Here is a 255,413-nt window from a genome sequence, read left to right as displayed (position 1 = left end):
CACCGAACGCAAGCCGTGGTTTGTCCTTGCTCCCAATGGCCTCTATGGAAATAGAATTTGCCCTTCAAGGAAAAAAAAAAAAACCCTACCTCTTTGTAGCCATATTCTTTCAATTTTCTCTTGTTTTCTATACCCAGCTTTGGAATACATAAAGTCAACCAAAAATCTATGCAGGTAGGCACTCAACTAAGTCTTTGCATATAAATGTTTAGGAATATGGCCTTAGTCTTATGGCACGAGAAGGCCTCAGTTATGCGAGAAACCCAGTGAAAATGAATTGGGAATGTTCAGGTCAAACTTTGTTAGTGAGAACTTCAAGATTTGGACTGAGATTTATAGAGGAAGCTACTCTCCGAGTTCAATGGGTTTATCACATCCTGGTATGCTTTGCAGCAGATGATGAAATGTGCCTTATGAACTGGCTCCCAGGAATCCTAGTCCACACCAGGAGCAATTTCCAGTTCACATCTCTGTGTTGAGTGGCCAGCAGAGGGGCAGGGAGGGAGGGTTTGGACAGGCAGAGGTACAATCATTAGTCATGTTTAGAGAGGGAGGTAAGAGCAGAAATGCAAAGTGCTGCAGTATGCCCAGGGCTTGGGGTACAGCGCAAGGTAGGATGGCTCACCGAGCGTTGCACCCCTGCTGGGACCCTCACTAAAGCACTGCTGACAAGACCAGGCTTGTGACTCCTTCGACATGCGAGTAATGCTAAATCTAACCTAAGCTTTGCAGCAGTTTTCATTTGGGTAAAATTGGGTAATTTTCATGTCTATATAAAAATAAGGAATTTCAGATGAATGTTTTGTAGTTGCAAGAGTAATTGCATGCATTTGTCAAGTTGTGAAACAGCAGCTGTATTGAAATGTTCTTAATGGAAAATATCAAAAGTTATTCAAACCTAAATTATCTTAGAGATGTGAACCAAACAGTGAAAATAAGAGCATTTTCCTTATGTGATCAGGTGAAATGTGCAGTTGAGTTGAATACAAAGCACTGTAACAATGTGTTCCTTAAATTCAACATGATTATCCTTTTATGTATTTGAAAATTAGTTAAATTTAATAGCAAGAGCATTAGATATTTAAGAAAAAAACAGGAAGAATTATTGAATGCAAACTGTCTTTGGAATTTGAAAATAATTTTATTTGGCTTATGCTCTAAGGTATGTAAATTCAGAGGATTATCCAAGATACCGAACAGATGCACTAAATTTTTGGCAATACTAGTAAAATGAAAACAAAATAGATGGATTCCAGTTTCTATTTCTTTTTTAAAAAGCTTCATGACACTTCTAAGTAAATGGTTAAAGTGCTGTCAAATGTTTTGATAGAGCAGTGCGCACATACACAGACATAAAAAACCTGTAAAAAGCTTATTTAAAAAGCTACTATAATATTGCTCAAATTTAGTTATTGAGTCTCAAAAAAGTTTCTTCTGAAGCCTGAAAACAAATGTAATTCATAAACTTATCTGAAAATACTTACTTTTCACTCCTGATGTATACTGATGATGTTGCCCTGTTAAATGCTCAGTTAATTGGTGGATTCTATGAAATATCTGATTTGGTCATCTGTTTTTCCAGCATGTGCACTTGATGCTCCCAACATAGAGCCGGGCACTTCTGTGGCACTGGCTGAAGTTGTGGCATTGCTGGATTCAGTGGGAGTTTTGCCCCTGACTTACAGCTTGAATACACCCACTGGGTGTTAGCTGCTTCCCAGTCCGTTTCCTTTAAAAACAATGAAGCTGGTAGGAGGCAAAAGTCAGGAAAAGGAGTTGGGCAAAATAAAGTGCATATGATAAACAGCCTTTTAAAGTTCTGGCACGACTCTAAAACCTGAAGTTTAGAAATAATGCATTCTTAATGTTATTGAAGAGTAGAGACTAGCCTTGCATGCAACGGTATTTAAGAATAACACCGTTTTTCTCTGTGCTGAATCGTATGGGGGAAATCTACTGGCGTTCAGAATGGGAGCTAGACTTTTGTTACTCGTGTACTTCATAGGTAATGTTTTTGATTAATCAGCCCACTTATTAATTATAATTCTTTTCCAGATAACCATTACTGTGTGCAGTCAATTGGGGAGTCTTGGTATTAGCATTGCTGGTGGAAAGGGCTCATCTCCATATAAAGACAATGATGAGGTGCATTTCATTACTCAAAATTTATCTAGTAATCATTAGAAAGAGATTGATGAGCAGTTCTTTGAAGCTATTATGTTCTGTTGTTTTCTTTTTGAGGTCATCCTCAATGTAACGTCACTGTATTACTAACGCAGTTGGCAAGGGGGGAAAACGGGTAACTTATTTCCCCAAATAGATATTGGCAGTAGATTCTGATGGAGAAGCTCCTGGAGGAATGATTTTGAAAAGAAAACTTCGTATAAACAGATGATTTCCCAAAGACATCACTGACTAGTTCTCATTTTCCACCTGCACTCCGTTTGCAATCCACATACCTCTTCTGTCCCATTCCCAGTACTAACTTGACTTGAGAGAAGTATTTCTTGCATCTTTTCCCTTAGTTACCCTGTAAATAAAACCTTATTTCCCAGTCTGTTCCCCATGACCCAGTGTAAACAATTAATGGCTTATATTCGTTGTTGTAAGTGTCACTCAGCCATGTAACCTTTTTTCCTTCTCCTGTGCTAAGACATTTCATTTTTATTTTAATAGCGGAAGCAGAACAACAAGTTTTGAAACTTAATTACTTCCCATTTGCTTTTTATGTCTGAGGACAATAGAGGAAACAGCAACTTGTGTTCTGCAACTTGTGTTTTGTGTTACCAGGGAATCTTGATTGCACGGCTGCCGAAAGATGGCCCAGCAGACTTGGCTGGGATACAAGCAGGAGACAGAGTTGTGGAGGTAGGTGGTTTGTTTCTTAATGTAAAGTCTGTTTCCTTGTTAAAATCTTTGATCTAAATTTGAGATTTGGGGAATCTAGATTTGGTAATCTAGAATCTAGATTGGGAGATCTAGATTTAGGTTTAGCTATTTAGATGCTTCCCAAACCACATCATAATAAAACCTACAATGACATTAAATCTTTGTATTCCTTTTTATTATATTCTGATTTTCAGATCTTTGTTTAAAGTGCTTTACAAGATAGTCTTCACTTTAATGGCTGGTTTATATATGAAAATAATGGTCTTAGTAAGGACTTCTGCAACCAGCAACTCAGTTGTTTTTGCTCCAGGAAGCCTGCTTATGACATTGCATTAGATTTACTAGACAAATTTATTGCAGCAGTAAATCCACTTGGATTGAGGCTTACAGTGCCAAGTGCCGAGGAGTAAATTTGTCTGTGTGCTATTCCACTTCAAGCCTAATGTTTTCTAGTACGATCCTTTCTGGTGAGTCTGATTCCCGAGAGGTTCTCTGCAGTTGTGAAGATCACATACATTTTGTGCCACTATGGCCTACTCTTTGACTGATTTTTCACCTACTGGGTAATGTAAAATGGGAGGAGAATCTCTACGTTTATTTTGGTATGAAACAATGATTTTGTTTTCCAGCTTTTGTTCTCTTAAACTTTCATTATGCTAGAATTAATAGCATTTACTATAGCATACCTTTATTTAAATAAGGTAATATAGAACAAGAATTCTTGTGTATCTATTAAATTGCCCATGATAAAGTTACAGTGTATATAGTACAAAGCCAAATTCTCTCTTATTTTTTATAATTGTCATACAGACTTATTAAGAGAGGATTATGTTCCTATATCCACATATGCAAGTTAGTTTAAAATTTTTGAAATTTTTGAAAGTCCTACATTAAATTATGTAGGACTTTACTTTTTTCTTTTAATAAAGGACTATCCTTACCTTTTCTTATTTTAATAAATTTAAGAGAGATATTAAATATTTCATATCACTAGATTATCAGAAAAAAAAAAAAAACAGGATTTCTGATTGTTGCACCCTTAACTTCTGAGCAGAGTTTCTGGTTAAGTCAGTATCTTAGAAATCTTACAATTTACTCCTGTGCCTTCATGAAACTATAATTCATTCCTATTTTTGAAGTTATTTGAAACAAGCTAGTTGCTAAATTTAACAAATATGTGAGACAAGCAAAAAGAAGAAATCTCATTACTGTTCAGTCAGGCTGCTGTTACCAACAAATAGTTACATTTTCCCTTTCTCCCACAAGGTGGCAGAATCATTCATCTATTTAAAGAATGTAGAAAAACCATCTGCTTTGTGTATGTCTGGGAGATGAGAAGGAATTAGTGCACTCAGATGGGCTGTAGGAGTTTTGATGTTTTAGCCATAGGACTGATCTGTGTGCAAATAGCCAGTATTTTCTCTTGATATTATGTATTACAAGTTCTTATTCCAGAACTGGCCATTTCAACCGTTCAAATGTACAATGTTTTCAGCAAAAATGGGGAACAGCAAGAAGAAGTGCTGGTTTATTTGGTGTGATCCTCATGCAACCTTATACAGCAAGGGGGCTAGACATTCATTAAACTCACCAGGGAGGGAGGGAATTGCTCTTGTTTTAAACAGCGTTTGAAATAAAGGGGAAAACAAGCAAATCTACTCCTTTGTTTTTAAAGGGGTCCCTCATTTCAGAACCAAAAGTCCTTGATGCTGGTCGTGCTGAAGCTTCACCTAAGAGCAGCCCCTTCCAGGCAGCGAATCATGCCATAACAGTAAGTAAGGGGTTGTGCTTAGCTAAATACTTCGTGCTGTCTGTCATTAATGCTAGTACAATAAGTAACAATTGGCACAAAACCTGTGTGTGACTGAGTAAAAAGGAGAACCGTACCAAAGAGCAATGACCCCACTGCACCTTTCCTGGTGGTTGTCGCTGCAGTCAGGACTCAGCGCCCAGAGGAGCCCAGCTGCTGGTGAAGCACCTGTCTAAGATATCAGATCTTTTGAAGCACTCTGAGGAAGGTGTTCATCTCCTCCAACTTCAGTGTGTGTTCTGTTGTCTGGAGTTGGATGGATAACCACCTCCAAGGTGCCTCTCTTAGGATGGAGGAGTTGAATTGCTCTCTGGGAATGATCGTTTTCATCTTTTGACTTGGGAGGGAACTTGCATGACAGGCTAAAAAAGCACATCTATGTAATGGGTGACTGATGTCAGACCAGATGAAGCCTGTCATAAATGCCATAAAAGGCAAAGGCTGAGCTTGCAGGGATTTTTTTTTAATTATTATTATTATTTTAGCATTCTGATCCAGCTGCATGTATCCTTCTGTAAAAATAAACTTTCTGAAAATTTACCCCAGTCGTAGGTGTCTGCCTGCACACCTGCAAGTCTGGCTCTACTAGGAAGTTACAATAGGACAAGGTGTCTGAAGATCACACTGATGTATAGTGTCAAAAAGTATCCTGCTTGTACTAAACCTGAGGTACCAGGCAGCAATAACAGTTTCACTTACAGCAAATGCCAGAGGAATGCTTTGTTTGATTCCTCTTCTTCCAGCTTCACCCCCCCCACACACACCTCCACCCTCGGGAATAGCCAATTACAACCCCACTAATGGCAAAAAATGAAGATTCAGTACATTAGTTCATATGTTGTATAACAGATTTTTAATCATAAAACCACATTCAGTTTCTGTTAACCATCTGAAACTTAAAAAATAAGATGATTTGTTAGTTAACTGAAAATAAGTAAATAGACCATGTGAATCTAGTTTCCTGTGAAGTTGTACCATGTTGATTGCTGTTTAAGAAGGGTTGAATTAAGCTGCAACTTTTTTCCAAGTGGTGGACTAATAATGTTTTTCTCTTCCCAGTTGCTTATTTGCATGAAACTTAAACTTATTTTCGAGACCTCTGGTCCCCAACACCATGTTGTGAACCATTTTGATAAGCTTTATTTTCCTGCTGAAAATGCCTCCGATTTTTTTTTTTTTTTTTTTTTAACCTAGTTCTACTTTGTTTTCTTTATGATCTTAACCCATATTGCAGGAAGCATGAGGCTTCCCATTAGGTGGACTACTGATGGAAAAGTTGATCAGTATAGTGCTAGCAGTCTGCCTCCTTTGCAAACGTATATCACACTTCTGGTGTATTCTGCCAAAAAGAGGAAATGACCATTTTCTATGTTGTGTACTTCTTGGAGAATAGAATAATGCAGCTGGTTTCCTTGCCTCCCTCCAAAGCTCTGCAGCTGTAAGTAGACAGGGAGGCAGATGAGACCAAGCTAGTTACACAAGCAAGACCCACAGAGGGCATCAACTGGCTGAAGGTATTTCAAGCCTGGACAGGAGCCAATGCAGAAATTCAGTTGTAGAGAAACTTTTGTTTTTCTGTTTTTTATAAGAATGTCCTTTATGAATAAACTTGGTGCTGAAGCAAATTGTGCATGTCGTTGCTGTTAGCCTAGGGCAGCGTTCATCAATCTTCAGGATCACGGTCTTTTCAGGAGTAATAGTCTTCTGTTGACCCAGGAACTGGTCAGTCCTGCATCTGTTCTTGCTCTGGCTTTACCCTGATGGAGTACCTTTTACTCCTCATCAACAGTCTTAGTAGTCTGGAAGACTATCATAGTGCCGGGCTCTCACATAATGCTTTGAGTGTTCAAATTAGTGGATGGCCAGTAGGCCCTTGTTGCAGGACAGAATCTTCTCCTTTACAAAAAAGCTAGGCAAAATAGTTTCCTTTGTATTTCTGACTAAGCTTCAACAGGAGGTGGGTGCATCTGCCCGAAGGGAGGGTTGGGAAGGGCAGGAGGAAAGCATGGTGGCAAAGGAGCTTTCAGGCTGTTCTTCCTGCTGCACAAGCTGAACTATGTGCTGAATGTGCCCATCTTCCTTCTCCCTCTCTTCCATATCATGACTCCTTTCAGGGAATCTGTCTTCATCCATTTATTTTATTGAATTTTAATAAACATCCTCTTTGCGCATGCAGTTGTGATAATTTCTGTCCCTTACTTGCCAGTCATAGCTCTCTAGGCACCCATCGCCATGGTCCATACTGTTTCCGAGAGTGGTGTTAGAGGATGATGCCGCTGCCTTATTCAGTTTTCCTCTTTGTTCTTTGCAGGCCTGATTGCTCTAAATTCCTTTCAAAGGCTCATTTGAGTTGCTAATTGGTCCAGCTAAATCAAAATCCTAATCCTTTGTGCTAGCCTTAAGATTTCAGGAAGATTTCTTGACAGTTTGAATGATCAGTAATTAGATGGACAAACAAGGAAAAGTTCTTTCACTCTGAGTCATTGTTTTACAAGGGAAAAATTAGAAGTACCCTTGGTTTTAATTAGGGCTGGGCATTTTATTGAAATGTAAAAGACTCAAAACTTTAATTACAATTGTATAGTATTTTAATTACCTTGTTTTGTAGACTTGTGTCAGTTACATTAGTCACACTAAAAAAAATTGGAATCTATTTATTTTGCCTACTATTTATTATTTCAGTCTATATAGTCTGAAAATTCTTATTTCAAAATAAAATCATTTAAATTTAAACTTAGTCCTTAGATTTTAAAATGATAATCTTAAAAATTAGTATTTACATAAACATATACATCAAAATATAGAGGATTAAAATGAAAACAGATGTGGCTATTTACACGCAGCTTTGTGTGTAGACTCACTTATGTCTAACTGAAGAAAAAGGAAGACAAATTCAGTGATACAGACAACTGAATGTTGTTCATCGTGCATTGTGTTGGCTGTAGCAGAAGGAATGTTATTCTACATTAATTTGGAATTTGGAGTCTATTTGTAGTTCTTGATTTTTCTATTATTCTGCCCTCTCCTCCTTATTTCGTGATCTTCTTTTCAAACGTAGAACCAACAGTGTATTTTTTCATACATATATTCTCCATTTTTTTTTGTCAAGCTCTAACTGTTCCACCAGTATCTGCTGATCAATATCTCCAGCTTTGAGTTTGGATTTCCCATGAACTTTGTCCAATATTGAATGGAGAATGTCAACATATTTCTGCATCTCCTATCACTTCATGAAGTATATCATCACATCTTCTCTGATCCATTTTTGGACATATAGATATCATAAGGAAATTAGACTTCTGTTAATACTTTATAGTTCACCTTCACTCTTACTATCATACTATTTGCTTTAATTTAATTTTATGTCTTTGTCCCATGAATTTCTTCAAGCAGATTTTTTCATATCGTTTACCAGATATACAGATATCAACTATATCCAGGATTTTCGAGGAAGCTTAAACTAAGAGTGATCAATGAAAACTGATTGTATAACAGAGATGCACTGTAATGAAAAATCTGAAGAATTTCTTCAAGCTAGAAAGCAAATTGTTTGATTGCCATGTTAAAAATACAGACTTATCAAATTTTCTGGAATATGATGAAAAAAATCAGAAGAAATTCTTAAGCGTAATAGAACCTATAATATATCAAAGTTTATGCAGTGAAATGTTCTAGTGTCTGCAGTAGACTAATAAGCATATAGTGTGCTACCAGAATAAATAGGCAGTTGCCTTTCTGCCTACATGGTTTAGATACAAGTCATGAGAAGCCTTACATGGGTGAGAATCAGACGATCTACTATCGTCTTCGTTTACAATTGATACAGGCTTTTCAGGAAAAAGTCTTAATGTTCTACCAGTTAAGAATCTTCTATAGTGTAAGTATCAAAATCTTTCTCTATTAATCTGAGTAGTTTTGTTCTAACCCTACCAGAAAATTTTAATCATACAATTTAAATGTGATAAATCTTCTTTCCTTCTTTCTTTAGTGATTGTCTTATCCCTTTTGATTAGAAAAGCAAGAATATTGAAACACTCAGCTCAGAGAAACATCATAAGAGAAGACAATTGGAGTGGGATACAGAAGGTCAATGTCATCTTCAAAGGCAGATTTCTTCTAAACTTGTTTCAAACGATAAAAAACTTGCTCACAGGCAATACTCTTATTGACCTGTTCTGCTAATATTATATGATGTAGTGTTTTCACAGTCTTCAAGTTTTCTATGGAAAATTGCATTTTCCACAGAAGAAGCTCCTCTTCAAAATATTTTCATAACTCTTAATTTTGTCAGATAAGAGTTTTTTTTTCCATCTTGTTTTAGTAAGGTGATTCTAGAAGTTAGGGTCTGATGCCCCACTGCCTTGCATCTTGTGCAAGCTTTTACGTCCTTGCAGAGTAGCCTATGCGGAGCCTTTTTGGCTTAGCTAAATCTGTAGAGACAGTGTAAGCTTTGGGAGATCTCAAAGATAATGCTGAAATAACCCTGAGATATTTAAAACTCTAATTATCTGCTGTCTAATCTAATAAGTTTTTGGTAGGAAGAATGAGCAATGCCACCTCAGTTCTTACTCCACCCCTCTACTTGCCATGTGATCTCCTCCTTAATTTCTTTTTCTGTTGAAATTATGCTTTTATATAAGTAATTGAATATGCTAAATAGCATAAATATCAAAATTTTTAGTCATTAACTGATCTTTTCAAGATGCTATATTTAAGTATCTCAATATTACAGAAAAAAATCTATAAAGTAAAACTGTCATATAGCGGGCAGCAGAAGCAAAAATACAGATAAGAGATGAGTAGACTCAAGCAGGGCACCAAGAGTCATGTGGTAGGACTTAACATATGCTTTGAGAATAAAATAGGCTAGGTATAGCTATTTGACCTACCACAGTAACACGAGCGATCAGTAATATCTCACTTTTCGAAAAGTGAAGGATTTTGTACTAGACATCTTCATGGATTTTGTGGAAATTCAGCAGGAAAAGAGAATATTGCCGAGTTCCTGCAGGTGTTCAGGTGTGACCATTTCGTTCCACAGTGGTGATAGGCTTATCTTCAAAAACTGAAGAATTAGTAACTGGAGATGTGGGCACAAACGTAACGTTGGTCACGTAGGCAGTATCTTTTCAGTCATTTGGTCTCCTAATGTGATTCAAGCTATGAATTTTCTTAAATTTTTTTAGCATTGGGCCATAAATGTTTATACAGGAAGCAAGTAAATATAACAAATAAGAAAAAAAGCAGGTTCCAAAGCGTCAGAGAAGTCAGCATCCAGTGGTACATTAGAAGATGAAAGAAATGGACAGAGGACAATTTACATAAGCGGTTTGAGTAAAACAGAAGCCTTTTGTGTCCAAGGGAATTGCAGATATAACATGATGCGTTGATCCTTCATTTTTTGTCTTATAAAATGTGATGGTAAATTTGACTTCACCTTCTTTGCCTTTTGCATTTCCCCTGGGAGGCACTAGACTACCTTATAAAAAGAAGAGAGAGGAGCTTAGCTTTAAATGTGGCATACCCAAATAACGAGACACACACACTGGGAGATAGGTAAAACATTCAAAGTGTTCTCTTACTACCCCAATAGCAAGTGAAGAAAATGCTTGGGTTTTAAACCTGGTCCCTAAGAGATACCGATCTCTAGAAAATTCCCACAGAGTAAATTTTAGGGGAAGGCGAACTGGAGTGAGCACTTGTCTGGTGCATCGAACCTAGAGGAAACCACGCTGAGCTAAATTAGATTTTAGAGCAAACCACCAAGCATGGAGCGGGGAGAGGGACGGGCTCGTGGGAGAGGGACGGGCTTGAACTGCAGCCTCTGCGTGGGGCCCTCGCCAGCCTGCTGCAAGCAAAAGCAATACAGCAAGTTCCAAAACATAGTGCCAGAGCAGTGCTTGAGCGTGGTGTTGCTGCTCCAAGTGTAAGGATAAACTGAATTTTGTGCTCCCCTCTCGGGGCCCCCGAGCAGGAGTAGCTGCTGCCCCAGCACCCTGCTCCTGTCGCGGCGCTGGCGAGCCCGGGGCACTTGGCTGCTTGAAGCAACCGCTTGCTCTGTCTGTGCTTGGAGTAGCTCCGTATTCCCCAGGTCATAGGAAAAGTGCATGCCTCCATCTCTCCGTCTGACTTCACAGGGTTTGCAGGTTGGCTGAAAGCCTAGAAAACAGTGAAATAACACTATAAACATGCGGGGAGCAGTGAAGGAGCTAGGGATTTCCAAGAGTACCAGAATTAAGGGAGCATCTTAAAATATATGTAAGTCAACACGCTCTTGATAACATGCTATAAAAGGGAAGCGATGCTGAATGCTTAGACTACATTTGCAAATTTGTGTGGTTGTGCAAGCACAGTTGCACTTCAGATGGTTTTCATTACCTGGAAGACACTGTACGTCTAGTCGGTCTGCTGTAGCCACCTTTTTCCTGCTGCACCCGTTGTCTTACCTTCTTCAATCGGAAAGCTGAAATTACTTGTGAATATTGAGTTCAAAATGCATTAATTAGATCTTTTTCTCATCCTCAACTTGTATTTCTTGTATGCTTTCTTTTGGAGAGATGGTTACTTTTATCCATTGTCTCTGTCTTCGTTAACAAAGCGTTGTATTTCTTTAATTAAGAAACCAGCAGATGCCGATTTTGTCTAAACAGAGCAGAAGTATAGTGGTTAATCGCTTTTCTGATGTTCTTATACATTTTGGCACCTTCTAAAACTGTTATTTTAAAAAATCCAGCTACGTGTAATATTTCTTAGGAGTTAATAAATGACCTCCTTCACTCAGGCCAAGGAAGGAAATTTGATTTAGACAGTGACTAAATATAGTCATTGCCAAGTGCAACCTTTTGCATCCAGCAAAGCCATGTTTTTATTGTTTAGTGAGAAATCCAAATTTACTTCTCTTAAAGTCTAAAAGACTGTTAGCATCACCAGTGGTGGTGAGGAAGAAGAAAAAAGAAAAAATAGTAATAATAATAATAATTCAGGTGTGAAAAAGTGAAGTATTTCATGAGGTTCAGGTAAACCCCTACAAATGCTCTCAACTAAAAATTTTTTTTCCTGTTTTCACTAGCTGAAGTATACAAATAACAGCCCGATTGCGCATTGGTGTCAGTGAAGATCTGTTGTTAATCTAAAGCTTTAAAAATATATACTGTTTAGATACCTGCAGTCAAACTAGGTAAATGTCCTTCCTCGAGCTGTTTCCTGGCTGGGGGATATTTTTGTTAAAAAATGATCTCTTTGAACTGGTGTTAAAAGTGTGTCTGTTTTTCTTCCAAAAGGCTAATCCCAATCCCTTTCCCTGCCTCTGTTCTTTCAAACTTTAGCCCTTCGTGTGACCTAGCTCTTTGCAGTTTGTAGCCCATCTCCCCAAAGGGTGGCCCGGCTCTCTGCTTCCCTTTGACCTATCACTTCTGATTAAGTCTTTTATGTGAAGCTTGTGTTTTGGCCCCAACCTTGTCTTTATAGCTCTCTCGTCCTGTGAAGACTGGAGTAAGAAATCTGGAGGAGGAGGTTGGAGGAAAACGGGTTTATATAAGAGAATAAAGATGAGGGGCTTTGTTCTCTTCTGCTTTTTAAAGATCATAAAAATACAGTGAGCTGTGATTTACGGACTGTTCTGTAACCTTTTGGATGAACATTTAATTAGAAATGGAAAAGGAAAATGTACGTGTACAGTTGGAAGGTAAAAATTAAGCAGAGGCTAACATATTTGCAGGCCATTTCAATTACCATGTTTTAACAAGATGTTACCTCTCAGTTGAAGCATCATATCTGCTTGTGTATTTGTTCCCATCCCGTTTCAACCCATGCCTCCAATTATTTGGTCTGTTTTGCTTTCAGCTGCGGTGGGCTAGGAGCGCGTACAGAGCCCATGACTGTGTTTTGATTGAAGGACTTCAACTTTCAGCAGAGCGTGATAATTCCATAAAATAAGATGGTCTGAAATAATCTGATTTATAGCTATAGACAGAAATGAAATTACCTTTTTACTGTTTGAAGTCTTAGTGTTTATGTTGACAAAATGTAAGGAATAAGCAAACAGCAAAATAAAAAAAATTCTAATACTAAATACATTGGGTTTTGGTGCAGGACATGTCCTTTGTAAATGCCTTTTAGGCACTGAAAATATATTTTCAGGGAAAAATTAAAATAATAACCTTTCATATTATAAATCATACAGTTTTCTTTTACATATTTTGATGGCTTTGTATTGACAGATGCTCTGAGTGTTATTTTAATAATGAGTTCATGATGATGGAAAGTGAGTAGGAGGACTTTGGAATTTCAATAGAATATTTTAAACAAGTTTAGATACTATTCATTAAAACTAGTGGAATAAAGCAATGGCATGAACTGACAGAGAGTCCAAAATAAAATGTCCTCCTACACTAAAATCAATTTTTTAAAAAGTTACTAGTAGAAGAAGGAATTCTCACACATTCCCTAGGAATGCTATTCTAGAGCTCAACTGTCTGAGTGGGAAAGACTTTCCTTATTTCCATCCTAAGTGTCTCTTTCTTGCCCTGCCTGTAATGAGCAGTGAAAATAGCTTCTTTTTCTGTGACCTTTTGTATGTGAGCTATGTGTATTCAGATATGCATACTGAAAAAAGCTCCCAAAGCAATACTTACCTATTAAAAAGTTGTGGTCAATAGAGATGAGCATAAAAATCAGAAAACACCAATAAGAGAGTACCCACTGGGATTCTGGGAAGAGAAGCGGTGGGTATGAGAAAAGGATTGAACAACAGGCAATATATTGGAAATTCAGAGGTGTTGAGGTTTCTTGTTTAGGAAAAAAAAGAAAAAAAGGAACATGAAAGACAGGAAAACCTAAATGCTGATTTTCTTGCAACCAAGGTCAATTTGAGGGCAGTGAAGGAGAGCACTGGGTTGCTAAGGATAGTCTGAATAAGGAAAGGCTGCTATGGTTGAACTATGATGTGTATTTTCCTATGTCCCTTTCTTTTCTTTCTTTCTTTCTTTTTTTTTTTTTTTTTTTTTTTTTTGAGATAATCGATAACTTTCATCACTGTGGAGTCTCCTTTCCCTGTAGTAGATCTTGGAAAAAACAAACCCTATTTCCTAACTGCGCTTATTCTCAACTTGCAATTGCATGAATGGCCCAGCCACAAGATCCCAAGAGTTACCAAGTCGATGACACCTCTGACGCAGCCGCCAGGGAACCGGGGAGCCCAGCGCATGGAAGAGCAGCAAAGGGTTTGGGACAGTGGTGGGGTGGGTTAGCCTGGGGCTTTGGGCAGGGAGAGGTCGGGGAGACGTGCAGAAAGCAGAGGGGTGGGAGGAGAGGGCTGCGCTTGGGCTAGAAAATTTGGCTTGTTACAGAAACTCAGCAGTGGGCCTCCAAAAAGGTGCGAGTGGGTGCGCGGGAGAGCTCCGTCTGTCCGGGGGGAGTTCGGAGGGAGTACAGTAGGTTAGAGCTGAGCGTTGTCTTCTCTCGCGAGTGCAGATGTTCAGTTTTTGGAGCGCTTCTGGGCTAAGAAGCTGTTCAGTCTGTGTCGTAGAAAGCAAATTGGTTGGGTGGAGCTGGTTCCTCTTCGTTTGCAGCAGTGTGAAAGATCCCACGACGTGAAGCAAAGGCTTCCCCGGCGCCACTTATTTCAGGAAAGCAGTTGACACGGTTCCGTAGAGATGTTGTGCGAGCGCTGGGCTCCCAGCGCTGGAGGTGTTGGCGGGCCGGCACTCCCGCCGAGGAACCGCTCCTTCCCATGCTGTGGTGGCGGGGAGGATGTCTCAGATTTGTGTTTCTTTCAGATGTAGATAATTATATATATAAAAAAAAAAAAAAGGAAGAAGAACAAAAAGAAAAAAGGACGACTAAGTTTGTGCGATACCTAAAATTTCAGGTGATTCCTGAAATGAGGAATATTTCAGAGTACCTAAACAGACAAAAGTCTCCAAAGGACCTTTGTGCATCAGCACACTGTGTGTACATGCATCTGCGTGGAGTAACCCACAAGAACTTTATATTGTTAATTTAAATTTTTAAGATTATTCTTTACTGACAGCCAGTCAGGTTTTTTTTTTTTGTTTTTTTTTTTTTTTTTTTTTTTTTTTTTAGTATAGTTTTCTTCATTAAATTAAGTAGGCTAAATTCACTTTGTAAGATCTTGTCCCATCATAATATCGGGAAGACAGTATGCAAAAGCAGGTTTCAGAAGTAGTGAAATGTTTAAATAAAAGCTTTATTAGAAAATTCGATTTGATTCCTTGCAAGTGGGATCACCAGGGAGCAGAAAGAGAGAGTATTTCAAAAACTGGCAATGGAAATGGCCAAGGGCCACTGTTCAAAGGGAAGAAGCAGCGCCAGCGTGCCTTCCTGCAGAATGCCGAATGAAATGCGCTTCTGGTCTCGGGGAAGAGCGGGCATGTCTGATCTCAAGTGTAACAGCACACAAAGAAAGATCTTCCTTGAGCTTTGAAGAGAGCTCAATGAAATACGAAACTTGTTGGGCTGGTTGTTTTTGCAAGTAGCTTCAGGTAGGGCAGAGACCTCAGCACTAGCTTTTCAGGTGGGATTTCAAAATATGACCTGTTACAACTACCTGTACACCCAGGATGTGCATTTGCTGCAGCACAAAGCATCTCTCTGCCGGCTGTGGTTAAGAAAAAGGCATCTTTTAGGAATGAATGGAGCTAAGATAAAGATCTGGTGTGTGGAAAGCTTATAAATGTTGTCAGACACACATGGCAGAAACGTGTCTTCCCAGGAGTTGTTAGCTTGGCCAGTACTTGCAAACAATATGAGTTACTTAAAGCTTCCAGTAATGTGTATTTGTTAGTGTAAGCAAAAGAAAAAAAAAAGAGAGAGGAAAAAAAAAAAAAAAGGAGATATAATTAGGAGGTTGTACATTTGTGAACTTAACTTAAAAAACATTCCTGGTTTTAAAAACAATTTACAGTTATTGTGGGTGAGATTCAGCTCCAGGCTGACACCTGTACATCAGTATCCGCATGGAGCGTGCCCAGCTGCGAGCCAGGGTTTAGGCTCCCGTTCCGGTCGATGGAGTTCTAGCTGGTTTTGTCCAGGGAGCCTGGAGGATGCTTCGGTGTAGAAACCTAGTGCCTGGCTAGCTGAACAGCTGTGAAACGTCCCCCTGCACTTGAGTCACTTCCAAAAATCAAATAACTTGCAGTAACGAAATAATAATATAAATGACTGAATTCTATAGTGTCAACATTAAACATTCTTATAAAGTTGAGAAATACAAAAAAAAAAAAAAAAAAACTTTAACTCTGCTACATAACTGATACTTTTCCTTAAAATTTTCAGACTGCTGGGAAAATAGATTTTGTTTCATAGTATTACATGCTTGTTAGATATAACAATAACAGATAAAAGAGTATGTTGATATGTCCTAAACTTTGAAGATATTGGGAAAAAGTAGGACTTAGGCATCAGAGTCAAATTTGCAATAATCCATTGATTAATGCAAACCATTACTGATGCATTGTTTTTACTATACATCAAGAATCTGACATTCTGTTCTTTTATCAGTTGCTACTTGCTATTAATTTAAAAACACTACAACATAATTCTCAAAGAGCACAATGTTCTTGGCAAAGAAATTGACAGTATTAATCAGAATAGTTATTAAACTAATGAATTGACACATTGCTCTTTTTTTTTTCTTATTGTTTCTTGTAAAAATATTTGGTTGATAACAAGGCTAAAATATATCATTTTCAAAGCCAAATAATCAATATGTTACCCTGAATGTGGACTGTATTTTCTTATTTGCTGAGGTTTTATGGTCCTTAATTAATTTTTGTTGATTTAAAGCGCATGGGTTTTGTAAACAGTGAAGTTGTTTTTTTTAAAAAAGTATTTGTATAATTTTATTATTTACCTGTCTTTTTTTTCTCAATATCTTTATATTTTTTCCTAACTAAGTTTTTAAAAAATTAGTTAATGAGAGGAAATGCGAATTGTCTAAATTTTGCTTTCATTAGCAATACAATTTTTTGGTGTAGAACACTTCATCTGTCAGTAAGCTCGTCTGCGTTACATTCGTTGCATGTTTTTGCTCATAACCTGCTTTCTCCATGCCTTTAAATATTTCTTTCTTTACACTTCCCTGTTCTTGACCTCACTCTCCTCTCTGCACTCTTCCACATCTTCCTGAAGATACCTCGAATAATCCTTACGCGTCCATCAACTTCCGATGAAGATACCGACCAGTTGCCACCGGATCCAGAGGACTTTGAGCCTGAGGAAGCCGACAGCACAGAAAGCCCTGCCTATTCGGACTGTCTGAACAACGCTTTTTACCCTCCCAAGTAAAGCACATTTCTGGAAATATATTTTTTTCATTTTTTTTCTTTCTTCTGTTGTTTGATTAAATGTAATGTAGTACTTGAACCACTATGCCTTATTTGTAGGTAAAAACCATTACAAAGAGGATGCAATTTGAACAGGGGGTGGGGATGGGGAACAAAACCCGTGATCATATTTATTTGCCTTGAACTTCCCTTCAGCTGGAGCTTGTGCACTCGAAACAGCATGTTCTGAGCGAGGTTATGTGAATGCCGCCAAGTGGTTCGATATCCACGCTTAAGTGCATTTACAGCAGCTAAACACAATGATGAAGAGGACGGACAGGTTTTTCGGAGGGTACTCTACCCATTTGGAAACATAGTGAAAGCAGCTGTATAAGATTTTTTTAAATCTTGTGTCCATGTTTTGTTGATATAGCTTACCCTGTGTTCTACCTGCAGGTTCCTCTGAATTGTTCCTTTTAATGTTGTTTTCTACCAGAATAAAAATTCCCTTTCTGTCTTACAAATTGTGCTGGTATTTTTTTCATGGAGAAATGGACATAGGAATTTACATAGGAATTGTGTATCTCGTGCTAATGTAATGAAGGACAGGTTTTGCAAGCATAGATCAAATTTGAATAGAACTTGTAAGTCACATTTTATTAGATCCAAATGCAAGAAGACATCTTACATAACTGTGCCCCTGAGAGTGAACTGAGAAGCAACCTCTCAGGCTTCAGTTACTGTCTGATTTTAAGCACAGAAGTTCTTCCTTGTCCATTAAAGCCATTAATTCTTTTCAATACTACTCTGATTTCTAACACATTTTAACATACTTAAGAATAACCTTCTGTAACTTATTTTTATTTGGGGTTCTACACTGCTGCCTTAATTCAGAATCAAAGTCGTCTTCTGCTAGACTTGGAGATAAGGACTTTTTTTTTTTTCTGTGTGTTTTAAGTGTTTTGATTTCTTTTTTCAGGTGTGTCTTTCCCTTCAAATATAATATAACTTAATGATCTGGTAGAGCCTCATCTTTTATTCAGATTCTGAGTGATTTCTCAGATGATCATTCATGTATGACTTGAATGAATGATGGTAGCTGGCTTGTCAGGAATTAGGAAGTTCCTGGGACAATATAGCTATCACGTAGCTGGAATCATATCTCTTACAGATAAAAGGGAGATTTTGTTTTGGAGGGGGAAGAAGGAGAAGGTATGCAATAACACTGTATGATATCAAGATATATCAAGATTTTTCTTGACTCCCCAACTGTGTCCACTGCAGCTTTTTTATTTGCTTAATTGAAGATAATTTATCAGCAATAGGAATATTAAACTTATTTTCATTCATTTTGTAAAATTAACGTTATTTTAGAATCTTCTCTTGCTGTAAGAATAAAGACTCTTGTGTGTGTAAACATTCCGGTTTGAATTATCTTAAATGACGTCAATAAAAGAACTTATGTTAAAAAATATATGGTTCCTATCCCTTCTCCTCCTCCAAAACAAACAATGTTTCTCCATCATGACATAATGTTTGCTCAACACATATTGCAAGAATATTATCAAGATCAACCCGTAAATGCTTTTGCAATCCAGCTAGTATTATATGTAGTTTATTAATACTGAATTATGTCTTATTAGATGTCGGAAAAGTGATATACTCATTATACTGTTATAAGCCAGTCATTGGTTGCAGAGTAAGTTGCAGTTGGGACTTAAAGTGAAATAAAATAAGAATACTATTGAGAACTCCAGATTGTATTTTTTTTTTTTTTCATTCTGTGTATATTTAGTGAGTTTAGGTTCTTCATTAGGTAATATATTGCTTTCCAAAATGCTTGAGAGAGACACAGGGGCTGTGTTAGTGTACCCTGGATGTGTCAGGTCATGCTTTAATAAGGCTTTTGAGTTTAATTGTTGTGATTTTAGAGATTGTTTGGCAGTATGACAAGCCTACATCCATTGATTTTGGGCCTTAGTAGTGGGTATTGGAATTAGAACTTTGCTGTCAAAACTGTGTGCTCCTAACTAAATGTTGTCAGTATTCAGAGAACTTTTTAATGTTTAGCTGTCTGTCTGTTGACAGCTGAATTTGTTTTAAAAACAAATTTCATACTGCAAAGTAGAAACCTACAGTGCAAAAGACCTGAACACAAGTTGGCAAATGAACCCTGGACAGTGAAAGAAGCACCCACAGAAACGAACCGGTGCTTTATTTTTATTGAATAGGGCATAAACGGGCACGCCGTTCTACTAAATGTCAGCTGAATCCTGAAGCCTCCGCAAAACATATGTTCTGGGCTCATATAAGCAACCAGTTCTGCCTGTTTCCCCGCGAGTTCGGTGACGTTTCACCTTTGTTCGTTGCAAGAGCGGCCCAGGTGGAGGTCAGGTTCTGATGCCCTTATCTGCACTGCGTAATGGCTCTTTTTTTTTTTATTATTATTTTTTTTTTATTAGATAAGAACGGGCAGAGACAGACTGGGCAAAAGGTGCTAGGGGAGTTGGTCTGTTAATGCTAGCTCGTATCCTGTTCTCTTATTTCCCGGGTGACTGATATAGTGGTGGCCAGGAGGGGAAGATTGTTTTGTGATACATCTATTGAAATACACATTACAGCATGGAATAATCTGGATTGCAGTATTATTTTAGGGACATAATGTATGCACATAGGTGAAGGAATAGATATCCAGTAACAACAAAAAGCCCCCCTCAGTTGTACTGGAGCCATCTTTGCTGATGTAGAGTAGCAGATCTGCCACCTTGCAGCTGAGCAACGCTGTCATGGCTAGTCTGCTTTAAAGCAGTTGACTGAAAAGATCCTTGCACAGAAGAAAGTGCTTACCTTCCATGAAATTCGTTGTCAGAGAGGGTTCGAGATGTCTCCATATCATAACATAATGTTAAAATTAACTTTTTTTTTGTTTTTTGTTCTGAATTTAATGTATTCTAACTTGTCCCTCTGGAAAAAGTTTGTGAAGGAAACGCAGGTGCCCTATACATGATGTGTATAGGCTGTGGTTATTGCTACACCTTATACGGAGCAGTGACTTGCCCTGCATGTAATGTTTCCCTCTTTTTCCACGCCTGTTATCTCCTGCTCCTCGAGTATTTACTGAGTAAGCTGGGTGGACGGAGAAGTGACAGCAGCAGCTGCCGGGCGCAGCAGCAGGAATGTGGACTGACCTCCCGAAGGGATCAGCTTCCTACTCCCAGATCTGTGTTGCTTGAAAGGTAAGTGATCTTAGGACATAACAGCAGAGATTCCGGCATGCTTTTCATTTCTGCTCTGAGCATACTGCGAAATATCAGCTAGAAAAGCTTCTGAAGTCCTGACGTTTCAGGACATGTGCACGTGACCTTGGAGAGATGTGCTGGAGTAACGTTTGGACCCTGGGTAGTTTGTCATCCTGGGGTTGAGATAAGGGTGGGCATCAGAGAGAAGCTGGAAAGCTTAATTTGTAATTTCTTCATGACTGGCAGTTACAAAGTCATGAGAGACCTTGCATCTTCTGGGCTTATTTATTTATTAACTTTTTTGATTTTATTGTTTCAAATGTATGACAGACACTCTCTGTAGATCAGACCTCTAAAAATCACTGCAGATGTGATTTGTGTAGTTGTTGTAGTCCTTTTAATTAACACCCGGGATATAAGTAGGTGGATTTCAACTGAGTAAAATAAGACTGAAGACCTCTGGTTTAGAATTAGTATATCCAGTTATTTAATACTAATGCAGTGTTTGATACTGAGCAAATGAAAGATACTGATTTAAGAGAGAAGCATTAGAGAGCTATCACATGTGATATATCAGCTGGCAGTCTAGGGTTACAGGGTTGTCATTTTGAGAATGAAAATGTGTGAAGTGAAAGAATTACAGTAGCTATGTGAGAGAAAACATAGTTTAGAGTGACCCACAAACTTCATGAAATTGCTTGTTTCTTTTTTCAAGAATGGAAATTAAATGAGCATAGAAAATATATCTGCCTGTATTGTTTATTTACACAGTGCTACTGTTTTGGATTTTCAACACTTTCTACTTACAGAAAAAAATTGCAAAGCAAGCCCCCTATCAACTTCATCTCTTGGCCTCTTGTTAGGTCCTGCTCTGAAAAGAAAAACAGATGTGAAGAGACCAATGTCTGTAATACAACGAAATCACTGAAAATAGCACAGTAATTTAGGCAATGAACTGTTTATAGCATGTATTTTACTTAGCACCCATTTACTGTTTTTACCTTGCAAAGTAAAATAGGAAATATAAAGTTTCTAACAGGATATTAGAAGGTCCTTAGAATAAAATTACCTTCATTATTTTTATGTAGGAATTAGAACTATACTCCCATAATGATTTAAACACATATTCTCATACGGTTAGTACTATGGTCTTCCTTCAGGTTTCACATGCAAATATGCTATGTGAGGTGTGGTGAGTAGCAGAAGGGTGTCAGCCTTTCTGTCTCTACCATCTCATGTTATCTTCAGGGTCTTTATTTAGGGGCATTCTGGATATGAGAGAGCTCTGCTTCCAACATTTCTTGTGCTCCCCACTTTCAATGGGATGGTATGGCTTCATAGTCTGTTGCATTCAGAGTTTTTTGCCTCCATTTCCATCACAAGTATGATCTGCTCCAAATACCTAGTACATGGACAGTCAGCAGCATGTTGTATACAGAATATGAATTTTCAGTCACAAGAAATGGAGCAATTAAGTCTTTCCCTGTTTTTGTGTTTTAATTTTAACTTTTTTTTTTTTTTTTTTTTTTTTTTTTTTAATCTTGATCTTTATCCTCTCTTGTTTACATCCTTTTCAGGCTGTAGTAGACACACAGTGAAAGAAGAAGGCTTTTTTTTTTTTCTTATAAGCACTATTAGACGCCATTAAAAGAATGGTGATGAAAAACCATCTTGTAAAAGCGAATCTCCTAAGGATCCTATGTTGGTATTATTAAGAGTAAGGCTGCTTTGTAGGAACATCCTTGAGTCATTCTACATGGGTCTCTGACATCCACATGGGTGACTTGATACCTGAAAACAAAGTAAGGCACTGAAAGCAGAGAGTAGGAAAGTGATACAAGTTTCAGCGTAGTTAGTGTGACTACTAAATAGCATAAACTCTAGATAAAACCCACCAATGCTAATCTAAGTCTTTATGGATTTATACACGTTTTTAATCCTAAATTGTTAACTAATTTGTTAACTAAATTGTTAACTGTGCCACTGACAGCTTACTCTTTCACCAGCTGAAGTATTTATTCCCCAGCACAAATAAAGAATGACTCCCCCCAAAACCACTGCTTTAAAGCTTACTGGAAGTCAAAGGATATTCAAGCCACCTATATTATAAGGCCAGAGAATGTACTCTGAAGAGCTAATCCCAAGGTGGATCCAGCTGGAGGCAACTTCTATCCACACTGTGCTCTGCTGGATGCTCCTTGTTGGTGCTCACCATAACCGTGACCCACCGTGACTGCTCCTTCTCCTCGAGCAGTGTGGTAGCTTCTCCATGTGCAAGTGGACTTAGTTTTGAACAATTAACTGGCTTCTACCGTGATATCGAGAATTCTGCAATATTACAAATTGGAGTTTATATTAAATTGCTACATGTCTATTTTCTGTGCAACACATAGCTGAATGCTTCTGTCTGTCTGAGATATGTTGGTCCTCTCCAATGATTTAAAACCACTGCAAAGTGCCAGTTTTCAGTAGTTGAGGTGCTTCAGCTTTTCATCTGTGCTATGTGAATTCTCAATAACCAGGTGGTACAATTTTCTAATCCTCTTGGTTTGTTACTGCTTAGGTTGGGGAAAGGCCTGGAGGAGAACAGGGAACACCTTTGTTCTCGCGCTTGCTTGTGGAAGCTTGCTTCAAGGCAAGATTAATGCCTCGGGGTGAAATTCCCCCCTCTGCAGCAGTGTAATGTAAGCTGCTGTTTAAATCACACTTAAGACCTATTTTGATGGCATAAGTGGTACAAAGGCATTATGCAAGCTCTCCCCCTCACCCCAGGGATATATTTCAGCCTCTCAGAAAAGATCTTGGAGATATGAACTTCTTACTACTGTTTGTGTTTCTGCTGAAGAGCAGAGAAGTACCACAACTCTCCTCTGGGTATTATATCACTTATTTTTGTTCTTTTTTCCCAGCATTTTCAGGAGACTTAGTGGAGTGCATTTTTTAATCTTGTGACATCAAGCACATTTTTGTTCTTTCTGCTATTGCAACCCATGTAGATTTGATGGATTCTTTATATTTGCCTTTCCTCACTCTTCTGCTAGCTGATTTACACTTCTGCAAACAAAAGTAGAAGAGAGGCTAATGAAAAAAAATGTCACTTCTTTGTCACTTCTTTGTTCTGAACAAAGTCTCAGAGCAGGAGCAATGCAAGTTGGTTTTTTGTCAACTTTTCATATGTAAATTATATTTGCTGTTATGTGATGACTTCTTCAGTTGCCATTTCTTCCTCTTTGAGGCTCTAAAGATCAAGTGAATGGAATATCAACCAAAAAACAAGCAGAGCAGAATGGAGTGTGCCTAGTTTTGACTGTCATTTCCCTATGCAGTTGAAAAATTATAAATGATTTTTTTTTTATATTAGAAGAAACTTCTTTTAACCAGTGTGCTGGGAGGAAGAGAGGGAAAGGAAGTTTGTTTAGTAGCAGGGAAAATTTTCTGGGATTTAACAAGATGCTTAAACTGCCAGCTTTATAAAGGGATACACATTTCTTAATAAACTGTAGATGAGAAGAGAGCAATTCTCATTTAACAGTAGCAAATATCTTCTGCGTAACTCTTTAGTGAGCTTTTTCCTATCCCTTGCTGGTATATGCTGAATAAGCCATGCATGTGAATCACTCCTAGGACAACATTTGCCCAGCTGAGGTGGCAACCAGCGGGTGTGCCGCGGACCCTGGAATTTGCAGCCGAGCCGACGAGCAAATCCCCTCCCACTACAGTTTCTAATATTGGATGCCTGACTTTATCGTTATGAACCAGAGCCAGGTTATTCTCCCGCGGTTAACGAACAGTCAGATGCCAGAGCCATCGTCTTTATGGCTAATGGCTGTATTTTAGATGCCCAGTGGTCACTTCTTGTATTATGGGTGCTCAGAGTGCTGACGGAAAGCTTTGCAATTCTTTCAATGCTTCTAAAAAGCAAAACATACTGAAATGTCATGTCTTGTATTAGGAAAGGAGAATATACTCTACATGGAAATAAATTGGGATAGCTCAATTCCAAACACTCAACAGGGAAAGATCAATAGCCAGACTGAAGTATCTATTTTAAAATGTTTTTCTGTATATTTTCGATCTGTGTAATGTCGAGTGGTACCAACCAAGCATAATTGTCACTTTGCTCACTTAATAACCTCTGTGAGCATGAGTTAGTGCTACAGGTGCTTGTTGCTATTACTTTTCATGAAGGTTTTAAATTTAAATTTTTGGAGGCAGAAGGAACAGGAGAGGGAAGAGTGAATGGGGCCGGTAACCAAAATCTCTGTTAAACGATTTGCTTTGATGCCAAAACGATGTTTATTGTTATCTGAGGCCAGCTGCCCGCCTTCCTTCCAGGGTTCTATTTGTGAATTTTCAGTGTCTATAAATGGAAACGTGAGCTAACCCGAAATTATCACCAGCGCTGCCTGATAGTCGTGTCTCACAACTTGAAAAGTACAGTGATATCTAACATGTAGTCAGATTAAATCACTTCTGCGCAGGACTTGAGGGATTTTTTTCTTTCCCCTGGGAGATGGAGTTAGGAAAACATGAAAGAAAAGTCTCAGGAAAAGAAGGCTTGAAAGAAAAGCAAACGGTAAGATGTGATGAGAAATGTTGGACTTCTTGTCTTAATTTTATGTATTCCTATGCACCTCATAGGAATATTTCCATGCTTCCTTTAACCAGTGACCTTGAATATTAACATTTCATTCGTGTATGTTAAATTAATTATAATGATATCTTTCAGTGGAAATTATGCAATTTTGTTGATGAATTTTGTGCACATATGAAATGCAAAAACTAAGATCCAGTTCAACTGCAATTTTTCTTTTGATCACAACCCCGATCTATAGCTAGTCTGTATTCTTCTTGTATTATTTGGAGGGAGTGTTTTGTGTCCTTGTGCTTTATTTTCCGTAACGTTAAATCAGTAAATGGCAGCTTACTTTTGAAAATTAGTTGCGCAGTGTCTGGGACTCACTGAAAATAGATAAAACTAAAACAAATTGTTAACAGAAAATGAAAGCAGTCAAAACACAGCTTATTAGCAATTAATGCAGGCTTGAAACAGAATTTCTAATGTACCTTGCATTAACAAGGTTATTTTACTGGTATTGTGTGAAGGGCAATTTATTCTTGACTTTTCACAGCTGTGAGGAAAGGTGACCATCATTTTTGTTAAGAAACAAATCAGCACTGAAGTATTTAGCATTTATCTTAAGTAATGGTGGAGCTGCATTGTTTCAGTTTCATGGCAGGCCAGCATTTGCTCTTGTAGAGTTGCGGCATATTCCTCTAGTATTCCTCTAGTCTCATTTAAGTGAGACTTTTTTGGAAGCTTGGGTGTAAGTTAATAGTTTTAAATACAACCTCACTAAGGCAACATGCATTGGGAAGGAACTCCAGGAAGTTCTGGATCAAAATAGTGTCTTGGCCTTAAAATGCTTTTTCTTTCTTAAGAAAGGATGTATTTATTTAAACAGTAATCTGAATGAGTGCTGCTTGAGATTCAGCATGAAGTCATAATATGAATGTTATCTAACATTTTATGTATTCATATTCTCATTAATAAATTAATACTTTAGACAATAAAAAAAATCTCATTCTGAATTCATTTGTGGCTAATATGTAAAATATAAGGAAAGCTCATCAAAAGTAAAAGCATTTATTCACTAAGGCTTCAGGAAAAGTGCCAAAGAAAACCTTTGAAATTTTATTCTAGCTCCTGCATGGGGAAAACGTATAACAATGTCATTAAATAGTATGATTATGTAATTGGAGACCACAGAAAGAGTTGAGCAGGCAATGTTAATTGAGGTTTTAACTAAATGCTGAGCGCTTCATTTGGGACTATAGTAATCTTCTACTGAGATTTCTCTGTGCGCATAATTTTCAAATTTAAGAGTAGCAAACTGGAGAAAACAGGAAGTCCACCTTGTTAATATCTGTGCCAGGTCCTGCGTGGACTGGTTGATTGCTTCAAAACTGAATCCCTGTAACCTGTTGAGCTGAGAGACCACCGATAGTGGTAGTAGGCTACGTCCATGTGTGGACTAGGCGTGGAGGAGGCATGCTCAGTCCTTGGCGGGTTTCACAGTGACAGCAGAAGAATGCTGCGGCTCTGGCATCTTCGCCTCACGCTGGTCTTGGTGGCTACGCTTGTGCTATCGCATGCCTTTCTCTCTGTCCCTTTTCAGCCTAATTCTGTCCTGGTCTCCATTCCCTCTCCATTTGACACTATTTTGCCTCTCTAAGTGCTTTTCTTTCAGATTGTTAGATGAATTACAAATTCTCCCCACCTTTTTCCCAGCTCTACCCCTCCAGGGCTCTTATTGGTCATGGCCTTTTCTTTTCGCTACATGCAGGTCCGTTCAATATTTAAATATTGTTGATGTTTGTCCACATAGTTAATGTCAGTATAGCAAATGTCTATCTATATATTGCATCAAATTGTTGGATAACTCAGGTGTAAGAGGATAGTCCAACCTCTTGCTCAAAACAGCATCAGCTATGGGATCAGACCAGATTGCTCAGGGTTTTATCCAGTTTGGCTTTGAAAACCTTTGAGAACGGAGACTGCTCAGCCTCTGGGCAGCCTGCTCTACTGCTTGGCTGTCCTCATGGCAAAAAAGTTTTTCCACATATTAAGTCAAAATCTTCTTGTTTCTATTTGTGTTGACTGTCTCTTTCCTCCCATCATACATTACTGCAAAGAACGCAGGTTCTATCTCCTTGATAATCTTCCTGTAGGTGCGGGGGGGCTGCTGTTAAATCTCCTTCAAAGCTGTCCCTTCTCCATGCAGCAGGAGCTGAGCTCCCTCAGCCTCTCCTCACGGGGCAAGTACTCCAGCCCCCAACGGTTTTGGTGGTCTCCACTGAACTCACTTCAGTTTGTCAAAATCTTTCTTCAGCTGGGGCCCCCAAAACTGTATGTCATACTCTAGATGCAGTGTAGTGAGCACTGAGTAAAGAGGGATAATTCCTTCCCTCGATCTACTCACCATGCTGCTGTTAATAAAATCACGGTGCTGTTGGCCGTCTGTGTTGCCAGGGCACACTGGTGGCTCATACTCATCTTGCTGTCTACCATGACCCCCTGGTCCTTTTCTGCAGAGCTTCTTCCCAGACAATCGGTCCCCAGCCTGTATCGCTCCAAGGGGCTTTTCCTTCCAACATGCAGGACTTTGCATTTTTCCTTGTTCTTCCTGTAGGCCCATTCCTCCAACCTTCCCAGGTCCCCCTGAATGGCAGCCCTGCCCTCGAGCATATCAGTTGGTCCTCCTAGTTTGATGTCATCTGAAAACCTATGCAGAGGGCCCTGCCTCACTTTCTCCAGGTTGTTGATGAAGATGTTAAACAGAGCTGGTCCCAGGACAGACCTCTGCAGTACTCCACTTGCTACAGTTCTCCAAGTAGAGTGCAATCCCTTAACCACGACCCTCTGAGTCTAAGCAGCTTTTTAACAATCTACTTGTCCACTCACTCAGGCTGTAAAGTCTTATGCTGGATGCAAGAATATTATGGAAGACAGTGTCAAAGGTAAATCAAGGTAAATGACATTCCATACTCTCCCCTCCTTCACAAATCCAGTCATTTTATCACAGGAGGCAATCAGACTGTCAGGCATGACTTGCCCTTTTCTTTAATGCACCAAAAATGTGTTTTGTCATGTGGGCATGAGCCAACTCTCTCAGCACCCACAGGTGCAGTTCATCTAGTCCCATGGATGTATTTGGGTCATGCTCTCTCAACTCATTCCTTGCCTTGACCCTCACCCACCACTGGTCATTCTCCTGCTTGATGTCTACAACTAAGCATAGACATGGAAGACCTTGTTGGTGAAGACTGAAACAAAGATGACCATCTCAGCCTTATCTATACCTACTGTCACTAAATCATTGCCATTTGACAAAGGGCTCAATTTTTTATTTTTCACTCTTCTACTATTAAAGTTGCAGAAAAATCTCTTGCTGCCCTTGACATCCCTTAAACACAGCAATTCTAGATGAGCTTTGGCTTTCAAAATGCCATCCTTGTATGCCAGAAGTACGCATCTAAATTCCTCCTTCCTTTGCCTGTCCCTGATTTTACCTCCTGTACTGCCTTTTCATGCTGGAGCTCACTCATGAACACCCTATTTATTCAAGATGATCTCCTTATAAGTCTGCTTATCTTCCTGAATATCAGTTTGGATCTCCTTGTGCTTGGAGGAGGTTATACCTACAGATATGCCAGCTTTCCTGAACTCTTTTGTTATTCAGAGCTGCCTCCCATGGGATCTCACCTACTAGTTCCTGGATAAGCCAAATTCTGTGGATTTTTACTCTGGTACCTGCCTTCCTTATGCTTCACAGTATTTTTAATTCCACTATTTCATGGTCAAGACTGCCACAGAGTATCACATCCACAACTACTTCTTCCTTTTTTTTGTGAATAATGGATCACCTGTATCAAAAAGCTATCCCTGAAACCCTTTGGAAATCTGTATTGCTTGCTTCCTGCTGTGTTGCCTTTCCAGGAGATGTCGGAGAGGTTAAAATCCCTTGGTTGTGAGAACCAAGTCTGTGATCCAGAAATTCCGAGCTGTTTAAAGATTTCATTCGCTTCCTTACCCCAGTGGTTTGTAACAGACTTCTGCCATGATGCCACTGTCACTAGCCTGCTCTCTGATCCTGACCTATGAGCTCATGAGTCAACTTTCCTGCAGAGCCTATACCCATATCCATTGGAGCACTCAGCCGTGCAAGCTATCTCACCACTTCTCACTCATTTCTATAATATAGTTCTGTGACTTCTCTCCGTGTGTGTATGTATATGAGATAAGTCTTGGTTTTGTATACTTTTATTGTTACAGATATTTCTACCCATTTTCAGAAGAACAAAAGCCTAATTTAGTTTGTGTAATTCTGAAAATATTCTGCAGATTACTCAAGTTATATCCTCACTGCCAATTTATTGACGGAAGGTACTGTATGTACCTCTACTGCTTAATATTAGATGAGATAAATACAAAATTCTCTAGTACATCAGGCTATTTCACTTAATAGTTGTTAAATTTACTATTAAAAAAAATTCTTGTCTTTGTTTATTGGATGAAGACTTTTTAGTGTTAAAGATCCTAAAAAAGTTCTTTCTGTTGAGCTGGTTGTAGACATGGAAGATAATGGAGGTCTTATTTTGTGGTGGGAAAATAAATTGACTCTTAATATAAAATGGATTGAACTAAGCAGATAAACAGAATTTTCTTTTTGTAATTTTGATTTTAGAAGAGCTCAGAAGGAGACTGTATTTTCAGGGTTTCCCTACTGAAATGACGACTGAGCTGAAAATAGACTGTGTTCTGAAGTCTTCATCCATTGATGCATATTGCCGCTGTTATTTGAAAAATCTTTTATTACATTTCACACTCGTCTTTTTCCTATTTGACCTATGCTCTCCCTTATTTTGTAGCAAAATACAGTACATGAAGCACTGGGTTTAAAGTAATTTTACATTAGTATCTTTAGCAGGAATGTTCAATCTGTGTGCTTTGATTAGTATTATAAGATTTTGTTTTTACTTTCTTGTTATATTGAGTAATGGTAAAGGAAAGAACGGTCATCAAGAGAAAATAAATTAAACCAAAGGAACATATGGATCAGAAAGAATGACATGTATTGACTGAAATTACATTAATTTTCAAATGACAAGATGTACTCTGTATGAAAAGGCTACAAAATTTAATTCAGAGAATTATTGTTTGCTTTTCACAAATAATACATGGAGTCAGCTCATACAAATTGAGACAGCTTGAATGAAACCCACTGTAGAAAAAAAATGATTCGTCTTTGTACAATGGTAGCAGCAGAAAGACTCCTGTCAAGGTGAGGCACCGTGTTAAGTGCTATGGTAAACACTTCTCTGAAAAGCCAATCCATTTTCTAAACTTTGTCACCTAAGGAAGCCCAAACTGGGTGAAGAATGGTAAGGAAGGGGTGGAATATGTGATGATGGTTGATCCTACTTTTTCAGGCTTATTTTTTAAATTCAGCTAGGTGTAAACTAGGCCAGAGGATATGGAGAATATAGAGTAGGAAGAGTTGGCTGAAGAGAAGAAGACAAGAGGAGGGAGAACTGGATGGAGACTGGAGGCAGCACCGGGGACAAGCACCCATTTGTGGTCACTGGGAGATGCAGTAACTTCTGCCAAGTCGCTCTTGCTTTTGTACTGGTCAGAGCCTGTGTCCAGGCAGCGGTGGAGGTGTGGAGGCATATCCTCCTAGTTCAGGCTGTCCCCTCTGTGCTCGAAGTGGGATCACAGTCTGCTTTTGTCATGTTATTTCAAGGTATACCTGAGACATATAGTAGGCACTACCAGCTGTCTGATATCAACTGCTAGGCTCAAAACAGGCAGCTTAGTGAGCAGCAGTGGCAACAGCACAGCTTGAAGAAGCGCAGTAAAAGCTCTTAGTTCGAAGTACCAGGGAAAGGAGTGTATCTGGAGGGAAAGGAAGGTGTTTCTTTGGGCTCTTGCCCACAGCTAGTGCTCTGTCCTCAGCAGTCCCAATACAGTTACTTTTCTGATAGTTGTTCAATGTTTAGAGAAAGCATTTGTTCTCTGTACTGATCCACCAGATGCAGGGAGTCAAATACCTGGGCAGCAGGATCATCTTAGACAACAGCGCAAGTGTCTTCCACAGAGCAAAGAAGAACGATAGTAACTCCAGCCCACAGCACTGGAGAGGAATCATGCCTTTACTGTGTAATACCAGCTAAGAGACTCTCTTGCCAGGAATTTGCAAGTAAATGCCTTTTCAGATCCACCGTGACAGCTGGGGACGGTTAGCCTGGAAAGGTCAGGACAGGAGGCAGGCACTTGCTGCTCAAGGAAAGTAGCTTGCTTTGTAGTGGGCAACAGGGACAGGTCCACACCTCTCTCGTGTATTAGATATCTCATGGCTGTTCAGGGTCTATGTGCTTGTACGTGTCTAGTCAGGATGACTATGTAAGATCACAGAGTAGGAGCGCTGAAGTCAGCCAAGCCTAGTCTTTCTCCTTCGACAGAGAAAGTGGTGATCTCAGTAAATTGAAGAGATTCAAAGGTAATAAAATATAGACGTGTTGTCTGTGGTGTAGAACATGTAGGTACTTCAGCAGATCACTATGAGTATGTTGGTGACACATATGCAAAGGGTTATCACATACAAATCCCTTGTTCCCTTCATCTGCTCTCTACCCCAGCAGGGGACAGGCTGGCTGCTGCTGAAATTAAGGTAAGGGGTAAAGATGAGACATAAGGTGAGAAAAATTATTGAAATCCTCTTTCTCAGCTGGTTGATTTTACTCTCTGGCTTTTCTATCCTTGTGTCCTTCAAGAACACATTTATTCAGAAAAGAAGTTCCTGGCCTGCCTGAATCATTCCTCAGTTTGATAGCTTAATAGGGAAGTATGAGCATCGTGGTCACCTTCAGCATAGTACATGAAACTAAATAAGCACACATACTGTGTGTACTATATAGTCAGAGAAGGTATGGTTTGCATGTATGTTTAAATTTTTCCTGCTTATGTAAGAGGGGTGCTTTATTTCTTCTTCTAAAGGTGGTCTGTGACTTCACCTGGGAACTGTTTTTACACAGCTGAGATCGTTTCTTATCCCGAAGGCTTTTTGAACTGCCTTGTCCCAAATTACTGTAAGAGTTACTTTCAAATATCCCTGGGCTTTGAAGATCAGGACTGAAGCTTTATAGCGGCTACAGGAGGGGACTGATAAGATCACCAAAGAGGAAGGAATAAACTTGGAAGCTGCAAGTAGCAGACTATTTATATCACTATTGATGTAACATTAAACAGGATCAATGCAAGTCTGAAGCATAATATCCTTGTTTAACCTCCTTTTTAATGCTCATCACTTATTCTTGCCTCACTTGAGTTTATACTAACTCTTCTTTAACCTATCATGCATTGCCATTGCTGAAATGTTTGAGGTAGTTTTTGGCTGCGCCAGTCAGAAAGTATTTCAGAGAGATGTCATCAGTACATTTTTGGCAGGCGGTTATTTGAAATGTTACCACATAGTCTTATGCAAGGATTCAAAACCAGAGAGCAGCAGACTCTTACAGGGACTTGTATGTGATAGTAAAAGAATGCTTTTTAGGAACAAGTAATATTTTTTAACTCTTTGAGGTGAGGAAGGATCAGAGTCACCATAAAAGCTGTGTTGTCATCTGCTGCAAAGCCATGATTGCACTCTGGGGGAGGCAGTAAAGAGATAAATGTCGGTCTTTGCTGCGCTGATGAATTAAAACAGTTCTGGGAAATGTTTCCAGGCACTGTAACTCTCTTCAGCTAAATTGTAAGAATGGTCCACCATGGTATTGATCTGGTGCTTGTCTGAATTTTACTCAGATGTGACTTGAGAGTTAAAATGGGCCAGAGACAGTTCCTAGGAATCAGTCTGGATACAGAGACTCTTATAGAAAAAAATAATATGTTTTCAAAACATATTCCTCAGGTATGTGAGAGTGAGATATAAGTGATGCTTGATATTTACTGCTGATACTAACACTGAAGTTCAAGAGGGACTCTAGGAAAAGCTTCTTTATGAGGAGGGTAACAGAGTACTGGAACAACCAGAGAATTTGTGGAATCTCCTTTCTTGGAGGTTTTCAGGACTCAGCTAGAGAAAGCCACAGCTGAAACCACCTTATAGTGGCAGGAGTCCTGCTTTGAGTAGGATATTAGACCTCTGGATGTTCCTTCCGATCAACATTTGTGCTATTATTTGACTTTGAAGCTGCACTACTGCAGTTGTTAAGAAAGATGGTAAGCCCCTTTTTCCATCTGATAGATACTTTCAACATACTAACATTGATACACAGTAAGACTTTGTTCATCATTGCTCTTTCTTGCATTAAAATCTGCTGTCTTCAGTTTGCAGTCCTTTGAATTCTAAAAGCACTGAACAGTACAGAAGTGGCATTAAACCTGTCACTTTTATATTAATTTTTGGAAATAGAGCTACTTGACAATGAACAAAAGAAAAGGAAAGAAGTGATTAATGAGAAAGGGAGAAAGAAGGTGGCCTTAAATGAACTAGACTTTTAGAGCAACAAGCAGATGAGCAATAAAAATATTTCCATATTTACTTTGCATCAACTGTGAAATGCATAATACTTCAGTCTGTTTTGCCCATATTGTCTTCTTTGGATAGACAGTACAGCATTAGATTATCTTTAAAGAACAAGAGTTAATGACTGCTTCTCAAAATGAGTTTTCTAAATGAATTTTAGACAGTGAATCTAAACTTATCCATAAAAAGCAGTCTTTTCCAGAGAAAAATGATTGAAATATCAACACAATTTTTGTGTTTTTTTCTGAAGTACATACTGGTATTGTGACAGTGGTGATGCAGTAACTTGATTAATATTTCTCCAAAAAGTGAATGAATTAACTTTATCAAGAATGTCTATCAAAAACCTCCGAAGAAAAGCAGTGAGTACTTTTTTTTGCTTTTGTTTTTTTTCCTCACATTGTGCTTTTAACTATTAAAGGAACTCTGAATACTGCATCAAACCTCCGCCAGATGATGTTTGGTTTTTTTTCATCTCTTCATGAGGAGACAATTCCATCAGATGAGGAGAAAGCGAGTAGACTGATTTGTTTGTCTAACAGTTGTGCTGTGCTCTTATGTATTTATATTAGAGAAAGCAGGTTGGAGAAACACAGCCTTTCTGTGGAATATGTGGACCTGGCTGGGCTGCAGGCAAATAATGAGGCCACTAAAGACGTCCCATAGCAAGAACCCACCTCTTGAATCCCAACAGGATTGCAAGTGGAGCAACCTCTTGTAGTCCTCCATTTCTAGGACCATCCAAAACTTTTGACCACTATTGTTTCTCCTGTAGAGATGAGCATTACCCTCATTGCATAAGTTCTGTTGTATCAAGGGAGAAGAATTGTAGCTCTACTTTCCTAAGTGGTCTTTTAGACCTCTGCTGTCAGAGCCATCATGTTCATTGGAGATGAGGTTAAGACCTTTTGTTGGATAAATATTTGAAGAAAGCCAGGGCAATGTTGTTATGCTTTTGTGGTTGTCCTTGCAGCTGAATTGGAGTCCATTATAAGATGACATTTTCTTCATTATATGTGGCATTATTAATTTATTTTCAGGGGATCTAAGCATAAAAGCTGAGCAAAGAGAAGTGGAACAAGTGCCATTATTCTCTTTTTACACTATTATTAACCTGTAGCACTGTTAGGATGGTCTTCCATAGACCACCGACAGTGGGGACTGCTATTAGAGCTGTGTTCCTTTAACAGAGGGATCTGTTATAGTATTATAAGTCCTAGAATCACTTAATAGCACAAGAATCTCAGCATGCATTTTAAAAATAACAATATTCTTGCCTCTGTAGTTGCAAAGAGATGGTTCAGACTGAGATCTGAGTGTGAGTACTGTGATGAAAGCCACCTGAAGCTACAGAGTGCCTGGCATAGTGACTCTGAAAGGTGTGAGCTGTCAGGGCTGTCTCCATGTACGGATGAGTCAGGCTGTGGATAAGATGACAGTTCCTTTCTGCAACAGTTTTCAAGATTTCAAAACATTTTATTTTTCTTGAAAGTGGAATTATGTCTGCAAATCTCTCTCTTCCTTGAAATCTGAAGAGTACCAGAACGAGGTGGGGGATACAGACTGTTTCTAATATTTACAGGCAGGATGGCCAAGAACTTGGTTTTGGAAGTAAGGCTAATGAAGAGTGGAGCTCATCGCTTAGATCATTGTGAAACTGAGCAGAGCAGAGAACTGGACCTGTAAAATTTCTTTGTCTCACAGCTTTCTGCAAAAGGCAAAACAGAGTAAAGCTTTCTCTTTACTTCTCATTAAGAAAATCATAGAAATCTCCATTAGTTCATGCAACATGGTGACTTCACTGACACAGCAGGTTCAGATGAAAGTTAATTTTTTCAAAAATATTTCAAAGAGACTTATTTTTCAGGTTGACTGACGTTGGCACAAGGGCCTTTAACCATTAAAGCTGACCAGAAGGCTGTTTACTGCAAAGGAAAAGAAAAATGTGCAAGCTTATCAACCCACTGCAATACAGCTGGTCATCTCACTGCATTACATGGGAAGTGCTGTAGTAAGCACTTTGCAGACTTGCAAATATCCTAAGAGCATATTGCATAGCCAAATCTGCAGGCCAAGGTCTATTCAGGAGAAGCAAGCTTTCCAAGATAGTCCTAAATTTTGACCAGATATTTTTTTGTTCACCTCTATTTTTTAATGTTTATTTTATCATGAGATAGCTGACCAAACTATCAGATGTCCTATTTGGTAGCAAAAACTGCACCTTATAGCAGTGTCATCAGATGTCTGACTATGTTGTTTTAAGACAAGGTTGACCTTGTTTGAATGTATTGGTTCTCCTGAAAACCTTTCTGCATTAAATACTTCATTGTTGAGCACTAACTGGTAGCATTTCCAAAGAGCTGATGGTAACAGGCAATACATACTGCAAAATACTTTCTGATGGGGCTTTTTTTACTGCGTCTTTCCCTATCCTTCCTTCCTGATAGGTTTAAAAGGATTAATTGAATATAAGTTGAACTAATGAAGATCCATTCTTGATGAAAGGGGGCAAAAGCAGATTTGCTGAATTTAGATGAAAAATTAAATCTGCTTGATGACTTTTAGGCTGTTCGGAGTTCTGAAAGGTTAAAGTAACAGGTTGAAGCTTTTCCTGTCTTGACTTGTACACAAATGAATGTATTCATACTCCAGAAGTGACATTTATAGAAATTGGAAAAAATGATTTCACATTTGCTTCTAAAGAGCAGAAATTGAGCCACTAGCATTATGTCTTTGCTGTTTTCTGTTTTCTGTCTTGATCATGAAGCAACATTTGGAAATCAAACATGGGGAAAATGACAGGGGTTTTGAAATGCTGTGTTTTTAAATGATGTGAAATAAATCAGTTGGATTCACTTGAACTGCTTGCAATTAGAGATTGTGGAAAGAGCCATCACAACTTGTTTCCCTGTAGAATAGGTTGAATTTATTTTTCACGGAGCTTCGATACATCTCACAAAAAATTACTGACAGTACATTTATCACCATTTTACTGCTACATACAAATGTAGCTGTTGGTGGTGATTCTACATAATTAACGTGCTACAGACATTCATTAGATTTTCAGCCAAAAGCAGTAGCTGAATCATGTAATATCTTTCTTTGGAAAAGACACCTTGAAATACATCCAAATCAAAATCTAGACATCAACAGACCTTGGTGATAATTAAATAAAGAGGTTATTCCTGGCAAAATTCCTGAGCCAAAACTATCTTCTCTCTTTCAGTCTAAGAAAATAGTAGAAAAATGCAAAGATAAGTATTTGTGTTTGAAATATCAACAAAGAAAAAAGGGCATGATTCTGTATAACAGTTAATCCTTTCACTAATGTTAGTGAAACCAATCTCAGTTGAAAATGCAGAAAATTCAGTCTAGTTATTTGTCATTTACACCCTAGGAGGTGAACTGACACTGGTATTTGCAGATTAAAAAAAAAAAAAAGAAAGAAAGAAAAAAAAAAAGGTGCCAAGGAACTGTCAGTGGTTTATTTGTTGGGAGAGGAGCAGTTAAGAAAGATTTTGTGCATGTTTGCTACACAACACCTGGGATTTGTTGCAAGCTATCCTCATCTATAGCATCCTTTCCTGGACAGAAAGTCTGTCTGCCAAAGAATTACAAGGATAAATTACACCTGTAACCACATCATTAACCAGCAGTTCTTCCCCGGTTTCTAAGGAGCAGAAGTCTGAGCTGTGGGTCTAAGGTTCCCAGCCTTGCCAACGAGTTGTGGCGACTCAGGGCTGTGCCATGTGGTGGGCTCTCTAGGGTTTTCAGGAGCTCAAGCATTTGTACCTTCCAAGAATCTACATCTGAAGAATTGTACTGTAATGTTTGGTAATTAGGATTATGTGGACTGATTTAATTTCCCTTTCATTTAATTCTTAAGTGTTATGACACAAGTATTAATAACAAGAATTGTGATATTTCTTTAAATCACCGTTGTGGGCATGCTTAGGAATCATCACCACCAGCTACATCAGGATAGGATCTGATCAGAGCAAAATAGCTGTTACCCTCAATGATTTTATAAATAAAATATAGTCAAATAAAATGTAATATTTTATCATTCTGTTCCCAATTATATACTTTTGCATTTTCAGGACTTTTGTTTCCTGTCAAAGGCAGAAAACATAAGTCAAAGGGTTGAGATGTCCAAAGAAAAGGAAATGTGGCATTTCCACTCTCCCACAGAGCTACATTCAAAGTGATGAGTTCAGAAAATGGTTCTGTACACTGCAAAGTGCTCTAACAAATTAGCCACTGGCAGGAAGGGGCATGGATGGCACTCTCATAATTACTAAATTAGGGACATGGTTAAGCTGGTTCAAAATTTGTGGATATTACTCATTTTTTTACCTTAGTTCTTTGTCTGAAAAACAGAAACAATCAGACCACTTGACTTCATAGGAGCACCATAAAACCGTCTTTGCAAAGCACATGAATAATGCAGATGTAAGCATCACGAAAACTCTGGAAATAAATTCCATGGTCCTCCATGTTGGATGGTGTGTGAAATCAGGCATTGAAATATTGGGATGTGCTTTCACGGCTAATGTTGAATTATCAGAATATACTGTGAGGTAACAACTAATATTACATGCTTCTTAAAAATCAGAACTTAATTGTATTTTAAATTTTGATCTTACTGTTCTGAAAGCATTGCTTTCCTATATGTATATGCATAACTTTCTTGCTAAATGCTAAGAACAGAATTACTTATATAGCCTTATTCTTGGTACATATCGTAAATATTTTGTAAAAAACTTGTTGTAAAAAACTTGTCTGTGAAATTGTATATTGCAATTTTACAACTGACTTTCCTGAGTTCTGATTTTATTACTATTTTCCATACAAAATCCTAGAGATATAAATGTTATCTCCCTAATGAGGCAGAACAAGATTTAAATATTTCATTTGTCTTACAGGATTAGGCATAATGAAAGAATTTGTCTCAATGGAAGAATTCAAAATAATGATATTTGCATAAAATAGCTGCTTTACTGAGATATCCAAGGCTAACTCTAACTCTTTTCATAACTGTAAGTCTTTCCTTCTAAGTACAGAGATATATTATGGTCTAAAGTATCAGTGGATTGTAGCTATCTTATTTTTAATGCCTGTAAGGGGGGTACAATTTCTAAGCAGATTTCGAAAAGCAAACATGCATTCCAACAACTTATCAAATAGTCATTGAATGTAAATGCTTTGGATGTTTAGTTAACAACCCCTTTCAAAAACAGATAACACATTTCAACCAATGTCTGAGTGAGTGGATGCTAATTTTTCAGTAAATCTGATATTTCCTCTATACACATGTCCTTTTGCATATGGACTGCGTTGGGTAAATTGATGATATGGCATAAGTCTGAAATACTGCCTTGCACTAGAACACAGATGCAAACTCCTAAAAAACAGTTTTGTTGCATTTGCTTGTGCAGGCATAGAGCAATATTTGTGGAAGAAGGTGTGAATGGAGCTTATAAGCTGTCTTCTGAACCAGCTTTTACTTTATAAGCAATTCTGAAAAGTATTTTGCAATATTGTTAGAAATTTCTGAGTTCAGTGCCGCAGGTTTTGCTCTCAGAAGAAGAGACCATGTCACTTCAGAGTGTGGTAGTGTGATCTTCTAAAAGAATCTCATGATGCTGGGGCACGTTCTATTCACATTGTCCTTTTTATCTAGAAGTGGTAGCAGAGTGTAGATTGCATTAAAGATGCTTTCTGTCTACTTTCATGCTCAAAAGAACTGAATGTATCCGACTTAGAGAAAAAGGATTGCAAATGTTAATATTCTTAACATCATTGTTATCATTACTATATAATGCATGTTGCAGTTTCACCCATGAATCATCTACATTAGGGCCTGTTTGCTCAAGAGTATGAACAAACATGTAACCAATGACTAATCTTGTCTCAAAAACACACTGTAGCTCACTTAGTTCTTTACACACATTTGTTGTGGCTGTCTTTCTAGTCAAGTTCATAGAATCATAGAATCAGTAAGGTTGGAAGGGACCTCTGGAGATCATCTAGTCTAACCTCTCTGCTCAGCAGGGTCACCTACAGCATGAAAGACAGGGTGGCATCCAGGCAGGCCTTTGAAGATCTCCACAGAAGGAGACTCCACAACCTCTCTGGGCAACCTGGGCCAGTGCTCCGTCACTCTCACAGGGAAGAAATTCCCCCTCACGGTCAGGAGGAACTTCCTGTGCTTCAATTTCTGCCCATTGCCTCTTGTCCTGTCACATGGGACAACTGAAAAGAGTTTGTCCTCATCCCCTTGACACCCTCCCTTCAGGTACTTGTACACATTGATAAGATCCCCCCTCAGTCTTCTCTTCCCCAGGCTGAAGAGGCCCAGCTCTCGCAGCCGTTCCTCACAGGGCAGGTGCTCCAGCCCTCTGATCATCTTCGTAGCCCTACACTGGACTCTTTCCAGTAGTTCCATGTCTCTTTTGGACTGGGGAGCCCAGAACTGGACACAGGACTCGAGATGAGGCCTCCCCAGGGCTGAGGAGAGGGGCAGGATCACCTCCCTCGACCTGCTGGCAATACTCTTCCTAATGCACCCCAGGAGACCATTGGCTTTCCTGGCCACAAGGACACATTGCTGGCTCATGGTCAACTTGTCATCCGCCAGCACTCCCAGGTCCTTCTCTGCAGAGCTGCTCTCCAGAAGATCAGCCTCCAGCTTGTTGTGGTGCCTAGGGTTATTTCTCCCTAGGTGCAGGACTCTGCACTTGCCCTTGTTGAACGTCACGAGGTTCCTCTCTGCCCAGCTCTCCAGCCTGTCCAGGTCTCTCTGAATGGCAGCACAGCCCTCAGGTGTATCAGCCACTTCTCCCAGCTTGGGATCATCAGCAAACTTGCTGAGGAGGCACTCTGTCCCCTCATCCAGGTCATTGGTGAATAAGCTGAATAAGACTGGACCCAGTAATGAGCCCTGGGGGATGCCACTAACCACAGGCCTCCAGCTAGACTCCACACCGCTGACAACGACCCTCTGAGCTCTGCCTTTCAGCCACTTCTCAATCCACCTCACTGTCCACTCATCTAGCCCACAGTTCCTGAGCTTCTGTAGGAGGATGTTATGGGAGACAGTGTCAAAAGCCTTGCTGAAGACAAGGTAGACAACGTGCATTGCTCTCCCCTCATCTACCCAGCCAGTCATTCCCTCATAGAAGGCTATCAGATTGGTTAAGCAGGATTTCCCCTTGGTGAATCCATGCTGGCTGCTCCTGATCACCTTCTTCTCCTCCATATGTCTGGAGATGACATCCAGAATGAGCTGTTCCATCACTTTTCCAGGGCTGGAGGTGAGGCTGACCAGCCTATATTTTCAGCTGTGTATTTAAAGCTCTATAGAATATATAGAAAAAAGATTACTTCATGTGATCTTCAAACAATCTTTAGAAGACCGTAAACAACTTTTTTCTAATTCGTTTCTAAACATCTCAACATTTGTTATATTTTTATGCTCAGGAAATAATTATCTGATTTATTTTTACGTAAGTGTGTGTTTTAAATGCATGTATGCATGTTTTCAAAATTTTTAAAAAATTAGAATTTTAGAAACTAGGTATTGTCATAAATTGCAATTTGTTTATGTTTTTATGCTGGAAAATGAGGAATTATGTTTTAATGCAGTTTTAATGAAGAGTTTTAAGGTAAATTATATCATAAGATAAAGATGCTTTCTGCCTACTTTCATGATCAAAAGGACTAAACATATCTTACTTAGAGAAAAAGGATTGCAAAGTGCATTTATGTCTGTTAATTCTGTACTGAAGTCAGTGATTTATAAAATGGCTGAAAAGACCAGCTAGGCATTGCTAGTCCCTGCTAGGACTTTGGAACTATTAATTCACAAAAAAATTGAAAACTACTTTTTATCATTGAAAAATAGAGACAGCACAACCATTTATTTCTCAAGGGAGGCTATTTGCAACACTGTCTGTTATTTTTCAGATTCACTTCATTATGTTCTCATCTCTTGAGTTTAGGTTTTTGGTCCATTACTGTAGTGTTGTATCAAGCTCTGACCTCCTTCAGCTGAATGACAATGACAATATTTTAGAAAATACCTCAGGCTTCTGGGTGTTTCCCCCAACACCTGGTTTCATAGCATGATACATACTCTTTTGCATCTGTGAGAGAACCGAATATTGTTTATTTTGAGACATGGTTTAGTGACACCTGATCAATAAATCACAGCCCGGCTTTGGGCAGGAGTTAATCACCTTAGTGTGAAGCTGAGCCAACACAGGAGCACTTTCAGACAAGCAACAGTGGTAGCGCAGGTGCCTAGTAAAGTTTTGGCCTCCAAGTTTAGACTGTTGTGGGGTCTCCATGGCTGAAAAGTGCTATGCAATGAAGGCAGGAGGAGGGTTTGGAAAGCCGAACCTAGGAGCACTTCTGATGTGTAAATGCCTTCTTAGAATTGGTAAATTCTTTTTGATGGGAGTTTCAATGCTTGGTTGCTTCCTGAAGCAACAGTAGTTGGCCAAATTGTTTTATTGTTTCCCTATATGGGCCACTGGGATCTGTTCTGTAGGGAGAAATGTTGGTGACATAAAAATGGGCTGAGTCTAGGAGGTGTTGGTATGTAGCAGTGATGTGGCAACACATGAAAATTACAGTGCTAATGGATGAATTAATCTGGTTAAAGTCCTGCACTGTATGCTATCTACGACATTTTTTAGCACTGCACTGCACATTACTGACATATTTGTACTGCACATATGAGACAAGGCTTGGGAAGAAAATTGATGTTAACAAAGGAGCCCTACAAATCCTTGTGGAGAGCTGGAGGAAAAGAAGTGATAGAAGTCAGAAAGGGAGAAATCAAGGAAAAGTAATGTTAAATAATAAAGTAAAAGCACTAAAAGAGGAAAAAAGTGGTGGGAGGGACTTAAATAGCTAACCATGAAGAAAAAAGTCAAGAAATATGGGAAAAGAGAACAAAAGTAGGGGGTTTGATAGGCTGAATATTCCACAGCCTTATTCTTTGTAATAATTGACATGCATGAAGTGAATGGATGGACTTTATCGATTGATCTACTACCTCACCTTTTGTACTTAGTGTTAAAGTTTTTCTCACATTTTGTAAGTAATTTTGTAGAATCCCCAGATTAATTGCCAGAAAGATTAGGTTAAGCGTGGCTTAACATCACATAGAAACTCATTCCACTAGCATGTTTATAACAACCTATCACATCAGTAAACTGATTCTTACAACATCTGTTAAAGCCCCACTAAACACTTACAACCCACTTACAAATAAAAGTTTAATTGTGTGAAGTGTAGCTAGCTGCACTTTCATGTCTTGCAAGATGAGGGGTTTCAAAAAAGGGACTGAAGTCTTCATGCTGTTGAATCTGTGGGGATTTATCTGCTGGCTTTGTTAGCAGAGCTTTCTGCGTGGGTTGATACTGATACTAGAGACAGCTTTTTTCCTTATGAACAAACAAGTTTTGCCATTGACGCTTGTACCTCAGCCTGGCTGAATTGTAAACAAGATTTCCCTCCTTTCCCTCTGGCACTTGTTATATAAAGCGCTTGACTGCACTTGTTATTCAGTCTCCAGAATCTTTTTAGACATAAATGATTTTATATTGATACATATATAAAGTATCTATATATATAGATGTAGGTGGATGTAAAGAAGACTGATATATCCTAGGATGGCTATGTAACTAGAAGACATATCTCTACTGAGGAAGTCAGCAGTGAAGCTTTCCATCATATCTTCAAGTGAGAATGCTTCAGCTCTTTGCTTGATTTATTCTGCTTTTGCTATTTCCATGGATAATCTCTCTTTGGCATCAGGAGACAGTCCACCTTTGCTGCTCTTCTTGCAGTGCTGAACCTGCCTTCTCACTCATCAGCACATCAGCACTAGGCAATATATCACATTTTCGGTTAGCCTCTTGTTCTCCTGTGTCTTCTGAAGTGTTTACAGAATTTGGTGGCACTCGGGCTCGCTGCACAGCAGCCGGCATCGCCCAGCCTGCCTGCGGCTTTGTGCATAACAATAAGAATTGTCCTCTTACAGCTCTCTTCAGCCCAGCCTCGGCTCTCTATTTGAGTTTAGAGATAACCTTGCTTTTTCAGCATAGCAAGCCTGGAGTAATATCAGACAACATAAATTTAATTGTGCAGCTGCCCTGTTTGTTTGTGGGATCTCACAAGGTTACATTTTTGGTCTCTTTCATCTTGCTTTCAGGTTTCTGCTGTCATTTGCAATACCGACAAACTGACTAGTTTGAAATAGTCTTTAATTTCTGACATTTTATGTGCTTTTTTGCTGTCTTGTTACTAGCATGATTGCTGCCTGATAAATAGTCAGGGCAAAGACTTTGCACGGATCTGTGCACAGACTTAATTTGAAGCGCTCCGCTGATATAGTTTGGATTGCTTCTGTGATTTAATCTCTGTAGGGATCAGAGTTTGTGGCTGAAAAATTTGATAACTCCATGGTAATGATCGTTGTAACCACTGTGTGATGGGATGCTAATAGAGAGATGAATGAATGCTCTGACTGCATTTGTCATCAGAAAAGGTGCTCTCACTGTTAGTTACTAGTGCTCAGTTTTTTGCTTCCCTTTCTACAAATGCAACCAAGGCAACTGAGACACTAGTGTTCTATTTTGATAAAAACAGCCAAAGCTTCCAATATTTTTCCAAGGCGTACCACTGCTGAACACAGGTTTGCCCAAGTTAGCCAGCTTGCATATCCAAATTTTACCGCCCTCTGTGCTGTCTATTCTAATAGGCTCGCCACAGGTTTGGCTGCAGTAAACACAGTTAAAATAGCTTCATTTCTTTTCACTTTTTTTTTTTTTTTAATCTATCTTTGGTTTTGTTTTGAAGGGTTTTCTTGTAACCTGCTATAACTAGTTCCTCTTCTGGGCAGCATTGGAACATTTTCCTATCTTATCTTTTTGAGGAGGGAGGCAGGGAGAGAATTAGTCACTTCTGGTCACTTCTACCCAGTTTTGAAATAATTATTTTACACTGATTATATTGGAAGACAGTAGTAATTCATCACTTTCTGGATTAATATGGAATGATAGTTGCTTAGTGCAAAATATTGTTAGACTCTTAAGCTTGTTTGAATTTTTATTTCTTTTTTTTTGTCTTCTGTGGAGCTGATATAAGAGGACTCAGAGAAGACTGTCTTAGCTTAATGTCACAAATTTTCTTCCTTAGCTTACTTCTCTCTGTTATCTAGAAGAAGTATTTAGACTTGGTTATGCATGGCAACGATCAACGCTCTAACAGAACAGTAAATCTGATGGCTATTTTTTTTTAAGAGAGGAAAGGAGGGGAAAAAAGAATACACAAAACATAAAAACCTGAACTATTCTTTGTCCCGAACAGCTTAGAGAATTTCACCAGAGCTTATGTGCTCTTCTGTTCTGTGATGTTAGCTCACCACTGAGCTCCACAATTTTATTGGAACCCTCCCATGTGTCTGATTCTTCAGAAATATCGCTGCAGGGGTTTTAGGAGGGAGGGAATTTTGTGTAATGCTTGCACGGCCTTGAAAGAGAGGGATGAGGACAACACTGTAGAAAGAGAAGCACTGTAAGAAGCAGCCCCTATCTCTTGCTGTTTGTATCCTTCTCTAACAAGATGGAGGCAAAAATTTAATTAGCAGCATTAATCACACTCTGAGTTGAGTTCCCCAGAAAAGCACTCTGCAGTCAAGCTCTGCTGCTATTCTTAGCAGTTTTGCAGCCTTGCCCAAGCAGATAGAAGATGAGACTGCTGCTGATGAGTCACACTGATGACAAACAGAGCAGATAATGTCAAGTAGGTGTTTGGCTCCTACATGGTCCTCCCAAGTAAATATCTGTACCAAAATAACGTACTGGGAGTAGAGTATTAGACCCCAAAAAGGGTTTTGAAACAGGACTGTAAAAGTAGGAGGGGTGATGGCTTGCATTTCATGTTTGGGATTTTCATGTCTGTCTTGGTATAAAACTGAGGCATAACCCACATTCGGTAATCCTAAGAAAAATGACACACGTGAGGCAGGGGTGCGGTATTCCTCGGTGAGCTCTCTGCCGTAAGGAACGTGTCAACAATATTAGGTCAGAAAATACAAGCGGACTTATTGGCTTAATTGGTGTCTCCCTAGCCAGGTGTCCTGTCCCTGACAGCACCTGCAGTTCATAGTTGAGGAAAAAAGGCACAGGAAACAGGGTAGATACTCCTATGCCTTCCTCCTGCACCCTCAGGCCTTACGTGGGTGGATAAGGAATCTCCAAGCTGCCAGTTGGATCTGGACCACTGTTTTATCTTGATGAGTCTATTCTCTATGTACGTGTTTTCTTGCTTTTTGAATTCAGCTATTTTTCTGTCATCTGAAACTTCCTGAAGCAACGAGTTTCATAAGGTAATTATGCGTTATATGAAAGCCCAGAAGTTCTTTGGCTGATGAATTTGTGCGGTGCCTTATGGAAATTTTGGTTTTATACCAAGAATCTACTGTAGCAAAGTGAAAACTGTGCTTTATACATACCTATGTTTTTCTACAAAATGTTGCAATAGGCATAGCCTTGCCCTAGGTATCATAAGCTCACGTTTATAGGGGATCTTATGCCTGAATGGTCCAATTAATGATGCTTAGATTGGAATTAATTTCCCCTCCTTTAGAAGTCTGATCAAGCTACCTTAGTTTTATTTTGCAGACAGTTTAGAAAAAAACCCCCACAAATTTTAGAGCATGACTAATCTGATCTGCTTTAGATCTGTACCTTGCATAGGATAAACTGTGTCTTAAAAGTGCATGTGTCTGTGCTGTCTGTAAAGAGAACACAGCTTAGATGCAGATTTCTGCTGTGGAGACCCTTTCCTTTGGTTAGGTAAGAATATCAGTCTTACTGAGATCAGTCACTAGGGAAGAAGAAAGAATACATAATCCCATGAAATGTTTGGGCTGTAGGAAAACACTCACCAGAGAATAAACAACAATGTATTTTTCTTACTGTCCTTACTCTGAGACCCTTTATGCAAATGAGTGGGTAAGATGTTACTGCAGTAGAGAGAGCAATGGCAAGGAAAGTTCATCCAATTTAAAGCACTCTTAAAACCAGATTTTTTCTTAATGCCTGACATCATCTGTGTCCATGATTTTTGTCTCTAAACTCAAGAGATGCGGTTTCTAGGATGATGCAAGTGTTTCATCTGGACTATAAAGAAGGTTCCTAGCACAGTGTCTCTTAAAAGGTCACTCATAACTTTTTGATTAATGCTATCTTGTTTGTGTTTGGCAGACAACAAAGGGAAGAAAAGAGAGAGACAAAAACCAAGGCAAGATAAAAAAAAAAAAAAAAAAAAAAAAGCTTTTTGCTTCTTTAACTAAAGCGGGATGGAAGGTAAATGTTATCCTCACAAGCACCTGCAGTGCAAAGGATTGGTGAACAAGAGATGATCCTGGGAAGGGGGGAGCTGGTCTCTGTAGCCATGCGATAGTGAGCACCAGCTTGTAAAAGCCCTGGCGGCATTCTTTCAGCTTAGAGCTTGCCATCCCACGTCCATTCCAGAAATTTGATCTCCTTGGCAGCAGAGGAATCTGTCACTGCTATACCACATGTTGGCACAAACACACTGTCTTGCAATTGATTTTGCGCTTTTGATGTCAATTCTTTACTGATCCTGATGTCAAACCCTTAGTATATGACTTTGCCAGGTAATTGGAAATGATATTTTGATTTTAGTTATTTTCCAGTGAAAAGACAGTAGAGGAAAATTGATCCAAGGACATAAATCATCTCAGCTGAGCCAATGGATAAGCATTCAAGAACTTCTAACATTTGAGTTATCCTTGTTTTGCATTTTCAGTAACTACAGTAACTAACAGCAAATGCCATTTTATTTCTAGTAGGGCCTTCTAGTATTCTTGTGCTACACTTTCTTCAAAACAAAAAACAGAACTTCATGCCCATTTCTTGGTCATTCTATTTTTTTTTTTTTTTTTTTTAGCATTCCTTCCTTCAGAAATTTCAGGTGCCAGCATGAGATTTCAGATGTAGAAATTATATGTATTAATAAGAAAGAAATACTAGAGTACCATTTTAAGTCTAAGGAAATAGACCTATGCTATGAACTTCAGATGTGGATGTCAAGTGGCATCCAGACCTACAACAGTTTTCAATTTTTATTCTACTTACTGTATTAAGAAAGTAAGGTCTTCAGGAATAATCAAGGAGGGAGTTGGTAGGCCCAGAGTTGCAATCCTTTCTCTTATATTACTTTAGAGTTTGACCTTGCTCTAATTACCTAATACTCATTTTCTTAAGACTGGAATATAAAAATTCTATTTTTTTGTAACACAGCTGGGTCAGTGTCAACATTTACAGTTGATGAGGTTCTCCAGACTCCTACTATAATCAGTGGATGGAAATGGGTACTTCTAAAGCACAGTCCCTGATGTAGTTTAGATGCTGATTTTATGGTGAAATTAATTCTTTCCTTCTCTCTTCCTAACTATAGAGGGAGTCTCAAACATGCTTAAATATAGATGTAGTAAGTACTTATATTTCTTTAACTACTCACAGTGTGTGTTGAACAGGGAAAGCCTGCATCAATTTAAGTCTGCAGAAACTTTGCCTCTTCAGACTATTGTGATGCTGTTTATTGCCTTTCAAATGACTTAATTCGTCTCTCAGAGTTATCTTTTGTTTGAAACAGAAGTATCAGCTGACATAGCAAAGTTCTTTAGCTGGAAAGTTCAAGATATCATGCCTAAGTGAAAATATAGGGAAAAAGTAGACCGAAATCTGGGCAGAGTCCCAAGAAAAAGCCAGTGATATTCCCACTCCTAAGGAAAGTGTTAAAATATTTTAACAGTCACACTATTTAATGGATAGCACAGATGTTTTAAATCTGAAGGAGGACTTTCAGCATATTAAGCATATCAGCGGAATTTATTATCTTACACGCATTTGTCTTTCTTTTATGTCTTCTGAAGTCATTCTTTCACACAAGCTGGATATATTTTTTATCACATTCTGAAAATACTTTCCAATATATTTGGCAAACTAGTAAGGTTCTTTTTGTGTTTCTCCCTTGTACAATAAAGGATAATATGATTAGGAAAGCATTCAATTTATATTGGTAATAATGCAGATTTTAATACTACATGTATTTCCATGTTGTAATAACCATGGCCGTTCCTAGCAGGGAATGTTGCTATTTAGGCACCACTGCTACAGCAGGATCCATCTGTGCAATTCATATATTCTTTTATCTTATCAAAGTGAATACCCCTGGAAGGTTACTCTCTTTGCTGTGCTTGTGAGTGCAAGATGTTGTCCATGATTTAATCGTCACTATTCCAGGAAGACAAAAATCTGAAGGCACATGATATGCCCTGAGAGAGACAGTTCAGACAAAGTTTGTCTAGTGATAAAGGGAACTAGCTATTTTCTCCTTGAACCTGTATTCTATTTTTAGAATACAGAGTTAAGAAATACGAGGAAAAGGTCTTAATGTTAATGGGATGCATTTCATATACTTAATAAATGCTTTTTTCCTGGTAGCAATTTGTCAGAAGAAGCAATTTGTTAACAAAAGCATACTCACAGATCAGATTAGTCATTCCATCTTCCTTCAAAGAATGAGTGAAAGCTGAGATGCAGTGAAAGTTTCTGTTCATTTTTCATGAAAATGAGGAACAGAAATATGTGGAAAAATTCCACTCTCATTGCTTAAATTTTAACTCCATAGCTGGCTTCATGGATTTTGTGAAAAATTGAGGTACTAAAATTATATGTGAACTCTACATGATTTCTGTATAATTTCTTGCATGAATTTACTGTAATTGCAGCACCAGAGGAACTGGCTGACTGTTCTTGATTAAGGTTTCATTTTTGTTAGAAAAGCACCATGCAGAACAGTCTAATTACTCTAGCAAAAAGCATCCTGCAACATAAAATCAGAACAGAAAGAGTAGGGTTTTTTAAATAAAAACAAAAACAGAAAACAAAAAACCCCAAACCCTTCACAAAGGACATTGTTTACAAATAATCAAGTAAGGAAATTCCTTCATGAGAAGCTGGGAAGGGAGAGGGACTGGGTTGCATCTCTTAATTAGGTCTTGTTAATGCAGGCAGCCAGGCCATGCGGCATCAGTAAGATCTCAGAGCACTCTGCAAACCTCAAACCTCCCCAACAAGCAAAATGAGATGTGTTTTATGCAAGAGTAAACTGGACTGTGACCTGCCCAAGGTTGCACCGTAGCAGAGAGGAGTGTGAACCTGGGAGATCTGACTCCCAAGCAAAGAGCTGGACCACCACATCCAGAGCAGGTGAACCCATTTAGTCATCATACTAGGATTTATCTGATTTCCTTTGTAGTTTATTCTTTTATAGGGAAATTAGGACTCTCTGGTAGTACTCTATAGACAGACTGCTTTGTACAGAGGGAATGCAATTCTTTGGAGTGAAAATCTGCATTACTTAAGGAATAATTTAATTCTGTGAAGGCAGAGCATTGGACAGGCGCACAAAGAGAACAAAGCACATCGTTTGCTGACACACAGGGGAGTCAAACAGGAGGGAACTGCGTATGAAGGCTCAACTTGCTTTTCGGAGAGAAAGTTTATTCTCTTCTCTCAACCAGGAGCTCGCTCCCATGTTGCTCACTGGATTGCCAGTGCCTGCAAATCAAGCTCACTCAGCTGGGCAATTGCCTGAGGATAAGTAGGATGAAGTGAAAAAATGAAAAAAAAAAAAACAAAAAAATGGATGCACATGCATGCAAATACACACACACACACACACACACACACACACACACACACACACCCCCCCTCTTTGTAAGAAGAGATCAACATTTTCTGAATTCACAGACCCAAAGGGAAATCTTCAAGGACATCTTCATTTTCCTCTGCCTTTCCAATCTGAATCTTACTAACACAGAGGCTCAGCTTGTGCCACGCTGCTGAGAAGCATGTCCCAAGCCCGTGCTAATGTCAGCGCAAAGGCACCGTGCTCCTGCCACGGGCTTACGAATACCATCGCCTGGGTGAGCGACGTCCAGGGCGCCGAAGGGGTTTCCAGGACAGTCCTTCCCAAGCAGGGTTTGTGTGTTCAAATCCTTGCCTTTGGTAATGAAATTCAACTCAACTCCACAGCAGTGGAAACAACAGACATGTCGAGAGAAAGAACCATCTGAGAGAGGAGAGGGCACGCACCGCAGCAGCAGATCCACAGCCACACCAGCTCTGGCAGCTCAAGCCAAGCTCCGAGCGCGTGAGCACTCGCCTGGCAGCTGCAGACACGGCCCTCGGGGGCTGCGCTCGAGAATCACGGCTTTAGACGTACACGCAGAATGAGGGTCTCTGCCATCTTTTTGAGGGGAGATTCACAGGCACGTAAAATCTCCTGGCGCACTTTCACAGATAAGTAGGATGAAAAGGACATTAAGTGCTATTTAGTAACCTAGGTTGGCTGAACAACTTTTCTGCTGCTCAGTACCACAGACCTTCCTGCGCACAAGGCACTGAGAATAACTTTCCTAGGGTAGAGACCTGCAAGCATTTATCTCAATGTATACACTGGTTTTCCAACGGGCACTAGGTGCTGGGGGTCTCCACGACCCTCTTGGACTGCAGCAGTCAGAAGTGCTCCGTGCTTCTCATATCAGACCATGTGTTCACAGACTGAATGGCTGTGGAGGCCAAGTTGCCTTTTTTTTTTTTTTTTTTTTTTTTTTTTTTTCTGTTCTGAAGATTATAAACCTTAGGATAATATATCATCAGTTTAGCAAAAAAGCCTACACAATGTTGTGGCATGCAGATTATTTTTAGTCTGCTTATTCTAAAACAAAGGTAGTGTCTTCCTGCTTATTTTCAGTTCTTTAATTAACAATGGCAAAAGATAAAAATGTAAACATTTCTTACTGACACATAGTTGTGAACTAGCTTACCGCAGAGCAAGGTAAGAAATGTTTTCTTACTCGGGCACCCAAGCCAAAAAGCCTTTCATATGTAAAGTAAGTTTTACACAGAATTTAAATGCCTCAATTCAAATTCTGGAAAAGTTCATTTTTAGTTCCCCTCCAGTCCTGGAGCACTTTCAATATAGGGACATTCAGGGCTTTTTCATATTAAAATTTTCCAATCACATCAAGTTTTTGCTTCAATGATTCAGTTGTATAGTCCTGTATGTTTTGGTATTGATATGAAACCACAGCCCCATCACAACTGCAGAAAGTATGACTTATTTTGATGTGTTTGATCTGATCTTGTGGGTTTGATCTAAGCCTGCCTTATAGAAAGAGAATGCACCAGTTGGTCATTGGCCATTTCTGTCCAATACAAAGGGGAACAAGAAGTTATTGGCCCCTTTCAGAAGATCAGAGAGGGGCTCCTCCAGACTCTGGAGACCCAGTCACTGAGTAAATTGTGTAAACAATCCTTGAGATGCATCCTGAAACCCAGATCTCACCCCTTACTGAGAATGTGTCCTAACTATCAGGGGATGGTGAAATGCTGAATATTTCATAAATGCTGAATTATTTTCTGCACTATCAAGTGGCTCCTCTACAAGCAGGAACAAGTTCTACCTCTCCCCAGAACAGCCTTTTGCATGGTCATTGGGAAGTTTAAGTTTCTTGGGAAGAAACAGCTCAGAAAGCCTGTTTTAAAAGAAAATCAACTACCTTTGTCACAACATCTGTCTTAATGTTTAGCACTACAACCTTCTTTACATCACCAGCCTTGTCCCTGGTGTAATAGAAAGAATACTTGACCATTACAAATACTTGTGGAATCAAATGAGTTATAGGTAGTTTACAAGGAATGTTCCTGGTATGTTAAATAAGATTTAGGAAGGTACTTAGAAAGCGGATATAAGCTAAAGGAAAACATTTTAAGAAATAAATGATAGCCTTCATGAAGATTCATGAAGATCTGACCTAAAAAATACCAATTTGATTCTTACCTACTTTCCTATGTTACTGAGAACCTGCACTCTACTGTCTGGGACTAAATTACTTTAGCACAGCACTTGTGCTACTCTCCTGAGAAATTATTTCAAATAGTGATAGATGTCGTCGGTGGGAAATGTTCCCTGATACCCAGCTGACATATTTTTCTGCTCAGTTGTGCTTTGTTGCTTCTGTGGCGTGGACCAGTGAAACCACATCGAGGCAAACAGACTGGTGCTGGTTCATGTCAGCCAGAGAAGCAGCCACAGTTTCTCTATCCTGCCTTGGATGAGTTTTCCCTGTTTTGTGAATCTCTCCTCAAATACTTTAGATGTTTATGCCTCCCTGCAGCCTTAGCAATCATTCAGTCCGACTGCATGCTTTCAGTTCTCATAAGCTTTGTCCCATCAACATTTTAATGCTTTCTTCTAATAAAAGTATTGTCAGATTTATTTTTTTTTTGCTTACTACTGATAATATATCAGGAGAGCTTCAAGGAAGGAATAAGAGGCTAGCAGTATTTTACAGGATCCTGAATTTCTGTGTGGATGTTGTAGTATTGTACAGGAGTGATGCGCTATGGTATCTGATGATTCATATGGGACTATAAACCATCACATAGCATAGAAAGATAAAAAAAACTAACGCTGGCCAGGTGATCACTAGTTTAACATTGATCTGCATCAGATATTCTCAGTGATTTGTGCCAATGACCAGTGTTTTTCTCTTGGGGACTTACATATCCCAAAAGGGTTAATACTGTGGTGATTTTTTTGGTTAGAAAGTTTTTTGCTATTTTCTTTCTGCATCATATATTTGATATATAGTTTAGGAATTGCCTATAAATTATCATGCCTGAATCAATGAATACAATATCATTAGCATTTCCCTTTCTCAGTATCAAGTGTCATTTATCAGTTTTGCTTTAAATTAAAGTCTTGTGTTGTTCTGGTACTTATTTCATGGACCAAGTATATTTTCTGGAAATGCTTTTACAGAATTAGGGTTCAACAAAGTGTGGTAAATACGAACATACATATATATTCGTATATTTATAAACATTAAATTCATTCTGTTTGGAGATAATGGATAGATAGATCCCTGGGACTATTGCCTTTATAGCACTGGCATCTTACATTATGGGAATGAGCTTGTCTGGCTGTCATCACAAAAACATCTCTTCCATAATAGGCAGGGAAATGTAATTGGTTTTGTAGTATTGCAAACATTAAGCTCAAGGCCTTTCAGTGTATTTTATTACAATTGCAGCTGACCGACACAGATTAACCTTATGCTAATCACTGTAAATGTAAAACCCAGTCTTAGATGGAACTTAGTATAAAGATTAGTGATGTAATTAATTCATACAAGCTTAATAAGTGATTTTTGTAGAGGTTGATTGAGCAGCTATATTAGAGTCTGACAAATTAATACATTAATTCTGACCATCTGTGATACCTATAGTGCACTTTCAGCTGCCACAAGGCATGGTGCTCCTGATTTTGGACAGCCTGGAGGAAATACCTTGCAAACTGACTACATTTAAACTCTTTAAAGCATCAACCTCTTGAGGTAACAATATTGTTAACATCTTTATCAATGATACATCAAATCCTTTAGCAGTTGTCTGTAAGCTTTGCTTATGCAACTTATACAAGGAAAAGAATATTCATGCAAAAAAAAAAATGTTGGCCAGCAATCTCTTGCAAAGTATAGGCTGTAATGTATTTCTGTATATAGCACAATCAGTGCCAAATATTGCATAATTATAATGGCTAGGTTTCTTTACAATGTAGTCTTCTATTTCATGATTTGGGAGGATCTTACTCCTGATTTGACTAGCTTTCTATTAGAAGATCCCACTGTAATAATTTCATAGTTAAAGAAAGCTTAAAATGTAAGTATGGAGAAATCATGCCAGTGAACACAGCCCAAGTCCACCCTATTTTTTTTCCGTCATTAGAGAAAGCAAGAACAACAGATCTCTATGAGACTTTGCATAAGCATTTCATTAAAGTACTTTGGACAAAATTTGAGGCCACGTGCTTTCTTCACTGAAATCGTTAGGAAAAATCTCAGAGGCACCACTGGTCCTTGCCTGCCTTTCCATCCCACCTCTCTACCACCTCAGAACTCATTCATTGATGTTAGTACATCCATACCCTTCACTCTGAGACAAGAACATGGTGTTCAGTGACCACGAAGCAGGTGTCTTTCGCCACCACTGTAGTCAATGGTCTCTGGAGCTACTTTAAGTAGATGCAAAGTAGCCAGAGTACTTCCAAGTTGTTAGGCAGGGATTTTGAATTAAAATAATTCAGGGACCTTTCTTTCCTGAAGGTGAATCTTGGGTTTAGAAAAGCTATATTGGTTCTTTAAATGATACTTCTATTTTTATAAAGAAATGTTATAAGGAAATTATTATAGATGTCACAGCTGGAAACCAGAGTTAAGCTAGAATGATGGCATGAAAGGCAATGTCTCCTTTATTCATAAAAAATGAAACGTGTCTCCTGCATGCTTCTGCTGGGATTCTTTAACTTTTACAGAAACTTTGTAGGAAACAAATCTGTAAAATGATTTCAAGGTTCTTGTGTACGTAATCAAATATTGCTATTACACTGTCATTTTGAATGTTATCACAGTTATAGGTACTATATGTGTCACCATGAAGGTGAAGCCTTTTCCTAATATAAAAATGGTTTGAATGTCTAACTAGAGTCATTGCTAGTCTTTTATAAAATCTAAATTTGGCCAAATTTTAGTTTGTTTGTAGTCCTTGAAGGTTTTTTTTTTCTTTTAATTTATTCATCACCTTCTTAAGTTAGATAATCTTGGTATCCTATTTTTCTGAAGAAAAGCATATTGATAAGTGTTTTCTAGAAAGACTTGACATGAGTTAGGTTGATGTTGGCAGAGAAAGGTGGATGGCATATGTACTATATTATCACTATACATTTTAGTTGTTGATAGTGACAGAAGCAAACTGACATTAATGCATCCTGATAAATGATACTGCTATTACTACTGTCACTTTTATCACCAACTACTCAAAACATTGACCCAGAACTCTTGATTTGATGTTGCAATAAATTTTGTATATATTAACGTACATACCACATTGATTTCTTCTTGACATATTCCTTGACAGTAATACAATTATTGTATATTGCTACAGTTCACTTATTGGCATTGCCCTCAACATCTTCTTCAGAAAGCAAGAATCTGTTATATATGTATATATGTATTCATTTATTTTTAAATGATAAATGTGGCATTTATTCATTTTGGTATGAAATTGCTCATGGTTAGCATTTTCTTATGAGACTATGATATAGCTAATTGCCAAAAATTCAAGGTGTTACAAACAAATCCAACAGTCAAGGCTTCCTATTCCTCAAAAGAACTGAAAAACAATTTCAGATGTTTCCATCCAAATTAGGTTTAAATATCTGGAAAATTATAAACTTTCTAATTACAACGGGACTGTGGTATTATTTATAAAATATAATGACTAATGTGTCTTTAAAATGTGTTAGTCCTTCAATAGCTGCTTAAAATTAATTAGGAGATGCTAACTTGTAAAGTTGAATATTCCATATCAAAACAGCAGCTGATTTAACAGGAACATTCTGGAAAAAACACACTGCAAACTGCAGGACCCTAAGGGCACCAAAATACAGGAATTTTAGGAGACTGTAACTGACATGGACTCTGAATGGATAATGAGAATCTGTGCTGTAATGGTATAATTACACAAGTCCATGATTACTTGCTATTCCAGGTCTCACAGGAATTCATTTGGCCATACATTTTAAACTTATTTCCACCATGAGGCTATTATGGAAGAATAAAATAAGTGTGGGATTTTCTCAAGAGCAAATAAGATCTAGAAACACAAGCAATTTGAGCAGAAAAGAACTATGAACACTGGAAGGTGTCCATGGGCACATGTACTCCCAAGTCATTCAAGGTAGAACCACCAAGGGCCTTAGTTCGGTGCTGCATTGCCTTTGCAGCGTGATCTTTTGGGAGCTTTGAGGTCTGTTGCAATCCCCAGGCAACGCTGTGTGTATTCTCCCTTTATAGCACATGGGGCCACGGGGGCAGTGCCTCTTTAAAAGGATGGGTGCAAGCACCTCTGTCCACGCTCCACAGCCTCTGGATGTGAGCCACTTCGATCTGGAAGGTGAACAGCTTTGTTTGCACAGTGCTCTGCTGTATTTATTAAATTAAGTGATTAAGAGAGCATTATGTGATTAGCTTGAGTTTCACCTGGCTACTGACCCCAAGCTACCTCATGTCTCCTGAGCTCGGCCTAGATAGGACTCACTCGCATCTTTCTGCAGGAGTCACTGAGGAAGGTTACCCTGACGGAGCAGTAACAGGGAGCTGCCTCAAGGAACCCTCAGGAGATGCCAGCTATGGAAAAGAGCCTAAATCCTGGCCCTTAAATCTGCTAAGAGTCTCCTTCTGGAGGGCCATAGGGAAGCAGTTTGTCCTCTTCAGTGTTCTCAGCTATGATTCCTTCCAAATGTAGGCCTCTAAAATAGATATCAGTTTCCTAAGAGAAGAGAAACTGCCATATGGGATCAACCAGAGTGCCATTTTGTCCAGTGTTCTCTCTTAGACTGTGACCAATAGCTCATGCCTGGAGAAAAGTATACAAACAGGACATATGGGGACTTGAAGTCCAATCTCTCAATTTTCAGAATTACGATACCTTATTATTAGACACAGAGCCTGAGAGTGAGTTTTTCCTAATGGAAGTCTTTCATGTTTCTAAATAATAGCTTATCCACTGGGCCAGAGAGGAGTGTTAGAGGCAAAGCTTGCTATCTGTTGTCTAGGACACAAACTCAGGATTTGAGATACTCAGTTTCTAATTCCTGCTCCAGTCATTAACTAACCAGTAAAAATCTACTTTTAGAATCAATTTGACAGAATTACCTGCAATGTTCCCTTTGAGGTACCACATAAACTGATACTTAGGGAGTTCACCAGGCAAGCACAAAAGCCCATGATCTAAACCAGAAGAATGATGGGGTTGGATGCAACTGTGACAGAGGTTGCTCAAAGGCCCATCGTGTTCCCCGGGACAGGGCAAAGAGCCTGGGATGCGCGAGGCTGAGTACACAACTGCCCCAGGCTCCACCTCCCACCTCTTCGTAAGGATCTCTCAGTGCAGTTTTGAAAACAAGATTTTAATCTCCCGGGTCCCACTCATCACTGTGTGGACCATTTTGCTTAAAGATGGAGAGATCGCCTTTGGTCACTTCTTGTCTAATACAAGAATTATTACTCTAGATTATCTAGAGGGGCAATTTAGTGACAGTTTCCTGTCTTCCATGTGAGGACCTAACCTTTAGCTGATGGATATAAAAACATGTGCATGCACCACTCCCAACAGTTTGCCCTCCGTTGAGTGTTTTGAATTTTTTTTACATTTGATAGCAGGAACTAACAGCGAACTAATATTTGGTGACTTTTTTGTACATCCTCTTTTGCTGCTCTGTAAGCAAATTGTATTATTTGCTTTTACCTAAAATGCTTGGCCTATCTTTGGACATTCCTCGTAAATGTTTTTGTGTCTTTACTGTCTTTCAGACTTAATTTTTCTATAATCATATCTTGCTATTTTCTAGGGAAAAATTTAGTATCTGTGCCCTGAAATAGCACTGTTTAGTCTCTCACAAAGACTCTGTGTGAAGAGTAGGTTTGTAGACATTGCACTGATGCTGCAGAGAGATGAATTTAATCTGAACAGAAAAAAAAAATAAAGTTTTATCAGAGGGGTTGCTTATCTGGATAAGAAGTGACTATGAAGAATGCAGTATACAGATATTCTTTTACAGAGAATATATTTTGCAATTTACACTCCATGTATCTGAAAGTGGTGAGAAACAGCAAGAAACCTGAATATATTAAAATTAATACAGGGGTGGTGTTGCTGACTAAGAAATCTTGCAAGAAAGTCCTTCATGATATTTCAGACTCATTTTGACAGTTATAAGAGGTCACAAGATTGAAGGTGCTCGACAAGCATATTTTAACGAGCTTCTGTTGTTAGTGCAGATGAACTTTCAGCCTACCTAGGGCAGAGTAAAGGCAGGCTATTTAAACGCACCCATTTCCTTCCTAGGCACTTTTTTTTGGTTTTTATTTTTATTTTGCAGTTGCTGATGTCCAACATTGCACAGATGGTGGATTCAGTATCTGTACCTCAGTCGACAGATAATAATGTTTTAAAATAGACTCATTCACTCACAGTCATGTGAACATACTTCAAGATAGCTAAGCTGAATTTGGGTGAGAAAAGTGACTTCTGATGTGTGCCACTTATGTGATTATATGAGTTCAAACATGCCAGTCACTTAGAACTGGGTCTTTTGACATAAATTGGTATATTTATTGTAGGACTACATCCTTTACTAGTCTTCATGGAATGAAGGGTGTATTTCAAGTAGGCAGGTGTAAACATTTTTGCCTTCACAAAACTTTTATGTTTTTACATGAACTCAAAAATTCATGAAAATTGGCTCAAAATCTAAATTTTTCCTTACTAACTAACTAAAAAAAAAAAAAAAAGAACCCTCTAGCGTTTCATGTGAGCAAAGCCTATTTTATTTTAATAGGACTTCCTACAAGTGCATAGCCTGCTGACATGGCTATTTGCAAGAGCAGATCTCAAATTCTTGGCACTACCCTTCCACCCATTTAGCATTCTCTTGCCTTTCATTTTAGGTACATGCAGACACAATCACACACACACACTTTCTACAGAAAGGATGCTAAAATCTTCTTAATCCTGAATGCTCTGATGAATGCTTGAGGTTCTAGTAATCCACTGGGAAAATGTAATAAATAAGAAATAGTTTGTGTCCTGTGTAGTTGACAAGGAGCTCTGAAGCAGACATGAATTTCTTTTCATTGCAGAAAACCCTGTACAACCTTTTTTTTTATGCTGAATTCTGCCAGAACAGCTAAGGGCATGTATGGCCTTAACTTTCGTGTTTATTTATCACTAGTAAGAAGCAAAACAAAAGTCCCCTGATAATTACTTGAAGTCTGTCTCTGACAATGCATGCTTCTCAAATGTATTGTTTTGCAGGGAGAACAAAATCATAGCAGGCTGATGACAGCTTCTCAGTTCAAACACTTCACCTGCAGCCATCTCATTCGTGAACTTTAGATGCTCCGGTGGGTCTCAGCTGTTCTGTGGCAGAAGGTGAAGGCCAGCTAGTGCTGCAGAATGAAACGTGTCCTTTCAGGAGAGGTCTAAAGCTCCCTGATGGCTCACCAAACGTACATCTTCCACCCAAGGTCTCAACCTAAGGATTTTTGCACTGATTGCTTCCCCAGCCTCAGAGGTCGTATCACTGTTATAATGTTCAGTGGCTGGGTTTGCTATTTCTGGCTAGGATAAGAATTTTGTCTCAAGAAAATTTTAAACCTTTGGAAATCTGTTTTCTAACATTAATTGAGGATGAAATATTTTTAAACTTACACTGAAAAGCTCATCTGAGAAAGAAACATGTGCAAACAGCTAATTACCAAGTAGTTGAGGCATTCATCAGCACTGTAGGGAACTTGGAGCATGTCTCCACCTTGTCTTTCAAATAAAGGCACATTCAGGAGTAATTATTTCTGTCCGTCTCTCCTCCTACCCGGTCCCCACTAGTCAGTCCGTCCAACATTTAGGGATCCTTCCACATAAAAAGTGAGTACAAAAAAAGTCTGTTCTGTTAAGAGATTGGTGTTCAAGCAAACTGACTTTTTATGTGGAAGAAAATACTTAAATGAAATATTATTGGTCCCATTCGGTACTGCAAGGCAGATGAGATTTTCAAAGTATAATGGGAATATAGAGTCAGCTGAGGCAATACTACCTATAGTGAATACAACATTTGACTTCTACTGAAATTAAAGGCAATCTTTGAAATGTTTGAAATGTTACAAGCTACTAGTGTATTCAGTAATTTCATACAAAGATCTTTTCTGGGAAGCAGAGAAAAAATAAGTGCTTGGTACAAGAGGGCTTTTGAGTTACTTCCAAAAATAACTTGTTTAATTTCCTTATTTTTCAAACTTTTTTTCTCAGTGCCAATTTCTTGCTGATTAACAAACAAGACCTGGCAAGCAGGGCACATGCAAAATCAGACACTAAAGTTGTAAAGACTTACCGATATGAGATAACTGCTTTTTGATAACATACATTGCCCATTTACTACATTTCCCTTAAAATTTAAAGAAAGCACATTTCAGAGAAAAAGACTGATCCTGCAGGCACATGTGCCTTGCATTTGCCCGAGTGACTGAGCTCTCTCATTGCTTCTGCTGTAAATGATACCTCAGCTGGATAATGTTTGCAGATTGAGCTCCTAATCACTTTTTTGAGCTCCTAATCACTTTTTTTCCCAGAGAAACAGCTGTAATCAGAAGGAATGTAATATCTACCACCATGAAAAAGACAGAATTTTTCAGAAATACTATACCAAAGCCCTATTCTTAAAAGCTGAGTTAATACAATTTTAAAGTAACCTGAAGCCTTATGACAAATCATATATAAATAAAATTAAATTGAATTGCCAGTACTGTACTGTTAGGATGTTCTTAATGCATGACTTACAGTTTTAGGGGTCTTTTTATTACTTACACTTTGAGCTTAGATATTGTAAACCTTTGGAAACTATTTTTCAAGGCATTGATTTTGGAGCTTTTAGATTGCATGATGCTTTTTGCATACAGATGTGAAAACTTTATTACAAGAACTCGTGATTTTTTGATATTGTTCATAGGACATATAATATCTGAGATAAAGAATTCTAGCAAGAGTTCTTGGATGGAACATAGGAAAGAGAGTTTCACTAAATCCAAATATGTTTACCACCTGTAAATCTTCTGAGTTGTCAAAACATTGGGCGAGAAAGTAATATATGAGTTATAGCGGCTTTCCTCTTGAATTTAAATGAAAGATTTATTTTTTGGTGTCTAGTTTAATGATCCATGCTAGTGGAAATTAAAACTTTTGAATAACAAATGGATAACTTAAACATTTTAAGTTTTTTAACATTTTTAACATTAGAATTAGAATTTCTACTATCTGAATTACAATTTTCATTTCCACCTAAAACACAGTTTTCAGGAGACGATTAAAAAATAGCAAGCTGTCTCTGCTGGCAACAAACAACACAAATATAATATCATTTTTTCAGAGCTTTTGAAGCCGACTCTTCCTTAAATTGAGGCTGTTACTTGTTATTCAATCAAATCAAACTCTTATGGTAATAAAGTGAGCAAGCTGATAGATGTTGCTTCTCTGTTTCTAGTATGACAGAAATAATGTTTAGTCGGCATCCAAGATGTATTTCTTTTCTAAAGCCCAGGCTAAGCTCAAAAATCGTATCCATTGTTACTCAGTCCTGTGGCAAAATTTGCCTTGCTGCAAGTAACTCTCAGTGAAGAACTCCCCAAATGGTAACTATTTGGCACTTCTTCTAATGCCTGGCTGGACCTTGTTTTTTGGCAGAAGGAGGCAGAAGGTCTCCTCAATCTTCACATTTCAGAATGTTGCAACAAGCAAGCAATGTTCTCGCTAGCTCTGGCAGCCCTGCTCTTAGGAAACCGCAAGGTCGTCTGCTACCGAGGCGAAAGGAATAAACGTCTGTTTGAGAGGCTGCAGAATTTTAGAATATAAAGATTATAATATGAATCACAGGACATGTGTCTTTGGCTTTAGCTAATACAAGTGCATAGCACAAGATAATATAACTTAAAAAACAAGCCTGAAAGAATCAAAATGCTGAGCTGCTCAACAAGATGAGAGAAAGGCTACATCCCGCGCGACATAATGTTAGCTGTATGACTCAATGCACAATGTGAAGGTAACTAGTTCTCGCTGGTGATGAAGGTAGATTAAGGACCTGTATGGAATAGACTGGAACTGCTTTCAGAATTGGCTTCAATAGCACTGGCTTTACTTTTATTATGTATTATGTGATCAGATGAAAATGATTATAAAATCTCTCAAATAGTAGTGCTGGCAATAAATGAACTAAATTGCTTCTTTAATCTAAAACTATAATTATTCTATCCATGATTTCTTCAATTGCTTAGAGTGAAGATGCTACATGAAAGTTTAAATACATAAGAATCAAGCGCTGAATCCTTCTTTGTTACTACACGAAAACAACATTGTTACTACATGGAAAATGTTTTCTTGTCCCCTGTGCGCTTATGCCAAAAAGTTAAGAAGAAAATCTGGTAGGAGGTGAATACCAACGGGTAGTTTTTGTTCATTAAAAATAAGTCATCTGCTCTTTTTATAATTCTGTGATCCTTTTCATTAGTTTGTAGTATCTATAGAAACAATGTTATTTACACATTTTCAGCTGAAAGTCTTTCAGCTGAAAGAATACCTTGAAAGATAACTTAGATTTAATTTTTTCCTCAAATTTGGAAGACTTTTCTTTAGGTGCCCGGCATTAGGCTGATAATGATATGAATGAATATCATTCAAAGTGAGCCTGAATACACTGTATCCTCTCATTTTTGGAGGCCTGCTTCAGATGCTATAAACTTTAGATGCTGTAATTTAAATGTTTGCAAACTGGAAATGGAGAGAAAAGTGACCAAGAGAAACCTGGGCAATGAGAGATTAGCAGGAATGACATAGCAGGAGAAAGGAAGGAATTACTGGTCAGTGGACATGTTAACTGACACTGAAATATGAGACCAAGAGTGTAAGGCTAGGCAGAAGAAACCCTGACTATGAAAATAAACAGCATCGTTTACATTTCTCTTTCTGCAAGACTATGACTTGGAGGGTCAAACCAGAACTTGACAAAGCTAAAGATGGCAATCATGATGGAACTGTCCTACTTCCAAAGAGCTTTTTGGGTGATGGGGTTTGGGGATGCCGTATGTCATTCTTAGATAAGAAAACAGGAGAGTGAAAGTTATTCTAAGCTATAAGGCTAGCACTTGCTAACTGTGTATGATATATTCAGCTAAAGTAGTCAAAAAATGTTGTATGAGCATAGCGTATTCAGGAATATATGGTGAAAACTGAAGTTGCAGTTAGCTGTAGATTACCGGAATATTTTAATACAGCCAAGGCTATAGGCACTTGCTGAAGACTGCGCAGGAAGCCTGAGGCAGAGCTGAGTACACAATTCAGTTTGCAGGCTGCCCAGATTTATTGAATAAAGAAATTATGCTTGTTCCTGGTACAAAATGTACAGTCTCCCATGGAAAAGCTGCTTCTATTCTTTCTCCTACACTGTAAAATATCTGAGGAATGGTGCATGAATATATTTAGCTGGCTGATTATTCCAGTGCTCAAAACTGAAAATATTTTTTTTTTTGATGAGATAAAGTCAAGTTTGCAAAATGACAATTCTTGCACAAATGCTTTTGTCCAAAAATAAAAGAAAGAAAAAGAAAAAAGGTTTAATTAGAACAAGTGTAGCTATTCTTCCAAGTAGATGTGAATTCCTGTGAAAATGACCCTTGTACTGTTAAACTTGCAGTATATTTGGCATCTGGGATAACTAAAGCTAAGGTTAAATGTTTAGAGACAGTTGCTTTTTGATGATTAGCAAAACAAAATCCTAAGTTTATCACCTTGTCCCCCTGGGAACATATGGAAGAAGCAAACAGCTACTTATATTTACAGTTTTGTGTGATTGTAGCTGAGTGTTTGAATAATTGCTCTTTGTAGCCAGCATTCTTCTGGGCCCACACAGACCTACTCAGGAAATAGCTTCATAAAAGGACTTCTGAAAAATCATTGCTGAGGAGGGAAAAACAGGGCCTCTTCTTCAGTTTTATTACACACATTTCTTTACTGCTGAAAAAGTTCATTTCTCGTTTTCCTCCAAGCTGTGCTCTACACATTGCAGACAGCAGACGGGGCCAGGTGACATCCGTATTATCAGCCCGGTGAGTTTTCCTGGCAGAGAGCAGGTAAGGACCCTTGTGGAGAGGTGCCTGCTGATCCCTTGTGAAATCCTCGGACAGCTAACCGAAAGGGTGGTGCGGGTTCTCCCAGCCTATTGCTGGTTATGCAGGGGGAGATAACCCATTCCTTAACAGAACAAAATACCAACTGCCTCCACCTACAGTCAGTTAAAGAACTGAAAATTTATCCTCTGATATTTTTCCAAAATACTCTATGTATCTCCAATACCTTGTTGAAGATAGCACCTCTGGATTCAGTACTCCACTCCATGAAATGGAGTCCTGGGGCTGGGCTACCTGGTGTAAGACCTCCAGTGCTACCTGGTGGAATGGCAGAAGATAAACTGAACTCCTCAGTCTGCTCCTGTGAGAGTGGATCAAGATTAAGGTTTTAATTTGCATTTTATGAAATCTCTTAAAGCATCAGATTTCTTTTTAATACCATTTTCTGGGTGATGAAAAAGCTGAAAAATCCAGATGCTGGATAGCTTTTTTGAAAATCATATCTGAGAATTTGTTACGATCAATTAGAGAGAGAACTTCTAAGAGCGAAAGCCGTACTATTATCCAGTGTAGATATGTGAGTGTTAGATGCGTCACCTTTGAAAATCTAAGCTGTACCGCTGTACCTTTTTCTTTATATCCCTTGGATCCCTACTCCAAAATGCAGCTCCTTAGCAAGAAAAATGCCCAGACACAAGATGTCACAGTTTGGGAAAGGAAGTACCTATTGAAAATGTCATGCTTCAATTTTAAAAGAAATGAAAAGGAAAGTTTTTTCGTAGCGGAAGAATCTGAACACAGGAGACAACGATAGAATCCGTGCTGCCAAGAACAAATCACATCAACTTTTTATTTTCCCCGGTCAGATCAATTATTTTTAAATGAAAAGTTTATTTCTAATTAAGCCAAACTTGGCCAAAATGTTTTAACCCTCAAAAAAACTTTTTCTTTTATGTTTTCAAAAATGAAAAGTTTTTTTTTAAGATGGACCTGAAAGTTATCCAAAAATTAAAAATAATTTATCAGTGTATAGCTGAGAATAAACTGAGGCAATAAAAGAGGGATATGAGAGTGAAGGGAAAATTTAAGGGAACAAGTGACAGTCAGAACAGAGGAGGAGAGTGCTGTAAGTGGAAAGCATATGTATAAGCGTCTACAGCATGTACAGGAGTAACAGCATCTCTCTGCTTTTTAATGCTTAAGTGAGCACAAGTGGAGCAGTGTTTTGTATTTGGGGGTGACAGGTAATGACAGGAACTATGAATCTGATCCAGATTCATAGATCAGGCATATTCAAGTCATCCAAAGGTAGGTGGAGTCTTGGCATACGGAGAATGTTTCCCTGTTTTCTAACCTCTGTCTTGCATCCCCTCCTGGAGGGAGACAGTCTGCTTTGTTGAAAGCTCTATAAGTGACAATGAATTTGAGTACAAACCTGTGGTCCTTCAGGTCTGAGAAGCATTTTTTTTTTTAGGATAAGAGCTACCATGCCAGGTGACAGTGACATGAGGGACCATGGCTGGTCGTTTCTTGTTGCAGAAAGCCCAGATTTGGATCACAGGGGCATTTAAAATCTGTGCTGAGGTATTGTGGATAGAATTAGACCTGGGGAAACTTACAGAGACTGTTTGCATGGCAGCATCTGTCTAAAACTGCCAAAGAGTTTGTGCCAACAAGTTCTCTGTAAGCCACAGCTTATGGAGAGTCCCCTGTAGCCCATCACACCATCACCAAAGTCCATGAGGGATTTCACACACCACTGCCAGCCTGGAGCCCTCAAAAACTTATCCGCTGAAGTGGAGACGTACCAGTACTTTTTTTTTTTTTTTTTTTTTTTTTTTTTTTTGTGTGTGTGTGTGTGTGTGTTACATGCAGATAAAGCAGAAAGGTAGTTCCTCAAAAATAATCAGACAAATTGTGTGAATGGGAAACCATCCCCCATCTGCTGTATCCAAACTAGTACTGAGCCTCAAGGGTGGGGTACAAGATCAGACAGCTTGTGCGATTTAGAGAAGCTGTGTGTCAGGGCAGGATCGCCTCACGCTGGTGGGAGCAAACTCCGAGTTCTGCTCCAAGGCAGGGAGCCGGTCGCGCTGAAATCCCACGGGTGTTTAACTCCTCAGACCTCTTTAGAAGCCAAAGTGCATGTGGCTGATGCCATAAAATTAAAGTTCCTTGTTAACATCATCCCCCAAGACTGATCTCTCAACTCTGACAGCTACATGCACAGTTTATTTCTATTCCCAGTGCTTGATTTGATAATTATATCTGCTTGCTGATAGAGGCAGCTTTGGGGCAAAGAAAATAAAGGAAATTATGTCATACACATCGATGAGACCATGTACAGAGTGCTGCGAGTAGGACAGCAGCAGTCTGAGACTGTTGTGGGGCTGAAATCACAAGCAACTTTTACAGCAAAACAATCATTTCAGGTTAATGTTAGATTTCTCACTGGACAATTGAGGTAGCTACCTACAAAAGGACGGGAATGCTGGGATCACTTGTATCTCGCTGCTGTTTTGCTAAGGCTGTTAGGCAGGCTGCAGCCTTTTTGATGGTCAGAAGAATTATCACAATGTTGTATAAGTATATACTGTGTATATCAATGTGTCTGTGTGTACACTACTATATATACTGTACATGTAAACTCCTAAGTCTGGTACGCAAGCGTAGGTGTAGCTGTTTCTACATATCTAGAGGCACTGAAATTAGCAGTCAGAACAGGCACTGAGAAGTGGGACACTTGAGACTAAGTTATCCGATAAGCAATAGGCATGCTAGACAGCACCAAATTTTTGTAATTTTTGTTTGCAATCAGCTTCCAAACTTTTCCAGTCTCCTTCCAACCTCCTTTTTTTCAATCCTTCATTGCCTGCTACACAAGACCAGAGTGGCAAGCCTGGCCACGCTGTGGAAAAACCGGGCAAAATCACGGAAGCAGCCTCTCTGGGTCGTTTCCGATTGATGGGCACTGCAACCCGAATGCTGGATGGTGCGAAGGGGACAGTGACCCGGGCGGGTGGGTGGCTGGGGACCGGCTCTGCATGGGAGTGCCCACCTGGAGACTGTCCCAGCATCTGCCTAAGGGTGAGGGCCCAGAGCAGCTGGGGGGGGGGAGTGTTTGCACTACAGAGCTGTTTTTAGCTTGGAAGATGTTGCTTTCTGGGAGTTTTAGGAGACTAGAGTGACTAAGGGCTTTAAGGAATTTACTGGTACCTAAAACATACATCCAGGTCCTCTCAGGGCCTACTGTTGTAAAAGCATTTAGTCAAGCTGCACTTACTTACTTAAGCTAATCAAATGTGACAGACAGGATATTTTACTCCCCCATTGCAAAGAAAGAAATTAAAGGTTATATTTGCTTACTTTACGCCATACTTACTTGCATCTGTGCAGACCAGTGTGAAAGAGCAATTATGGTTGTATAAAGTCTGCTGCGCTGAAGGGCTAATCAAAACAATTCTTGAAAGAAACATTTCAGCTGCGTGAATTCTTGCATTTCAAATGATAGGTTACAATTTTATACTGTGTTTGATTGTCTCTTTCTAGAACTTTATACACCTTAATTTTCAAAAAAATATTTTTCTATGTGTGAGTTTTAGTGTGTTCTGCTATACAGAAAGAGGCCAATTTATTCGAGATGTTACAGTACGTACGTAACAGGGCTAGGCACACGGCTTTGGGAAACGTCCTGGTCTACAGCTGTCAGTGGGAATTTTGGCACAAACTGCAGCAGCGCTGTAATTTCATCCTGGACTTTTGGAACGGATTTAACTTTTCCACTGAAGTTTCAGAGCTATAATGCTAAAATGTTCAGATGCTCATCCACGGCTGTTTGCAAAAAGGTTTGGAAAAGCCAGAGCTCATAGTAACAAATTAATCAATTAATCCATATTATGTTACTATGATAGCTATGGTGAGTCAAGAAATGAAAATACACTGAAGATTCTTGCACTTCTTCAACTGCCAATTTCATTTGTAACACACCAGCCTCGCTCTCCGCCTGCAGGAGAAGACAATATCTACTCTGTGCTTTGAGTTTACCTTGAACGCAGGGACGGAGCCCGGGAGGAGGCTGCGCAGAGCGGGGCGTGTGTCGGGGTGGCTCCTCTGGCCGCCTGTGCGTGAGGATCTGGCTGTGCTCTGCGTGCCGGAGCTATGTTTAGCACGCAGGAATTGCGGGCATGTGAACTTGAGCTCTGACCAAAACTGCACGTCAGTCGGCATGTTTCCACGTTGTGATACGCACATTTGTTATTTTGCTGTTATTTATGCATATATTCCCCTTTCCACTGTTTAGGCAAGTAAATAAATAGCCTCAAAAGGAAGCACTTCATACCTCCGTAGTGAGATTTCCTTGGGGTGTTAATTTATTAGAGAGATTATTTGCGTTAGAAAATCAGTGCAAGAAGTGGTAATGCAAACCAGCAGATTCAATTTCATGTTAACAATCCGTATTCCAGAAGGAAATCCACGATAGGACCTCAGTTTACATCGCAAGACAGGCAGTATGCTGAATGCACAAAGACTGAGCGAATTAGATAAAAGTGTTCATTTGTCTTCACAAAGTACCCAAGACAATAAACGTGTTCTGCAAGTAAGAAGTGTAGGTGCTGTGGCAATAAAAGTAATACTTAATATAATTTAGTTTGCTACTCTTAGACCAGTTGTAAATTGAAGGTGTGAATTATGCAACAAATCTGTTTGTAAATTGATGATATAGAAAGTCATGGAAGTCATCTAGAACAAGTTTCCCATCTTGAAACTATGAAGCAGCATATCATACAGAAGCTTATATTCCCCTAATGGATATTCAAATATTTACATTAATTCCTATAACTAATATTCTTCAAAGAAATAAATAAGATGAAAAGATAAAATTAAAGTCAAACATTTCATTGTGCATAAAGTTGATCATATAATATAAAATAGGATTCATTAATACTAACTTGAATAGATGTTGCAAATTATATTTTCCAGCCACAGTAACTCCATTGATTCAAGTGAGTTATAACAGCAAGGAATCTCTGGCATTGAATCCTTCTGCTGCTATTTCTCGGTCTAGAGGAATGACAATTTGCAAAAAGGTCTCACAAAACCCAGCCACATGCAGTGTTTGTATAATAAATATTATAAATATAATAGAGCATTGTTAATATTTTTTTCCTGAAACTAGTAAAATGGAAAAAACACTTAAAAGAGATTTTTAAACGTCAATTTTTCTTTTTTTTTTGGTGTTTTCTTTCGCTAGTGGAAATATTTAGGTTTTCTGACCAGTTTTGTGATACTTACTCATGGTCTAGGTTTCTGTGCTACAACCTAGACTGCATGACCAATTTCACTTGCTAGAAGTCCCTATTTCCTATAAGTATGAATGAATCTAAGAGCAGTGTATTCCTATATACTACTTCACACACTATTTGGCTACTTAAGACTTTCTATAATGCAGTAATTCCGTTTGTTAGTTTACATATTTTAAACTTTAGTGAAAATAAAATATGCTAGGGGATATAACTAATGCCATGTTTTAATGACATCTTCCAGTTGAAAAAATATTCTAGCTTGCACATCTTTAGATATGTTTTTCAAGATTAATTTTAGCTTGGAATCAATTCTGATGACTGTTACTATGATGTGTTTAGGACAAATGCAGTAAGTTCTTCATTGTGCTCTTTCATTTTTCCACCACAGTGCAGAATTAGGCTTTAGTAATTCTGGAGGGGTGTTGGCAAGATTTCCCCCTCTCAATAACCTGGATCCTCCTAACTTGACTTTCTAGTTTGCATATATACAAATATATATACAAATATATAGCTAAAATACTGGGAGTTTAGATATACTAATACATTTGATTAGAATTTCCTATAATTCTGCTTGTGGGGAGCTTGCTACTGGCACATTTTTTTCTTCTTTTTTCCCCTTTTTCTGTTGTAAGGAATATTTTGTGCTGAGAGATATTACTTTCTGACACCAGAATACTCACTGGTGCAAAACAGCTGATGTCAAGTATCAAACAAGTTTGTGACAAGAAGGTGAAGTAGGAAGGGAAAATGCTGGTGAAGGTGACTGAGGTAGCCAGAGTCACTAGCTGCATTTCTGGACTGTAGATGGGAGACGAAAGCCCAGCCGCAGAGCTGCAGGAAAGCAAAGGCCATCTCCAGCTGATGTCAGTGGAGATGCAAGTGCGATGTAAGACCAAGATGGATGGTGTGAGCTGTACATAAATCATGCTAATATGAGAGATACTGCCGCCTGAGAGCAGGTAATCCTACTTCTTCAGTAGTACCTTCAGGGACAGCGGGTGCTGAGGTGGCATCTGTGACCTGGGGTCCATGCCAAGGACCTGCTCTTGCTAGGTAATAAGTGCATGCTTGAGCACTTAGGATACTCTGTGAACTTGCAGCATGAGCAAGGACAATATATTTACTGTGCCAGCTTTGTGTTTGAAAATTGTATCATTGCCTTATGAAAAATATGGGTCAGACTGGGTACCTTGGCTGCTGAGAGGACAGAGCTGTGTTGTTCCTCCCTCGAGTAAAATGTCATCCAGTGTACAACACCATTCAAGGAAAATGTCATTCCAGTGTAATATGGAGCAGACAACCGTCTGCCCCTGGTTCAGGCTGAGCATCATGGGCTCCTACGCTTGGCCACCTGCATGTAGTAGGGGGAGAGTCAGGGGACTGTTTTCTCTCTATTGCTGTCACTCACATGGTGAGCGGTGTAAAAAGTAACTTACTCATGTGAGCTGGTGAATATGGGGCCCAGTTTCAGAACTGATATAGTTCCATTTATTCAGATGTTTATTTCACTTTCAAAATCATAACACGTTATTCTTTCAGATTTAGAGATGGACACCTGGAAATTTGTTCTGTGTGTGGCTCAGAGAACAAGATTTTCTTCTGAACTGTAGAGAAAACAGCCATGTGCAGTGTTTGTATAAATAATCTGCCTCTGTTTCATGCAGCCCTCTTGGAGACAGCTTTCATATAGTGGAATTAACATTCATTTAGTTTTTTTAAATCTGAAAATCTGTGCCTGTCATTTTTGATATTCCTGTCACCACAAGGCTGAGTCATGTGAATGTATTTCACTGTGGTCCATAATTGCTATTTGCTCATAGATGCAAATTACTAAGAAGCATAATGAGAGCCAGAGTTTTCAAATTTGTGTTTGATTTTAAACAAACAAGCAAATAAAATAGTCAAAGCAGTAGAATCTCGTTGTTTTGTAACAGTACAATTCAACCCAATTCAAGGCTCTACATGTTAGAGTTTCTTGAAAAAGACAGCTACAGACTCTGGATCAGCTAATAAAACAAGGGAAAATGGTAAAAACTTCGTAGTTTTGACTCAGAAAGAGGGATTCTATACCCCAACAAGTTGCAGGAAAATCAGTGGGTCATGTTCTGTAGTTTGGGATGGGCTGTGGTTCACCATACCTACCACTGTGTCAAACCCTTCACGGTTCCTCTCCCTCATAACTGGCAAAGCACCTAAGAGGTTTTCCATTAACTTATTTTTCCAGTCTGATATCTTCTAAGAAAGGGGTAGAAGTGATTGCAGAGTGCTGTGAATGTTGATCTAAATGTTTAGGTGAAGGCACCTACTCTTGATCTCTCTTTCCTCTGTGTATTCAGTATCCTAAGGGGAATGTAGAGTGAAGAAGGAGAAACGAGAAGACAAAACACACATAGCTGGTGTATGCATCTGAATGGTTTAAAGAAAATGGAGGGAAATGTTTTCCTTGAAGCATAGTTCATCCCAGATATTGCTCAGAATTAGTGGCATTTGCATTACGAAGTATAAACTAATTTTCCTTTCTTTTTGCCAATGAAATATTTTTCCAATTTGTTACAAGGTGATAAGCAAAATACTTAGTATTAGTACATAGATTTTTTGTCTATGTAAAAAAGATCTTAGGTTTTATATGTAATATACATTGACCTGATACAAAACCTGTTGACCAGTACAGTTAACAATAGACTTATAAGTTTTGTAGATGAACTAATTCTCACAAATGTTGTATGTTATTTCAAATTTCAAAATAGTCTTTATCCAGGTGAAAAAGCTGGATTACTTATACATTTTGTAGGTCTTTTCCCATGAATCTGGAACAAAGCCATTGACCTTCACATTTGTTCCATCCATTGGACGACTTCCAACTCATTTTGAGGTTGTAGATGTCTCTAAGTTCCTTGTGAGAATCCCAGAGGAGCCGAAGGACCTGAGCAGTCAAGAAATTACAAATAAGGTAGAATTTTACTTACGTTTATTTTGTTTAATTATGTTTATTTTGTAATTTTCTGAAAAGATACAGAAAATTCTTTCCTCAGCATTGCTGAACTAATGCTCTTTGCCTTGAGATAATTCTTGGCTTGTGCTTGATTTTAAATTCCATGTCTACCAGAGATGCAGAAACATTACCTGAGAGAAAGCTGATGTCTGATCAACACTCTGCTTTGCCTTCAGAGGAGCTTGTATTGGGGGTGAAGCAAATCCTTTCTCCTTTCAATAATGTCCTGTCAGTCCCGCAAAGCTGTATTCTTGGCAGAGAAGGAGATGCCTTCCTGATCTCCATAGATGCAAAAGAGATGTGAGGGGAGCACTATCACATGGGAATCCACCTCAACTTGGTCACTGGATCCTGCTTTCAGTAAATGCCAGGGCTGTGGCTGCCAGCTAAGGTGCCAATCCCTTTCACAATTGTGTAGTAACACATCAGTCAAAGAGAAAGCTTGTTTTTTGTTTCTGAAAGCTTGTCCCCATGACTTCCTGTAACAGTGAAACCCAAGACCAGCAGTACCACATTAGTGGTTTTCTTGCGTTTAGCCAGCCCACAGTGTTTGTTACTCCTTCATTCTTTCCTGCCTCACACCATGTGTTGCCTCTTATTTTGTTCCATGCTATTTAAAAGGAAACCAGAACCCTCAAGTTAATTTTAACGCATATGGTTCTCCTTTGCTCTTGTGTTACAGCTCCTTCCCTGGGGCGTAGCTGGGGCTGCAGCTCTTGTTGAACTCCCGCATAAATAGAGCTTCACAAGAGCGTATAGTCCTCTGACCTGAATGTGCTTCAGCATTTCCAGAGGCCTATCTTGCTAAAAAGGGATTAAGTCTGAGCAGAGAGTGAATAAGTTTGAAGAGACATGCACTGAAATATTATCCTCAGGATGAAAACATTCATTAGTTACATTTCAGCTATTTAATATTGGTTTTGCTATAAGGAGTGTCCCAGGTAAGGTAAAATCAGGTATTGCTGATATTTATCTTATTCTTTTTGTTTTAACATGTGGCTAGACAGAGAAAACTTTCCTAACAAGAAATGCAGTACTGAGCCCTTCACAGCCCCCTTTACTCTCTTTTCTAAACTGTCTAAAACCTGGCCAATATATCAAAAAAGTACCCAAAATGAAAAACAAACCAGCAACAACAGATAATGCAAATAATACCCCAAAACCCAAGCTTGTGGTATCTACCTTTATGTTCCGAGGGTTTTGTTTGTTTTTCATAGAACTCAGTTTCAGGAATACAGTTGGGGCTGTCAGTGGAAATTTGTCCTTATGATATGTTCTTCAAGCAGAATTCAAATTTGAGCCCCATCTACAGAATTTCTTTTGTGGTACACATTATTTCTATTCCTTTGCCTGATTCTTCCTTCAAGAGAAATATTATTTGCCCTGGCAGGTTCAATATCAAGTGACTTGATGATGTGTACATCATATGCCCAGCTTGCACTATCCCTGCTCTTATTCAAAGTATACTTGAGAAGTTTCATACTAGTAATGGAAAGCACAAAAATATGTAGAACAACTGTAGTCTGAACTCTAGTGCTTAGTCTTAAACATACAGTAAAGCTCTCTGACCTCAGATTCTTTGTTTGCCCTTTTCAGAGAATGCCCTGGCTTCAAGGCCTTTGTTTCTTCATTAATATGTATAGGTTTTGTCCCAGATTTTTCTGTCAGGCTCCTCTGAGAAGTATTGTCTGCCTCCGTGGATCCCACAGCCAAGATTCCTTCCCATGGTGTCTGGTGTAGTTGGGTCTGACAGCTCATTCGGCTTCATTGCACCCCTCTTTTCAGGTCCAGCGTGATTCCCAACACTAGACTTGGGCTATCGTTTTGCTTGCGGCCTCCTGCTGCTGTGTTATGTCGCTAGAAAGGTAGCCAGAAGATCACTCAGAAACAGACCTACAGCATCAGCTGGCTGGGCAGTGGGAGGGACGGAGGGCCTGGAAGAGGAGGCATGCTGATGTGCAGCAGGGTCGCCAGTGTCTGCTCGTGGCTGAAGCCCAAATGCTTCATTCGTCTTCTGCATTGTTGGTAGCATGGTGTCAGCCACCACAGCAAGCCAAAATTACTTCTCAATTCGAATGAGAAATGCTGCTAAATTAGATTTCTTTCTTTATGTCTTTTGCAGTCAAACACAGTCTCTGATGAGCTGGCCTTGAAGAGTGGAGTCAGGCAAGACAGTGTGTCCTCTGTTCACACAGACAGCGCCCAAAAGATCTTCCAGTCCCCAAGCTGTAACTCAAACAGAGGAGAAATGCAGGAGAATGACCTCTTTAAGGCTGAGTTTATCCTGATTACAGACTCTGGTGAAGAAGATGAAGTAGCCACAGCCTCGAGCAGTGCTCAGCAGGCTCCCAACGGCTACGGGCCCATCAGTGCCCGGCTGCTGGCTGCATCCCATGTGTCCACTGGCGACGAGGCAAGAAAACCTCCTGGTGATCTGCATGGTTCAAGTGCTACGCCTTCCCACAGCGCTACTGATCAGCAAAAACAGCAGGTAACCTATTCTTTAAACTCTACAACAAACCCTTCCTTGCCAAAGTTTTCAGGATATGGACACTGAGTCATGTTTTAAAGCAACTTGGACTTTTTTTTTTTTTTTTTTAACTAGGATTTTTATTACTCAGTTTTTTAATAAGGAATAATCCCTGCTGTTATGACTTACTACTACCTCTGTATAGCTCTGATGTATAAATGGAACAGGTAATACAGATCTATTATTCTTTCCTTTTTTTCTTTTTTGGGGCAGCTCATCACGACAGACAGTTAATCAGATGGTGTTAGAGTCCGAGCTAGACTAAATTGGCCCGAGTCGTTGAAATCAAACATTTTTCTCAGCAGCGGGTGCAGCCCTTTACACTAGAGAAAGAGCCTGCAAAATCCTATTATTCTGTTAGTTAGCACAGATTTTGCACAAGTGTAAAGGACTAATGAAGATTAAAGGTCTATTTTATGTTGACTATATAGGACTCATGACTTTGGATTTATTGAAATTTCAAATGACCAAAGGAAGAATTCAAAAAAACAATCTCAAAAATGTTCCATTTGGAAGACTCATTAATCTGATTAACTGTATAAAAAGTTAATTGTCTCACATTTAGAGTGGGCATTGATACCCTTTTCTCGGGATGTACATGCAGTGGAAAAACTCTCTTCAGCAAAACAGTAACATCTTTCTCACATGGAGAAGATTCAGGCATTTCCTTTGACTTCAGTGGAGTTTCCCTGAAGTTCAAAATGCAATTCTTCATTGATATTTTAAAGAAAAACAAAAAGCATTTACTTTGTCTCTGAAAATGAATAGGACTTCCTGTCTTGTGGTCAAATGCTTGTGTTACTCAGTGTTTTTATTAAATTCATGGTGTCAATTTTGATTGAGGAAATCCTGAATGAGAAAGACGTTCTGTTCTGGGCTTCATAGCGTTAGGAAATATTCATATCTTCTTGCAGACTCCCAGTGAAATCAGTGAGAATTTTACCTGAATAAGGAGTAAAGAGATAGATACATCTTTTTGAGGGGAAGGAGCCTGTAAAAGGGTAATTGTCCCAGGGAAATACAGATTTACTTCTGCAGCTTTCAGGGTGTAGATTCTGCTAGGTTTAGTTGGGTGATTTCTTTAAAAGCTACTATAAAAAATATTGGATTTCTTTTTAAGACCATACAGAAAAAAATCATATGATGTATCTTTCTTAACAAGTTTTTGATGGTATGACAAGTAAACAAGGATTTACTTGGTTAAGTAACAGAAAATACAGATGTACTTGCACTGAACAAGGAATTAAAATCTAAATTTAGTAACCATTCAGCTGCATGTGAAGTGAGATAGTATACAGTATGGCTGATGTATCTCTCACCTTTATTCCTAAGGTGACTCTACTTCCTCGGTCTTTATTTTCTAAATATCTCTAGCTGTATACATAAAGCAAGGACATTTTTACTAAGCTGCTTGTCATTGATGTTCTGGTTCTTATTCAGTATTTCCTTAGTCATCACTCTTTCTGGCTCTATTTATTGAAATATCAGTACATTTCTTTGTCCAGTGCTTGTCATCTGGTTTGGTTTTTCCAGACAAATTAGTCAATAGCCCCTACAAACTACTGCTGACCTCTGGAAGAATGCATCTTTTTTTTTTTTCTTTTTTCTGTTGGTAGAAACCAGGCAATTACAGATGGCATCTCTATTAACTGGGTCTGCATTCAGTCTGATTTACAATTCTGTGCCCAGATATTTTGTCATCAAGTTTCCCAATCTCCAGCACTTCTTTATCTCTCTGACTCTCAGTTTACAGGCTGGGATAGGGAAAAGACTATTTTTTCTTTTCTATAATCAAATTCTACTGAGACCAAAGCATGGTTAACTGACACCAGGATAGACTTCATCAAGTTACATCCTTTCCTACACATATTTTTTTTACCTTCTGAGCATCCAATTTTGCCATTTAACATCCTTTTCCTATTTCACTAGACCATCCCAGGAGCATTGCTGGTATAAATAGCCCGTTCCTCTGTGCCCTTCCATAGCATTACTGGAAGCGTGATTTCACCAGAAAGACCAATTATCTTTTGTCCAGCTCAGTCCTGCCATTTCAAATGCATGGAGGGGCAAGACTAGATAGTAAGATTAAGCCCTGATTAATGTTTCTGAGGCATCAGGACCCTTTTAAGTTCCTTTTTTCTTTTGTGTTAAGATTGCCACACCTATTTTGACTTTCTTTATAAATATTTGAGAAATATGTCTGAGATGGTCCTGAGTAGAGAAGAAGGCTGTAATTGAATTATAGACTACATGAACACAAATATACTTCTGTCACTCACTACCTTGGCACTAATCCAGTAAAACTTTAAAAAAAAAGTTTTAAAACAGTAGAGAAACTAAACAGAATAAAAAGGCAAAATAAATTTCTCATTAGTAAACCAGAAATCCTTTTCGATCAAATGGTAATCTTTTTTATGTCTTTAGGAAATGTCTTACACATTTTGTGATGCAAGATAAATTGATCTCTGAAACTCCTTTCTAATTGTAATTATGCAAAAAAGGATAGCTGATACAATGGCAATTTTCATGGATTTTTTCAGTTGCATTATAGAGTATCTTCTTTACTGTAAGGACTGTGAGTAATAAAAATATTTTGAAAGATGTAACTACTACTATTATTCTACTCATCCGGATAAAGTTAAGACATAATTCATGCACCTGTGGTGTTTTGGACTGCAACAATGAAGTTAATTACCTCAAAGGAAGATTATATTTAGGTTACCTAGTTTACAGTCTAGTAAGAAATGTCAAGTGCAAAGAGAGTATGAAAGAGCACTTGCCTGCAGAGCTGAGGTCGAAAGACTTCATGCAAGATAAACCTCCTCTGACCAAATGTAGGCTCTTTCCTACTGCCTTCTTTATAACCAACATTTACAGAACGGATCATCCTAAAGTTGTTGTATGCTTGGCCACACAAACATTAGGTCAGTTACTGTAAAGTTGGTGACATGATACAAATTCATGCCCTAGCTTACCACTGTAATTTATTTGCCTGCTCATGTACACATACAGATACAGTAAATGTGAAATTTATTGAAATGTGATGGGAAGAGATCGCTCTCTTTTTATTTTTGCACTTACACCATAATTGGCAATCTCTGAAGAAGATGGTAAAACAGAGATTATCCCTTGGTGAGGTGAACAGGCGTAGCCATGGACAATGCTTCTTTGGGCTTACAGGTAGTCATTTAACTGCTTTAAGTAAAATACATTTTTTCTGTCCCCTCTCCTATGCATAGTTCTGCAGAACAATCTCTACAAATACTGCCTTCCTGATTCTGTCACCCTGAGGACAGGCACAGTTTGTCTGTGAGATGGCTCTTTAAACCTGTAGCTGGGAAATGGGTGTACAAAGAAGAAAGCAGGAATTAGAGAAACAAGAGTCTTTAAAAAATCCTAGGTTTCTGTGTAAGTGAAAAGGATGTAATTAAAAATACATGGAATAGCATGTATGTACTGCATGACAGGTAGAGGGTGTTGAGAAGGATGAGCAGGGATGAAGAGGAGGTGGAGTCACACTTTGTGTTAAAGAGCTCCATGACAGTGCAGAGTTCCAGCTGGAAATAGGAGATGTTCCTGCTGAGAGTCTCTGGGTCAATATCAGAGGTGTCACTGGGACTTGCAGACTGCCTGGCTGAGAGGAAGAAAAAGAGACAAAAGAGGAAGTTCAGGGAAAATATGACTCTGTTTTAGGATGGGGAAAGAAACCTAGTGACAGATAATACTGAAAGGGCCGAAGTACTCGCTGCTTTTTTTTTGTTCCAGTTTTCACTGCTGAAGCTGGTTTCTAGCCCATCTCATGTATCAGCTGGGGACAGAGAGAGGTAACCAGAAACAAGAGAGCAACAGATTAGAGGACACTTAGAGATTCATGGGGCTGGATGGGATTCAACCAAGGATGCTGAGACAGTCAGCCAATGTGATTGAGAGGCCCTGTGCATGAGAAGAGAGGGATCCTGATAACGAGTGAGCAAAACTCACGAAGTTCAGCAAGGAGAAGTGCAAAGCTCTGCACCTGGGCAGAAAAACCCGGTGCATCTGTACAGACTCGGAAGTCATTGACTGTGCAACAGGCCTGCTGAGTAGGACTTGGAGGTTATGGTGGGTGCCAAACTGGAGATGAACCAACAGTGAGCTGTCACTACAAAGTAAACTGCCTACTGGGCACCTGAGGAGATCTGTGGCTAGCAGATCAAGGGAAGATGTTATATCCCATCTAATCAACATGGGAGAGATCCCACTTGCAATATCATGCTCAGTCTTCCCTCCCTCGCGGTTCGAAGAGCTATAGTGGATCCAGCACAAGGCTACCAAGATGGCCAGGGGCACCTGTGAGCTTAGGGAGCTGGACTGGTTTATTCTGGCACAGGGGTAGTTAGGGAAGCATGTAAGAGCAGCCTGCAACATCTTGAAGGAAAGAGACAAAGATGACAAAGCTAAACTCTTTTCCACAGTAGCAGATAAGACAGCACTGGCAATGAATTGAGGCCCAGGAAGTCCCAACAGGACAATAGCAAAAGCTTCCTCAGTAGGCATCAGAGCATCATGGATTTGTTTGCAGTAGGTAACCTCCCAGGCTGCCCCAAGGGTGGTGGAACTGCTGTCCTTAGGCGCTTTTGAGGCTTTGCTAGACATGGCCACAGCTGACCTGACCTGTTGGTGTCTGATAGCCCTGCTCTGAGCAGGAGGCTGGGCTAGATGACCTAGCTAGAAGTCGCTTCAAACCAGCATTGCTATGATTCTGCAAATAAGAGGATGATCATCCACAGATGTGGTTAACATTGCAAAAACAGTAGCAAAATCTTTTTAGAAGACTTGAATAACAGTTCAATTAGTTCACCACCCAGATGTTCAATGGTATTCAAATTAGAAGACTACAGCAAAATGTTTCTCATGCTTCCAGGAGCATGGTTATCATCTGCTACCATGAAACTTTTCCTAGCTGCTATCAAATCTTTCTTATTAAGTTTTATCTAATTATAAGTCCATTCCCCTTCTGTCCTTTCATTCTGGAATTTGATATTTATTCTAATTTTCTTTTAATCTATTGACTTTGTAAGGGAAATTTATCTATTCCATTTTCATATACAGGGATTTCCTCATCCAATTTTGTTTCGGTAGCTGATGAGATTCCAGAACTGATTATTAAATTCAGTAGGCTGCTCCAAATTGTCAGAAATATTACCTTCCTCCATTTTAGCTTGTTCAATAATTCTGTGCTGCATGACATACTTAATAATGCTTTTATGTAGTGGTTAAATATTGGTCAATTATTCTCAGATAGTTTCCAGTATTTCTTCTTATTTATTATGAGCAATTTTTTCAACACAGTCATAATTCCTTAATCCAGGAGAATATATATTATTATGGTACCATGTATATTCATTTTATAAAGTATTAATAGATGCAGTGTATACATTCATTGCCTTAACACTTCAGATTTAAGATTCCTTATTGCAGATATAGATTGTGGAAGTTAGTGTGACTGTAAAGGCTGGCTTTTATTGCAATAAGTGAAGACATTCCCTTGGGCAGTGTCTTATACGAAAAGTCTCCTCGGCTTACAGGTCCTGCAATTACTATGGTATCATTTAGCAGGAAGAGCTCACTTGTTGAAGGGTTACCAGGTTTATGCTGTGCATATTTAGGGTTTCCTGGGGTATAGTTTAGCCCTTAAAAAACAGTATGTCTTGTTGTCTTGGCACAGCTTCTTCTGGCATGTTTGTGCTCTCACTTTAGAATTACAAATATGTTTTGTACTTGTTTTTGTTTTGTGACATGTCAATACTCCCTGATATTAAATTGTAATAGTTTTTCACTCTCCTGAAGAAGACACTTGTGTTTAAAAAGTAGGTTCATAATCTAAGCCAAAGCCACGTGCAAGTCATGTATGTGGAAACTGGATGGTATGATTTTATTTTACAGAGTGTCATAATCTTTTCAGAGTGTCAAATAATAGAAGAATAGATGTTTGAATGAAGTTTTTAGGGAATAGAGTCAATTTCCCTGCGTTCAAATTGCTTAGTCAAAAGTTAGGTAATAATTTGTAGCCTCTCAGTTTTACAGTTCAACTTAGCACACTAATTCACATTGATATACTTTATTCAAATTGCATATTCCCTAGTTTTTAACCTTAGCATTATAATAACTTGGAATATTTTGAGACGATAATTGCTTTCTTCAAAGCATAAAACTGTAAGGGTTGATAATATACTTGCACACTATAATTAGTTTTGCCAAATCCTAATTAGAATAGACCTAAGAAAAAAAGGCACTCATGAAAGAGATGATTACTGTTTTATTATTGTATTGTAAGACTGTGGAGAGGGGGACAAGAGCTCTTATATGCCTGCAAACTGTCAAACACATTGCTCTACAAATGACGAGAAGAATGAGAAACAAACTAGATGTTCTGATTTAAGTTACTTCTGAGAAAATTTCTCATTCTGATACCACAGTTCTGCAGAAGGTGTTGTTTACTGAATAAGAAAATAAGTACTTGCCTTGAATCTCATTTACAGAAGGGCTACTTTCTGCTGAACTAGTAGAGTGAGATGGGATGATATTACAAGTTTCTCACCTAAAGCTATGTTTAACACAATGGAAATGGTATCAGAGTTCTGGACGCTGATGGCACAGCTGCCTTGGATTTTACTTAAAATAAAAAATATGGTAGCTTTGGACCTTGTTTGTATCAGCAAAACCAAGATCTCTTAAAAGTACAGTAACGTGTAACTTGGCTGTGCTCAGTCACCTCCCGTGAAAGAGTTATCCATCAGGCTGCATCACTTAGTTCAAGATAGCCTTGTGCTTTTAACCCACAGAGCAGTACTAATGAAAACTTTATATGCATGACCACAGAAGTGAGATGTGGGATGCTTAACAGTTCCACAGAGTCCGTCTATGCTAACATTTCTGTTTTTCTTTTTTCTCCAGTTAATTTCTACTCTTTCTACCTCTGATCATCTTTCCTCTAAAACACCTGCTGTCCACTTAGTTTCTCCAACTAATCCGAAAGTAGCGTGTGGTGACATGGTTAACCTGAATCAAGCCTCTTCACTGGAAGATTCCCATAACAACTGGCAGTCACCAACTGGGTCTTCTAAACAAGATTCATCTCTCTACTTTCAGTCTACTTTTCATAGTCCACCTCGTTCCATGTCTAGTATATCCTCCTCTGCATCAAATAGTTGTTACTCCAGTTCTCAGTTATATAGTAACTTACAAACACCAAGCCTCCATACCCCTGGTTGTGTTTACAAAACAGCAGAATTCACCACGTTCTCTGTTCCATCAAAAAGCCCAAGTCCCTCCTCAGGTCTTCCACGCTCAGCTGGAATTCAAGCACCACCTGCTCAGCCTTTACCCCCCAGTTCTTCCAAAAGATTGAATGCTTTATGTCCCATCCCTGTACATATAGTAGCACATTCACTATCTCCTAGCCCCAAACCTTTGTCCCCACCCTCTCTTTATGGTTCCTCTTCAACCATAGGTAGTGTGAGTGAGTCTTACACACAAATGTCTTCTGGAGGAAATCCAGTAAAGTCAGGAATTAAACCCCCTCTGCCAACCAGACTTACTCTCTTAACTGCTATTTTGAGGTCAGGCTCTTCTCAGCAGAGACCACTCTCCCCTGCTTCTTGTCCCACATTTTCTCCTACCTCCCTTGGTTCCTCAACACTCACAGTAGATCAGAAGTTCAAAACAACTCCTCCAACCCCAAAGAAATATGTCTCAAGTCCGTCTGTTGGGCCTGATTCTCCAAGCAGAGAGGAGTGCTGGCTTTCAGGATTTGCTCGCCAGGTGCCTTTATCCTCACAGCCTCACTCCACCCCTCGGGCTAGGTCACTTTCTCCTAAAAAGCACCTTTCCCTCAGAACACTTTCTCCAGATTCATTAAGACCTCTGTCATCCCCTATTGCTTCCCACAGAAAATCAGCTGCGTCTCCACATTTACAGCCTACGCTACCTATTTCTGCGATGCCTCCTCGTGCCCCGATACACTCTTCTCTTTCTCACCCTCCCTCTCCTCCAGAAGAGGTGCGTTATCCTCTCTCCAGATCCCGAGGACCTCAGAGATCACAGAGAGTGCATATTTACTCACCTATCTTTACCTGTCAGTCATATCCTTTGCTTTCTTCTAGACAGAGTGGCATGGTCTCTCCCACTCTAGAAAAGCACTTGTCTCCCTCCCCAAGTCTTTCACATTCAGCTTTTAGATCTAAATCATATTCATCCCACAAATCTAATCAGGAGCTGAGAGCCTCATCTCCTACCCATCCAAATGTCTCAAAGCAGTCATCTCCCTCATGGTCTGGTACTATTTCACCTATTCCCCAGACTTATAATATTAGTTCCCAGCCACTGCAGCTTAATTCCTCATCAATGTACACAAATTATAGGTCTAATTCCTACTCTCCAAGACCTGAGCAATCTGCCACCTCACCAGTATTAAAGTGTAGATCTCCTGTCTCAGACAAGCCACCACGCACACTGCTATCAAGACCCAGAGAGCTGACTTCACCACAATCTTTTTCCCTGCCTCCCGACCATGAAAACATCAAACCCAAGGTACTCTTAGTGCATGCTTATTTTCTAATAGTTCTTTGTCCCCATAGGGAAAAATGGCATCCATGCTGTACAATGATAGCAAAATGAATGAGGGGGGTTAAAATGTTAAAGCAGAGTTGCTATCTTGATAGTGAAGACTTTAAATGTTAACATACCAAGTTGTTAGTGACATATTCTGCATTATGGAGGAAGAAACTAGGGATGATTTAGCATAAAAATAAAATACATTGTAAACAGGTAGGAGATATTACTGAAAATGGATTTGTGTCCAGTGGCTTTAAATAAATTTCATGCACTTTATTATTTTTGAAGCTCACCTAATACAATGGTGTGCCAAAAATAAACCATAAAACATCTTCTGTACATGCTAAAACAATGTAAATTCATACACATTCCCCTTGGAAATTGTGAAAGTACAGTAATTTTAGGTGTAGGGCTGAGCTAGAAGCAGCTTAAGCTGATTTACTTAAATTGGCTGTTATGATAATTAATTTGTGAAGTGCCAGGTGTGCCAGTGCTCCTTGGTGCTGCCCCCTGCCCTGGAGGTGGCCTGGCCAGGGCCCCTGGCAGCTCTGCTCCTCTGGGGTGGACCCTGCCTCCTGGCCTGGTGCTCAGCCTCAGCAGGGGCTCTGCTTCTGCATCCCCTGCTTTTGTGTCCCCTGGTCTTGTGTCCTGCCATAGGAGGTGATCAATGCCTTGCTAGCCAGGGTCTGAGCTCCTGGCCACCCTGTTCTGGTCGCCTGGCTGCCCCTCTTCTGTGTGCTCCTCTGCTGGCTTGCCTGGCAAAGTCCTGACTTTCTTCAGTGCTTCTCTGATCTCGTGCTTGACAGAGAGCAAGAGTTAAAAAACCCACAAGCTTCCAATGACATGTGCTACTGCAAATATGAAAGTCTCACACTTGGTGAATGAGCCAGACTCCCACTGCTTGTCATCTGTGAGGAGGGGGAAGAGTCCCAGCAGAGTGAGAATGAGCAACGATGGCAACTGCTGCAGGAGGGCTTGGATTCCAGCCACGTTTTAAACATAAAGATAAATTTCAAGAATAAGCATGAGAAGGAAAGGAAAGTAGATAAAAAATATGCAGTAGATAGGTCCCTGTGAAAACAAAAGGAACTGCTAAGCACAGAGGGGGCTGTGGCAGAAGACAGTAGAGCTGCAGAAGGCTTTCCAGCCTCTTTTGTCTTGTCCCTGCTTCCTTTACATTTCCTCTTGCTGCTATCTGAGCTCTCCTCTGGCAGACAGAGCACAGTACCCATCACAGAAAGGTTATCATAGTTTATTGATTTGTTTGGTTGCAGCACAAATGTACAGCCTGGTCTGCCAGATCAAGTTGTGTCAGATGTGTTTGTAACAGCTTGGTCATGGCAGGGGTGACTTGAACTACTTGGAAAATGTTAATTAAAAATGAGAGGTTTGAATCAGCACAAAGCAGCAATTGTCACAAATGCTTTTTTTAATAAAATAAACAACCCCAAAGGGACCATTGTACCATGCACAGCTGTACCATGTTGCTACACCCTGTCAGTATTACTTGATGAAATAAAATGAGAAATGAAATTGTAGAAATCCCAAGAAAATAATTCCCTGAAACAAAATTCAGAGGCATGATTGGGCCTGCAGCATGCAATGCGGTTGCAGTTTCTGCTAGAATCAATGCATGGTGCACTGTCAGATTCCCTGGTGAGAGGAAAGGTCTGAGTTCCTCCAGCTCTGACTGTGACACACATAACCATTGCCTAGATTTATATTTGCAGAAGCACCTTTTCTCTCTACCTACTGTCAATTTTCTTGCTAGTTCTGCTTTTTGAATGATACAATGACACTCTCAAAACTGCCCCACCACCCCTTTGAGATTGGGAGAGTAGCTTAATAGACCTGGTTAGGCTGGTGCAATTTTTAATTATACAGCAAAAGTTGATTCTATTGGGGATATGAAAGATATGAAATCTCTAAATCAAATGCAGCCAGGAATTCAGCGCAGAATAGATCACTCTTGGCTTTAAAATGTGAGGCTGTGAATTGATGCAGTTAATAATAGCATGCATTCAACACTCTCCTTCCCCCTGCTTTCCTTTATTTGCATATGTAGTTTATGAAATAGCTCAACAAACTTCTGTTTTGCTCATTTGTTAATGTTACCAAACTCTCTGTCTATTCTCTAATCTCAAATCTCAGTATATTTCCAGAGAAAAAAAGTAAAAGATTGAGAAGAGACAACATTAACATTTGAAGTAGCATTTAGGTCTGTTTACTACCAATCCACCCAGCGTTAGAATTAGATGAAGAGCAGGTTGCTTCATCAGATGACTGTTGATGCATGACAACATTTTCGCATGGACAGTGTTGCTAAGTGAACATCAAGGGAAAAGTGTAATATCTAGAAGTGCTTGACTTCTGCCTGTGTAATTTTGCAACCTTAACATTGGTTGAGGCAACATTAAGAAGACATCTATTAAATCTGAATTTTTTGAAGTAGAGTTTTGACATTGAAGGTAAAACTGTTTCCTTAGCACAATATCAAAGCAATTATGCTCTTGCATGTTTTGCAAAAAGCATTGTTTTGTAGACAACTTTTATGTGTATGTGTATGCATGTGCCAGTTCATGGAAATCAAAGAATAGCCTATGAACTTATTTAAGTATTTGCATCTGTGTATATACATATAAATAAATACTTTCAGATGCTTTATATATTAGAACATTTATGCTCTTGTTTGCCAGTGTTGTACTTTTTAAAAATGGGCTGTCATCCCTATATATTCTTTGATTTTTCCTATTAAATTTAATACAGGGTGCATACAGAGCTACACAAATCAGCTTGCCAACAAAACTAATTGTAACAACATGGACCTCAGCACAGCTGATAAACCTACCACAAAGCAGGAAAGATTAGTCATGAGGAGCTCTACACTGCCATGGTTAGTTGCTGGTTTTAAGCCTTTATAGGTCTGTGTCTAGCACACTGTAGCAATGCCCTGTGGGTGTCCTTAGTGCTCATTTGAGCACAGAGTACAGGACATTTTTGCAACTACTCCCCAGGTTGATACTAGCCTCAGTTTTGGTTATGGAATTGTATGCTTCTGTTTGGGCCATAGTGCAGGCCAGATGACATGACTATCTGTGGCCATTTGAAAGTGCTCCTGGATTCCTAGGAACCAGATAATTAAATATATTTAGGCATTGAAGAATGCATGGATGATAGACTTCTGGGTCCTGAAAATTATACCCAGTATTTGCAAAGTGCTTTAACATTACATGCAACATACCTGCTATTAAAGAATAATATCAGTGGTTAAATAAGTGGTGTCTTTCATTATTATGAATGAAAGTATTTTCACTAGGAATTGCAGGTTTGGAGTATTATTAATTCATTGTACTTATGTGCCAGTATTTAGGCAGCTGAAGGAGAGTAGAGGAATATAGCTTGAATTTAATTGCATGTGCCCCAGTAGTTCCAAAAGTCATAGAATCATAGAATCAATAAGGTTGGAAGGGACCTCTGGAGATCATCTAGTCCAACCTCCTTGCTCAGCAGGGTCACCTACAGCACTTTAGACAGGGTCCAGACGGACCTTGAAGATCTCCAGAGAAGGAGACTCCACAGCCTCTCTGGGCAACCTGTGCCAGGGCTCCATCACTCTCACAGGGAAGAAATTCCCCCTCATGGTCAGGCAGAACTTCCTGTGCTTCAACTTTTGCCCATCGCCTCAAAGACAGTGTGTACAGGTTTTAAAAGTGTCCAATCTTCTACTCTTCTTGCAATAGTCAGTATTTTTCTACTGATTGCCCCAAGAACATAACCAGACTCTGAACAGTAATAAATACCAAAGTAAAGGAAATTAAATTATTGACACTAACTATTTCAAGTAAGGCAGTATAATGTGTCAAGAAACAAATTCCTGTAGAAGAGTAACTTAATTAAGTATTTTCCATTCATCTTAAACACCTTGATTTTGATAAATGCACTTTGTTTACAGGTTCTACAGTACATGGAAGTGCTAAGGCAAATTAGAACAGAATACTAACCCTCACATTTTAATAGTCTAATATGTCTTGGTTTAGTTCATAAACCAGTACGACTAGCATCAAAGGAGTCACAGTATACTCATTAGAGATGTAGAAGACCAAGAGCTTATGAAGAAGTAGCATTTCATTTGAATGTTCATTTGATTGATTGAATATCAATTATAAGTGAACAAGGGTACATTTTGTGGATATGCCAATTTAAGAGTTTGAAATTTAAACCTTGTGCGTTACTTCAGTGCACACTATTTTATGTTTAATGTCCACATATAGATAGAAGTTTCTATACACAAATATGTATGAGTACCTACACGTTTATGGCAGAGTACTGGTTTATAAATTCAAAGAGAAGAATTCAGCTTATATAAATTTTTACAGTTGAAAGTTAGACGTTTGAGCACAATCTAGGCAATTCTGTTATTTTCAAAGGAATGGATGGAGTCTCTAAGGGTGATTCATTCTATCTGTTCTAGATACCTATTTTAGGGTGAGAGGACTTACTCTGTTGAAACACTTGTTTCTGTCTTTTAACTGTGAAAGCATTAGATCTGACTGAAGCACCTGAAAGGCAGATATCTAAGTTAGAATAGATAAATCTCATCTAAATTACAAAATAGGTGCATTTCTGACATTGCGCTGATCTGCTTTAACAGACTGTACATTCAGTATGATTATTGTGATTATTCTATCCACTTCTTGAAGACTGACAGTTTCCAAATTCTGACTAAAAATAAATATGAGTAACTCTCAAGCAAATATAACTTTACATATAGAAAGAATTAAGGTGGTGCCCTACAATGTTTTCACAGAGATACAAGGACCAGGTTAATTTCCTTTATCTAACATAAAATACAGGCTCCAATGAAGTCACCAAGACAGGAAAATAGTGACAAATAAACCACCCAAAGTGCAGTGTTCTGCTCAGCCTTTTATCTATAATCACTGGTGTTCCCAGCTGCAGACAGACAGCACTCCAGTAAAAAAACAGAACTCACTAAATTCTAACTTTAGTTCTGGGTGAATATCACAAAAAATATTCAACATCTAACTTAAAAATATTTCTGTGTGAATTTGCAGAAGTCAAAGTTTTTCATTGGAAAATTGCTGAAAGGGGAAAACATGTTGCAAATACATATTTAAGTGGTTTCCAGCAGTCATGTGACTAAGAGTCCTTGCTCTTGGACTTTTGTAAGTATAGAAAATTCTAAATGGACACTTAAAAATAGCTGAATTTACAATCTGTGATTGCAAAGGAAAAGTGGAAAGTATGGTTTCTAAGAGTTAGAAATCACCAGGCAAATTAGCATACTCCAAAATATAAATTGTTTAAAATGAATAATTTTTAAACTTGATCTCAGAATTTTTGTGCCCCCAAAACATACACTTTATATGAGGTGGATTGTCAGCTCTGTACTTCCATTTCACTATAAAAGTTCCTATAGTTGTCCTGAAATATTTCCGTGGTAGATTTACTTATTCAGGAGGCGAAAGGCAGTTCCTTATGACTTAAATGATCTGTCCACTTGCATAAGTAATTCAGAAAATAAAGATCCTGATCTGTCTCATTAAAGCCAATCACAGAAATGCCTCTGACTTCAGCACCCAGGAACACACCGTGCAGCAGCAGTTCAAGGTGCAGGTTCTGGCTTTGCATTATCATTTCAAATCAAAAGACAACTTGGAAAAACCCCACAGCCTGTCCTGATTTTCCTGTAAGGAGAGTACTAGAAAGCAGTCAAAATCACTGAAGAAATTATAAACTGGTACAAAGATTTCACTTAGTCCTAGCTCAGTCCTAAATGCAAAAGTTGTATGCTACAGTCCTTTAAAATCTTAATAGAAACATGGCTGAAATAACTTTTTGAAGTAATGTGTAAGCATTGTGTTACTGCAATGTGCTTGTGAGACAATTAGAATCATCTTTCGTCCTGTCGTACCTTTCCCCTTTCTTCCCTCTCTCTCCGTTTGCCTCTTCTGTCTTTTTTTTTTACTTCTTTTCCTGCTTTCTGGTTTACCCCTTTTAGCAGTACAAGATCAAGACAAGCTACAAGGCATTTGCAGCAATCCCTACAAACACATTACTATTGGAGCAGAAGGTTAGTGTTTGCTCGAAGACATGGAAATTGCATTATGTATTTGAGACCGTTCAACTTTATGTACATATTCCGACGTTTCTGTTGCGGATATTGAAGAATGTAAACTCTGTGAACTAACTGCTCAGGATTATAATTTGAACCATTTCTTAGGGTCAAGCATTTTTAATGGATATCAAAGTCTTCACCAATCTGTCTTACTTTTAAAAAATTTGCTGTAAAAGTCTCTCCTAAATGAATTATCAATTATGGCAATATCTAAAAGTCTGCTTTGTTGTTTGAAAATGTCTAGAGCGTTGCTTGTCATTTGATATTACGTAGTGAATATTTGATGGCTGTGCTTACACTAACAGATTTAATAACATGAGGAAACATTCCTGGTACTGGATTTTGATCAGGAATATTGTTAAGCTGTGAGAACAGCCCAGGCCGTTCTCCCAGTTCGGAGTAACAATCCTTCTCTGTAGGAAAAGAGAACAGTTCCAGGGAACAGGCTGTAGTGCATTTAATTTACTAGTATGGACACAGCCAGTAAAGGCTGGATTGTGTAGTCCTTATTTTGATAATGTAACCTTGGAACTCAATTGAAAATATAAATTTTGTATAGAAGGATCAAAGTACCCACTTATGCCTATTTTTTGAAGATTTTGCCCAAATGAGCTTTGCACAACGGATAGCTAATTATGTTTAACAAAAATTTCCTGTGATTAGCAATGAGAATGAAGTGCCAAATATATGAGAGACATATTCAGCGACTCTGGCATCTAGTTTACTGTTTTATCATTAAAATCATTTTTGTGGATCTAGTTGAGGAGCTTAGCATCTGATAACTTTCTACAAAATCAAGTATCCCTAACTACACATCTGAACATGTATTTGCCTGCTCAGCTCAGCCAGTTCCACTAGGAGTCTGCAGAGCCTAAAGACATTGGAGAATGTGAGTTTAGTTCTGCATAAAGAATTTTGAAGGTGATCATTTTGTCCTTGAAATATTATTAATTGTGACCGAGCAGTTATTGGTTAACTGATATAAATTAGAACTTTTTTGGGGGGAAAATAAGACACACTTTTTTTTCCAGCATTCTTTTGCTCTTGAATGAGTCTTCATCATTTGCATGAAATCTGAGTCTTCCCTTACCGAAATCTTGAATGCACCAACTATGGCTATTTCTGCAATAGCATGTAATGTGGTCAGGTAGAAATGACTCTGTAGAGCAAAATAGGTGGATCAGGGGATTCTATGTCCCCGTGTTATGTATTTTTGAAGGGTTTAGTTTGGGCAGAGTACCTGTTAGTGGCTGGAAGCATTAAGCGAACTCCTGAAATGCATCTTCAGGGTTAACTGCAGCTGAAAGGAAGCCAGTTTGTGCACTCCAAGGCTGCTCCACGCTGCAAACCAAAGCCTGGGAGGTGAGTTTGAGCAGCAGGTTCACTGGAAAGCCTGCATGTGATCCAAACTGGTGAGTTAAAGCCAGCTATCTGACTGCACCATTTTGGCAGGAAGGCAATCCATCTGAGGGAGGGTCTTACCAACTCTCTCGCATGTTTACATTTACTAGCTCCATGTAACTTATCTTTAATACATAAAATGGAATCAAAGAGTCTAATACCTAAATTAGGAAAAAAATGAAGGTAATGACTCAAATGACACCTGTGTTTAGATAGGGGCTTGTGGTTGTCAACTATTTCATTGAAAATGCTAGCTTTGTCATTTCCTTTGTTAGAGATAGCACAGTCATGCAAAAGGAGTAGGAATTTCATTTTCCAGTACAGATTTGCCTCCGAACAAGGCTCTTGACTTACTTGCATTGTAACTTACACCTCTCAGCATAGCCTGACTACAGCTGTTGTATAAGCTGCATTTCTCCGGGCATCAGGACAGAGACTATGACAATTCTGGTGTACAATCCCTTTCCTGCTTTCTCTCATCTTAAGGATTATAGATAATAATCTACTGATTCACACCAGCAGCTAATTAGACTACTCCGAAACTAATCCACTTGTGTTAGCTGACTTACCTTTATAGAATGGTTCTTAAGGAGTCACACAGCACACACAAGCTCCATTCCACGCAGTATTAATATCCAAGGATTCTGCACAAGTATCAAGGGAGGGAACAGGGAAGGAACTCATGTCACATTGTAGCTCAATGACAGGGATTATGTTGCTGCCATTTTATAAAAATACTAGATCAAAGAGAGAAAGATTCTAGATCACAAGATTTTTACTACATAAATGATGGTTTATTAACATATGATTTTAGGATAAAGACTACTCAGAGAAGAAGTTTTTGACTACCTTTCTTTTGCAAGGAAGACAGTTCTGCAATGCACAGATATTACTGAACTGAATGCATGGTTAGGAATATATCATCTGCCTAAATGCTAGAAAAGTATTGTGCTATGTAGTTGAACTGGAAATGCACATTCTCAGAAGTCAGTGCTTTCCCACTGTTTAAATGGAAAAACTAGTTTCTGATTGTTTCTCATGATCAGTCAAATTAATTAATATAATTATATTACTTCATTTGTCTCATCTTGAGAAATGATCAGAATTCTGATGTGGATGTTCAGGGTGACGATTCTTGTGGAGTATGAATTAAATCACATGATAGATACTGACACTGATACCAGAACAAAATCTTATTAATCCAATTTTCTTAAGCCATAATAAATTGTGGGTTTTTTTTTTCAGTTACTTTCCCTAGCATAGGTTAACTCCTTAATAGAGACATCCCTTTAATAAAGCGGCTTACATACTTTAACAAAACCAACATAAATGGACATGCTTCTCTTACGTGTAGAGCAGAAACTGTGCCTCTCCCTTGAGAAATAGCATGCCTTTGGTCATTAACTGAAGGTAATCTATAGTTGTTCATGTAATTTCAGAAGGAATTTAGGCTATGCTCACAGGTTAGGAAATTCTGTCCTGGAAATCTGTCCTTGAAAAGATTCAATAGTTTTTGTGGGTGAAGGAGATCTTAAAGCATAGCCAGAAGGTCCATTTTGGCTAACTATGGTTTCAGGCCACAGAAGGATAATATTACAATATTGATTACTTCAGCCCTTTAGGTTATAGTATCCAGTGGCTAGAAGAGGAAGCTGGACAGTTTTAATCAAGACATAAAGCAAAAAAATCTTAACAGAGAGGTTTAATTAACCACCAGAAACTTTAAAGAGACTGAAATAGGCTCTCTATCACTAACATTGAAAAATCAAGACAGAACACTTTTTTTGGCACTTCAGACAGTAATTCCTTTTCAAAAGTAATATATATATCATATAGAGAATTTATGTATCAGATGTCTATAAAAGAGATTTTACTCAAAATAGATTATGATGAAGGCTCTATTCCACGGAACTAAGATAAATTCCTAACTCTAAGTGGAAAGTCCCTTAAGCAGATCCTGCTTTGCCTTCAGAATTACATCAAATTTGAAGTGTAACCTCAAAACTCCATTATACAATTTTTGGGATTACAAAAAAAAAAAAAAAAAAAAAAAAAAAAAAAAAAAAAACCTTTTCTGAACAGTTAATGTGAGGGTTGTGCAGGAGAACCTGGGATTGCTGCCCTTATCCAGATATACATCCCACCTGCACTCTCATCTAGATGATAAGGAAACCTGAGTATGCAGGCTTGGGGAGTTTGATGGTATTCTGGTCAAAGCTCATCCAGATTTGGACTGTGGTGAAACCAGGATGATGTGATGTGCCATGAGGTATAACAGGTTGTGGGTGGAGGGGCACAAATGAAAGCATTGTTGCCTACTCTGACTTATATTTATTAACTAATTATAAATAGATGACTATGATTTTTACATAATATGAAGAAAAAAAAAATCTTTCTTGATGAAGAAATATGTTACGTCATTGGTTTTGTGGCTATGTTTTATCTTTTCTCTTGTCAAATTGCCATTTGTCTAACTTCAAGAAAGTCTAAAACAGTCTTTCCAGATGACTTTACACTTCTAGAAAAGCTCCAAAGATCTAGGAATTGCATCTCATTATGTACACAGAAGACTGGCTGGCAGTGCAGTGTATTTTCCTCATCAAAAATCCAGAGGATCTGAAATGCATTTTCCTCCTCTTGCTGGAGAAAAATGAGTTAATTTCATGAAAAAAATGAGAAATACATTTAGCTGAGGAAATGTGGCAGTGATCCACTGCATTGGAGAACCAGCTTCTAGTTCCTGTCTTGAGGGAGTTTTTATCTATTGTATTATTAAATATCCTCTGGTATAGGGATAGGTCAAGTCAAATGCAGATTCAAGTTCCTCCTTGAAATCACACAGCAGGAACTTGGACACCAAGTTTCTCCTGTCTCAGATGAGAGACCTAACTGCTGGACTGTTGTCTATTATCAAGCATGTCAAGTTCTGACAACACTTTATGAAGAATATTTTGATAAAAATAGATTCATTTTTTCCCCAATTACTTCTGATGTGCATTAGGTGAATTTCTTGCATCAAGATTACATATTTGTATCAAAAAAAGAGTGCATCTAGAGCCGAGCCTAGTGGTAAGAAAGTAAGGAAATCATTTGTGCAGTCCTAGATGGTTTTAGTTGGACTTTGTTCATCTGTGACAAAAGCAGAGCTTGCCAATGCAGGAGCAAGCTCTGAGCTCCCTTTTTCTTTCAAACATGTGGTAACTTTTAATATTTTTTTTTCATAAGAGGAAAAGTAGTCAGACTTTTTTGGTTGCATCTCCTAGGATCTTTAAGGAATAGTTAAGAGAACTGATAGTAAGTGAATTTCCATTATACAGAAGGCATTTTTTTAATGGGCTGAAGGCTTTTAATGGGCACAGGGTTTTGGTGAGTCACACAGTAAGAAGGAAGCTGTGGTAGATCCAACTTACAGTATTTTTTTTTCTTCCTATGATTGCTGTGGTTCATTGGCAGATAAAACATTGTTCAAAATTTTCTACATTTTGTCAAGGCCTTTCATTCTTTTACCAAAATATCAGAGCTGGTTTTCAGATCTTTTACCAGTAACATTTCTGCTCTGATAGAGCTTTAGCAACCAAATAGCTTGGGGGAAAGAGGAGGAGGCACTGTAGTCATCACTGACGTCAATGGCATGTATGCACCACATGCCCAAAGCTGCCTTTCCGAAGGATAAAATTAACAGTTCAGCAAGTGGCTATTTTATCTGCACATTTAAATTCTATCATAAATACATTTTTATTCTCTAAATTACACTATTATTTTAAATTGTGGTCCCACTATTGCTTTTCATATATAATCAAAAATTGGAATGTCTAAATAGGAATGAACTGCATTTGGTATTAAACTATCTGCATAAGGAGCACAGTTTGAATTCTGTTGATAGCACTAATCAACAATTGCTGATAACACTAATATTCTAAATTAATCATACCATATTGATTAATAGCATGATAAGTCTAGTAATGAGTTTAGAAATGTCAGTAGTACTTTTTAATCTTACATTTTTCTCTATGTGGAAATGTAAAAAGAATGCACTGCTAGAAAAATTATTAAGTTGCTTTTCGAAACTACCAATATGTTAAATAGAACCATTTCTTCTAGAGACTAGCTCTTCCTGAAATCTAGTTTTCTCTATCGCTTCTCTTTATTTGGAGGGCTCAGATTGTTCACTTGGAAAAAAAGAGATAAAACACAGTGAAAAAACTATGTGGATCACTTCAAAATTTTTCTCCCTCAAAGGTTCAAAAAGGAAACGAACACTGCAAAATTCTCTAGAATGGCCCCTGTGTTGTGGTGGCTTTCCAGAGAGATTATTGAACTCAGAGTCCTTGTTGGTGCACTCACCTGAGTTCTTCTGTAAATGTAGGCTCCAAACTTCAAAGACCTACATCATTCTTTTGCTTTTTTCCTTTTGAATTACAACTGCCCTACAGGTTTCTCTGGAGTTGGAGGGGAGGGAAGAAATGTGTTTGGGAAGAAACTACCTCTTCATTTTTTCTTACTGTACGCTCTGGCATAAGACACGGTGTTCCATAAATGTACTTCTGTGATGGCAGGTTTGTGGGTAGTATTAAAAATAATAACAAAAGTAAACTATCACCACCTTTTCAGTTATGAATACCTAGAGGTATGCTGTCAATAGCTGGGCAAGAAGAGGAGAAAAACATCTGTATTCGGTAAAATTATATTCAAAAAGAATTACATCATTACATACTTATTTTCTTTTTGTTAAAGATTTTGCAATTTTCTTTTCAGCTCTGTGTATGCCTTCTGTGATTGGCAGCCCTGATGTGCACCACACTGAGATCAGTTTGTTGCCACAGAATCCCACAGGCCTGAAAAAGTGGAATATTCCTAGCTTTACAGGAACACTCCTTTTTGCTCTTATTATCGTTTATTTTTGCCTATAACTAATAAAATGAAAATTCAGAAAAACATAATGTGTTAAACAAAAAAACGCACAAACCCTGCCAATCCCCCCCCCTTCGTCCAGCTTCAGGCATCAGCAGGATTCCAGAGTAATTTTTGGTCTCGGCATGGAGTCTATTTGAAAATGATTTCAAAGCAAAAATGGGTGACGGCAGTGAGAGTGTGCCTTAGACTCTGGAAGAAGATTAAAAGGGAACTGAGTGCTGAAGTGAAGTTTGGCTTTTGTAGATGTTCTGAATTTCCTGATAAAGCTGAGGGATCTGCAGACTGATTCTCACTATTCTCAAACTTGCTCCAAGCATGGGTATTGGAAGGCTGGAGATATATTCAAACAAACAGAAGCCTTTGTGTTGTTTTGGAGAGTTTATGGACACTGTCTAGGGTACCTGCCAGTCATGTTTTAGTATGATATAACAAGTGTATTAGCACACATTTCCCTTTATACAAATTTGATTTCAGGCTAAAATCTAAAAATATCAAGCACTGTATTTTTTGCCACATGGGAGCTCTATCAGTTGACACTTTTTAAAGAAAACGACTACTGAAGGAAACTAAGAGGCCTCCCCTTCACTTGGACCCTGCCTTGTTCCCCTGCCTAGGGCCAGCAGCTTTCCTCCAATGCCGCGTAGCAGGCAGACACCTACTACCTCCACGGCACACAGTACACATTCACTGTGCTATCTTCTTTGGAGGGAGTGAGCTGTCCTCTCAAAGGAGAGGACAAACTAACCTGGTAGCTTCTGATCTCTAAAAATAGAGAGAAATCACCTAGTTTTTCTTTCCATGAAATTCTCACTCTCTCTGCAAAAAACCCCTTCTAATTCAGGATCAGAGGATGGTAACCTGAAAAATCTTACCAGGCTTGTAATTTCTTTTTTTTTCCTGATCAAATGAAAAGGTCCCTATATGGAAGTGCAATATTGCAAAAAAAAAATGTTTGTTTGCTTGTTTGCTTTAATTTTGAATTCGGTATAACACTGCCATCTTTTTGACTGTAGGCATTAGAAGAGCCAGCCAAGCCTGCTTTGACTGAAGACCCCACTTTGGACACTCATTCAGAGGTGATACTGTTATATCTATTCCAAATCTCTTCCAGTTCTGTATTTGAAAACACAAGGTAAAGGCTAACTGGGTGATACTTCTTCCTTTTTCAGATGTGCTCCCCTGCCCAACTCAGACAACAAACAGAAGAGTTGTGTGCTGTCATCGATCAGGTCCTACAGGATCCATTGACTATGGTAATCCACCAGTATGCAAGACTGACTTTCTCTGTTCCTCTCTTTTCTGCTTATCGTTAATGAATTCCGTGCTCTGTTGAAAATCATTTTTCAGCGCCGATGTGAATCTTCTCCAAGTTTCTTGCAGACAGCTACGGAGTCAGATGTTGGTAAGGTAAGTGAAAAAGATTACCTGAATATCAAAAAAATCTGTCCGGATGGTCATCAAAGCAAATCAAAACATGACTGTAAAGACAACAGAAAGCTGCAGTTAAAGGGTGCAACATCAGTGGAAGTGTTTGGTGTTTTAAAAGATACGGAAGAACAGAGAGGTAACCCTGGAGCCACTGCAGTCTTTATTGCAGGATCCTTTCCTGAAGTCAGAACAAGTCATATAATGAAAGAGAAACTGTATATTAAAGTTTCAAAGGCTAGGATCCACAAGTAAGAAATCCTTCATACCTTGCCTTCCATATTGCAGAATCTCTGGCCCAGATTTTGTCCCATCCGTGGGTTATTACTACAGAGGAGGCAAGGTTTCTAGCTTCAGTGACTGAAAACAGCATTCAGAACAATTTTTTTTTTCATATTCAGTATTGATTTTCAAATACAGAGATTATTTAAATGAATAAATAGAAGCTCTTAAGTGCTGATTTCCTTTTAACTCTGGTCACTCACAGCAGAATCTGTCTTCAACATCCATTTACCCTGAATAAGTAGTGAGTGGCAGGGATAACTTTCCATTTGGGTGTTAAACTTCTGATTGAAATATACTCTATTAGTGTGACTTTCAGATTTGGACATGAAACGAGAGGATAGACCTATACTCTATGTGCCCCAGGTAAATTTAACTGGGCAGCTGGGTAGCTACAGGAAAGCAAAAATTGCAGAAATCCAAAAGAAAATTAGAGGAAAGGGATTTTTGGCAGAGGGATGCATCAAAAACCTTTCCAAGTCAATAACCTTAACCTCTTCTACACAATGTCCAATCCACTATGCAAAAATAGGGCACAGAAGTAGCATTCTTGAATGTGTATATTTTATATACTCTTCAAATTTAATTTTCATTTTTTGAAATTACTTCTGTCAAATAGTGTGCAGTGGTGAATCAAGCTCTAGGCAGATGAAAGAGGGATATAGGACAGAGGCTGAGAAAGCAGACAGAGACTTGTACTGAGGAAATGTTTTCCAGTGCCCACCCTGAATTCAGTGTGGTTAAGATGCTGCTACCAAGTTAGAATTTTGAGCTAGAGCATCCAAAACCTTCTTCCTTCAGCATACTCTCTTGGGTGGAAAGCACCCAATAGGTGCTTTAATAAGCAATAAGTAAATCAAATAAAGAGGAAAATGAGCTTAACAGAATGCAGTGTAGGGTATAAAACTAAAGATTGTAATGACTTTCAATGCTCAGAATAAGAGATTAAAACATTTAAACCAAGGGTAAAAGAGAAACAGAGATGGGAAGAAAAAAGTATGTTACATATAAATTGACAGTTGACACTGTCTCCCATAACATCCTCCTAGAGAAGCTCAGGAAGTGTGGGTTAGAGGAGTGGACAGTGAGGTGGACAGAGAAGTGGCTGAAAGGCAGAGCTCAGAGGGTCATCATCAGTGGCGTGGAGTCCAGCTGGAGGCCTGTGGCTAGTGGTGTCCCCCAGGGCTCAGTACTGGGTCCCAACCTGTTCAACTTCTTCATCAATGACCTGGATGAGGGGACGGAGTGTCTCCTCAGCAAGTTTGCTGAGGACACCAAGCTGGGAGGAGTGGCTGACACACCTGAGGGCTGTGCTGCCATTCAGAGAGACCTGGACAGGCTGGAGAGTTGGGCAGAGAGGAACCTCCTGAGGTTCAACAAGGGCAAGTGCAGAGTCCTGCACCTAGGAAGAAATAACCCTAGGCACCAGGACAAGCTGGGGGCTGACCTTGTGGAGAGCAGCTCTGCAGAGAAAGATCTGGGAGTGCTGGTAGATGACAGATTGACCATGAGCCAGCAATGTGCCCTTGTGGCCACGAAGGCCAATGGTCTCCAGGGGTGCATTAGGAAGAGTGTCACCAGCAGGTCGAGGGAGGTGATCCTGCCCCTCTCCTCAGCCCTGGGAAGGCCTCATCTCGAGTCCTGTGTCCAGTTCTGGGCTCCCCACTACAACAGAGACATGGAGCTACTGGGGAGAGTCCAGCGTAGGGCTACGAGGATGATCAGAGGGCTGGAGCACCTGCCCTATGAGGAACGGCTGCGAGAGCTGGGCCTCTTCAGCCTGGGGAAGAGAAGACTGAGGGGGGATCTTATCAATGTGTACAAGTACCTGAAGGGAGGGTGTCAAGGGGACAGGGACAAACTCTTTTCAGTTGTCCCGTGTGACAGGACAAGAGGCAATGGGCAGAAATTGAAGCACAGGAAGTTCCGCCTGAGCGTGAGGGGGAATTTCTTCCCTGTGAGAGTGACGGAGCACTGGGACAGGTTGCCCAGAGAGGTTGTGGAGTCTCCTTCTCTGGAGATCTTCAAGGCCTGCCTGGATGCAACCCTGTCTAACATGCTGCAGGTGCATATAGTTCATGAATCATTCTGGCCAACTTCGAACTGACGTTTTCTGGAACTGAGTAATTAATTACTTGTCACAATTGTGCAACTCTCTCTGAGTTGCTCCTCAAATCTTTGCTGTTAATGCATGCTTATTTTACATGCAGATGTCAACGTTGCAGAGAGCAGCTGGACGTGAAACAAAATATGTAAGTAATTTTAAAATGACTTTGATATTTTGCATGCAGAAATATCTAATTTTGTATGGATCCTCACCTTGCCGCTATGCTAGAGGAGTCAGCATGTAACAGACACTGGTTTCTACTCATGACATGAGTTGAGCCATGCCTTTAATATGGAGTGAGGAGGGCAGGGCGCTGGCATTTGAGACCTGAAATATTTTGCCACTGCTCTAAAATCCTTCATATCTATAATCTCTTCAATGTGTAATTTTGCCTGTGTGAATTTGATGTTAAAATTAATTCATGTGCACTTTTTGTTGATTTTTGCTTTGAACTCAGGATAGGCACTCAGATACTTGCCAGACAGGTACTGAGGGTCTTAATTATATGGAATTCATCTGCACTGTGGGGGACTTGCTTCATAGAACTCTTTTGGTTATTGACGATCTGAATTTGGGGTTGACCCAAATTTTTCCTTGCAAGGTGTAGAGCTGGCTGAAAATTCACCACTGAGCCTCATGAATAGAAGCTGTTTTGTCACCTCTACAGGCATTCAAACATATAAAGAAATTCTTTATTAAGTCATCAGTTCAATTATTGAAACATTAAACTCAATTATCATTTTAATTCTGGCTAGAACACACAGTTACTGCATGATGTTACATATTCTACTTAAAACTCATCTAGTTATTCGGTAAGAAATGTCTGCCTACTATTCATCATTCAGAATTTCTATTGAATCTCAGATCAAAGCAGTGCCAGGAAAATAGAGACCTTCTAGTTTTATGTCAGCACAATGCTTGACTGATCAGTTCAATTTTGGTTTTTGAATGTGGTGATATGCATATTTTATTGCATACTGTGATTTTCACTTGACAGATTGTGCTGGCTCATATTAATTAGAAAGGAGATTGGAAAAGTGCTTTTTAATGAAATAAAAGATCTTGTGAAAAGAGAATATATACTGCTACCATGCCAGTGCAGATCTCCAGCTCTGAAAACTGTGCCAGGCATATACCTACAACATAAATTTAGGCATCAAACTTGTGTGCCTAATGATACATTTAGTTTTTTTTTTTTAGTTTTGTTTTTTTTTCCTTGCAAAATCACCTTCATAAACTTTTTCTTTCCAATCTCCTTTGGAAATTTCCAGATAACTGAAACAGACCCATATATAAAAAAATCTGTGCAACAATAATGGAGAGGGTTTTGGGCAGGCCAACTTCTCTTATAAGTTGTACAAATGTGTTGAATTTTTTCATGTCAAACAGTAAACCAGATGACTCTTAAAACCTTTTGAATGTTTTTTACTAGCATCTCATTAGATACCCATTCTCATGAACAACCTTTCTGTCTGTGTTAATTTGTTATGTTTGGTCTCCACATACATATATATAAATATGGTGCTCTGCTGTAAGTTATGATGATTTTTAGGAAAATGGCTAAAGTCACTGAGGGAGCTTTTAGGCCTAAGGGAATATCAATAAATTCTATGTAGCCAAAAGGCCTGATTTTTTGAATGTTTCTAACACAGTCTTCCTTCCCTGGGGGAGCTGCCTGCCCTGTGTTTTCCTTTCTTTCTCTGTACCAAGCTGCAATTTCCCCTGAAGGCTTCATCCATGGTGCACTGGTCCCCATGCCCTGCTGTGGTCCTGCCTCTCCCTCACATCCACCAGGATAGGATGGGGCAATGGGGCACCTGAGGGACAGTAGGGTGATCTGAACCACCCTGGTAGCTAACGTAGGCCCTCATGGCTTGTTTTGCCACCTTAGAGTAACACATAAAGACTATTTCTATCCTAGAAGGTAAACCATGCCCACGTTGTCCTCTGCTAGGCGTCTCCTCAGGGGGCCCCAAGGGTGAGAGCCCAGGGTGGTGGTTTTCCATAGAGTTGTTTTCTCTCATTTCCCTCCCTCTTCCCTCCCCTTGAAAAGACCCTCCAAAACAATCCCCTTGGTGGCTTCACCTCGACAGCTCAAGCGGAGCAGTATGCTCCCCGGTATAGTTTGCACCATGCTAGAGGACTCTCTGGAAGAGGAATGGGCCAAAATCACGCACTGGAGTGTACTAACAGTTAAAGAGAAAGGACAATCCCAGGCCAAAGTCTGAACCCATGCGTTTGCTCTCTTGATTCGCAGATATACAGCCCAGGGGCCAATGTTACTTAGTAGTAAGTGCAAGATGTCTGTTTTAAAACAAGATGTTTATTCTGAGCCAATCAAATAATGTGTCTAATAGAAATAGCTGAATATTGTAAGGATATCTACTATCTACTCACGGAAACTGTGAGTTCTCCCAGGAAACTCGCTATCCCACGTCATTGAGCGGTCTTGGAGCTATGATTTCCATCCAGTCATCTTTTAGCAAATCTTTTTTTTATTGTTTTCCCAAAGTAGGCTTTTGTTTATTCAGCTGAATTCATTTTAATATAAAAGATTAATATGGTAGTTTATCAATATAACTATTTCTTTTTATGTATGATGTCTGCTATTTGGTGCTTGTGGAAAAGCAGCCTAGAGTGTGTTCTTGGACAAAAGAAAAAAGTTCAATTTGTTTATCAGTCAGGGATAACAAAATTTGTCATCCTGCTAAAGTACAAATATGTTGAAATAGCTTGCCATTTAAAAATTAAAATAGTCTTGATTTACCTTTTTCTCAATGACTCCTTGACTTTACATCCGCTTTCTATCTTTTCTATAGCCAGAAATGACTGTAAAAATTACAAGGATGTTATAAAAAGTACTGGAAAAGGCCTGACTTTAGTGAAGCTACAGCACTTTGTACCAGTTGAAAATTAAGTACTTACAGTTTTCATTTAACAATTTTTAAACCATATAAAGGTCTTTGATACAATCCCATTCACCATTTTATACTGGTGCATCTCTGTTGCCTTTAGCGATGACACTGTTGATTTGTGGTAATACAAACATAATTGTTCTCTAGATAAATGACTTATGAGTGTTGATTGCCCTAATATATACTTAGTCATTTTATTTCCATTTAATTACTGTCACCAAGAAAAGCTTTTTTTAAATTTTATTTTTAAAGCTCTACAGAATTTATCATTCTGTCATTCAATTCCTGTTACAATTATTTTTTAAGCTACTTCCATTTTTTTAAATTGCAATCATGTATATTATTGAAATTTTTGCTCTATTTTTCAGTTCTGAAAAATCTCTTTTTTTTAAAAAAAATCTCTTTTTAAGTGTCAGATGCAAAATACTGAGAAGTGAAAAATGAGTGAACACGAAGCGGCTAAAAAGGTTCAGGGATGCACACAGACATACAGGAACAAGTAGTTTTTATATTATCTGTGGTCTGCTGTACTTATATACATTTCAGGCGTCTCTGTTAAAATGAAATTTACTCTTAATTTGCAGCAATGAAGTGACAGAGCTTAATTCTAGCAGCTTGTGTCTGCAGTTTGTTCTCAAGTGCTTTGATGTTTACAGGGACCTTAGTTGTCATACTTCATCGATGGTATGTAAGAGAAACTATTGTATGTAAGTGACAACTAGTGCAAAATCTAGTTTACTCAGCCAAGGACAGATGTATTTCTTGTAGATTTAGTGCTAAATTACAGCTGGCCCTGTGCAAGTGAAATGCTTTTCTCCACCAGTGGTCGTGTTCGGAGATGTGAGCGTCGTTGGCCAGGAGTTCAGTGCAATGATTTCTCGGGAAACTGTTCTCACCAAAGTTGCAGGAGTGCAGCCTGCACGTCAAGAGAGTCATTAATCACCTCTGTTCAGCGCTTGTGGGGTCGCATCTGGAGCTCTGTGTCCACTTTTGGGCTCCCCAGCACAAGAAAACACTGATGTGAGCTCGGAGGAGAGTTCCCAAAATGGTTAGGGTGCTGGAGAGTGTTACCGATGAGGAGAGGCTGAAAGAGCTGGAATTACTTCTTTGCTTGGAAATATTCAAAATTAGACGGGACAAGGCCCTGAGCAACATAAGCGAGCTCTCCCCCCTCTCCGGGCAGGGGCTGGACTAGAGCTTGCTCTTCTCTCTCTAGAACTGCTTTTCTGCTTCAAGCCACCAGAAGAGAGTAGAGCTGAGTCAATTGAAATCCCACTGTAGCAGCCCTTCCACGAAGGGTACAGGCTGTAACTGCACTGGCCTCTCTTTACTACAGTTACAACTACATCAAGCCTAACATTATAGCTAGTGCTTTTTTTTACCACTGTATTAGAGAATATTCATTTTTTAGAGTCTCAAGGCCTCTGAATCGTACCCATGTTAAGGAAGGGCGTGTTATTTGTACAGAAGCATTGGATTATCCAGCAGAATCCTATGGAGCTGATCAATGCGGCAGAAATCCTGAACCTCACAACAACAAAGGCAGATTAACACACGGCATTTGACTATCTCAAAAACACATATAAATATACTCCATTCAACCAATTTGTCTATACTTTGAAAATAGGGCTTCTGCTGTTCAATGTAAAAATGTAAAAAAAATGTAAAACCTGGATAGGATTGTTATGTTTTTCATCTTGTAAAGTCAGAGGATGAGAAGACTGGACTGAGCTGTCTGTACTATTCAATGGTGTTAATAATACTGATGTTGCAAAGTAACAAACAACAGTGAGTTCAGAAATGTCAGGATTCACTTTTTCTTTAAAGATGAAAAAGCGAAATTTTGTTGCACTTTGAAAAAAATACCTCTATTCATATTCAGTTATACCTAGAAAAAAACTGGGAATGATAATATTTTAACTTCCTTTATCAGTTGCATATCTTTGTATCAGTGATAAAAGCTTCTGTATCTAAACATACTGTTGTCTATATGTTTTGCCTTCTCTTAAAACAGGCCTCAGAAAAATACGATTGAAATGACGATTGTGAATCCATTACTTTTGCTGGCGTTCAGAAACCATTAATCGTCAGTGAAAATACTTATCCTTTTGGGTTATGTTCTTCCATGATTACTATAAGCACTATGATATTGTGTGTAATAGTGTATATATTTGCTTTTCGCAGGCCAGTCTTTACAAATCAGCACCCGTGGTGACAGAGAGTCAGCCGGTATGTATTGCACAGCTGTGCTATGCCATTTCTTTAAGTCTGTAGAAGCAAAAGATCTATAGTGATTATTGTTTCCCTCATTAGCCCTTTGAAGGAAGGTGCAGCCAATATCCTGCTACAAAGTTGTGCTGCTCCTACAGCTGTATTACTTTCCTCTGTACTGAATATAATATAATGACAATATTTGTAAATACAGTGGACCAAACGACAAACCAGAGAACTTACTGAGTCCTAAGACATATGATAACTTGATAGTCTTCTACTGTTTATCAGCCACTTTTAGTGTTCTCTTTTTTGCAACTTTGTTCATACGCAACAAATTTCTGACATCCTACTTTTTCATACACGCTGCTTTAAATTTAATTTTTAAAGATACATTTTAAAGATACAAAGCTTGGTGAAAAGCAGTAATAAAATCAAACAAACAAAGAAAGACTTTAATTTGAGCTCTGATGACATTTTAGTCCCCTTAGGTTGAAACTTTCTGAAGAAGAGTCAGAGGAGAAGTCGCATAGTCTGTCCTAGTGATCGTGGCCACTAATGAACGCATAGAGAAGTAATGATGAGATGTGTATGAGTTTTTCCTCATTATATTTCAGCTAATGGAATTTTAGGAAGTTCTTCAATCAATTTTTTCAGTTAAGTAATCTCTGAGCAATTTGTCTTTCAAGTTACTTTCTGAACTTTGTTATACTTTATTCTCCACAATGTTCTGTAGCAACAAGATCTACTTTTAATTATGCATTGCGTGAAATAATACTTTCCTTCTTTGTCTGAAGTCAACTGCTTGCCCTCAGTTCTTGTTCTGAAACAGTGAATAATGAAATGTTCTTGCTTCACTTTCTGAGTGACATTCATGAATTTCTACAAATTAACAACCTCTGCTCTTTCAGTCACCTCTTCTACATGCTGAAGAGAAGAAATAGTTTAATCTTTCTTTGAGAGGTATGGACACCGTTCTATACCTTTTAATATTCTTGTTGCCTTTTTCTGTATCTTTTTTTAAGCTTCTGTTTTGGGAATCGGGAGGCTGAAACCATAAGCTGCTCTTTTGCAGCTCTGAACACAGCAACTATTTGTGCAATGAAGTGATAAGGATCTCTACTGGTATTTCTATTTCTTTCTTAATGATTCCTAATATTTTATTTGGTTCTTTTTATTTGGTTCTTTTTACTTCTAAGCAGCTTCTGAGCTTCTACTTTTGAGTAGTAAACCAATATTTGCATAGAACTATATTCAGTACTGTACTTGAGATAGTTCTTCTGAGTTATTCTGTTGCCAATATGAGAACCTCCCTAAGTCTTCCTGTGAAGAAAACTGAAGTGAAGAATTCATTTTCAGCCTTAGTCTCTTCTTCTTAGTGCATCTTTTTATGTCTTGATTATCTATTGGCCTTTTAGACAATACAGCAGACTTTTATTTCTAAAGAAATTTAGCAGAATATTCCTCAAAGTCTTTTTTGGTCTAATCTATCACGCTTTTAAATTTAGACAGCCAAATCTTCTGTTTTCTCTAGAACATATTCAAATACAGCTTTCAGAGTTTGGAATCTTTTCCCCATTATTCCTTTTTTTTTTTTTTTTTTTCATTTCTAATTGCCTCCTTTACACTGCTCTTTAAATATCCCAGAATTTTTTGATCTCTTAGTCTTCTTAGAAATTGATACATACTTTCTCTGAAACTCCAATGTCTTAAGCAGTATTCTGGTCATATATAGGCATTTAATCCTTTTGGATGCTCTTTTTATTTTCCTATTTTTAATAAGTATTAATAACTATTTTTATTTTTAATAAGTATTTTAATTATTTAACCCTATATTTTGTTTCACCTATTTTAAACTGAGATCACTGCAGAGGAATTCTTGTGTATGAATTTTGACTCATGTGGGAGTGTTTTTTTCTTGGCACATTGTGATCTCTATTAATGGATGATTCTCCCATAGTAACACTTTTAGTCAGGTATTTTGCAATGTTTATGATTCAATCAATCAGTTCGCATCTCGTGGAGGCTCTGAATGGCTATACCAGGGAACTGGAGACTGAAAATGTTGTGTTCACGTTTCTCACCGAAGAGACGTTCATCCAACTTAAGCGCGAGCAATTGAGCCTGTCATTGCGATCTGTACAGACACATTTTCTAAACTCTTTTAAAAAAGATGATTATGAGTAATTCATGATAACAAAGTGCAAGGCCATACTAGAACACTATCATCACACACAATAGTCTAGTTATCATTTCTGTATATGTCAGGCAAATAAGGCTAAATTCACCTACAGCCAGTCTTCCGTGTCTTAGTGCCATTTTTCTAGGTCTTTTTTCTTCATTACAATGCTCCGTCAGTCATCCCTAGCTTTTGAGTATGAAATGGAAAGATTCATCAAAAGACAGTTATATTCAGAAACAGTAGGAGAGGAGTCGTTCTTACACACGGAGCTGAGACAGAATGGTCTTTCTGTATTTTGTGAACAGGTTCAAATGAAAGTAACAGAAAGAACACAGTGCAATTCCTTATCTGCCAAGAATTGTCGATAGGGACTTGGGGCTGGATGGAGCATGGGAACAAAATGATTTCAAATGTTTTAAAAGGAGGAGAAGCATGAGAGAAAAATAGGTAATGAGCTTCATGATCCAGGAGTTAAAGACAGAGTGTCCAAGTTAATATCTACATGTATTTCTACAGCTTAATCAGTTCTGGGGTGTTCTGGATGTGACTCAACAAATCAAAGTGATTTTTCTCTAATTCATCCATTCTGAAGTACATATATTACTGACGTCCCTGTCTTTAAAGCAGTTGAACTCAAAGCTCTATGAAATAAATTAAACCATGGCTGAGAATACTAAACCCTAAGAAAAAAATTATGGCACAATTACTTCAAAGTAAAATTATATTAAATTCAGCACTTTTTAAGACCTGCTGTAGGTCAGAATGGCATCGAATATAGTTAGCAGTCCCAGGGTAATCAGGGTACAGGGTGCATTTCTTCTTTTACTGAGCACTTACCCACCTAACATATCCTTTGAGCATTGGTGAATGACTGCTGGAAGGTGGTTGCTTTTGTGGGACCACCTCAGTCAGTCAGGAGATGATGCAGTTTCTTGATAGGAAAATGCAGGTGAATGGAACTTAGATATGCTAAAGAATTTTCCTAAAGGAAGGGAGGCAAGCGGAGAGGGCAGCAGAGAGGATGCAGCAGCACACTAAGGGCTTGCCCTTCTCCCCATCCCTACCACTGGCCTGAGCAGGGAGCAGAGCCAGGACAAACATGCTTCCTTTGAGCAGCAGCGATGGGGCTCTCTTCTGCACTATTCTTAACTGTGAGTCTGTCCCTTTTCTCCATCTTTTTAAAAGAGGAAAAGACATGTTCCTGCACTGTGAGTGAAATGGAAAAGGATTGGGACTAAACCCTCCTTTGATTTTAGTATCAGTTTAATTTAGCAGTGAGTCAGTATACGTCTGTAGACATCTTATTGAAAAATTCTTCTATTTCTTGAAAGGTAAGTATTTCTATATGAACAAAAAATAAATACAACCTGAATTTCAAAGAGGTGATCGTCCTTGTTCTATGTGCTCCGGTGCAAATCCTGCTGCTGCTTCAGCGTGGAAGTGGAGAAAATAATTGTCCTTCCTTCCAAAGCTTTTCAAAGTGATGTGAATAATTTACAATTTAGCCAGAGGGAGATGAAATCCTTTTAACTGTAACCATATGCCTTCATACCTTCAAATACACTAAAGGAGAACTTTACTATAGCCTGACTGAATACATGGAGTGTTTTATTTCATGGCAAATGCAGGGTTTTTATAATGATGCATAAATATAAACTAATATCTTCAATAACATATTTCCCTCTGTGAAGATTAGCTTGTGGCATAAGAGAAATAATAGAGTAGTATTTTAAACTGATTCATAATTCAATGAGATGAAGCATCTGTGTTTGTACTGAAGAGTAAAAAGCATCTTTTTGCTGACTGTGGAAACTAATGCCCCTTCATGATCAGGGAGCCAGTTTGTCACTATCTGAAAGCAGATGGTCTCGATAGTTTAGAGGATCCTTGGTGGTTCCTCAGATCATTTGGGCTTCTCAGCGCTTACAGAAGATGACAGCACCGGCTGGAGCTTGCTGCATTCCCCATTCACCTCGGGCTCCCTTTCCCCAAAACTGTCTAAAGAGTTTGTTGGAAGGGACTGGAAATGGTTGTTCTTCATGAGGGAAACCTTTAGTTACCCCCTTTGAAGCAACAGACCTCCCAGAGTGTAAGAAACCATTTGTATAGAAGAGCCGAACATAAAGGGTATGCAGGCAAAGAAAAGGACTCAGTGCTTGCTATTTATCAGTGGACTCAGAGCAGAATGGAACAGAAAGAGCTATGTCTTTTATTCTAAGGCTAGCTCTCCTGTGTTAAGTATTTTTATCTGATCATGCCATATTTTTAATTGTTTTTCTGGTGACAAGCTGCTTCAGAACAGCACTGGGCTGAAAATACATTAAAAAGGACATCTTTTGTAAAGCTTTGAGAAACAACTTTGGTGTTTACAGGCAAGCTGTTCAGGTGTCCAGGAGGACTTAATGTCTATGTAGCGACACAGAGTATCACACAGAGTGAGCGCAGTCATTGGCAGGTGCCAAAGGGGTGTCTTACACAGAGTATTTTGGGGATCTACTCTGAATAAGGGGAAACAACAGTGACTCAGGCAGGAGAAACATGGGACCCAGAAGATCTCAGCTGAAAGAAATGAGGCTGCAACTGAGACCCTAATCACTCATGGCTCTAGGGAAGAAATAATTTAAAGCAAGCTCTAAGTGACAACAGTGCCACGATAACAGTGGAGGAAGTGAGAGGTCAATACGCACATACGTCTGCTGGCTAGAAGCTCAGTTCTCTGACTTTCAGGACAAACACAAAGCTCAGCTCATTTTCATGCCAGCAAAATATCTTCTAACCATTCCCAAGCAGGGTGACCACAACTGTACTGTCTGCTGAGAGGTGATCCTCTCTTCTACTTGGCCCACCCTGTTTTCTGCTTTGTCACTGGCTGCTGTGTGCTTGCTGGCCTGGGCCAAAACTGTGCCAGGGAGCATGCTGATTCCAGTCAGTGCTTGAGCTTGTGCCTTAGCAAATTATGTGTACTAGCAAATTGTGTTTAATTTTCTAATAAGGCCATAGCCATGGAAGTGCATTGCTAGAGAAATAATTTAGCAATTATTATGACAAATAATAATAATTATTTATAATTTGTCAGTATTCATGTTGGAAGGTCAAAACCTTCCCTGGCAAAACTAAATCTTAGCTTGCTTCTTAACACTGCCAGCTGTGCCATCTGCTAGCAGAGGAAGAGTACACATTTTTACTTTTGGAACAAAGACATATGTGTGTGTGTGTGTATATATATATATATATACACGTGTGTGTATATATATACATGTATATATATAGCTTGGCAGGTAGCTAATAAAGTGTTTTGGATTCTGGTTGCTGGCTGATATCTGTCATTCCCTTGGCAGAGTCAGACATAAATGTATGACTCATTCAGCACTTGAGTGCACAATATTGTTTAGAAATGCTTCCTTAAAAGCATGCTTTTGAAAGAGGTTTCCTACATAAAGAGAGTAGCTTATCCTTGATGATTTCAGGTACCTCAATGGGCTTTTAATTGCTTAGTTACAGGGTGTGTGGGAGTAAGGCCACAGGTCCCTTGTCTACATAATGATGGCTTGATAACAACTGTAGCTTTCATTCTATTTTCATATTTACTTTTGTGTTGAAAGTCAGGAGTCTTTCACTTTTGCAAACTCTTCTCAGAAGTCTTGGAGAGGAAAAAAAAAAAAACAACCCATATATTCTATGGTGATTCATACAAATAAATAGTCCCTAATTCCTGAATATGGGTTTACTAAATGAGCATTGAATTTTTTACTAAGTTACGTAGCATAACCAAAATGTTTCAGTTTTTAATGCAATTTGACGGTCATTACTCTTTTTACAAAAGTGATGTTACTTCATGATTTTTTTTTGTTTTTAATTGAATACTTTTTATTTTATTTGATGAGACACATTAAAGGGCCCAAACTTGGAGTGAGGGAAGAGGTAAAACACAATGCTAAAGGAAGCCATTTTGCTGCCTGGGCATTGTTATTCCCACGCGAGTGGAACGTGTTATCCTCACTCCTTCCCACCTCTACCATCTTCTGCTCAGCCCCTTGTCACTGCTCCGCAGTTTCTCTTCCAGGCAGTGGCAAAAGCACAAGGCCTGGGTACATTTATTGCCTTTTGTGCCCTCCAACAACCCCTCTCTTACCCTATCCTTGCTGGATGTCTGAAGATTTAATTTCAAGGTAATCCATAATGTATCTTAAATTATACATCTGGCAATCTCAGGTGCATCACTTAACACTTAACTTCATAGTGCTGTTTGAAGCACCTCAATCAGATCACCTGTAATTTCAGATCACCTCAATCAGATCACCTGAATATTTGCAGGTTTATTTCTGTTGTGTGGCTTTTGCTAATGCAAGCTCACACTGCCATAGCAAGGGGCTGCCTTCCCTCCAGCTCTTCCCATGCTTCTTTTTTCCAAAGCCATCTTTGTGCCAGCTCTAGTTGTGAGGCAGCACATGCACTGGGTCAAAAGCACCAAATTTGCAAAGAAAAAAATTTTCATCCAGATGGTTTTGTATGATCCACACTACTGGTGCAAGGAATGGGGCAGGAATTTATGGCCAGGCTGCTTAAACTGTATAAGGTCATTTTTGTCCCTCTCCCTTCATGTATAGAATGGGGATGTCTTGTGTCTCATTTGTCCTATATCTAAATCCTCCTAGTGGCATTTCCTTTTTCTAAACATATTGCTTAGTTGCATTGCACTTGTAAATGGGCAGCATGGTATTATTAAAAGTACACTGTCTAAATCTCAAAAATATATCTGTTTATCTAATATATCTACGCATTTGTATACACTACTGGGTACTGAGTATGGAAAACTGTGACAGTACCTGTTTCTCACTTCCATTTGGGCGAATTGCCCCTCTGGGCAATAACCACAGCAGGAACTCAGTGGCAATCCTGTTGTTATTTATCAGTTGTACCAGAAGAGGGCCCACTTTCTACTGTGTAGCCATGGTAAAGAATATAATTGAGTTATTTAAAAGCTTAAATCTAATCACAGACTCTCCTAGGACTTCAGTACTTACCAAATACCAGTTAGTATATGCGCTTTTACCTCCCTTTTGTTTGCTTACCAAACAAGTCTATTTTAAAACCATTCCCTAGCCTCTGTTTACAGTTTATGCCACAATCCATCATGTCAGTTTACTGTAAGAATTCTGAAAATCACAGATGTACCAAATTGACAAGTTAATTAACAATTTTTTGGTTAGCTGGTAGCAAACCAAGAAGTTTTTTCTTAATTTAATAATCACATTTGTCTGAAATGAGGCACATCACAGAATCATAGAATGGTAAGGTTGGAAGGGACCTCTGGAGATCACCTAGTCCAACCCTCAGCATAGCCCTGTACGGGAAGTGGACCCACGACCATGGCGTTAGCAACACCACGCTCTAACCAACTGAGCTAAACCTGCCCCCACGGATGCATATCCATGCTGATTAAGTTCTATTAAGCTATACTTTTCCAAAAGTATTCTTAAAGGTGTTGTCAAAATGTAGTGTACAATAACCAGAGTTTCCCCCTAGAAGTGCTTTCCCCTAGTATGCTGCTGTCTGCTTATAAGCTGAGGTAACGGCATCACACACTGACCTTCCTTGTTTTGCAGTTAACATTTTGAGGTATCCAGAATGGAATTTGCGGAGTGTAAGCAGACACATGGCTGCGCATAAAGTGTGGCTTGATGAACTTATCAAGATGCAGCTGAACAGCTAGCGAAAACAGCCAGCAAAGACTGTAAACAATAGTTTGACAGGCTAGTGTCTATTTTTATATCAGAAACAAACAGATGCCAGTGATGAGACTGCTATGCGTAAAAACAGCTCTTGCCATTTTAGTCCCCATCTATAGTAAAAGCAGATGACACCTGAATAATTTTGGTGGTGAAATAGGATATTAATAAATTTTTTAAGATCTAGTCATTATAGCCTGACTGGAATTGACTTGTCTAACAGACATGCCACAAATTTTAAAACTTTTCATTTTATTTCCATCTCTTTTTTTCTGTGTGCGCTATAGGTCAAGACAAAACCTGGTGTCATTCGTCCAGTGCTGGTGAAAGGAAAAAGTGCACTGAAAAAGGAGGAGCCCTATCAGCCAAACCCTTTTAAAAAGTACCTCGAAGAAGTCAGTGATCAAGACATTGAGCAGGTGAGTGACTCTCACTTTGAAGTTTTCTTTAGTCTTTGCCACTTTCTGTAAAGCTGATAGAACAATCTTGAATTCTTATTTTGCCCCGATCTCTTGTTTTTTGGAAAGTTAATTGTAATGAAAATACATGACCAGATGATTCACTGAAGGGTGGGCGCTTAGAGGTACATAAAGCAGCAAGATCATTTTGAAAAAGAAAAAAAAAATCATGAACTTTACTGACCTGTATGAAGCATTACCTCAAAGAAACTATGGGCAAATGTTTCTGTCAGCCTATTCTTGTATAGAGGTGTTTGTGTATGTTATTGTGAATTTAACCTTAGTTGCAATATGCAATTTGAATGTCCCTATTGGAATTTATTGTTAACCTATACAATATGGTCTGAACCTTCTATCTGAAGGGGAGTAAAATGGAGCCAACAGTCCTCTTGCCAAACACAATGTGAATACAATACCTTTCTAACTGGATTTTTCTTATTTCCATTCATCTCCAATCACATTAGAGACAGATATTAGCAATGTCAGTCCTCTCTTTTTCCATCTTATGATTGAAATTTTTTAAAAATAGATTTTCATTTTAGTACTTTCTCTTCCTCCCCATAACTGGCTGAATCCTACTCTGACTTGTTGTAGGACAGTCCTGGAATTTCTCAAGAGTACTACAGTGTTTTAAACAAGAGAGTATTTATCTGTAGTATCAGTGGGTTCCAGCAACAAGTATGAGTGGCATCAGAAGCAGTTTTCTATAGAATGTAGACTTTCTGTAAAATATAGATATGTTTTTTTAACTACAGCAAGTGTTTGCAACCACAACTAATTTTCACTAGGAGATAAAACACTCAACATCTAATCCTCACTTGTAAGAAAATTAACATTCCTGGTGCCTTTTCTGATAACAATTTGTCTGGACTGCTGAAGATCTTTGTATGTAGTACCAGAATATTTCTAGCTGCTCTCTAGGTATTATATTATGCAAATAGCAAGGTTTTTAATTACTGCATTGTAAAAAACACCATTTTCCCCTTTTAACACTGAATCTCAGCCAGTTATTTGATCCCAACCATAGAGTTATCTTAGTTTTATGCAAGGACTCTACCATGCCTAATGACACAGACCTAATACTTGCAGAGAAGACACAGAATGAAGTTGTACTGGGTGGGTGAGCTCCTCTGACAGCTCACTGTCCTGCAAAGTGGCAAGTGTGCTCCTGACTCCATCTTTGCTCTTGATAGAAAGATTTCTTTCTCCTCACATCCTCCCTTCCACTGGTCTGAATTTTTAGGAGCTAGGCCAACCTCCCAACATGACAGTAAAAAAAAAAAAAAAAAAAAAAAAAAAAAAAAAATCAAACAAACAAACCAAAAAAATCAAACCAAAGAGTATTTTCTGAGGCTGAGTGAGGAAGCAGAGAAATTTTCCTGAGAGGCTATGTGAGCAGGTGGACTGCTCCTGCCTGGTTCAGGAAGATCCAGGAAGGATCAAGAGCAAGAACAGCCCTCTCTGGAGCAGAGGGATGCTGGCTTGATTCAGCCATTTTGTGGACTTTCACCAATTGTCCACTCTTAGGGGCTGAGCACAATATTAAACACTTTTTTTTTTTTTGCTGGTTATAAAGCTAGAGTCTCCATCCATGCGATAATAGCCCATGCATAAATGGATGCATTCAAAAGCTACACCTCAGCCGCTACAGAGGAATAATGGTTAGAAATGTGACTCTTGCTCATGTAGACAAGAAGGAGTGGTTACAATTAGCAAATAGTTTCAGTCTTCTTAGTTTGATCCCCTTGTGTGCAAAGTCAGAGGTTTTCATGTCCTTTCTATTTCCTATAGCAGCAGAGAAAAAAAAGAATAAAAACAAACACAGATTATCTCTGAGCTTTTGAGGTTGACAGTGAATATCTGGCTTCAGAGAATACAAGTATTCATACTGAGATTTTCATGCTTAAACTTACTGAAAACCAGAAACACCTTCTGATCCTGAGCCCTGTGTTGCTGTTCCCTGGAGCAGAGAGAAGGGAGAGATAGCTGTGAGTTACCACCCGAGAAGCTCTCCTCTAGGCAGCCCCAGTGAGGCCCTGCTGTAAAGGCTGTGGAAGTTCACATATCCCCTGTATCAGGGGTGGGCATGGATCCTACGAGGTATAATTTTGTTGATGAAGGAATGATGCTGTTGCCAAACTTTGTGCCTTCAGATAATGACAGCAAAGTTATTAATGTTGCTACCATTCTCAGAAACTTTCTGACATTTGAAGCTAATCATGAAGAGCAGTCTAACTTATGCCACTTTGGGAAACTTGTTTCAGTACACTGAAGAAGGTGGAACAGGTTGCCCAGAGAGATTGTGGAGTCTCCTTCTCTGGAGATATTCAAAACCTGCCTGGATGCAACCCTGTCTAACATGCTCTAGGTGACCTTGCTTGAGCAGGGAAGTTGGACTAGACGATCTCCAGAGGTTCCTTCCAACCTCAACCATTCTGTGATTCTGTGACCAGTTATATGTACATGGCTGACCAGACCTACAAGCAGTGCTCTCGCTCTTAGGGGGAAGCTCAGAGCCAATGGCTCCTGCCTTTCCATCAGTCCATGGTGTGCTTTCTGAGCTGTACACACTTTCTTCTCTTAGGAGCCATATTTTAATTCAAAATAGATACATTTTAATAGTGTCATTTCACTTTTTCAAATCTAAGGTTTATTTTTGAGACTTACAAAATCAGCTCCAGGGTCTGCAAATTTTCAGAGCTATTGTGTATATCTACAAAACCCAATATTTTGCAGTTGTCTAATTTATAACTGTGTATGATATAAATTATTTATGGCATATATCAGTGAAGCACAGATGATGTGATAAGACAGTGAATAATGAGGTTGTTGTAATAAAAGCCCCCCAAAATTATTTTATATAGAAACTATGAATTAAAATGAATTAAAAAAATAAGTCACTGACTTTACTAGAAGGAAAAGTTTATTTCATGATGAATACATACAATTTTGCTTCCTTCGTTTAAAGAAACAGTTTGACATTAAAGTGCTGAGAAGTAAATATTTGTATCTTAAACCAAGAAATATCATAGATTGCTGTAAAATAATTGTTATTTTTCAGAGATCCATATTAAGAGTTCTCTGTTCTGAAAAATATGGCACTACTTAGGCCTTTATTCAGATGAATTCACTGACTTAACAGAAACTGATTTTGTTTGGGTGAATAATGGTTATATGATTCTAGTGGCAATCTAATACATTAATTAATAGCCAGATCTGAAAAAAAAAATTTACTGAAGTACTGAGCATCACAGCATACACTGACAGGTTCAGCACTTGTCTGTCAGAGTGGATCCATGGTGCTGATACAAGTTTTGAGTGGAGGAGAATTAGTTGCCCATGTGAGGATGACAGTCTTTCAGCATGACTGAAACCCTCTTGATGGGTTTTAATGACTGTGATAGGGCTGCAGCGTAGTGAAATTGGGCTTACTGCCCAGACAACAGCTTGAAAATTGCAGTGGTTAGCTCTAGCCACTGGATTATCTGCATATAAAGACAGGCATTCTCCCCCTTCCCCTGCACTCAGTAGTTTGCATTTTTGGCTGCCCACTGGCTGATTTCCAAAGAGTGGGAGGTGTACCCCCTAAGACTGCCCAGCACCCACGTAAGTTGTCTATGAATTAAAACTAAGACACCTAGCAGTTAGGTTTTCTGCTTTCTGCGCAGAGGCTGGTGCTAGTCCATTAGTACTTGGAAAGCATTTAGCTGGCATCTATGTAACTGAGGATGATGCTGTTTATACTGTTACTGATTTTTTCTGTCTTTCTTTGGAAAATTTCCCAGTGCTATCAGGATGATTCACATTTCTGTTTCCTCTATCGGCATTTCTTTCCTTTCCTTTCTAATGGTATCACCTGAGGGTGCCTTTCCAAAGTCAGGTTGCTGCCCTCCTTCACCCTGGAGGTCTGTTTAGGATAACCACCTTCAGACTGCACCTTTGAGGATTAGCTGAGGTTCCCAATGACATCAGTTCCAGTAACTTCTCTCTTCTGACTTTCCTTAGATCTCTGCAGTACCTCCCCTCCCTGCCCACCCCCCTGTCTAACATGGAGCACGAGTGACCGCGCAGGTGATATAATGATGCAGCCAGCTGCACCCACTGACCTTCAGCTTCCCACCCTGTGTCGAACACACAGGTTTTTGCATCACACAGAGTAATTTGTTTGTTTTTCACTTCACTGGAAACTCCCTCCAACAAAAATAATATCTTTTTTCTTTAACAGACAGCTGTTTTCATGCAGATCATCAATAGTAATAGTTTTTCATTATTAATCTACATTACCCCTTTGCTCTACTTATTTTGAATTGTACTCTGCAAGGTGAGAAAATAACATATTGCTTTTCTGTGAATGAACTTTCGGATTAGCAATATAGAAATGATGTGTAACTATTTTTTCAGGCCAAGTTAAAAAGAGATTTATAAATTGGAAATGATGTAGAATTATAGCTAATAGCTAGCTCTTTATGTCTGTGATTTGGTCACATAGTACATAGACTGACAGAAGTGTGCCAATAAAATTTATGTACAACGGAAAAAAATCTGTTTTCTCATAATAGCTGGTGTGGTCTTCTTTTTCTTTCCCTAAGGACATATGTAACTTGCAGCACTGCCTATTCAGTGGATATCCCCTGTCAAACATTGTTATAGATAGAGTTTGTATTTCTGAGATTCAAAATTGGCATAATTATGCTTCCCACATATTTAGATACCCTTAGCGGAGATGATAATTACCCCATCATGAGAAAGAATATTTTTCCCTTGTCTAGTACATTTCAGTGATGCTCCAGGAATTTTGCAAATATGCTTCAATTTGCTAGAAAGAGCGCCATAAAATAAATCAGAAGTATATAATTTGTTAACAACATTGACATGACAGCTTCATGAAAGTTTCCATTTGAAACTGGAGAATTAAATTATAGCAAAACATGAAAACAGATGATAAAAAATACTAGAGAATTCATGCATTTACAAACGTTTATGGACATGCATGTGCATAGGCTCCTTTGTGATTAAAAATAAGCCACTTTGAGATATGGAAGAAACAGATAAGAATGAATTAAAGATGTATTTGTTAAACTTGGCATAAAGCCTTAAGAACAATTTGCCAGATTTTATTACTAATGGAGCTGGGATTCAGGAGTCCAGTGAAGAGCTGCAGGAGGCCAAGCTGGCGAAGGCTGACTGACATGAAGTGCTCGTTCCCTGGTATCTCCTGGCTGCCTGTGCTCTTCCATTTTGAAGCCTCTCCTCTTTCTGTGGGTAATGCCTTACCTTCTGCTGGAACTAATTGCAGATTGTCACAGATTTTCTGGGTCTTGTGTTCAAAGGCAGAGCAAAGCGAGGAGTGCTCTGGCCTGGATTCAGCTGGCCAAGCTGGTACGAATCTGGAATGCATATCCATGGCCTGGCTGAAACCTAAGCAGAAGATCTATGCCAAAAGCTGTGTATGCCTCCCTGAATCTATCTCAGATCTTTTAAAAATAAATTGCTTTAAAGAATCTTATCTGTTTTGGATGCAAACAGCATATAAATATTGTTTCTTTCTTTCTACATATGCTATTAAGCACTGACAACTTTCAGTAGTAAAATTCGATGTGTGTATACCTTCTCCAATTTAACTCTTAGATGTCTGAAAGAACTTGATAGAAACTTGTTATAAAAACCTGAGATGCTCCACACAATAGATAACGGAGGCTTTCTTCTGTAGAATGTATTTGTCAGATGCTGTTTTCAGATTGCCTTTGCTTCCAGTCTGCTCTCTCAGAAAGTCTCCTGAAATGTGGCTGTTGTGTCTTAGCACAAGATCCTTCTGGGCTTTCCTTTGCCACACCTCAACACCAGTTGAGCTATGGAAGGGGCATGCACCTCAGTTCAAGGGTCACTGTTTTAAAGGAACAATTACTGCAGTTTTGTGTGTGTTTTAAAGGAACAATTACAGCAGTTTTGTGTGTAAGTATTAACAGGGAGGTGCCAATAAAAGTGCTCAGTGTAAAGCAGTTATATAGGCATGAAGGTAAGGTTCCTTTCCTAGTTAATAATCAAACCCCGTAAAATGTAAGTAAGACCCAAGATGAGACTTTTGCTTTTTATCCAAAGCTTCTTTTCTTACACCCACTAATCAAAGTTTCTGTATATTTTTCTTTTTTTCTGTAGGAGACTGCTCTCCTCCACCCTCTATGTCTGACTAAACTGTTCCCTCCAACTAAGCCCCCCTTGCACCCTGCCTCCATCTCCCTTGCTGACTGTCTAAATCCCGGACCTTTCAGTCGCTTCCCTTCCATCTTGTGCGACGTTCAGGGGCGTTCCTATAGTCCTTACAGCCACAACACTTTGTACAACAAGGCGAGTGCAATGAGTGCTGTGGTTCAGTATTTTTGTCAGGGTTTTATCCTCTTAAATCTCGGCAGCATTCAGGTGGCTCATTAAGGTTTGGTCCCATCAGGTGCTCTGGGGGATGCATCTCAGACATGCCCAGCACCTCCAGTGGCCCTGGAGATAATATTGCTTTTCCTTCACTCTGCAGGACTTGCTTCCTCCACACTGGGTGTATATAACAGCCAGGACAGGAGTCCCACCGTTCTTCATTGAAACTGTTTGTTCTTTAAAGGAGAAATAATCTATTCCATCCCTTGTGCAATCCTTCTAGCATTTACCTACACTAATTTACCTACACTATTTACATTTTCCTTTGGGAAACTTACTGAAGGGAGGCTAAGTTAAGAGAAATATATACAGAAACTGGGCTCTACCCAGTAGCTTTATCCTGACAAGTACCTGTCTCTTGCTGATACAAAGGAAATCACACCTTCGTTGACATTTTCTTCTCCTTTAAAACAGCAGTGAAGAAGTTAGATAAAATCTCTGTAGTCCAAGGTGGGGATGGCAAAAATATGAAGGCATCTACATGGTAATGTGTGGCTGACAGGGCTAGCTGATAAGGTCTGCAAGGCCTAAACTGGGCCCTCGGTCTTAGCTGCACTCTTTCCAAAGAGCGATTGGCATGAGGTCTTCACAATACCTCAGAGCATCCTGGTGTGGTGTTAGCAGAGCATCTGTTGTGGAGGACCATAAAGAGAGATGCCGTTTGGACCTCACTGCTTGTGGTCCTCCCATATCCTCATTTCCTAACGCAAAACCTGGTTCCAGATGCTCAAACCAATATGTGCAAGACATAATCCCACTCGGAAGTGTACAGCGCACCTTCTCTGTAATGTAACAGGTTAAAATAGAGGCACTAAGTGCTATTTCTTATCATAGTTTCCTCACTAGAGGAAGTGCCAGGGTGATATTTGCATTACTTGTTTCAGGCACATTTGGAGTCTACTCTACTATGGAGAGACATAGCACCTCCTAGGAGAGATTCAGAACACATATATTAATCAAAGTTAGACTATGAAGAACTGTCTGGGAATTGCGTTCTTTCCCCATCGATTTGAAATGGAATTTAGATTAATAAGCACCAGTAATGGTGTCTGAAGTCAGCCCCTAAAGTCCTGTGGAATTTATAGAGTTTATGATACTTTTTTTATTTATTTATTTGGATGGAAACAAAATTAAAAAAATACAGGTTTCTATTCTGTCTCTAAAGAATCCTGAACAAAATTTCTTTTCATATCTACTAGGCTGGGTTTCTCAGTTTTAATTTTTACTAAACTGGGCTGACATGTTTGTTTAGGCAGTAACGATTTTATGATCAAGTATTTTTCAACAAGTTTCCTGGTTCATCAGAGGGCATTCACAAGAAGAAACAAACAAGCAGACCATATCACCGCAGCCAGTGTTTGGAATGAAAGTGGGTATTTGCTATTGGTAATCAAAAAGTTGTTAGAAATTCTGTCCTTTCAATTTGCATTGGAAAGAGAATGAGGCAGGAAGAAGTCATCTGAAGATAATCGGCCAAGATTGTGTAAACTTTTTTAGTATAGCAAATCAGCACTTTCTTGAACAGAGATATTCTTGTTGAATAATGACTGAAATAAGAAAACTTTGCTGCTGCTCTGTTGTTTCATAGCATCATGCATCCAAAATCCTTTCTTTCAACGTGGGGGCTATAGGATTGTCCAGCTTCTATATTTGTATTCCACTTTGTGAAAATTATGAGGTACTTTTCATCCAGACTTCATGACTCCAATCAATCTGTGTGAGCTTTGCAAGCTGATAAATATAGCCACCCCTTTGATGTCACAGGTTCTTGCTTTATTGTATAATTCCAAGAACTATATCATCTGACTTCTTTTATTTCCCATACATATCACACTTGGGTCATTTTTTACCATCCACTAAAGTACTTAATAAAGTACTTCATATGGTTTTCCTGTAAGCTTCATACATATGCAAGCAGATCCTTCCTGTTGTAATTTTGAACTGAGTCTCTTTATTTAAATCTACAAGTTTCCAGGGTTCAGTAGCTGCATCCATAGCCCAGAGTTATTCTCAGTTACTGTAGAGTGTAGTATCCTACTGAAGTAAAGCTCAGACGATCATTGCATTTTACTTCAAATAATTGTGTACTAGCAATTTTGAGTGGTTAGGTCATCCAGGAGCTAATCAGGAGACCTGTGTTCTAGGTGAGACCCTAACACTCACCGGCTTAAGATCTTCTAAGCAAAAAAGTTCACTTCCTTGGGCTTCTGATTCCCTTCACACCATTATTTCTCTCTATACGTATGTGAAATAGGCTCCTGATTTCAATAAAGAGCACATACCAAGATAATACTTGTGTTTCTTCAGAGAGATCCCTAAATTGAGTTAATATAGCAAGTTCCACTCAGTAAGATTTGGCATAAACCCATGGGAGTCTATGAAGTGAACCATGATTAGTATAAAACTTTGAATAATTAGATTTTCTAAAGCAGGTTTGGTAAGAATGAGCATGAATTTTGAGAAGAATATCTTTTTTGAGAATTCTTAGGAGGACTTTGAATATAATTCATTTTAACATTGATTGTTTCCTACTGTTTAAAATAATTTTAATTGCTTCATGATTTACAATAATTTTAAAATCTCAGGCAGTGAAGATAAGATTAGCTGATATAATGTGAGACATCTCTGTTATCTGAGGTAGGTAAGATTTTTAAGCATTTCTTGTAGTGTAAGTAAATATCTTTAATAAAATGCATCGTATTTCTAAATTAATGTCACCTTGTAGACCGGAGTAGCCCAATATTTTGAGAAACAGAATCAAGAAATAACAGCAGTGCACTCTTTTAATAGAAATGGAGTCTTATTTGCCCAAGAAGTAACTATTCACTACATAAAATAATTTTTCAAATGTTTCTATATTGGTCTATAGTACTACTATTCTTTCATGACCAGAGGAAGATTAATTTTGACCTTATTCACATGGTCAATATTTAACATTTGAGTCAGTATAGGTTGAAAAAATATTGGTCAGTATTTGTGTATTATTTCTTCCTATAACTCTGTCTCCTGCATTTCCCAACTACAGTCTGAGCTGTTCATTTTTTAAAAAATAAATAATTTATTAACATAAATAGTTGAAGTAACAGAAAACAAAATACAGTAGACACAGTATCAGGTGTTGAAACCTAAAACTATTTGACCTGCTCTGTAAAATACATAAATAGTGAGGACTGGTATCTTGGAAATTTATATCTAATCTCTACTAAAATTGGACCGTCATCTCTGCAAAATCCCTAGGGTTTTCTCTTCTCTACTGTTCACCCCATGGAGTAAGGGTTAACATGTGCTGCAATTTGCTTGCTGTCCTTCCGGCCAGCCAGTACACATATGGTCAGCGCTGAGACGGTCACTCTATATATGTATTTGTCAAGTTTATAATCTATACATATATATTAGTCAAGTTTATGTAGATCAAAATAACTAAAGATAGTTCCCAATGAACTACCAAAGAGAATATCAAGGATGAAGTTAAATTTCTAAATACAAGTATATGTTGTATTTTGCTTCATCTTCCACTAGAGGGCAAAACTCACTATCATAAATTCTGTCATTTGAAATACGCTGTAAATACACTGTTCAGAATGGACAGGATGTTTCAGTGAATGGAATTGCTTCTCTTTGCCTGCACATTCATTTGAAAACTACCTTACAAAAGCATTCCATTATAAATGATTTTTTGGGGAAAAAAAACAGAATGATCACCTTTCTGCATCTTACATTAGGGATGCTAGATACTATGAGCTTCTAAAATCAGTATCATTTAATTTGTTGGCTCAGAACATAAGAAAATAGCAGCTGTCTCCATCTGATATACTTTACTGAAAAGGATACAAGGATGTTGTTTAGACAGACTGGACTCAGTGTCAGGTTATTTTTGTTTGAGTTGTCTGGATCTACCTTGATCTTCGTAAGCAGATGCAGTTACACAGGTGAAGCTGAAGGACAGTATTGGCAGGATTTATAGATTAAAAGTGTTCAGACTGATGACACTGACGCCCATAAGCTGTGGTTTCAGCTTTGATGTGAGGAGGCAATGGATACCAACACACTGTGTCTGTCCTTCTGCTTGTGGAAGAGCAGGGAAGGCTCCATCCTCTCCTCTGCAAATAGATTGCTCATTAAAATATTTGCTTGCTAACTAAAAACATCTTGCTTATTGAAATGAGCTGATCCTGTTCTTGCTAGTCTTGTCATTGCCCTTATTCACTCCTTTTCCTTCTGCTCCTCAGCTTCAGGCATGGCAGATCTTATTTACACTCCCAGGTCTTAAAAAGCTGCACCTTTGACACAGCTGTCGCTAGTCTTATGATTATGATGGACTTTGGGTATCTGTTTTGTTCTTTTTCTTTTACTCAACAGAACAGTTTAAGCATGCAGGAGTCCTGGACTCGTGTCTTCTGGAATAACATAGTTACATCACAGTTGAAGTTTATATTACAATTTTACCCCAGTCGAATTGGTATAAAAAACCTCAGAAATGTGGACTTGCACTATTGCAGTGATACAGTAGTGTTTATCTCCATAGTTAATCCTGAAGCATGTTTCTGTTGGGAATCCCTCCAACCTTCAACTGAGGACTGTGCATATGGCAGCAAAGCTGCTGAAATGAGCAGACAGCCCAGCAGGACCGTGTCTTCTGGTGCTTCCTGGGGTTCCCCAGAAGGAAAAGGCATTTCTTTCTCCTGAGAGAGAAAATGAGGCTCTGCTTGTTGTATTGCTTCCCTAGAGATGAGACAGGCCCCAGGGCTGCATAGTCACTGTGCATACCCTCATGTGCAAAGTAAGCTGGATAGTCTCTCCCTGATCCTGAGAGATATCCTGTTGTAACCAGCCAATTGACCTTCTTCTGTGCAGAGTAACTGCATGGCAATGTAAGAAATCAGAAAAACACGCAACCTGACAAACGTGCTACCTTCCACAGGCTTCCCTTTCTGCAAGTGCCTATTTTCCTTGTTGAGCCTCTGGGGAGGATCAGCCCTTGATCCTCTTCCTGACAGCTTCCACCTGGAGCATCCACTATGTACTAGGTGTCAGGCCAAGGGAGATATTCACAACTATTTCTGTTCATCAGATCAGCTGCAGAAGCTCTAAAGTGTATGCAGACACAATTATCTTAAATGACAGTCAGGGCAAAGAGCATGAGGTTTTGGGAATCTAGTAGTCATTTAGAAGGAAAAAAAGGAATGAACTGTCCAAGTGAACAAGGCAGGGGATGAGACAGGGTCACTGTCACAGCTGGCAGCAGGCACTCAGTCCCTACTGGCCTTCAAACTACCTTTTCTGTTTCTGTCAGCAAGGGTTGAGCACAGTTCAGATATGTTCCTCTGCAATATCTCTGTCCATTTATTTAGTGGCAAAGTCTTGAAAATGAATTGGAGGGCATATGCCGTTTGAAGGAGGTATGAAAAGTGCTAAAAAACCCTCCATTTCCTAAACCTGATAAGAATTTACTTACACAAATAAAGGTCACAGATTTGCAGATGACAAGTTTTTTTTAGTGTTCAAGTTTGTTCTCAAGCCAATTTCATCTGTTTTGCTGCGCTTAAATGGAGTCTTGTTAAAATCAGTAAGGTCTGTCATGTTAGAATGGTCAGTCTTACATCATATTTTGCATATCTGCATGAAGAATATTTAAAAGTAGTCTTTATTTTTTAAACGGAATCAGTGATTTTTACCTCATAATCGAATCTCCCACTCACTAGAGTTTATATTCTGATTAATAGTAGCATAGTGGGAATTAACGTTCTGTGAATGCAGCAACCTTTCAAAGTTGCCATGGAAAAGCACTTTCCCCCCAGACATCATCCCAGCTGCTTTTATTTCTAGAAGAGTTTCTTTCTCTCTTTTGAACTTTGATATTTAAATACTGAATTTCCACATCTGTACTTGTGGACATGTATTGTGATTGATCAGTCCTATATTACCCGTGATCCAGAACAATTGCTTTAGTGTTGAAAAAGCAATTGGAGGCAAACAAGGCAGTTTATTAGCTCTCTGCTACAAACTGGACCTCCTAGTTGGCAAAATATTAATTCTTCATGTCATGTCATGTCTCCTTTGTATATTAGTTTATGGCACTACTTGGCTTTAGTGAGTTATTTTGATCATATCATGCTTACATAACATTTCTATGACTTTGGACGTGATTTGGCAGAGCCCGCAGAAAATTTCTCTAGAGTTCTTGCTTAGCATATTTTTAAAAAAAGGTGGCTCTCCCAAAGCACTTCAGAAGGATCATAACTTGGTAATCAATGGTTTTCTTCAAGGCCATCCAATTAAGAACAGAACAACAGCATGTACCTTAATGCGGCCAGGTCTTGCACTGTTGCTCTGCTACGTGCAGAGACAGCTCTTCCAAAGGAAGAAAGGAATTGATTACTCTATTGCTTCTTTTGGCCTAGGCAGTTTGGCAATTTTGAGAGCCTCGGTGTCTTATTTTGATTAGGAGAAGCTGTTGATCATAGGAGCCAGGTATTTCTCTGGGTGTAATTCTGTTCATTTATAAAACATGCAGACAACATGTTGTTTCCTTGAACATAGTAGGAGCAAACCACAGCAGGTACTTTCCAAACTTAGAAAGCTAAATGTGCTTTCCAGTGAACACTGTGCCCAGTAGTCTCTAGATTTCCTCTTGGAACAATGCTTACAGCCGATTCTTTTGCTTTCTACCTGCTCATTTATAAGGGCTATCTCTGCTGGGACAGCTTAAACCAGTCTCAACCATCAAAAATGCCTTAAAATGTTTTTTGTCCATGCTATAAAGTCTCTAACTAGTTTAAAACTTGGGTTCATTGCTTGAGTCTAGTCTTGTAGGAAGACCACACATGGTAGATTTCTGGTAGGTATATTTTTAATACATAAAACAATATGAAATATAACAGAAGATCAAACCCAGCTCATGATTTATCTCTGAACTATCTTTATCTTAGCCTTCTATATCTTCATATTAATATGTAAACATACATCTTAGAAGAACAACCAAAGGAAACACAGCAGCCTGAGTAATACACCACTCCTAACACCAGCTTCCAGTGTCACTGACTGTCACTATACAGAGAGGATTGTGTGACGTGCCTGTCGCTGGTGGGAGCAGACCTGGCATAGCTTGGAATTTGCTCCTAATGCTAGGATCCTAATCCTCAGAGATACAACTCTACTTCCATGGGAATCAGAAAGCACAGAAAATAGAAATGTTGAAATTAATCACTAATAAAAATGGATTGGCAAATGAGACCTGCAGCCTGGGGAAAGAACTGTTGTCTCTCGTATAATAGTAACAAAAATAAAAGACAAAATAGTTGAAGAAACCATTCAGATTAAAGGTTATTATTAACAGTAAAAGCAGAAATATATTAATGAGTGAAAAATGTCAGACAGGATTTGATGGACAGAGGACCTGTGGCGGGGGAGGGGGGAGGATTTGTATGCTTTTCTATTGAAGATCTGAGAATGAAAAAAAGATGTAGATTCAAACCACAAACTCCAGAGGAAAAGTTCATAATGTTAGACCTCAGTGAACACAATGTTTCCAGAAAATTTCCCACTGCTCTTTTATATTGTAAATAACTCTTCAGAGGTATCGAGGAAAAGGAAACGTTGAAATGCTGTATTTCAAAGGACAAATTGGTGCAATTAGAATTCACTTAACTTTTATTGCAAGTATTGATACAATGTGTATGCTGAAATATGGCCTTAACCAACTCTACTTCCAGCTATGTTAAAAAAAATGTATAAAATACAATTAGTTTTGGTCGAATTCCAAATATATACTTATAGCTTGATTTAAAGAAAACAGTCTTTACCTATATTACACAGATGTTCAACGCACTGAGGTGTTTTTTTGGGTGGGATGGGGTAAAATGTTTTGGACTTTGAAGAGGTCATATGTTATAAGCTATAAATTATAATACCAGCTTTCTCTTTTTGTTGTTAAAATACTGGACCTCATTTTAGTAGTTAGGCAGAAGGTAATCTTAATATAAATGTTAAGTTATAGTAGGTAACAGCTACATACGAATATTCATGAAGAATGAGAATCATTAGAACCTTACTCAGGAAACAGGGCTCATTCCATTTTGCAGCTAAAGGAAGAAAATGTGTGGAGGAGAGTTCAGCTCTGAAAACTAAATCCATTTTACACTCCTAATTGGAATTTGAGAGCAATTAGTTTTAAAGTTCTTGGATAGTTATGAGTCAATGAGCAGGCTAGCACCTTGCGGCAGGGTGGCTTAGGTCTGTTCTGAGCACTAACTCCGTCCCTGTGAGTACATTGGTAAGTCATGCATGGTCAATACACTGCAAAAAAAAATTGAAATTTTTGCATCATTGCAAAACATTTGTTTTCTTTCCAGTATGGATGAAAACTTGAAAACAGTTTAAAAACTCCTGAAATCAAAATGCATCATTTCAGTTATATGAAGTAACCCAAAGCAGATACTTCAAATCTGTCTGATTAGAAGACACTTGCTCCTCTCCTGCCTTCCCCCATTTGTGTACGGCGTAGGATTCTCATGCCTGGAGTCTTTCTTATGGACCTGGTACCCAGGCTGGCCACCATCCCCCACAATCACCTTTGGTGGCTTAAGTGCTACAAGGGTCTGCAGAGCTCGATGAGCCCATAACAGAAAATAGGGGCTCTTACGAGGATTTCTACAAAACAGAAAACTGCTAGTGAAATTTTAATATTTTACTGGAGTCATCCAAGGTGAAACATTTTGGAGGTTAGAAAACACAATATTCTAGTTATGGGCAGAATTTCCTACAGTTAAACTTTTAATTTTAATTTTCTAAGTAACTAATTGTGGAATGTAAGAGTAGACATCAAAATATTTTGCAGATTTTTTTTTCTTTTACCAGTAGTTTTCATTGGAAAATCATTTTGGCAGAATATCCCCAGTCAGTTCCCTCTTGGCATAGCCTTACATGAGGAGCAAAACCCAGCCCAGGGAAGGGTAGCCCAAGGAAAAATGATGTACTGCCAGGTCTGTATATCTCAGCCAACTCCCCACCAATCCCATTTACCTGTGAGATAAGGAATCCTTATCACAAACCCTTGTAACTCCTACAAACCCTAGTACGCAGAGAGAAATATTTAGTCACATCTCTTTCTGGTGGGCATTGTCTTATGAGAAAATGAGAAGGAATAATGTCTGTGTGTGGGTTATCCCTCTTGTACAGGTAATTATCGATGTCTAGAGAGAGTTTTGAAATCTTCAGGCTAAAACTACCCAGAAATAGTACTGTATAATAAGGATCTGTGAGTCAGGTAGTATATTCTATTGCTGAAGGCATAATATAAATTTCTGCTGTGATTACCTTTTATACATTATATTTCATTTTATTGCAAGATGAAAGGTGCAAAAGACTGGTGCTTAACTGACTGAATCTTTGAAGTTGATTTTATACTGTGTTATTTCAGAGAGACTACCTATGTCATAATTATAAACTATTTCCATTTTATATTTTTTCTGTCTACTTGTAGGTAGTTCTTGTTATGCTGCTGTAGGTGTTTTACCATTTATACTCTAGCTTTCATGCACTTACATTTGGAAAAAGCAGTTATCTATAAAATGGTTTTATACAAAAAGTTTGCATGTTATGTCTGTGTAAATGAATACTTTTTGACTAATGAAAAATTAGTATTTTTTCCTGTTATAAGAGGAATGACTCTATGTTTCACAGAAGTCTAGAGTACCTCATTTTTTCTCAAAGTGGATTAGAGACCTAATGAAGTTTGTGAAAAGAGGTATATAGGTGAATGTTCTTTTCCTACTATAGTTGAAACATTGTTATTTTTTCTGTACATTCTCTCTCACGGATTGCAAAGAGTTTTAAACCTGCGTCTTAATTAGCAAAGGTTGCAGACCCTCTAGAGAGTAACTTAGACTTGTGAAAAAGTCTTACATTGAGAACACTTCAGAAAGCTTTATATTAGTTCAGAGGCAGCTGTATTTCACAGCACAATAAAGATAAACTGACCTTTTAAAGGCAAATATGGCTTGCTGATTACTCTACAGAGCTAAATGAACAAAGGTCTAAATAAAATGTTATATAATTGTCTCTTTTCTGAGCCTTGATTGAGCCTGTAGAGATATTTAGGCCAAGTAGATAATTACCCTTTGAACTTACATGCTGTGAATGCTTATATAATGTCAGCATATTCTGCCACCCCAGTACAATTTTTCACAGCCACAAATATGGATTTACCTAGTTGGCTCTTTCACTGCCCTTAGAAATAGTGAAGAAAATGTTCTATTAGCAGAAAACTAAGCAAGATTTGGAAAACTAAGAGCAATTAATTAACACTGCAAGAGTAATGCCAAATTTTTATAACTGGCAAAGAAACAGGAATACAAAATTACAAAAAAATCCTTATCTTCAAAAATAAGCAGACTTAGTCCTTTTAAACTTGTAGAAAAAATGTAGGGCTTCTTGCCAGCTGCTCCAGCTTAAGGGTGGAAGAGTGCCAGTGACAGTGCTTGATGAGGTCTCACTAAGAGAACACATTAGCACACAGTAGCTAGTCTAATAACTTGCATTTGCGCTTCAGGTCTTGCAGACATGAGCACATTCCTGTGCATCTCTAAGGGATGATAACCAGTCATGCAGTGTCTACTAAGGAACTGTTAATCCCACTTCATTCTTCCTATTTTACATTTCTGGTATTTTTAAGCAGATTACTCTGCAGTTGATTGCAAATCTTTGCAAAGAGACAACTTTCATACTCTGGGAATCTTTTCCCTCTATTTAGGACCGTGCATTCTGTGATTCAGGTATGAGGCTGAGTTTAATGGTTTAGGCTAAAAGCTCTGTTAACTGTCCCCTGAACACCCTGAGCTGAGCATGGTGCACAGAGGACTGCATGCAGAAGATGATGCCCTCCTTTAGTACTTGTGCAGGCAATGAGAGACCTGAATTTAATGCCCTTCCTAGCCTGCAGTTATTCAAACTTCTCTCCTTTTCCTAAAAACGTTGGTGTCTTACCCGCTGAACTGCAGAAGGCAAGTGCACTGAGATAGCGTTTTCCTGCTTGTAGGACTGGAGCAGTGTGCACTCAAGAACATAAAAATCATGTTTATAAGGAAAAATTAGGTAGGAAGGAATAAGATCCTATAGCTCCTATTGGTTAAGCTGTGGAAGAACAGGCATGGGGCCTCTTCCACAGCAAGAATTACTCATGTCAGAGTACTTTGTTGCTTGATTAAAATAACCCATGGAAAAGACCTTCATGTTCTCAACTGGATGCCCAGGCCGAGTCACTCAGCTCCTGCAGAGCTGCTCTGAGGCAGAGCGCTGAATTTCCAGGAAAAAAAGACAGCCTCCACTTCAGGATCTGTAGGATTAAGCATTATTTCAGCAGAAGGGATGTGGTACTGGGCTTATGTACTCTATATTCACAAAAGTACTGCTTAAAGTCTTTTGTAAATCTACCAGAAATGACTTTGTTAAGCATGTCACTGCAAAATCAGGTCTCCAACTAGTAGACTGTACAGTCTTCTATGACAGTTCTTAGGGCTTTTACATGAAAAAATCCTTGTGAAAACAGACTACAAAAGACTATATTGTTCAGTTTTTCCTCCTATCTTAAGCCTTTATTGACTTTTTCCAGTCATTAATCAGTTAAGTCCTTATTTGCCTCTCACTTGTCTTCTTTCAGTTAAGCCTCACAGAGTAATCAGTATTAAGAGTATTTGTCCAAAAAATATAGATAATTTTCCCTATCTATGAAGACTGTTATACATGATGGTATTCGTGTCTTTATAGTATGAAAATAAGCTACTACCAAAATAAAGGAAACAAAGCAATTTTGTGGACAGGAAAAATCATGATTTTTGTCAGGTCTAGGGAAGGTCTGAGGTCTTGAGACATCATACTCAAGAAATGAGGTAAGGCAGAATCAAGACTTGGAGAGATATTTCAGGTGGATGTAGTAGACAATGAGTACCAGGAAGAAAGATCGGGACAAAATAACACAATAAAATTGCATTTTGCCTTGACTGGTTCTGTACGCAATGTGAGACAAACAGTTGTGTTCTCTGGTCTCTACCCGACTGTGAACAATTCCTTCTTACAAGCAGTGGACAATTCTTCTCAGAGAGCTTAGAAAGTAAAGGGAAACGGACTAATATATTCTCTCTTTTTGTGATTAACCTTTATTGCTCTTCCTGGAAAATGAATGTGCCATACTCTGGTGAGACAAAAAGCAATTCATTTCGAGAGTTCATTTCCATGAAATAACCCTGCCAAGATGTCCCCGGGTGTTGCTAGAATTTTGTGATTCATCAAGAATCGCCCAGCCTCAGCAGCTGCAGGCTGCTGGTTTGGGGTATGAGGCGTTTACCTCCCACAGAGGCTGTGAAACACCTCCTGTATGTGTTGTGACAGGCTGGGCTGAGGCAGCAAGGTGACGCAGGGTCCGTGGGCTCTGCTGGTGGCTGTGCTGGCTCCTTCCAGCCTTTTGTTTCCACAGCTCTAAAATACCAAAACTCCAATATTTTCAGAGACATTTACTCTAAAAGATGATGTTTCTATTTCATTTTGAATATTAAAAACTTACAACCTATAATCTTACCATTGCCTACTTAAGCTTTGGCTTGTCTATTTGCTCATGTTCTGATTAAAACCTTGTTGAAATTGGTGTTGCTCTTCGCTTGAATCACATCCATCAAACTTCATTACTCAGATGCAAATCAGATAATACTAAAAACACTGGAAAATTAACAAGATGTAAAATTCCTTTCTACACATACTAATTACTGTTATATAGCATTTTTTAGTTAAGTGGTTGTATGATTTATGTCTCTGAAATTTAAGATTTAGGAGAGCTCTTTTGGGGAGATTTAAGAAGACAGAAATTCAAAGTAGTGGAAATATGACTACAGTTTTAAATAACTTAAATATCTTGACTTGAGCTGTTTCCTTCAAATTAGTAAATGATTTCTTCTTCCTCTACTCTTTTTATTTTCGGTATATGGTAAAACAGAAAACAGGCCATACTGTGAAATAGATTTTCGTACAGATAAGGACTAGTAAGGATGCAAATCCTGTTGAAAACGGATAGGAAGTCACTGCCTCACTACCTTTTGCACAGCTGAGAGTATTGGTTTTTGGTATTAAACCTTGTGATATTTTATACTGAAATTGAACTGACAACTGATGTTTTTCTTGTTTTTAACCTCGTGCTCTCTCCAACCTGTGACATCTTGGTTCGGCAGCCCAGTCATCCCATAGCGCCTATTCCAGAAAATGAAACGCTCAGCTCTGAGGAGGTAATCAGCTGACATTGAAAGCGCATAAGCATTTCATGCCGGCTAACTTTGTCTTTTATTTGCATAGCATGTGTAGTGTTGATGAGCAGAAAGGTACTGAGCTCCCAGATCTCCTTTTGGTCTAGTGCGTGGACTAGATAAGCCTTAATTATTCTTGAAGACTAATGACCAAGAACAACAAACAACAAAAACTATTGTTTTGGAAACTGTGTGGTTTGCATGCATTTGTTGAAACACCAACTTTGTACTATTTAAGTTGCTGGCATGTGCTTTCTGAAATATTTGGGATGTTAACAGATGGTATTTGATAATTACACAATTATCCTCATTTAAATCACACATTCCACAATTTGAAGCCACTGGTATAGCTTCTATTTGAACTACCAGGCACAGCAATTACTAGAAGGACATAAACTAGTAAATTAGTAAGAAGTTCATGAAGAACTATCAAAAAACTTCAAGCAACACTAATGGAGATACAATATTTGCCCAACCTCAACATTCAGTGTCAGTTTTATTTGACTTTGAAGGTAGATTGAATCTTCCTGAAGTCTAGATTCAGTGGCCAGCTTTCTAAATCTTTTACATCTCTAACTTCTGGGACCAAAATAGTTACCAGCCTAGAAAATTCACTTAGCAAGACCTAAAGCTATCTGCTAGATGTTGCTAATTTTCTCTTGAGACAGAGCATATAAAAATTAAAAAGGTTCTGCTAGCACAGACAAGTCTTCTTTACTATAGGATCACGAGTATGAATTTGAATTATTGTCTCAATGTTGAAATAAGCATATGTAATTCAATTAACTATTATATTCTTTATGTTAGGCTTTGAAATGTAATAGAAAATCTTTAATTAAAGTACATTTTTCAGCATTATTTTAGAAATTCACATAAAAAGGCATAACTTACTACCAATAACAGCAGTATATGTTCTGTTACAAGAGAAGAATTAATTTTTATTACTGAAACCTCCATATGCTATCAGGCACATTCTCATAATTATTTCACAAGCTTTTAGATGGGTTTAAAAATATAAACAAGAGCTTTCATGAATAATAATTGCATTTCCATGAATACAGGTTATCTTTCATTTATAATTTTAAAATAAGATTCTAGTCTAGCTAAAAGCAGTAAGATGAGTGTTTAAATAAATAAGTGCTTGCCAATAATTAATACCAAATGGATGACTTGTTGTTTTGAAAAATACTGAGGAAGTTTTGGGAAAAACACTTTTGCATGTTGAAGGCAGTTTGCCTGACTTGAGTTTATTGGCAGACCATATCAGTATATTCTTAAAGTTTCTCTTGGTTTCTGCTGAAAAGAGCTCCCAAAAAAAAAAAAAAAAAAAAAAAAATAGTCATCTGATTTTCCAGTGGATCAGTGGACTTCTATTCTACATTAGAAGCATAGGAGATAAGAACATGGCCTTTTATTTTCATGCACATCCCCAGCCTTTATGGGCAAGGAGTCAATGACTCAGAGCTACTTAACCTCTCTTTTTGTATGAATCTTCACCCCAGCCTTCTCGCCCCCTCCTCTCTCTCCTGCCTTTGACTTTTCACCTTGTTTGCGGCGAGCACAAACTGAAACACAGAAAATTCCACTTTACCACAAGAAAACACCTCTTCACTGTGCAAGTGGCTGAACACTGGAACAGGTTGCCCAGAGAGGTTGTGGTATCTCCATCCTTGGAGATATTCAAAACCCAGCAGGAGGAATCCTGAGCAACTTGCTCTAGGTGACCTTGCCTGAATAGGGGGGGTGGACCAGATGATCTCAAGAGGCCCCTTCCAACCCCAGCTATTCTGTGGTCCTGTGATTTTGTTTCTACACTACCCTCCTTCCTCCTTCTCCTGAGAGCCACTCCTTGAAAAAGATTGTTATGAAAATAAGCACCAAGGTGCCTTCACAAAATAAATTAGATAATTAACAACTTGACCTTGCTGGGCTTCTCAGATAAGCAGTTTGTTTTACCCACCTCTTCCACAAAGTTTCTGAAATATTATTACAATAATGATATTTCATTAGAGGGGATGAGAGAAAAAATACAAATAAAGAGTTCTGAGGATAAATTTGTTATTGAGGTGAAACAAATTTGCTCTACATCAGGCATTCTAAAACATATATGTATTTTAGCATGCTGAGATATTTAGGTGAATATCTGCAGTTTCTTCTAAATACCTCTACACTCATGTTCCATCTTAAAGACAAACTTTTAAAACATGCTGTCCTTTAAACACACTTGCATGTCTTTCAGAAACAAAGCACAGATATAGGTAGTCTACATTATATATAGCCAAGCTTTTCTGATATATCTTTGTTGCAGCCTGAGTAGCTGCAGTCTCTGTAATGCAGATGTTTTTCCTATTTTTAATAATCAGAGAGAGAAAAGTAAATTCCCATCTCTCCTTCTTCTTTACAAATAACACATTGTGAGAGAGATTTGCAGGCTCAGTGGAGAGAAAGATTTTTTTTTCTTTAAAAGAACTCTTTTAAGCAATAAAATACATAATTTGACTGAGGAATTGTAAGATCAGTTCTCAAATTGAAGTGTCTCGTAGTGTAATAGTGAAGTCAGACTACCAGGATTGAGATGTTACTGAAAATGTGAGTTTTTGTCATGTACCAGACTGATGATCATGACAGTGAAAAGGTGAAATTCTTTTGGTCAGAGGTCAATGTCCAAGGCAGGTCAAATGTGTAGGGCTGTCTTTTAAAAGTTTCTAGGCATTTTAAACAAGCTCTTTGAACAAAATTTTTATGAATTACTTCTTTAAAAGGTTAAATATACTCTGATGGTTGTAACATTTCTACTGTCAACTCAGAAATTCTATTTCTTGTAGATAATTCCCTAGTCTGCAGAGCAAACATCTCTGATGAAACTACAGTTAAATTTTTAAAAAGTAAAGACAATCAAGTGGAAAGAAGAGTTGGGCTGTTACCAGTTCTGTTCGTATTTCCCTAGATTAACATCTTATTGGGTGATGGCTATTCACAACTTACAATAATTCAATAATTTTAGTGAAATAGTAAACTTTAAAAAGAAAGAAATGATTGATAGCATTTGACACAGCTAAGCAAGCTGAGTATCTGTGCTGGAAGTTGTGGGCTCTGTTATTAGTACATATTCTATATCTGAGTATGGATATATATATTCATACCTGAATATGGATATTCTATATTCCAATCCATGTGTGGACACAGCAGGAAGAATTGTGTCAGGCTCAGCATAAGCTGGTCAGGAAATAGTTTGATTTCAAGAGGTGACATATATTCTGTTTCCTTTATAACAAGTCAAAGGGAGTCTTCTCCACTGAATTTCTCAAAGTATTTGAACAGGATGTGTTATCTATTTTTCCTGCAGTTTTTAATCTAATTTTTAGCAGAATGACAAGGCAGAGGGACACCCTACTGGCCATGCTGAGGCTGTAAATAACCTTCCCTGTCTAGAGGGTGGCAGAGAAGGGACAAGTACATCTTGACACCAATCCCTTTGTTCATTTTCAGTCAAAAAGGGAAAAGGTGTGGTCAAAGGCATACACTTCCTCTGAGATCTGTTGCTAGAGTCAGAAGTATATACCACTGATACCAGGAAGGAGAAATTAGTCGATTTGGATATGATGAATGGAGGCTCATTCAACATTTATTCTATCTTAGAGAAAAACAGGAGAACAGAATGGAGCCAGGAGCAACTCAAAACATTTGGGGCATGCTTCTTTGCTGTCCTGATAGTGGTGGCCTCTTTGAGATGTTCTGTTGTTGAGCTGTATCTGAAGAACCACTACATTTCCCCATTTTCCTTTTTATCTATGTAGTTCTCCAAAATCGTGAGTTCTGCTGTTTTCCCTGTTCAGTGAAGAACACTATACCTTCAAAAAGAACCTTAACACCTTTCAGGGACCTGTGTTGTTCCTTCTTAGGAACCTATCCTGACTGTAGCAATTAATTATGCTGAATTTACGCTTTATGGGTATACATAACCTGCAAAGCTCTACCTAGGTCAGAATAGCTTTTACTATTAAAGAAATCCTATTAGGATGCTGAACTCATTAGTAAAAATTCTGTCAAGTGGTAAGGCAAATATTGCTTTTAGTGCCGTAATGAGAACCGTAGGTTTCCTTAATCTACAATCTGTGCCCTCATCAACAGGTTCTTCTTTATCTAAAATGACTTGTAAGCTCATACTTAACTCATCCTCCTCCAGTGCTCCTCTCTCAGAGCTAGACAGTGAGAGAAATTTAGTATGATTCATGTAGTTCCAAAAAAAAAAAAAAAAAAAAAAAGAATTAATAGACAGATGCTCTGTGAAAAGTATGCATCTCCTTGACCTTTTGGAAGGAGGAAGACAGGAGAAAGATGGAAAGATGTTGCTAGTTTCTATATACTAATTTGTATAGTTTTCCTCAGAGAAACATCCACTGAAAAAAGAAAAGAATTACCTCTCTATTCAGAATAACAATTCTGTTCTTCATGCAACTTGAGCTTCATTCCATAATAGCACAAAATAAATTAGATTTGCCACTTTCCTGTGAAATCAGGGAAACAAACATACAAATTTTTCCTCCCTGTGAAATCCCCCTTTACAATGAGTGCTTTTTACTTAGCAAAGATCTAGAGGATACTCTTGTAAAACCTAACCAAGAGATATATCAGTAATTTCTGATGCTTATTGTCTTCCTTTAAAGTAAACCTCGTGTTTGCCAAGGTTGTGGTTTGTGAATGAAATTATAATTGCTTTCAAAACTGTACTGAGTCAGGATATTTAGAGAGAACATAGGGCATATGTCTGTAGAGTCATAGATAGCTTTTGTATGCAGGTACTAAGTGTATGTACTCATTACCTTTATTCATATATAACTTGCAAAGTCCCAAGTCTATTATACAATTACTTTAGGTTCACATAATCTTTTTCTGCAGCTGTTTGTTATTCCTAAAAGATCTGCAATAATTATTTGAGACCTAGCATCTTTTCATGCAAGGTAAACATTCATAAAAGACCCCATGAGAAAATGCTGATTCGTTGACTTCAGGGGAGATAGGATTTCACTGAGAATCTTTTATATACATTTCTGAGACTTTTTTATTACAAGAAGCTCTATCTTTTTTTCATGAAGAGAAATAATTAATATATCTTGCACTACTGTAATCATCTTTAATAGCAAAAGTTCTTCAAAGTATAAATTCTATGAAAATGTCAGTCAAGTCTAAAGTTCTGTTATACATTGCTCTTAATCTTTATTTACTTAAGGAGTGTTCCTGGTCAGAGATCAACATTATTAATCATTAATAGAGTCTACATATAGAGATAAAATGTGCCTGTAATATGAAAGAGTCCTTATCCTAAAGAATTTATGTTAGGTGTTTTATGTTAGACCAAAGCTTCCAACCAAATGACAATTTCAGAAGCAGAGTGATGTTCTTACTAGTAAAAATAATGAGCATATGATGTACCCAGAACGGAGGTCTGCTCAACATCCTTTCCTAGTTGGGAAGGTACAAGGGCATGACACAGACTACCTTCTCCTCTCGGTTATCCTTACGGCCTTTGAAAGGCTGCTCATTACTTTCAGATATTCTGTAATAATCTAATACTCAGGTACCTCTCAATACCTTTTTAACATGTAAAGAAGATCCCTCTCAAAGAACATGGGTATGGTAGATACCTGATGAATCTAGAAGGAACTCTCTCTGCAGTAAGCTCTGGCTGCAGTGTTGGCTCCTGTGTCCAGGCACCTTCTCCTTCTCTTTGACAGGCCTTCCTCTACCTGTGGACTTACTGGGGCTAAAGACTGAGCTGCTCCTCGTGCTTTCCTTGCAGTCACAGTTGTGAGCTCTCCATCTGCCACATCCTGCCCATACTATGTACACTTTTCTTCTTGCTTAAAACTACAGCCTTATCCTTCCATCAGTAGAGAGCTGGTATAAAATAATAAGGCAGAATATCAGTGCCAGCTCTGTAGCTAGCCAGGCTTCAGAGTGCGCAAATATGTTACGGGATAGTCTGCTGTGATGAAGCCAGTCTCTCTTCATTTCCCATACTCAGGACTCATGATTAAAGTGGTCTTTGCAGTACTGCTGATTTGTGGAGTTTATGAATTATCTAAGGAAGTAGCAGACGTTAGGTTATTCATAAAGAACATTGCATTGACTGAGATTTGGGTGGCATAGGGTAGCAAATAACGAGGCAAAAAGCTACCGTAATGCATAGACACAAAGCTCTGAATTATTGCAAATTGGAAAATCCTTCGATGTCACTTACCTCCAAAAGAAGAACTGTGCAGATCTGACTTCTAATTCTGCAAAGCATTTTGGAACAAAATGAACAGTCTCTCTCTAAAGCAATACTTTCAGTGCCCTTAGTTTATTTTGACCCAGACATAGACTGCAGCACTAGGCTCTCTCCATATCACCAGAACAGTTCATTTAACTGAAAATTTAATGAGCCCACAAATGAGTACTACAAGTAAGAACATCTACTGCTAAAAGAATTAAGAGTAAGAAGTGTTAGCTGTGGCGAATTCTTTAACCTCATAAATGAATAAGCCACCAAAAGGGAACAGTAACCTAAAGTCTTCAGATAAATAAATAGAAAGGTAGGTCCAAACTGTGCACACTTGTAAATTCTCAAATGAATTCTTTAAGAATCAATGGAAATACTTTATATTTTTTCTTCATACTTTAATAATATTTTATACTTTATGCTACCTTGTATTCTCTACATGATATATATTTTTTACAGCAGGTATTTGGACAATACTTTTTGCCAGCTTCAGTAGTAACTATTTATTTTAAGTTAAAAGGTTCAGTTACAGCCCACTGACACAAAAGGACTTTATTAGAACATCATGCATTAACAAGGAAAAAGCATTTTATACATTCACAGGATTTTATTTCTGATATGATTTCTATAAAAAATGTACTGTGAATCTATTTCTTATCCTTCAGAGTAAGTTTACATTAAAAAGTCTAACACGATAATAATGCATATGCCATGCAAATGTGATGCAGTGAAAGTGTGAAGTATCAGAATGTTATTTAAATTGTCATTTTAATTTAATTCTATTTGGCTTTAAGAAACAGCTTTTGCATTTGGTTCCATTTCAATAATAGCAGAAGTAATGTATAACATAACTAGAGGGAAAGAACTTGCTCTGAGCAGGTAGTTAGAAAAAAATTGTAGCTGGATGAAGGCCTTTCATTAGGCAAATAAACTTTGCTGGCCTAATCTTCTAGCTTGGCAAAATCTCTCTGAACCCTACCCTCAGTACATCAACCACTCTCCCCCCTCCAAATTAGTGACCTCCACAAACTTGCTCAGCGTGCATGCTCTTCCATCATCCCAGTCACACCCAGTGTTACACTACCTGGAACTGGATGCCCGTTAGACTTGGATCATCGAGTACTACCTCACCAGCCCCATGGTCCAGCCAGTTATGTATCCACTCTGCAGTCCACTAAACTGCTGTAGGAGATTGTGTCAAAAGCCTTGCCAAGGTAGGGGAAAACAAAATCCATGCCATGCGAATGCTGGGTTGGGCACCCGCTTCTTCTTCCCAGGCTGTGGTACAAAAAAGAACTGGAAGCCCAACATGAGATGTCACTCCAATGTGTATTTAGCCATTTAAAATTCAAGGTAACTCTTTATCTGTTGAAATTTGTCATATGCAGTATGCTTCCTCAAACATGTCAGCACATGAAAAGTTATCGAGTTCAGTAAAGCAAAACTGTAAATTTTGATTCTCTTTTAAAAAAGAGAAGATGCTATATGATTTTGTCCACTAGTAAAATGTTTGTAAAACTGTGCCTACATATCATGATGCAGTTTTCATTTTCTTCTCCACTTTGTTTTCACCCTTTATTTCTCTTTTTTCTACAGGCTGCTAATGAAAGAGGTTCTGTTTAGCTGTAATGGTGAGTGTTATTACTTTTATGACTTGATTACAGACACATTTTGAATACGTAACTACAGCTCTAATGTCCCATAAAAATTTTTTGCATGTTTTTTTGTCTAAAAAATATGATAGGATGCTTCAGCTATACAACTGAGGCTTTGAATAATCAGCTGGCTATGTCTAGTGAATGACTTTCTGCTAAAAACTACAAATATATAATAATTCTACTTTTCAGCATCATAGAATAAACTAAAAATTGAATTCATTCTAAGCGGGATGCAATGAAAGAGTAGAAGAAATTGAGGCATGATCTGAGATTAAATTGTACAGTAATGTTATTGAAATAAGATGAGTATTATTTTATATTTGAGTACATAACTGCATAGTGCCATTAAATTAATGATTTGCTGGAGTTAAACAATACTGTATAGCAAATGATGCACTATACTTGAGTGTAGATGCAAAGTGGCACTTAGCAAGGGAATTCAGCAAATAATAGGTGATATGTAAAAGGCTGAAATATTCAGCACCTTTTTTATTCCAGTCTCCACAAAAAAGGTTAAATATGACCAAAAGTTTAATTCAGTTAATATTAAAAATTTGAGAATAGGAGCCTGGAGGAATTAAGAAAAGAAAACACCTTAAGGAATACTGAGATAAATTAGATGTATTTGGTGTGGCACAGCCTAATGAAATTTACCCTTTGATGTCTTAACCAAAGCAATTTCCCAAACAGTAGTGATTAGCAGGATGAATAAGTTTTCAGCGAACTGGAGAAAGGCAAACGTATAATATCTAACAAAGAAAGAAAGACAGATAACAAATTACAAAAAGTCAGCCATAACATCAATTCCAAGAAAGATACTGGAACGAAGTATTAAACAATCCATTTGTAGGCATCTAGAGAACAGGGAGGAGATAAGAGAACTCGCACAGGGTCGCGCGAGAAACAAATCCTATCAGGTCAGTCTCATTTCCTTTTTTGACAGCAGAACAGATATAGGGGATGTGATTGATACAACTTATCTTCTGACACTGTCCCACATGACATTCATAAGCAAATAGAGCAGATATGGGCTAAATAAAATTCCCATCAGACAGATGTGCAGCTGACTGGGGAGCTGGGTTCTGAAAACACATATTTGCTGTCAAGATGGGAGAACGTTTCTCATAGAGCCCCGCAATGTAGGCATCTGGTATTTAGCACTATAAAACATTGTTATCAGTTACTTGCTCAATGGGATAGATAGTAAATTTATCAGATTTGCAGATAATGCCTGACTGGGAGCCTTTGCCAGTAGTTTGGAAGACAGCATTGGAATTAAAAAAAAAAGTTAAATTAGAAAAATGGCTTGTAAACAATATGATAAAGTTCATGGACACAAGCAGGAGGAAAAATGTAAAGCACGGGCAGAAACTGAATGACAGTAATACTACAGGGGAGAATCTGAGGATTACAAGGGATAACAAATTGCATCTGAGTTGAAGAGGCAATGCTCTTGCAAAAAAGAAAAGTGCCGTGCAGGGAAAAGTTGGAGGAAGTGCTTATGGTCCAAAGGAGGTAATTACTCATCTCTATTCTGTGCTGGTGAGGAATTGGCTGCAGTATTGTGTTCATTTGGACATTTTTAAAAAGAGAGACTGTGGAAAACAAATGAAAGATTTCAGAAAGATTTAACGGTTTCAACTTCTTTAGAAAGACAAACAAATAAAAACAGAGACACAGCAGTTTATACCTCTTTATACTGAGCTATTATAAGGAGATGTTAGTCAGCTCTCCATCTTCCCCAAGAGCAGAAAAAAAAAAAAAAAAAAAAGGGGAAATGAGCCTAAATTTCAGGAAGATTAAAGATTAGGATAGTTGTAGCTATGTAGGAAGTTAAGTGCTCAAACAGGTTATCTCAGGCTGCTGCAAGGAGAGGCAAGCATCTCACAGTAGGCTTAGTTTCCTAGCTGTCATCTTGCCTCACAGCTGGAGAACAGGGGGCTCAAAATTTCTTCAGGCCTGTTTTTTCTCTGAAACTGCAAGTTATATTTATCAGACAGATCGTCAGGTTGCATAAATTATGAAAACTAACTCACCTGGGTGCATGTTATTTATACAGTTTACTAATCTGTTTTTTGACTATTCACATTCATGCGAAAACTCTTCTTTTGCAGCCTTGAATTAGGATTCAGAGCTAAAACTGTAAAGGATCTTGAGGCCTGCTCCTATTCTGAGATGGAACCCACAATAAAAACGTTATTTAAAACACATTTTTTAAAAAAATTGCTTCTAGTATACTAATTGCAAAACAGTAATACCTGTCAAATATTCCTTCAAGAGATAATCATATGTACTAGAGTAATTAGTGCCAGAGATACACACATGAATACAGCATATTTATATATCCTTTATTGAAGTGCTTACTGGTTTAGGAGATGCCCAGAGTAACACAGCGTATTTTCTTTAGAAATAATATAAATGTTGAAATTAAATAAAGCTGTATTTTTGTTGCAAAATGTTTGTTATTGTGGTGGTTTTTTTTTTTTTTTTTTTTTTTTTTTTTTTTTTTTTTTTTACCTTATGTAAATCTGGCTGCACATATTTCAAATTGTTGAGAATGAATGTCTGTGGAAACAGTATGTTCCCACACTGTTAATCTTGGTAAAGTGTTGCCATCATACAGACACTTATATTTTGTGAAGCACTCAAAGCATTATTCGCACTGATGTCACCACCTGCAGCAATCAGTACGCACTGTGCTTCTCCCCCGCCTTGCAATAGTCACGGCTCTTTCGACCAGTCAGTGTCGATTCTAACCCACGAGTGCAGGCAGAATTGCTAGGTGCTGCTGCTGCCGATGGGGAGGAATCACCACTTTCCTCTTCGTTTGAGGCTGTTAGCTTTTTGACCCTGTGCTGCTCCACAGACCGTCTTGCCTGAGCCCGGTTCTCAAACAGTTTGCTTTCAAAACACATGGTAAAAATGCGAGGAAGCAGATTGCCTGTGCTAGCATGAGTCAACCCTGATCCTTTGAATTTGTGAGTCACCCCACGGATCTGTGCCTGTTTGGGACCTATGTGTCACAGTCCCGTCCTGGTGTGCAGCAGCACTTGACCTCCTGACACACTGCTATATAATAGGGGTGCAGGTTATGACTACTGTTTTAATGAGAAGTGCTGCTGCCTTCATTAAAATTAATGTGATGAACTACTTTACAGAACATTATCATCAATTAAAACATTAAAATTAAAATCGGTTTAAATGTAGTACTCTTAAGAGTACTCAGCCTCTTGTACTGTTAGACCTCATGTAATGCAATCCACTGCAGCCTGCATTTAAACTATCTAATGGTGGAACAATAAGAAAGGAATAGTTTAACTGTTAGTGAGTCTCCGTAAATAGACGATAAATATACACTCTTCTCTTTGTACAGAAGCCTGGACATCCTTTCCAGAGTCACAAACAGGCTGATAGACATGTAACAGTTGCATTTTTGAATTAATGTCTTCTTTCAAGAGAAAAATAACAGAAGTTAAGTGTGCAAATATTGCAGACAGCATACCAACGAACTAGATGGCAAAAAACTCAGTGAGTTCAAGAGAGTTCCTGAAAGCTTGAAAAATATAAACACATCTTACAAATATATTACAGATATGTTATTAATATTGTACTAAATGCAACAGGTCAACCCACCCAAGCTATATTAACGTTTCTTCTATTCAGTTAAGCATTGAAATTGGCACAATTCTTATTTCTAGAGGCAGTGTGGTCTGTGTGATTCTCAGAAGTCTGAATCAACTTTCCTGCCATTTTCTTAAAGTACTTGCTTTGTTCTGAATTTCTTCCAAACTCAAGTTTTTTTCCCTCCCATGAATCTCGTCTTTGTAAAGCCTCAGTTCCATTTGGCATGTCTCACTGAAGGAATTACTTGAAGAGTATGTTTTAGCCTTAAATAAGTCCAGGTGATAAAGTCCATAGACTGAAGGAACACAAGCAAGATAAAGAGATACCAGGATTATAGGAAAGTCAGTGGAGGAGTTGCTTTGTTGGCCTCTGCTTTGATGAGTTCTTCACTTGTATATATTTTAAACAACAGTTTCCCTATCTGTTGAAACAGCTTCTGTCCATAAAGTGAGAGTATATTGGCAATTATAATCTAGGAAATCTGTCCTTAGGAAACCAATGGAAAATGTATTAAGAGAAGAAATCCTTTAAGAAGAGATTATGAAAAGGAAATCTTGTCATAAAAATTGATTGCTTTCAGTAATACTGTAACAATAATAGACACTGCTTACTCAGTGGGGTAATATATTTAGTCTAAGTTCTGATGCCCTTACCCTAATTTTATTCACTGTTTTTCTGGTACCTACAGGTTCCTGCCAGTATCCCCATGACTGTTTATATTCAGCAAGGGTTTGTGGACACCTTTTTCTCTCATAGTCTCTCACAAGCCAACACGCAGTCTGATACACAGTAATCACTGTACCCTGTGTGTGCTTCTGGTGTTTCTGTTGTTGTTGTACTCGACAACTCTAGCTAGCAAAGAAATGAAAGATGTTGTTTTTTTGAGTCCTTCCCTTCTCCTTCATCTCCAATCTCAGGAACCAGTCTGGGACAGGCAAGTTCACAGAAAACAGGACTTCTCTGAAGCTATGTGCAACCATTCCCCAACTTATCTCTCCACAGGAGTCTGCACTGACAGCACAACCTCAGTGGTATGTGGGCCCTGGTATGATGGGATCACTTCCAAGGTTTTCATCCCCACTGTGTCTACGCACACATCAACCACAATAACCACTCTTCTTCCATACTTCAACCACTAGAGAAGGATCACTGAGGAGGGCACCGGCAGCTACATGACTACACACATGATGTGCTGATTCATGCCCAAGACCTCTTTCTTCCCATGCACTAACTCGATTGAGCCCAGGGTTGGCTGACCATGGTTTCAGGGAGATGCTGGAATTTGGCTGGTGGTAAGAAGAATGACATGACAACTGCTACCTCAAGGTTGACCAGGAGATACAGTTGAGGTGGGAAGGAAGCATAATGAATTGCTGTGGCAGGAAGAGTGCTAAAGCTAGGAGAGTGTAGTGACCATGTGAGGAACCATATAATACTTATAAACCTCATCTTCTGCAATGTGTGTTTGATTCATGCTCCCACACTTGTGTATGTCTGTGTCTGTATGTGTGAGGAATGGGGTTTCTCTGGCAAGAGCAATTGAGGTCATTTTCTCATCCTCTAGCTCTACTTTTGACGTTGAAGTTGTTCACCTGGGTATCTGAGGAACTTACCCCACTGGTCTTGTAACTGAGTTGTGTCTGGCCCTGGGTCTCAGAGGCTGCGTATAATAAATTGCACTGAGGCAGGACTGTACTTGGATATCTGATGAAATTTGTCATGTAAGTTACCACTATTCTGAATTGCATATAACTTGGACTGGCATCATAAGAATTGAGATAAGCAGCCTTGAAATGTTTGAATTCAAAGTGGCATCACTCTAATGCTGTAACAACAACCAGCAACAGTGAGCTGCAGGCTGACACAGAGAAGGATGGAAAGTCCACTTAGGCAATGGTGAAGGCACCTTCGTTTCTGGGCCTGCTCCAAAATCATGGAAACTAAAGTGCTAGTGAGAAAGACCACTTTAATGCCTAGGTCTTCTTTGAGTAAACACGTTCACGATCTGGTCACTTATTATGCAGGAGCATGAATCCTCTTCTGTAATCAGCACATGGCAGAGGGAAGATAATGTGCGGTAATACTCTTGGGAAATTGATTTGTTTTAAATCTCTTTTTCCTTGTTGCAACCTTTCAGCTTTACTAATAATTAAGAGTAATACATATAAAAAATTGCAGTCATTGCAAATCAATGGTGTATTTTGGGCAATGAGTCACCAGCTAAGTTTCCATCTGAACTTAAAGAAAGGGTGGCTCATATCATGCAGAATTTAAATTGAGGGTAAGCAACTACAAAGACTCTCTGAGGCTCTGTGGCGTGTTTACTCACCGAAATGACTGGAATTGGGGTCTGGTGTCCTGTTTCTTCCTGCTGTGGATGCTAAACTGTCTGTGAGTCCCTTCATTTTCCTGGCGCAAGGTAATAATTTGCCCTTGGGCTGGGTGTAAGGCCCATCCCCAGCCCTGCTCAAAACACTTGCATACAGGAAAGACCACTATGGTCCTGACATGCTGGGCTCTGCTGTGAGTTCATGAGATGAACTTTGAGCTTCTGGAGTCTTGGAGCTCATTGCTATATTCATCTCTACTATGAATGTGATTAGAAATGAGATTTTAGGATGTCCAATAGGGCTTGTTCAAATAATTCATAGAGAGAATTTTGAAAGAATGGCCATGGAATAATCCTGCTTGAGCTTTAAAGAGATTCTTGGTCACTTCTACTGCTTCTGGTTTTGTTACTTCATATAGTGTTCAATGACATTAATAATACTTGAATTTCTGCCAAATTTGTGGTCTATTTTTTAAACTCAGGCATACACATCAGGAAGTGCTAAAACAAGTACAAGTCAGATATGTTTGTACTTAACTATGAAGACTAGAATCAAGAGTAGGACCATAGTTCAAAAGCCTAACAACAGAACTGTTGTGCTTGGTACAGATTAATCTTCAATAGGGATAAAAGATCATATTTAACTACTCCTGAATATTTACGGATAGGTTAACATGTGCTTTCACATAGTGCAGTAGTCAGAGCTACTTCTGCTCACAAAACTACTGAAGTCAAAATATTTGATGAACCACAAAAAAATAGATTAATGTTTTTGTTAAAGTTGAAACATAAGGCAACAACAACAACTGGGAAAATTAGATTTTATCAAATTTCAGCACAATTTCTTTTGTCACGAAATAGAGCTGTTTAGAAACACTAGTTCCATTTTTTCACTTCTTTAAAAGACAGTTAATTCCTGTGCAAATTAGCTCACTTCAGTTCCAAGCAAATCCTTTGCCTCTGCTTTAGTTGTTAGCAAATCTTAAAAGCTGAAGATTAAAAATCAAACAAACCAATTGGGACTTAAAACATGAATACAGCTGTCCATTTAACCTGACTGGCTGATAACATTTATCGCATATGGTAGCTTGTTTTCTTCATTTCACTTAACCAGAGCAAGGACATAACTTTGTAAAGTTATTAACAAAGACCTACAATAAGAAACTGCATTCACATTTTGCTAAGGTCAATGTAAACAATCGAAAATGATGGAGCCACACAGGCATAAGGAAAAGAACTAGATTATCATCTCTAGTGAGCAGTTCACTTAAGACATGAACATATCTTTTCACTTTTCTCACATTATATTTGATGCATTGTAGCAGTCAGCAACAGACTTACATTGTCCACATTTTTGTCTTAAAAACAAAACCAAATAAAAAAACACAGGAAAAAATTGAAGCCTCTGATTTATATCTTATTCTGTGATGTACAGTGATTGTATATTGCTGACCTTACCTTTTCTATTCACTTCCATAAGGAAGATTGCCTGCAAAAGAGCAAAATAAAAAGTGTGATCTGATGCAATTTTCCTTCATCCTCAGTCCTTTAGCTGCGGTGAGGCATTTGTGGGAAGAGGTCTGGTAGAAGCGCTGGTGGCAAGAAATTGTATTAAAGAATTGGAAGTTTGGATTGGTGGCCCTTCTGTATAAACACATACACACACGCACACATGCACGTTTCCCCTTAATGTGTCTGAATTTACAGTAGTGCACCCAAACCAGCTGTGCTGCCAGCTGTACTTTCAATAGTAACTGGCCTTTGATTCGATGACCTTCAGAAGCACCAGTAAACAACAGTCCAGTGAAAATCACAAAGGGAGAGTCTGCTCATTCCTTTGAAAACTGTCTGCCATTAATTTTTTCAGGTTCCTTTCATTTACTGCAAAATGGGGAAAGAGGAATGATCATTTTTTACCTCTGTTTTTTTCCACTGTGAAGACTTAAAATTGTTTTCTAATGATTCATATTTCAAACTATAGGGCTTTTCCTGCAATTTAGCCTTACATGCTATCTCTACTACTAATTTTAAAATTCTTTGTTGCTTTTTTCTGAATCTTTTAAAGCTTTGGCAACACGACCGTATATGCTGCTTTAAGTCTACTGTCCGAAAACTGGAGGCCACGAATCAAATAGTAAAGGCTATTAGATATGTCTTTTGGTAGCTGCTATGTTTTTCTTTATGGTTTTATTAATATAGCTAACTTTGCCATTTGCTTTTTAAATAGGGATGAGCACTGCTCAGTGGTACATATTACCGTATTGACAGAGATTTCCAAGTTTTTATTGACTGAAGCTTTAAGGATATCTTTGAGTAATTTTTTATACTGAATCTCATTTGATTTTTTTTTGATTCGCCCATAGTGAAAGAGTGCAAAATTAAATATATATAGCTAAGTTAGATCACTCCTGCTGTAAAACTGGGAGAATATCTGTTTTAGGCAACAAAGCTTTCGGAGGTTCTCTCATGTTATTTTGATTTTAGAAGTTAAAAATACAAACCTAAAATATTGGATTATGTATCCAATGCATAAGAAATTCAGCTTTACTACAGCCTCTCTCACTTGGAAAAGAATATACCCAACATTTCAGAATGATGGATACATGGCAGTGGCTCCATTTCCAGTATCTTTTTATCTTGGGCAAATAAAACAGTTTACAACATGTCTGACTAATGATTAACACATGCAGATTCTTCACTTCATAGAAAACTGTAGTCTGCAAGTTTCTGTCCAGGTTGCTTTCTGAACAGTAACTGAAGGTATTACACATGCAGTAAACGGTCATTTACCTGTAAAGTGAAGCATAGGAGGCCTTTAAAACGCTACTAAGACAAGAAGAATGTGGCTCAAAAGCCAGATTCTGCTCTTATATTGCATTGCAAGTGAAGTTTGGATGGCAAAGCAACTTGACTCTAGAAGAAATTTCTCGCAAGGACTTTACTCAGCTGAAGACCACCATTCTGCAAAGTGGAGCAGACTGAAAAGGAGCTTGTATGAGGGCAAGTACTGCAAGACACGAGGCTGCTGTGCAGGAAGAGATGATGGCTGCAGCTTTAACATCGCTTCCAGAGCAGCTATCTGCTACTGCGATCAGTTCTGTACCACAGGTCCTCCTGGCCCTGTAGACTGCTGTGCTGATTACTGGGAAGTCTGTGACAACTCTGTTGAGCCCATCAAATCAGATGAACCTTGGCCACCTCCAACATCAGGTACACAGAGACAGTGTGATCAATTGGCATTAGCACATCACAATAAAAATGCACTTGAAACAAAGCTACCAATTAATTTTTACTGTATTCATTTTTAGTGTATTTAGTTAAAATGTGACTAAAGGTACACTAGACAAACACCAACTTTGTTATGAAACAGGGGTAAGAATTTTGCTTGCTATTATTTCTTTGTCTCTAGGGAGATTTTTTTAGGGTTAGCTAGATCATATCTCTTTTGGAAAGAGCCCATAGTTTACCTAAGGAAGATAACCTCAATGGGTCATTAGTGTAATCATCAATTTCCACAGAGCATCACAGATCAACATGACATTAACATCAAGCTCCAAATGTTAGTATTCATTAGTAAAAACAGACCATCACAGAAATTGAGACTTATCCTAAATGACAACAGTCTGAGGTATCCTGCAGTAGTTTGGACCCAGCATAGATCCTGTGGGACATCATTTTTCTTGCAGCAGCTCAGGTGCAGGAGTAGCTGAAAGGATGAGATTAGAAGAGTCTAATACCGTCTTTTTTGTAAGTTTCTCACTAGTCAGCTTGAAGTGGAACTTCCACAAGGACTGCTCTAATCTCAGTCTATTTTTTTTAGAGCTCTCTAATCTCAGTCTATTTTTTTAGAGCTAGAGACTGCAAAAAATGACCTGCAAGCAGCTGGTTCTCACTTGCTTCCTCCATAGCCAAATTTCTACTGGTAATAAAGATTAGAACGGGAGACCTTTAACACTATGTAGTTTCTTACTATTAGTAGTCCAAATCTTGCTGAAAATGAAGAGACTGTGCCAAACTTTTTAAAAGCTTAAAATCAACACAAATATCACCATGACTTTTTAAAATTAACTGTTTCTTTGCAGTAACTTTGACGCTTATATTTCAGCACTCAGACTGCAAGCTCTTCAGAAGGCTGTGTTCTTAAGCTAGGCATAGAGTCAAAGCTTAATAAGTGATCATAACAGGGAATGACAAAAATGCTAAATACTGTAAAGTAAATTTGATTTTCCAAAGTGTTTTTGATCACCTAAAAGAATGTGCTATGATTTATGTAAATAAAGTCATTTATTTTGTATTTATTTAGATTGCACAGCTGCTTATTAACTTCCAACAGATCATAGGGTTGTTATAGTAAGCTCTGCATAAAACATATAGCAGCATTTCTGACTGTCTGAGCTGACAGTCTAAGGTTTTAGTTTTGCAAACTGTTTCAATGAAGCAAATCACTACAAAACGTTCAGCAGTTTGCCATGTGGATCCTGTGGCAGGTCTACCCCCAAAAGATAAAAATGTAACAGATAGTTTAGACAAAAGATCAGCTGAAGGGGAATATTTTTACTGTTTTCCTTAATCCAAAACTTGCATATGTGTTCACTGTTCTGTAGCTCCTGGGTTGTACATACCTGGCATAGATGGCTTTTACTATCTAATAGTGCCTTTATTTGTCCTTTAAGTTATCTTATATCCTATTTTTTATATCTTGCTTCAAAACAAGTATCACTTTACTTTTCTGGTTGTTAAAGTGCTTTATTGATGGAAAGTCAGCTGCTTTTTTTATCTGCTTATTGGATATTTTTTATACAACTAATTTATAGGATAGAGAGAGAATAATAAAACAGTCAAAATGCATAATGAAAAAATGCAACTAAAGGCACTTTCTAGAATTGAAATAACTGAGGAACTGGGAACAGAAAATGAAAGGAAAAATGGAGGAAAAAAAGACTGGATACCTGGAGATTAAGTAAATTACAAGGCATTTTTAGAAATGATGTAAGTAGATTAGCTAACTTTTAGTAGGAGAGATTACACTTCTGTCTTTGGCTAAGAATTATTTAAACACTAGAAAATCTAGTCAAATTATTATTTGACATATTTGAAGATATGAAGATATAAACCTTTCACTTGGAAGATTTTGATCTTTTGGTCGCCTGTGTTTTTGCTCTCAATGTTTCTTGAATCATATTTCTTTAAATAAACCAATAAACTGACATGCTTTACATAGCTGGAATACACAGCCATAAAGCAGTGCTTTATTTCTGGATCATAGTTTATTCACTGGTATGATGCACGGCAGTAATAAGCTATGCTGTGATTTCTCTTAGATGTGCACTGTTTTGAGGCCACTCCTGAATTAGCTATGTGCAACTGTTTTGATATTGCCTTTATAAAGCCAGTATACAGCATGTTTCAATGTCTTTTCTGTGTAGTTTCAAAAGAATGGTGCACATTCCTGTTTCAGCTTTCTTAGATACTCAATAAGCATTCTGCACTTTTTTTTTGATTATTAAAGAATCCTTAATTATTTATAGCCCTTAATATTTATTGACTATATTTATTATTTATCTTTTTATTTCAATTACTTTGGCAATACAAAAAGGATTGTGAATCCTGTCAGAGTCAAAACACTGGATCTTACCCTGGTGGTGGTACAAAGGTGAACACGAATACAGAGCTGGGACGGAAGTCCTGGTTTATCAGATCCACTCCCTTTCTATCACAGCCTCTCTGTGATACAATCCCATTCACAAAGTCAATAGGCTCTATCTTGAAATGAATTAATTTCCGGTTTACCTCATGACTCTGTCTAGGAGGATTTTCAGAGTCCTGCTGCCCTGATAGTTTGGAGCCTCTTTGTGATTTCCAACTTATTCCTATTGATTTCCTTCTATTCTTATGCTACCAGTCTCTGTTAGCCCAGATATGTCTACTCTCTTTCTGACACTGATATTTTAGGTACATTCATAGGTTATACTTTTAGCCCTTTGAAGTCTCAATTTTGCTAGGCTAGTAAAGCTCTTCTACTCTTCAGTTACCTAAGTGTGCACGATTAGAAAGCTTTTCCTGTACTTGCTCAAGTTTGTACTTTTTCTTGGGAATGGGGGGTGACAGCTGCCAGCAGCGCTACGGATGAGGCTTCATCCTGTCACTCATACAATGCATTAATACTTCCTTCACTTCCTATGTTTGAAACATCTTGCTTGACACCTCCTTCCTATGAAGTAGTAGGCCCTTGTAATTAATTCATGAATTCTACTCTACTTTGGCATGAAATTAATTATGGCCTAGAAGCACAAAAGGGAAGCACTCTTGTTGATGCAGATCTAGTCAGCTGAGACATAAATGTCTGCATCTGGTCAGAGGGACTCCACTCCTCACCATGAGAGAGGGATGGCCTTCCTCACAGCTGCGTCAGAGAAAAGGCATGATACAATGGTAATATTGTATGGTAATGACACTATCGTCATATGAAACATGGTTAAAGCTGCCTGAAAACGGAGCAGGAGAAAAACTTGGGGGTTCTTTGCCCCAAACCCTTTCAAGGCGTGTAGAAATATGAGCTCTGCCTGTAGGCTTGCCAAAATCTGAAGGAAAAATAATCTATTACAAAAGGTTTTGAATAGGTACTAGTTTTTAAAATACAATAACTGAAAAAAGGCTTGTTAAAAACTCTATTTTAACTATGTATTATATAATAATTTTATTATTAAAATGTATTATTTTGAAATTACTAGAAAAGAATTTTATTTGAAGAACTGTTTGCTATTTACCTATAAGATAATCATTTTTCCGTGTGTGCTTTGATTCTGTTGCTGATTTTATTTACTGTGAATAATAATATACCTAGGAAAATATTAAAATCATCAGACTCTCTTCATTACTTGGGAGTAACTGGAAATAGATATTGCCATCTTTCATCAAAATAATTTATGCATATTGCATTCAACCAATTAATTCAATAATAGTAAGAGTTTTGAGTTAGTTCACTTCAAAATGATTATGCTTTTCACATATCCATATGTTATGTTGGCAGGTTGTTATAAAGATGGCCTATACTACAGAGAAGGAACAACAGCTGAAGACAACTGCAATTCCTGGTAATACTTCAGAGAACAGAAAAATGAATTTCATTTAGCATAACTCATGAAACAAGAATTAAATGAATGTCCTTAAATTCATATTAACCATGCAATCAACTCAGAATGATTGGAAGAGTTGTCCTGTATTAACGCATTGTAGACTAGAGCCCCCTTAAAACAATGGCAAGAGATCATTAATTAGCCCTCCTCGGCAGGAGCCCAGTGCCTGAAGGCCACAGGGCCCCGGCATGCCGGAGTCCCAGCACCAGGCTGGCAGCCGGTGAACATGGCTTTACCCGGCTCTCCCGGGCCTCCAGCTGCTGACTCTGGAGCCACCCCACATTGCTCCAGCTGCAGCCAGACGGAGCTGGAACGAAAAACCACCTGCATCTTGGCCCGAGGTCTGTGGGGTAAGGTGTCTATGGGCATGTAGTCCCTTTCTGGTTACCCAAAATGAAACTTTCTCAAAGCATCTAATTTATAGTAAATTCATTTTTCTCCCTAGTTTGGTCTAACCAAGATGGAAACAAAATTTTGCAATACCACATTTCCTTCAAAAAGTAAACCTTCCCACCTTCTTCCAATTAGGATTCATTAAATAGTGAAGTAACACTAAGACAGACTGTGTTTTCATTAGTACTAGGTGATATTGTTTATGCTTTCCTCCCCACTCTCCTACTGTTGTTAAAGAGCATGATTTTCCTTCGACAATTTTGCTCAGAGATATTCTTGCCCTTTCAGCAAATGCTTCCAAAGTCTGTGGAAGTGTTCAAACGATGTATGTCTTGTTCGCCCAGACTTAATTCACCACATCAATACTGGAGATTATGGGTGAGAATCTTTTTATTTTAAGATTTTGCTGTGAACTACCGTATTGCTTAAAACATGCATATGCAAAATAAAAGTTATCATGTACTCCCATCCCCAGTTACATCCCATCCAAAGACAAGAAAAAGAGATATTCATATCTGATAGCCAACCTACTTCTATGAAAACCTTTTTAAAATTTCTGGCAGACTATAGAGATTTAAATGGAAAGATAGTAAAAGTGTCATACTGGTAACAGTTGACATTGACCTCTGTCTACTTTTTCCCCCATATTTAGTATATTTTTTTGCTCTTAAAATGCTATCTAGGTAATCTTTCCCAATTTTTTTTTATTATTCAGTACAGATATTTAAAGTCATTTTTTTCTATACCCAGCTGCGTTATTCTACATACCAGGACTCTAGGTAGCATTGGAGGAGAAGATGGGCCAAACAGGGACCAGGATATCAGAATTTTGTGAGATTTAGTGGGTTTTTTTGCTACAAGTTCTTGTTCCCCTCAAATAGTGCAGAGGTATTAGGAAAACACTCAATAGTGGAGCAATAAATTGGGAGTCTGCTGGCTGTTTACACAGATTCGGAGATTTTTGTCCCTAGCAGCTGAGGCACTAAATTCACCAATGGCACCTGTGTAGGTGCCTAGATTTCATATTATGGCTCAATATTGGAACACTTCATGGGAGTGGTTCAGACCAGCTGAGTTAGGACAGACAATTAAGTTAGTCACCTGGACATCTTCACCTCTCTTTCTTTCCAGTGGTAAGATGCCACAGGGTGTTTTAGTCCAGCTGAAATATGGTTCAGCTTCTGCAGGTATTCACACTCTCCACAGGCAGACCACACGTGAGGAGGCTTTGCATTTGGGCAGCATGAATCCTACCTCCTTTTCCATCATATGCAGACAAGAAAGGAATGAATAAAGACAATGTTCTCCCTTGTGGATCATCTGTTTTCTAGTATAAATCCAATTTCAGTACGTTCCAAATGTGTATAATTGCAAGCTTTTTTCTGTTATATTTACGATTTACAGGGTTAAAACTCAATTATAAGTCTGGTCTACTCTCCTCAGAGAAAGTAGTGACAAAATAACTGAAGATAGCCAGGGGCCACTTCTCTCAGTCATAAACCCAGGCAGAACATTGCCAGAGGAGCTTTCTGCAGTGCTCAACAGTATTTCACCTGAGCCTTAAGGCCATGTAACCTACTGATGAAGCTATTATTTCTCTGTTGGCATCTGGTCTGAAGCATAATGTAAACATAACTCCAAGACAACAGTAATTATTATCACTAAGCATCTTATTTTTCCAGTACTTCTCTAAAGCATTGTATGCTCATCTGCTGTTAACACAGTGCTGACCTCAAATCACCACTTCTACACTGCTGAGTTGCTCCATGCTAGGGCCATCTGCAGTGGAAAAACTTGTACTAAATATTTTCTCATGCAGATATAATACAATGTTTCAAAACCTAAGCAAATTTGATTCGAGAGGTTTATTTCTGGATGTTATTCTTAGTGGTGCTCTTCTAAAGAAGGAGCAAGGTTTTAATGTGAGTAGTATCTCTAAAACGGATTTTGTTTCTTTGTTTTGTGTCTATGAGGAAGATGGAAAGCTGACAACTACAGCCAGTTCTGGGGAATGACACTAGAAGAAGGTTTTAAAAACCGCCTGGGTACACTCCCTCCGTCTCATTCTTTGCTGAATATGAAAGAAACTCCAGTGAGTGTCATGCACAGTTATTCAATTTTGTTAATAACTTTATGATGGGGAAAAAAAAAAGATGTGAAAAATTATAAGCACACTGTTCAGGGATTTAATATTAACCACTTCCAAGTTGCAGATGATAGTTGTTCTAGACATAGACAGTATGGTCGTTCTGATAGAAATCATACTAGGAGGAGCAAACGGAAATGTTATCCACTGGTAAAGTACTCATCAATATTCGCTTAACCAGAGCTGCGTTGTAGACTACTGATGTGTAGAAATCTTTGCTTCTTCTCCATATGCTAATCTATTCCGATTGCACGTAGGACTGCAAAAAAGTTCTGCACATATTTCTTTAAGGATAATGGCTGAGACAAAGGATTCCTGGAAATAAGTCCAAGATAAAGCAATGTAAAGACACAGATCGAGGTTGGAGTTTTGGACAAATGGAAGGAAAAGTAATGGGAAGCAGGGGAAAATGAGATGATTCTCTACCATCAGTTGTCTAAACCTCTTGATCACAGCCACTTTCTTGGTAGTTAAATTAAATTTCAAATCACATATTTGTGCTCAAATTAGTTCTGCAGCAAAGCAAACATACTTTAAATTAGATAGGTTATGAAATTAAGAAAAGTTACTTAATCTGAAATAGATTCTCCAGTATTCTGAATAGGCTAGCTTCTTCCTTGGAAGGCCTACAATTATGGAAATCATAATGTGAAAAAAAAAACTAACCCAGCAATGAGAATGAAATTAGAAAAACTGCAAGGATAAGTACATAGATCCAAGGGTTGTCAATAACATTGAAGGTGTTCCTTTTGATCTTTGGCTTATTCTTAGCTTGGGATAGTGAATTTATTTGAAGTCAGTTGCTGGTGTTCATTTTATCTGCATATGCATATAGACATAAGAATTTGACAAAAGGACCTCCAGATCATAGAAGGCCTTGTGGGTACTGCAGAGCAGAGTTATCACTTCAAAGAGAATTTGGGAGAGAGGAGAGGAGCAACAATTTTAAGTGTCCTTTTGCTTGATGTAGACTGATTCTCTGCTCCACACACAGTCTGCTTGCCCCAGTGTGGCAGGCCATTGAGTTGTGGCCCAGGAAGATTGCCTGGTGTGCTCAAAATTAGACTATGAACGGTTATCAGAGCTATACATAACAGAAATTGAACTCTGGAGTCAATGACTTGCATCATGTTCTCTGCTAGACTGCTTTTCACAACAAAAGAGGAATCCATTTGAACTGAAGATGGCAAGTCAAAATACGAAAATGATGTAAAAGATTTTTTAGTGCAATATTGAGTTGTATCTGCCACAAATTGCCAGTGAACTACAACAAAGATAGTGTAAGAGAGGTCTTTTTTTTTTTTTTTTTTTTTTTTTTTTTTCAGGGATGGGAAGTGTTTTTCAGTTACTTGTTTGTTTGTTTTGGTGGGGGAAGGATTGAGAAATATAATGTGATGTTCATGTAGCAGAAGAAGTGGGTATAATGTAATTCGCTCACTCAGACATTGACTTCATTACTAGGTAACTAGTTAGTTGAGACAATTCCCACTCAGAATAACAAGAAGAGGAAGAAATTCTCTGTAACATTTTCTCTCTTCCATTACCCTTTGGGGAGCTGGTCACCCTGTGGTCCTGTGTTATTGAATCTTTGCTGTTAAGATTCCTGTGGCTTCCTTGACTGCTGCACTGTTTACACCCTTTGTTCCCCTGATGCATTTCACAGACACAGGTTTTCTATCTGTTACCTTTTTACAAAATCTTTGAGCCACAACTCAACTACCTTTGGCTCTACCAGACTCCCCAGGAACGTCAATGCATTCTTCTCCAGAAGTCCAGCTTTGTACATTTACCCTTTTAACCCTCAGGAAGTCCATAGGCATTGATGGAAGCATAAGCTTTGCATAGGATTCTAAGAAATCTTCTTCTCTACTTAAAAAACCTAAGAATACACAGTAATAACCTCTGTATGACTTTCTCTGCTTCTGAAGAATGCTTTGAGCTTACAGAAAATTGCTCTGAATTTTACAGGAGCCCGTCTCCTTCCTACGGTTTCTCTTTAGAAATATTAAATCTTTCTTGCTCTTGGACAGTCCCAATCTTTTTTAAAAAATTGCTTTAAATATTCCCATAATGCTCTGAGAATCTCTCCAAACCCCTTCTGCAGTTTTCCAAGGAACATCAGCTCCTTAGTTTCCTTGTTCTGCCTTATTAAATTCCCTACTTGCCAAATTTCAATATTTTGCAGAAATATAACAGAAGAGGATTTTCTTCACTTCAGCCAATTCAAGTTAGTAAGTGACTCCACCTGAATCAGCAGTTGTCAAGACCTGATGACCAGTGGGGTGAAGATGTGCTAAAGTATCGCTTCTTAGCTAGCTCCATATCTAATGTCCCTGTGTGATTCAGCAAGTTTGCAGCAGGAGTCAGGGTCCATGAGGGGCACCTGGATAGATGCTTTCAGTTGTCCATTCAACAGTGCAACATGCCACCAGAGAGGTATCTGGGATTCTTTCGGATTTTGGAGTTAGTTGTACTGAACTCAAAGAGAGACCATTTGTTAAGCACGAGAATTTATTAGAGCTAAGAGGTTATAACAAAGCTTACAGCATTGCAGAACTAGAAGTATAACAGTACTTAAAATATGCATACATATCAGAGCTTTACAGTTCAGTCATGAGTAAACGATACAGTGACCGCTCTCACCCTTTCCTTGAGGGCCACCTCTCCGGTATAGTTTTCCCCAGATTCCCAAGCAAGGGTGCACTATGCAGTGACTGCTCTTGCCCCTTATGGGCTACCCTTTCAGCTTAATTTTCTCTGGTTTCTTCTCACCACGCTGCTGACATCAGGGGTGTCCCCACTGACAGGTATGTCCTCAGGTCTGCAGGCCAGCTGACTGTGGGTCCAAGTCCACATCGAGTGCATGTGACTTACTGCTTTTTATACCCAGTCGGAACAACCGCAGCTCACAGCCACATAGCACACCCCAGCAAGGCCACATAGCTCCAGTCAACACCAGTGGGAACATTAGGTCTCCTCTTGCTCAACCACAACACTGCTCAGGGGGTAGCAATGCACCCATTCTGAGGAGAAGGGCTCCACGGAGATGTCCATGGTGTGGGTCCGCAGTGTCACTTCTCCTTTCCTGGACTTGTCAGTCATGAGGTCTTTAGAGGGTGTGCCCCCAGGCTGCAGCAACCCCCCAGCTAGACCCCTGTGTGGGTCTAGCCTTGGGGCACCCGGGATTTGTTAACCCTTGGGGAGCACCCTGGAACAAACTCCTCTTCTGTGGGCTCCTCTTCTGTGGGCTGCACCATCCAGTGTACCATGTTTGCCTGTGGGCACCCGTCAAACAGTAATCATGGAGTTAACTTCCAGGCATTTTGAGGACAGCTTTTCAGAGAAACCTGCCTCTGCTTCCCCTTACATGAATAATTTTCTGTCACTATTATTTTGTAAGGCACATCAACACATTTACAAAGATCTAGTGATAAAACCATGCTAATTTTCATGAAAGTGTTTCCATCAAGATTCACCTGTATCCAGGAGACAGGTCAGAAAAGGATATGAATGACAAGAAATTCAGAAATAATGACTTAAGATTTTGAAAGGCACTCTCAAAATCTGAATGGCTTGACCCTAAAGGGACTTTGTTGAGTACTAATTTATCTGCAGGCCAAGGTACTACTTGTCATGGATAAAATTGGTACTAATTAAATCTTCATGGGTTCTCTGGGATTACTACTGTATTTCCCATTTTTGCAGGTGCGGGAACTGCAAGGCATTTGCCAAAAGTCATCTATTTAGCTGATAAAAATGCTATGATTAGTGTTCAGGAGGTTTCAACTCTATTTTATGCTTATCTGATCAAAACCTGCTAGTTTCGCTAATGAAGGATGAAAACCATAGCTACTCATTATTAAATACAACTTTTTCCCCTGAATTTAAATAAAAATCATGTCTTTAGTAGGTCCCTGATCTACTATCTCATGGATAAATGGAAACTACTTATGTCTATGGGGCTACTGTTTTAATAATTTTTCCTGGATTTTCAGAATACTTGAGAAAAGCAATTACATGCAAAAAATTTTCAAGAATCTAATGCCCTTCTATGTTGGTCATTTTATAACTATAGCATACTCTTAGTTCTTAGTAGTTTTGAAATGTTTAGTAGTAAAGTAGAGGGCTTTTTTGTTTCTTTGATGGATAATCCAATTACAAATTTGGCTTCATAACGTTACTTCTAATTAAACTGTATGACAGAGCTACATATTGGTTTAAGGAAAATACAAGCTTCCCGAAGTTGCTAACACAGAGTTTTTTTAAGCTCTGCTATTAATAACAGATTATGCATGTTCAGAAATATGTTTTATCACCTTAATTTATTAATTCCACATGATTGAATACTAGAATATCTAAAGGAAAATTTTGTGGTGCGACAACTAAATCTGAGTTGAGGATCCTCTTTGGCAAAGTATGGATAGATCTGAATATAGACTGACAGCTAAATGCACCACTAAAATCTTTATGATTCCTGAGAAAGTTGAAGCTCCCAAGCGTATCTCTGCAGCACACGGGTGTTACCTGAGAAAGCTCTCATATCCAAGTTGTATCACACAACAATTTGAAAATATAATTAAGTCAATAAAATACAATTTTGAAATGCATTAAATATCAAATACTCCATAAAGGCAGTGTAAAAATACATAAAGCATATAGTTGTTGCCTTAGAATACAAAATATTTTATATTGCTTCCTGTGATATACACCTCAGTTAAAAAAGTTCAGCAGCTATATATGTCTTCCCTTTTGCAAACTAGAGAGCATGAATGCCCATTTTGTCTTTTCAAAGCATGTGATGTAAAGAATTGTTTTTTTAACATTTAAAAGTATTTTAAACTTCAAATTTTTTACAGCTTTTCCTCAGAAAAAAATATTTCCACATTTATCATAATCAGTAATTCTCAGCTTTTTTCTCTGATCGGCCATCATAGCTTTAGTTGGAGTATTCTATTACAGCCCTTTGCCTTCCCTTTTGGTCAGGTTGCTTGCTTAATGGCACAGAACATATACGCAGGATTAAAAAGTTTGCCAATCGTTGTGCTGATCGCATTGTGCTGTCTGATGGTAGCATGTGGAGCACATACTGAGAAACAATCATCTAGATCTACTTTTCGTCAGGGAACAGTAATGTTTCTGAATACCAAAGCAGCAATTTCTCAGAGCAAAAGATTCTGTTTCTGGCTACAGGTCAGTCCTGTGTTTTTTAAATAACAAGCCTGAGGGTTAATGGCTGATTTTCTCTGGGATTTACAACTTGAGGCTATTAAATGACTATGTAAAGTAGCATACTGGAGCAGACCAAAATTTTTTTTAGATACTCCATTTGGAGTATTGTATATAGTCATCATCCAAGTTAAGTGTGCTAAAAAACCTTTTCCTAAATTCTGCTTGTTTATCAGCTGATAGTGAGCAGTTTTATCAAGCAGCTGAAATGCTATTTGTTTGGTATTGGGTCAATAATCTTCAAAGAAAATCTTGTGCTTGCTCATTAATGAAGAATCTAATGATATTTTAGCAAGACAGTCTTTAACGTAGCAGTGGCTTTGTGTGCATCCTTTGTAGTTGTCAGTCACATGTTTCTAACAAGTTTTTGAAGAAAGTAGACATTTGGAAGTGATTAAGTCAAAATGTTGAGACTGATACCTTTGGAAGATTAAGTAAATTATGGGTATGTCATATATTATGACTTGTTATGGGTAGAGGTAAAACTTGCAAAAGCACCTAAGCGACCCAAGAGATTACAATACACTTTGAAAATGTCTAGTGGCATTTAGCCTAGGTCTGAACTGCAGAACCTAGATGTACTTTGGGGTTACTTGGTCTGAGTGTGTGCACAAACTGTATCTCCATCTAATATCAGACAAAGACCTGAGGTACACAGCCTCTCCTCTCCCTCCTTCACTTCTTCTCCAGCTTTGTTTTCTATGGGAAGAAAATCCAGGCATACAAGCTGGATGAAGGTGCTGACATTTCCCAAGACATACCATGAAGCAATCGTGACACAGCCACATTGCTAAAGCTCAGTTCCTCAGAGAGTCCTGAAATAGCTTGAAAGAAAGGGCTAAAATGTTTAAATCACCTGAGGAAAAGGTTCTGCAGGTATCAGAAAAAAGATGCAACAAGGATACCCAGAACTAGAAGACTGAAGATAAATATACAGAAATAAAATAAGAGATTATAAACAGGATAGAAGCCATTATACTTCAGGGTGTAAGCCTGCTTATAATAAAGAAGAATTAGATAATGTTTTTCTTGGGAGTAGGTTATCCCATAAATGCAAGTTTCATTGTATTTTCTCTCAAACAAATGCTTCTAATGATTGAGAGACACTGCTAGACTGGATGGACTGCTGTTGCCATTCAGTATGGCAATTCCCAGCTCCCTGTGCAGCATAAGCAATCTGTCCACAATGTTCAGCAATGGAAAAAAAAAAAAAAAAGGATCGGTGGTTTTGGTATGTCAAAAAGAGCAGACTTTGAGTAGTTACACCAGATGGTGCTTGCATTTGTGGATATTTAAACAAAGAGTGGAGGATGTAAATTAAGGCTGAGAGATGAAGATGACAAAAGGGATGGCCAAATGGATGCACTGAGTTTTCATCAGTTCATGATCAGACCGTGAGGCAGAAGAGAATATACTGTTTTTCCTTTTGGAACAAGGATAAGTGCTAGAGATTGAAAAATCTCTCTGTAAAAGATGAATCAATGATACATTACCGATTGCTCCCCTGTGGTAATTAGCATCTTCAATCACATGGAAAGACATTCATTTCATATGTAAATCGTGTTGAAGTAAAGAGTGTAACAGGTACATAACCTTGCTGCTATTCATAAAAGAAGGCTCTTCCTTCCAAAAACGCCATCTGGGTGATAACTGATGTGTTTCATAGGGAAATGTTAAATGGGATAAAAATGAGAGGGGAAGCAGATCAGTTCCTCACCAGACACTGCCTTGTTGGCAGATGTGGAGCTGAGCTTCCCAGCTGAATGGTGGAGTGCCAGAAGTCTGATGCCCTCACTTGGAGGCTTCCAAACAACCAGAGTGCCCAGCCTCCAAACGGATGCTCTGGAAGCCACAGACGCCAATGCTTTCTATTTCCTCAATTTAAAAATTAAGGATTTTTAAGGCAAAGTTTGGATCAAATTTACTCGAATACATTCCTCAGTACAGAAATAAAATATACCTGGGTCTTGTACACTTTGTTTTAGAGAAACTCACTACCAGAAGAAAAATTTCCTGCGTTTTTTGCAGCCACTTATGCATGGCCTGAGTGGATTCACGATCCTTTGGATCAACGAAACTGTGGAGCATCCTGGGCTTTTTCAACTGCAAGTAATATTAGTTTCATTATCCTTTTTTAAAAAATCATTGTATGTTACAAGTGATAGAAAACTTGTAGAGCTTAGTAATGAAGTGACTTCAGCTTGCTGTTCACTTTTTACCTGCAGATAGCAACATTTACTATTACTATACATTTCCATGTAAGACATCTCAATGACTTAAGAAATTAGGTTGCAGAGGCTTTTTCTTTGCTTTTCATAAAATTGCACATCAGAGGGAGACTTGCTGGTAGAAGAAAGTAGACAATGAATTGGCTGGTATGCTTTACCTAACTAGTACAGTAACTTTTTAAAAATCAACATGGTCTGTTTAAACAACTGTTGGGAAAGCCTAATGGAAAGCCTAAAGATGCAGGCTTTTTTTTCATATATTTTTATATTTGTGCACTTGCCATTATCTAGCCTCATTATTTAAATAAATTAAATATATCATTTTCAGTAAATTTCTGGAGAGAAACACTGATACTGCTCAGATATTTGTGTAAGAAATTATTTTCATTTTCTGTAAACAAAGAAATGTCAGAACATAAGGTTGAGTTGTACTGCATCAGCCTCTGATTTTATCAAAAATGGACACACCAGAGTTTGTATCCCCTTCAGCGAAAATATAGAGATCAGTTCTGTTCAGTTTTTTTGAAGTAGCAAGAAATCTCAGTACATACTGGGACATGTAAAGCTAGAGAAAAAATTTATATAGTCTTTATGACTTGATCTTGCCAGTGGATCCTCACGGGTGTAGGTTTCTGCAACTGCTGCTTTAAATCACAGTGTTAAGAGAAGGAAAAGAACATTTAGGTTAGGTAATCCCAACTTTCTACCAAAGCCAGACTGAACATATTCTATCACCAAAGCACTTTGTCCATTTCAGTTTTAAATGAGAAAATCAAGAGCGCTTCTAACAGCTCTCCTGACAGATTACTGCAGAGATGAATAGAGCTCGCTGAGCCAAACTTTCCAGATACTCAGCCTAATTTTTCCCTTTAATAAATGAATCCTCTGATTTTAATTCACATCAATTTCAAGTGCTAAATATTATCAGCTCTCTTCCCATGATGTTTGGGTTATTCTAATGTTTTCATTATGAGTTTTCAACCTTTTTAAAATTAATTCTCATTCAAAGGATACGCAATCTCTGCTGTATCCATATCTTTTATTGTAATTTCTGTAAGAATTCCAAAACGTTTTTTTTTTTTAAAAAAAAAAAAAGAACAAGCTTTTAAATCCATGAAAATAGTTTCATTATCATGTGATATCTCATGACTGTGAAACAGAGTCACTGTTACTGTCGGCCTACTCCATTCAGCCTTCCACATTCTTTTGAAGCCTGGCCTAAAGTTCACTGAAGTCAGTGTTGATTTTGGCTGGGCTTTAGATTTCAATGGAGATTTTTATTTTCAGGTTCAAAAATGAAGTGCTAATGATAAAAGAAGATACAATTTAAGTACAGGTAATGATTAGGATTGTGACTAAATAATTGTTTCACTGTTGTCCATTAAAGAATGAAACAGAAAAGTTTTAATTTCACCTATAATGTAGTTACCTTAGTCTGCCTTTAAATCAATGTATAAATATATTAGTACTTAGATCTATGACTTGCTGATCCAGTGCAGACATCTAAGAGGACCATCTCAGAAGCAGAGTTTTCTATGATAAGCGAAGATGGTCCAATGAATCCCACACTTATGCAACAATATGAGAATTCCATAATATTCTATCCAGTAAAGCCACTACATACTTTCAGTCTTGAGTTTTATTATTGACAGGACTATTTTTTCTTTTTTATTTTCTAATTTTGCCCAAATAAAGAAAAGAAATGCAGAAAGGAAAGAAAAGGGATTCTTGAATACTAGGAATTTGGAGAGTCATCTGTGGAGAGGTGGGGAATATTTGCATCTTCTGCTGGAGTCAACCAGAGATGGATATACATTAACAAACGTGGTAGAGAATATCAGACTAGATTATCTAAATGCCTCATCTGATCTTTAGACATAGGGGATGTTATGATAACCAGTAAATATATGATCTATAATATTACAACAAAGTTGCTCATTTATCTTTGCAGGTTCTCAATTACCTCCCTCAAAATTCTGTACAGAGTATATCCAAATTGTTTTGTAAGATATCTACATTGATCAAAAATATTCATGTTGTGTTTTATTTATTATTCATTTTTAATAACAGAACATTTCTTTCAAAATAGGTGTCGCAGCAGATAGAATAGCAATTCATTCGGAAGGTCTGATCACAGACAACCTTTCCATTCAGAATTTGATCTCTTGTGATACCAAGAATCAAAATGGATGTAACGGTGGAAGTATTGATGGTGCTTGGAGATATCTGAAAACACATGGGTAAATATTTAATTATTTGTTTAGATTTTTTTAATTTGAATCATTTGATTAAGGTATATGTGTTACAATGGTTATTTTTGACCTTTCAAAATAGAAAAATTTAGCTCTGTCTTAGGTCAGATTAACTGTATTACTTCATCAGGATTATCACTATCTCTCATTTACATTTTCTTTAAATCACCTTCCTTGAAGCGCAGGAACTGTGAAGCATTCCCCTGCAAAAATAGGTGAAGACTGTTTTGGATGAAATGAGAATTCTTGCTGAGAACACTCTGCAAATAGCTATCTCCTATTTACTCCTCATTATACAAAGATGTTGTCAGCAGCTGTAACACCACTGAACTTCATGAGGTTTCTGCCAGCTCATTTCCGCAGCCTGTCAGCATCCCTCTGAATGGTAGCCCATCCCTCCAGCACATTGACCATTCCCCCACCAGTTTGGGGTCCTCCACAAATTAGCTGAGGGTTCCTTGTGCCCCACTGTCCAGATTGTTAATATAGATGCTAAGTAGTATTGTCCCTTTGTTAACCCCTGAGGAATGTCACTACTGAATGGTCACTCCAAATTGCTGACCTTCGAGAGTGGCAGTCCGGTTCAGTTTCTGCTGTCCTTGTAATCTACCTGTCTAGCTCATATCTTTCCAATTTGTCTGGAAGAATACCTCAGGAGATTGTGTTGAAAATGTTGCTAAGTCAAGGTAAATGATACCCACTATTCTTCTTTTGTCCTTGGAGCCACTCATCCATTTATGAGAAATCAAGTTGGTTAGGCACCCTCTTCCCTGGTAAACCTATGCTTTCTGTTTCCAATCTACTTCTTGACTCTCATGTGCCTGGAAGTGGCTTCCAGGAAAATTTGCAATAATGACATTTATATATTCCATAATCAAATTAATCTGTTTCTCATATTATAAGAATTAATTGTACTTCCTGTTCAAAATCTACCTGTCTTCTCATTTTTACAGTCCCACATTCCTTACTCTGATATACCTGATGTTTGCAGGAAGGGAGATCTCAGGTCTGCTGTCTGCCAATTTTTAATGTTAATTAAAAAAAAAAAAAAAAAAAAAAAAAACCCAAACCATGAATAGATCAGGAGAATGTCAGACATGACTCATCAGACATCGTAGCTGTCATGGCAGCCTGGGGATCCAGGTTAAGACCAAAGGGTTGTCATTCACATGGACAGTAAGTATACAGAGCAATCATGCTGGTTATCTTCAAGTGTATTGAGTGCATTTCTGCTCTGGTAAAGATTTTGTATTTTTATAAGGAGGTTTTACAACAAATGTTTCTCTGTTTTCCTATTTAAAGGTTTAAATATTATAAGGACACTAATTATGATCTAGGTTTTGAGTAGCAGACCCTTTATAAATGTAATCACATTGGAGTAGTAATGAATTCCACCCTAGAAAAAGTCTCTTAGCATCTCATCCATGTACAGCTGAAGGCCTTCGTGATGTAATGAACATTATAGTTTAGTATTTTAAGCAATGCTTTTCTGTAATTTGAAGCAGGCTTCTTTTAACCAATGGCTCAAGCTCGTAAGAAAGTAAGTAAGACCATAATGCCTAATAATATGACTCCTTTACACTAGAAAGCAACGTGATTAGTGTGGTGCAGTATAAGTATGCAGAAATTAGTTCATTTCTAGAAGGAAAGCTATGTGGGCTGAAGCTGTATAAGACGATTCTTTATCTACTTAATTTCATCCACACTGGAGCTTGTGCTAATACAAATGCTGTAGTGAGAAGAATACTTCATGACTGACCATATCATACTAGTATGAAATTGTGGGTAGAGCAGGGCTTACGACTGGCGTAAGTTTGAAAGCACTGAGGGAGGGCACCCTAGGTACCCAGAATCCTTAGAATCAGACCTTTGGGCCTCTCAGTTCCCAAATCCGTGCATTATCGCTGTCATCTTCACCAGACTCTTGCAGTGGACTATCTGAATAAATAATCTGCAAGATAATAACGAGAACTAGCATAACTTTTTGAAGACTGTCCATGAGATCTCTGTAATGTAAGACCTTGTTGGCCAATCATCCAATTCTATTGTTCCCATGGAGCCAGTTCCAACATACACAATGTCACTGCACTCTTACAGACCTTTGCCTGTCATCCATATTTATCCCTGATTATTGAATCACCATTGAAGTTTCATACATGAAAATATTTCTATTTACCCTGTTTAATAAACGAGACTTCAAAATACTCATTTTCTTTCCCAAATCCAAATGATATTTTACATTATCCTGCAACAATCCTAACCACAGATAAACACCTTAAGAAAAAGATCCAAAGGTAAAGGGCATAAAATCATAAGAACGGCCAGGGCAAAGGTCCATCTAGCCCAATCTTTTGTCTCTAACAGAGACCAAGAGCAAATGACATCGTGTTTACCTAAAAAAGTAACTTCCATTATTCAGTGGCATTGATAATTGAATCATTTTAATTGCTGAAACACTGTAATCTATAATCCTTTACTTTTGACTACGGAAAAATGGAAATTTATGGGATAAAAGTCTGAAGTGTCTCTTGAATGAACCTTGTTAAATACCACTTGCTTCCTCATGCTGTCAGGAAAATTTTATTTTATGAGCCAGTATACTGCAATCATTTTTTTTCATTATCTCCATAGCCAGCAATAAGGAGAAAGCACATTGATTTTCTGTGGGCCTGTAAATTTTCACAGCAGGTTTTCAATGCTGTTTTAAAGCTTCTGGCTTCCTACTTTCTCAAGTGTGCTTATCTCAAATTTTTGAAAGATTTTCAGGAAAACTAAGTGCTGTTCTAAACTGTCCCCGATGAAGTCAATAGAAAACTTCCATAGAGCTGAGTGAGGAAAGTCAGGCCAGCGCTGAGACCTGACCTTTCAAAAATGCTGAGTGCTCAGCTAACAGTGAAATCTGCTATAAGTGGAACTGAATCACTGCCTGACACTCGCTTTCCCTCTCTCTCTTTCTTTCTCCATTAATTAAAGAATGAATCTAGCGGATTATTATTAATTTTAGGCCTTAGTTAAATTGAGAGGGATCACTGTAGTTCAAAAGTATTTATTTTATCTGGTAATGGAAATTAAAAGCTTACAGTCTTTACAAATGAAGAAGAAACATTTCTGTTCCAGATAATAAAAGGTTAACACACTTGAGTGGAAATCTCTAGATCAGGGCCTCACCTGTTTCATAGTCAGGCCTCTCAGTGGTCGCAGGATATGATAAGGATAGTATTGTTATAAATCTTGGCAAACTTGCTAATAATATAAGCTAATATTTTAAATTATGTCCTTATCTCTCAATTAAGACACATAAATACAATAAAAATGAAAGACTGTATAGGATTGAACACACAAAAGCATAAATGGCTTCATATGAATACTACCAAGGTTTTATAAATGCAGCATAGGCCTTTGATGTTTATCATTGGATATTACTTGCTCCTAGTGCAATCACATGTGTACATGCATCTGTGCATGTACACATAAACACGTTCACATTTGTTTCAGTTATGTTTCTGCAACTCTTCCATCAAGGCCTTCTCTGTGGCTATCTCTGAAATATGAAATATGCTTCAGAATGTGCAAACTAATGCAAAGAACTGGTATCTATCTTTATGTTAAATTATATATAGATACACACACACATATATATATACACATATAAAGTATCAAAAAAGTTTTATTTCAATCCAGCAATAGAAACAAAGCACAATAAATTTTAAAATTTTATTACATTTATTAAAAAAAAATTGAAAAAAGCAATAGCACCCTATGTGTATTTGGCTTCAATAATTGTCATTCCCCAGTGGAAGTCTGGGAATACGGAACATCTTCAGACATTCGAAAGGGATTTAACGGGGTTGCCAGTCAGGAGACTGAAAACCTAAGCAATAACTGCTAATAACACTGAGATGCACAATCCTTTTTTGTCTAGGCAGAATTATGTTTTTTTCCAGCTCCTGGCTGTTTTGGTCTAGTTGGGATAGAAACAATTTGCTAAGAGGCTTTGAAATATTCTCATCAAGGTCAATTGCTCTACTACCAAATACTTGATAGGAAAAGGCCACATTTTATCTAGAGTAATTGAAGTAAATATGTGTTCATCTCGTAAAAGTTCTGGTGACTAAGGAAACGCAGGCAAACATAATTATTCCCTAAATTGCATGGAAATACAGTTTGTAGTTCTTCGGATTCATAAAATTCAGTGTAATTGCTGATCTACTAAAATAGATGTTCTTTTTATATAGGAATAGCTATTTTAAAATATTCTGCTTCAAAGAACTATATTGAACTATTTAGTTCTATTTTTAAAAGAACCCCTCTGATACGCCTCCATGACAGCACAACAGAAATCTGTAAAATTGCTTTGGAAACATCTAGTACTATAATGTAAAAAGCTAGCAGGTCCTAATATCTAATACCTAGGTTAAAGTAATAGCTGGAAGACTCAAAATGCCTATATATATATATTTCAGATAGTCAGTAAGTGCATTTTAAATATATACACTTTGTTTGATTCACTTTATTGAACTAAAAGGGATGTTCATGTAGTCAAAGACAGAATGACTGAACAATTCAGGATAAGCTTCTTGAAAGAAACAAACTTATTGTGTGAAGAAGCAGTTGATGTATTGACAAGACAAAGAATTGAAACCTCTCCTTACTTTTCCTTGAAACACCTCTTATTTTCATTGCCCCCTCCATTCTTACATGCATGGCAGTCTCTTAACACGGGCTTCAAAGATCCTTTGATTCAGCACTTTGGACGTTTTCAAATCTAAAATTGCAAAGTTTAAGTCTCAGGTGAGTAATTACAGCTGCTGTCAAGTCTTTGCAGCCTGCCACTGTAGAAGGGTTTTCCCGATGAAGCTTTGTTATTCAAAGCTTTGTCTTTGTATGTAGAACTTTTTTAAAACAATAAATATAATTCACATATTTCCAAACATACATTTCCCCCAGGATTCTTGTCATAAGTTGATTTTTGTGATTTTGAAATCTTTATTAGTATAACAAGCTTCCAGTGATTACTGGACTGAATATTTTAAACATATCGTTTAATTTCATTAAACAGTGCTAGCAATGAGTCATATTTCCTAAAAATAAACTCTATAGAACTTGAATCTGAACCATTAATAGAGCTTTATAGTGAATATTAGAAAAAATGTAATTGTTGTATGTGTGAGCAAAATATCTCTCAGTATTTGGAAAATGTTTAGAGGTAGACACTTTTTTAAAAAATAACCAAGATGCTTTCAGCAGTTGTAGAGACCGGATGCCCAAGATCATGGCCCAAGCTGTCAGTTTAGTCTCCTTGAGAGACTCATTGCTGTCAATAACCAGGAACTGGCTGAGGGAACCCTGTGGCCAGTCCTCACCCCTGGCCTTTTCTTTTATTCCAATGGATCAGGATGGGGAAACTCAGACACCAACGCTTGTGTGAGTGCTTTCTGTGGTACCTCTCTACAATCAGATTGTTAACTTACCAAAAACTCAGTGCTTAACATCTTCCAAGGCACGTTCTCACTTGTGCTTATCTCCAATGTATTTCAGTTCTCTTTCATGGAGGTGCCTTCCACTCAGAAGCAAATGCTGTTGGTATTAACCACTAAGGGTTGTACCTTTCTTAGGAAGAACCAGCCAATTTACTCACATACCAATAGGAGAGCAAATATTTTCACCCAAACTTTAACAAATGCATGTAGGAGTTTTGTGTCAACAAGTGTTCTTAAAGAGAGGAAGAACAAATGCTCCCCCTTTTTTTTTCAGAAGGAAAAAAAAGGAAGGTCAAAGATTTTTCAGCTAAAAGAAATAAAAAGGTCTTCTGGTTTTCATCAGCAGTCCTGTAGAAAATATATACAAAACAGAAAATGACTAATTTCCCTTAAAACTTTCTGCTGCAAATATCTATATTCCACAAGCAGTTTTTACTAAATGGATCCCGTTGGCAACATTGGCAATTTATTTATCTTATTCAGTGTGAACTCTCATGGTCATTAGGAGATGAATATGCTAAGCAACAAGGTGCTAAAACAGATTTTCTTCCAGACCTTTTTTTGAAGGAGGGAAGGGAGCGCATTATTGCAACTGAAACTTAACGATAAGCGTCATGCATATGAACTGAACCAAACACCATCCTGTCGAAGACAGCGGATATATTCATACTTTTACAGAATGTAAACTTCCTTACTATGTGGGCAGTGTTTAACTAATTAAAAGTTTGAAATAAAACTGCAAAAATGTTTAAACAAGCTTTTTATCAACATTTTTTTTAACTGAACAGGGTTGTGTCTTATTCTTGTTACCCATCATTTTGGAATCAGCACCTGGATCCACCAGGTGAAAATCACTGTTACGTGTCAAGTGAGCTTGGGAAAAACTATACAACAGGGCCGTGTCCCAATGCTTTAGAGCAATCCAATCGGTTATACCGGTGCGCCTCCCACTACAGGGTCTCCTCACAAGTAAGTTCATGCTGCATATTCATCCTCTTGTACTTGTTTTTTTCCCTTTGGGCATGAAAGTTACCTGTCAAATGGAGAAGTATTCACTTTACTTGAGAACCATGGCTGCTATAAGGTCTATTGCCCTATTTTCAGAATATTTTACATTCTATATTGATTCTCAGTCCTGCATTATCTACTTAAAGGTGTTGCTTGTGGTCCTGTAGAAATTAGACGTAGAAAAGAAAGTATGTCATCATAACTGTGCATAACTGCTTCTTAGATATGTTTCTGAAAGTTTTGCTCAATTGATAAGCCTAACACTCTGTAGCAGAAGTACAAGTACAGCAGTATGTTCATACCACATGTGTATATACACAGTGGTAAGTTAGTATATACATATATTTGTATATAATAGTATATGTATAGTGTATTTTATTTAATAGAATATATTTTATTTCCTTGCCCTCTCCACTCCTGCTGTTTCCTCCCCCCAGGAAACGGATATAATGAAAGAAATCATGGACAAAGGACCAGTGCAAGGTATGGTAAGTTTGAAAGATGATGATATTATTACTGAAATAATTAAAGTGTGCAGTGACCTTGTATCAAAATATTAAAAATCATAGATTGCATTCCACGGTGAATAAAACATACATATGGGCTGTAGTTCATCAAGGGACTCCAGCATTTATGTAACTTGTGGTGTGCAAGTAGTTCTCCTAGAGACAGCTGTACTGGATCAGGGTCCATAATGAGCAAAAAGACCTCAAGCTGGATTTGTTGCAAACCTGTGCAAAATCTATGTGCTGGAAATGTAACTTTTTCCCATGACAGCTTTTCATTCATTGATGAAATAGCGTTTTGGGCCTGTGCAGGTGAAGTTTAAGGTTAGCGGAGCTCTGCCACCTGGGGCTGGGGCTGGTCCTGCTGCTAGCCAGGGCCAGCCCTTCATGCTTGCTGTCCTCCAAAGTCAGCACCGAAACACTTGAACCTCTAGAAAGTCATTCAGTGCTGAACTACCCTCAGCAAATCAGGGGAAACCCTTTCATAGCCTGTATGCTTTCATTTGCCATAAAAGGCTCACAAGATTTGGGCTTCTTGTCTGAAACCTGCAGAGTAGAATCTAGCTCTCTTAGGGATATAAGAGACTTCGGTAGGAAGTGAGGGGAGAAGAGGTGCTTTGCCCAGCCCGTATCCAGCTGCAGCTGCAGATGGTGCTGATGGTGCTTGCATCCGCAGCTTCTCGCCCTCCGTTCTCCTGAGATGCCAGAGTTTAGAGATTGAGTCTTGGGTGATAAGGAAAGCGTGTTCAGTGGGAGGTCCATCTTTCATAGATGGAAATATAGGAAGACCTATAGAAAAACTATGCATTTGGTTTTAGGGGATCTTTAAGGAAACACAATTTTATATATTATTTTTCAAGTCCTCATTTCTTCTGCCTTCAATTTTATAATGAATTATCCTTGCTTCCAACTTGGTATTGAAATAGTCCAGGTTATGAAATTGAATTCATTTCAGTACATCATGGTGTTGACATTTTTTCTTGACTACTCTGTGTGGGCAGTTGCAATTAATTTGAAGCTTGGCCTTAACAAGATTAATAGTAGCAGTCTTTTGTGATCTGCCCAGGTTTGTTTTCTCAAGGAAAATATTCTTCCCTATGTTTCTTTTAATCTAGGAGTGAACACAATATGTTCCATTGGTTTTAAGAAAAAGAAAGAATTAGGATCATGAAGTTTTATGGTACATGAACAGAGAAATTAGCAGTTTCAGGTGTAAATGATTGAACACTATATCTTTTTTAAAAGGATTCCATTTCAAATAAACATAGTGAACTTTTATTAGTACCTTGAAAATATTCAAGCAGACAATTAAATAGTCCTCTCTCAACTTTTTATTAATGAACTTTAGAAAATACTCAGATAGCTAAAGTGTTCACAGTAAAAATATGCCTCTCTATCACGTTATTCAGTGTCAACAAAAGAATTACTAATTAGCAAAACATGAAAATTTGCTACTGCAAAACATATAATTTTAGCTGTCATGATCTTGGAAAACAATGGTATTTAATTTGCTGGAGAAAATCTGGAGAAAAGCACTATGGTATATTATTGCTTTTTTATTTTTGTATCTTAGAATGTTTTAGAGGCTTAGATTTTAATTTAAGAATTTTTTTCAGAAAAATCCATACTAGAATGGATGAAATAGTCTGCTACATTTATGTATGTACATCTGACAGTTCGGCATGACTGAGGGAATTCATGCATAAGCTGTAGTCAGCCTTACGAAAACTGTTGTCTTGCAAATCTTTCGATTCATGAAAAATTAATCCATTCATTTTGGAAAATATACAGCCTCTTCTACCTAAGAGGGAGTACCACCAGCTGGTAGAGTGTGATCTTCTTGGTCTTGTCCATGTTATTGAATAAATAAAAATATCTCAATAATTTTTGGACTTAACTTTGGAACATCATCCTTCTGTGCACATTACACTTCATGTAGCCAGGCCACTTAACTCCCAATACCATACCATTATTTAGCTTCTGATTAATATGCAGGATATATATATGCATAATATACATACGTATAATATGTAATCTTGGCTGATTTTACACTACTGAGCCTGAGGAAACGAAGAGAAAAAAGAAACAAAGTCCAGAGAGCTCTGATGGACTCCTGAGCTCGTGGACAGAAAGCAAAACCAAAGTTTGGGTTATTTTCCACTTGGTCTATTGCTCGCAATATCTGAGAGCTCTGATTCTGCAGACCAGACCCCTGGCAAAAGCTGAAGCATTATTCCTTAAAAAAACTTGATTTTTTTCTTATTTATCTGATATAGCTCTCTCACAGATTTTTCTCTCAGGTAGCATCGTGGTTGCTTATTCCTCATGTGTTGCTACCTGTATACTTTTTGGATGAGTGACCCCTTAACAAAGAATATTTTTAGATAGGTTTCCTAGGCAAATGGACTCATTTGATCATGTCTTGAGCTGTTCTTTTCCTCTCCTGCCTCCGTTAAATTTGTGAACATTTCCTATTTTTGATGAAATTTAACAAAAGTCGAGAGGTTGTAAAGACAAATAATTTCCTTCAACATTATGAAAATAAGCAGGGGAAAGAAATTTGGAAATGCACCACTCGAAGAAAAGACTGCAGCATGCATTTGCCGTACTGGTGCCCTAGGTTTATACCAGGCACACATGCTATAAATACTCCAACCACATAAAAAATTGTTTATTAGACCTACAATGCACAAGCCCCTAGGAAACGGAGCTTCATTAATTCTCATGTTCCATATTGTGAGGCTGTCTAAATCATAAAAATCATAAGCTAAATGTAAGCTGGAGTTGAGCTTGTGTTTATACTTCTCATTGGTTAGAATTTAAAGGTAACTGGAGAATTTTTTCATTTTTGTGGTATTGATGGACTGCCATATAATAAAGCAAATAGTACTAAGATGACAGAAGAAATATAGGAAAAAATATATTTTCTTTAAAAGTAGAGATACTGCTATCCTACTACATCCTGTGAAGAGATACCTAAATTTAAATTGTAATTTTCCTTCTCTTTCACAAAATTTCCATTTCATCACTTCTTTGGACCTGCATTATTATTGACATAAAACATATTTTTTCCCCTTCTGTACAATACTTTCAGCTGAAAGTCAGGTTGAATATATATATATGTGGAAAATCTAGCCTTCCATAAGGAAATTCCAGTGTAATTACTAAAGTCTGTATAAGGTTCAGCCAAAGATATGCAAAGCACCAGAGGTTTGTCATTGTGCCATATTTTAAAGATTATTATATAAATGGATATACATTGACTATTAAATACTACTCCTAAATATAGGCCTGTAAGATGCGTGTCAGAACTGAAGATTTTGTGAATAAAGTTTGAGGAAATTTCTCTCATTGAATTAGGCTTTACTAGAACTGAAAAAAAGTTATGTACGCCTACAGAAGGCAGTATTTCCTCTTACTTGGAAGACTTACTTGTATCAGAAGTAGTCCCTGATAGGGAGCTTCCATGATAGGGATGCCCAATTAATCTGACAAGAGACCTCAGAGAGAAATCTGTTGGAATATTTCTTTTAGTTTATTCACAACAGGGAACTTCTGTGCAATTAGAGAATTTATTATAATTACAAAGTACACTTATGCAGTCTAGCATACAACAAAGACCTCACTGGTAAAATGCAAGGAGCAAACTAGAATCAAAATAATATTTGCTGACTGTGCTGATTTTTTTTTTCTTTTTTTTTTTAGCTATAATGAAAGTGTATGAAGATTTCTTCCTTTACAAGGAGGGAATCTATAAACACTCTTACAACGCAGGATCTCAATGGAAAATTCATTCAGTCAAACTCCTTGGGTGAGTAAAGCACATTTTTTAATCCTTTTCCTTTGCTGGTTATACACTTACTAAAATATTAATGTACAGTTTGGAACACAACAGCTTTTATTGTCAGAGGTGGAGCACTGTAAGCTCCCAGCATAGGATTATTTTTGTTTTAATTTTTATGTATCTGAGAACTTTAGAGGACACTGGAAAGAGCTATAAACCCATGGTTTTTCAATCCACTCTCATATTTACTCTAACGCTTCAGATATGCTGGTTTGTAGAATAAAATGTTTTGCTGACCAATTACAAAGTATTCTGTGTGTACAACAGTTTATGGACAAGTTCCATGAAAATATGCCGTCAGGCAGAACGCAAACTGAAATATAAACATCGCTGGTGGCCTCCTAACTAACTAACAGAGCTCACCGACCAGCAGCCTGGGCTCTTCGTGCTCCAGACAGAAATCTCCTGCTGCCCGGATGCTGCTGATTTTGTTTGGAGTGTACAAGGAGTACTCACCCTGTGAATGAAACTACTGCAGAAGAATATGTACAAAACCAAAGTACATTTCCCCTCGACTATTTAGCAAGTTTTTTTGCTCGTGATTTTAGCGAAGATTATCTGTGTAAAGTGACATGGAGAGTCCTACGGTTGTGAAATCTGTAGGCCGTGCGTTACGGAAACGTGCATGGTGGTGGCAAGCAGCAGAGAGAAGCAGCAGGCTCACACAGGATCGGTCTCGAGCCTATACAGTTGCAAGAAGTACGGACTCAGCCTAGCAGAGGGAATGTTCCTGTAGTGGACGCTGTGATGCAACGAAATGAATCGGAACGTAGCGCAGGAAAGGACAGCAGTGAAAGACAGCCTGCACGTGACAGTTCATGTGTGTATGTATCAGCATACTCGAAGGACAGCGGGAAACAAATAAAACTGGACAATAAAATCCACCACGCGGTTTGACTGCCTGAGCTCAGGGGAGAGCTGCCGTGGGGTGGGGAGCGCGGATGTTAAGTGTAAGTAAGTGTAGGGTGACGACAGGTATTGCCTCAGGCTGAAGAAAAGACAGAGGTGGGTGGCACGGGGGACCGGAGCGACGGCTGAGCAGGGAGCGAGGAGGACGGCTATTTCATACAGCCTAACAGGCTGAAGTGGATGCCGCTCTAAATGGGAACTGATAGGCTGTGCAGAGAAAAGATAGCAGCCTTTAGGCAAAGAGCCCTGTACTGAGAAACAAAACCTGAGAGCACCGACTGAGACAGGCAGCTCCCTGGAGATGCTCACGTTGGCCAGTCACACAAGATACTGCGTAGGAGGAAAGCCAAGTGGTCTGATATGCTGAATAAGACAAGAGCAAGAAAGCAAAGGAAGAAGGAAGAAAACTGAGGGTGTAGATATAGAAGAAATCTCAGCATGCTTACTATTTTAATATATGGGAAATACATTTACCCACTAATTTTCACTGAACGTTGCTGAAGTACCCAAATGGATCCAGCAAAATAAAGAATTACTCATCCTTTCGTTGTATAATGCTCTGAGATTATGCCATTTGGAATATTTGTGGTGAGGGGCTTAACAGTGAAAATTGAATTGAAAATTTGAAAAGCTGGAGGCTGTTTGAGTCTAGGGCTGACTGAGTTTCTAGTAAAGGTAAATCCATGACAAAATGTGATTCTGCACCATGAAGTATAAAACACAATTTATTATAGATTTTAATGTATCTAGCTGCTAATGATCAAGCTGCCACTTTGTTAGATCATTCTATAGTTTGAAATAATTTGAACATAAAATATATGCCCAAGTATAAGCCCTTCACCACACACACATGGCTTGTCTTTTTGATCAAAGGATAATATGAACTGCTTGACTTAAATAAAAAATATCATGAGAATATCATAAAAGTTGGACTTTTAATAAAAATATTGATGATTATGTGCATTACACGTAGTGGAGTAGTATTTGGAGAGAAAAATGGAGCAAAGACGTGCTGACATGTAGGGTAAAGAAACCCAGCTTTGTGCAGCCCAATTCTTATTGTAACCTGATTTTTTATTTCTAGCCATTGTTGTCAATATTTGTAGATGAAAGCCATAATAATGAATTGCCATACTGAATCCATATTTGCAACCTCTCAGAAATATTTTTGAAAATGCTTCAAACAGATCATGCATTGTACTGTGTATGAGGTGGCGGAGTCTTACAAAATGCGGATAATAGAGGAACTTTCCAAAGCTGTTTGTACTGAAAGACAAATATGTGTATGAACTTTCCAACTGATCACAGAGTCATAAGGATTGTAAATCCGATGACTGAATTCCACTGTTCGGCAAGTTGAAGTTGCTAGGTATTTTCCAGCACCTGAAGGCTTTTTGTTTATAAAACCACCTCTGATTAGACTATAAATCTGTCTCCATGGAAGTACTGTGTGGCATCAGGCTCAAGGAGAGAACGGGAAAAGACAGAGAACTGCCTAGAAGTATGAGAGGAAAATGGATTAACCAGGTTGATGGGGGTCGCCGAACATTGGGGTGTGATTGCAGTCTCTGTGAAAATAGTACTTTCTACAAGCTGAAGGCAGGGAGGATTGACCTCAATGATGTTTAGAAAGAACAGGGTCTCTTAAGCCCTTCCTGTGTCTTGGAGGGAAGCACTCATAAAAAATGAGTTACGGAGATGTAGGGATTCCTAACAGCTAAGCCTTACTGCCTAAGCACTAGACGTATATATCTTTTCTTGGCAGCCATGCTTCCCTTTATAATCCATGGATATTCATCTGCTCTATCCTAGATATCTATTTTAATGTGTATTAATTTGCTTTATCAGCCCCTATTTCTCTCTCTCTCTTGACTGTAAAAGAATCCATAGATAACATCAAATTGCCGTGGCTAATATGAGGTAAAAAAATCCAGCACTACTTTTTGCTGCCTGCTTGGACAGATTTTGTCTCACCCATATTCCTCCATTCTGCTCAGCATTGGTGCCAAGGTACAATATCTGTCTGATCCATAACTTCACTCAAAGAGCTGTATCAGCTGTATGTTTGACACTGAAAATTTCAGAAAGCCCTCAAAAGCTCAAATCTTGGTCTACAACCAAACCTATAGACTATAGCCTTAAGGAGCAGAGGGCACAAACATAATTTTATTAAAAGCCTTAGATATTAAAAGCCTTTCACAAAAAAGACTGTTTTTCAGAGATTTAGAAGGTGCTCAGAATAATAAAGGACTTTCATAAGAGGAGGTTGAGAAATATACATTAATCAGAAGCACATTTCCCTTCTATTTTTATGAATGATTCACTGGAAGCCCTAAATTCAATAATGCAGCAGATTAAATGGCATTGAAATAACTATGCCTTGAGAAAAAGAATAGGTTGAATTCATTGCTTCTTAACACAAAAAGCCACACTAAATAAAGATAAAATAGATATAACATTGGTATGTGAAGCAAAAACCTGTGTTTTGTTGTTGAGGGGAAGGCCAGATAGAGCAGCAGCAATTTAAGATTTAATACACAATTAAATGACTCACCTGGGCAAACTCCAAAGGCTTAAAGAAAGTTCATATTGGTAACTACTATTAGCAATGTTCTAGTTTTTGCCTGTGAATACACTGTCCTCCTCACTTGTCCTTCCTCCGTCTTAGACTCAGAATAACAACAAATAAATAGCATCTTAAACAGCAGAAGTGATTTTCTTCCTGGCTAAGGAAACCTTGAAATGAATTCCCTTTTTCTTTGATAAGGGAAGAAAGCCTACATTATCAGACAATCGATGTCAAATAATGTACATATTTATTACAGAAATATGACAAAATTAAACAGCACCACTCAAAAACTATTTTACAGAGCAGAGAAATACATTGCAAGATCGTGGGGAAAAGATCCCCCAACGTGAAGTGTTTGGTGATTCATGCAGTTAAATCCATGAAACTCTCTCCCATGTAACCTAGCATAGTAAAACTGTGGGAATGATGTAACTGCTGATTTATAAATAATTTCATTCATCTTTTGTGTGCTAAAAAATCCAAGTGAAATCACAGTATCAAATTCCTGTAACCATTTTCTAAGAAGATTTGCCTGGTGGAGAACACCAGTCAGTGACTCTTCCTGTTATAAATAAAAGATTAAGAACCAAACTTTTGTCTAATTTAGTAGATGAAAATCCTGGTCTTTAGGAAAGTACTATGTATTTGCGTCATCGTACTAAGAATATAATTTAAATTGCAGTAGTTATGCCTTTTTTGTCTGGTAACATTATAGTAGTTATATGGGTAAGTCCAAGGAGAAAGGGAGATGAAAAGTCTTAAACTATGTGTGTTACTGGCTTCATCCCCTTTTATCTGTGAGCCTCTCACAAAAGCAAACTTTGGATATCAAAATAATCCAGGTCAAGATGAGAGGGCATCATGAATGTTTTTATTCTATTTCTGTGTATATATAGTCTATAAGAAGACCGTTGTCTTACCCAAAAGATTTTGTTGTTTGTTTGGTCAGAGTGGTGACAGTAAAATAACAAAGCCTACATATAAAACATAGTATTAGAAAAATAAGCCTAGTTTGTTAGCACCAGTAGAGGTCAGCACCGTCTTCAGAGGGTATCCCTCTCTCTTGATGGTAGAGAGTTGACTGAAGATCAGGAAGGTTTCTTTTTAGAAGCCTAAGTAGTACATTTATCACGGAATATTTTGGTGGACAGAAGAAAAATACATTTTTATAGTAATCTTCTGTAACTGATGGAAAGATCTTCTCCTTAATAGTTCCTTAAAATCTCAAAATCTCTTATTTTCTTCTTAATACAAATAGAAATTTTAGAGAGGGTAAGGTTGAAAGTTTTTCCTAAGAACACTGAAGGTGGGGATATTGGTGGTCCAGAGCTGTGTAAAAATATCTGTAACAGGTTCCCTATCTCTGTGAATAATGAGGTCTAGCATCTGTTTGCTTTTGAAATGTAGTTCCTTGGAAGTAAATATCAGGCAGGAATAATTACAAAAGCAAGAAACAAGAAAATGCTATTAGACTATTTTGATCGTCTTCTGGAAAATGAAATATTATCCTCCAGCGGATGTTGTCCAAAAATCTGTAAACTCATTTTTAAAAGTCTCTGTCATTTCCACTAGGGGTCTATTCCACTGGGATTTAAATTGCTCTACTCTTGGGATATTCTTTCCATATATTTTCTTTCATTGACTTCTTCCCATTATTCTACATATAGACACTTAATATATGACACTTAATTTTCTCTTTCTTCTTGGTGTTTAAGCCCTGCACATATCTAGGTAGTTAGCATCTATATATTTAGATTTAGTCTTTTATCATTTCTTCACAGAAATATATACTCATGTTGCTCTGTTTATTCCTGGCAATAACTTCACAGATTTAGTGTAGCACTCCAGTCACACACTGTACAGTCCAAATGTCCATGATCTTGCCTACTTATAATCCTGATTTTTTAGTTTTTCTTTCTAATGCTGTTAACACACTCAAAGCAGATACATCTAATTTCCTGCTATTACATCTGTTAGGGGTTTCCCTCCAGTTTCTTGGCTTCCCTGGAAATACTGGAAATGTCTGATTAACTTCAAAAAGTGAGGATGTCATTAGTTAGGAATATGTAGTTTGGATAGATTTACTTTAGGAAAAATTGGTGAAGATGCTACAAATTGGAAGAAAATGCTACAAAAAGAAAAAGAATGGAGGAGGAGATACAATATGGACTATATTAGAGAAATTATTTCAGCTAACAACTGTGAAAGTGTTGTCATTTTTTTATAAAGCATTGTCACTCATTTATTAATTTCCATTGATTTTAACCTAAAGTCTAAGTGTGAATACCTCTCAGATTTGTTAATGGATTGCTAGTTCTTTTCTTGCTTGAAAGATTACTTTCTGAAAGTAGATAATGGCAACAGCATTTACTCTTGTGCTAAATCATTTCTCACACGCAATGTCCCAGGTTGCTCCCTCCTGTTGTCAGTCCCTCAATTACCTCTTGATCCACCTTGTGAGGCAATGTGAAACACAACCCAAATTAGTTTAACAGCTTTTTAGCACAAATTATTCTTGATTAAATTTTATTTAAACTACATTGTACTATGTATGAATTTGTACTATAATATGAAAAAATTATATATATATCATTCCTGTGTTATTATGATCACTCTCTCCCTATTCCTCTCTTTAAATTCTTTGATCTTATCCCTGATGTTGTAAAATATACAGTATCCAACTTCAGTCTGCAGTTTCTTAATTCTCATCTTTCATGTTACAATTATATTACATATATAGAGAATGTATTACAGTAAATTATAGTTGTGTATTTTGGAAGTTGATACTTTCCATTTCTCCAAAGAGTGGATAAAGATCTCTTCTAAGAAGTAAATCAATTTTGATGATTTAATCAAACCTGACTGTAAGGTTAAAAAAAAATCTATTTGCACAGGTCTGAGATTGACTTCTGAGATTGACTTTTCAGTATATTTTTGCAGTTCCTTTAAAATACCACTCCATTTCTCCTGAATTTTCTGGTATATCATTTATAATTCCTTATAATTTCATACTTTATTTATCGTGTTTGCATGCAGTCATACAGTTTTCTGTACTTGCATTCCGACAGTCTTCCATAGGTAATATTTTTTCTTGCAGCTGTTGTTTTCCTTTCTCTTTTTCTTTTCTTTTGTACATTCATATGTAGATTCAAAATCGGTTATATTATTACAGCACATTAGTGGCCATATCTTAATTTTCAACTAAATTCCTCAGTGTTTTACTGTCAGGGAAGAGGCAAATTTTAATTCCAGCTATGACATTAACATTTACATTAAGGCTAATAACACCAATGTTCAGAATCTCAGAAGAGATCAGCACAACTGACTGTTAACTGTGTTTTAATAATATTATAAAGCAAGTTTTAAGTATTCTATTTTTTTCATGCATTGTTAAATGATATCCTTGTACTACTGTTGCCTTCCATTTTACTTTTCAGTGATAGAAAGGGGTAGTTTGAGTTTCATTTTTATACCAAGTTGCTTACCTAGCTCTTTGGTGATTATGCTTTTAGTTACTCAACTTTAAAAATTCTGCTTTTGGAGAGTTTGAAGGACCACTCAGTACTTCCTTTGAGTTACTACTCTCCAGGGAAAATTATCTGGAATACTATATTTTTTCACTGTTAGTATTTATGATATAAACATTGCTTTTTACTCCTATTACATCTTCCCCAAGGACTCTTTTTTGATTTATTGATGAATAAACCTTTGCAACGAACATCTACTTTAAAATAACAAAGAAATAAGGCAAATCACAGAGAGGACCCTGATTCAGGAAAAGATACTTGCACAAACTGCCACCTACTTAGGAAAAAACATGGGACGTCAACTCCTTTGAAACAAGGCAGTGTTTCTGAGTTTTTTAAATAAAACACCATCTGATTTTCCATTCAGCCTATTGGAGGACTACAAATTCCAGAAGATTCACATTTCCCCTCAATTTGTTTTCAGGCTACTGAATATTATCTGATTGTTCTAAGACAGTCTTCTCAGCAGGTTCTTGTTCATACTTCAAGGAGTACTTTGTTCATACTTCCAGCAGCAAGTGCAAGAGAAGTTGAAAAGCATACTTAATTTAATATTATTCATTTATAGTATATTCCTTTATAAATCAGAAAATTAATCTTCAGATGCCTGGCCTTAGCAGAATAAAGGGTATTTAGGGATTTGTGTACTCTGATGAATTTAAGCTTAAGTTAAACTTAAGTGCTGCACTTGGATGCTGTAGCTTACGTTTGAGAAGTACAACTGAGGGATGAGGTGCAGAATGAATTTAGTTCATCAGTAAAGTTGAAATCAAGAAAACTGATGAAGTGTAACTACATAGGCAAGGAAAGGGAGAAATAAAAATTGCAAAGATAAATGCAATATGCATGCTGAGAAATCTATTTTAGAAAATAAGTACTCCTTTTCTAAAGATACTACTGCAGAAGTACTTTTCACTTAGGAGCTTTTGGAAAGAATTGCCTCCTCTTTAAAAGGTACGTTAGTATGAACCAAGAAGACTTCAGAAATGCCATTAGCTGGAGCTCACATTCATTCCCAAAGGCAAGATGTCAAATCAAACCGGTATGTGGCCACAAACACTGCATCACTGAACAACATATATCTAGCAATTCACAAAACAACAGCAGTTTCCATTACAGCTGAGTGTTTTTCCAGTTGAGAGAAGCAAGTTAGACTGAGAGAAATGAAAACTGGTGAATCTCAGCTTATCTTCAGAACAAGCCTGAACAAATAAGGCCAAGTTTTAGGAAGAGTTAACAAGCCTGGGACCTCAGGCCGCATTTGTTGCCCATATTGGTCAGCATCTATGGAGATGTCAGTCTGTTCCACCTTTCCTGCTAAGTCTTGATCCTAATTCATTCACTAAGAGTGGTTTTGCTCAGTAAGCAGCAAATTAACCCTATTATCTGCTCTTTAGACTGCAGCCATTAAAAAAATGGCAAAATGGCTTCCCCAATCTCAAGCGTTTTTGTTTATTTACCTGACATGCAAAGTCCATACAATCAATACAAAATAATTTAATAATTCATAGAACCACAGACTAACTTAGGCTGGAAGCCGTCTGGTTCAGTCCTTCACACCCCAAATGGGGACAATTTAAATGAAGTAGCTTTGATTATAAACTAGCTTAGGTTAGAAGGCTCTCTGAGATTCACTCCCACAACTCAGGACAGGGCTAGCTTCAAAGTTAGTTCAGGCTGCTTGGGGCCTTATCCAGCTGTTTTTTCAGTATCTTCAAGGAAAGATATTCCACAGTCCAGTACTTTACTAGTGCCTAACAATACTCTTTGTAAGATGCTTTTTTTCCTTAAGTTCAATTACACTGTTCAGATTGTTCACCTTAAGTTCAATTTGACTGTGGTCTCCCGTCCGTTCGCTGTTCCCCTCTCAGGAAAGTCTGACTTTGTCTTCTTTGGGTCCGGAACCCAAAACTGGACCCAGTGCTCCAGCTACAGAATGAGAGGTGCTAAATAAAGGGGAATAATCACTTTTCTTGACCTGCTGGCTGCAGTCTCGTATACTTTAATTTGCTGTATTTTCGTTTATAATATTTGAATTAATGACTATGGGAATGGATTACTGACTAAGTAATTCTTTCTAAATCATAAGATAAAATGCATATGTTAAGTATTCCTGTTTGCATGTGATTAGGAACCCAGAAAATTAAATTCAGATGTGTTATGGATATTAAAGGATCCTTGTCCATTTTGCTCTCTGAGTTTTTTTCTGATTAGAAACATTTCTAAGTATCAATAAATTCCTATCAATATATGAAACAAAAAATTGAGCTTTTTAGAAAACAATAAGCATTAGGAAAATGTATAATGAAAAGAACATGTGCCTGCAAAAAATGGTCATTATCCTGCTCAAGTACATTGGAGAGATAACCTGTACTGCTAAAGGAAGGAATACATGAATTTATATTCATGGAAGTTTTTATATTTAAGGAAGTTTTCATATATCTTTGGACTTGCATGCTGAAACTGTCTCAACTGATGAAATTTTTAGTAAAAAAGAAAACGGGAAAAAATAAATCTCAGCTTTATGTGAAGTTAAATAGCTTATGGATATTGTAATTTTTTATTTATGCCCTGAGGAATTGTATCTGAGACACATTTGGCAAAGAAATGGTGAAGTTGATTAATAATCACAGACCATTCATATGACGGAGCAAAGAGCTTTAGCTACAATTTGTCCTTGAAATTGTAATCCAAAATTCATGTCTTTAAAAAACATTTATTTACAAAGAGGACATTTCCATCTAATTGTTCTGTATTTCTGCTCTTCTTGGCAGATAATATTGAGATCATGGCAGGCAGTATCCCAGAAAACAAACAGCAATATGTCGTAACATATTGTTCTTAACTCTAGTCTTTATTATACTACTCAACTGAGTCTGAAGGACATCAAAACAGGAAAGATTAATTGGGAAAAACAGGATGTGTCTAAATTAGGAGATAGATGTATGCTGCAATACACATTTTTCCCAAAAAGCTCTGACAAGAGGACCTCTGGAAGAGGACTTTCAGACCTCAAAGGGTGGAAATATCTTCAGTTTCTCAGCTTATACACAGCCACAAAACAAAACAAAACAAAAATCAAAAAGAAACTGTGCACTTATGCTATTCAGCACCTCTTCATATCAACTTCTATACTGGAAGATTTAGAACAATTATGCCTAGTGTTTTAAATTTGTCTTTCCTGCTTTTTTTTGTTTTGGAAGCCCAAGTATTCAATGTGCATTATGTCTTAATGCTAGCCAATGAAAGCTAACACCACCATGGCTGTTCAGATTTTTTACCAAGATATCAGAAAAATTCAGTTTCCCCACCCACACTAACGGGATTTCCCATGATATCTCTGCTGCTCACCTCTCACAGTCTATGGAACATTACAAATACAATCATGTGGTGACAGTGTGATGTGGGTGTGATAAATATCCCATCAACAGCATTTTGTACACTGTAGGACTGCATTTATACTATGGCAAAATCACAATAACAGTTCCTATCTTTAATTTTCTATTTATTTGTCTTCTTGAACAGGCACCCAGGCATCACGGCCCATTAATAATAAGTAAAGATGCATTCATTGTATGACTGCAAAATGAAACAGAGCTCTTTAAGTAACTACTATGTACACCTATATACCAGTGCACAGTGCAGCTTTCTCTTGCTGAACGGCATGCAGATGATGGCCTCAGAGCTTTTTCTGCTCTGCACATATCCACAGCAGGGCTGAGCAACCCAAAGCACAGAGCAATTCATCTGTCGCTACACAATTCAGAAAGAGCTATTGCCTAGCAGATGGGGTGAATCTTTTGTGTGGTTTCATGGGTATTCCCACAACATTTAGTGTGTCCTCAAGGGTCTGACCTTATGTGTCAAAGATGTCAAAGAAACATCAAGTAATTTTATGGGTCATTCCCCACACTGTGCAGTAAAACAGATTAGACTGTCAGCAATCAAATTTGAGCTGAGATCAGCCAGAGACATTTTTGGTCTCAGCTCTGCCAGCTATTCTGTAAAGGTGTTGGATGAGATCTTTAACAGAAATGTTCCTGGGGATCTTTAACTACATTGCAAAAGTGTGTTCAGATTTATTTAAATACTCCTATGCAGTTCGGCTCAGTTCATCTGGCAGCTCTCCAGAGGAGGGATTCTGTTGAGGAAAACATTAGGTTATTGCAATGACAAACTAAAGCTACACTTCTATTTGGAAATTTTTGTAGTCCCTGACAGCAATTTGGCTTGAGGCTAGCAGAATATACGTCTTCATTTTCATCTGCAGCAGGTTTTTGTTGACAGCTTTTAAAACGTGGAAATATCTATTAGCCATGCTTTTTGCTCTTAGGACAAGTAGCAGTTGTAAGTGTTCCTTTCTGTTTGTGTGTTTCAAGCAACAAAATGTAAACATTTGCATCAGAGACCTCACCTGTATCATCTCTTCTAACAGGTGGGGAGTGCTATATGACAAAAATGGACAGAAACAAAAATTCTGGGTAAGTGTATCCTTACCATTGGGTTTTGAGGCAGAAGACAAAATCTCTAAATTACAGATTATCAGACAACTTCTTTCCTTTCATTCCCTCTTGCTGTATCTACATTTTTCCCCATCACCCTAAAGTCTCCTGCGTAGTTCTAGCCCTTTTCTGCCGACTTTTTATGATGCTGACTCTTGAGCTGTAAATTCATCTGGCTCTATTTCAAAGTTTCCTTCTTCCATTTCCTTCCCTTTCCTTCTTGATCTTCCACTTGTATTTGTGCTTTTCCCCACACCATCCTTTCTGTTTCAAAGAATACCCTCTCCTTATTCAAATTTCCCAAGAAGATCCTCTTTTTGGTGCCTGCAAAGAAGACTCCGTAATATTAATCTTTATTATTGACTAAAGCATAAAAAGAAAGTTGCCTATTTAAAGTGTATTGATAAAGGCCAGACAGCTGTCAGAAAAAAATAAGCATTGTCTTTCATCCACTTAGAATAAATCAGAATCTATCACTTTGATTATGATTAACAGCTCATTCTATTATTCCTGTGTTCAGCAGAAGGTAATTTGGAATTTACATAGCTGATGGCAGGGCTCATGTATAATAGCTTAGTTTTACTGACACCTAGGGCAAAACTCCTACTGACTTCATTTTAGAAACTAAATTGCTCAAAATGTCAATAGCTACCTGAATGAAATATAATTCACTAAAAGTCAGGTTTTTAATATCTTAGGTCTCTCTTTAACATATTAGTTGTAATTAGAATTTTGACCATTACTGTTTAAATGGTGACTTCCTCCAGCCAACAGTTGAATTATTTAATGATTTCTGCTAAAACATGTAAATTTCCTAGTAGAAATAGCATTTTATTTTTATTCATAGTGGTTTTGGAACTGAATTTTTATCAAAATAGAAAGGAATTAATCTTTAGAAATCATAAAAAACAAATACATTCTGATTCTCAGTGTACCAAATCTGAGAAAAAGTTTCTTTGAAGACTAATACATAAGATTCATTTTACTTTTTTGCACCTTACATTTTAAAATACTACATAAAATGACAGATTAGTAATTTTTTCCTCTTTGTTTTTCTTTAGATTGCTGCAAATTCCTGGGGAAAATCTTGGGGAGAAAATGGCTATTTCAGGATTCTACGAGGACAAAATGAATGTGATATTGAGAAGCTGATTATAACCACTTTGGGATAGCTGTAGTCTTCTACGTTAATGTTATGCTGTATGTTGCTTTATACATCTGTTCTTTGTATATCTGTTCTTTCTATTCCATTTCCAGTCTTTTTAGGAGAAACAAAATATCAGCTGCCAATACGAATCATTGGTCCTAAAATTATCTAAAAGAGAAACATCCCTGGTATGTTACATAGGTGGAAAAAATAAAACTGTCATGACATTCCAGAGACTAAAGAATTTTTAGTGACATCTTCAGGGTCTTTATCAGCCTATTCCTTGTTCTTTCATTCTAGAAAATGAAGAACTTGACTTTTAATATAATCAGCAGAGGAGTAATAGCTTTTCCTTCAAAAGGTGTTCATGGTGATAGTATACAATAGATGTCCTCGCCACTAAACTTGGGTCACAAGTTATGTAGAGCACTTTTGAAAGAGCTGTTATTAAAATGCTAGTATCACACTGCTGCAGAAGAAGCTCTTCTGTGGCCTCTAGTGTCACACAGTAAGCTGAATTTAGACACAAAAACCTTCATCACTTGAAATTTACTGCAAACTATAACACAAGTAATATGAGAAAACTAAGTGCTGTGACAGAAGAAGTAACTTTTCAGGTTTAGTGAGCTAATTCAGTATCTGTGAGGGAAATGTACTCTGCTATCTATACAGCTACCTCCTAACTTCTTGATGTGCATTGATTCCATAATCTTCAGGATTTCAAAAGAGGAAGATTTAGCTCTGGAGTGAATGATACTGTGAAAGCATATCCAGTCAGTTTTGGTGTTTTGTTTCAATTAACCCTTTACTTAAAGCTGCTTTGTGCTGTTGTAGTTCTCACTTTCACCAGTGACTGTTGCTACCTCTGACTCACTTGCCAAATCTGTCCAAAATCCTGGCATGGGCAGTCTTTCACTTTTTCTCAATCATACAATTGCTGTCTGTGCCGTGAGCGGGTTACTTCATATAAATAACTTTGGAGTAATTCATTTTTTATGGTAGACAGTTCTGAAGGAGAATGCCAAAAGAACTTCACAGCAGGAACTTTGCCGTTGAGGAACTCAGTCTGTAAACTATATGGTGTCTTGCGGTCTGTCTGACTGCCTTCTTGGCATCCTCTTCTGTCTCCTGTGCAGTGAACATAAAAATGTCATTTGTATACATTTTCCAAAATTTTAAGGCTTAGTGATCTGTTATCACTCCTTTTCCAGAAGGATGAGGACGACTTTTGGCTAGCTGACTAAATGCTGGTGTGAGGATTTCTTGTGTGGCATTTTTGCTATGATGTCAGCTTGATGTATTTCCATCTCAGAAAAGCAGAACAGTTTATCTGCACTCGTTTCCATACTATTATGAGTGACTATAAAAGTGCTATAGAAATGAACACTGACGAATGGCTGGGTTCTAAGGCAGTGTGAGGAAAGAAAGAGTTAGCTAAAAGAGTGATCTAGAGGGATTTGTGAGGTTAAGCAAGTAGAGAAGCAGTAGCTGAGTTTAATGAGCCAAGTTTCTACTGTATGGTAGATGGGTGAAACCAGGCATCATGTTAATTCTAAGTGACTATGGAATGACATGGTACCCAAATTTAACAGGTAGGCAAAAGTAACTGTGACCAGAAGCCCCTTTGCTCTGCAAAAACTAGGCTGATGCTCAGGCATCTACTCTTTTGCCATCCAATGTAAGAGTGAACGGTCTTCCACCAGTGCAGGTCTTCTCACTCTCTGGCTGATCAAGAGATATTGGAGCCTGGGAGCTGCTGGCAGCTCTGCATCTTGCAGGTTGCCTGGAGACAGATTTTAAATGTCTGAAAGATTATGAGCTCTTCTACTCTGTTATTTGGTGAGCATTTGAAGAATCTTGTTCTTCATTAAGATGCCTCCTCTCTCATTTTTTGCCTCTCAGTCACTAATACTCAGTAGTGCTTACTAGTTTGGACTAAAAGTGTCATCTAACCTGGAGTTTCTCCTGTGTGAACATAAAGGGACAACTATAGCTCAGGATAACTCAATATAAAGCGCATCAGCTTTAAATCAGGAGTGTTACTAATGGTGCATGGGAATAGCAGAAGGCTTGCTGCCGGAAAGGAAAGCCAATGCAGAAGTATCCTTCGTGTTTGTGACATGCCATAACTTCCTTTTTCCACTGAAAGCTGCTAGGTAATATTGTTTAGGCAAAAAAAATAAATCCCTACTCAGATTACACATCATAATATTCCTTTTTAGCAATGTGTTATGTGAGGTTTTGATCAGCTGTTAGTCTAACTATGAAACTTTAACACTTGGGACAGAAGTATTTACAAGAACATATGCCTTAGGACCTGAGACCTGGCAGTATTCATAGTGGATGCAAAGACTCCTGTCTAAATTCCTGCGTATTTAGAAACAGTTTCAGATAGAAACAGGTAGAACTCTGAATATAAATACCTATAAATTCTGGAAGAATTTGAATCTTCCCAACATTAACGGGACTGAACAGGATCTCTTTCAGTTTATATTGACTATTCTTCAGTATTCCACCGTTAGGTAATAAAAATTACTGCTGATATCTTGTAGATGAACAAGGTTATTGCATTTTCTGAGAGCCTTAAATAGAAATTCTTCTAAAAATATAAACATCTAACAAGCCAATAAAGAAATCAAACTAACACTCTATTGCTACCCTTTTTCCATCCTATAGTGATACAAACACTGCCCATATGTTAAATGATAACAAATCTATGAAGGCTGGTTCCTGTTCTGTGGAAAGCAAGTACTATCAGGCCACCTTATATCCCGCGTGAGTTGTTTTACTTGCACAGGGAGCCCAACAAGCACTGAATTCCTGAGGGTAGCTACTCAGGAAAGGGATCTGAGTCACACAGAGATGCCTGGGTCGTGGCGAGCTGAACTGGTGCTTGGCTCCAGCCAGAGATGTCAGTGGGGCTCAGAAGCATACAAGACTCCTTTGGACAGCTGTCTCATTAGCAACCACTGCGTATGACTTAACAAGGCCAGATTTGTTCAGCTCTGGATGGTTGCTCATCATCGTAAGGAAATCTGCAATTGATGACACCTGCCATAATAGTGATTTTCATTTCATGTTCTGTTGCAGAATCCTATATGTGAGCAGGATGGTTTTATAAAGCTGTATGTTATCATTAAAGCAGAGTAAGTAAGTACTCCTGCTAGAATTAGTGGAGAAAGGAGAAGCACTTGGTCATCTCACCTGATAAACATAATTGCTTGAGAACAAAAAGCTGAAGGCAACCAGGCTGCAAGAGCAGTTTGGAGCAATGGGGAGGGTTATGTCAGTGTGGCTGATGCTTTCCTTCCTCTTCATATTATAGGAGAAGTAGAGACAGTGGGCAGCCTTCAAAGCACTTCTTCACAAACTGAGGGAAGCCTCTCTGCCATACTGCATACTTGTTCCTCTGCCTCCAGGTGGGGGATGTAGTATATGGCTTCGATTTTTACTAGACCTTTTTTGTTTGTCTGCTGCTTATGACATACTACTGCCTGTAATGTTCCCTCAGCAGGCTGTGATCGGGCAGAAAAAAAAAAAAATCCAGTTTTGTCATGAATGCAGGGGGCTGAACTCCCTCTAGAAGCATATTTAGGGAGGCTTGTAAGTGTCAGGCTGGTCCAAGGGGACCTGCAGCTGGCACGTGGACTCAAAGCTGTGAGTGCACAGCTCTATAGATAGGTAAGTGCAATAAATGCTGTGCTGTGGGAGAATATTAACATAAAGTATGCAGAGACAGAAAGCTATGGCACAAAAGGAGTTTGCAGCAGGAGCAGAAGATATCTCCCAAGAAAAATGTAAAGAAGGTGATGTCTGGATTTTCTTGTAGTTCCAGGCGTCAAGGAAAGTTGATGGAGTGAGAATAAAACTGGAGGAAAGAAGCTACACTTCAAGGACTTGGACACACAGGAGATATCCTTGTAAATGCTTCTACTTTAATGTTTTACCAGAGGTGTGAGAGGAGCCTGTGCCCGAACAATTAATGTTGCACGTATCATGTGGCAGGGTTTCCCTGTGTGAACAGCTAGCTCGCATCATTGCACCCCACTCGCAGCAAGCTCTGCAAGGATCGAGCCGTCGGCAGGACAGGGGCTGAGTCCTTGCCTGAATTATCAGCAAGCTGTTAGCAATGTTGCTTTATTCTGAAATATTCCTGTTTCCCTTTGGCTAAGATATACCAGTACCTGGTTACCTTGTTTATTTTCGGGCATCTTTAGTCTGGGGACTTTCAGCTGTTCCTTTTTTTTCCTCTGGAATTTTCTTGTTCCTTTGATCCTGATGCCATGTGTTATTCAGCAGTCACTAAGAGCCAAGAAGTCTGGCAGAGGTCATGCGTGAAGATTGCTTAGCATGAACATAGCTTGACATAGCAGCCACTTCCTGTTAGAGCATAGTAAAGGCAAAACGAATGCAATGAAAGGATTCAATTCTTGCTTTTCTTTATAACAACATAACTGTCAAATATGCATGTAGTATTAATGCCATCAGTGATTGTTATTACTTTCTCTGTAACACTTGTCTCGTGTGTCTAGAAATATCGGGCAGCACAGAGCAAAGCTGACCTTGGAGAACATAGCAGAGGGAAAGGTCTGAAGCAGGAGGTCAGACTGCTCTCCACTGAAGATTTTCAGTGTTATAAAATTTTCTGGGGGCACTTGAAGCCATGGACTGCCTCAGGCTGCGTGTGAAATAATTTACGGTTATCTGGAGGTTTCACTCAACTGTGCCAACAGTGACAGCCGTATAAACACAAAGATAGGAACTCATGAATTTGAACTACGTCCTTAATCTATGTATAATTGCATTTCCATTGCAAAACTCTGAAGATTATTGCATTTTTCTCTCTGTGACATAAACAGAATAAAACTACTGATTCTGTGCGTTAACATCTATCAAATCACGATACACAACACAGTATGTATGATCAAAGAAAATTTTCTTGAGAAATTATCTATAAAATACAAGTATTTGGTACAGTGTACTGGGACAGTCACAGAGTGAAGAACTTAGCTGATGGCCCAAATTCATTGGCAATATTAGTATTGACTGTGATGGTATTACTATTTACAGTGAGGTGGCATCAGTCAGACAACAGGGCTCTCTCTGTTCACCAACAAGAAACTTGCAAACAGGGAAATTGGGCAAACAGGGTCTTAGAACCTGCATGTTTCAGGGGTTTTTTATTTTATTTATTTGTTTCACCTACATAGGCAGTTTAAAAAACTGCTCTGTGCTATCTTGATCCACAGCCTATAGAAAACTGAATTAAAGGTATGCAGCCTCAAGAGAAGCCAAATTGCTGAAATTTTCTGAAATTTGTGAAATTCTCAGCATTAGAAGAAAGGCAAAAAGGCAAGAAAGAAAGGAAAGAGGAGGGGAGAAAGAGTTTAACATAACACTCATTTGAGCCAGAACTGGAAGGGAAAACTAACTGTACTTTTTGTCTTGGAAGAAAAACTCAGTAAGTTTTGCTGGATTTCAGCTGATCACGAAACAAAAATTCAGACCACGTTTACAGACTTTTTATAAAGTTCAGGACAAGCTTTGAGCATGCACAAAGCAAGTGTGTGTTGACAGTGGAAGCTGTATTAAACATCCTTTTTTAATGGTTTTCCAACCAGCCCTAGCTTGGAACTTGCCCCTCGTTCCACTTTGATTTCCTTGTTGACTCTAATCCAAAACCAAGATGAACTGTGACAGCAGATTAATGCAGCTGCACTGAAGGAGGGCAACAGTCTTCTTTTTTTTTTTTTTTTTAAAAAAAAAAAAAAAAAAAAAAAGCTTGTTTGATGTCCAGTGAATAGATCCTGCCAAGCTTTGTATAACACTGCCAGAGACAAAAATAGCTGATCACCATGGGGGATGCTGCCCTTGTGGTATTTTCAAGGCAAATAATTGCATGGTGATTCATCCAATAAAAGAGATTCTATAAAGGGGAATAAAAAAAATAAAACTAATCTCTTATTTTCTAAACCCTGAAGAATTAATATAATTCCATTGCATACCTAAACTCTCTGCATCTGGGTGAGGTTTGGATGAGCAGATGGCATTTCACTAATTGGCTAGTTTTAACATAGATTTTCATTCATTGTTCTGATGCTTCTTTGCCTCTTCATGCTGCGCTGCCTTTTAACATGTTTGCATTTGCATATTACCTTTGTCATTACTGACATACTCGCACTTTGGACAGCAAAGCTGATATTTAAGTAAGGTTGCAGGCAAGCCATCTGTGTATATTTGGAATAGCAGGCTCCTATAAGTTTCCATGATGTTTCAGAGAGGCTGCTAGAGTTTACTTCAGCAAAGCTGGAGAATAAGAAATTTAACACAATTCACAGGTACCAGCATTTTCTCAATGGGCAGACCTCCTACGTGACAGCTGCAGACAGAGGAGAGCGGGGGAGACAGAAATGGTCAAAATAGCAGTTTATTAACTATCAGCTTTGATTCTGTTGCACTTTTCTTTCAGTCTAATGGAGTCTGTCAGCTCAGCTCCTTTGCAAGGCTGTGCACGCCAAGTCTTCGCCAGGGCGCTCTGCTTTCTCAATACAGCTCTAACAGCAGAGCCTTCTTCCTGCAGGAGCTTAAACAAAAGGGAAAGGTTAAAGATTAGTTGTTGGAAAATAAAAACATGAGAAACTGAGGGCACACTTTGGTGAATATGTTATGTAAAGCCTTTGGTTTAAGCCAGAACATTCTGACTTCTTATCTTGTTGGTATTGGGAAAATATGATGTTTGAGTAGTTTCTTAGAAAGCTAGGCTGCTAGTAGGACTTGTGTGATGCAGAGAACAAATAGGGATCACGCTCCACAAGGTGCAGATAGCTACAGTATGTGTGCACATGTGTGGATAGATGTATTGGCGTATTTGGGTATATCTATAAAGAGAACATTTTTGTCCAAAACACTGTCATTGGGCTAGATAAGTCCTAAAGGAGAGCTAAATCCAAATTAGCAGGTAATTCAGGTGGTTAAACAGTTCAGAGCTTGATAGGTCTCAGGATGGTAAAGGGAAGAAAAAAAAATGTTTTTATTCCGAAGGTAGGTTGCTCAAATAGATTAAAGACCATGAAGGTGTCAGCAGATAACAGGTGGATTTGCTTTCCTGAGAATATTGATTAGACAAGATAGACTGTGTAATCATTTTCTTTCTCTGTAATAATTTCAAAAGAATGACATATTGTAGATGAATTAATCTGTAGCTAAAGGACAAGAACTTTACACTTCCTTACCATAGGGACAGCTCTGGAAAAATGTCATATCCTCTAGCACCAGCAGTGATGCAGACTCTCTTGCACTGAATAAGGAGGCTTGACAGAAAAAGGGAAAGAAATCAAGTTTATCCTCTTTCTTAGATGTGTTCTCTAATAAACAGATTTGAACCTAGTGGTGTCATAATGAGAGATATTCACAGAAGTTTGATGCATTCATCAGCTTCCTGCCCTTCTGCAAGTGAGTGCAGAAGCCCAGAGGAGCAGTGTGGATGTGCCCAGGTTTCAGTGAGACTGATGGCCTGACTGTAGACCTAGTTGAATAGGGGAAAAAAGCTTTTTTCCCTTTTGAAAGTCTCCCTCTTTCTTCAAACCTTTGAAATGAAGCAACTTGTTTGTGAAGCACTTGTGTTGTTTGGAAGGACTTTGGTCGTATTCCCCACGAAAGCATTCAGGATGCTATTGAGACATGGCCTTAGTGCAACACCCATCTCAACAGTAATAGTTGTCTTTATTCCCAGGGATCAAATTCTCTGTCAGAACCAGGCATAACAACACATATAGGCCTGACTATAGATTCCTCTGTGAAAGCTGTCTCCAGTTTCAGGGGAAAGCTGTAAAGATGTGTATAAGTGTTTATAGGATTGAGGCTGTTAATGACTTAGTTTACACCCTTTTGGGGAGAAAAGGATCATTTCTCTGCATTTGCATTTAATTTCCAATAGAGTAGAATATAGAAAATTTCAACCTGTATGTACCATTTTAGCTTATGATGCATCTCGTAAGAAAATGGAGATTTTTTGACCAATTTCCTGTCCCAAACTCAGGCTCCAGGTCTGTTGTGTTAAAGCATCTTCCGTAGTTCGAGAGCAGGTGCAGTTGTCGGTGTAGACGGAGCTAGCAGATACCCAGGCATTCTGAACTGTGTGTCATACTGGCCAATAGCTCTTTGTTTATTCAAATATTCAAGCCATCTGCTTTCAATACACACAGAAATGTTCTGTGAGTTATTGATTGTCTTTTTTACAGTTATTTCTCCTGCTGTTGTATTCAGGAATAAACTGACTGTCCTAGTAAAACTTACTCACCATTAGGACATTAAATGCTAGATATGCAAGGTAAGGTGCTTAAGAAAGTGGCAAGTCAAATCCTATTGATACACAGGGAAGCTGGTGAATTATTTCTAGGTATTTATGAAAAGCCAACTTACAAGTATTAGAAAACTGGTTTATGTTCATAAAACTACTCTGTGATTTAAAAGTCACATTGCGACTCTGCAAAATGTGACTTGAAAGAACATCTTAATGGACTCAAACTAGAACGTAAAATCAATACTTCATTTCTCTTAAAGGGAGTCTTTGTACCTGTACCTGTCTGAACTTTGAGATTCCTTTAAAATGGAAAAATTAATATGAAACTTTCCAATGACCACTTGAGCTCCAGAGCATAAAATACTTGTTAAATCCCGATGCAAGATTTAAGACTGGAAAAAAAAATCACTCTGTAACTAATAATGATGTATGCAATTATTACATAAAAATCTATTTTGTATTCAGACTCAGAAAAAAATACTCTTCTGAATTTAATTATGCAATACTGTAGTTTATTGTATCAATTTTGAGTTGACTGCTACCAATAGTTATTGGTATTTCTACTTGTTCTAGTACTACAATGTTGAAGAAACAGGAAACTTGTTTTATTTGATGTGCTTCATTATTTTGAAGTAATGTCACATCATACTTTTCCCAAGACCAATTAAAGTTGACACATGGCTGTTAGGAATCTTCATGTGCATATATATAGTGGAAGACTTCTTGCTGGAATAGAAAAGGTCCTTTTTTAATCACCATGATCATATCTGGTTCACACTTTCTTATAAAAATATAATAATCACTTGCAGTTGGGAATTTCATTCCGTTCTCATTGTAATAAAAATTATCCTGTGGTGGCTGGCTTTAAATGGCAAGCTGAGTTATCTTTCAGCTTAGAAACTAAGTGTATGGTCCAGTGATCAACCTGAAAAACTTGGAGTTCATCTCTGTCTGAGCTGTTTGTGTCAACTTGAGCAAGTTTCTACACTTCACTGTACTTTAATTTCCCTTGTATAAAAGAAAATAACTGTTTCTCTACCTCACAGTGCGTATATACATCCCAGGTTATACTTTTGCTCATGACTTATATGATGGGTTTAATATAGATCTGAATGATTCTGCTGCTAGGCAACAGAACACAATTTCTCTCACTATTCTCACTTTGAACATAGTAGGAAAAAAAAATGATATCCTATATCCAATAGCTCTGACATCTAGTAAAGAGAGATGTTTCTTATTTGATACATATTTCAACATTAACCATTTGAAACTTGATTTTTATCGCAGATCAAGTTCTGGCATTTCATACTTTTAAAAGTCAATATATTATTCAATATAATTAATGAAAGAGGAAATGGCCAAAAGCCAGGACATGAGTCATTAAGATGTACATCCTTTGACTTTCAAAAGTCTTGGTTAGGAACATAATTTGAAAGTCTCAAAACATGAGAACATAGGGAAAGCTGTACTGGATCAGACAAAAAGTCCATGGGATTTTGTCTGTGACAAAGGCAATAGCAGATTTCTAAAATGGATATATAGCGATAATTTCCCAAATATTTTTGTGAATTTCATGACTGAAATAGTTAGGTATCTAAGTATTTAATAACTCCAAGTGGATTTTTCATTCTGACTAATTAAGTATACCAAATTATAACCCACTTTACTATAGAATTATATTTTGGCCATAATGCAAGTATAGTTTGAGATATTATTTATGCTCATAATCAAGATTTAATTTTCTTACAACCACTCCATCAGAATATCTTAAAGATCTTTAAAATTATTAATGAATTAATCTTCATAAGGTATTGAAACATGACTGTTATTTAAAAATTGAGAAAAGAATGAAGAACAGAGATAGTGACTCATGTCCCATAACACAGCAGTGTGATAGAATATCTGAAAATAGATATTTCTGTTACATTGATACAGGCCTTTATGCTGTCAGTGTAAAATCCCTGAAAGCAATCTGGCAATTACTGGGGAAATAAGCAGGTCTTATCACTGATCTTTGAGTTTTGCTGTTATTAGTTTTCTTTTTTCTTAAATAGCCTTTACTTCACTAAAATGTTGTTCTCGTGTTCCAGATTTTTATCCTTATTCACTAAGCTGCAGCGTAATTTAGTGGAGGAATATTTGGAGATATTTTCATGAAACACCTAGGAACTTACTGCAGCCCCAGGCAGACCCCATTTGTGTCTCGACTAAAGCTGAAGCAATGACAACGGATAAGCCACACTGCAGGGAAACTGTTGTGAATCCCTCAGATCTTTCAAAGAGCATTAACTGGACCTCACACATTCTTAAACAAGGAATACACACACACACACACACACACACACACACACACACACACAGAGCAAAGAAATCAGATGTTCTTAATTCTATTCTTCACACCCAGTCCACTTGCACAAACACTTTTATGAGTCTCAAAAAAATAATGTATGGCTTAGATGCAGCTCACCTGGCATGCTAACATTTGCATTTCAATAACAAATCACTCATAAATCACTATATAGTAATTCTGTGGACAGAACCCTGTTGCTGAGTTAAGCCTAATAAATGGCCTTGTTCCCTCTGATTTTACTCTTTCAATCACTTTTCATCTTACTGGACATTTGCAGAAAAATTGAAGAGCCATTTCAGTAACCTGATCAGTGTTTTGCTCGGTAGAGTTTCTTCAATGTCATCTGCAGTTTTAAGCCAAGAACAGCTTCTGTCACAGCGTCCCTTTTGAAAGCTGTGCTAATCTTTTCCATATTGTTTCTCTTTTCTGTCTTTTTCCAGCCTTCCTTAGTTCAGAATTCACAATGTAGCTGATGGTTGCTCTCTGCTAAGAAAGTCCAATTGTACAGTAAAAGATGGCACCATTAAATAGAACAAGTGATTGCACTTTATGTGATATTGTTTATTAAAGCATATTCACCTGTAACAATCATAAATCTAGTGTCCAACTGAGTAACATCATGCACTGCACATGGAATAGGCCATATAGCTACCTCTCTTAGATATAAGAGGAAGTGTTGATAGAGACCTCTCCTGTGTGTAGCTTTAAGGCTTTCAAATTGTGTAAGACAAATGTGCATTCCTATGTAGTTTTTGTCATTGTGGCTGGTACAGGTATATCAACAGTGCTACTTATTTCTAAACAGCTATTTCAGTTCTGTGAAAATCCTTCTGGCATCTGAGCTCAAGCTTATTACCTGAATGCGAAAGTACAGATACCTCTTTTCCAGTCTGAATCTGGAAAACACTTTCAGAGTGTTACGGAAGTGTCTGCCTTTTCTCTTAGAAATGACCAACTGACATTTCTGATTGCTGCATGCCCTACTTGGTTCTTCAGTAAAGCCCGACTTATTCTCCTTTGGTTACAGATTCCCTAGGGATCTAAACAGTCAAGTGTCCTTCCTTCTCTTGCTGTATCGCAAGGTGCTCTCCAGGCTAATGACTGTGAGCAGAAACCCTTCCTTTTACACAGCTCCCTGTTGTAGGGATTTCCTAAGCTAGCACGAGCATCCTGTTACTCCTTGGCTGCTTCAAAAAGGGGGTACAAGGTATTGAGAAAGCATTCCACTTTTGATTATCTCAAAATCAGTGTCTTGAAAGCCAGTTTACGGTAAGTAAAGGTATGATAAAGGATATAGTTAAAAAAAGAAAAGAAAAAAGGTAGTTAATGGAGTTCATTGAACACTGAATAGAAATGAAACAATTCTTACATCTACCTACTATTATCCAAGCTCCAATGAGCCCAGCTGACTGCTTGGATCTGGTGGAGGCTCTGGGTCCTTTGGGATCCTGGGTCCTTGGGCTGTATCCATGCACTTGGGAATTTCCAATTCCTTTTATATCCTGATTCGTATCTGGGATTACTCCTGGGGAAATCATCCTCTGTTCCTTTCTGCCCTCTTTCCCTGCACTCCTTGATTTGATAACTGTGATGCTATTATATCTTAATCTCATGACTAGGGTTAATGCACGCAGTAAATTTTAGACCAGGCAGTGATTAACCAGCACTTTTGGGTGATTGCAGCACTATATCTGTCAGAGACAGCACTGAGAGGACATTCATAACTGGATTTTTTATTAAGTGACCCTTGCTCAGAGTTCAATAAAAGTTTGTGATAAAATATGTGTTTATTTCCCAGTGTGCTCTCAGAGGTATCTAATTCTATCCATTGACTACAAATGATCTATTGGAACTAGACAAGGCTTAAGCAAATTAATCTTTTAGATTTAAAATTAGGTAGTTCTACCCTGTCTTTTCCTACAATATAATCTATAACTTGGAAAATATGTAAATTGGTACTACCCATTTATCTTTACAGTCACCATATTCTCTTTTTTTTGTGTGCTAACATGACAGAAGAGGTCAGCCAAAATACTATGAAATATTATGAAATACTGTGTCTGCATTGTTTTTATTTGGGTTGACTGGTGACACACTTCTGCAGAGCTGCCATTCCACACTTCTACTGAAGAGAAATTTATCTCACTATATATAAAGCAAGAAACAACTGATGTGAAAGAATAAACTACTAAATTACGACACACAAACAGAACGTGCCTTTCAGGTGGAAAGCTATTTTGTCTTTTAACTAAGTTAGAAATGGCTAGCACTGCCTGATGGATTAAAAACATGATGCATTTTATACAGCTTTGTTTCTGGTTAACAGAACAACCTCTAAAAACAATGTTGTCATCATGGCCATGGTCACTGCAAAGCTGTAAAGGGTTTAGCTGCCTTATATAAGAACTCTATTACACTTGCTGGCTGCATGAAGAAAAATACTGGTAGTGCAACCTGTCCTCAGGCATTCATGCTGTTTACAGTCTGACTTTCACCATCTGAGGAGATTAAATGCGTGAAGGGGAAACACAACCCAGCAGGCTGGACCACCGGGGCACTACGGTGTAGATCAGCGCAGCCGGCTTGCTGGGGGCTTCCAGGAGCACAAGGTTTATAGCACACTTGAACTAATTCATGCAAGTGACAAGATACTTGGCTAGGTGGTCTGCCTGATATATTAAGAGCCCCCCCCCAAAAAAAACCTCTAGCATCTCTTATGGTTAAGTGATATTCCATTACACATTTCCTGCACTCATGCTAAACACTGTTTTCTATTTCAAGCCTGTTAAACCTGCATCATTCTTTTGAATAAAATGTGTGGCAAATATTTACTGGTTTGGATTACACCATTTCCTGCAGAATGAAACACAAGTCTCGTTATGTCAGTGAATAATTGTTTAAAGGCTGTGCACAAATGTGGAACATTATTCTTCTTAATTTAAAAAAAAATTACGAAGCTTTTTGTTTCTGTAATGAAATTGCCATCAGTGCAAACACATTAGAGGTACAGAAACAGAATTCACATTTAAAAAGCAGTAGCCGCCTGCATGCTATTAAGATAAGGAAATAATATGTTTCCAGCTGAGCGAGCATGCTTTCTTCCATTAGGCAAACAGAGCTTACAGTTCATTCCAGCCTACATCTAATTCCAGTAAATACAGCAAAACATGATGTCACAGCTGGGGATTCACAGATGGCCTTAGCACAGTACACGCAAACAAACTGGAATGAAGTTGCTGATAATAGAGCAATATTGCTTTAAGTCTCAAGGAGGTTTAATTCAGATAAAAGTCTTTTTGAGAACATTTGGGGTGGGAGTATGTTTCGTTAGTTGAGCTACATTAGCACTATGCTTTACTGCGTGAGAAACATTTGTAAAATTTCAGAACCATAAGTTGGTCTGAACTAAAAAGAAGTAATTGAGCAGCTGGGAATATGTGCTGGGGATCCAGAAACAAATGTTAGCATTTGAAACTATAAATAAAATACCTGCAAAGTGTACAAATCCTAAAAATGGAAGAGCAATATGGGAAATGAATATTTCTTATAATGACACTAGTTACACAATGTAGCCTACTGCTACAGAGTTTTACTCAGAATTACAGAAAATAAACTTGGAAACAGAAAAGCCGATTAATTTTCCTTCTCCATTCAAGGCAGGACTGGCTGTATCTAAGCCATTCCAGACAGATCTCTGGCCAGTTTTTAAAACCTGCACTGGAAGATGTTCCACATTATCCCTAAGTGATCTATTCTGGTATTTATCTGTCCTCCCATTAGAAGCTTTCCCTCCCATCTGATCTAAACCTCCATTGCTGCAATTTTAGTTGATATTGCTTGTCTCATTCATGGCAGACACGAAAAAGTTTATTCCTTTCCTTTGTTCAGCAACCTTTTAAGTTTACTAGCATGTTTCCTTGCAACTTTCTTTTTCTCTTGACTAATCAAATCACATTTTTATGTTTCCTCCTAGACCTGATTTACTATATCGCTGATAATTCCTATGGGCTCATCTTTCTGAACCGTTAACATCAACACTTGGACACAGTAGTCCGGGGGAGACCATAGCAGTTCTGCATAGGATGCAGTGACTACTTCCTGTCATTCACATTGAACAATTCATTTTTTACCTTTTAGTGTGCTGATTTTGGTAATATCAATTAATCAATTTGTAAATAATCATTACCCCAAATCCTTTTCTGCACTGATACTACTTGTAGTTGATTACTATGCATAACTGATTTTGTGCAGATGATTGTCTCTATTCCCCATGTAGGACTGATACTTATGGTCTTTGCCATATTTTTTCTGACAACTGCTCCCATTTGTCAAGAAAATATTTCAGTCTCATATTTTTATTCCACTAAGCTTTCAGCCCCTCCCTGTTTGCTACCATCTGCATATTTAATAAATAGCCTTTTTGCTCAAGTCCCAAATGAAAATATATAATATAGGACTGATTATTTCCTCCTACAGAACTTATTACATCCTTTAACTTTTGACCTTTTGGAAATTGCTTTCCTCAGTTACCTATTTTGTGGTAAGTTAATCGTGAGTGTACTTTCCTGGCAAGCTAAGCAAATGTCCAGTTGGATAGAGTTAAAAGTCCTATTAAATTCAACAACATTTCCTCTCACCTAACTATCAGGTTTGTTATCATGCCATAGCAACTGAATTGGGACAGTGTGACTTCCTCTTGACAAATCCACATAGACAATTACTTAGCACTTTGACATCTTCTAGGTGCTTAAAAGTAGACTTTGGGGTTCTTTTACTCCAAAATTTTTCTGAGAATTGAAGTCAGGTTGACTTCCGTAGTTTTTATCTTACTATTCAGTCTCTTTTCTTTCCTAGGAATGTTGTTATGATTATTGTCTCCTCAACTGCCTTCTACCTTCATGTTCACAACCAGCTTCCCATAGTGTCCAGAACTGAAAAAGACACTGCCCTTCGGGTGCTGTCTTAACATTCTGAATCTAACACTGACCAGCCATGTCCTGCTGTCCTCTCATGCCTCTGTTCTCTTTTTTCAGTGGATAGGGAGTTAAAAATCTCCCATTAACATTAAAGCCTATGTTTTAGATGATTCTGCTAGCATTTTTGTGTTGTTTGTCTTTTCTAAAGGTTTCCTCCTCTTGACCTTGCTATTTTAGAGGCCAGTAATAGACCACAGCTGACTAATATTGTTGCTTTTTTCCTTTTACTATTACACAAAGATCGATCTAAGAAATTTAATTTTTCTGATAGCTTGGACTCAGAGGAAGTGCATATGCCCTTGATATTCCAATGATCTCTCTTTTTCTCTCTTCCTTAATAGACAGCAATATTCTTGGTCATCATGCTTGTTATAGAAGTGATGTCACTGAGTGCTTGATCTGGTGCAGCAATAATTTTGATTGTATATTCAGATTTTTGTTTGTCTCCTATAAGTTTGTATTAGGGTATTATTTGTATTAGGGTAAGTATATGTAAAATTTTCAGTAGACTGATCTGTTTTCCTCCAAATGGCTTTGCTATGAATGCCTATACTTCCTCAGTTTTTCAGACCTTTACCTAGGCCATCTATCGCTGAATTTCACATGAGCTGCCATGAGTCCTGGTTCTAGCTCTTCTCATTAGGTGCGTAGTTCTGTTCCTGAGACCTTTTCTTCCCCCTTCTGTGTGTGAAAGACTTAATTCCTATTGAAGAGTTTCTTGGGACATTGTCATATGACAAAGGAAAGAAAAAAGACTTCCCAAACAGCCACTACCTCTGGAGCTATGTATTTCTCCATAGTATGTTCTTGTCCATACATAGGCCTTTACACTTGGCTAGAGCCTGAAGATTGCTGTCACACCTAGATGTTTGACAAGCATTTGCTGATTCTTTTCAGATCTTGTCAAGAAAGAACGCCAGCTCAAACCCTGAAGCGCAATACGATGTTTAATTAGAACATTCGAAGGTAGGAGTGGAATACAAGGTTAGCAATTAAATCTTATACCCCTTCTGATGCTGGAAACCCTGAGATGATACAGCATCAGATGGACTTCTCAGTCAGGATGCAGCATGCTGAACACATCCTGACCATGGTGAGTTTCACCGACATTCTGGTCTGTGGAGCTCTTACAGGATTTTCCTTAGAAGAAAACAATTCTATGCATCATTCCTTCTGTCAAGCAAGCAAGTTCACATGAAAATAGGCTGCTTCATTCTTAAGCAAAAAAGAGGACAAGCAGGATGTATAATCACTTGTGCCAAGTGGGAGCTACCTCCATTACAATTAGCCAGTTAAGTTTATCTCACGACCAAGGTACATGTACAGGACAGTACTGGCTGTTCCTACCTAGCGTCAGCTGTTACGTGGATCACTAAAGGCTCAAGGTGCAACAGTTTTCTAGTTAGGATCACTGCACATATTGATGCCTCTAAAAAAGAGGAAGAGCCAGTCATCACCACATTTTGTTTCTGCTTTGCATGGTAGTCATAAACCTCTTCTGGGATGACTGACTTTTCCTGAAGGCCCACCACTGCAGGTAATCCTTATTTGATGGTGTAGTGTGGGGGTTGGTGGGGTTGAAGCACGTGACCTGTGGAATAGCTTATTCATTTTCCTTTCCTGATACTGCTGTATCTCCTCCTAGCTTTGAGGATTTTCCTTCTACCAGATAGAAGGGATTTTGAAGATATAGCACTTCCCAACCAAGCTCATTCTCTTTTTGGGTCTTTCTTTGCCAGCTTCACTTGAATACTTGCTTCTGATATCCTCTCAGACTTTTTTTACTACCTCAGAAGTAGAACCTCATTGCAGGATCAGGTCATAAAAGAATTTACAAGTATGCTTTTGCAAATATCTGAAAAGGAGTGGAGGACAGTCTAGATTTAATATTCAGAAGGAAACATCCATCCTTGTGAAGTACATTGTAATATGTTGTATTCAAATATTGTATAATAAACTGGGTTAGGGGAAGAATTATTTTTTTTAAGAGAGGGGCACTTAGACCAAATGGTGCAGAAAACAATTCAAATCCTAAAGTATAAGAATTAATTTCTGGAAATATGTCTTTTTTTAAATGCTGGAGAATAACTAAAAACATTTAATAATGGCAAGAGATATCCTTAGCCATAATTGAATATCAACTAGAAAACTGATCTTCCTTATCTATTTTGACTTCATAATGGCAGAGAGAACATCTTTTTACAGAGAATGTCATTACCTTGTTTTGTTTTCAGGCATTAAAATGTCTTACTGAGTTATTTTTTATTAAAACTCCTCCAAACAGAATAACTGTAGCCAAACACAATTTATTTTAACCGAGTGTTATGAAGGGTCGTTTAGTCTCTCGATAAAATTATAGGAAATACCTTTAAGACTTGTCTACAATTTTTAATAATATAAGCAATAACATTTCATATTGGAAGGCTGATTAATACTTCTTTATTGCATCAGTATAAATTACCGTATTGAGGCAGGTAAAGCAAATGGTGTTGCCGAGAACAAAACAATGAAAAAAATTAACAGAAATATTTGTGATTTGGACATATTCCTTACTGTAAAATATAAGCAAATATACACAGCAACATTTTTTGTGTAGGAACGGATTTGACACTGAATATATATAAGGAAATACATTTGCTGCTTAAACAGTCTGATTTCTGCTGAATATATATGTGTATATATATATATATATATATATACACATGTGTATACACACATACATGTATATTTATAACTATACACACATATATTTTGGCAAAAGGTAGAATCTTTCCAATCTCAATTAATATAAGGTTTTCAAGTAGCCAGCCAAATTATGTTGGCCACAAGTGTTTGAGTATTTTGTATAATGCTTCAAGAAAGGGAACTAAAGTGTATCCCGCATCTCAGATTCTTTAGGAGCATCATGTCCCTGCAGTTACAACCCTGAAATTACTAGTGCACTACTTATATGGGGAAAGAAGGCAGTTGGAACCATGATCTCTAGAAGGCAATAGACTTATTAGATACTTGAGCTATGGCTCTCACTGTGGTGACGTTGTTGAATGAAACTTTTTGTAGTCTTTAAAAAAATACAGCCAACTCTAATATATAGTAGAATTAATGAGAGCTGGTTGAAACTGATGAGGAACAGAATGTAAAATATTCACTGACATTATAGCATACAGCAAATATACTTCATTGTTGGAAAAAAAGGTCATTGTAGTAATTTAAAACAAGCTAACATGTGCCTAAAGACCTCTGGGATCTGTCCTGCTGTCACTGATGTCAAGGTCAAATATAAGGGCTATGCTTAGCAGATATGCATCAAAAGTACAAATTACTGCAGCCACTTATTATGGTGGTTTCTGAATGACTGTTACCACCACTGGGATATAGGTCAAAATAATTATCATTTTGAGTCCATTAGATAGCTCTTCTGTTACTAAGCATGTCTCATCTAAGAGCCAGACTCAAAAGCATACTTAGGACTTAGAGAAAAAACAAGGAAGGAATATGAATCACTGGATTAGTGGTTAGAGCTCTTGGATGGTAAGGGCGAGTCTTGCACACAGATCAAGCTCCCACAGTTATTTCTATTTCTTTCTCATCCACTGGGGAGAGGATCAGGACTCCTTCCTTCTTGCCCTCTCCCTACTATCACTGCCACTTGTTTTTGGAAAGTTCTCCAGGACAGGGGTCTTGTGGAAAGGGACATCTGATGGCAGTAGAGAGTCAGGAGCTCATCTCTGGGCACTGGCTCTCCAAAGAGTGATAAATATGTATATGTTCCTATAAAAAGCCCACATTTCCTCTCCAGGAAAGCCGGATAGCTAAAAGTTATGTGTTGCAAAGCCTGAAGGACCGGTGCCTGAATCCTGAATTTAATGGGGAGTGAAACATATCAACACAGAAGCTCTTCAAACACCTTGGGTTGTTGAACAGAATCGAGTTGTAATGTGCTGTAAAGATAGCATCTCAATTTTACAAGTAATATTAATGGGCAATTAAGGAAATAATATTAGGGAAAAAGGCTGAATTATAATAAAAATATATTGAAGGATAAGCAATTGAATCTGGTTTACTAAAATCAATAAAAAGAGCTCCAACTAACTGCAGTGCTTTGACACAAGCCTTTCTAATGGTTACATGCTGTGACAAATATTGTGTCTTCATGTAGTGCAGAGTGAGGACTATTCTCAGGTATCATGAAAGAGAATAAAGTGAGCAAGCAGTAATACACACAAACGACCAAGACCAAACCAGGATTTCAGCTGAATTTGGAGATAGGCTCCTAAACAGAACCTGACAATTCATTTTTCAGCTGCTACCTGACACTAAAGGCACCTAAACACAACAGACACTTTGACTTTAAGTATCAAATTACAAAATAAAATTACCAGACTGTTTAACCAATCATCTTGGTTGGTTACAGAGGTCTGCTTCTAACTGCTTGCAGAATTGCCTTTGCTGACAAGACTGAGTGGCCAGGCACTCCGTTCTCACGCCTCAGCCTGCTCCGGAGACCTAGAGAAGGGGTTCTCCACCACCGTCCCACCAGACGTCCAGTCTCCGTGCTCTGTGCTGCTGCAGAGTACACGTGCGTCGGCTGGGGTTCACACACTGTTGGGAGTATCTCCACCTTGGCAGGAGAAGCTTGCCTTGTTTTTTTAACAGTATCTTTTCTGCCTGCGGGAAACAGCACTTGTTCCTCCTCAGAGTGTCTGGAAAGTGCTCTAACTACTCTCCACCTCCCCTGCAGAAACTCTTCCTCTGGGCAGAAAAGTATTAACATTTATGGCGTCAAAGTGAGAGGAGGAAAGAGGCATGACTTTCTGTCCTAACAATTTGGACAGTCATATGAGAAGCAAGTCTACATATGAGAAACAAGAAACTATATGTCTTATTTGGTGACTTTTTTATTCTTTCCTCTCTCCAGTTACCAGCCAAAGAAATAGTTTCAACAGGAGAGGAGGAGTATAACATCTACTGTCTGATAAAGCTTGATGATGAAAGAGGTAGGAAGCTGCTGCTACTTGTCTTGTGTCCTTCATAAATTCTCTATAATCTGAGTAAGTTAGACTTTCTTTTTTCCCTTTCCCTTCCCTTCTCTCTTCCTCCCTCCCTCTCTCTCCTTCCCTGTCTCTTCCTTTCTGTCTCTCTTTCTCTTTCTCTCTCCTTCTTTCTCTATCTCTTTCTCTTTCTCCCTCTCTCTATTTCTCTCCTTCTTTTCAAGAGAGGTTGCAGACATTTATGTTAACACAACAATTTTTGAATGAAGGGAAGCATCTTCCTTACTTATAAAGTATTTCAGTCTTCAACATTTCTTTTCGACTCTTGCTTGCTCTATTTCATTCAGCCTGTCTTCTGCCATGAGATACCTTGCTTTTCCCGTTCACAGAACGAAGAGCTTATGTCCCAATTTAGCATTTTATACCGGATATCTAAATAGTAATTCAAAAACATTTGTCTGTACTGTCAGGACCTGGCAGAAAATATTTCTAAATTGCTATGAAGAGTTGATTATCAGGTTCATATTCTACTTGTTCAGAACCCAAACCCTCAGCCCTTTTTGATAAACAGTTTTCTATTTTTATTACATCTTTAATAGCATTTTATTCTCTAAGAAATCTGAGGAGATTATATTGCACTGAAAAATAATTACTTGATTTTCTGTGCTAAGATGTCTCTCATATTGGCATCTGAGCAGTTAATAACAGCACAAAAGGATTCATTATCTGACAGTCTATTGGCAAAAGCACAGGAGTCTAGAAACATGGATGTTATTCACTGGCTGGCCACATGGGCCATATGTCCTTCAAAAAACACTGGAAATCCTGCATTTATAGCTTGGCCTCTGTAAGAACAGGAACAGTTATATTTTGATATGATTACCAAAAGCTCAAGGAGAGGCTTTTGCAGGAGTCATTGTTGCTCCATCGTCGTCCATCAAAGGTGGACCAGATGGCTCCTGCTGACCTGCTTCTGGAGCCAGGCCGGAGTGAGGGGGAGAGACCCTGCCAACTGTTCAAGGCTTCCCAAGTTTCCAGAATGAGAGGATGTTTTGTGAAGTATATTTTTGTCCTGGATCTCAGGAGTGGCTAGTAAAATCTGTTTGATGTCTGTGAGCTTTCATTTTTTTTCTGTAATATAAAGGAAAGATAGCGTTCACATTTGACAGATATAGCATCTACCTAAGTTTAATAATGCTGGTGAGGTGTTGCATATATATTTCTGTGGTTTGAGAGACTGTAACTGCTAAAAGAAATGTGAGTGCAGTGGAGTAGTGTGGCGTGACAGCATGGAATGAATGGCAGAGACAGGGAGGAATCTTATTTAGCAAAAGACGAGGGGATTACCGAGCAACCTGCTCAGCTCGGGGAACTGCGGGCTTACCTCACGCTGAATGCCACTCATTCCTAAATCTAGGTCAGTTGAGAAATAACACTGCAAATGGCATTTGGGTAAGTAAGAAAAGAAATACTTAAAATATATTTCCCTAGACTCATTCTGAGGCTCAGTTTTGATGCCTGCATTAATTGAAACAATCTATTACTAGCATCATGTGCAACTTTACTTTGTCAGCTCAACAACAAAACACTGTTATTCAGGCTAGGAAATATTTCCTGTCTTCCTGGACAGGCTCACAAACTGAAAAGAGAAATTGTGAAAGAGGGTGGAAATGCCAAATCAGTCACAGGACTGCAAAGCAGCCGTTCCCTGTGAGCAAACAGGCAATCCAGGAGGAAGGGCCTCCTGCACGTTCCAGCAGGCACATTGCAGAATGAGATGTTAATGGTGATTATCAGTTTAATAAACGCAGTTGCAGACTAGCCAAGTCTTGTGTGCTGAGCATGCAACAGGTACCGCTGGGTCCCGTTAGGCTTGTATTTCCTACATGTGAGGTATAAAGCTGATTTTTTTTTTCCAGCTCTGATATATTTCACTGCCTCTGCAGTGGTGCCCAGTACGCAAAAGATATTGGAAGGGATATTGGAAAGGTCTTTAGCAGAAAACCAGCATCAGGATCTCAGAGATAAATAAAGACCAGAATGACATCGGCCTTTGCTTTGTAACTTGACTATGGCTATTGCTGTCAAATCAAATGTATTGATGGTCTTTAAATGTATTGACAAGCTAAACGCTCATGCAGCTTTGAATTTACATACTCCCACACTAGCAAATTTTGATTACTTCGCCTAGATATTCATGCTGATCCTATTGACTGATATTTCTCACAAATAAGAAAGATATATGTAATGGAAATAATAAACACCATCACCCAGTCCCCCCCCTCCCCTCAAATAAAAAGACTAACACCTTTTTGTCCAAAGACTAAGAAGATTTTGGGAGAAACTCTAGTCTTATTGAAGGTAATGTCAAAACTCCCACTGAGTTCAATCAGGCCAGGATTTCTCTTCCTGGTTTTAGAAGGGTGGTGAATAAGAGGTCATGGGGTAGGCATATGAAAAGTGATCACAAATCACAGAAGGTGAATCATGCGCCGTGAGCTGGGCTTTTAGAATACAAGAGACAGAGCCATCCTGTGAAATGAGAGTTGCAATTCTAAAGCTGATAAAAGGGAAATGTTCTTATCCTGTGCACAGGTGCCTCTGTTAAGCTGTGCCACGAGTCATCTTTGCGTGAAGGGCTTAGACAGAATGAGCAGTATCAGCCGAATCAAATAGGACTTGAATTGCAAGGCAACAGCATGGAGATTTGTAATAGAAAATATGCAGTATAAATGGTCATGTATCAAAGAAAGATTCAAAACAAAAATAGATGAGCTTTGGCAAAAGACTGTAATCACACACTTCTGAAACAGGGAAGTGGTAATAATTGTGACACATTCCCATAAACTACCCCTACTTGCTGCTTTAGTTGAAAGAGGAGATTTACTTTACCCAGAGGAGATTCTGTAGGTTATGTCAAAAAGAAATGTGAATAAAGAGATGAGGCTGCGAAATTGGTGTGTGCAATAATCTTGTGCCTCAGCAATAGACATGGGGGTATGATGCTGGGTGATCTGGTGTTTCCCAACAGAGGACCTACCCATCAGAAAATGCCCTCTGGCCCTGCCACTTACAGCGCTGCCTTTGCCATGCTTCAGGGAACGTGCCTGAGCTCCAGGTTTCACCAGCCTGCAGGCTCTGAGGGCCTGGTCCGCGTTCTGCTGTGTTTGGTCTCATTTACCTCTGAGGAACTGGTGCATCTTGTGCTTTCTAGAAATAACTGAGGTTCCTTTTACAACATATGAGCTTAAAAAAATTTTTTTTTACCTGAGTCAAGGAAAGTTTAATTCTTAATTACAAATGCAGAAATAAAGGTAGAAATAAAGAATAAAACAGGAACCAGTGGGGAACTAGAAGATCTCCTGAGGTCTCCTGAAGGGTCCCTATAGCCCTGCAACAACAAAAGAAACCATGTATTGCAAAGGGGAAAGATTTCAGCTTCTTGTCTTTACTGCGATATGGGATTTCTCTGAAATCATTCCTGACTGCGAGGGTCCAGCTCAACAATATTGCTCCTCAAAGCACATCTCCAGAACATCCTTATTAATTTGCTAATTAGGGAATATCTGTACTGCCACCTTGGTTTAGATATATGACACTGTAAAAATTTTAATAAATCACTCTTGATCTTGTTTGAGAATGAGTGAGACTTTTTTTTTTTTTTTTCCTAGTGCTGATTCCTCTACTCACATATACTTTTCTCTTCTAGGAAGTCAACTGGGTTGAAGTTACAAATCAGCAGTTGCAATATTTTGAAAATCATATATCACTGAGGATTTTCTTCTTCACAGCTGTCCTTTTGTCAGCTAGCTTTTATAGAAACGGCAAATGACATATGAATTCGTATCTTTGACTTTAAAGGGCACCCTGTCACAGTGTTATCGGTCTCCAGATCAGTAATATGTTAATAATCTTACTCCATTAAAAGCCAGAGTTGCTTAGAAAAAAAACAACAATCAAAACCCCCTCAACTTTTTCATGAAACCTTCACTTAAAAAAAAGAAATGGAAAACATCATCTTTTTTTCCAAGCACCCTGATTCAGAAGAGATTATTGAGGCCACACAGTAATGTGTCGCCCTAATCAGTAATCACAACTACTGAATAGCAACTCGCTAAAAATTTTCTCTTTCCATTTTGCTGGATTTGTTTCATTTGGTCAAAGGAACAAAAACAAAAAAAAAAAAAAAAAAAAAAAAGAAAAAGAAAAAAAAAAAAGAAAGATGATGACTTTATCTTAGTTGTCCTTGCACTTAGCAGCTAAGATGTTTGTCCAGTCTGGATGCTCTAATGTTTGCTCCTGCCATGTATCATTCTACACACAAAGCATAAGCTTTTGAAATTTATCTAAAGACTTTGGACCACATGCTGGAGCCCACTGAGACTGTAATAGCAGGTCTACTATATAGCTGATTCAGTTTTGATTTGGTTTGGAGCTGTTTGGTTTTTAATAGTACAGAAATCTATAAGCCAAGAGGGAGGGAAAAGAATCATTTTGACTCCTCTGAACACTTAGTTAGCGGAGCTGTTTGGGGATCTTTTCCACATGAAATTAACTTTGCAAATGTGAGTTGATATGATCCATTTGCTAAAGAAGAGAAAGTGGCACTTGAGCTATACTTGTGTAGGAACTGATTTTGCAGAGAGAAGTAAGTATCTCTTTCCATACCACCCTCCAACAAGCAGAGAGTAAATATCACTATGACACAATTGCATCATATTTGTAGGACTACTAGCTTTTGATAAAATAGCTAATATTGAGCATGGTGTTAGCAAAATCCATGAAAATTGAATGCTTGCACTGATATTTTTCCTTTTGGTAACTTTGAAAATCTTATAAATAAAGGCATTACTCTCTTTGCTTTTTGGATACAGTTGTCCCTGGGAAGAGTGTAGAGTGATGCCACAGGCCTTCTGCTGATAAGTGCAAAAGAGTTCTTTATCAGACAGGATGAATGTGTTAATTGAAACTGCAAAGGTCTTTGTCTCAGTGACATAGATACAGAAAAATCTGATTGATGATAAGGAAATTTTACAAGGAAATAGTTTGGACAGGTAAGGAAAGGCAGACCAAATCTTAATAGATGTGTGCATTGCTGATGATTCAGGGATACATGGTCCCCGAACTCTGGGAAGCCTCTTATCACATTATAGGGAACAACTCAACTAAAGATAAACTTGGCAATCACAACTAGCAACCATGGTTACTTTCCTGTTTAAGAAGGAAAATACTAATGAAGAGACAAATCAAAATAAGAGATAATGAAAATGGCTTATATGGATACAGTTTCTTCTGAGTACTTCCAGTCTGATAACTTTCATGAATATTCCTTTAAGATGTGTCCTTCCTCAAGTAGAATTAAAATTATTTATTCCGTAAATTTATGGTGAATATTATCTTACTGTATTACAGATAGGCAAATCTGGGCAGTGTAATTTCAATTAAGAATTGTCATATTCTGCTTGGACTATATCTGAATAATTTAAGAGAGTTTGTAAAGGAGAGAAGGATACTGATCTTACCTGAATCCTATGAAAACAAAATAAGTATCTAAAGCAATTATTTTTTAAAAATCTATTACTATAGTTGTTCAAGAATAGGCAAACAATGCATAACAAGAACTTAAAATCTAGACGAAATCCTCTATTTCCTTCTGAGTATTGGCAATTAGTTCATATACACCATCCTAAAGGAGTGGTTGAAAGGAAACATTATTGAACACCTTAAATTAAAATAGGCAAGGCTAGTTTTATTCCAGACTCTTCTGGAGTTGTACAATAGTATCAGATGAGCTATGTTTTTCTATAAAATTACCTGGTATCCCTTAAGTCAAAACTGAAATATGTCATCTCCTTCCTTCAACATTTGAATAAGCCATAAAATTTTTAATAAGCCATTAGCATCTCTACAAGAAAAGAATATAAATTTCATAATTTGGCAGAGCTTTACAACTTTATCTCCTCAAATTTTCTTGAGATGAATATTTCACATATGCTCAGTTTCTACCTGCATGGTGCTGCCTTGGATTCTTAGGATTCTTTGTTGGCTGGTTGACAGCTGACAAAATAGTTCCTAACTTTACAAGTAACCACTTGCAATGCACTTGTATCTTGCAGTATGGTTTTGTGCAAAACATTCATTTGTAAAGCCAGTGTTGAAATATATTTTTCTAAATATGGAATAACAGGAAACAGTAGAGAAAAAGCAAAGTAAAATCAAAACTAGAAAAGCTGGGGAGAGAGGTGTTTCTGAGTTTTTATAAATTCATTTTAGAGTATTTTGTGGCCAAGAATGTTAATTTCTTTGACGCTTAAATTCTGAGTAACAAAAATCATAAGGCACAGAAATAATTGCTACATGTCATTTCATAAAATAAATAAATAAAATCCCAGTAACTCAATCATCAGCTTTTCTCTCCCAGAAAACTCCTTAGCATCATACAAACAGGCATAGGTGTCTTCTGATCTTCAGTAAAGAAGCAGTTAAATTATAATGACACATATGATATAAAATTAAAAGGTACATATCCTCCAGTCAGCATTTCTTTTACTCCTTCTTTCCTTCCACTATAACCACCATTTCTCCACCCATGCTTGCTAAGAAAAGAAATTCAGGAAATTAAAGAGCCTCCACTAAAGCAATAAATATGAATCAAAGTGGAGATTGTGGCTATGTTCTGTTTCATTTGGTAGTCAATTTTAAAAGCTTAATGAATTTTCAGCCCCTGTTACACACCAGAGCAGTCTTATGAGATTTTACTTACATATAACTATCTTCTCTTTTTTTGCTGTCTTTCTCTGCCAGTGCTTTCTAACTTTTGATAATAACACCACCACTATTTAAGGCAGAGCCAGATCTTTTGTGTTCCTCATAAATTTAATATACTCTGATTCTTTTCTCATGATTATAATTATTTGCTTTTAATCCTTTTCCGGAGCATTAGTTCCAGTAACACCTGATCACTTCTGTCTGTCTTTGATGACTCTTTACAGCTCTTCACTCATTTCCTTTCAATTTAGCACCACTATATGAGATGAGATACTGTCATCAGTTAGGACTGTGGCCGTTGAGCCCTTCCATGATATTAATAATTACAACTACATTAATTCAATATATAATTTGCAACAAAGCTATAATGTTCTTTATTAAGTAAGTGAGTATAAAAGCTCAAATTTCTATCTATGTGATTGTATCACCACTGGGCCTAGAATGAACAGAGTACTGTATAGATTCCAGGGGGCTCTGAATGCAGTCAATAATCTTAATTTGATCTACTCACTTAATCCTTTCCTTCTTTTGGAAAAAATTTCCAAAAAGGAGCTAATTTTTATCCTCTTTTCCAAATGAAACTTTCTTCTCTAAGTGACTTTGCCTCTGCTGAACTGATATAAAACTTTTCCTATGTTGTTCTGGTTTTCCTTTGTTTCATTGCTATTTTAGCCCTTTTCACAGCAAAAAAAAAAAAAAAAAAAAAAAAAAAAAAAAAACCCACAATTTGGGCAAATAAAAGAATAGTAGGAACTTTTTTTCTTCGCTGTTCATGTAAGTATATATCTAGAGCCGACTAAATGTTGGCTGTAAAATGTAGAGCCAACTGCTCTACTCAAATTGCAAGAAGGGTCTCAAACATCCTTGAAGCTTGGGCAGAGCTCTTGGGTTTTTTTGTAAGTTAAAGTTTTCATACAGTATTATTTTAATGCTTACGATGTAAAAGATCCTTAAACCTTTTAATCTATTTAATGCTGGTAATCATACTATACTTCTGATGTCACAAAATAAATATATAACTTCAGCTTCATTTTTTTTCCTCTGATTTAATCTTCAGATGACTTTTTCATGGAAGTCACTGTTTTTACATTTGAGGTGAAAAGTTATTAATATCCAAGCCTTTGTAGCCTGGCTGAATGAATCTAAAATGAAAAAATACCATCTTGAACTTGTATCCATGTTGAACAGTGGCAATGAATCAAATATTCCTCCAGGCTCTAGAGATATCTGGAAGCTTTGTTTTCAAATTCATATTTTCCTGTATCTTTCTACTAAGATCTAGAGGTAAAATATATTACCTCTTAGGGTTCTTCAGTAGTTTTATCTTTTAACCCTTAAAGGCCATTCATGCAAGAATTGAAGCCTGTTCTTGATATAGCCTATGTCAGATATTTGCAAAGTATATTGCCTATGAAATCTGAGCATCATATTTTGCAGGCCTCACAGGTTCATAGTGTCCAAGACTTGAGTCAGTATCCAAAATTTAAATACTCACCTCATCTGAGGCCTGAATTTTGGTAGTTCACTACTACTAATTCTACTTCTGTGTTTCCTTTTTCTCTTTTATATTCCCTCTTTTCAAGCTCCTTCTTTCATGTTGCATATTATTACACATGTGTGAAAAATAAGACTGGTTTTAAAAAATCTCTTAACTGGATTTCCAAGGCTCCCCATTACTTTTAGTGTAATCTAAGGTAGCATCATCAGGTGTTTATATCATCATTCTCAGTGAATACATTCAAGTATATTCTGGTAGTGATTTAAGCAATGCAATAAGCATAGGGTGACATTTATTTCTCAGGCTCTGCTGTTCACTGCTGCCTTAACAAAGCAAATCTGTTCTCTTTCCCTTATTGTTGCCCTTTACCTAGCGTATACTGCATTTCACTTGTTCGCACATTTACAGGTTGAATTATATCGTGATACACGTTTCATCCAGTCCTGGGCAGTGGGATCTTTCATTATGACTCATTTACTACTGGTTGCCTGACTCAGAAAAGAATGATGACAAAAACAGTAGCTGTTCTAAGATGAGATGCTGCACTAAAAAAATCATTAAAATATGCAGACTTTTTGCCACTGGTATTTGTCTCACTCATCAGGGAATATTTAACTGAAAGGCAGCAGTGGTGACTGACACTTTGCTTTTGCCAGACAGAACAGGGCCACAGGAAGCACAGGCAAGGTATTTTGGAAGAAGATAATACTGGAGTGTAAAAACCCACCTCTGCAGCTGCAGAAGCAGAGGGAAGGTCAAAGCAATGCATGTTGCTAATTGTGTTTATTTTCAACCGTGTGCAGGCTGCAAGAAGAGATATTTTTAAAATTCCCATGGCAGACTGGTAAGCATAATGAAAAACCAAAACAGAGAACAGGGGACCGGGAAAGAAAAAAGCTGTGCACGCTGGCTTTCGCTTTGGAGCAAGGCTGAGCCCAGGCGCAGAGCTGCCAGACTGATCCCATAGGTGTGTGCACCAGGACGAGGGAGAGGAGGGTGCACGCAGGAGGATGAGCACCCCCATATTCACAATATAGGCAGCAATGGCAGGCCTATTGCCTAGCCCTACTTTAGAGATAAATGCCCATTATTTGGAAATAGGATATTTTTTTCAGCTCCATGAGAATTTTGAACCCTGAAATGTCTTTCATGGCCATCAAAAATACAGCCATCAAAAATACGGCCATCAAAATAATGTAAGCCTGGGAATTTTGTGTGGTTTCCTCTTAAATGACTTATTCATTTTTAATAACCTTTATCACAATTTCTAAGCAGCCACCACAAAATTGTGCTGAAAGTCGTTTTAACACATGTTCTGCTACTTAGCTCTGTGGTGCCTCATTAAGAGTCTAGTTAAATTAATATTTTAACATTTTAGTGTTAATGTACAATTGAAGGTGCAATTAATCTTTATTCACTGTTCTAAACAATATCCTCCTCCTACATTTTTATATTAAGATAACCTTTTGAATCTGAGATTTTTCATTTGACTGAAACAAAGCTAATTAGACTGTATTTTTGCACTGTATATCTGTAGAACACATTTTAAGCATTGGATTATACTGATAACCTTCTATTCCCTCTGATTTTCACTGAATATGTGTATCTGCCATCAAGTCTACTGATATTAGAATCGACATTGTGTACACTCTTTTGGTAACCTAAGAATGGGGGAAAAAAAAGGCCTGTCTCAAAACATCACAGTAATAATGAATATATGAAAAAAGAAGATATTTCAGTTTTTCCATGGAATAGATGCTACCCTATGAGTCTGATTTCGTAACAGCTTATGCTTTTCTCAAAGAGAAAAGTAATAATTTGTGACTATATAGGATGAACTTAGTAAGTATTTGTGCAAGATCAATGAAGAATGTGGCTTAGAATCTAAAAATGCTGCACTTTATTAATCATTTAGGTGTAAAGGTTTGGGTCTGTTTTCCTTTTTATATTAATAAAAGAAAAAAAAAGAAAACAAGAGAAAAGGAGAAGCAGAGAAGAGTAGGGAAACCAGGAAGAAAAATTGATGCTGTAATTTCGTGAGACACAAAGCAACCTGAAGACATTAAGTGTTACAAGAAAGGTGCGAAAATTATTATTTTTATAACCAGTTTTATATACCACGCTTTTTAAATTTTAAGAAGCAAACTCTAAGTGAAAAGAGAAAAAGTTTAGACAATGATGTAGCAAAACTCAAAATAGACATAAATAGACCTTACAGTATGGTCAGAAGTTTACAGAATAAACACATTCAGTTGCAGAGAGTCAAAAAATGAGATTTTGAGCAAAAAATGAACAGTTATATGAGACTCTTAAACAGTCATGGGGCTGATGAATAATCTCTCATAACTGGTGGTCTGGAAATCTTACAGGCTATTGCAACAATAAATACTGTATTTATTCAGTTGCATGGTGCTAAAAAGCCGAAATCTGTGTTGTAGCCTGGCTTCTATGTATTGCTCCCATTTGTGCTCCTGGGTCTGCAACAAGCCAGTGTGCCTGAAAGCCATATAAAACTCAGACTTTTAACTGTATCTGGTTAATCTACGGAAAGACATATGTCAGACCAAAGCAGGGTTACGGGTTCTTTCTTCCAGTTGCTTTATTTATAAAACTTGACAAGCATGGAAAGATAAACAGCAGTTTCTAGAGACTGAAAACGTATGCAAAAAAACCCAAACAGACCACCAAAAAAATGCACATTCTGATAACCAACGAATGAAAAGAAAAATTAAATGAAAGCTTGCACAAAAAGAATATTGTACTTCTAATATTTTGGTTGCAGAAGAAAACTATAGATCATTCCAAAGACTGGGATCCATGAAAAAAAGCACACATTATTAAAGATAACTGGATTATTTATTTCAGATGTCAACCTGACTGATGAGCTGTACAAAACCTTGTAGGGATTTTTTTTAAACAGTTTATCATCAATTCAATCAGTTTTCAGAAAGTTAAATTGATTCTGTTTTTCTTTTTAAAATGAAATTGTATGTAGAAGAATGTTTTGAGATAAAAATGTTTCTATTGTTTTACTTTAAAGAATCCCATTTTAAAGTGGAATTATGTTTTCAAAATCACTTTATTTCATATATTTTTTTATTTATCTATTATTTCATGGCAAGTCAATAGCAGTACTGAATGATATATTAATCAGCAGTAATTCGTAACAATATCAGAATATTGCTTGACTTTTTTACAGGTTTAAACTTTAAAGGACAGTTGCTACTTAGTACTAATTGAAACTACTTATTTTCTAAACCTGAATATCTCCTCTGTTTATTGTCTTTACTGTGTTTATTTTAACATTTTGATTCTTCGAATGCTAAAGAATGCAAGCTCAAAATATACTAATTACACAAACATCATTTTTCACTACCTTTTCTTAGGACAGAATTTTTTGTTTTTGTAGTGAAAACAGTTGAGCATTTATCTTACATCCTTGGTCAAAGAATTATAATAATCCATTAGAAATGCAGTAGTTCATTATGATGCAAAACAGGAGATATTTTGAGCTATGAAAATGGGACAACTAGAGTACTCATGTGACTAGCATTAGATACCCAAGTTACAAGTCTAATCTCCCTTTCCGTCCATACCATTTATGGACAGAGATGCTTAACTTCAGAGGGTAAGTGTAGAAGCCCAAAACTCTCTAAAATTCTCTCTGGAAGAACTTAGTTTTTCCACTCTCTGAAAAGAGATCTTAGGACAGCTGGGCTGCCAATTTAAATGCTTAATGCAGACAGTGCACCATCATCAGGCAGTATTTACAAATAGATCCCCCTAATCTCTAAAAAAAATAGAAATAAATTTAGAAATGGTTATTATGCCATAGTATAATTCAGCATATGTAATGATATATTATGCTATAGTGGTGCTGATGTAATGTGCCACAATGTGATAAAATTTAATGTGACAGGACATGTCATTCCATGAACTATTGCAATAATAATTGAGTAATGTAAAGACCTGAAATATATTTCAAAAACTGTATTTTCTACTGATGTAGAATTTCTGTTTGTGAAAAGCTTTATAGTAATAATGACAGATTTTGACTAGCTAATACTTTCAGAAAATGAAAAATTTCAGCAGTCTGTCAATATATCAAATGATGTTAAAAATGAGATAATGTCCAATCATATCAACAATAAATGGGTCAAGCAGAAATCAGCATAAAATATTCTTCTTTGTTGTAACATCAGTTAAATGCTCGGAAACATATTCTAAAGACAGTGCTGGGGAGTCCTGGAATAAAATATTTATTCGTTTATATTTAACAACAGTGTAGTTAAATATCTGAAGCAGCTGGTCAGCAACACTTACTCCCAATTCAGATTGACTAGTGTAGTTGTTTAAAATCCCTGTAGCACTGCAAATCTCTGATCTGTAGGCTGTTTTATGGCTTTTGATGTTTTACAGATGCTGTATACACTCAGAAGCGCTGCTAGACGGAATCAATGGTTAGCAGTGCTATACCCTTCAAAGGCTATCCATTCTTTTGAAGATTAGAAATAGTCACTAATTTATCTGTTTTAAAAAGTACTAATTTAAGGAGGAGGATGGGGACTTACTTTTGAGTGAGGTTGTGCTCCTCCAGGACTTATTTTAGGCTACTGTTTAGATGTACGAATAAAAATATTGGTGTGAGGAGTGAGATAGTAGACATTAACCAAGTTCACAAACTGGCTTATTACACTCCATGCCATGAATATAATCTTCATATTTCCATTTTTGCCTATACCTAGTGTATTTGTCTGTTAATAGTTAATTTGTCATTAATTATATCATCTTGAATCTTGGTGGCTTATGCAAAAAGAAGAGAAAGGTGCATTTACGTGTTATTAATGTAGCACAACATTGGGAGGCTTTTTGACAGGTACATGTATTGCTTTGTCAGAAAACAATAAAACTTTTTTTTTGTTTGTTTGTTTTTAACACAGCTATCAACGGCTCGGCAGGTGTGGACTTTTCATTTTCTGAAAAATCAAAATTGGTTTATTACCTTTGCTATGTACTGCTTTTTATACCACAAGACTGATCTGTATTGACTTGTAATTAAGGAAAAGAAAATTAGTTCCCTGTCAAACCTCTCAAATACATGCTTCATAATACTGAAATATGAACGGGTACTGCAGATGTTTCTTTTCAAAAACGGAAACATAACATTAGAGTATTATTAGATTAAATGGTTGCTGCTGTGCAGGAAAGCAAGGCTGGCGAATGCCTAGCAGGATCTTAAATGTTTTCAAACAGGTTTCATGCCACCATAATCTCTCAGGGTGAACCTGGCCATGTCTTTTAATTCTTCTGTGCCTCAGCTTGCCCATCTGTAAAACTTTGCTTTCTGCAAACATTTTAGCTCTGATTACAATCCCAAAATACACTGTTCCTAGGGTAACGTGGCAAGTCTGTTGGCATAAGTGTATCTCAGGAGTCATACTCACTAATTTTTTCTTAGTTTCTAATTTCTAATTAAGGATGCAACGAGCACTTTTTAGTGTAGTTTTTCAATCATATTTCCTTGGTGTTGACCATAGAAAGTAGCGAAGAACCTGTCACCAACTTCCTCCATAACAAATTCTACTCTTTTTCTTTGAATTGCCCAACACAAACTTAATATCTTCCCTAGTACTCTAATATATGTGGTGCTGAATTTGATTTTGAAAATATTAAGATTTTACTTTTTGAGCTACTACTATATTATGAATATCCCATGTTTTGTCATATTTATGCTAATGGAGTACTTAGTCCTATCAACTTTAGTTTCCAAAGCATAATTACTTTTGATCCACCTGTGTTTGAAGCTTGACATCAGTTTTGTAATGGCAGCACCAAGTTCTCCTTAAGTAGTTTTCCAGATTACATGGAAAGTTGCTGATAAAATGTACTCAAATTTATAATTGAGGACTAAGACCCTATTATTAGGGTTATGATTATCATCATAATTTCTCAATAATCTTCAGTGTCCCAGATTTGTGGTACAAACAACAAAGTCACTTCCTTCAGTAGATTTTCCTTTATTTGTTTAAATGTTAAAATTTTTACTTTCTTCATAAATCCTTGTCCTGAATTCTGATACATTTGCTGAGTTTTGGCTTCAATTTTTTCTCCTGTACCATAGTAGAAACAATTTAATTCCTGTATTTTTGCTCCTAAACTGGTTTATCCCACCTTACACTTATACTCCTCTCTTCTATAGCCTGACAGCTGTGTCTGGAGCCTTTTCCCAGCACCTTGAGTGCTTGTAGTAATTACTTGCTTTGTGTTTCCTGAATTTACATCACATCACTTCTCCTATAAAGCACCACCACCTGTTCACATTGGTAGGTATCTCCTGTGGACCACTAAATATCGGCTCAGTCTGACTCTTGTTTAGGGAGCAGATTTGGGATCAAGTCTGACACGTATAGATTTATACATAAACTTTACTATCATATATTCATTAAGAAGTAGCAGGTGCTGATTTAAATGAAAGTAAAAAATCGTGAATTCAGATCAGGTTTAAATATCCTCATCTATCTCTCCTTTCAGTTATTAACACTTTGAAGGAGGCTTAGATGCCTCTCAGTTCATCTCTTTACAGCACAATGCAAACACTACCCCCTCCCCAGTAGGAAAAGAGAAGAAGCTGCCAGACCAAGAATCCTCAGCCATCAGTGACTTCTTAGCTATCCAGCATTAGTCCATTTGAATGTCACTAGGTTAGTTTTGAGCATTTTTGACTGGAAATTACTCCCACTAAAGCCTTGGCTATAGCTGATAATACGGAAAGGTTACTAGTTAAAAGTCTCATTCTTAATATCCAATTCCTAATATATGCACTTTAAAAGTAGTAGGGAGATTTCTCAGGTACAGGAAATAAGTGCGTACATAGAACACACTATTCCTTGTACTCTTGGAAAACTGTTCTAAGATAGGAGCCTATATCTTTGGGCAGTCCTATAGCTTTGGGCAGTCCCAAGACAGGAGATGACTCAGTTCTCCAAGGTGGATGATTGAGAACAAAATGGACTTCGACGGCACAGATGCAAAAAGTGTTGAATAAACATGTACAGAACAGGCCAGCAATTGTAGATGCTATTTACCACGCACTGGTACAATACTGTATCTTTGTACTAATCCATATAGGTGACAAGTAGTGTTACACGTTCAGGTTATTTTACTGTCAGTACCCAGCTGTTTAGAAACTTTAGAAAGGGTGACTTCAAAAAGTAGAAGTTACTCCTGCAATAGGTGGAATCTCAGAAAGTCCTTCACAGACTGTAAGGTGAGGTGAGACCACTGCGGTCAGCTGGGCTGAGCCCTGATGCTCTCAGCACACCACAGGTACCAGGCCCAATGGGAGTCCCAGAGGACAGCGTATCTGCGAGACAGCTCAAAGGCCAACAGACCCTTCCTGCTTCATCCAGGACTGGGTTTAAAGCTCCTGCACTCAATTTAGTCTGAGGTTGTTTTCTTGGAATAAAAGAAATTAAATTCCTAATCTGGAAACTAGATGTTATGTGAAGAGTATCTTCAACCATGGAATGAAATGACAAATAGATTAACCAGCAACACAAGTGGAGTGTAACACAGTGGTCAATATGCTATAAGTTTCAGAAAATTCCCCCTCTGACCAGTTATGGCTACTTTTTCAAAATGTAGAACTTAAGCACAAAGTAATGATTATAGAAATATAAATTTAGTTTTTAAGAATGAAATTGAATAGACTGTACAGCAGTCAAGTCTAGTATTCTGAGGTGTACAACAAAATCCAGTTCATATCTGAACAAAATGGAAAACTAATGAAAGTCATCATTACAGAAATGGGTAATATGTACAGAAAATCTCCCAAAGTAAAAACAGAACAACCACATTATTCTGAATACCAAGAGCTACTGCAAATAGTCTGTCTTCAAAATAAAATGAATAGGATGGATGTGAGCTTAATAATAATATCATTTCATCGTCCAGGATGCTTGCTATTACTGTTTAAACCAAAGCTCTGCTACACTACCTTTCCTTGTCTCAGCAACTTGCCAGATCAACCCTTGTGTCCTCTGCAGAGAGGTAAAGGAAATGTTTCTTACTGCCAATCTCACAACATGCAGCTCAACAGAACTTAATCATAGAATCACAGAACAGTTGAGGTTGGAAGGGACCTCTGGAGATCATTTAGTCCAACCTCCCTGCTCAGCAGGGTTACCTAGAGCATATTAGACAGGGTTGCATCCGGGCAGGTTTTGAATATTTCCAGCGAAGGAGACTCCACCACCTCTCTGGGCAACCTGTGCCAGGGCTCCATCACTCTCACAGGGAAGAAATTCCCCCTCACGGTCAGGAGGAACTTCCTGTGCTTCAATTTCTGCCCATTGCCTCTTGTCCTGTCACATGGGACAACTGAAAAGAGTTTGTCCCCGTCCCCTCGACACCCTCCCTTCAGGTACTTGTACACATTGATAAGATCCCCCCTCAGTCATCTCTTCCCCCGGCTGAAGAGGCCCAGCTCTCGCAGCCGTTCCTCAGAGGGCAGGTGCTCCAGCCCTCTGATCATCTTTGTAGCCCTACACTGGACTCTCTTCAGTAGCTCCATGTCCCTCTTGTCCTGGGGAGCCCAGAACTGGACACTGGACTGTTTTTAGTGCCACTGCTTCTGCGTGTTTTGATTCCATGTTTATCTTCCAATTTCCTCTTCCTTTTTCCATGTTCAGGATTATATTATTCCACAGAGCTTCCTATTGCAGGAACAGTCTTCTACTACTTGTCTATAAAGTACCGTACTCCTTTTTATATACCAAAACTCTCCATTTAAAAAAGTCACACGAAGAGTGACTCAGAGGAGTCGCAGTGACTCTTTTTGATCTAGCTGTATTTTGTTCCCTTCATTGTTGGCCTTTTCATCTTCCTGTGTGTACCTTCTACTTTAGATCACACATGGATGAACCCTTGAACCTGAGATGATGCAGTCACATTCACCACAACATTAGCTACAATTCTGTTGCAAGACAAAAGCCCTGAAATGCAAAATACTAAGGAAAGCAACTCCTTTCATATTATGAGATAGACAGGGCAAAATAAAGACTTTGAAGATGATACTGGGCACCAGTGGTAATAGGAATTTTTGGCCAGCCTGACAACCATAGGAGTTAAAGAGGGATTTGGAAGAGTTTGATGAGACAGCTAAAAGACATTTAAGCTTTTTATCTCTACACAGAAGTGCATTACTAACAGCTATCTATGCACAACAGAATGAAATATAACATAATTATAATAGCTTTATTTTTCTACCATGCTCATCATTATGAACAATGTGAAAAAATGTGCTAAACACCAGAACTGCTTTTGAAGTGTAGCATGTAGGAAAAGAAACTCATGCAGGCAATATTATATTCTTATATAAACCATATTTAAAATCACAGATCTTAAAGATAAAACCTTAAGGCAATTATAGAAATATTGATTTTCAGAAGATGCCTGATTCAAAGGTTTTACAATTTTAGCTTTAACCAGAGTCCATTCTACAAAGCATAGACTGGATTTTTCATATGTCTATGGATAAACAGTAATGCTCAGGCAGTTTTTATTTCATTTAAATCAGCATGCTATTAAAGCTTCTTTCATTTATAACACTTAGAAGTATTAATGAACTGAACAATCACAACTAAGCTCACATTACATGACAATTTAATTTCGATAGAGGAATCATGAGCAGTTTTTTCTTAGGCCAAAGAAATTAGCATGTGCTCAGAGAGAAATATATACCTCTTTATGATCCTTCTAAACCACTCTTCTGCAAAAGCATATCCATGCTTTCAGATATCATAAAGATTATAAAAATGAGGCAGCTAGGAAAATGGTTTGTGTGAATTCCCACAGGATTTCACTGTTCTTTGGCATTTTCAGAACTTCTCCAGCAGGAATGACTCTTTTCGTGCCAACTGTATTTTATTTGCAGAATCTTAAATGATGAAGTGCATTAAGAGTGATTGTGCCATACACACATATAAATGTCAATAATAACCCCCACATTGGGATTAAATAAGAACATAAGTACCCAAATATTCATTACTGCTCTATGCAGTAATGAACCCCACTTGAAATCCAATGGCCAGTTTTGGTACAGACCGATTCCTGAATTTTAACCGTGTTTTGTGTTTCTGTTTTGTAAGTCTTTATCTTCATTGATATTCTGTGTATATCATTTTGTTCAGCTCCTTGTCACACACATTCAAATAACATGAAGGAAAGGGGAAAGCTGAAGAAGCAGCAGGAATAATATTAGGAATGCAGATAAAGATGGACTCTGTCTAGTAAAGTATGACAAAGTGGTTCTGATTAAATGAAATGGTTAGGCTCTCCTATTTGCAAATATTAAATAATCATATTATTATAAGAAAGAATTCCTGACTGATTGTCAAGAGAAGGAAAGAAGTAGGCAGAGGTCTACTGGAAAGCTGCAGAAGTTGGAATATACTGAGAATAATTAAGAGTAGTGGTACAGAGGAAATAGAAAGAGGCAGAAGGTGGGGTCTTTGGTATGTACTGGCCTTGCCTTTAAAAGTGTCTGTGGGCAGCAGGTCTGGTCTCTGCCCTGGCAGAGACTTGAAACAGTCCTCAGCCAGGCTGATGCCGAGCCTGTTCAGCACTTTTTCTGGAGCTGATGATCCCTTCTTAGGCAGAAGAGTGAGGTTTATAAGAGAATGGATTATGTTGTTATTCCTCGCAAAAAAGGACAACATATATTTCACACACTGCCTGCTGTGTCATCTAGAAAATGTCATCTGGAAAATGACAGCTGCTTACATTGTAAAATGCCTGTTCGAAGAGACCAGATTGATATCAATTCAAGTTTCACAGTAGGTAATTTCCTTCATTCTTCAAGTAGACAATGTACATATAAACACTACAGAGACAGTTCAAATCTGTCTGAAAGCTTATCCAATCTAGTTTTGTATGCTACTCATGCAATCATTTGTTCTAATGTCCTTCCAAAGCTACAAATCTCCCCAGGGTAAAAGATCAGCTGAATATTGCTTTGCATTTCTGCAAAATGGATTTTGTTCTCCTATTTTTAACTCAAACACAAAGCACCAGCTATTTGCACTGTGCAGCTATTTAATATCTATGTATCAAAGTACATGCATAATCTCTTCTCTCATCCATAACCTTTCAGTGGTCAAAAAACTGAAAATGTGGACTTCAAAATAAATAGTAAATTTTGTTCTGGGCAACATAAAGCCATTTGAATCGATAGCATCCCACTGAATCTAATCTCTGAGATAAGCCTGTTTCTTCTGTGATTTCTCCATTTCTTTACATTCACTTGAACTCCTTAGCCAAAAAGAGCTAGACACATAATTTCTTTTTAACACTAAATTTAGTATATAAAATGTCAATTAAAAAAACTTAGAATATAAAAACATCATAAATGTCTACATTTCATCCGTATTTTGGGAATACACTGAGATCACTTGGTCTGAAGATACTAAACAATACATACGCAAGACTGCTTTCAAAATTTCAAATTAATCAGAATGCTGTCTGCCTCTTGCTTGTAAAACAATCAATTAACAATCAGACTTCACTATGAATAATCGATACATACTAAACATGATGGTCAGAATATGGCTCAGAATCTTTTAGAAAAGCTTATTGTAATCTTGTATTGAAAACAGCCCATTTCTTTGGATAAAGTGTTTCAGTCAATATGCAAATATACAATAAGCACAGGAGTCTAACATACTGATGATCACAGTATTGATCAAAAAAATTTCTGCAAGGTTTATTTTCTGCTGAGATAATGTTGCAGGTCAGAAGCTCTTCCTGGAAACTTTATATGCTTAAATAGTTCTGTTGGAAACATCTTTCTAAAGAGTATATCAAGCTATTTAGATGCTTCCCTACCCATGTCACCACAATAGCTGATCACCTCATCATGCCTTTGTGAGAATCCCCAACACTTGCCCTTCAGAATGAGACATCCCCTTTACAAAGCTGAGCAGCTGAAAGAAACAAAGGGCCAAATCCAAAGAAAGATTAAAGTAGAGGAAATATTGTAGGAATCCATTACCAAAGTTGTGCTGCAGAAAAGTATCTCAAAGAATACTTAACTCAGAACATAAATTTACTGAGCCTTTTTCACCAAAGTGAATGAAAATCTCAAGTGTTCATGGTTGTATAATGCCTGAACCAAGCCTTAAGCTCAACTTAAGAAACTAGTCTTATTAGATACTATAAAATTAATGTGACCAAATTTTCAAGGGACCAGATTCATCAGGCATACTCACATGACATATAAAATACTGAGAGCTGTTAGTTCAGCACAAAAGAGAGTCAGCACTCTTCCCTCCCAGTACAACCAGTCTTGCCCTCCTCGAAGGGTAATGGTGACGAGCTTTTCCTAGGGGTAACTACAGTAACATCAGCGTGCTCAAGGAGGGAACTTGGACATCAGTCTCCCACAGCACCAACAAGTGCTCTCGAACATGGTTATATTTGAACAAGATTTTCTTTGAAACTTTTCATGTAAAAAAATGCCAAAATATAGTGCTTTTAAAGAAGCAAAGACTTTCCCAGAGCTTAAAGAGTAAGAGAAACAGCAAGTGCAAACAAGGAGTCTTCAAAGAAGAGCATTTCAAGCCATGGCAATACAGCATCTCCTTTTCCTCCTTCTTTGTCTCAGAAAATTGAAGTTGTATGCAGACAAGTTGGGGCTAATCTCATGTGTATTGTCTTTCGCTTGGATTTATGGCCATACCATTCAAGGACATATCAATTGGCATTGGTTTTAAGTATGGAGAATTAGATTCCATATTAAATTCACATTGTGAAACATATTGCAGCCAGTAATGTGGACAGTCCGGCTGAAGTTAATGGGATTGCTCCACATCCATCTCGCTAATGACAGAAATTGCAATCTGAATTTTTTTTGCCTGTTGCTAATGCAACAGTACTAAGAGTTCAACCTTATGAGTTGTAGTTCCTGAGTTTCAGAGTGAGAAGCAGCTGTTCACTGCCACGTCCTCACAATACAACTGCAACTGCAACAGGTCTAATTAAACAAACTAGAAAATAAAGAGCAAAAACAAGGTAAATCTGTCTTGCATCATAATATATTGTGCTAATAGGTACTGGAAAGGCTGCATTAAACATTTAATTATTTAGATATCAAATTAGCAACATAAACTGTGCCAATTAACATGAAAAGTCATGAATGCTCTTGATTTTGTAATTTTAATGAATCAACACCTTTGTTTTGGTAAATTTTCTACCTCTCTCATTCCTCTCAGTATCGCTCAGGGAACATACTGTCTTGCCTAAAATTACTTTAAAGGTGACCTTATAAAAATATTAAATTATAAGCATTCTCTTGAAGATGTTCTCTTGTCTGTCTCTCTAAAATGCATTGGAAGCTGAACTTGGCAAGGTCTTGGCTACAAAAAACATTTTTGAAATTGAGATCTGCTGGAAGCATTGCAGCACAAAGGTATGAAATGTAGAAAGACATGTCTTTCTCCACACATGGGATTATTTGCATCATACCTTTCTTCAGTTTCTTCAAATCACTAAATAACACTTATAACCTGCAACATTCATAATCTGTAAGCATATAGAAACATTGATACCCTGTTTCTTCACTTCATAGAAAGAAATCCAGTTAAAGAAGAAAAGTAAATGGAAGGGGAGTAAGAGGTTTAGGAATTCCTTTCAGATGAAAGCTAAATAATAACAGCTGACCTATTAACTCACATTTTTAAAAGGGATTTGGGGAGATTTAAAAAGGCCTTCAAAGAAGATGATGGCCAGTATTCTATTTCATTTCTATATTTAGTAAGAGTTTTTAATTGTATTTTAAAATATGTATCTCCACCAAAATGTACTGCAGAGCAATAGTTGTGTTCATTCCATCTATAGTTGTGAGTTAAAAAGCAATGAGGTTTGTGCTGTGACACACATGAGCTTTCTGGAAAATACACCAAGCCATAGGTGCTTATACTACCATGAGCTTTCTAGAAAATACACCAAGCTATAGGTGCTTATACTACCTCACTAATTCTCACTGCATTGCCATAGGAAATTACTGGAATAAAGCCTTCATGGAGATTATGATTCAAAAGAAGAACTTTTCTCAGGTACAGAATGACTTTGAAGGCTTTTCAGAGGATTTTGTATAATTTTTTTCTTGCTTTTGCCTGCCAGTGATAGATAATCCTGGGAGTTAAGGGTTTGGGTAGGTGAAACAAAGTGTATCTTCAAAGAGGCACCCCAAAAGTGGTCCTGTCACACCCCTAACTATCATCCTTACTCCTGAATTAAAATTTGACTTCTATTCCACATGGAGTATCTCAGCCCTAGGTGAAATGAGATCTTACCAGACATCACAACAGAGTCAACATCTGCATCTGTTTTTGCAGTCAGAACTAACATTGCGTGTATAGCTGCCAACTGCTATCTGGTAGCTGGCAGCATGTCACAGTATGGGGTTCAAATGAAAGCAATTAGCTGTTTATAAGCATTCAGTTTGCAAGATGACATATAATGATTCATATCACTGATATTAATGAAATCTGTCTTGTAAAAACAATTTTGGTAGTAGAACCTCAGCTGTCATCCCACCATTCCCATAACACATACGCAGTTGGTGTCATGCCGTGTTCATGATGACTTCAAGTATCGTAGAGACAATTGAATAATGATAAAAAATCTCAGACGGCTACTAAGCAGAGATATTACAGCCTCAGGTCATATTCCTATGTTCCTTAAACAGGTGAAGTTCCCATAAGCTCAGCTGCAAGGTTCAGGTACTGAGTCAGGGCTTGTTGCTGCTTATGCTGCATTAGCAACCATGTGAAATATTTGAAGCTCCATACAGCTAATTCTGTTTCATTGACTTCTTTCATTGTTATTAGGAAACATATACCTTCAGTTTTACTATTAATGTATGTTCCATGATATTGTTTTGTGGCTAAGTCCAAAGCTGAGGGAGTTGGGGAGGGGGGAGTGAAAATCAGACATCCACTTTAGTACCAAAACTGAGTGCAGAGTGCCCTCCTTGAGAAGCCACTTAAGCTTGTGATTGCTTTATCATCCTCTGATGTCCCAAAGTTGCTTCACCCTGAGCTTCTAGTGGGCAAACATAGACTGGCTATTTCTAGCCACGCATATAAACTTTGTGTGTTGAATACAAGTGGTCTTGATAGTCCACAAAAAATCTTAGATTTTAGGGATTGAGTTACTCCATCAGACTAAAAATATAAACTCCTCATAGAAAATACATAAACTGGAAAGGACATTTCCTTCCAGCCAAAGAAATGAAAAGGGCCAAATATCTTATTGCATATGGCACCTCAAATTTCAGTAGATTATGTATTTTGTTGCAAAAAGCAAACAAAACTTTTAGAAGTAAAATTAATTAATTAATTAATTCTTACATGCCTTTATGGTGTAGGTGAATACAGGAAACTTCTGTTTGACTAATGTGTTCTGACTGATCACGTTAAAAGGCAAAACATGAAAAGTAGTAGCATGTAATCATTATGCTTTGAGACTAAATCTGAGGAATAGAAGCAGCTGGCTCACTAACATCCAGTTTTACCTAGTAGGCTAAGACTCTCACTGAGGAAGAAAGGAGGAAAGAGTAAGCATGAGACTGTAGTTCACAAAGATATATACTTCTGCAGTGCAAAAACAAATGCAAAAACAGTAAGAATTATGCAGGAGAGAAAGGCAGGCAAGAAAAGATAGCCAGCATTCAGAATGTGATTTGAATAAAAAAGAATCAGTCAGTAAAATCAGTAATTGAAGATGAGTCTAATAAAATCAGAAAGTCCTGTATGAGGGAAAAAATGGATTAATTAGGCATTCAGTGAATAAGAATGGAAGGACAGTATGCGGCAATAAAGGGAGGACGAAGAAAACAGCCAAGAGGCTAGCCTCATTTAAGTATCTTTCACAAGAGAAAGTCATGATTTGTAGGACAGCAATATTTTCCTAGCTGTATGATTAAGGGACTGGAGCATCTGTCATATGAGGAAAGTCTGAGAGATCTGGGTCTGTTCAGTCTAGAGAAGAGAAGACTCGGAGGGGAATCTTATCAATGTTCATAAATACCTAATGGGAGGGTGTAAAGAGGACGAGGCCAGACTCTGATTAACAGTGCCCAGAGAAGCAACGGGCACAAACTGAAACACAGCAAGTTCCGTCTGAACTTAAGGAAAAACCTCTTTACTGCAAGGGTGCCCAGAGAGGTTGTATAGTACTTTGAGCAGTTGTCATTTTTGTGGCATAGAGCAATTTCCTAAAGAACGCAGATTTAGTAGTTCTGAAACTGCTGTGTGATACCACAATAGTGTATAGTTCATTTTTTAAATGTGGGAATCTGACATACTATTGGTCTAGGTTTGTTTTATTTACATAAACATGGGTTACATATATTCAAATAGATTTTTTATTCAGTCTAATGATCTTTTCCCCTTGTTTTGCCAGCACCATTTTGTTTTACCAGATTTCCTTGTCTGTACACTTTCTTTTTCGGAATCATTATTCTTGACTATAGAGGCCTCATAAATTTAGCTTGACAGGCATTGTATAACTATAAATTAGTTATAATTCAGGTCTGCGCAACCACTCTTTTTTATTTTCTTTCAAATCATTTCCTCTGTTAGTCTTGTTTATTGTTTTCAGAAGAATCTTAAATGACAAGAAAAACATCACTGTATTGTGATTTAAAGCTATGTGAGGCTTGTTTGATTTTTAAATGCAAATATGAGTTAAAAACAAAGTTAATTTTTATGGAAAAATTATTAATTGAATAATTTACAAAGAATTACAGAACCAAAGAGAATGAATACTGTGTGCGCTGCATTAGGCTGTATTCAGATTTAAACAAGAACTCTTGTCTGAAAGAATTCAGATGTACATACTAATATCATCAATGTGTTTTTTTCTTTTTTTTAACCTGGTCTGTAATAGCAAATCTCACAGAAATACTATCTATTCTTTAACATGATTGTGATCCTTAACAATGAGCATACTATTCTTTGTTCCATGTTATAGAAAAGTCAAACTACAAAAATAGTTATATATGCTTTTTTACACTACATCCTTAAACTTTATATGAAGCTACATTATTTGTTCTGCTGGAATCCAAATGAGAACTGCTCTTTTGCCAAAAGAATGTAGTGAATGACTCGGACTAATTGTGCCTCCAGAATTATTGTATGAACAGGTGAGTGATGCCAACGATAGCTTTAACAGATGCTGAACAGAAGGCTTAGACCTCCTGATCAGTAAATACACAAAGCATTGATTGTTTTTCTTTTTGCATGCTTTGTAGAACAACATGGTATTATAAATCTGACCAAATTCTAGCTCTGAAGTTCCAAAGCGGTCCGACAGCTGCAAGATCCGGGCCAGGTATGGACTTGCTGGGAGGAGCCTCATTCCCTGCCCTCTCTGCAGTCCTCATGCTGTGGGTTTTTCAGTGAAGTAGCCCACGGGGTCACCCCCATCCTCAGCACAGCCCTATCTCACTGCTGGGGCTGTCCCTTCCCTGGATGTCTGGAGAAGGACAGGTGATTTGGCTGGCATGGCACAGAGGTAGGCATGCCGTCGAAAGAAGAACCAACTCAAATGAAGATGAGTTTAGAAACTTGAGGACAAAAGGTTTTCAAGAACTAGACCAGATGTATTGTCTCCCAGTTTTAGGCCCTATTTCATGTGTCTACTGTAAAAAAACTGAACATGTATAGATCTTGGTAAAACTTATTAAGAGTATATTACTAGTGCCAAACATGCCTGTGGAATAAATTCAGATTGGGTGGGAGTAACTGGCAGGTAGAGATAATCAGAAATACATGGAAAAGTCCCTAAGTATCTGTGCTTCCCCATTTTAGGAAGAACTACCATGATATTTAGTTCACATATCTGCTTGCTAGTCAGTTTTGAGAAACCACACTTAAGCATCTGTATAGTGTGCTTCCAATCAAGAAAGCACTTTTTGTATCTGAAACCTAACTATAAAAGAGAGCACGTTAGGAATAAACAGATATGTAGTAACTCAGAATTTAGGGAGCCACTGGGAAAGCAAAATGTCTCTATGAAACCTGCATCTCCAGTAATATCCAGCTGTAGGATTTCTAGGAAAGAGTTACTATGACAGCTGAAAAGGATTTCTGTGGGCTAGTACTGCATTTTTTACTTCTTACTTTTAACATTTTATTTGTATACTTTGCTGTTAAAACACTTACCTCAAGTAAACAAATCTGAGTTTTACTGTTAATCCTGTTTAGAACCAAGGGAGATGAGAAATCTTTGTCAAAACAAAAATTCGGTTGTGAGAGAAAGCGCTTCCAGCCTCAGCTTTCTTATGGGTACAACTTAACAACCACTTGCAGAAACTAATGGGGCCAGACGGGATTATCACAGAAAGTAATTACAAGATTAGAAACATTTTAATTTTCAGTTTAAGCTTATTTATGGACAATTTGTATTTATCTGTTCTTGTTCCAACATTGTCCTTTGGCTCAGATTCTTCTTATTGCTGTTACTCACGCCCCATTGCTCTTTTTGCCTTCAGAGCCTTCATTTAGTTCCAAATAAATGGGCAGAGCTGATGTAAGCTCTTAAAAATAGAGGTGAGTACTTAACTGCTTTAAAACATTAGGTCATTCTTTTTAAGTGGCCATTAAACTTCTTCAATTGCCCAAATAACAATTAAGTGTTAATTCAAGAACAAGAAAACAACAATACAAAAGAATCATTGACTTCTGCAAAATTCCTAATCTATGAAAGAAAGCTAATCTATACTGCACAGTTAGAGATCTGTGAAGAATCCAAGTAAATTATCCTAATGATAAACATGAAAACGTCAGGGTATAATTAATTAATACCAAATTACCCTGGAAATCTTACGTAGTTACTGAAAAAAACATTAGTATTACCATTTAGTTAATTTCCATTAGATGAATGTACAAAGAGAGAATATTTTTATGTGTTAGATCATTCAAGAACTGTATCCTAAAAGCTAACTTAAATCTTGTTAGAAAAATACCCACCTTAAAATCCTTTAATCACTCTTCATTACATCTAATGTGAGCTAACAGCAGCAACCTAAATAAAGCTTGACAGTATTATAGAAACTCCTTAGGCAGATATGTAACTAGGAAAACTGGCTGTGTGAATAGTTATACATTAGCAGATGCTACTAATCGACTGCAGTCCTGGGAACAAGTTTGTGTGTGTGTATCACTGTTCACAAAATAGGGATCTAAGGGGAGGCACATTAAAAGCTTGTGCAGCTACAAACAGCTATTCAAGCATTCACGTCAGGGTTCAAAGAGCAACTGGTAAGCAAGACGCTTCTGAGCTTTGGGCACAGCCAGGTGTGAACTATATTTTATACTGTCAAAGAAGTGCTGTGGTGGAATAATCAGGATATTAAAACAGAAGTCATGTTATAAGACCAGGCCCTAGGATGAGGTTCACACCTCCAGCAAAGCAATGAAGAGCAAACTCATCTCTTGAGCTCCCCAAGATACTTGCATGGCCTGAGGTCTCATAGGTAGTTACTATTTCCTGGATGGTATCTCCTGGCTACAGAAGATATAGTATCTGCAGAGAACCTTCTGGAACTGCTTTCACCTTGTTTCTGACGTGAACTAGCAATACATGAGGAGTTTTACAGCATTAATGTTGTAAAGGGGGATGGATATTGTGTAGTCTCATGGTGGAAGAGTTTGAGTTGGACATGGAACTTCAGTTACAAGGTTTTTGTTCCATATTTTAGCTGAAACAGCTATTAAAATACCCTGATATGCAATAGCTCAGGAATATCATTAAGGGAGTGACATGTTTTGTAGTAATATAACAACTGAATCTTCTATGTGCCTTGAATCCTTAGTCACAAACAGGCATACATCTATACCAATACAAAAGGCAGCAGTTCAGTTCAGTTCAGAACAGACATTTGGGTATAATATTAACTGTGACCTTGCTAGGTAGAAATGAAAGGCAAGAAATGCCTAGGCAACCAATAATAGACTAGGCTTGTCTTGAACTGAAATCTGTTAACAATACTGTGGAGAACTGAGAACATGTGAACTGAACTCGGGTAACTATTAAGAATGTATTAAGAAAAGCTTCTGTTAAGAAAAAAAAAAAAAAAAAAAAAAAAAAAAAAAAAAGCATTTCACAGCAAGGGCGGTTAAGCAGCAGAAGAGGTTACCCAGAGAGACCAGGGAATCTCCTTTATTGGAGGTATACAAAACTTGGCCAGAAACTCTCTGAGCTATTGTGAACTGTTTTAATGGGTACTTCCTTAAGGTTCTTTGTCCATCTGGTGTCAGTAATAAAGTTTCCTACTGTGGAGATCATCCCCTTGTCCCAGCCTGGTCCAGAGCAGTTTCAGCTGCCTGGTCACTTCTGATGCAGTCTCAAGAGCTCCTCATCCAGTTGGAATTTTTTCCTTCTGAAAGTCCCTTCTAGTTCCCAAAGGTGATGCTGGCACTTGTAGCATCAGGGAGGATGTTGCCAGTTCTGTCAGATGAGGCCCCATGACTGCAAAGGTCACTGTGGTGAAGGTGGACAGGTATTACACCACTTACTTCTCAAGTACTTCTAACTAGAACAAGCTTTCATGTACAGAATGATATGATTGCCTATGACGCAACCATACCTGTGTAAACATCTAAAGGATAAATTTGCTGATGGAATTTAGCTCTTTCTGTACTACTTGTTTCTTACAAAGGTATGTCCTCAGCCTGCTTGCCAGAGCCGAGTGCTGGTGCTATCAGGAACTCTGAATGCTCAAAAGAATGCAGAATTGGGACACCAGGAGGCTCCTACGCATACTCAGGTTGAGAATTTCTGAGGGCTCTGAGGATTCAAACTACATTATGCATTGATAAATCTTCTTCTGGTTTATTTTCAGTTTACTAGTCAAGATTTAATATTTTTTCCTACATGCATCTGAATTTTGCATTCCACTAGTGCCTTACATGATGGATAACATTACTCGTAACACACAGCGAATAGGGCGATCAATATTGGCAGGAGCTTGAGCCCTGACGATGAAAATTGGTGCTGTATTTATCTCATTCATACAATAAAGGTAAAACTTACTTCAGTGTGTGGAACCTAATTCACTGGGACTTTGGTTTATCTTCTTGTCTATTAAAATAGAAGAGAGTAAGCAAACATATATACTTGAAAAGAAAACAATGTCAGGAATTTCTCGTTAAAGTAGAAGTCTTTTTTTCTCTTTTTTTTTTTTTTAGTTTGATGGCAATATGGTTAATGATCAGTAGTATCCACTTTAGGGGAAAAGCTTAAGATCTATGCCCCACTTCTAAAGCGTTTGGACATATGATCAGTGTTTTGAGAGGAGGTGAAAGCTGAGCTCCATGCCTTCCTGCCACCAGGTTCATGGGCTCCATACCTGTAGCCATCACACCTTCTTCTTTCAAATCTCTCTTCTCTGCCCTCTATGCAGGTCCTTAGGAATATCTGAATAGATTTCTTGGTCCGCAGATTTACTTAATATATACTTATGATTAAAGTACTTTAAGGGAGGGGAAGAGGGAGCAGGTATTGCTTAGCAAAAGAAAATAATAGCAGGACTTCTTCCCTGTTATGCCCACAGCTCCATGTTATAGTTTCCTGAAATTGTTGAAGTGGGATATGAAGACACCTATCCACACACAGAAATACAAATGAGGAAGGCAGAGGAGAGATGCAGCTCAAACTCTACTTGGTTTTTAAATGAGGATAGGAACCATTACAAAGCTACCTTCCTTGTTTCAAACTATTTTCACATGCTAAATCATGGAGAATAATATTTCTCTGCTTAATCTTGTCCAAAATAATCCACAGAGTGTCTTGTGCTTTGCCAAACAGGAGTGTGACAGTTCCTTTACTGAGTTCCCTGTTTTCATATTTCACTTTCGAAACTCCCTCACACATATGACTGAAATAAAAAGCAGGGTATGTGCATACATGTGCAACTGGTTTTGAACATCAGTCTTTCTGTGGTGACATTTAAAAAGGTTTTGAAATTGAGTTGTACTGGTTTGACTCATTTCTCCTTGATGCCTGCTTTGTTCTAGCAGCATGGGCATATGCATAAATAACAGTTTGTATCCCTTGACAACTTCCTGAATTAGAACAGCGCTTGTGGGCAATCACAGCAGAAAGTGCAAAGGTCCAACAAGCACAATCATGTCATTTGTTGACTACTAAAGTGGGTGCTTCTGTTGCAAGTGGTGGTTTTCAGTTATGTCCCTTTGCTTTCTATAATCACTATCAGCTTTTCTACTGTGCTTTGGAAAGACAGTCCATCTGCTACATTATCTCTTGACAGTTTTAATTCTACAAAGGAAAAAGGGCAGGTAAGAAAAACAGAGTTAGCTGACTTCACTGCTTCTGAGCTGGGATCCAGATAAGCATTTAAAAGCTGGATTCTCTCATACACAGCTTGTTTTCTGTAACTAACCTTAACTTCTCATGGCTTTAAGGGAAGACAAATCTGTACTTCTAGCTGTTTTTCTGTCTCTAAGTGGCCAACTTCCCCCACCAAAACCTGGGAACTCCTATGCCTTATTCTTGTAGGAATCATTAAGAAGACCCTTCTGCTGTATTTCAGCCAATGAGTCTGAAATTCCTTTTCTCATGTAGGTTGTGAGTGTTCATCTAAAGCTTGAAACCCAAAGCCTGCTGGGCCCAGTTTGAGAAGTTTGAGCTGTGGTGCTAGGGATGAAGACCTGTCAGCTTTCTCTGAAAAGCAGAGAGGAAAACCCCTGCACCAGTGAGTGATGACTGCTAGATAAGCAAGGACTGCTAAATAAGCAAGGTCTTTAAGTCCTTGGAAAGGGAGTTGCTGAATTTCATTTTCCTGGGTCTATCGTGGAAAAAAAAAAAAAAAAGAGAAGGAGGGGAAGGAGAGCAGATATGTACTCTAATCTACTGGACAAAATGTTGAATGTAGGAATGGAACTTCCAATGTAAGGACTTCCAGTGTGGCTATTACTTTGAATATAGAATTGATAAAATCTGTATGTGACATTCACCCATAAAGAGTTCATATTTCACAAATTTTTGCATCTGTTTGTCTCTTCCACTCTAGCAATTTTGGTATTTTTTGGATAAACAATACACTTTAGATTTGGCATCAAGACCAATCTTAAAATGTTCTATAGACACAGAAAAAGTGAATTAGTCAGAAAGCATAAATTTCATGGATAAATCTCATAATGGTTCATGGTAGCAGACTAATAGGTAGCAAGTAATAGGTTAAATGCCAAATTTCCAAATTAATACCATTGCCCCTGCTACCTCTTATTGCCTCCTCCAACAATTCCTTTTCTTTATAAGTATTTCTGTTTGAAAGGAATAGTATGGGTGGGAGCGTGGACTTCCATGGGATGTGCAAAATTATGGAAATTCCAAAATAATGTTGTTTTTTTTTTGAATGAAAGAAAGTTCTAGTATTTTTTTCAGTCCAACTCGCTCACATAGTTAGAGAGATTGTCTTTTGTTTTGATTAGCCTTGTTGACTAGCAGTATGAAGGAATTCTTTGCTTCCTGTTGTTCTATTTTATTTAATTACACGGTTCTCAATTTTTTTTATCTATATGTGATAGGTTGATTTTAATGCAGCAAGCAAGCTCAGTTGGGAATGTGTTTGAACATTTATCAAGGGGGAAGTGCGGTAGTATCTAACTTTTCTTCCCTTCATTGTTTTGACCCTATCTTGTGGAAACTTGTTGGAAAATGATGGTTGCATTTACATTTCTGTTCCTCTGTAAAATTAAGGAAATTGAATTGAAGATAGACTACTTTGTCTAAATTCCAGGTTAATGTAAGAAGATTTCAAGTAACATTTGATTTTATGTTGTATTATAGAATAGAAATGCGGTGGGGCAAGCTGAGAATATGCAATTATTCAATACAAAATTAACTTGCAGAATTATCTCTTCTCACTGACTAGTTGCGTTAAGGCAAAAACTGCCATAAAATCACCTTGCTTACTTAATCCTGTGTTAGTCCGAATCCCCATTTGGATTAGCCTGTTACTGAAAGATAAATAACTAGATAAATACTAGTTTATTCAGGCCTGTATTACATTTTATATATTAGTTGCTACCTTAAAGTGGCAAATAAATACGTATCATACTATCATGAGTTTTGCAGGGGCTGTGAATTTGCTCCATTAAGAAATTTTCTATTAATTTGTAAATTGTCTTTCAGGAAACTGGTGTTTATTTCTCTTATCCTCATTTGCATAAGATTTGCCACAGTAAAGTATAGTATTTTATATAGTAAATACATTTAAAGCCTGCACGGGCAAGACTGTAATTTAAGTGGAAATATCATTTTCCTCTATTCCATACATTTTTTTTATTATTATGGAAACAAAGACCAAACCCAATAGGCTAAAAGAATTCGCCCTGTGCAAATGCTTCAAGGTTGTTTGTTCAAACAGTACTCAGCGAGATGAAACTTAGTTTAGCACGCACACATGCCCACATGTGTGCAAACGCACACGCACGCACACAGGCACGCACAAAACATCAGTATTCCTGCTGAGACCCCTTTGTGTCTCGGGTCTGTTAGACCTGATATCATTTGCTGGTTGTTTCTCTGGAAATTCTCTCGGGGTCCTGTTTGCCAGGTAATAGAACACTTCTAAGAACATCGCTGATATCTGCTATTCAAGGCAACTGAGAAGCTGAGATTCAAAGAATCTCATTCCTGACACTTACTATTGGCAAGAGTGAGAAACAAGTGAGGCCCTGTTTTGAAGGAAATGGCATATAGAATTATGAATGGTTTAAGAAATCTTATTAAACAAGATAATCCCACAAAAACTGAAAAGATTTATTGTAACTGAGACGGCAAAGCAAAAATATAAAACCTGTAATCAAATATAGTGCCATTTTAATAGACTAAATTAATATATTGAATCATGACTCACTCTGAAATGAACTGATGTCTTTTAGTTACTAACCTCAAATGGGCAAGAAGATGTCTCTGCTGTTACCAAGTGGTGAGAACCTAAACAATATAGTTCATCTTCTATTCAATCAAAATTTGGTATGGGTCTGGAAAAAAGTGTAAAGAAACTAAATGGAGAAACAGAATAAAAAAAGAAAGAAAAAAATCAGTCTACAGAGCAGATGAAGACAAAACATTTCTTCATGCTTTGTTTGTTCTTTGTTTTTCTGTATCAAATATAGAGTTTAATTCTTCTTTTGCAAGAATACCTTTCTGGAGTCACCCTAGAAAAAAATTAGTAGTAGAGCTAAAAAAGAAGCGAATATTCATAAAACTACAGTTTAGTGAATAAAAATTATGAGGCAATAACAAAAAGAATGATCTTAAGTCAAAATAGAAAATTGCCGTTTGTGTTCCAGCCTTTATGTATTTTAAATTATACAAAATACATATGAACGATATCCATGTGATGCTTGCATACTCCAGTATTTCTATGCTTCTCAGTCTTGGTTTGGGGAGAAAGATGTCATACACATTCATGTGCAACTGTGTGCACACAAAAAAAGAAAATAGCACATTTTTTCAAATAGTAGAGTTGCCATTTAATAAACAGGTGCTTAATTCTTCTCATCTCACACTGAACCTACTTTTTTGATCAGAATGTTTGGTTACAGCTTCCTTATACTCTTACATCTTGTAGTTTTTAGTTTTTTGCTTTTTTGAAAGCTGTAAATATTTAAACAGACAACTCAAGTTAGGCTGTTCTGTTCTTTTATTTTAATATTATTTGAATAGGGATCACAGTAAGCAGGATATAAATAAGCAGCAAGGAAGCACAAAATTATCTCCACTATGTTTTGACGTTGAAAAGGAATCCCTCATAGTCACAAGGATGATGCCTGTAAAAAATCAACAAAATAAAATTTAAAATGTCATAGAATTGAAATCTGCAAAGAATTTAGTGATCACCTATATATATACAACATTATGTAGTAATGCTCATATGAGTCACTTAACATCGTCCATTTATAAAACTCCAAGCAGTCATCATCCCTGTTTACAGATTCGTTCACATTGACTGTGACTTTAGGACATAGCAAGGATTAGGCTATAAAATTGTCTTGTACTGTATGGCTAGAAAGTTTCCAACCGAGTGTTTAAAAAGATGCTGGGCTACGTAGAAGGATGGGAACTGCAAGCATCCTGCAGGAAATTCTGCCACTGTCAATACTGCTGTTAAGCCTCCCACTGACTTAAATCAGACTAGATTTCACTTCTCTTATACTTCACTTTCAGTTAGATTCTGTAAACAGAGCTTTTAACAAAACTAGCAATTAAGTTTGCTGAATAAAATATATTTTTCTGTTGGCCTCTTTAGAAATCTGCAGGGCTATGCTTCTTCTTTATCCTTTACCCTTCTGAATCTTTCCTAGGAAGAGGAAAAGAAAGAGAAGAGAGGAAGAAGTCACTAGGCATGGGCCTCTTTTCTTCTCTGAGCATCTTTTTTTAAACTTCTTAGGTGGTAGTGAGTCACAGTTCTGTATATAGCTTTTTTGAAAAAACTGTTTTTTTAAGATGAACTTCCTGCAGCCTTTAGGTCCCATGTAGGAACATTTGATTTCCTTTGGTCTCTTTGGAGCATGTATAACATCAGTAATCATACAGCCCTCTGAACCATTTCGGACTTTTTTTGTTGTTGTTGTTATCCAGAAATAGTGGCATCTTAAATTGACCATTTTTTTTCTTGACTTACTGTTTAGATGCTTATTTTTATGCTCTATTGTTCTCTAAACATTAGGCCAATGAGAGTTTTAGATCTATAAACCTGGCCTGTCCTCAAGAAACAGCAGGAGGAGAGAGGAGCTGTTTCTCATTAGGTTTATCCTCAGCTGAGAAAACTGAATCCTCTGCTCTTCATTATAATGTGGATGTTTCACACTGCACCAGGCAGCTTTGGTAAATTAAGGTATGCATTACCCCCACTATAATAATGTCAAGCAATGTTTTATCTGTAATGCGGTAAGACTAATTCAGGTCAGCTCCCTACCTGTTAATAAGAAGGGAAATTGCCCTCTACCGCAGTAGTTTGCTAAGGTCAAAAGCAAACAGGCCTGTGTGGAATATACAGCTTATCTTGTATAACTTGACTCTGTTCTCCTTATTTCTCTCAACCTTCAGCCAACCTTGATTTTTTTTTCCTCCCTTTCAATATTTCACACTAAATTTTCAGGTCACTCAGTCTGTGTTCCTGCTGATTCACTTGGTTCTTCATTTGTCTCCGAATTCCTCCTCCTCTCTCTTCTTTTAACACAATTTCTTGTGTCTCTCTGGGGATCTCAGAAGAAATCTGTACATGAGTTTTCCCATGGCCCAGAGAGAAGCTGATAAATGTGAGGGAAAGCTGCTTCTCAGACGGCGAAGCCTTTTGTGAGGTGGGCTCAGGAGAACTCTCATAACAGAACAAGAAAAAGCTCACTCCTAGGTGACCTGAAAACTGCACAGGAAATAGAGGTTAGGTTTCTTGCCTCAGCAGATTAATAACTTCAACTGACCCCAGTGGGCTTTAGGTTAGCTCTTATTCTATATTTAGCTGGTTTGATAGAACCAGAAAGGTCTCATAGACCAAAGTATGATTAAATCCTAATAAGATCTATGCAATAACCGTAAATAGCCATTGCCATACAGTGAGCAAGTAGCAAATTTGTCATTGTTCAGTTAGTTTTGTGAAATCTCTCTTCCACAATACCTTGTGCCCAGCAATGTTATAACTCCCAAGCCAGGCCATTCTCCAAACACTTCCCATCTCTCACTTTAAGTATTTCCAACTAGTAAATTTTTGTGGTATAAGATTAGATGTTCATTTTTCATGTAAATATCCGTCTGTACAATTGGCCATAGGTGAGCAGGAATACCATATTGCAATTTTCAAATTCTTTTTCTCCTCTTCAGGTTTTGCAAACCTGTCAGAAATTAAACAAGTATACAGGAGATGGCAGAAGCAGTACATGCGATTTGGATGGTGTTCTTGGCACCCTTTGAAACACTTGGTGGAGCAAATGAGAGTTTAAAGAGAATTCACTAATTAGTATTACTCAGAGAGACAGATGCAGAACCACTCTGAATACTGGAAATAGAGGAAATAGTTTAGTGTAGGAACCCTGGACTGAAAAAAATGTAATGCTTATTCACTAAGCCTGATCAAAATCTGTTTTTTAATATAAGCACAGTTTTACTGTTAATGTACAAAAAGGCCCATATGTAGCCTACCTCTCCAATCAGAATCATAGCAATCCTCTTTAGAATAACGAGACTTTCAGCAAAAAAAGTAATATAAAACAAACATTTTATTTCTTTTGAAAAATCATGTTGTCATTATAACTGCTCCTTCAAGCTTCAAGAGCAACTTAGCTGGATATTTTCTTCACTTGTTGCATGTTCCTGAAGTTGAGTCTCTTGTTTTCACTTGAAAACTGCAAAGATTGCCCCTGGGAATGTAGCAGTTAACTGAAAATATGCCAATATTAAGCATTTTGGGCATTGCATCAAATAGTTGTAGGGGTGATATTTTTTTAAAAAAACTTAACAAAGTAGCTGAAGCAGAGAAGAAGCAAGAAAAGAAATCCATCTTTAAAGAGATTATGAGTCAAAATCTATATATAAACAAGGAAAGCATCTAAGGATATACAGGAGATGGCAAGAAGTTTATAGAAAGAGGGAGGATGGAAGGTGAACTGAAGCTGATGGTGATGATCTAAGTAGAGAAGAGATGGCAGTTAAGGGAGTTTTATAGGATAATAAGGGTACATTCAGTCCTACTGTGTAGAATGTGTCCAGAGGAAGAGATTTATAGCAGGCTCATGATCATAGCCAAAAATGAGCTAATAAGTGAACTTTTAAAGTAATTTAAGTATCTTCAGTTTTACTGCAAGTTAAAATATAAGTATTTATGTATGAATGCTACATATTATAAGACTGTATGAATAAAACTCTTTTTATTGAAAAAACAGAGTCAGTGCTTAGGCAAATAACTTGGCCTTGATTGTGACATGTAGCTTTGTGGCTCTTTTTTTAATTCTAAATATGCCATTCCCAGCTGGAGTTAAATAAGATCATAAGCAAGGAAATTCATGCAGTAGTGTGGAATACGGGTTTTCAGTCTTTGTCCTTGAATGACAGCTGCAGGCATGGGCACTGTAGCATTATTACTATCTGTTTCTGAAACATCATTCTTTAAATAATTTTATTCAGATATAACATTTGCTTCCTTTATTTCATTGTAATAGAAAGTAGAAAATTTTTCTGACTATTCAATAATTTCCTGGGCATTTATATTCCCGTTTCATTAAGAAATCAAACTGTCATTGATGGTTTTGGTGTGTGCTTCACTTAGTCATCAGTCAGTGAATCAGCAATAAGTAAATATGTTTTTATTCAAAAAATGTTAGTTTTTTATAGAAGGGTTCCACAGATAGCTCCTGCAAAACTAGTCAGGTGACTGGTGACTCTAACACTATTTCATATGACTGTGCATCATCATTGTAATCAGCCTTTGAAGCTTGTGTTGAATTCTGTTGAGTCAAATTTGTTTCACAGGTATTGCTATTGCACAAAACTTATTCTCTCAAATTTGTTTTTTCCCTGCAAACTTTCAAAAGAAGCATATCTCCTTCTGATCTGAAACCTACGCTACTCCTGGCTTTTTCTATTGTCTTTTTTTCTTTTGTGCTGTTAGTTTGCTTTAGAAGTGAAAAAAAAAGAAGAAAAAGAAAAAAGCAATTGATCAAATTGATCATAGTCTTTAGTTTACTTCCTTTCATTACCTGTAATAACACACATTGCTGTTTATTGCTCTCTTTTCTGGCTCCTCTGGTTGCTCTGCTTATCAGACTCATTTCAAATAATTCTACTTATGAAGTAGCTTTCATTATTTGATTAAACGTTGTATAAACTTTAGGCTGTAGATAAAATTGATAGCGCGACGATTGACTCAAGTTCATTAGTAAAACAGATTTACTAGGAAAGAAATAATTTTCACAAAGTGAATCATATAAAACAATAAATTATGTTGCAAATTCATGCAGTATTTACAAGACATCTAGCAAAGGAATAAAGAACTTGTTATATATCATCGGGAAAAAAACTTTATCAAGCCAATGCTAAAGGAAAGGAGAGTTCTGAATGTTGTCCACTTTGATATGGGAGATTCTAACATTTTTGCTCAAAAATTATGGTTATATAGAATGAAATAACACCTCACTTGATGTTAGAAATGACTCAAATCTAAAACATCAGAAAGAAAAATAATCTGTTGATTAACCCCTGTCATGCCTCTTTTGATAAAGCATTTTTAACATCTCAAACTTTCTATGAAATGATGTATAATGCTCCATAGCCTTTCTAAAAACTTGGATCTTAGAATTTTTGGCACAAGTCTCTTTGTTACCAGGGAAGCTGAAGGTTGTGGAAACCCATTCTTCTTCATTGTACCATTTTTTTTCCTTCCCTTTTTTCATGTCATTACAGATGTCTTGATCAGAAAGGCTGGTTTTACTCTTAAAATTGCTAAGTAGACTGGCACTAAGAGCAGTCAGACTGACTAGATCTTACTATCCAGTAAAATATTGAGTAGAGAACGCCAGAGATCTTGCTAGTGCAGATCTACTAACTTCTGTTTTGATTAAAGACTCTACAATCAATCCTAAAGAATGCAAATAACCAACTGGACTAATACGTACATAATTCCTCAAAATAGCCCTGAAGAACTAGCTGTGGTCCTTTGTATATGGACAAGAAGACTGATAAAAATCTCTTGGCTCTGCCAGCTGCTAGCATCCTGAACTCTTCTGTTTGAAATGTTATACTGCAGCGAAGACAAGCAGGTGGAGCGTGGGTGTATTTCTGTTGACAATGGACCACTAATAACCATCACTCTTTCTGACTGCTGAGGCAAATAGAAACTCCCTCAAGTATTTCTTTCAGGACAAAATTTAGTTGTTATGGGCAGAAGTTATTCCGGCTTCCAAACCTTCCCCCGTGGAGTATTACAAAATTAAATTTTCTCCCCCATATTATTTGATCCCTCTTGGAAGATTTGGGGAACTTCAAGAGAGGTTTATCCTGATTTAAAAGGACAGAAGAAGATCACTGATATTAAATTCACATAAATCATAGCCACCAAAGTCTAGGATGCACAAGCATGCAAAGACACCTGGACAAGGAACAGATGCCTCAAGAGAGGTAAAATAGATTGAAGAAGATGCTAGTAAGAAAAAAAAATAGCAACATGTGACCTGCTTGCTCTCATATTCCTCAAACAATGGTATCTGACTCTGCATTTAGTTAGTCTGATATCCTGTCTTGATATCCTTGAGCACTCCTCAGTAGTACCATACATCCATGCACCCCCAAAACTACATTTGAAAGCATAACTCCAGCCAGAAAGATTCATCTACTTGTGAGCCCAAACCTGAATTTTGGCAATGCTTTAAATATTGTGACAGAGAGATAGAGCCTCAGCTCCAGTTGCTACAAAAAGCAGCAGCTCACTAACCCTGCAAGAGCACTGGCTAAGATGCGGCTGTTGGCACTAGCTTTACTTCTACCGAATGCAGCATGGTTCACAACTTGCCAGGGAACTGGCCCTGTCTGCCTCCCTGGCCAGTCGCCACCGTGTTGGCACCTGAAACCCCCACCTCGCCGAACGGGTGACGTACTCGGCAGCGGTTTTGTGATGCAGTGGGATGCGACTCTCACTGGTGCTAGATAATAGCTGTGAGATAAGGATAAACAAAAAGCGAGCATGACTTCTCCCAGGTACTTTTGATTTTGGGCAGGGAAAACAAAAATAGCTAATCCATGAATTTCTTTCCTTAGGAGGAAAGTGTAGAATGAAGCGAATTTATTTTTAAATGCTTGAATATGAGGCAGAGGAAGGCTGGGTAAGTACCATAATAGCATAAAAGTTTAAAATCCTCATCTGTGTGCACAGAGTCTTGTGGCTAGGATTACTGGCTAAGGATTTTTTTAATCACTTCAGGAAATACTTTTAAGACATAAATAGTAGTTAGATATCAAAATTATTAAAATTCAGTGGAAGACAGGCTTCTTTTATCTCTGCCTTTTCTATCTTCCCTTTCTTTTTTTTTTTTCTATATGTCCATAATAATAATGTGTTAGAACTTTATTCTAAACAACAGCATAAGGATGGATGAAATAGTAATGAAAATAGAACTGAGGTCCCTCTACAGATCTGATTCAAGCTCAGACTTCTGTTATGCGACATGTAATATTTCTTCTAAAATTTAAAGTACCAATAAACTTCTTCCATTGTATCTTTATTAACAATTACAAAATAAATTACTGACAAGATAAATCTCTGATAACTATTTATAATTACTTCATGTGACCATTGTCTAATAGAAGAGGTTCTGAGATAATTTACTTGTGTGCTCAGATATTCATGTGAAATCAAAAGTCAGTTCAATGCATTTAAATTTTAGTATGTAGCTTACATACCTCCACTCAAAATCCTTTGCCTCTAGGGAAAATAACTGACTCTTAGTTTTTGATTAACTAATAAAAACACAATAGAATTTTAGCTACAGAAGGGATAATGCAAGTCACCTGAACTTGAAAGAATAAAATTATTATCAACATTAAATTTCATCCTCCTCACTCGCTGTGATTTCTCTCATGTGGTTTGACCTGCTGCCTTCCTCTGCTCTTTTTTTTTTAATTGTTCTTTAAAATGGTCTACATCTAGCTAGCTATGTGACTTGAAACCAGCATCAGTATCATAGGCATTATGTGGTTTAAACTTCCATAAGTGAAGATGCTTTTCTTAGTACTGAAGATATGATAGCACATTACTTGTCTAAGTATATCAATGACCAGTGGATAACATAACAGCTAACACTTCCCATACAGAACCTAATTTATATGGAGAACACAATAAATTATAGGAAAACAAAGTGTAAGATTAAACACCCCTCAGACAAAATGCTTCCGTTGTCACTTGATTGTAGCCTAAGCCAGACATCAAGCTTCTTCTATGATCATCAGAGAGAGAAAAAGGTATCTGAGAGAGATGTCCATGATCTGTGAAATGAATCATCTTCTGGACACGTTTCACACAGATGATGTAGCTTAGAGAGAAGGATTAAATTTGGGATGGCTGAAATTAGTTGAGATGAGTCCCATGCTTACGAAACAGACTGTACGCAGGAAATCCCAGGGCCAGGGGTGTGAGGGTTCAGCGAAGAGACTTTGCCATCTCCTTGTGCTAGAAACAACATCACCTTGGAGCCTGTAGTTCCACCCAAAGCTAGTGTTTTTCCCTGAAATGGAGAATGGCTTTACTTAATTATTCTATCCTGGTGCTTTCTGCTGCCCTGCAGGTTTCTAGCATTGATGATTTCTAGAAGTAGACTGGTGTACTGTAAAAGTGTAGGTGGTGCTAAAACTATATAGCCAGGAAGGCTAATACCGATCTTCAATCAAGTGTTTTCCACCTGAACTGGAGCTGCCTTGCTGCTGCATACTAATGATAAACAGATACTACTGACTGGCACTATATTGGTTTCTCTTGATGTAGTATCTGCTTCCAACTTGTTTCTGTCTAAAGGTCTATCACTGTTTAAATAATTTTAATTCTAACAAGACCATATTGCATTTTTCTACTGCCTTTCGTTCCCCCCTGCATTTGCAGATAAAATACTCTCTAATGTGAAGTATAGGAAGTATAGAGAAACATTCTTTTTTTAAGTAAAAAAGGAATATTGTCCTCCCTGACCTCATTCTAAATATCTGAACACATACAAATCAGGAAACACTGCACAATTTAAATCTGAATTTTGTATTTATTAGGTTTCAGCATCTCAGAGTTTCCATTAGGTCTGTAATTAACACCTCCTCTCATTCAATAAAATGGGACACTGTAAACTTCCTTCTTCAGCAAGTTTAGATGCTTGTTATGTAGTGCTTGCTATTTGGTATCACCACAAAACGAAGAGTACTCAGGAGACATTATGTATTAATGTGCAACATTAAGCATATTAAAAAGTAACCCTCTTTTCATTTTTTTAAACTGTTTAAAGCAGTCAGAATGAACTAGTCTGAGTAATTCTTACTTGGGGTGATAGGTACTTTCTCAGTGAAAAAATCTACAAAAAATAATGGGCCTACACAAAAGAGCTCCTCAGGCTTTAGGGTACACAGTCTGACTCTGCATGTCTCTAGCATCACTAATGAATTCAGCAAAACTTCATTAATCTTTGTCAACTTTAAATACATGTCCTTGGAAATGTAACTTTCCCTATTTATATGCATCTTGGAACTAAGGGAGCCAAATAAGTAGGTTAAAGGAGCTTTGCAAATAAATTTAGAGTACTCCAAGAATACTGCAAGGCTGTGACTGCATTAGCCATTTAAATTCTTACTATCCATTTCTACTACCATACCTGTAAGGAGGGTGATAGACATCTTAGTTAAAAATGCCTCTCAGTGCCCTAAATGGCACCCTTTCTGCCTGTACTCTTTTGGCTGGTTGATGCCCACTGGCCACAGGTGCAGCTCTCTGATGCTGCTATCCGATTTTCCACAGCCTTAGTTTTAATTCTACTTTATTCAGCTAAAGCCTTTCTGAGGGCAATAAAAGTCTGATATGGAGTGTAGGGATGCACAGACATACTTGGCATGCACATTGGACAACAGCTCTGAGTGCTTTAAATGAGCCCATTCCCATTGGTGAGTGGTGCTGACAATTTAAATGTTGTTGGCTTTGCCCTTTAAATTATGATGTAGAAATGATTTCATGAATTTATGTAATTTACTTAGTTACTCCATTCTGATGTCAAAAATTGAATATACTGAGATATACTATTGCTTTTCTCTTCCTCTTCAAAAGGAAATTAAACCACAGGCAAAGCTTGTGGGCACTGTAGACCCTTTTTGCAGCGAAGCTCAACAGTGACTTGGTAGTTGAGTATGCAGTTGGGCCCAAGCTGTGAAGATAGAGAAGGCAGGGATAAGCCTGGAATTTCTCAGGCTGGATAGTTGTATGTTGTTCCTTACATCAAGATATGTAACATACTACAGCACTGCTCAATGCTAATCTATATAGCTTCTTCAATTGTAGGTGGAGGCTGGAAGAGAAATCTTGTATTTCTCCTGCTTGTTACTGTGAATTTTACATAGGAACACAACATTCCTGCAGCAATGATTGTTTTTATGAATCCTATTCATATGTATATGAATGTTTTATATTCTTTTAAAAAAATCCATCAATTTGGCTGCACCTTGAATTTAAGAGATATTTATTATTATATTATGACTAGAGGTTGGACAACTGCCTGATATTCAGCCAGGATAAAAGGGATGCTGAGATAAATAGTACATGCTCCATACAATGTCTGCTCAGAATTCTACCTTTGCATGGCCTTACAGGGGAGCAGAGAAACTATGGAAGCAGACTAGGCCTTTTCCTTCCTCTTGTAGGAGGAGGTTTAGGACACCTGAAGGGACTCAGTGGGCCCGAAGTCAAGAAAACAAAACAAAAACCCTTGAGGGCTTCCTGAACAGGTATAACAGAGCCCCCTTGCCATTTTACTTCAAGCTATGAAAACAACTTTTCCTGCCCATGCTCATCTTCCTTGGTCCTCTTCCAAATGCAGTGACGTGGAGCTTTATTTCCACTGAGCCTCAGAGACCCCAATGAATCACTCTATTTCTCTTCTCTGTGATGACAAGGTCCTTACATACAATTACAGGAAGTGTATAAGGTTGCAACTTCTTTTTACATCCAAGCATAATATTATACTGAGACCCTGGCTATATTCTTCTCACCTTTTCACCTTATATCCCTAATGACTATAGCACAGAAATTCCTTGTCCAGCCTCTTCCAAATTTGTAAAGAGCAAGTACCGAAAAGGTACAGGTTGTCCCTGCAAATGTATCTCTTCTTGTAAATAGAGTTTCTTATCAGGCCCTGAGGGCAAGTGGCGTAGCATAGCTTGTCCTCACTAAACTCCCTTCATTGATCCAAAGAGCCCAGCTCTGCCCAGATTGCATACTGGAAATAATCCCTGTTTGCCGCTGTTCCTCAAACCTTTATTGGACATTGTGTGATGGAGCGGTAGCTGACACAGCTCTAAAGATTGCCTGGAAGCATGCAAGGAATTAAACAGTACGGATGATAGGAATGGTGCAGAGCTGGTGTCCTGCCCTGTTATTTGACTAATTTGCACATGCCTGTGGGGCTTATTGCAGGTCCTTTGCTTTGTTCTGCCTCCAGGCTAGCTCATACTGTTAGCTGCTTGGGTGCCTTCACAAAAGGATATATGCAGACTAGGTACCTCACTGATTTTCCTGTATCAGACCTCTAACCTTCTTTTCTCCTTATTTGTTGCCCCATGTCATTTAGTTCAATCCTGTAATTCCTCTCAGACCAAGAAGGGTTTTTTTTTAATCTGTTTTTTTTTTTTGTTTGTTTTTTTCCCTCGGTAGCCCATTGATCAAAGGTGAAGGGTTAGGGAAAGACTCTAAAAGTACTATGAATAAAGTGATTTTTTTCCTAGTAAACCTTTCCAGCTCTTGGTTATTCAGGGACATTCTGAGTTGGCAGCAGCACTAGTTTTAATGTTCACCAGCTGAACACTATCTTCCATGTATTTATCACACCCTTGTTTGATTCCACTTGAT

The 255,413-nt window shown here is 37.9% G+C and overlaps 2 protein-coding genes across 4 annotated transcripts; both read left to right on the top strand.

Annotated features, from left to right (window-relative positions):
* The first annotated feature begins 24,641 nt into the window (after window positions 1-24,641).
* On the top strand, window positions 24,642-143,491 carry MLIP (muscular LMNA interacting protein). Of its 3 annotated transcripts, XM_062572923.1 has the most exons (15): window positions 24,642-24,798; window positions 64,140-64,223; window positions 72,315-72,473; window positions 74,638-75,006; window positions 81,982-83,616; window positions 89,663-89,734; window positions 97,108-97,170; window positions 97,264-97,347; window positions 97,442-97,501; window positions 100,012-100,053; window positions 105,008-105,052; window positions 113,233-113,364; window positions 133,044-133,097; window positions 140,974-141,008; window positions 143,150-143,491. In XM_062572923.1, exons 1-14 carry the CDS (start codon window positions 24,736-24,738, stop codon window positions 140,998-141,000), a joined length of 2,889 nt encoding a protein of 962 aa, XP_062428907.1. In that variant the 5' UTR covers window positions 24,642-24,735; the 3' UTR covers window positions 141,001-141,008; window positions 143,150-143,491. The 3 variants fall into 3 exon arrangements, with proteins under 3 accessions (XP_062428907.1, XP_062428906.1, XP_062428905.1); XM_062572922.1 differs by lacking the exon at window positions 81,982-83,616 and having other exon boundaries at window positions 24,651-24,798; window positions 64,140-64,199; XM_062572921.1 differs by lacking the exon at window positions 81,982-83,616 and having other exon boundaries at window positions 24,651-24,798.
* Window positions 143,492-149,828: 6,337 nt separating this feature from the next.
* On the top strand, window positions 149,829-189,886 carry TINAG (tubulointerstitial nephritis antigen). The gene is made up of 11 exons (XM_062571109.1): window positions 149,829-150,198; window positions 154,019-154,082; window positions 154,806-154,895; window positions 156,495-156,609; window positions 163,875-163,998; window positions 166,207-166,357; window positions 172,638-172,818; window positions 173,295-173,340; window positions 177,069-177,174; window positions 188,648-188,693; window positions 189,776-189,886. Exons 1-11 carry the CDS (start codon window positions 149,829-149,831, stop codon window positions 189,884-189,886), a joined length of 1,404 nt encoding a protein of 467 aa, XP_062427093.1.
* Window positions 189,887-255,413: the final 65,527 nt, after the last annotated feature.

Source organism: Rhea pennata, chromosome 3, assembly GCF_028389875.1.
Source record: "Rhea pennata isolate bPtePen1 chromosome 3, bPtePen1.pri, whole genome shotgun sequence".
NCBI lineage: Eukaryota > Metazoa > Chordata > Aves > Rheiformes > Rheidae > Rhea > Rhea pennata.
Note: the sequence above shows the minus strand (reverse complement) of the source record. Positions and strands in the feature narration are given on the sequence as shown.

Coding starts and splice junctions, on each gene's coding strand:
- MLIP (XM_062572923.1), top strand. CDS start 24,736: ATGGAGTTAGGAAAACATGAAAGAAAAGTCTCAGGAAAAGAAGGCTTG. Junction 75,007..81,981: donor CTGATCAGCAAAAACAGCAG/GTAACCTATTCT, acceptor TTTTTTCTCCAG/TTAATTTCTACTCTTTCTAC. Junction 97,502..100,011: donor CGGAGTCAGATGTTGGTAAG/GTAAGTGAAAAA, acceptor TTTTACATGCAG/ATGTCAACGTTGCAGAGAGC.
- TINAG (XM_062571109.1), top strand. CDS start 149,829: ATGTGGCTCAAAAGCCAGATTCTGCTCTTATATTGCATTGCAAGTGAA. Junction 154,083..154,805: donor GAAGACAACTGCAATTCCTG/GTAATACTTCAG, acceptor TTGCCCTTTCAG/CAAATGCTTCCAAAGTCTGT. Junction 163,999..166,206: donor CTGGGCTTTTTCAACTGCAA/GTAATATTAGTT, acceptor CTTTCAAAATAG/GTGTCGCAGCAGATAGAATA.